This window comes from Mustela putorius, unplaced genomic scaffold (assembly GCF_011764305.1).
Source record: "Mustela putorius furo isolate JIRA1106 unplaced genomic scaffold, ASM1176430v1.1 tig00537338_pilon_pilon_pilon, whole genome shotgun sequence".
NCBI classification, from domain to species: domain Eukaryota; kingdom Metazoa; phylum Chordata; class Mammalia; order Carnivora; family Mustelidae; genus Mustela; species Mustela putorius.
Window position 1 is genome coordinate 1348984 of NW_025422460.1, and position 288358 is coordinate 1637341.

At 42.3% G+C, this 288358-nt stretch overlaps 1 long non-coding RNA gene and 1 other non-coding gene across 2 annotated transcripts; one reads left to right on the plus strand and one right to left on the minus strand.

The window, feature by feature from the left end:
* Positions 1 to 38492: 38492 nt before the first annotated feature.
* Positions 38493 to 195241, minus strand: LOC106004411. The gene is made up of 3 exons (XR_006604963.1): positions 190225 to 195241; positions 107997 to 108114; positions 38493 to 40220 (listed from the first exon to the last, which is right to left on the minus strand). It is a non-coding gene; the product is annotated as an uncharacterized LOC106004411 (long non-coding RNA).
* LOC123390377 lies at positions 88977 to 89083 on the plus strand. The gene has a single exon (XR_006604967.1). It is a non-coding gene; the product is annotated as a U6 spliceosomal RNA (small nuclear RNA).
* Positions 195242 to 288358: the final 93117 nt, after the last annotated feature.

Sequence of the window (288358 nt, forward strand, 5' to 3'; positions counted from 1 at the left end):
CTGAAGGCATCCCAATTCTGGACATCAAGCTGTAATTACAGTGCTGTAATCATCAATATATTATGGTACTGGCACAAAAACAGGCATACAGATCAACAGAATAGAGTAATAGGACTCTAAACTCTATGGTCCACTAATCTTTGACAAAGCATGAAATAATATCCAATGGGAAAAAGACAGCCTTTCAACAAATGCTGTTTGGAAAACTGGACAACAACATGCAGAAGTATGAAACTGGATCAACTTTCTTACACCATTCACAAAAACAAATTCAAAATGGTTGAAAGACCTTAATGTGAGAGGAATCCATCAAAATTCTGGAGGAGAACACAGGCAACAACTTCTTTGATCTTGGCTACAGAAACATCTAGACACATCTGCAGAGGCAAGGGGGAAAAAAGCAAAAATGAACTATTGGGACTTCATCAAGACAAAAACCTCTTATACAGCAAAGGAAACAATCAAGACTGAAGGCAAACTATGAAATAGGAGAAGATATTTGCAAATGACATATGAGAGAAAGGGTTAATATGCAAAACCTATGGTGAATTTATCAAACTCAACAACCAAAAAACAAAAAAATTCCAGTTAAGAAATGGGCAGAAGACAGGAACAGACAATTTTTCAAAGAAGACATACACATGGCCAACAGAAAAAAGTGCCCCATATCACTTGGCATCACAGAAATACAAATCAAAACTGCAATGAGATATCACCTCACACCAGTCAGAATGGCTAAAACTAACAACTCAGAAAACAACAGATGTTGGTGAGGATGCAGAGAAAGGGGAAATCTCTTATACTGTTGATGGGAATGCAAACTGGCACAGTGTGGAAAACTGTATGGAGATTCCTCAAAAGTTTAAAAATAGAACTACCCTACAACCCAGGAATTGCACTATGAGGTATTTATCCAAAGTATACAAACATAGTGATTCAAAGGGGTACAGGCACCCCAATGTTTATAGCAGCAATATACTCAATAGCCATGATATGGAAGGAGCCCAGATGTCCAACGATGGATGAATGGGTATGTTTACAATGGAATGTTAGCCATCAAAAAGAATGAAATTTTTCCATCTGCAACAGTGTGGATGGAACTAGAGGGCATCGTGCTAAGCAAAATAAGTCAGTTGGAGAAAGACAAATACCTTATTATTTCATTCATATGTATAATTTAAGAAATAAGACAGATGATCATGGAGGAAGGGAAGGAAAATAATAAAAAATAAGTAAATAATAAAATAAGATAAAAACAGAGACAGAGGTGAGCCATTAGAGACTCTTATCTATAAGGAACAAACTGAGGGTTGTTGGAGGGGAGGTGTGTGTGGGGGTGGTATCCAGGTGATGCACATTAAGGAGGGCATGTGATTTAATGAGCACTGGGTGTTATATACAACTGATGAATCACTAAATTCTACCCCTGAAATTAAAAATTCACTACATGTTAATTAACTTGAATGTAAATAAAATCTAAAAACAGTGCAGTAAAAAGAGGACTTAATGTACTTCTTCATTATTAAGATTTGTGTCTGTCTTCAGATATTGTCACTTCCTCATGCTGACTAATTATTGCTTCAAGAATTTTTACTAGATCTACTTGAGTTTCTCTTTCTATCTCTCATATTATCTATCTCACTTTCTTTCCATATGGAATTCTGATAAATTATATTAGCTCTTTCTTCCTATTTACTAGTTCTTCAGTTGCACTTATACTACTGTATTATTTATCTATTGATGGTATTGTTTTCTTTAATTTTAATAAACATATATTTAATTTTTAGAATTATTATGTGATTCTTTTCCTTAGTCTTTAGTCCTTTAGTCCTTAGATCTTTTGCCTGTTCATTTTCATAAGCAGTCTTCCCATGCTTAGAGTCTATCTCCTTCCCTCTGTCTCCTTTAATATTACAAACAGTTGCTCTATTGCTTCTAGTTCCTCAGGAGCAAAACTACCATTTCTTTCATAATACTGACTCTTTCATGGCACTAGGTTTTCTCATTTATTGAGTTTTTGTCTGTGAGCTCACATTCAACCAGAGTTATCTTTTCTAGGAATCCAGAATGTGCACTGAGATATAAAAATGTTCCAATGGTGGACAAAGAATTTGCCAGAGCCCTATCGTATCTTGAGACCAAATTCTATAATTCTTTCTTTTTTAGAACACCATAGCATAGACAGTGTGAATTGGAGCTCCAGACCTTTGTGTGACAGAGGCTTTGGTTTCATTTTCTCAAGGGTGACATTTTATACCAAAGCTTGTCATGGGTGGCTCTTTCCATATTATAACCCTAGATGAGACTATCCCTTTCCATGTACATTTTGCTTAGAACCCATTCCCAGCTTTCATGAGGCCTTGAGTCTTAATGTCCATCTTTACGTTAAAGCATCTACCCTGAGGTGTCAGCTCAGTCCATTAGGGTTCCTCAGCTTCAATACTAGGTCTCTTTTTTGGCTTTGAGTTCCCGCTTCATTTATTGCTCTTAGTAATTTCTCATTCTTGAACTGTAACTTGAGGGCTTCTGGGGGCAGATTTTGTGTTTTGGTTTTTCTCAAACTCTCCCCCAACTACAACCTGGTCTCCAATGATCTTCCCTATTTCAGCAACCAACGATCAGCCAGTTGCTTAGAGCAAGAGGAATGAAGAGTGCTCACTTTTGCATTGTTCAATGCCTTGACCAGAAATTTGAGTTTTAAAAAAAATGGCAGTTGCCATTGATTATGTTGATCAACTCACATCTCTCATTATCCTGAGTAATGCTATATGTTATCCTACGTTAGAGATGATAGGCCACGTTTGCAGTTTGCTTGAATCCCCTGGTTTGCCAGCCTAAGATCAACTTTCAGAAAATGAAACATTAATCAAGCATTCCTCAACCCCAAGAAAAGTCTGTTGGTTCCTAATAATCACCATTACATTTACTAGGTCATCATAGCCATTTATTTAATTTAACTAGAAATCATTGAACTCTCTGATCTGAAACTTCTAAATTGTTTTTACCCTCCCTTAAAAAATGGGTATAATAAAAATCTATTGATATCTTCTGGAAACTCTCCATTGCTCTAAGTTATATCACAAATTATTATGGTTCTATAAGAGTGGATTTATGATGCTATTAATGTTTGTATTCTGAGCTCTAATTTGTCTTATTCTGAGGCTGAGTCCCCTGCCTCTTTACCATGTCGCATTTATCGTTTCCATTATGTAGGTTCTGATTTTTTAAAAAATCATGGCAACAAACCAGGAATTGAGAAGTTGTGCTTTATCTCTGTCATCTTCTAACATTATTCCATATGTCATCAACAGTTGGACCCTGTCAACAAAGCTTCTAAAAATCCTTTTTAAAAGTACTCATAAAAAATACTCATAAAAACATATTTTTCATTTACAAAATCCCTCTGATCTTTCCCCTTCCTCAGATTTTTCCTCCAAATCATGCCATGTTTTGGTGTTTATAATACTAACTTCTTTTTAGCTTGGATGAATCAATCACAAAATGGAACCTTCCTATCCTGGTCCTTTTAAGTCTCCTTTCTAGGCTTCTCTCCTTTAGACCCCTGTGCTAAGAGTGCCCATGACTCAAACATTGGACCTCATTCCATCTCTGTCTACATTGTCTCCTGGGGTGTTTGCATCCAGTCTATGACTTTTATTATCAAGTATACTCTGATAACTACAAAATCTACCTATTGGTTCATATTCTCACTCTTTAAGATCAAATTCACTTACCAACTGCATACTTGACCTCTCTATTTTGACGTCTAGCAGATGTCTCAATACCCACTCCCAATAGCACCTGGCCTCTCGGTCTTCCCCCATTTTAGTAAATGATGTCAACATTCAAACTCAAGATAAAATCTTAGAGTCAATCTTGTGAACATTTTCCCTTACATTACATATACAATCCACCAGCTAATCCTGTCACTTCCACCTTCAAAGTACACTCTAAGTCCAATATTTTTTCTACCTTATCTCTTACCTTTACATCTTGGCTGGCCTGCCTCTTTCCACTTTTGCTATATAATTCATTCACAGGAGGACTCTTTTGCCACAATCTACCCCATGGTCTACGGGACCCCAGATGAGCATTCCCTGTCTACCTCCCTAAATCATCCCACAGTACTATTCCACTCATAGTGGCCTGCATTACCCTTTATCCTCTTTCCTATATAGAAAATCTTCCTCAGTTTATCCAAATCTCAGCTCAGAATCACCTCCTCAGACAGCTAAAATCAAAAGCCCTGACTTTCCCTTTATTTCTTCATACGTCCTATCACTATCTCATATATAATTATATTATATATCATTTGCATACTTGTTTTTGTCTGTCCCGTCATTAGAAAGTAAACTGCCTGAGGGTAGGGACCTTGCCATTTCTAGGTCTCCATTGTATTCCCAAAGTCCAGAGCAGTACCTATATGTTGTGGGCCTTCCTTTAACATTTGCTGCAGAGGGCTGCATATCCAAGTGGGAGGGAAGAAGGAACTCCAGGCAGGATAGTGGCTCACTTGCTGAGTGGATCTTGAGTGCCTTTGAAAGCTAAATGTACATGAACCTTGGAAGTGATAGGAAAAGAAAAATTAAAACACAACCTGAAAAACCAAACATTGTGGCATTTGGGGTACAAACATATCCTGCTGATTTCAACGGATACCCATGGCAATATGGCCTGATTTTAAAAAATCCTAGGGTGCCTGAGTGGCTCAGTGGGTTAAGCCTCTGCCTTCAACTCAGGTCATGATCCCAGGGTCCTGGGATCAAGGCCCGCATTGGGCTCTCTGTTCAGCAGGGAGCCTGCTTCCTCCTCTCTCTCTCTGCCTGCCTCTCTGCCTACTTGTGATCTCTCTCTATTTCTGTCAAATAAATTAATAAATAAAATCTTTTAAAAAAATCCTTCACCCACAAATAATTAGTACAGACCCTCTATAAGGATAATATGGCTCCCTGGTCAATGGTCTCCTCCTGAAGGAAGGTTTAGTTTGGTTTGACCCTTGAATAGTGCTTCTTATTGGAGTTGCATGAGAATCACTGTCTCATAAACTTCCTCAGAGGAACCTGAGTGGCAATTGTCCTCACAATACAAGCATATTCAATCTGAAAACTCATCAGCAACCCCACAACAACAAATCAATGTGTCATGCAGCTCCCAGAACTTAGGAAATGCCAGAAGCTCAGGCAGCCCATTTTCATTATGGGAATTACCTTTGACAAGTTTCAAAGCATAGTATGGTTTCTGTGACATGTACAGCCAGGCCCAGGAATAGAAACTCTGGTCTTGGAAAATCACTGTGTATAGTACTTAAGACTTAAGTCAAACACGTGGATGATGAATTGAAAGGAAAGCTGAAAATCAGTCTGCCATCTAGCTTTTCCAAATTATAGAAAAACACAAAGCCTTCAGTTGGTTGTAAATTTAGAAGCCAAAAGCAAGTATAGGAGACCCATCTGAAACAACTGTCTGGGACCCACCCAGCCTCAGCTTCAACATCCTTAGGGAAGGTGAATCAAGACCTCTTGGAATGACACCTTCAAGACTGACTTCCAATGAAAGAAAGTATCCAAGTGTTTCATAACTGTAATTATATATTGGTACCCACCACAAATTTTCAACATTGTTGAAGGGATAGGTCCAGGAGTTGGATATCCCAGGTGGGATGGCTGTCTACACTACACATTCTGGATGTCTGCCACAGCATAGAAATCCATGTCACTCTACCCCCACTTCTGAGCTGCCTACCTTGAACCTACATGCCCTCTCCCCCCATGATCACCATGGCTCCTACTGATCTCCCTGCCTCTATTCTGTCACTGCTAATGCATTGTTCAGCCTCCCAGTCTTTGCTTTTAGGTTTTTAAATTTATTATTTTTTTTAAAGATTTCATTTATTTATTTGAAAGACAGAGAGCACAAGTAGGCAGAGAGAGGAGGAAGCAGGCTCTCTGCTGAGCAGAGAGCCTGATGCGGGGCTCAATCCCAGGTCCCTGGAATCATGACCTGAGCTGAAAGCAGAGGCTTTAACCCACTGAGCCACTCAGGTGCCCCTAGGTTTTTAAATTTAAAAACACATTTAAAGGCTTTTATTTTTCTGTTGAATTTCGTATGTAAGATTTTTTTTTTATTTTAAATGTTATATGTAAGTTTTTTTTAATTTTTAAATTTTGTACTTATGGTTTAAGAGTACAACAGCCTTTTGTACCCCCCTATTTTCCTCCTTCAGTGGAAAACTAAAACAGAACACTGAGATGTAGGCTCTGAAGTGATATGAATTTGGCTGTAATACAATTGGTAATTGGTTTTCTAATTTCCAAATTACCAGCTAGGTGCATAGGATAGCACAGAATATTGCATTAACCTCTCAATATTGTGATCCAACCCACTTTATAGGACTCAGTATTTTTTAGAGAGAGCTTATTAATGCATTATCATTGGGTTCTATCTTACTTTATGATTTTTTTGGCACTTAGATTTAAATGACTATTTACCATGCTCACATTTCTATTTCTCAATTTTTCATTCTGGTCATCATCAGTTGACTGCTTACTATGGAAGATGATGTTCATTGCTGCTGATTCCTGCTCTATATGTGGATTCTTCCCATCCTTGATTTGGTTCAATTCGGTCCCCTTTTAATTTTGGTTATATTTGTATTTGGTCTTACTATTATTATGACTGGGTAAATGTTCTTCACAGATGAGCCATACAGTATACTATGATTACTTTTTATTTCCTGTACAAAACTTTGCACTCCTTGGAGTTAATAATTACTTTGTCATTATAGTCACTTAGTTTTCTTTGCACTCCTGCTCTGTTATAAATCTCCTCTGGATGTATCCAAGTATATCATCATAAAGAATGACTACTGGGGCTTTCTTTTCTGTCTGATAGCTCCTTTTTTTATTGTGTCTTAATTTTTTATCATAAAAATTTTCAAATGTGCATAAAAGTCGAGAGAATTATATAACAAATCCACATACATACAGTTCTGCAGGAATATTTTAGAGATTCCTAGACATTGTATCATTCCATCTATATATGTTTCAATATGTATCTCTAACTTATAAGTACTTTTAAAGCATATAACCACCATGCCTCTCCACACAATGGAATATTACTCAGCCATAAATAAGAATAAAATCTTACCATTTGCAACAACATGGATCCTTGTCATCATTCAGATCTCAGCTTAAATGTTACTTCATTCAAAGGAACTTCCTTGACCACACAATCAATTACTAGCTCCATCCTTCTTTCAATTTTCTACATCAAATTTACACGGTATCTTCATTGTTAATGTATTTGGATTTTTGTTTGCTTTCTGTTTACCCTAATTAAATTCTATGAGGGCAAAGTTTTTTTTTTCCTATTTTAACAGTTTGATTCTTTTTTTCCAGCTAGTAGTACCTGACAAATAGTGGGTGCTCAATATATTTCTTAAATGAATGAATAAATGAATGAATTGTAGAAAAATTAGAAAATTAGAAATTGAAAAATTTCAAGAAGGAAAATGTGACATTCATTTATGCAACCCAGCAATCACTTCTAGTGATTTACCCAAGGGAAATGAAAATATGTCCACTAAAATATTTCTTTGTGAGTGATCATAGCAAGTTTATTTATAAAAGCCAAAATTAGAAACAGTCTAAATAGCCATTAATAAGAAAATGATAAACAAGTGTGCTATATCTAAGCAATGGAATACTACATGGCAATTAAAAAAAAAAAGAAGAAGGAAGCTACAACAAAGCAAACAGATCACTGGTTTGATTGCCTAGGAAGGGGCACAATAGACTTTTGGAATGTTGGAAATGTTCTATATCTCAGTTGTATTTGAGGGCAGATTGTGTGTATATTTGTCAGTATTATTGAACGATACTCTTAAAATGGGTACATTTTAGTGATATAAAATATACCTCAAAAATTTAATTAAATATTATTTTGAAAGGAAAATTTAAAAAATTAGAGCACTTCTCCCCTCCATCTCACCCCAGCCTTCTCTAAAACTGTCCTTGCTCTGTTGTTGCCCTCCCCAAGAAGTCTCCACCAAGCATGCCTGTGCTGCTGTCTCCATCCACTGCATGCATCAGGAGTTACAGTTTTATTATTGGGCTAAAGGCAGTCTCTGGCTTCGTCAGTCTCCCAGGGCCCAACCTATCAACAGATTAAAGTCTACTATCTCAGCCAGGCACACCTGGACCCCCACAGATGACCCTGCCAGCCTTCCCAGTGCCAACAACTGCAGCCCTTTGTAACTCTACCTTGCAGACAGCTGTGTGTCCGAGGCAGATCATCCCCAGGACTCTGAGTGTGATCTCCAGACCATCAGCATCTGCACTGCTTGGACATTTGTCAGAGATGAGTTCAGCCCTGCTCTAGAACTACTCATTCAAAATATTCATTGGAATGTGATCTTCAGGCAACTTAGATGGATGCTAAAGTTTGAAAAACACTGAGCTAATCTTTCTGAGCTTCCAGTTTCTCCTTGCAAATGGTAATAATCATACCTGCCTTTTCAGTTTCTAGGAGGATTAAATGAGCTAATGCCACAAGGCAGCCAGCGCAAGTGTAGTCCCTTAGTAGGATTTAGTGAACAGCTCTCTCCTCCCTCCTGTCCCCATGACCAGTAATTCCTGGTTAGCCTCAGGCCCATTATTGTATCTGGCTATTAAAAATGTTTGGTGGCAAATCAGAATAGCCATTCTGGATGGCTGGGTAACAGACTTCACAGAGCAGAAAACATCACTGGAACCAGCAGAGCATGTGGCCCTTGGAAAGAGGGCTGCACTTGCCATTTGTCAATATCCCATTGCACATTCCTTGGCTCACTGTGTGCTAATAATAACAAATATATTTGCATATTAATAAAAACACAACATTTCCAATTGGGTCCTTGTCCCCAATGTGTCACTACTCTCTGAGGATGAAAATTAGATCTTTGTCCCTGAAACTTATCATTATTCATCTGTCTGCCAACACCAAGACAGACATACCTCAGATGGGATACAACAATATGTCAGATGAAGGAAAAGATTCACAGCTCCTCTTCTTCCTGTCTCCCCCAATTTCTCTTCCCCTTCTCCTCCCTCCCTTTTTATTCTTCTCCTTTTGTTCCATCTCCCTTCTCTCCCTGGGGAAATGGCTTCCGGTCTAGGCTGTTGTGATTAGCTCACAAGCAATGTAAGGATCAGACACTCAGCTGCTGGACATGGCCTCTGGGTACATTCATACTTGTGCCAGGGCCTCCTCTCTGGTCATCAGTGTCCCTGTAGTTCAGAAAGCCTCAAGTCCTAAGAGAGTCAACACTGCTGGCACCTATTCCTACCATGCCCAGAGCATTCCTGCACCACCTCCTTTGGGCAGGTTACTTCACTAGATAGTTTAGGCACAGTTTCTATATAACCCTTAAAACTAAGGCTTTGGGGAAACATAAAAAGATACCCCTGTACAGGGGATACCGCAGGGAGAAGAAACGTTAAGCAGTTGACCCAAATGTACAAAAGTAGTTGGCAAGAGGTGGTTTGGCACCTCATTCAGCTTTGCCCTACTGCACTAGAGCTCCAAGCTGAGAGCTGGGCTATACCAGGCTTAGCATGTTAGCCTCTCTCTTCTGTCTATACCACAAACCTGCCTTTAGGCAGCCTCCAACATAAATCTCCATGGAAATTGATGGTAGGTCTGGGTTGGGGAAGGGGGTGGGGTGGCTGTCCTTGTCCTGGAGATATGTCCCCTGCAGTAGAGGTATGCCCTGGGATGCTCATGGCTTCAGCATCTCCCTCCCTTTCTAAGTATCTCAGGGTTTGCCTGGGCTATCAAAGTGGCCCTGACTCTCTGGACCTCCAAGAGCCATCTCTTGCCCAAAGCACATTGACAGAGTTCTGTCCCCTTGTGTATGAGATACCTGGCAGCTCTCCCCAGAAAAATGGAGCTAGATGGAGCCCATAAGAGCAAGTTACTGCTTAGAAATCCAGCTTTGAATGAGTGTCGCCAGCACTCCGAGCAGTAATTGGCATTAAGAGAGGCTTGGAACTGCAAAGTAGTGATTTTCAATTGGTATAAAAAAAGTAATTGACATTAAGTGCTGTTTGGAGCCGCAAACTAGTGATTTGCAAATGACATTCAATAAGAAATCATTTATGTCTATTGACATTAAATAGGTGCCAGTACACAGAGAGCATAAGGGACAGGGGGCAGGAATGGGGAGGAGCTGGGAGTGCCATAGGATCACAGAGGCTTAAGAGAGAACAAACCTCACAGGCACTCCTTCTTTCCAGCCCTCAGACGTCCTGTAAGAGAAAGGATCTACCCAAGATCTGACCACATTCCCCATAGTACATTCCCCACAGCACAATACAACATAGTCTCTTCTAGCCCTCTTGTGCTTCTGCCAGCCTTCCAGCAGCGTCAGATGATGACTTCTTTAAAGGAGAAAAGCTCTCACTGCTTACTCCTGCCCACTCTGCTCCTCTATCACCACCACCCTTGCCTGGGGGCTCCCACACCACAGGTGGTATAACTAGACCTTGCTTATGCCCTCTGCCACTCATCACATCACCCCTGCTTGACTATCTGGCACCCCCTCCAGTCAGTGCCTGGAAGGCCACAGCACTGTGTGATGAGCCGGTGCACACCTTTTGGCCATTGTGGTTGAGAGTTCATGCAAGAAAGCAAGTGCTCTGCAAATGATCCAGAACAGAAGGACATGCTGGCAGTGGTTAAAGGAAACAGTCTGTCCCTACTCCTGAGTGGTGATGGGGCTGGTGCAGATGTCAGGGTCCCCAACCCTCTGCACGAGCAGAGAAGGAGGCACAAGAGCTGTCATCTCCCACCTACAGGGAGAAAGACTAATACCCCCAACACTGCAAAGCAGCCTACTACAGTCCTGGCAAGTCTATTTATTCCTCATGATGGACAAGAATGAGCCTTCTAATCCCCAGAGCTCTCCTCTCAGAACACCTGGGGTATACACACATTTTGTAATTACCAAATATACAGTTTGCATGTGTAATAGTCACAGCATAGATGGGGACTTACATGGCTTGCTCCAGTGCACATAAATTGAAAGAAGCACAACAGGATAAAGCCTGACTTTCTCTGACCCTGCAAAACTACTACAGCACAGCTCCTATTAAATTTGAGACCTGGTGAAGGGTCCTGTTGAAGTCTATTAACCCCTCCCTGGGGACTTGTGGGAGTGCTTCCCACCAGGCAATATCTGGAGCAGGTTTAGAAAGGAGTGAGCAGGTAGAGGACACATGTTGGGGCAGCACTGCTGAGGACAGTAAGTAAATAGCACAGTTGGATTCTGTCCCCAGAATCAGACAGGATGTCCAAATAAAGAGTGGTGTCTTTCCTAGGAAAAGAAAAGCATCACCAGAAAACTCCTTTTCTTCCTATGAACTTGATTTCCTCAAGTTTGGATCCATTAGAATTAGAGAAAAAAGAAAATCAAAATCCCCTTGGTCCAGGGAAAAAGTGGAAAGAAGCTCTAGGTGAAATAAATTAAAAGCTTCATCTCCCTTTTCTTTCTTGCTAAGGGCACACATCACGTGGGCCCAGGTCAATAGGTGGCCATCATTGGCTCAGGTCCTCCTTCCAGGCTAGAGACCTTGAAACCAGCAGGAGACTTCAGCAGGGACCAAAAAAGAGATGAAGTGCTTGAGCTGAGGTGAAAGCCCCAAAGGTACAGAGCATGAGATGCATGATGGAGGTCAGAGTAGGAAACAGAATATGGGAAAAAAGATAAAGAACTAAGAAAAAGGGAGGTAGGAGGTAAAGAAATAAAGGGAAAAGAAAAGAGCAATCTTCCTCTAAGAAAGTCTGGAACAACAGATAAAAAGTGTCCTCCATTGTTATTTAAACCTCTTCCAAAAGTACCAAGTAATGTAACTGGAATAATAGGGATATGTGTGTTGAAGTAAAAAAAAGCAAAATTATCACTGCTTGCAACTGACATGCTTTTATACTTGGGAAATCAAAGAGAATCTACAGAAAACCATACACAGCAAAAGACTTGACTTAAGATCACTGGTTAATAAAATAAATATACAAAATCTTTTGTAAAGGGGGCGCCTGGGTGGCTCAGTGGATTAAGCTGCTGCCTTCGGCTCAGGTCATGATCTCAGGGTCCTGGGATCAAGTCCCACATCGGGCTCTCTGCTCAGCAGGGAGCCTGCTTCCCTCTCTCTCTCTCTCTGCCTGCCTCTCCATCTACTTGTGATTTCTCTCTGTCAAATAAATAAATAAAAATATTTAAAAAAAAAATCTTTTGTAAAGCTCCTCTTTTTTATAAAACAACAGTAGAGTTAGCAAATATGACAAAGAGAAGCTATTCAAAACAGAAATCTAACCCATTCCATATCTAGAGATATATTAAAAGGACTTGAATACCTAAAACACACTGTGTTCTCCTGTAGGAAGAATATCATAATAATTTGGTAGGGAGTAAAAATCACTGGAATAGATGGAGAAATCCATCTTTTTCCAGGTCTGAAAAACTGAATATTATAAACATTAAGAAGTTTAATTTAAAATGAAAACTTCTATGTATAATTTTTATTTGATTGATTTTTATTTTGATCAAATAAAAATTTGATCAAATTTTTATTTGATTGATTTGATTGATTTATGCTTCTATGTATAATTTTTATTTGATTGATAATTTTTATTTGATTGATTTTATTTGATTGATTTGACTGATATAATTATTTTGATTGATTTATTTGATTGATTTTTATTTGATATAATTTTATTTGATTTCTTTTATTTATAATTTTGTTTGATTTTTATTTGATTGATTTTTATTTGATTGTCTGAAGCTAGACAAAGTGATTCTAAGTGTCATCTGGATAATCAACATTAAAGAAAATACTGAAGAAAAATTTGGTTGGGATAAAGATAGACTTGCCTAACCAGATATTAAAACATTTTATAAAATAATAATAATGATAATAATAATGCAATATGTTGTGGAGAAGCATTATATAAACAGGTCAATATAATAGAATAAAAGACAAAAAATATAGAGGAATTTATTTTATAACTGCATTAGTTCATATTAGGAACTAAAGATAGACCATTTAATACATGATGTTAGGAGTACTGAGTTATCATTTTTTTAAAATAATATGTACTAATTTATTTATAATTTGTATTTATACATATTTATTTATTTATTTATTTATTTTTAGATTAAATTTATTTATTTTCAGCATAACAGTATTCATTATTTTTTCACCACACCCAGTGCTCCATGCAATCCATGCCCTCTATAATACCCACCACCTGGTACCCCAACCTCCCACCCCCCTGCCACTTCAGACCCCTCAGATTGTTTTTCAGAGTCCATAGTTTCTCATGATTCACCTCCCCTTCCAATTTACCCCAACTCCCTTCTCCTCTCTAACTCCCCATGTCCTCCATGCTATTTGTTATGCTCCACAAATAAGTGAAACTTATTTCACTCAGCATAATCTCTTCCAGTCCTGTCCATGTTGCTACAAAAGTTGGGTATTCATCCTTTCTGATGGAGGCATAATACTCCATAGTGTATATGGACCACATCTTCCTTATGCATTCATCTGTTGAAGGGCATCTTGGTTCTTTCCATAGTTTGGCGACTGTGGCCATTGCTGCTATAAACATTGGGGTACAGATGGCCCTTCTTTTCACTACATCTGTATTTTGGGGGTAAATACCCAGTAGTGCAATTGCAGGGTCATAGGGAAGTTCTATTTTTAATTTCTTGAGGTATCATTTTTAAAATGTAAAGTTGGAGCCCTGCTTCAGTTACTTGTTTCACCAATATGAAACACAGATTTAAAATGAAAATGATAATGAAAGAAGGCATGAGAAGGTAAGAGAAAGGAAAAAATAAAAGACTAAAGAAATACTAAAACTATATATGTTTCTATTTTGAATGCTGAAGTTGGGAAGGTCTCCCTTGAAATGTCATCTAGGTATCACCTTGCACAGGCTCAAGCCCCCAGAAGATGTTTGACAGAGAGCAGACTTAGTTCCAGCCCAATTTCTCTTGCCACCCTTGGTGGGCCTCTCTAAGGCTGACTTAATAGGCTTGCCATTCTGGAGAGTCTAGCCATAAGCTTTGCATCCAAGGCCAGGCATTGGTGAGGTTTTACAAGGTAATGAGCCATCCAGATTCAGGTTACTCTGATGTCATGGGGTAGGAAGTAAACCTTTGTTAGGGCCCTGCCATAGATATCTCCAAGGACTATGTGTGTATGTTCAAGGATGAGTGGAAAGAGAAAGAGAGTAAAAGAGAGAGAGAGAATGAGACTGAGTTTCCCCCAGGTTAGAGCAGAGCAGAGCAGAAAATGATCCCGAAAATACTCAAACCTGTGAATGTGACAGGGCCTCTGAGGAAAGTATCATATGATGCCCTAAAGTGACTGAACCCTAAGTTCAGAATCCCCAGCTCTGAACAAAAATATTCTTGTTCTTTGCAAGATAGGAAAGCAGAGAACCACCACAATTCAAGGGGCTCCTCAAATGTGACCAAAGGATATATAGCAGATAACCACATGGCTGGAGGACTGGAAAGTAGTCCTGAGCACAGCAACATGGAGCCCCAGCAAAGACTGGGGTCTTTCTGGCAGGAAAATGGCTGAATGGATTTGGATTTGAGTTAAAGCAAATGAAGAATTATGGCATCAATTTCTGCATCCCAGAGATTGGAGAGCACAATTCTTAGCTGCTATAGTTGTATCATATTTTTAATGATTAAACTTATTTTAGAGAGGTGAAAAGAAAAAGAGGGAGAGGGAGAATCTCAATTAGACTCCACCCTGAGCATGGAGCCCAACACAGGGCTGGATCGCACAATGCTGAGATCATAACCAGAGCTGAAATCAAGAGTTTGACACTTAACCAGCTGGGCTACCAGTTACTCCAGTTGTATCATAATTTATTTGAACACTTTACTATTGATATCTCTAGGTTGTCTCCTTTTTCTCCATCAAAAATAATTATAACTTTATTCATAAACCTTTACTTTTCTGATTAATTCTTTAATCTAAGTTCCTGGAAATATATTGTTAGAACAAAGGCATGAACTTCATTAAGATCCCTGGCATATATTGTCAAGCTACATTCCTAAATCTTACTGGTAGGGTTAAAAATAACTGGCCTTAAGAGAATGCACTTCCTGAATTGAGGTGTAAGGAGCTCCATGAACCCACTTACCAGTAAAAAACCATCACTGGTTTAAAAAAAAATTAATGTTAAATCACTAGTAGGTGTTCCAAGGGCATACAGCAAATGAAGAAACATTTATGAATGAAAATCAATGAAATCTCTGTTAAAAAAGTGACAGTCTATGACTCATGAGCTACAAAGTGCTCTTTCCCTCTTTCCAAGCTCAGCCCAACAGAAGCTCTACTCTGAGTAGGTCTGTGGTCAAGGATATCGGGTTTCTTTTACCCCAGCTACTGGCCAGAAATGCATTATCTGTCTGTGTTGCAGAGCCTAAATTCAGGCAAGTACATCCAGGAGATCAGGGGGTTTTGCCCCAACCCAGCTTCTCTTGTAGGATAGAGGTTCTACCATAGGTGAATCAGGCCAAGTTGAACAGTTCCCAGTTGGCCTCATTCCAATTCACTTACAGGGAAAAGAGTCTATGCCTTACAGGAGATGAAAGCCAAGAAAATCAGAAGTCACAACCCCAGCACATGCATGCAAAACAGGGATGTCACTTTGAGAGAACTATTGTCCCATTCCCCAGCTTTACTGAGGGAAAGACGAGCCAAAAGAACAGAGAACTCTGAAGAGTCATCCAAAGGAAATTAGTTTATTTAAAGAGTGTGGGGAACATTCAAGCCTACAGGTACTCCAAAATAATGGAGATTTTAGTGATAAGCAAGTAAGAGGAGTTTGGTAGCTCCACAAAACAGCAAGATAAACTGTAGGCCAACTAGTTTACCAGAGAGAACCAGGAAAAGAGACAGCTATGTGGGGTCAAAACAAACCTTAGAGACTGGCTCAAAACTGTCCCAAAAAGCTAAGATGTCAGATTTAACAGACTTCAAAGTGGCTATTACAAATGTGTTCAAAGGACTAAAAAAAAATGATTAAAGAAGTCAAGGAAAGTATGATAGTACCCCATCAAATAGAAAATATCAATAAAATGATAGAAATTATTTTTAAAAGACCAAAAGGAAATTATGAATTTAAAAGTAGAATAATAAAAATGAAATACTTATTAGAGGTACTGTAAAGTATATTTAAACTGGCAAAAGAAAGAATCAGCAAAGAGCACCTGGGTGACTCAGTTAATCATCTGTCTTCTGCTCAGGTCATGTTCCTAGGGTCCAGGAATCAAGCCCTAGGTCTGGTTCCCTGCTCAGCAAAGAGCCTACTTCTCTCTCTCTCCCACCCCCTACTCATGCTCTCTCTTGCTATCTCTCTCTCAAATAGATAAATAAATTCTTTTAAAAAAATCAGCAAACTTGAAAATAGATCAATTATGATTATGAAATTCAAAGAACAAATGAAATAGAACAAATAAAAATAGAGAAAACTGCAGAGAAATGTAGGACAACATTAAGCACACCAACCTACATATTTTTTAATTGATTTATTTATTTTCAGCATAACAGTATTCATTATTTTTTCACCAAACCCAGTGCTCCATGCAATCCATGCCCACTATAATACCCACCACCTGGTACCCCAAACTCCCACCCCCCCACCACTTCAGACCCCCCAGATTGTTTTTCAGAGCCCATAGTTTCTCATGGTTCACCTCCCCTTCCAATTTACCCCAACTCCCTTCTCCTCTCTAACTCCCCATGTCCTCCATGCTATTTGTTATGCTCCACAAATAAGTGAAACTTATTTCACTCAGCATAATCTCTTCCAGTCCTGTCCATGTTGCTACAAAAGTTGGGTATTCATCCTTTCTGATGGAGGCATAATACTCCATAGTGTATACACCAACCTACATATAATGAGAATATCAAAGGTGAAAGAGAAAAGAAAACAACAAACATTTAAGGGTATAGTGGATGAAAACTTTCCAGATTTGAAGAAAACATCAGTCTACCCATCCAAAAAGTTTAGAAAATTCCAAGTAGGCTAAATTAAAAGAGATCCATTCCCAGACACATCATAGAAAAGTGTGGAAAGACAAATGGAAAATCTTGAAAAGGACAAGAAAAGCAGTCATCACTTAACATGGGAACAACAGTAAGATTAAAACCACATTAGAAACAGTTTTAAAATTAAAAACTGGTTTCTAATCAGAAATAATGGAAGCCAAAATGTAGTGGGATACCATATAAAATGTAATAGAAGAAAAAATAAAATTATCTAATATCATATCTGGCAAAACTATCCCTCAAAGATAAAGGTAAAACAAAGATGCTCCTAAATAAATAAAAACAGAGAATCTGTTGCTAACAAATGCATCTTACAAGAAATACTGAAGGAAGTTCTGCATCCTGAAAGCAAGTGGTGATTCATATGCACATAAAAAAACAAAGAGCAGGGGCACCTGTGTGCCATAGTCATTAACTTTCTGCCTTCAGCTCAGGTCATGATCCCAGGGTCTTAGGATAGAACCCCAATTGAGCGCCATATCCGGCTCCCTGTTTGGCAAGAAGCCTGCTTCTCCCTCTCCCACTCCACCTGCTTGTGTTCCTTCTCTCACTGTGTATCTCTCTGTAAAATAAATAAATAAAAATCTTTAAAGAAAAAAAAGAGCTCATCAAGATCAAAAGTTTTTGCACAGCAAAGGAAACAGTTAACAAAATCAAAAGACAACTGACAGAATGGGAGAAGATATTTGCAAACGACATATCAGATAAAGGACTAGTGTCCAGAATCTATAAAGAACTTAGCAAACTCAACACCCAAAGAACAAATAATCCAATCAAGAAATGGGCAGAGGACATGAACAGACATTTCTGCAAAGAAGACATCCAGATGGCGAACAGACACATGAAAAAGTGCTCCATATCACTTGGCATCAGGGAAATACAAATCAAAACCACAATGAGATATCACCTCACACCAGTCAGAATGGCTAAAATCAACAAGTCAGGAAATGACAGATGCTGGCGAGGATGCGGAGAAAGGGGAACCCTCCTCCACTGTTGGTGGGAATGCAAGCTGGTGCAGCCACTCTGGAAAACAGCATGGAGGTTCCTCAAAATGTTGAAAATAGAACTGCCCTATGACCCAGCAATTGCACTATTGGGTATTTACCCTAAAGATACAAATGTAGTGATCCAAAGGGGCACATGCACCCGAATGTTTATAGCAGCAATGTCCACAATAGCCAAACTATGGAAAGAACCTAGATGTCCATCAACAGATGAATGGATCAAGAAGATGTGGTATATATACACAATGGAATACTATGCAGCCATCAAAAGAAATGAAATCTTGCCATTTGCAACAACGTGGATGGAACTAGAGCGTATCATGCTTAGCGAAATAAGTCAAGCGGAGAAAGACAACTATCATATGATCTCCCTGATATGAGGAAGTGGTGATACAACATGGAGGCTTAAGTGGGTAGAAGAAGAATAAATGAAACAAGATGGGATTGGGAGGGAGACAAACCATAAGTGACTCTTAATCTCACAAAACAAACTGAGGGTTGCCGGGGGGAGGGGGTTTGGAAGAAGGGGGTGGAATTATGGACATTGGGGAGGGTATGTGATTTGGTGAGTGCTGTGAAGTGTGTAAACCTGGTGATTCACAGACCTGTACCCCTGGGGATAAAAATATATGTTTATCAAAAATAAAAAATTAAAAAAAAAAAATTTACTAAAAAAAAAAAAAAAGAAAGAAAAAAAGAGCTGTTAAATCATGTAATCATAAAAGACAGCATGAGTGTATGTTTCTTCTTTCTTCTCTTAAATGGTTTTAAAGGGGAAGAGGCTATGAGGATGTTTGAGCCTGGTGGTGGGTAATAAGGAGGGCCCATATTGTGTGGAGGACTAGATGTGGTGCATAAACAATGAATCTTGGAACACTGAAAAAGTAAAACAAAATTTTAAAAAAATAAATTGTACAAAAGGATATGTATATAATCAGATTGTTGAGTCTATAACATATATAAATGTAATTATGCTTGAAAATAGCAACACAGAGAAGGTGGGTAGGAGCAAGGTTGTACTAAAGTATGGAAAGCCCAATTCACAGAAATAAAGGAAGAAGACCAAAAATGGTAGATAAGAAAGTTAATATAACCAACTACAAAGGTATGTCTGCCCTTTTTATTTCTCTCAGCATATTTAAAAGACTTAGAATTACATAAAGTAATAAAAATGTATTTTTGACTTTATAAAATATATTAAGGTAATATATAACAATAGCAATAATAGCACAAAAGAGAGGAAGAGGGAATAGTGCAGTTTTAATGATATCAACCTATATGCATATGATAAAGTTTTAAACTGAAACCAAGACTTTCATAGTATGTTCATATCTTTGTAAAATTATTTATAAATTTTTGTCCACAAAAATCTGGAAAGATACATACTCAGTGGTAACTAGTTAAGTATGGAAGGTGGGACTAAGTGAAATAATTGTTTTACTTATGTGTTTGTTTCTTTCTACAATAAAAATGAGTAATGTCTAATTAAGACAAAAATAGATATATATTATGGATAAGACTTTTATATCACTGTTGAATAAGTTTTGATAAATCTGAAGTGATTTATACAAGATGTATATAATGGCCCTTAGAACAACCACATAGTAAAAAATAAATAAAGGAATTAGAATTTTACATTACAAAATATTCGCTTAATACCAAAGATAGCAGTAAAGGAGGAACAGATAAACCAGAATGATTTAAGAAAACAAAACCAAAAAGATTTAAATCCCACTATATCAATAATAATAATAAATAATAAAATATGCAATCAAATCACAGAGGTTTTGAAATTGGGCATTAGTCAAACTACAAAGTTTGAGGGAACATCCTGTACAAGACTGACCCCACCCTAACACCAAGTACAAATTTGGGAGGTTGTCAAAATCATTCTCAGTTTTGATAATTTACAAGAAGGACTCATAAAACTCAATGAAAGCTATTATGCTCCCAATTATGATTTATTGCAGAAAAAGGATACAGATTAAAACCAGCCAAGGAAGAGACATATAAGACAGAATCTGAAAGAATCCCAAATGCAAAGCTTCTTGTGCCCTTTCTCTGTAGAGTCACGACATGTTACTCTGCCAGCATCAATGTGTAACAATATTAACAACGATTGCACATCAGCAAAGCTCAGTTGATCTCAGTTTCCAGAGATTTTATTGGGAGGTCATTATGTAGGAATGATTGACTTATTGATTGCCCACATGACTTATCCTAGTGTCCAGAATGATGGGTAATGCAAATGACTCAACCTCCCACCTTGTATCACATGTTTGGTCTTTTTGGTATGGCTAACCTCTACCCTAAGATTGTCACTGTGGCCAACCCCATGCTAAGATATGGAGTGACCAACTCTCAACCTAAACAAAGACAATTCTATCAGACTTAATATAAATTACTTCCCAGAAACTTAAGGCAAAGGCCAGAGATCTCTTTGGGCAAAGCCAAATTCTTTACCATACAATATATGTATATGTAAGACATATAAATATATATATTTTATATATATATATATATATATACCTAACAACAAAGCCCTAAATACATGAAGCAAAAACTGATAGAATTACCAACTTAAAAAAAAATGAGAATTTAACAAAAATACTTAAAAACTCCAATACCAAACTTTCAATAATGTCAAGAACAATTAGACAATTAGACAGAATATTAACAAGGAATTAAAATAAATGAACAACACTGAAAACCAACTAACAGACATCCACATAATAAAATAAGAGACATTCTTCTCAAGGATCCATGCAACATTTCCAAAACAGATCATGTGCTAGGCTAGAAAACAAGCCTCAGCAAATTTTAAAGACCTTAAATTATATAAATTATGTTATCTCACCATAATGGATTAAAATTAGAAATCAGTAACATAAGGAAATTTGAAAAAGTCACAAACACATGGAAATTTAAGCAGTACATTCTTAAATAAACTATGTATCAAAGAAGAAATCACAAGAGAATTTATAAAATGTTTTGACATAAGTGAAATGAAAATATAATATTTTAAAGCTAATAGATGCAGTCAAAGTAGGCTCAGATGAGAAATTAGAGCTGTAAATGCACATTTTTAAATGCTTCAAATTAGTAACCTAACCTTATACCGTAAGACACTTGAAAAAGAGCATACTAAACTGAAAGCAAGCATAAGGAAGGCAACAATAAAGATCAGAGAAGTTAATGGAATAGAGAATAGGAAAATCAGCAAAGCCAAAAGTTGGATCCTTGAAAAATTAACAAAATTGATGAAAGTTTAGTTAGACTGACAAAGAAGGAAAAAGGAGGCTCAAGTTACAAAAATCAGGAATAAAAGTAGGACATTACTATCAACTTTACAGAAATAAAAAGGACTATAGGAGAATACTACAAACAGTATTATGCCAATAAAGTAGAATAATTAGATGAAATTACAAATTATTAGATACAAACTACTGAAACTAAAAAGAATAGAATCTCTAAATGGGCCTGTAACCAGTGATCGAATTAGTAATTTTTAAAAATCCCAAAAAGTTAAGCCCAGGTTACATGGTTTTACTGCTGAATTTTATCAAACATTTAAAGAAAAATTGATACCAGTTCTTCATAAAATCTTTCAAAAAATATGAAAGAACAGTATACTTATCAACTTATCTTATGAGACAATATTACATAGTACCCAAACTATAGAAAATTACCACAGTAAAAAGAAAAAGCAGGCCACTTTCTCACATGAATACAGACATAAAAATTCTCAACAAAAACTAGAAAACTGAACCCAACCACATTTTTAAAAGATTATACACCATGACTAAGTGGGATTTATTCTAGGAATGCAAAGTTGGTTTCATAAATAAAAATCAGTTAATATAGGGGCTCCTGGGTAACTCAATGGGTTAAAGCCTCTGCCTTGGGCTCAGGTCATGATCCCAGGCTCCTGGGATCAAGCTCTGCATTGGTCTCTCTGCTCAGCAGGGAGCCTGCTTCCTCCTCTCTCTCTGCCTACTTGTGATTTCTGTCTGGCAAATAAATAAATTTTAAATAATCATTTAAAAAATCAGTTAATGTAATACACCATATCAATAGAATAAAGGACAAAAGCCACATGATCGTATCAATACATAAAGAAAAAAGCATTTGGCAAAATTCTCACACATTTTTATGATAAAACCACTCACCACCTAGCAATAGAACTGCATATCCTTAACCTAATAATGAACATTAATTTTTTGAAAAAAAAAAAGCCATAGCTAACATATTTAATGATAAAAGACTAAATGTTTCCATCTAAGATCAGGAACAAACAAAGATCTGTGGTGGTGCCACGACTTCTATTCAACATTGTGTTGAAGGTCTAGCTAAGACAGTGAGAAAGGAAGGAAGGAAGGGAGGGAGGAAGGTGTAAAGAAATAAAAAGGATCCATATTAGAAAGGAAGAAATATAACTGCTTCTATTTTCAGGTGACATAATTTCATATACAGAAAATCCTAAGGAAACTCTCCCAACAAATCTATAGAACCATAAAATGGGTTTGACAAGGTTGCAAGATATAAGATCAGTATATAAAAATCAGTTGTTATTCTATACACTGGCAATGAAAAAAATCAAAAAATGAAATTAAAAAAACAATCTGATTTACAATGGCCTCAAAAAGAAAAAGTAGTTAGGAATAAATTCAACAAATAAATTTATTTGAAAATACAAAATGTTTACTCTGAAAATTAGAAGACACTGACATCTGAAAGAAGATCTAAATATTTAGAAAGATATACCATATTCATGGATCTGAAGATATAATATTGTTACAATAGCAATACTTCTCAAATTGATCTAAGATTAAATGCAATCCCTTTCAAAATTCCAGCTGATTTTTGGGGGTTTTGTTTGTTTGTTTGTTTGTTTGTTTGCATAAGTTGATAAGCTGATCCCAAAGTTGATATGGAAATTCAAGAGGCCAAGAAAAGCCAGAATATTCATGAAAAAAAAGATAGAAAGTGGTTGGACTCACTTTTGTATTAAGAAAAAAAAAAGTAAAATAAAGAAAAGTACTACATTTACAGTTAATTGATTTTTTACAATGACATCAAGACAATGCAATGGGGAAAGAACAATCTTTCAAACAATGATGGGTCAACTAGATATACACATGCAAAAGAAGGAAGTTAGGCTTTTTTTTCACAGTGTACATAAAATTAACTCAAATGGATTGTGGACTTACAGATAAGATCTAAAGCAATGAAAACCTGAGAAGAAAACATATAAGTAAAATTTCATAATCACAAGTCAGACAAAACTTTCTTAGACCTGATGCAAAAAAGCACAGGTTACAAAATAAAAAAGATAGATAAATTGGAATTTATCAAAATTTTTAAATATTGTGTTTCAAAGGACAATATCAAGAAAGTGGAAAAAAAAATCCACAGAACAGGAGAAAGATTTTGTGAATTATGTAACCAATGAGGATCTTGTATCTGGAATATATATAAAGAACTCTTATTCAATAATATGAGACAAATAACCCAATTAAAATGAGAAAAGTAACTATATTTTGTCTATTTATTTATTTAGAGTTCATGTGAATGAGAAGGGTTGGGGGAGATGGCAGAGGGAGAGAAAGAGAATCTTAAGCAGGCTCCATGCCCAGTGTAAAGTCCAATGTGGGGCTCAATCTCACAATCCTGAGATTATGACCTGAGAGAATATTAAGAGTTGAACACTAAAAGACTGAACTACCAAGATGTCCCATGAAAAAGGATTTAATTTTAACATAGAATACATAATATACATAAAAAAACACTTCTCCAAAGATATGTAAATGGACAATAAGTAAATAAAAGCACTAATAGATACATAAACTCTGTTAGGGAAATGTAAATCAAAACTACAGTGAGATACCACTTCACTCACACTATAATAGCTATAATTTTTTTTAAAGCAGAAACTCAAGTGATGATGAGGATATAGACAAATTGGAACTCTCATACATCACTGGTAAATATGTAAAGTGGTTCAAACATTTTGGAAAACAGCTGTACAGTTCCTAAAAATGTTGAACATAGAATAACCATATCACCCAGAAATTTCACTCCTAGGTATATACCAAAGGGAAATAAATGTATAGAGCCGCACAAAAAGTTCTATACCAACATTTAGAGCAGCATTACTCATAATCACCAAAAAGCAGAAACAACCCAAATGTCCATCTAATGGAATGATGAATGGATTAGTAAAATGTGTCATATTCACACAAAGATATGTATTTGGTACTTGAAAAAAAAGGAGGGAAACAATAACACACACAGCACAGATAAACCTCAAAGACATTACGCTAATAAAGTAACCAGCCACAAAGGATTACATATTATACAACTCCATTTATGTCAAATGCACACAGATATATCTGTAGAGATAGAAAGTATGTAACTGGTTACCTAAAGCTGGGGATGGCTGGAAGGAAGTAGGGAAAAATGGCTAGTAGGTATGGAATTTCTCTCCAAGAAGATAAAAATGCTCTAATATTCATTGTGTTTAAGATTACACAATTGTGTGAATATACTAAAAACTATTGAATAATATGCTTTGAGTGAACAAATTTTATGGTATGTGAATTATATATCTCAATATGGCTGCTATTTTTTTAATAAAATAGACATATAGAGGCCAATTATTCAATTCTTGGCCCATCCAAAAGTAGAATAATTTTTATTAATAGCTCTCCACTTACATTATGTCAATTAACTAATATTGATATGTTTGATATCATTATTTATTTTACATATTATTCAGATATGGTATGTATAAAAACAACAGTTAAGCTGTAAAAAGCAAGGATACTATGTTCTAGATAATCAAAGCAAAACAAATAACAATAAAGAGCACTAGCTTCATTGTATCTCCCTAACACAGAGGTTTTTTTTTAATTTTTTATTTTTTATTAAGATATAATGTATGATTAGCCCCAGGGATACAGGTCTGTGAATCACCAGGTTTACAAACTTCACAGTACTCACAATAGCACATACCTTTCCCAATGTCCACAACCCAACCAACCTCTGCCTACCCACACCCCTGCCAGCAACCCTCAGTTTGTTTTGTGAGATTAAAAGTTTCTTATGGTTTGTCTACCTCCTGATCCCATCTTGTTTCATTTTTTCCTTCCCTAAACCTTCGACTTTGCCTCCCAACTTCCTCATATCAGGGAGATCATATGATAATTGTCTTTCTCTGATTGACTTATTTCGCTCAGCATAATACCTTCTAGTTCCATCCACGTAATCACAAATGGCAAGATTTCATTCCCTTTGATGGCTGCGTGGTATTCCATTATATATATACACCATATCTTCTTTTTTTTTTAAGATGTTATTTATTTATGTAACAGAGAAACAGATCACAAGTAGGCAGAGAGGCAGGCAGAGAGAAAGAGGGAAGCAGGCTCCCTGCTGAGCAGAGAGCCCAATGCGGGACGTGATCCCAGGACCCTAGAACCACAACCTGAGCCAAACACAGAAGCTTTAACCCACTGAGCCACCCAAGAGCCCTACCACATCTTCTTTATACATTCATCAGTTGGTGGACATCTAGGTTCTTTCCATAGTTTGGTTATTGTGGACATTGCTGCCATAAACATTCAGGTGAACATGCCTCTTCGTATCACTACATTTGTATCTTTAGGATAAATACCCAGTAGTGCAATTGCCAGATCATAGGATAGCTCTATTTTCAACTTTTTGAGGAACTTCCATGCTGTTTTCCAGAGTGATGCACCAACTTCCCACCAACAGTGAAGGAGGATTCCCCTTTCTCTGCATCCTCACCAGCATCTGTCATTTCCTGACTTGCTTTTTTTTTGTTTTGTTTTGTTTTAATTTATTTTTTATTTTCAGCACAACAGTATTCATTATTTTTGCACCTCACCCAGTGCTCCATGCAATCCGTGCCCTCTATAATACCCACCACCTGGTACCCCGACCTCCGACCCCCCCACCCCTTCAAAACCCTCAGATTGTTTTTCAGAGTCCATAGGCTCTCATGGTTCACCTCCCCTTCCAATTTCCCCCAACTCCCTTCTTCTCTCTATCTCCCCATGTCCTCCATGCTATTTGTTATGCTCCACAAATAAGTGAAACCATATGATAATTGACTCTCTCTGGCTGACTTATTTCACTCAGCATAATCTCTTCCAGTCCCATCCATGTTGTTACAAAAGATGTGTATCTGTCCTTTCTGATGGAGGCATAATACTGCATAGTGTATATGGACCACATCTTCCTTATCCATTCGTCCATTGAAGGGCATCTTGGTTCTTTCTACAGTTTGGCAACCATGGCCATTGCTGCTATAAACATGGGGATACAGATGGCCCTTCTTTTCATGACATCTGTATCTTTGGGGTAAATACCCAGTAGTGCAATGGAAGGGTCAGAGAGAAGTTCTATTTTTAATTTCTTGAGGAATCTCCACACTGTTCTCCAAAGAGGCTGCACCAACATGCATTCCCACCAACAGTGGAAGAGGGTTCCCCTTTCTCCACATGCCCTCCAACACATGTTGTTTCCTGTCTTGTTAATTTTGGCCATTCTAACTGGTGTAAGGTGATATCTCAATGTGGTTTTAATTTGAATCTCCCTGATGGCTAGTGATAAGGAACATTTTTTCATGTGTCTGATAGCCATTTGTATGTCTTCATTGGAGAAGTATTTGTCCATATCTTCTGCCCATTTTTTGATAAGATTGTCTGTTTTGTGTGTGTTGAGTTTGAGGAGTTCATTATAGATCCTGGATATCAACCTTTTGTCTGTACTGTCATTTGAAAATATCTTCTCCCATTCCGTGGGTTGCCTCTTTGTTTTCTTGACTGTTTTTTTTTTTTTTTTTTTTTTTTTTTTTTTGCTGTGCAGAAGCTTTTGATTTTGATGAAGTCCCAAAAGTTCATCTTCGCTTTTGTTTCCTTTGCCTTTGGAGACATATCTTGAAAGAAGTTGCTGTGGCTGATACCGAATAGATTACTGCCTATGTTCTCCTCTAGGAGTCTGATGGATTCCTGTCTCACATTGAGGTCTTTTATCCATTTTGAGTTTATCTTTGTGTACGGTGAAAGAGAATGGTTGAGTTTCATTTTTCTACAAATAGCTGCCTAGTTTTCCCAGCACCATTTATTGAAGAGACTGTCTTTCTTCCACTGTATATTTTTTCCCATTTTGTCGAAGATTATTTGCCCAGAGAATTGAGGGTCCATATCTGGGGTCTCTACTCTGTTCCACTGGTCTATGTGTCTGTTAATTTAAGCCATTCTGATTGGTGTGAGGTGGTATCTCATTGTATTTTTGATTTATATTTCCCTGATGCCAAGTGATATGGAGCACTTTTTCATGTATCTGTTGGCCATCTGGATGTATTCTTTGCAGAAATCTCTGTTCAAGTCCTCTGCCCATTTCTTAACTGGATTATTTGGTCTTGGGTATTGAGTTTGATAAATTCTTTACAGATTTTGAACACTAACCCTTTATCTGATACGTTGTTGGCAAATATCTTCTCCCATTCTGTCAGTTGTCTTTTGGTTTTGTTAACTGTTTCCTTTGCTGTGCAAAAGCTTTTGATCTTGATGAAATCCCAATAGTTCATTTTTGCCCTTGCTTCCCTTGCCTTTGGCGATGTTCCTAGGAAGAAGTTGCTGTGGCTGAGGTCGAAGAGGTTGCTGCCTGTGTTCTCCTCAAGGATTTCGATAGATTCCTTCCTCACATTGAGGTCCTTCATCCATTTTGAGTCTGTTTTCATGTGTGGTGTAAGGAAATGGTACAATTTCATTATTCTGCATGTGGCCGTCCAATTTTCCCAACACCTTTTGTTGAAGAGCCTGTGGTTTTTTCCATTGGACATTCTTTCCTGCTTCGTCAAAGATTAGTTGACCATAGAGTTGAGGGCCTGTTTCTGGGCTCTCTATTCTCTTCCAATGATCTATGTGTCTGTTTTTGTGCCAGTACCATACTGTCTTGATGAAGAGAGCTTTGTAATAGAGCTTGAGGTCTGGAATTGTGATGCCACCAACTTTGGCTTTTTTTTCATCATTCCTCTGGCTATTCGAAGTCTTTACTGGTTCCATATAAATTTCAGGATTATTTGTTCCATTTCTTTGAAAAAAAAGTAGATAGTATTTTGATAGGGATTGTGTAAAATGTGTATATTGCTTTAGATAGCATAGACATTTTCACAAAATTTGTTCTTCTAATCCATGAGCATGGAACATTTTTCCATTTCTTTGTGTCTTCCTCAATTTCTTTCATGAGTACTTTATCATTTTCTGAGTACAGATTCTTTGCCTCTTTTTTTTTAATTTTTTATTTTTTATAAACATATATTTTTATCCCCAGGGGTACAGGTCTGTGAATCACCAGGTTTACACACTTCACAGCACTCACCAAAGCACATACCCTCCCCAATGTCCATAATCCCACCCCCTTCTTCCAAACCCCCTCTCCCCAGCAACCCTCAGTTTGTTTTGTGAGATTAAGAGTCACTTATGGTTTGTCTCCCTCCCAATCCCATCTTCTTTCATTTATTCTTCTCCTACCCACTTAAAACCCCATGTTGCAACACCACTTCCTCATATCAGGGAGATCATATGATAGTTGTCTTTCTCCGCTTGACTTATTTCGCTAAGCATGATACGCTCTAGTTCCATCCATGTTGCCGCAAATGGCAAGATTTCATTTCTTTTGATGGCTGCATAGTATACCACATCTTCTTAATCCATTCATCTGTTGATGGACATCTAAGTTCTTTCCATAGTTTGGCTATTGTGGACATTGCTGCTATAAACATTCGGGTGCACGTGCCCCTTTGGATCACTACGTTTGTATCTTTAGGGTAAATACCCAATAGTGCAATTGCTGGGTCATAGGGCAGTTCTATTTTCAACATTTTGAGGAACCTCTATGCTGTTTTCCAGAGTGGCTGCACCAGCTTGCATTCCCACCAACAGTGTAGGAGGGTTCCCCTTTCACCGCATCCTCGTCAGCATGTGTCATTTCCTGACTTGTTGATTTTAGCCATTCTGACTGGTATGAAGTGATATCTCATTGTGGTTTTGATTTGTATTTCCCTGATGCCGAGTGATATGGAGCACTTTTTCATGTGTCTGTTGGCCATCTTTGCAGAAATGTCTGTTCATGTCCTCTGCCCATTTCTTGATTGGATTATTTGTTCTTTGGGTGTTGAGTTTGCTAAGTTCTTTATAGATTCTGGACACTAGTCCTTTATCTGATATGTCATTTGCAAATATCTTCTCCCATTCTGTAAGTTGTCTTTTGATTTTGTTAACTGTTTCCTTTGCTGTGCAAAAGCTTTTGATCTTGATGAAATCCCAATAGTTCATTTTTGCCCTTGCTTCCCTTGCCTTTGGCGTTATTCCTAGGAAGAGGTTGCCGCGGCTGAGGTCGAAGAGGTTGCTGCCTGTGTTCTCCTCAAGGATTATGATGGATTCCTTTTGCACATTGAGGTCCTTCATCCATTTTGAGTCTATTCTCATGTGTGGTGTAAGGAAATGGTCCAATTTCATTTTTCTGCATGTGGCTGTCCAATTTTCCCAAAACCATTTATTGAAGAGGCTGTCTTTTTTCCATTGGACATTCTTTCCTGCTTTGTTGAAGATTAGTTGATTGTAGAGTTGAGGGTCTATTTCTGGGCTCTCTATTCTGTTCCATTGATCTATGGGTCTGTTTTTGTGCCAGTACCATGCTGTCTTGATGATGACAGCTTTGTAATAGAGCTTGAAATCCGGAATTGTGATGGCACCAACTTTGGCTTTCTTTTTCAATATCCCTTTGGCTATTCGAGGTCTTTTCTGGTTCCATATACATTTTAGAATTATTTGTTCCATTTCTTTGAAAAAGATGGATGGTACTTTGATAGGAATTGCATTAAATGTGTAGATTGCTTTAGGTAACATAGACATTTTCACAATATTTATTCTTCCAATCCAGGAGCATGGAACATTTTTTTCATTTCTCTGTGTCTTCCTCAATTTCTTTCATGAGTACTTTATAGTTTTCTGACTATAGATTCTGTGCCTCTTTGGTTAGGTTTATTCCTAGGTATCTTATGGTTTGGGGTGCAATTGTAAATGGGATTGACTCCTTAATTTCTCTTTCTTCTGTCTTGTTGTTGGTGTAGAGAAATGCAACTGATTTCTGTGCATTCATTTTATATCCTGACACTTTACTAAATTCCTGACAAGTTTTAGCAGTTTTGGAGTGGTCTTGGGTTTTCGACATATAGTATCATATCATCTGCGAAGAGTGATAATTTGACTTCTTCTTTGCCGATTTGGATGCCTTTAATTTCCTTTTGTTGTCTGATTGCTGAGGCTAGGACTCTAGTACTATGTTGAATAGCAGTGGTGATAATGGACATCCCTGCCGTGTTCCTGACCTTAGCAGAAAAGTTTTCAGTTTTTCTCCATTGACAATGATATTTGTGGTGGGTTTTTCATAGATGGCCCTGATGATATTGAGGTATGTGCCCTCTATCCCTACACTTTGAAGAGTTTTGATCAGGAAAGGATGCTGTAGTTTGTCAAATGCTTTTTCAGCATCTATTGAGAGTATCATATGGTTCTTGTTCTTTCTTTTATTGATATGTTGTATCACATTGACTGATTTGCAGATGTTGAACCAACCTTGCAGTCCTGGAATAAATCCCACTTGGTCGTGGTGAATAATCCTTTTAATGAACTGTTGAATCCTATTGGCTAGTATTTTGGTGAGAATTTTCGCATCTGTGTTCATCAAGGATATTGGTCTATAGCTCTCTTTTTTGATGGGATCCTTGTCTGGTTTTGGGATCAAGGTGATGCTGGCCTCATAAAATGAGTTTGGAAGTTTTCCTTCCATTTCTATTTTTTGGAACAGTTTCAGGAGAATAGGAATTAGTTCTTCTATAAATGTTTGGTAGAATTCCCCCGGGAAGCCGTCTGGCCCTGGGCTTTTGTTTGTTTGGAGATTTTTAATGACTGTTTCAATCTCCTTACTGGTTATGGGTCTGTTCAGGCTTTCTATTTCTTCCTGGTTCAGTTGTGGTAGTTTATATGTTTCTGGGAATGCATCCATTTCTTCCAGATTTTCAAATTTATTGCCATGGAGTTGCTCATAGTATCTTCTTATAATAGTTTGTATTTCTTTGGTGTTAGTTGTGATCTCTCCTCTTTCATTCATGATTTTATTTATTTGGGTCCTTTCTGTTTTCTTTTTGATAAGTCAGGCCAGGGGGTTATCAATTTTATTAATTCTTTCAAAGAACCAGCTCCTACTTTCGTTGATTTGTTCTATTGTTTTTTTGGTTTCTATTTCATTGATTTCTGCTCTGATCTTTATGATTTCTCTTCTCCTGCTGGGCTTAGGGTTTCTTTCTTCTTCTTTCTCCAGCTCCTTTAGGTGTAGGGTTAGGTTGTGTACTTGAGACCTTTCTTGTATCTTGAGAAAGGCTTGTACCGCTGTATATTTTCCTCTCAGGACTGCCTTTGTTGTGTCCCACAGATTTTGAACCGTTGTATTTTCATTATCATTTGTTTCCAAGATTTTTTTCAATTCTTCTTTAATTTCCCGGTTGATCCATTCATTCTTTAGAAGGATGCTGTTTAGTCTCTATGTATTTTTGTTCTTTTCAAACTTCCTTTTGTGGTTGAGTTCTAGCTTTAGAGCATTGTGGTCTGAAAATATGCAGGGAATGATCCCAATCTTTTGATACCGGTTGAGTCCTGATTTAGGACCAAGGATGTGATCCATTCTGGAGAATGTTCCATGTGCACTAGAGAAGAATGTGTATTCTGTTGCTGTGGGATGAAATATTCTGAATATATCTGTGATGTCCATCTGGTCCAGTGTGTCGTTTAAGGCCTTTATTTCCTTGCTGATCTTTTGCTTGGATGATCTGTCCATTTCAGTGAGGGGAATGTTAAAGTCCCATACTATTATTGTATTATTGTTGATGTGTTTCTTTGATTTGTTATTAATTGGTTTATATAGTTGGCTGCTCCCACGTTGGGGCATCGATATTTAAAATTGTTAGTTCTTCTTGTTGGACAGACCCTTTTCAGTATGATATAGTGTCCTTCCTCATCTCTTATTATAGTCTTTGGCTTAAAATCTAATTGATCTGATATAAGGATTGCCACTCCTGCTTTCTTCTGATGTCCATTAGCATGGTAAATTCTTTTCCACCCCCTCACTTTAAATCTGGAGGTGTCTTCGGGCTTAAAATGAGTTTCTTGGAGGCAACATAGAGATGGGTTTTGTTTTTTAATCCATTCTGATACCCTGTTTCTTTTGACAGGGGCATTTAGCCCATTAACATTCAGGGTAACTTTTGAGAGATATGAATTTAGTGTCATTGTATTGCCTGTAAGGTGACTGTTACTGTATATGGTCTCTGTTCCTTTCTGATCTACCACTTGTAGGCTCTCTCTTTGCTTAGAGGGCCCCTTTCAATATTTCCTGTTGATCTGGTTTGGTGTTTGCAAATTCTTTCAGTTTTTGTTTGTCCTGTAAGCTTTTAATCTCTCCTTCTATTTTCATTGATAGCCTAGCTGGATAGAGTATTCTTGGCTGCATGTTTTTCTCATTTAGTGCTCTGAAAATATCATGCCAGCTCTTTCTGGCCTGCCAGGTCTCTTTGGATAAGTCAGCTGCCAATCTAATATTTTTACCATTGTATGTTACAGACTTCTTTTCCCGAGCTGCTTTCAGGATTTTCTCTTTGTCACTGAGACTTGTGAATTTTACTATAAGGTTACGGGGTGTGGGCCTATTCTTATTGATTTTGAGGGGCATTCTCTGAACCTCCTTAATTTTGATGATCGTTCCCTTTGCCATATTGAGGAAATTCTCCCCAATAATTCTCTCCAGTATACCTTCTGCTCCCCTCTCTCTTTCTTCTTCTTCTGGAATCCCAATTATTCTAATGTTGTTTCGTCTTATGGTGTCACTTATCTCTCGAATTCTCTCCTCATGGTCCAGTAGCTGTTTGTCCCTCTTTTTGCTCAGCTTCTTTATTCTCTGTCATTTGGTCTTCTATATCACTAATTCTTTCTTCTGCCTCATTTATCCTAGCAGTGAGAGACTCCATTTTTTATTGCACCTCATTAATACCTTTTTTTATTTCAATTTGGTTAGATTTTAGTTCTTTTATTTCTCCAGAAGGGGCTTTTATATCTCTTGAGAGGGTTTCTCTAATATCTTCCATGCCTTTTTCGAACCCAGCTAGAACCTGGAGAATTGTCATTCTGAACTCTAGATCTGACATATTACCAATGTCTGTATTGATTAGGTCCCTGGCCTTCGGGGCTGCCTCTTGTTATTTTTTTTGGTATTGAATTTTTCCGTCTTGTCATTTTGTCCAGATAAGAGTATATGAAGGAGCAAGTAAAATACTAAAAGGGTGGCAACAACCCCAGGAAAATATGCTTGAACCAAATTAGAAGAGTTCCCAAATTGTGAGGGGGGGAGAAAGGGGATAAAAAGAGGTTCAAAAAGGAAGAAAGAAAAAAAAAGAAAAAAGAAAGTATGAAAAGAAAAGAATTTAAAAAAGAGAAAACAAATAAGAAAAATATAAAAAAGAAAATATATATATTAGATAAATTAGTTAAAAATCATTAAAAAAGAAATAGGTAAAAGTTAAAAAAAATTACCAGAAGGCGAGAAAAAAAACAAAAAAATGAAAAAGAAAAAAATTAAATTAACCGCAAGACTAAAAAAAATCACAGGGAAAAAGCCATGAGTTCCGTGCTTTGCTTTCTCCTCCTCTGGAATTCTGCTGCTCTCCTTGGTATTGAAACCGCACTCTTTGGTAGGTGAACTTGGTCTCGGCTGGATTTCTTGTAGATCTTCTGGGGGAGGGGCCTGGTGTAGTGATTCTCAAGTATCTTTGCCCCACCGGAATTGCACCGCCCTTAGCAGGGGCCTGGGTGAGTAATCCGCTCAGGTTTGCTTTCAGGAGCTTTTGTTCCCTGAGCGCTTTCCATAGAGTTCCGGAGGACGGGAATACAAATGGCAGCCTCCTGGTCTCCGGCCCGGAGGAGCCAAGGGCCCAGGGCCCCACTCCTCAGTGTGCCCTCAGAGAACAGCGCCCAGTAACTCCCGTCTGCCTGACCTCCGGCCGCGCTCCGAGCTCACCGAGCCTGCGACCGGTTCAAGGTAACACCTATCTGTGAGCTTACTGTCGGCTCTGTCTCTGTAGCCGGCTTTCCCGTTCCAATACCCACAAGCTCTGCGATACTCAGACACCCCCGATCCTTCTGGTACCCTGCGGGACCTGAGGCTACACTGACCCCGCGTGGGCTTCGCCCCAGTTTAGCCTCTGGAGCGATGTCCCTCAGCGGAACAGACTTTTAAAAGTCCTGATTTTGTGCACCATTGCTCCGCCGCTTGCCGGGAGCCGGCCCCTCCCTGCTGGGTCTATCTTCCCCGTCGCTTTGGATTCACTTCTCCGCTGATCCTATCTTTCAGAAAGTGGTTGTTTTTCTGTTTCCAGAATTGCTGTTCTTCTTCTCTTCAATCTGCTGATGGATTTTCAGGTGTTTGCAATCTTTAGATAAGCTATCTAGCTGATCTCCGGCTAGCTGATGTAGTCTCAGCCTGCTACTTCTCTGCCATCTTGACTCCTCCTCCTCCTTTGCCTCTTTGATTAGGTTTATTCCTAGGTATTATGGTTTTGGGAGCAATTGTAAATGGAATTGACTCCTCTTTCTTCTGTCTTGTTGGTGTAAAAAAAATGCAAATGATTTCTGTGCATTGAATTTATATCCTGAGAATTTGCTGAATTCCTGTATGAGTTCTAGCACATTTGGAGTGGATTCTTTTGGGTTTTCCACATAAAGTATCATATCATCTGCAAAGAGTGATAGTTTGACTTCTTCTTTGCTGATTTGGATTCTTTTAATTATTTTGTTGTTGTCTGATTGCAGAGGCTAGCACTTCTAGTACTATGCTGAATAGAAGTGGTGATAATGGACATCCCTGCCATGTTCCTGACCTTAATGTAAAAGCTCTCAGTTTTTCTCCATTGAGAATGTATTCCATGTGCACTAGAGAAGAATGTGTATTCTGTTGCTTTGGGATGAAATGTTCTGAATATATCTGTGATGTTCATCTGGTCCAGTGTGTCATTTAAGGTCTGTATTTCCTTGTTGATCTTTTGCTTGGATGATCTATTTCAGTGAGGGGAGTGTTAAAGTCCCCTACTATTATTGTATTATTGTTGATGTGTTTCTTTGATTTTGTTAATAATTGGTTTATGTAGTTGGCTGCTCCCATGTTAGGGGCATAGATATTTAAAATTGTTAGATCTTCTTGTTGGACCCACCCTTTGAGTATGATATAGTGTCCTTCCTCATCTCTTATTATAGTCTTTGGCTTAAAATCTAATTGATCTGATATAAGGTTTGCCACCCCTGCTTTCTTCTGATGTCCATTAACATGGTAAATTCTTTTCCACCCCCTCACTTTAAATCTGGAGGTGTCTTCGGGTCTAAAATGAGTTCCTTGTAGGCAACATATAGATGGGTTTTGTTTATTTATCCATTCTGATACCCTGTGTCTTTTGATTGTGGCATTTAGCCCATTGACATTCAGGGTAACTATTGAGAGATATGAATTTAGTGCCATTGTATTGACTGTAAGGTGACTGTTACTGTGTATTGTCTCTGTTCCTTTCTGATCTACTACTTTTAGGCTCTCTCTTTGCTTAGAGGACCCCTTTCAATATTTCCTGTAGAGATGATTTGGTGTTTGCAAATTCTTTCAGTTTTTGTTTGTCCTGGAAGTTTTTTTTATCTCTCCTTCTATTTTCAATAATATCCTAGCTGGATAGAGTATTCTTGGCTGCATGTTTTTCTCATTTACTGCTCTGAAAATATCATGCCAGCTCTTTCTGGCCTGCCATGTCTCTGTGGATAAGTCTGCTGCCAATCTAATATTTTTACCATTGTATGTTACAGACTTCTTTTCCTGGGCTGCTTTCAGGGTTTTCTCTTTGTCACTAAGACTTGTAAATTTTACTATTAGGTGACGGGGTGTGGACCTATTCTTATTGATTTTGAGGGGGGACGTCTACAGCCATACCACCCTGAACGTGCCCAATCTCATCTGATTTTGAGGGGGCTTTTCTGTGCCTCCTGGATTTTGTGGCTTGTTCCCTTTGTCATATTAGGGAAATTCTCTACAATAATTCACTCCAATATATCTTCTGCCCCACTCTCTCTTTCTTCTTCTGGAAGAAGAATGTTATTCTAACATTGCATTTTCTTATGGTATCACTTATCTCTCAAATTCTCCCCTTATGGTCCAGTAGTTGCTTGTCTCTCCTTTGCTCAGCTTCTTTATTCTCCATCATTTGGTCTTCTATATCACTAATTTTCTCTTCTGCCTCTTTTATCCTAGCAGTAAGAGCCTCCATTTTTTATTGAATATCATTAATATCTTTTTTTTTATTTCAGCTTGGTTAGATTCTAGGTTTTTTTTTATTTCTCCAGAAAGGGCTTTTATTTCTCTAATATCTTCGATGCCTTTTTTGAGCCCAGCTAGTACCTTGAGTATTGTCATTCTGAACTCTAGATCTGACATATTACCAATGTCCATATTGAATAGGTCCCTAGCCTTTGGTACTGCCTCTTTTTCTTTCTTTCTTTTTTGGTGGTGAGTTTTTCCACCTTGTCATTTTATCCAGATAAGAATATATGAGTGAGAGAATAAAATACAAAATGTGTGACAAAGACCCCAGAAAAATGTGCATTAAACAAATCAGAAGAGACCCCAAATCGTGGGGAAAAGAAAGGAGTAAAAACAAGTTCAAAAAAATTTTTTTAAAGAAAAAGAAAATATATATATTTGACTGGTGAATAGAACACAGCCATCCACTTAATTTGGGGAGTATTTTGGTCTCTTAGAAGAAACTACATCCCAAAATTTTAAAGAAAGAAAGGGAAAAAATATACACACACACACACACACACAAATGAGGGTAAACCCAGTGAAGGGATAGAACATAACTGCAAAGACAAATTTAAAAAAAAAAATTCTAAAAAAGGAGTTGATAAGATAAGTGGATTGGGAAAAAAAGAAAGGGAAAATGGAGAGAATTTGCTCAGGCTGGAGACTAGAACAAACCTTGTGCTAGATTTAAGGTATATTTTGATCTATTAGAAGAAGTTTTATCCCAAAATTTTTTAGAAGAAAAAACCCTATGTGTATACAAAAGATAAAGTTAGATACAATGAAGGATAAAATATGTCTATAATAATGAAGCTTCAAAAAAATTTTTTTTTCAAAAAAAAATTTTAAGGAAGTTATTGTTAAGATAAACTAGTTAAAAAACCTTAAAAGAGGAAAAAGTAATAGTTTAAAAATTAGAATAAGAAAGAAATAAAATTTTAAAATTTAATTAACTTTGCAAGACTAAAGAATCATGGAGAGAAAGCCATGAATTCCATGCCTCACTTTCCCCTCCTCTGGAATTCCACTATTCTCCTTGATCAGTGAATTTGGTCTTGGCTGGATTTCTTGCAGATCTTCTCGGGGAGGGGCCTATTGTAGTGATTCTCAAGTGTCTTTGCGCAAGGTGAAATTGCACTGCCCTTGCTGGGGCCTGGTCTAAGTAATCTGTTCTGGTTCACTCTCAGGAGCTTTTGTTCCCTGAACATTTAACATAGAGCTCTGGAAGACAGGAATGAAAATGGCGCCCTCCCAATCTCCGGCTCAGAGGAGCCAAGAGCTTGGGGCCCCACTCCTCAGTGCACCCTCAGAGAAAAGCACTCAATCACTCCCATATTCCTGGTCTCCAGCCATGCTCTGAGCTCACCCAGCCTGTGGCCAAGCATTTCTGTCTCCAGAACACAGCCCCATTTGAAGTCTCCAAACCCAGCAGATCCCTGCAGCTCTTCCGGGGGCGGGGGTCTCCCCAGATCTGCCACTTGTGGGTTTCCTGTTCAAAGAATAGTGGCCTAACTGTGCCACAGATCACAGTAACCCCGAGCTGAGAGCTCACTCCTCTGCTCCATCTCTGTAGCCAGCTTCCCCATTCTAATACCTGCAACCTCTGCTACACTCAGACACCCACAATCCTTCTGTGACCCTGCAAGACCTGAGACCACGCTGTTCCCACGAGGGCTCCACCCCTGCTTAGCCTCTGGAGTAATGTCCCTCAGTGGAGCAGACTTTTAAAAGTTCTGATTTTGTGCTCTGTTGCTCCGCTACTTGCCAGGAGCCAGCCCCTCCCCCTGTAATCTATCTTCCCGTCACTTCAGATTCACTTCTCCACAGGTCCTACCTCTCAGAAACTAGACAATTTTCTGTTTCTAGACTTGCTGCTCTTCTTCTCTTCAATCTCCTGTTGGATTTGTAGGTGTTCAGAATGGTTTGATAACTATCTAGCTGCGCTCCTGCTACCTGATGTCATCTTGGCCTGCTACTCCTCTTCCATCTTGACTCTCACTCAACACCAAGGTTTTTTTTAATTGTTGTTTTCTAAATTTTGTCAACTTAATAGCTGAAAAATAACTACTTGCTTTTTAAAATTTTTTTGCCATTCATTATTAGTGAGTGGAAATCTTTTCCCCAAGTGTCCACCAATAGGTCATTTGAATGCCTTTTCCCCAATTTGAAAGGCTATAGCCATAGATTTTTCAAGTTTCTTTGTAGCTGAACTTTTAAACATCTAATTTTGAATTTGCTTTCAAAAACTTAATAGTTTTCATAAATACCATTTTGTATGTAATTTCAGATAAGACTAATTTTAATAGCTCCATTAATAGTCTTTTAGTGGCTATGTCATAGTTTACTGAGTGATTTCCTTGATGCTGACTATTTTGATTATTTCTCTGTTGTCTTTTCATTCACACATACACAGCAGCAATGTTAATAACACCCTTGGCATGAAACTATGTCCATATGTAGGTTATTCAAGTGGGGAAATGAGCAGAAATGAAAACAATGATGCTAAAATGTGAGCCATCACTTAGTGCTTGGCACAATTTACTTTCCAAAAGGCTTATATTAATTTACACTCTTGAATTGCTTCAAAACCTTGAGTGTTTTCTGTACTATCCTCAAAAAAGGTAAATTGATGTCTGTTCTTAATGCCCAAGAGAATTAGATAGTCTAAGAAACCTTCTGTAATAGAGGCACTACTTTGCTCAGTGTGACTGCTGGATGGTTTGTGTTTTCACAGTCTTTCTGGGTGTGGAATCCACCCATGTGCTGCTCACACTGGAATGCCCTGACACTGCATTTAACTGCATGGTATCTGGAAACCACCAGTCTCAGAACAGGATGTGTCCTCAGTGAGGTGTTGATTCTGAACACCTGTTCCCATGAAAAGTATTCTAAACAAGGATCACATCTTTCCAGCAGCCATGGTGGCTTTATACAAGGACAAGAACATGCCCTAGTACATCCAGTTCACAGGGTTGCATGTACAGACTGAAGGTTAGAGACACAAGAGAGCTTCTTCCAGATTATTCTTAAATCTGTGCTTGTCATTTCTTGCTGCATCCCCCACAGTGATCTCCACATGTTAAGGAATAGGAAGAGAAGGAAAAATTCAACTACACATTTCACAACAGAGCACTCTTGCATGGACCATAGAGTCTGGGTCAGGGCAATGTCAGTCAAAGAGAAACAGCCTTTACCCAGAGACAGTGCTCTGGGAGAGAGTTGTCCACTGTCTTTTCTGCAAACTGAGTTGATGTTCCCTACATATATGCTAGAGAACATCTTTAGATTGAAAGAGCAGCATGCCTGAGTACTGTGCACAGCTTAATTGAAGGAATATTTCTGGAAGATTGCACCATATGCTTTACATTTGCATCCAGTCTATAAATATCCCAGTAACAACTTGGGTCCATGAATATTATATTCAGAATGCTTTGCTGGAAACATCTTTCACTACTCACAGTCATCTGTTTATCAGTGTGATTGCTCATTGCCTCCTGTTGTGCAGAATTATCTCTATGATGAGGGTCATGTCAGAAAGAAGTTGCCCTGAGATCCAGGAATGGTCAAGAAGCCCATCTTCCGTGCTGTGTGCTCTTCTTCCACTGGCTCTCAGGCCGCTTCAGAGCTGAAAATGACAGATGCCACTTCTTTACCAAAGGCCTGGGTAGAAAGACACAGAATCTTTAACAAACCCCAAAGAGTCTGCAAGAAAGTAAGAATTCTGTGCACTCGTGGAGCTAACCAAAGACGATAATGGGAGCTTTATATTTCTCAGCCTCACCACAAATCTATGCTGTTTGGATTATCTTTATTCCACCAATGGGAAACCCAAGGCTTATCAAGTTGGAGACACTTACCCTGGGACCAAGACAGGATTCTAACCTGGAGTTACTAACACCAAACCCCACTGTAACAAGCAGGACAAACAAACAAACAAACAAACCCACCAAAAGCATTCCATCTGCCCACTGAAAAATTAGAAATGCCTACTATTTGTTTTTTGAATGCTAAACACCCATCTTTACAAAATGATCTTGCATGCACACTGTTATTTTCTACTTAGCATTCTTCTGAAAGGTATTTAGGGAAGTTATTTGTGTCTTCATTTTCTAGACAAGGAAAGTGAGGCTCAGAGAGGATATATGACTTGATCAAAGTCACACAGCTAGTAGAGACCAGATTGAGGAGTAGAACTTCAACTGGCCAATTTCTATATTGGTGTCATTTCCACACACTTAGGGTATAAATGTTATTTAGGAAATGTCAAGAATCAAGCCATGATCCAGAAGCATCAGAATGTGCCCAGGAGTCAAATCATTTTTCAGGTCCCATGCTCTATAGGCAGAGTCCAGGTCAGAGCTGCTTCAGTGGTAGGCAGAAATTTGTGGCATTGAGTTACATCAGGAACAGGCAGGCCTGGGAGGAGCCCTGCAGAGGCAACCCATCAAAATCTCTCTGGATTCCAGAAGAGGGGTCCAAGTAGAAGAAAAAAAAAAGTGAGGCTCAAATAATCATTTATTTACCTAGCCCTGTAGTGTTTCCTTTTCTGCCCAAACTCCAAGCTTCGGGAGGCAGCACCCAGTGTGCTGCTTGCTACAGTCTTTGCTGAATGTGTGAATGAGGGAAGAGCTGTCAGACAGAAATGCCACCCTGACAGGCTACTGGGCACTGTGTCTCACAGGTCTGCAGTGTCAGGGCTAAGGCATTAGCCATGCATGCAGGGCAAGGAAAGGGTGAAATAGAAGGCAATGAGACAAAGCAATGTCAACCCTGGGGATGTTAAGGTCAGCACACACTGGGTCAGAAAGAGTCTCAGCTGCTTTTGCAAAAGTAAATATAGCCAACAGAACCTGCCCACACTACCATTCCACACGTGAAGATCAACTTTATTGAACAGTGACCAATGGGGACAGGTCTCTACTCACATGACCTGACCTTCTCAGGGGAAGTATTAATGAACAAGAAACTGGTAAATCTATTTCACATGGAATTAGTGCCATGAAGAAAATGGTGTTAGAAAAGGAGTGAGAAGTGCTCATGTTAGCTTTGTTGGAGGGGGCTTTTAAAGAAAGAGGATCCAAGAGCCAGCTTGCTCTGTTGAAAACATGAGGAGGTCCCACAAGACCAGAGCAGGGTGAATGAAGTGAGGAAATATGAGGTTGGGCTAGCCTCACAATAAGTACCAGCTATGTGGTAGATCTGAGGGTATATTCTGAAGGTGACAGGAAGCATAGGGGTGGGAATGGCATGACCTGAATTTTGCTTCCCTAAAATCATGCTGACCTCTCCTGAGACATAGGCCCAAGGAAGGCCCAATGGGTTCAAGCAGTGTACAACCCCCACCATCACTGAGCATCTTGGGACCTGGCTTACTGTCCTCCTAATCTCTTCCTGCCTTGTCTGACTGTTCTTAGCTAGGATCAGAGACCCCAACTCTTCTCATGCCCCAACCCAACCACCCCTCAGAGTCCAAAATGTCCCAGCTTAGCTAAAAAGGCAATACTGGGAAGCCAACTAGAAGCTAATTTACATCAGTAAAACTCAAGGAAAATGGATTGTCATGGATATAGGCAATGGATCAAAGAGAGAAAGTATAGTCCCAGATGTATGGAGTTTTTCCTATGCCCCCCTCCTCTGCTGCATTTTGGTTGCAGTGTGCTGGCCAGTGGCTGGGAGCAGCCTTACTGATTAGCTCAGATGGTCACTTGAACTTCAGGTCAAGGATAGCCCACGCAAAATAAGGCTGAGAAGTCATGAATGTCTTGGAGATTTTGGGAGACAAAAACTGGAAAGTCATGGCTTCTAACTCAAGTACCAGACCCAAGTCCACTGCTTGCCTCCCAGACCTCAGCCTGTTCACCCACACTCCAGACATCAGTTTGCTACCTACCCATACTCCAGAATTGAACCTCTTCTAAATGGACATTTAGAAAACAGTGTGGTAATAACCAAAAGCCAGAGGTGAGTATAAACTATATGCCAATCTCTTCTATTACCCATCTTCAGGGAGTTATCAAGCTGGGTAATGTGCATTCATTTGTTCTATCTTCTGTGTGCTATCACTGCTCTAGTTACTAAAAATATTGAAGAAAACAAGCCAATCCTCTGCCCTTACTGGATAAAATTCTAGTGGAAAACTGAAAATGTAGGATTATTTGCCATTGATCTTCTCCTGGTATTTCAGAATTTTGGCAAAAGCTTCAAGTGAAACCAGCAGATGATATTCCTATATTCCATAGCTAAGCATCAGATAGTGTTGGCCCTTATACTCTTGACCCACACCCACTTGTAATCGATGTGAGAGAATCTAGAGACACCATATGAGCAAAGGTTTCTTCAAAGATTATAGAAAAGGAGAATTTTGTGGCTTCCTTCCTTTCCCAAATAAGACACCCCACCCCCCTCTCCCCGCCCAACCAAAGAACTATTTAGAGTTTGGAACTGTCAGGTATGGTGACTCTGCATCCTAGCTGGATAGGAGCTGAGTTTCAAGTCTTCTGGGTCCCATGCTGTCTTAGATGTCCCAATAATCCTTGGGAGAATATGACGGCTGTCCCTGGATTGCAGGGAAAGGCATGACTAGAACCACCTAAAGGCAGAAGGAAGGGTTGGACACTTTTGATGAGATCAAGTGAGACAAGAATATAGAAGTTTTCCTGGCACAGAGGCCATTGGCAAAGTTTATGAATGGTCTGGACTCCAGTCTTATTCTTTATAACCCAAGAGAGCTGCATCCTAAGGAAAGAAGAGTCCTGGGGGAGCAGGTTTCTGATTTAGAGCATAGGAAGTACAGAGGACCCTGCCAGGAGTGTCCAAGGAACCCATTCTTAAGTTCCCCAAATGATGAAGGATGCTCTCCCTGTGACTGAGGGTTTCAACAAGTAACCACCCAAAGAGTCAGCCAAGTCAAAGAGTCTTTTGGGTCTTTTCTGTTCCCATCCCTAAAGGAACTAGAATGGAAAGGGAATAAGGAAGAGGTGGAACAAAATAATTAGACAAGTGGCCATACTCTCTGCACTGCTAAACTTCACCCTACAGGTCAGCCTGTGGGAATAGGAAGTGAAGCTTCAAGTTCACTGTGTGATCACAATGTCAACTAAACTAGCTAAATGTTTTCCCCCTTGAAAGTCCTAAAAACATTATAGAATGTGAGATGATAGTGAATGGTGAGGAGGAAAAAGGGATGTGTCTGGGGGCCAGGAGGAGAGAATGAAACCCTTCCCTAGTTTTAATCCAACAACTATACACAGTTGAATAAACCAGTGTTGCAGAAAAAAATAATGTGAGGGATATGAAGTAATTGAGATGACAGGATGTCAGGCAGTGCCTGACAATAGTGGCTAGGTGCCTAGGAGACAACATAAAGTAAGATAAGGAGAGTAGTGTCACCAAGAGAGGGGCCCTCTGCAGACCTAAATGAGGAATGCTCTATCAGGGGACGTAGGGAAGAGTTCCCTGTGATGAGCATCTCTTGAGTCCACACCCTCTCCATTCCTCCTGCACCACTCTTTATCACCAACCAGGACCTCCTAGTGGTCTTCCTGGTTCCCATCTTGCAATCTAGTCCCCATAATGATGTGATCCTTCAGAACCACAATCTGAGCAGGCCATCCCTCTACTTGAACTCTTCAGAAGTTTCTGTTCAATCTTAGACTAAAATCTCTAAATCACTAGGAAGATTTAAGTAGACCCTGAATTCTCTGGCCTTGGACTGATCTCTCTGACTTCCCTCTTACTTCTCTCTCAGTCATTCTGTGCCCCAATCTTCCTAAATGTCTTTCAGCTACTTGAAAGACCCAAGTAGTCTCTTACCTTCTGGCCTTTACACAACTTTACTCTATGCATAACATATTTTTTCCTTTTTTTTAAACCACCTTATTTTTTTGTTCCACTTTGTTTTCTTTTTATTATGTTAAATTTTATTTTTTATTTATTTTTTAAATTATTATTTTTATTATGCTATGTTAGTAACCATACAGTACATCATTAGTTTTTGATGTAGTGTTTCAAGATTCATTTTTTACATATAATACCCAGTGCTCCATGCAATACATGCCCTCCTTAATACCCATCACTGGGCCAAACCATCCTCCACCTCCTTCTCCTATAAAACCCTCAATTTATTTCTCAGAGTCACAGTCATAGTCTCTCATGGTTCATCTCCCCCTCCAATTCCCTCCCTTCATCTTTCCCTTCCTTCTCTTAATGTCCTCCATGCTACTCCTTATGTTTCACAAGTGAAACCATATGATAACTGACTTTCTCTGCTTGACTTATTTCACTCAGCACAATCTCCTCCAGTCCCATCCATGTTGATGCAAAATCTGGGCATTCATTCTTTCTGATGGCTGAGTAATATTCCATTATGTATATGGACCACATCTTCTTTATCCATTCATCTGTTGAAGGACACCTCAGTTCCTTCCACAGCTTGGCTATTGTGGACATTGCTGCTATGGACATTGGGGCATGTGGCCCTTCTTTTCACCACATCTGTATCTTTGGGGTAAATACAGAGTAGTGCAATTGCCAGGTCATAGGATAGCTCTATTTTTTAATTTTTTGAGAAACTTCCACACTGTTTTCCAAAGTGGCTGCACCAACTTGCATTCCCACTGACAGTGTAAGAGGTTTCCCTTTCTCCACATCCTCTCCAACATTTGCTGTTTCTTCCTTTTTCAATTTTTGCCATTCTAACTGGTGTAAGGCAGTATCTCAAGGTGGTTTTGATTTGAATTTCCCTGATGGCTCATGATGATGAACATTTTTTCATGTGCCTGTTATCCATTTGTATGTCTTCTCTGGAGAAGTGTCTGTTCATTTCTTCTGCCCATTTTTTGACTTGACTATTTGATTTTGGGGTGTTGAGTTTAACAAGTTCTTTCTAGGTCTTTGTCTGCAGTGGCATTTGCAAATATCTTTTCCCATTCCATGGGTTGCCTCTTTGGGTTTTTTTTGACTGTTTCCTTTGATGTGCAGAAGATTTTGATCTTGATAAAAACCCAAAAGTTCATTTTCACTTTTGTTTCCTATGCCTTTGGAGACATGTCTCGAAAGGAATTGCTGTGGCCAATGTTGAAGAGGTTACTGCCTATATTCTCCCCTAGGATTTTGATGGATTAATGTCTCACATTGAGGTCTTTCATCCATTTTGTTTATCTTTGTGTTTGGTGTAAGACAATGGTCAAGTTTCATTCTTCTATAAATAGATGTCCAATATTCCCAGCACAATTTATTGAAGCGACTTTTTTCCACTGGATATTTCGTCCTGCTTTGTCAATGATTATTTGACCATAGAGCTGCAGGTCCATATCTGGGCTCTCCAATCTGTTCCATTGGTCTATGTGTCTGTTTTTGTGCCAGTACCATGCTGTCTTGGTGATCGCAGGTATGTAATAAAGCTTGAAATCAGGCAACGTGATGCCCCCAGTTTTGTTTTTCTTTTTCAACATATCCTTGGCAATGCGGGGTCCTTTCTGGTTCCATACAAATATTAGAATTGTTTGTTCCTGCACTTTGAAAAATTTGTTCCTGCACTTTGATCAGGATGGCATTCAAAGTATAGATTGCTCTGAGCAACATATACATTTTAACAATGTTTATTGTTTTGATCCATGAGCATGGAATGTTAATCCATCTTTTTGTGTCTACTTCGATTTCTTTCATGAGTGTTCTGTAGTTACTAGGGTATATATCCTTTAGCTCTTTGGTTAGGTTTATGCCAAGGTACCTTATGGATTTTGGTGCTATTGTTAATGTAATTGATTCTTTGATATCTGTTTCTATAGTTTCATTGTTAGTATATAAGAAAGCAACTGATTTCTGCACATTGATTTTGTATCCTGCCACATTACTGGATTACTGTATGAGTTCTAGTAATTTAGGGATGGTGTCCTTTTGGTTTTCCACATAAACTGTCATGTCATCTGCAAAGAGAGAGTTCAGCTTCTTCTTTGCCAATCTGAATACCTTTTATTTCTTTTTGTTGTCTGACTGCTGTTGCTAGGAATTCTAGTGCTATGTTGAACAAGAGTGGCAAGAGGAGGCATCCTTGTCATGTTCCTGCTTTCAAAGGGAACTCTGCCCAAACAGGATTACTGGAGTAACAGTGCAACAGGTCCCTCCTCCAGAAGACAGGCTGAAAGAATAAGAGGTCGAAAACTCTAAGGTCCATATAGGGACCTATAGGATGTTTATAAAACAGGTGCATCTTGCTTGTTAGACATTCTAACATCTCAAGCTGATTTAATGGGTGTTCAGAATGGTCTGGTAGATATCCAGCTCAATTCAGGGGACCAGAAATAGGGTCCCCTATTCCTCCACCATCTTGGCTCCCACCTATAAGTAAAATTTTAAAAGAAATATTTTTCCACCCTCTTCACAAAGTCAGGCCTTTCTCATCCTTCAAAATATCAGTATATCAAAAACGTCTTCCTGGGTCTCTGGACAAAGTTTTTTGTTCCTATGCCAGCATGCAAACTGTTCTTACTCCTTACTGCAATTGTGAAAATGTCTAGTACTGAATACTAGAAGCAATGTCTATATGGTCACCAGTGAATCCTCTGGTGACCAATATATGGCAGATAATGAACATTTGACATACAAATAACTGAATGAATAAATGGGTGAAACTATTTCAGGAAGGAACTCACCCAGGTGAATGCACAGAAGAAAGACAGTCTTAACCTAGTCAGCAGAACAACCTCCCCTTTCATTTGGCTAACACAGTCAGTGATGACCAGGGCCTTCCTTGAGGTCTCTGAGCTCTGCCTCAGCATGCCATGGAAAGTGAATGTTATCCCACACTTCTCCTTATAAAGGCCTAAAGCAGAGTGTTAGTGGTAGAGGCATGCTTGTAGCTTTGCCCTGGACCACAATGATGAGTGGTGAGGTTGCTAAGCTACCTACACCTTAAGATGGAAGTGCGAAGACTGATGCTTTCACTGAAGTGGACTGCTTTTGCAACATTTATGCTTGTTTGAAGACTATTTTTGAGAGTGAGAGGGCGTAATTATCTTTAGTCATGTAATGAACCCATAAGAAATTAAGGGTATGCAAAGATACAAATGAATCTTAAATACATTTTACTAACTGAAAGAAGCTAATCTAAAAATGATACATTCTGTGTGGTTCTGTTTATATAACATTCTGGAAAAGATAAAACTAATAGACAGTAAACAGCTAAGTGTTTGCCAGGAGTTCATCAAGGTGGGGCAGTGGGTAAGTAGGCAAAGTGCAGAGGATTTTTCATGGCAATGAAACTATTCTGTATAATCTAATGGTAGATACATGACACTGTGCATTCATCCAAACCCAGAGAACTTTAAACATGGAGAGTAAACCATAATCACTGCAAATTTGTAAAAAAAAAAAAAAATCATTTAGGAGGTCAGGACACAGGATGGAATGCAGACCCTGACAAAAGAATCCAATTGTAATACAAATATACAAAACTACCTCATGAAAGTTGTTTCTCCTGCATGATGAGAAAGTGCTGCTCTAAGTTAACTATGGAAATGAGTGGAGTTTGTAAGATTAAGGGCAAGGAAATGTACATATAGACCATACTCTAACTAATGCAGTTGTTTTATTAAAATTAAGTAAAATGAAAAAAAAATTAAGTAAATGGATAGCAGATGGCTGGAGACAGGTTTCTCACTTTTAGAATGGGAGATTACTAAGAAGGAAGGGGAGACAGCTAGAATGATCTATATGATATCAATATGAACTCATGTTTAGCTTAGTATAGATACAGATAGATAACATATATAAAAATATAGACATATGTATATATACAGGAGTTAGGATACACATGTGTATTTCCTTGCACCGTCAGCTGAGAAAGCCTAGAAGCAATGATATCCCAGTAACAGTAGCACACATAGCACCTTGATCTTGGTTTCTAATATTTTCCTCCAATAAAAGGAACCAGGGATCCCTGAAGAAATGACGATTCTAGAACTAGGGCAGAAAACATACAAGATAAGCCTGGAGCCACCGTGCCTGGATGGCTCAGTCAGTTAAGCATATGCCTTCTGCTCAGCAAATAAGTAAATAAATATTGGATTATAACCCAAAATATAACATAAATATCCATGTCTATACTAATACAAGTCAATAAATAAATACACAAACATAAGAATTACAAATAATTTGTGTTATTACTCCACCCTTAAGGGTATGTAACATAATCTCCATTCCTTAAGTATGAGCTGTGCATAGAGACTTCTTTGCAAAAAGTAAAAAAGAAGGGAGGAAAAAACAAGAGTCATCTTACACAGAAGAAACCTTACAAACATGATCCCAGCCCAGTGATCGAGGTTAACCTTAACAGTGATATATTATGTTGACAGTATCTACTCTTGATGTGATGTGGTAAGACTGGCACTTTAGCTCTGTGGTCTTCCTCCTCAAAACCCACAACTCCAGTCTAATCATGATAAAAACATCAGACACATTCCAACTGAGGGATATTATATAAAATGTCTTGCCACTATGCCTCAACACTGTCAAGTTCATACAGAAAAAGTATGAGAAACTGTCACAGTGGACAGGAGCCTAAGGAAACTCAATGACTAAATGTAATGTGAGATCCTGGAAAAGAAAAGGGATGTTAAGGAAAAACCAAGAACTGAAGTGACACATGAACTTCAGTTAATATTAATGTAATGACAGTGGTTCATAAATTGTGACAAATGTACCATATTAAGTAAGTTCTTACTTAAAAACTGGGTGTGGTATATATGGTATATATGGTATCTCTACTATCTTTGTGACTTTTTCATAAATCTAAAACCATTGTAAGTATACATAATTCATTTCAAAAAAAAGAAGGACCAAGATCTCTACCTCTCCCCAAAAAAGCAAGCCCTTCACTTTTCCCTCAATTATTTTTCGGTATTAAGACAGCCAAAGGGCACCTGGGTGGCATAGTTAGTTGGGTGCCTGACTCTTGGTTTTAGCTCAGGGTTGTGAGATTGAGCCCTGTGTCAGGTTCAGTGTTGAGTCTGCTGAAGATTCTCTCTCCCTCTCCCTCTGCACCTCCCATTCATCCTCTCTCCTCTCTCTCTCTCTTTCAAATAAATAATCTTTGGAAAAATAAAAAATAATAAAAAAATAAAACAACCAAGACAAGATGAAGGACAGAACTGCTAAGGTGCTCATGGGTTCTTATCTGTGAAATGAGATTTCCTGGGGCCAAGAACCTATTGTCCAGACTCCTTCCACACCATCAGTGCTGCATCTGTCCACCATAAAAGACTTACTTTCCCTTTGGCTTAAAGTCAAGTCTGCAATTACAATGCTTCTAATACACAAGCCTCAAACAGCCAATGAAGATCATGGGAGACAGAATGAGGAAGGAAAGTTCTGACCTGAGTCTCCGGGATTCCATAGGATGGTGATACGATCTTTAAGGAGCCACCTAACTTCTTTGAGAGTATAAGAACTACATTGCTGTGTAGTTGTGACAATGAACTAAAAGAACAAGCATTAAAGTAGCCAGCACATCATAGATGCTGAACCCTGTCATTATCAGTAATGAACCCATAACTCAGGCTAAGTGGCCAGACCACACACCACTGGGGCCACACAGAGCAGTCATAAAATAGAGATTATCAGGCCAAACATGAATGGTCTTCATGCAGCATGGCCAATTTCATAATGAAGAGAAATTTTTACCCTGTATCGTTCTCTATATGCGGTCAGATGGGAAGGGATTAGCTTTGGGCGTCATGTAACAGTGGAGAAATGACCTTGTTAAATAGGAGTTTGGGGCTAGTATTAGTTTATTCTAGTTCCCACCTTGTAGTAGCCAGTGCTTTCAGTAGAAACAGAACTGATAGGAGACAGAAAGATAGACAAAAAGATTAAGATTTCAAGGAACTGGCTCACAGAATTGTAAATTGACAAGTTCAAAATCTGATAGGGTGGGAAAGGAGCCTGGATACCCAGTGAAGAGTTGGTGTTGAAGTTCAATTTCAAAGGCAATTTGCTGGAAGAATTCCTTTTCTCTTCTCAAAGATCAGTTTTGTTTTGTTTTGTTTTCTCTTAATGCCTTCAACTGATTGGTATGGCCCAACCACATTATGGACAGTAATCAGCTTCACTCAAAGTCTACTGATTTAAATGTTAACCTCATCAAAAAACACCCTTCCATATGGGTGAGTGCTGTGAAATGTGTAAGCCTGATGATTCACAGACCTGTACCCCCGGAGCAAATAATACATTATATGTTAATAAAAATAATTTTAAAAAAAAATACCTTTCCAGGGAACATCTAGACATAGTAGAGCAAATATCTGGCACTCCAGCCCAGCAAGGTTAACAAATAAAACAAATCTCCACACATTGGCTGAGCCAGCTCTTCTAAGCATCCAGAAGATGACCCACCTGGCCTCCAGATGTCTCTCTCCTCAGGGTAGCTTAGTTTATTTCCCAGGTATGCAACAATAATCATAATGATAATAATAACAATAAAGTTTAAAATAAAAGTTGTGAAATAAGAGTCTGAATTATTAGAGATATCACCACTGGGTTCCAAATAAAGTCACTTATAACTGAATGTAGAAGATCCCAGGTCCATGAGGATAGTGGCAGAGGCTGGGAAGAGTCTGGGTCTTTGCCTGCCAGCCCAGAGCAGATCAATGGCCTGCCTGCCCAAGATAAATCTGAGCAAGAAGTAAGCTTCCATTAGATTTCACCTCTCAGATTTCAAGTCGTATCTACTTTAATAATACAAAATATCTAGGTAGGCAGTAAGAAAGTGCCAGATGCACAGAAGGAGAACATTTGTAAAAAAGTTAAGAGAGGAGCCTTGAGATTTCCAGGGGGGAAAAAAAAAGTAAAGCTTAAATTCACTCTCCACTCCTCTCTACTCCTTTGCCCACAGGACTACAAGGTCACCTCTTAAGGAGCAGAGTTGCAACATCCTGTAGGCAAGGAGGTAGAACAATGCCTGGCATAGGACAGGGCTGAGTTCCTGGGCCACATTAGGCTTCAAGGAAAGAGCTGTCCTTCTCAAGAAAGGAGATCTGGAGGTCTCTCATGGATGGCTCTCCAACATCCCCAGAGGTAAACATCCACTCACCTCTGGCACCCTCTCTGGGCAGCATGGGTGGACAGATAATTCATTCGAAGTATCAGGAACCACCTTCTTGTAGCCATAATCCTACTAAAGCAGGTAAAAGATGTTCCAGAGAGAGACAAATGTAAAGGCCTGGAGGGAGCAGAGGGAATGGATATTCCAAGGTGGCAATAAGCAGGATGGGAAGACAGAGTCCACACCCTGAGGAGGCAACCTGGACAGGGCATGAACCCCAAGGTGTGCGATGAGTGTAATACAAACACTCTTTCCAGGGCCTCAATTACTTTTTCTGAAAAGAAAAAAAAATAGAGCTTTCTCATTAATATTAAGAGAATATTTTTTACTGTTATATCCCCAGAGCCTAGAACAGTACCCACCTAGAACATAATAGCTATTAAATATTGGTTAAATGAAAGGAAAAGGGAAGGAAGGTAGGAAGGAAAGTAGGTAGAAAGGAAGGAAGAAAGGAAAGAAGGAAGAGAGGGAGGGAGGGAGGGAAGGAAAGAAGGGCGGAGGGGGGGACAGAGGAATGGATTTGGAAGTCTCTCCCTGGAAACTTTTCCTGACCCCTTCAGCCTCTCCTACACCACTATACTGCCTAGAGTTTGGTATTGAACACCTGTCCGTTTGACTCTAAGAAAGCTATATGGGGCACCCGGGTGGCTCAGTTAGTTAAGTGTCTGACTCTTGATTTTCTTAGGTCTTGATCTTGGGGTCATAAGTTCAAGTCCCACACTGGGCTCCACACTGGGTGTGGAGCCTACTTAAAAAGAAAGAAGAAGGAGGAGGAGAAGGAGAAGAAGAGGAGGAGGAAGAAGAAGAAGGAAGGGAAAGAGGAGGGTGAGGGGGAGGAGAAAAAGGAGAAGGAAAAGGGAAAGAAAGAAAGCTATACACAGTGGTTACAGGCACCAGCTTCGGTGTGCTTGATCTGCCCCCACTAGTTGCATGGAGAAGTCCACTCAATCTCCCTGAGCCTCAGTTCCTTCCTCTGTAACATGAGAAGGTGACAGAGTTGTAGCAAAGTTAAATAGGATAATGTGTATAAGGCACTAGTACACAATACCTGACTTAGAAAAGTGCTCAAAAAGCTAATAACTATGACTGCCTCTCTGCTCTTCCCCCAGACACTGTGAGTACTTCATGACAAGTGCCCAAGTCCTACCCAGCTCTGAGCATCCAGACCTGGCCCAGAGTACATTGTACAAACATAGTGAATTTGCTGAATGAATGACTGAAGAATGCAGCTGGCACAAGGAGGAATTCTACACATGTGTGGAAACCCAGAGATCTTCCATCTCCCTTCCACCAGAGACTCGGTTTCTTTACTGTGTGTCACTGACCTGCAATCAGTCAGCTCAGGCCAATTATCAGACAACCACAGACACCAGGCCATTAGATGCATCCTCCTTCCTCCACAGGGAGGAGGCTGCTTGCCTGCATGCAGGGTAGCCTGCCTCTCCTGCTGAGATGGGGCATGGTGCCCCAGGGTGGGGGTGGGGAGCTCTGCATAGACCTCAGGGCTATGCCAGGTTTAGTCACATGATCTTTCAGAGGCTTTACTAGCCATGAATCATTAGGAATCTTCCCAGACTTGTGTGATCAGAAAACACTCTCTCCATCATTGTTAGCACCACTTACTAATCAGTATCCACAGGAACACAGGTTGGGAGGAAGCAACACCTGGAGGGTTTCTTTTGTTTATTTATTTTTTAGTTAACATACAGTGCAGTATTGGTTTCTGGAGTAGAATTCAGTGATTCATCACTTATATACATACAATACCCAGTGCTCATCACAGCAAATGCCCTCCTTAATACCCATCACCAATCTAGCTCATCCCCCATCCTGGAGGGTTTCTTTAATTTAATATTAAACATAAGACCTAAAACAATGGACAGATGGTTGATAGGGGTGACAGGCATGCTCTGGAACAAGTCCTGTATTGGATTTACATGCACTTCTTTCCCTCATTAAAGCACAGCAATAGCCCTTGGCCAGTGGGACCAAGGCGTCTGCCTCTGTCCTGTCAGTCAGGATTTGCCACTTGTATTGTCTGATTCTGGTGGGTCCCAGTGGTTCTTTCTCTGGCAGAGCTGGCTCTGGCTGACCCTGCCCTGGAGTCCCCTCCCAGAAACCCTCAGTCTCTGTTGATGCACTTGCTCAAAGTTCCCTCTTCACACAATTCTCTTGCTAATGGATCACAGCAGCCTCCTGCTGCACCCAGCAATGCAGCAGTCCAGGCAGGGTGACTAATCACTATTCTTCCTGCAAGGAAAAAACATAAAGAAACTTTCTGGACTGAGAACCATTCCCTGCAAAGGCTAAAAATGGAGATTCCTTGACATTTTGTGTACAATCACAAACATACCAGTAGTTCCCACTTATGAGTGCCTGTACAGTATGTGCTAACAGTGTTCACTATGCCTTGAGGCCTCCCAGCAACCTCAAGACTGGTATTCAAAGCTCCATTTTACAGATGAGCAGAGTGAGATTCAGAGAGGTTGACTTGTCCAAGGTCACCCAGCTAGAAAGTAGGGGAGATGAACTCTGAACTGAACTCTTGTCCTGCCCCATTTCACATGGCTCCATACCTCTTCTGGCATCCTTGCTAGTCACCCAATAGTGCCCTAAACACTACAGACACTAGGCACAGGTGAGTCAGGTTTAATTTGTCTGTGAAAGTGCCTAGCAGTAAAAACATTACTTTTTCACAACACACAGGCAAGCAGGACCCAGATGGGGTGATAGATTCTCTTGATACCTGAAGTCCCCAGGGAGCCTCTTCACACTCCCTTGCTGGGAATGGCCTCCCTGTCCTGTCAGGGCTCTAGCCCAGGGGCTGAGCACTAGCATCCCTCCAGCGGTGGCAGCAGCTCTATGACCAGAACTGTCTGGGTCACAAGGGTTCTGTTATGCCCGCTAGTCCCACCCCACTCGTCCCCAAGCAGCAGACTCTTGCCAACTACCCATACCTGAGCTGGGCCGGGGGCGGGGGGGGGTGCTATGAGAGTAGTGGTTGTGGACTAGCCAGGCTCTGGACAGGAGGCTTCCACTCATCTAGAACAGCATCACAGAGCTATATTTGGGGTCAAGGAGGCTGACTGCACATCTACAGGAGGTGGTTACAACATTCTACTTGCCATTTGATACACATTCCAACCACCTACTTCTCCTTTTCCTATTTCACATAGACATTTTCTCTTTATACAGTCACTAGACTTTTCTAATTATAGCAAAGGGGAAACAAACCACATCCCACAGCTGGAGACACATTTTGTTCATAATTAATTAGAACTAATTGATCAAATACCTTTCCTAATGTGCGGTTTTATGGTCAGATTGAAATATAACTCCAATCCACCCTAGCAGGACTTTCGGTCCAGAGGAGATATTGCTCATAGCAAAGGATCACAGAGGAAGTCGAACACTGCCTTGTTGGAGCAACCAGGCCTGCAGGGATAAACCTCTGCCTTACCTGACCACCCATCCCACCTGCCACATGTGGAGGAGAAGGAACATGGGCATGGAGTCTACATCACTTAGCTCTATGCCCTCATTCAGCAGATGTTTTCTGTCCCAGGTACTCTGTGAGACCAAGGGTTGCAGAAGACATCATAGCCCTCTGAAGGGTCTGATCAAGGAGGCAGCCAAGACAGTAAATAAATAAAAAGCATGCTATGGAGTTGAGTGCAGGTGGGAGACCCAGCCCAAGAATGAATCATCAGGGATTCCCACCTTCCCAGGACTGCCCAGATTTTAGAGTCACTCTTGTGGCTACTTCTGTGCAGCTCTCTCCTCTATAGCATTTTACTGGATAGTCCTTTAACCATTTTCCTTAACTTTATTTTGCAAGAGCAAAAACTACTGTTCATTCTGAGATTGGTTTGGCCTTTGGAGATGAAGCCAGAGGAGACCCACCTGAGCCTGTGGGCTGTACAGAAGAAGGTCCATACAGCTTTGGCTTTCAAACTCCTGCTAGGTTGATTTTGTTTGGTTCTTACCAAGTAAGACCATATTATCTTTCACATCATATTCGACTTTTTCTTTCTTTTTTTTTTTTTTTTCATCTTACAAATGAAAAATCTAAGATAAAGAAGAGGCTAATGTCCTTGCAGCAAGCCCAGAACTAGCTAGTGTCATGTCCTGGGTCCATGGTTGTCTGCCTCTGCTCCCTCTTGTCCCCAGTGAGGCTGCTTCTTCCTAAAAGGCTCCTTGCAGAGAGAGGGTGGGAAGGCTTTCTGGACAAGTCAGGCCTTCCCTGTTCTTCACATTCCCCTTAAAGTTAGGAGGCCAGCAGAAGATTCCCTTTTGTCTCTTTAAACGTCAGACCAATTTTGTACTCAAATAGGGTTATTATAGACTCAAAATAAATGAGTATTTATGCCAGTTTCACTTAATAGAAAATGCAGTTCGAACTGGCTGAAACAATAAAAGATGTACAGCCTCTTTCAATGGAAGAGCAACAGAGGTGGGTTTTTCATAACAGCTTTCTGCACAATTACAGCAGGGTCCTTCTGCCTCCATTTATTTCCCCACTTCTCAGTGTACAATGTGTCCTCGGAGCCACCAGCAGGCAAGGCCACAGAATAGTCCCTCCTTCTGCCACCAAACCCTGATCCTGACCCTGATTTTTCAGACCTACAGAGAGGGAGAACACTATATAAGGATGGGCTCAGGCATGGCAAGGAGGGCCAGAAGAGCTGTTCTACCCCCAGAGATGGACAGAGTTACAGGAAGACAACCACCATGTCCACCATGCCTTCTCTTCACTGATTTTCTATGATTTTAAAAAGATATATTTATTTTTCAGATTATACTGAAACTATAAAGCAAAAAATTAGAGTCAATCAACCTCATTTCAAGCTGTTACTGCCATAAATACTTAAATGTATTTTCTCCTTGTTTAAGGTTTCAATTTGATCCCCATAATTCTTGCTCCCTCTCTCTAACAGCAGTCCTAACTTTTATTAGGAGAGGTCCTCCCCAGCTAGGCCTGCTTGTGAGTGGGCGGGGCTCGCTCCACCAGGCTGGAAGAGCAGCTCAGCAGAGCCCAGCAGGTGGAGGACCGCCCCCTTCTGGCTCAGGATCCTCATGTGACCTCAGCCCATCCAATTAGAGCATTAGGCCTTGTTCTTAGAATGTGGGAAAGATGAGATTTTCCCTCTTTGCTGCTACACTTGAACCTTGGGAAGGCTCTCAACCGTAAGAAATGCTACCTTGGATCAGAATCAAAACACAAGAGGTGACACTGAGAGATAAAAACATAGAAGCGGATTCTGATAACTTCAGAGAAGCTGTGCATTAAGCCATTCCTGAGGCCCAACATACCCCTAGACATGAGGTTTTCTTGCCTATGCTAATAAGTGGCTTTGGTTTTCTGTCAAATATCTGAATTCTAGCTGATACAACCTTTTCAGTACGTGGATGTTTGACCCTGTGTTATCAGTATAGGTCTGTGTCCTCATCCTTAATTATTTCCTTAGGCTACGTCCACAGGCATGGAACTAAGTCAAGGGCTTTATTTGTAAGGTTTTCCATACATCTTGTCAAACTGCCCTCTAGAAATGTTGGATCAATTTATTCCCTACCATAGTGCAAGAGTGCTTTTCTCACCACATAATCAATAGATAACTAGGGAGTTTTGAAAGCTTTAATTTGATAAGCGAGCTAATTCTGCATTCAAATATATGCAATTTGTATACTTTACAATGCAAAATTAGACGTGTAGCCCTGCTGTGCACACCGCGGAACGCGCTCCCACCAAAAAGCTCTGTGGGGTACGAGAAAAATAAATGGGCCTACAGCCATGCACATGAGACTTCCGCCTCTGCCCGACATGGATTCACCCAGGGTGGAAAGGTGCCATTTAGGGATGAGTGCTGCCCAGCAGCAGATAAACCTGAGTCTTCAGACTGGGTGAGAAGCAGCATGCACCTGGGATGCAGAGTTAGAGATCCAGAGACTCGACTTGCTTTGGGAAAATGCAGCTGCCTCAGCTAATCAGAACCCCAAGCGTTTAGACTAGAGAGCCAGACCTCAGGTCATTCTCACGTGGGAAGACTGCAGGGTCAGCAGAGGCATTCAGCTTCCAGGAGGGAAAGATGGCAGGGTGATTCCTGGGTCCCAGTGTCAGTGTGGGGCACTCTGTTGTTTCCAGGTCTAGGGGCAGCAGCTGCACTGGAGGGTCCTCTCTGAGCCGCTCTGCAGTGTGTCCTGCTGCCGGCCTCCCTCATTCCAGCCCCATTTCTTTTCTTTTCTTTTCTTTTCTTTTTTTTTTTTTTTTAAGATTTTATTTATTTGACAGAGATCACAAGTAGGCAGATAGAGAGAGGAAGGGAAGCAGGCTCTCCACTGAGCAGAGAGCTCGAGGCGGGCCTCCATCCCAGGACCCTGAGATCATGACCTAAGCTGAAGGCAGAGGTTTAACCCACTGAACCACCCAGGCACCCCCCAGCCCATTTCTTAAATCTGGTTGTGGACTGTCCTGGTGATTTTGAGTCCCTTGGGTCTTTGAAATAAATCTCTTAACTTCCTGAAACAGCCATTCTGTTTCTTTTGCCAACAATCAAGATCCCTGGCTGATAAAGCTACAAAAATTTTCTGACAGTGTGTTTCTGCATCTTGAAGCTACAGGCTACATGCTGTCTGGAGGGCAAGCCAGAAGGAAGATCCTTATGTCCAAAGCCTTGGAAGGGAGGAAAGGCTGAAATGGTGGCGAGAGCCCCCTCCCTCCACCTTCTGCATCAGTGCCACTCCTACATGGAAGCCTTCCCAACCCCAACCAAATCCAAGCCCCAACTTTTTCCTTTGATAACAATTTTCAAAATTTGAATTTAACTATTTGCTGAAGTCTTTGTTCTGTGGCATGTTGGTAATGTTGGTAATGGCAGAAATCAGCTTGCCTCTGCTTACTCTTATATCCCAGTATCTGGAGTGGTGTTGGGCACATAGCAGCACTCAGTAACTGTGTGTGAATGAGTGAATGAATTAATTAATTAATGATAATATTGTGTTCCATATTTCTTTCCTTAAAAAAGCTTTCTGTCATGTATCAATCTGCATGCTGCTGTTGCCGTGACCACACATCTAGGGCTTTCCTCTGAACTTTGACTCCCCCATCCCACCTCCCTGTTTCCTGAAAGGTAGATTTTGTTGTTCCCCCTCAGATCCACTACCTTGAATTTCATTATCACCCTTCTCTGAGCAATCCCGTACTCTACCATCCCACTCCTTCCATTACCACTGTTAAGCCCAAGTCATGCCCTGACACTTGAGTGAAATAAGTATTATGTTCTCTCTGCTCAATGCTCACAGGTGACTCATCACCAGTGCATCCTGTTTGAAATATCCAGGAGTCCAGGGCACATTTACAGAATTTGGCAAGACTTTAACCAAGAGCCAGAAGAAAGAGCAGGTTGCCACAGATACAGGTGGATGAGGTACAGAAAAGTCCTCAGAGATGGAGACAAGGAAATCACATCTCCAGGACCTGTCTCAGGGGGAGACCCGTTAAAGTCAACAGAAAAAATATTCACTACAGGGTCACCACAGGCCTGTTTAACTGAGCAGGGTTTGCATCCAGGGGCCAGAGCAGACTAGGAAGCAGGGACAACCTCCAAGGAAGGGATCCAGGGTATTGACCCCCTTATGGCTTGTTCTTCCATGGATTCATTACATTTGCTGTCTGAGTCCTGGTCTTTCAGAATTTTCAGGCATCAGGTGGCCAGCCTTCCATGCAGACACACACACACACACACACACACACACACACACAGAGTTACGATTACCTGTTGCTGCATAACAAACCATTCCAAAACTTAGCAAATTAAAATAATAATGACATTTGTCCATAAGGACAGCTTATCTCTGCACCACCTAGTATCAGCCTGTGGCCTCAAAGTCTGGGCGGGAACCCCTGACGCCTTCCTGGATCACATATGTAGTGATGGCTGTTGACTGCCAACCAGGGACTGGGGCTGGAGCACTGAGTCTGGCATCCTGTGTGACTGCCTGTCTTCTTCACAGTGTGGTGGCTGGATCCCCAGTGAGCACCTCAGCAGAACAAGGCAAAGACTGTCCTGTATGCCTTGTATGACCAGCCAAGGAAATTAAATACCATCAGTTCCACCATGGCCACAAGTTCAGCAGATCCAAGGGGAAGAGTATCTGTGTCCCTGTAGAGAGCACATGTGAAGAGGAATACATATATAGATGATATGATACATAGTGCTCTTCCTAGCACTATGTCACCTAGGGTGACACCTTAAATGTGGGTGGTAAGTATATCATCTATGTACATATCACCTATGGTACACCTATGGTATCTGTGTACCATAGGTGATAAGGTACATAGATGGTTCATAGATGAAGGGTACATAGATGATATACTTACCACCCACATTTAAGGTGTCACCCTAGGACGGTAAGAGCATAAACAGGGCTGGGAGACAGCAGTGAGTATACACTGGTAGACGTGGTTTTTGTCATAGCTTTGCATTTGGTCACTTGACCATAGGTATAATTTCAGTTGTATTATATAAATGTCTTAATATCTGTATTAGTTTTCTATTGCCTCATAATGAGTTATAACCAAACAGTGAGTTAAGATGACACACATTTATTATCTTGTGGCTCCTGGGGGTCAGGAGTCAGAGCCCAGCTCAGCTGGGTACCTCAGGGTCACTCACAGTCTGCAGTCAAGGGCAGCAGTCTTCCCAAGGCTGGATGGGAAATACTGCCTCAAAGCTCACTCACAAGGCTTAGTCCTCACTGCCTATTGAACTACCTCAGTTTCCTGCTGGTTGCTGGATGTAGGTCACCTTCAGCTTCTTCCCATATGGGTCTTTCTGATGGGGAAGATTTCTTCACCCAAGTGTAAAGGCCTAGAAGGCTTTAGGGAAAGAACCCTAATGAGGTCATAGGCACAACATGTCATTTCTTTTATCCAAGGGGTCAGGATTGAGACAAAAAAGAAATTGTCATTTCTTTTATCCAAGGGGTCAGCCCACTTGCCAGCAGGAGGTAACTGCCAGGAGGAGGTGGAATGCTGGGGGCCTTGTCAGATACTGCCCATCACAGGGTCTAAGTCAGTTTTTCCCACTCCCAACCAGGGTTCCTCCTTACACCCTACTCTCCTGATGATGAAGTAGATGTAAATAAATGGTGGGAGCACCACAAATGCTGTTTGGGTTGAGTTAAGTTGGTGGCCAATATACAGGGTGAATGATATAGTATGAAATTTTACAAAATTTAGTTTGCAAAGCACCTTAAAAACCATATTCTCATTCAATTGTATTTCAAAACTAGTCTCTTTCTAGTCAATATTTTTATTTTACTGAACATATTAAAGGATCCATGGATAGAAATGGGACAGTCAACCTGTTCATGTCTGTTAAGTCTTTTCTTACAAATGTTAAAAACATATGTACATGATAGCATTAGATGTACTTCTTAGAAATTGTCACATCCTTTTATTAAATTAAGTCTACTCCTTACCCAGGCTTTGCTCTTCCCCATCTTTTTTTGTGACTCTGTAGGTCTCTTTAGATCATTTATGTAAGTTGTGTCCTCCCAAGGACAGAATGAAGCATTCTAAGTATAGCTTATTGTGCAGGCATTTCACCAGTTGGGTCTTTCCTGCCCCTTGTTTCCCTCTGATGGGAGAGGGTTCAGGAGGAGTGAGCAGGGGACTCTCCCTAGCACACAGCACAAGTCAGGTCCTGAGGAATAGGAGAAGACTATTCACAGGATGGACCTGCTCCCAGGAGGCTTCCACTGCTGAAGCATGACCTGCCTGTTGCCCCTGGAGTCCCCTGCATCTTCTATGGCCAGCCAGCACACTTTTACCTCCCAGGACAAGCTTAAGTTATAGGTATCTCTAAAGTGTCAGCCTTCTTTGGATTTTACCCTTCCCATCTGCTCCTTGGTTGTTTTCTTGGTTCATGTCAAACCTCCAGGACCTTTTCTCCTACCCTTGCTTGGACATCCTTATTACTATGTTTACATCATCCTTTTGTGATTTTCAAGACCCTTCCAATTAAAAGAAAACACCTGGTAATTGTGAGTTCCCACTTTGTATGGCTTTCTCCAGCCTCAATGAACATGATGTTGGAGGAGAAATCCTAGTTGGTTTACTCAGAGCCTTTGTTTTTGTGTGTTTGTTTTTCAACTTTTTATGTTTAAATTAATTACAGATTCACAGGAAGTTTCAAAAACAATACAGAGAAGTCTCCTGTACCCTTCCACTCAGTCTTCTATAAGTTACATTTTCCACACAAAGAGTACAATATCAAAACCAGAAAACTGACCCTGTCATAAAGTGTGAATATAGTTCCATGCCCTCTCATCTCCTGTGTAGATTCAGATTTCAACCACCGCAATTGAGATACAGAACTATTCCATAAAGATTTCTTTGGTGGTATAACCTTTATAGTTACACACACACACACACACACACACACACACACACACACTCCCAAATCCCTAACTGGCAATGAGGAATCTGATTTCAATCTCTATAATTTTGTCATTTTGAGAATGCTCTATAAATGGAGTTGCACAGTGTGCAACCTTTTAAGATTGGCTTGTGTCATTCAGTCAAATATCTTTAAAATCAGTCAAAGTTGTTGAATATATCAGTAATTTGTTGCTTAGCATGGCTGAGAGATACTTCCTAGGATGAATGTACCACATTTAACTCTTCACCTATGGAAGGACATTCAGGTTGTCCTCAGTTTTCATCTATCACATGTAAAGATGTTATGAACATTCTGTGCAGACTTCTGTGTGAATATGTTTCTTTATCTAACTAAATGTACAAAATGATTGCTGAATAAGTGCTCTGTAGTTTTTTAAGAAACTGACAAATTATTTTCCAGAGTGGCTAAGCCATTTCACATTCCACCAGCAATTATACAAGATCCAGTTTTTTCACATCCTCATCAGCATTTAGTATTGTCGTTACCTTTTTATTTTAGGTGTTCCAAAAATAGAACATAGATTAGAAATTAGATCTCATCATGGTGTGGTCTTAATTTGCATTTCCTACTGGCCGATGGTGCTAAACAGTGTTCCATATGTTTCTTTGCAATCTCTATATCCTCTTCAGTGAAATGTCTCTTCATGTACTTTCTCCATTTTCTGACTGGATTGTTTGTTTAATGTTGAGTTTTAAGAATCCTTTAAGTATCTAGACATGAGTCCTTTGTCAGATATGTGGTTTGCAATTTTTTTCTCAGTCTGCAGCTTTCCCTTTCATCTTCCTTAACATGATTTATCACAAAACAATTTAGCAATTTTTTTTTTATTTTGGTATGGTCCTATTATCATTTTTTTCTTTTATAAATTATGCTACTGGTGTCACATCTAAGAACTCCTCATCAAGGCAAAAGTCCCAAAGATTTTCTACAGTTATCTTCTTTGACAAGATTTATACTTCTATACTTTACATTTAATCCTATGATCCATTTAGAGCTAATTTTGGCATGAAAGGTTTTTTTTTTTTTCCTGTCTATAGCTATCCAATTTCTTCAGCAATATTTATTGAAAAGATTATTCTTGTTCTATTGAATACCTTAGGACCTTTGTCAAAAATCATTTTGCTATACTTGTGTAGAGCTATTTCTGGGTTGTCTATTTTGTTCTGTTGATCCATGTGTTTATCCTCCCACCAATAACACATTGCCTTGTTTACTGCAGCATAATAAATATTAAAATCAGGTAAACTAATTCCTCCTACTTTTTTCTTTTTTTAAAAAAATTACTTATTCTTGTTCCTTTCTCTTTCCATATAAATTTTAGAATAATCTCATCTATATTTATAAAAATATTTCTTTGGAATTTTGGTATGAACTGTGTTAAATCTTTATATGATTTTGGATGGAACTGGCATCTTAACAATGATGAACTTTCCAGTCTATGAAAATGGTATGTCTCCCTTTCATTTATATCTCCTTTGATTTCTTTCCTCAGCATTTTCACAGTTTTCACTACATAAGTTCTACACATATTTTGTTATACCTCAGTATTTCATTTTCTTAGGTAATTATAAATGGTGTTATATTTTTAATTTTAACTACCACTATATTGCTAGTTCATATAAATATATAGATTTTTGTATATTGACCTCATATCCTTCAAGCTTGCTGCACTCCCTTATTAGTTCTAAGACATTTTGGTAAATTCCTTGGGGATTTTTCTATGTAGACCATCATATCACCTGCATTTGGTAATAATTTTTTTCTTCCTTTCTGATTGATAACCTTTATCTCCTTTTCTTGCCATATTGCATTAGCAAAGATTTCCTACAATGATGAATAAGAGGAATGAGGGTGAATATCCATGCTTCGATCTAAGAAGAAAGTATTCAATTCTTCACTATTAGGAATGATATAAGCTATAGAATTTTTGTAGATGCTCTTTATCAAGTATAGGAAGCCCCACCCTATCACTGGTTTTCTGATAGTTCTTACCATTAATATGTGTCAGATGTCTTTTATGCAATAATTGATGTAATTTATGATTTTTCTTCTTTAGTCTGCTAATATAATGGATCTCATTTTCAAACATTGAACCAGTCTTGTATCTTCGAAATATGCCTTACTTGGTATGATATGGATATTTCTTTTTACAACATTGCTGAATTTTACTTGCTAATGTTTTGTTAAATTTTTTTGCATTTATAATCATGAGGGGTATTGAACTTTGGTTTTTTTCTTACTTTTTTTTTTTTTTTTTACTGTTTTTGTCTAGTTTGGGCATCAAAATAAATTAGCTTCATTCTGTAAATTGGGACCTGTTTCCCCTTCTATCTTCAGGAATAAATTGTGAAGAATTGATGTTAATTCTTTTTTAAATGTTTGATAGAATTCTCCAGTGAAATCATCTGGTTATGGAGACTTTCTGGGAACATATTTTTAATTAAAAGTTCAATTTTTTAATAATTATATAGTAAATCAAATTATTACTCTATATTGGATGAGTTATGGAAGTTTGTGCTTTGAGAAAGTGGTCCATATTATCTCAGTTGTCAAATTTATGTCTGCAGAGTTGTTTGCAGTATTCCCATAACATCTTGATATCTTGATGATCTGTAAAGATATACTCTGTGGCACCCATGGCACTGAAAACTTGTATCTCCTCTCTTTTTTTCCTTGTCAATATTGCTAGAGGTTTGTCTATTTTATTGAATTTTTCAAAGATCCAGCTTTTTATTCCTTTGATTTTCCTAGTTGTTTCGAATTGTGTAGATTCCTGCTCTACTCTTAATTGCTTACCTCTTTATGCTTACTTCCGGTATATTTTGCTCTAGTTTTCTCTAGTTTCTTAAGGTGAGAACTTAGAATATTAAGTTGAGATATTTCCTTTATTCTAGTGTAAATGTTTAGGCTATTTATATTTCTCTCAGCACTACTTAAGCTTTGCCCCATGAATTTTGAAATGCTGTATTTTTATTTCACTCAGTTTAATGGATTTTTATTTGCTTTAGATCCATGATTTATTTGTAAGTGGGTTTTTTAGTTTCTAAGATTTTAGATATTTTCCTCTTATATTTCTGTTAATCAATTCTAGTTTTATCCAATGTGATCAGATAACATACTCTGTATAATTTGTTTGAAATTTATTAAGGTTCCTTTATGGCTATCCCATAAATTTTCCATGAGTACATGAAGAAAATGTTTATTTTACTGTCATTAGTTAAAAATATTCCATAAATGCCCAACTTGATTTTCTTGGCTGATGGTGTTGCCAAAATATTTCAGATTGATTTTCTGTCTAAATAGTCTATTAATTGTTGAGAGAGAAGTGTTGAAGTCTCCAACCATAATTGAGGATTTTTCTTCTGAGTTCTATAAATTTTCTTCACATATATTTTACCTCTGTTTCTTAATGTATACACACAGTATTGCTATTTTTTTCTTGACAGAATGACCTTTTTATCATTATGTAATGTAATGTCTGATAATGTTCTTTGCTCCAAAGTTGACTTTATCTTATATTAATGTAGCCAATCATACTTTCTTTAGATTGATGTTTGCATTGTTTATATTTTTTTCCATTATTTTAGCTTCGACTCACATATATTATTATATTTGAAGTGACTTTCTTGTAGACTACATTATTTGGGTCATTTTTAAATTCACTCTGTCAATCTCTGTCTCTTAATTGGTGTATTTAGACCATTTACATTTAGTGTAGTTATTACTTAAATGTAGGACTTAAATCTAGCTTTTTAATTTTCGTTATCTGTTGTTTTCCCTTTTATTTCCTTTTCTATTTCCTTTATGCCTTCCTTGTAAGCTATTTATATCTTCTTTAGAATTCTATTTTGATATATCTGTGTAGTGTTTAGAGTGTGTGTATTTGGATAGATTTTAATGGTTCCCCTACGTATTAAATTTTACATACATAACTGATCAATCTACTGGTGAGTATTTTACCAAAACCAAATAAAATGTAGAAATTTTACCTCCATTTAAATCCTTTCACCTGGCAGGAGGAAACAAGATGGCGGACAAGTAGCAGGCTGAGACTACTTCAGCTAGCAGGAGATCAAGATAGCTTATCTAAAGATTGCAAACCCCTGCAAATCCATCGGCAGATTGAAGAGAAGAAGAACAGCAATTCGAGAAACAGAAAAACAACCACTTTCTGAAAGATAGGACTGGCGGAGAAGTGAATCCAAAGCGATGGGAAGATAGACCCCAGGGGGAGGGGCTGGCTCCCGGCAAGCAGCGGAGAAACGGAGCACAAAATCAGGATTTTAAAAGTCTGTTCCGCTGAGGGACATCGCTCCAGAGGCTAAACCGGGGCGAAGCCCACGCAGGGTCAGCATGGCCTCAGGTCCCGCAGGGTCACAGAAGGATCGGGGGTGTCTGAGTGTCACAGAGCTTGCGGATATTGGAATGGGAAAGCCGGCTACAGAGACAGAGCCGACAGTAAGCTCACAGCTCAGAGTTACCTTGAGCCGGTCGCAGGCTCGGTGAGCTTGGAGCACGGCCAGAGGTCAGGCAGATGGGAGTTACTGGGCACTGTTCTCTGAGGGTGCACTGAGGAGTGGGGCCCCGGGCAACAGAATTCCAGAGGAGGAGAAAGCAAAGCACAGAATTCATGGCTTTCTCCCTGTGATTTTTTAGTCTTGCAGTTAATTAAATTTTTTCTATTTTATTTTTTTTTCTCTTCTTCTGCTAAAATTTTTTTAACTAGTTTAATATATATTCTTTTTTATACTTTTCTTTATTCATTCCCTTTTTTTAATTATTTTATTTTATTTTTTTTTTCTTTCTTTCTTTTTGAACCTCTTTTTATCCCCTTCCCCACCCCACACCCACCATTCGGGATCTCTTCTGATTTGGTTAAAGCATATTTTCATGGGGTTGTTGCCACCCTTTTAGTATTTTACTTGCCCCTTCATATACTCTTATCTGGACAAAATGACAAGGCGGAAAAATTGACCACAAAAAAAATAGCAAGAGGCAGTACCGAATGCTAGGGACCTAATCAATACAGACATTGGTAATATGTCAGATCTAGAGTTCAGAATGACAATTCTCAAGGTTATAACTGGGCTCGAAAAAGGCATGGAAGATATTAGAGAAATCCTCTCAGGAGATATAAAAGCCCTTTCTGGAGAAATATAAGAACTAAAATCTAACCATGTTGAAATCAAAAAAGCTATTAATGAGGTGCAATCAAAAATGGCGGCTCTCACTGCTAGGATAAATGAGGCAGAAGAAAGAATTAGCGATATAGAAGACCAAATGACAGAGAATAAAGAAGCTGAGCAAAAGAGGGACAAACAGCTACTGGACCACGAGGGGAGAATTTGAGAGATAAGTGACACCATTAACATTCAGGGTAACTATTGAGAGATATGAATTTAGTGTCATTGTATTGCCTGTAAGGTGACTGTTACTGTATATGGTCTCTGTTCCTTTCTGATCTACCACTTGTAGGCTCTCTCTTTGCTTAGAGTACCCCTTTCAATATTTCCTGTAGAGCTGTTTTGGTGTTTGCAAATTCTTTCAGTTTTTGTTTGTCCTGGAAGCTTTTAATCTCTCCTTCTATTTTCAATGATAGCCTAGCTGGATAAAGTATTCTTGGCTTCATGTTTTTCTCGTTTAGTGCTCTGAAAATATCATGCCAGCTCTTCTGGCCTGCCAGGTCTCTGTGGATATGTCAGCTGCCAATCTAATATTTTTACCATTGTATGTTACAGACTTCTTTTCCCGGGCTGCTTTCAGGATTTTCTCTTTGTCACTAAGACTTGTAAATTTTACTATTAGGTGACGGGGTGTGGGCCTATTCTTTTGTATTTGAGGGGCGTTCTCTGAACCTCCTGTATTTTGACGCTCGTTCCCTTTGCCATATTGGGGAAATTATCCCCAATAATTCTCTCCAGTATACCTTCTGCTCCCCTCTCTCTTTCTTCTTCTTCTGGAATCCCAATTATTCTAATGTTTCGTCTTATGGTGTCACTTAGCTCCTCAGACTAGACAAACAATTCTTAATGCTGAACTTTGAGAAAATGTGGATAGATGGATAAATGATTAGATGGATGGGTGAATAGATGGAAGGATGGATGGGTGGATGGATGGATGGATGGATTTGTTTTGGATTAGTTAACCCACTGAAAGGTTGTTTCCAATAACATCCTTCAGGCTTCAAGGCAGGTACCTGGGAGCCTCACCTACTGTACTCACCACAAGCAATCACATCTACACTCCACTCCACGTCCTCACTCTTTTGGAGTCCTCAGATCTATCTGGTCCTCACACCCAGACTTCCATCAGCCTCTTTTGCTGCTTCATCTGGGCATCCCAGAGGCAACTCAAAGGCACGTGAGCCTTGATCAACAGACCTGATCAGAAACCTGGAGTCACTCCATCTCTTCTGTCTCCTAAACATAAATCTTCTAAATCAGCACCTCCCTGCTGCCTGCCAGCACCTCCATTAACTTCTCTGCCAAGATGGCTTTACCCAGTGCTGGAATCCATTCTCCACACCACAGCCAGGGTGATCCACAGAACTGAACACCTCCACTTGTCCGTCCCATGCTCAGAGCTGCTCCACAGGGACCTTAGAGAAAACCCAGCTTCTGGACACTGCAATGAGAACAGAAGTAGAAGAAATAGAAAGAGCAGGTGCTGCTGCCATGCCTGAACCTGCCTAGAACTATATACATGCTGTCCCTCTGACAGGAATGCTCTTCCCTAGAGCCATATGGAGCACCCCAATCCCGCAGTTCCCAGGCCTCTATCTACTTCTGACCACTCTTTCTTTCCCAGTTTGTCCAAAATAACACCAGCCTCATGAATGTCTTCCTTCCATGTTTTCTTTTCTTATGACAGCATCCATCCGCATCTGCTATATTTCACATTTATTCATTTATTTAGTCCTATCAACCTCACTGCACCAGAATACGTGCTCCATGGCATCAGCAGCTGTGCTGTTTAACACACAGCCCCACCCACAGGGTCTTAATCAGTGGTTGCCATGCAGGAAGTTCTTAATAACTGCTCTTAAGTGGATGGAATAAGATGGAGAAGAGGAGTTAGAGGGTGGAGGGAGAGGTGTTAACAGACAGTGGTGGAGGGAAACCCCCACATCACTGCCACCTGGTGGAGATGCTAGCCATCCAAACCAGACAGTTGTGGATGCAGGAAACTGCATGTGGATTAATGAAGAAACTGGCTGAGCACTGGAGCCTCCGCAAGGGCTTGGGAAAAAACACCAGTGTGAGGGCATCTACAACTCTGGGGTTCATTCATCTTGCCAAGCTCCTTAGGCAATTGACAGGTGCCGAGGATTCATAACCTGGACTGAGGAAGGGAAAGGACAGGCTGAGAGGGAAAGGATGGGACTAGGGAATCAAGGGAGGTGAAGGCCAGGGCTCCCACCCACAGCACTGCCCTAGGGAGCTGGGTGGTGTCTCCTGGTGTCCTCGCCCTTTAGGCACTTTCCCTCAGCCATAGGCTGGCAGCCTTGGCTGCTCAGCCACTTCTCCATCTAGGAGGGAAGTAACATGTCCAGGGACTAGTGAAATTGGGCCCACTTCCCCCAGTGTCAGAACCCCCAGGACCACCATCTTTCCTGGTCATGTGTCAGTGTAACAAAATTAAGGGACTCCCAGATGTTAAAACATTACTTCTGTGACAGGGTTTCCAGAAAAGATTAGCATTTGAATTGGTGGACAGAGCAGATGGCCTCCCCAGTGTGAGTGGACATCATCCACTCTGTTAGGGCCTGAAGGGACCAAAAGGTGAAGGGCAAACTTGTTTTCTCTCCACTTGAGATGAGACATCCATCTTCTCCAGCCCTCAGACATCTGTGCTCCTGGTTCTCTGGTACTTGAATGCAGACCAGGACTGAAACCATCAGTCCCCCAGTCCTCAGGCCTCCAGACTTGGACTGAATTATACCACTTGCTCCCCTCATTCTCCAACTTGCAGAGGGCAGATTGCAGGACTTCTCGGCGCCATAACCACGTGTCAATTCTTATAATTACTAAATAAACACACATATACATACACACATATATACACACATATCCTATTAGTTCTGTTTCTCTGGAGAGCCTGACTAGTACAATCTGCAAAGGCCCTGGAAGAAGGAGAAAGCAGTGGGCATTTATCCGAAGTACTTAGGCAAGGCAGGCTGATGTTAAGGTTGTAGGCATGTCCACCGGTGTTCAGAGCAGAAGCACTCCTCCCTCAGCCTGCTGGCACCATACCAGCTACTCCACCCCCAAGAAAAGGAAAAATGGGCTGGTTTCACTTGTTTTCATCAGTCTCATTAAAGTAAAGACATTCACCTCCAGGAATGAACCTGGTTTGGGCATAGACAGAGGCTGAGGTGATGGCTGGGGAAAAAGAGAACAGTTTGGACCCCTGCAGTCCAGGAGGGCCCCCCTTGAAAGGGGCATTCCAGCTAGGATACAAAGGGACAGAAAGGGTACTTCAGGGGTGACTCCTTGTCTTGTGTTCTTAAACTAAAACCAGGTTTGTGTCCTTAGGCAAGTTGTCCTTTCATTTTCTTCATGTGTGTGGATAAGAAAAGAGAAGGAGGACCCTCTTTCTGTGGGAGAGCATCCCATCCTTCCCACTGCCCAGCTCAGTGCACACCCCACTCTCTGAGGATGGGAGGGTGCTCCCCTCCCTATGGGGCCACTGTTCACAACAGCTCCAACCTTGGGCACTTTATCCAGTCCTGTCCTCTGAAAAGCAAGCAGGTTCTGCTGGCAGGAGGCTCATCCCCAGCCAGGCTCTCATCGTCAGAGATCAATGGCCCACCTGTCAATGGTCATGATCCACTTTTTGCCTGACATAATTTGGTCAGATTGGTTTAATGATTTCTAAAAAGAGTAATTATTTGGAAAGAGGGGTGGATGTGACATCTGGCCGGCTCAGTCAGAGGAGCATTTGATTACTGATCTCAGGATCAGGAGTTTGAGCCCCACATTGGGTGTAGAGATTACTCAAAAATAGATTAAAAAAAAAAAAAAACTTTAAAAAATAAAAAATAAATATTTTAAGCAAAAAGCTTTAATTTGAACCCTTCAGGTACATGATTGCCCCAAAATCCTTGTGCAGCAAAGAGAATAATGCTGAGCAGTCTCAGCATGGATATTCCTGTTCATTGAAATCCACGTGCCAGTGATGGGAGCTCTCTCTTTAAATGGGCTAGGACTGAAGACCCTAATTCCGATGGCAGGCTCTGACCCTAGCCTCAAAGACCACCTAGAACTTGGAGAGCCCCACATCTGTTCTCAGCTTACTTCCTCTAGGGAAGACAATTTCTTCTAAGACAAAAACATGTCTTTGTAGGTATTAATGTACCCAATTAGAAATAACATCACAGCCTAAGAAATGATGCTGCCTTGGTAGCCAGTGAGAAATAGACAAAAGTCCCAGGGGTAGGCAACCCTCCTCAATTAATCAACAGGCACAATCACAGTAAAACCTCCCTATGAAAAAGTCCTTTATCCCTTCTTCCCTCTTTCTTTCTGGAACTCAGAGGCAAAGCATGGAGGAGCAGCAGCCATTTTATGATCCTGAGGCAACCTGCATGAGGTCAGAGCCACACACAGAGGATAGCTAACAAAAGGAAGGGAGAGCATTCCTCCCTAGTAGATGGCAAGCCCTCATACAGCCACTCTCATTGCTCTCCTAAAACCCATGCCTGAACCAGGGATCACCAGCATGATTCTCTTGACTTCCTAAGATCCTTAGGGTTCCTTTCCACTGTGATGTTCTCTCCTTACAGCATCCCTCAGGCCCTCATCTCTCTGACTTGTACTTTAAATCAAAATTCTTCAAAATGTCATGTCCTTTCCTACTTTAGAACCTTTGGACGTGTTATTCCCTCTGCCTGGACATTTCTTCTCTCTTCTTTCCAGGTAGCTATGACTTATTCCCCAGATTATTTTAGAGAAACCATTAAGATGCCCCTCATTAGGCCAGCCCCCCACTGCATACTTCTGGGATGTGTGCATCTCTCCTCTGCAGGCCTCACTGCACTCCCAGATTTCTGCTTAATGTTGCTTCCCAAGGCACTGAAGTTTCCCTGACATGGGGCCTGGGCCTCTGTGTTCCCTGCCATACCCCAGCATCGTGCACAGTTCCTGGCACGTAGTAAGTGCTCAGAAACTTATTGTTGAATAAATGAACAACTGCACCATTACACACTGTAGAAACACTGTGAGCAAATCTCATCACACAAACAGACCCTCACCTGGTGAGTCTAAAAGGGCTCAAGCCTGACAAGGCAACAAGGTGGAGGCAAAGAAAGACTTTCAGGCCAAGAGAATGGAACAGTGCATCCAAAAGCCCTGCAGGGAGGGGAGTTTTTGTTGAAAATTAGCAGATGAATGGAGGATGGTGTGGATAGGTGGCAGGGCTATGGACCTGGCAACTGGCCATTCATTCTGAAAACAGTACAGAGAAGACAAGTATATTATGCTGGAGTGGTGACCTAAGGAGGTTTGAGTTTTGGAAGCCCAACCCTGCTCTCTGGATGAAACATGCGGAAGAAAGGGGGACGGATGTGTGCATGCCTGGATGCCCACTCAGTAGCTGGGAGGAGAATGCACAGATCCTCAGTGTGTCACCATGCATTCTCACCTCTGTGGTCTTCTTTGTTCCATGAGTTTCACATGTGTCAGGTCATTTAATCCCCAGTAAACCTGGGTTGAGGAAACTGAGGTGCAGACTATTTAGAACCTACCCAGTTCACGTGGCTGGTCAGTAGTGGGGCCTGGATGAAACCACATCTTGAGGTGGTTGTGCCACCATGCAGCCTCCACAGCCTGAGTGAAGGTAGAAGGATGAAGGAGAAGCACCAGACTCAAGAGCTTGCAGTGGGAAGCCAGTTAGATGGGACTGAGGGAGGGGAAGCAAGTTCTTAAAAGAAAGTCTGAAGCAGATAAGCAGCAATGTTAAGATTTACTAAAACTGGGGGCACCTGGATGGCTCAGTGAGTTAAGCTGTTGCCTTCAGCTCAGATCATGATCTCAGGGTCCTGGGATTGAGCCCCACATTGGGCTCTCTGCTCGGCGGGGAGCCTGCTTCCCCCTCTCTCTTTGTCTGCCTCTCTGTCTACTTGTGATCTCTCTGTCAAATAAATAAATAGAATTAAAAAAAAAAGATTTTAAAAAAAAGGTTTACTAAAACTGGATGATACATTCACTGATTTTCTATGCTTGAAAGTGTGTGTGTGTGTGTGTGTGTGTGTGTGTGTGTGAGTGTACACAATGTTTTGCTGCTCCCTGGTGGATTAAGAGACCTGGAGGTCATTGGGGGTCTAAGCAACAGCTGTTCCCATGTCTTGCGGGGGGCGAGACACCAGATGAGGGTAGATCAAGGAATGTGTGAGATTTGAGAACAAGGAGACAGAATGTCTAGACTACTCTTTGGAGAAATTCAGTTATAAAGGGGAAGAGAGAGAAAGGTCAGTAGCTAGTGATGTGTGGAGTGGAGACTTTCTTTTAATTTTAAGAAATTAGACAGTATAGACACGTTCAAAGTCTTCTGCGTACCTCTTCTCAATCTTCCACCTCTTCCTCCCTCCCCAAAGTCTATCAGGAACTTACTATTTGTTATTGCCATGCATGTTTTGAAGTTTTTACTACATATTTATTCATCCAGAAACATTTTAAATTATCATTTTGTTGGGTTTTCATCTGTATATAACTGGTATCACACTGCTAAATCTCTCCGGAAATGCTCCTTTTCTCCACAGGATGAATATAAGACTTGCTGAGGTGGGTAAGTGCACATCTATTTTAACTTCTCTGAAAGATCCTACTATATGCACTTGCCCCCATTTATCCATCTGTTTCAGGGCGCTGTAGTAATGCTGCATAGTACAGTCCTGTGCCACCTGGGGCCTTTACTGGTGCTTCTGCAGGACAGAGACCTATGGATGGGATACCAGGGCTGCAGGCATCTTTGCCCTTACAGGCTTTACCAGATAGTATGCAAATTTACACTCTACCAGCGGTCTGAAGCTCCTCTGCCCCTATCCCCTCCTACTCTTGTCAGTAGGGAGATGTGAGATTGCTGGATCACCAGCTAAATGGCTTCTGTTGAGAAATTAAATATGAAGAAACAGGAAGTATATGATGAGTGGGAGATGAGAAGACAGAATCCGGGGAAGGGACCTCAGAGGAGACATGTGTCCCTGAAGAATGGTCTATAGGTCAATGCGAGGATCCAGTTTCTCTTGCCACTTGGCATGATGATCTGATCTCAGGCTTGCTCACTGTGCATGGAAACCTCCCTGACCCATCCCAGCAGACCCTCTCCTGCTCCCACTACACTGTGCCCACACCCTTTACAACATCACACAATTGCTGGGTTGTATCTGCTCGTTCTTTGTCCCCATAGGACCCCAAAATTATTGAACAAGGGACTATGTTACTCATCTTCACAACCCACAGAACTTTATGAGGGGCTGGCACATAGTTGGTGTTCTATTAATAATTTTGAATAGCTTTAAAGTGTACTGTTATAGCTTCCACCTGCACATTTCTCCTAAATGAACTGAAAGAAGGGTGCTCTGGTTTCAGACACACTCACAATTTAAGAAGCCAAATGGAGCCAGGAATAAAGGAACCCAGGAGAGCACTGATTGTCAGAGAGAGAAGTTTCACATTGAGAATCTCCTATCCCTCCCCTGCCCTACTTTCTCCGACCCCCACCCCGAGCTACCTCAGGGATTCTCCTTCCCCCTTTCTCTTGCTTAGTTGTAAAATAAATTAAATATGATTTAGCCTTTTCATAATAAACTGATCTCAGTACTCTTCCCCTTGTTAGAAAATTCTTATACTAATTTACTACTTCCAATTTTGGTATATCTTGCTCAGATACAAGAAATTGTCCTGACACCCTCACGTGAGGCAGGTATGAAACAAGCTCAAAAGTCTAAACTCTAAGGGTAGGTACCGGGGAAGTAGTATTTTTCATAGCAACAAGTTCAGAAAAGCCAGAACTAAAGTCAGGTTGATGACATAAAATTGATAGATGAAATGAGAAAAACAAGCTTCCCCAGTTCCTATTATACTTCCTTCTTGTCATTCCAGGAAAATGATATCAGAATAAAGGGGTAGAAGGAAAGTCTACAATAAGTAAGGGGACCCAGGACAGTTATGACCTGCTCCAGTCACTTTTTTTTTTAATATAATTTTTTATTTTTTATAAACATATACTTTTATCCCCAGGGGTACAGGTCTGTGAATCACCAGGTTTACACACTTCACAGCACTCACCAAAGCACATACCCTCCCCAATGTCCATAATCCCACCCCCTTCTCCCAAACCCCCTCCCCCCCAGCTACCCTAAGTTAGTTTTATGAGATGAAGAGTCACTTATGGTTTGTCTACCTCCCAATCCCATCTTGTTTCATTTATTCTTCTCATACCCACTTAAGCCCCCATGTTGCAACACCACTTCCTCATATCAGGGAGATCATATGATAGTTGTATTTCTCCGCCTGACTTATTTCGCTAAGCATGATACGCTCTAGTTCCATCCATGTTGTCGCAAATGGCAAGATTTCATTTCTTTTGATGGCTGCATAGTATTCCATTGTGTATATGTACCACATCTTCTTGATCCATTCATCTGTTGATGGACATCTAGGTTCTTTCCATAGTTTGGCTATTGTGGACATTGCTGCTATAAACATTCGAGTACACGTGCCCCTTTGGATCACTACGTTTGTATCTTTAGGGTAAATACCCAATAGTGCAATTGCTGGGTCATAGGGCAGTTCTATTTTCAACATTTTGAGGAACCTCCATGCTGTTTTCCAGAGAGGTTGCACCAGCTTGCATTCCCACCAACAGTGGAGGAGGGTTCCCCTTTCTCCGCATCCTCGCCAGCATCTGTCATTTCCTGACTTGTTTATTTTAGCCATTCTGAATGGTGTGAGGTGATATCGCATTGTGGTTTTGATTTGTATTTCCCTGATGCCGAGTGATATGGAGCACTTTTTCATGTGTCTGTTGGCCATCTGGATGTCTTCTTTGCAGAAATGTCTGTTCATGTGCTCTGCCCATTTCTTGATTGGATTATATGTTCTTTGGGTGTTGAGTTTGCTAAGTTCTTTATAGATTCTGGACACTAGTCCTTTATCTGTTATGTCGTTTGCAAATATCTTCTCCCATTCTGTCAGTTGTCTTTTGATTTTGTTAACTGTTTCCTTTGCTGTGCAAAAGCTTTTGATCTTGATGAAATCCCAATAGTTCATTTTTGCCCTTGCTTCCCTTGCCTTTTGCGTTGTTCCTAGGAAGATGTTGCTGCGGCTGAGGTCGAAGAGGTTGCTGCCTGTGTTCTCCTCAAGGATTTTGATGGATTCCTTTCGCACATTGAGGTCCTTCATCCATTTTGAGTCTATTTTCGTGTGTAGTGAAAGGAAATGGTCCAATTTCATTTTTCTGCATGTGGCTGTCCAATTTTCCCAGCACCATTTACTGAAGAGGCTGTCTTTTTTCCATTGGACATTCTTTCCTGCTTTGTCGAAGATTAGTTGACCATAGAGTTGAGGGTCTATTTCTGGGCTCTCTATTCTGTTCCATTGATCTATGTGTCTGTTTTTGTGCCAGTACCATGCTGTCTTGATGATGACAGCTTTGTAATAGAGCTTGAAGTCCGGAATTGTGATGCCACCAACGTTGGCATTCTTTTTCAATATCCCTTTAGCTATTCGAGGTCTTTTCTAGTTCCATATAAATTTTAGAATTATTTGTTCCATTTCTTTGAAAAAGATGGATGGTACTTTGATAGGAATTGCATTAAATGTGTAGATTGCTTTAGGTAGCATAGACATTTTCACAATATTTATTCTTCCAATCCAGGAGCATGGAACATTTTTCCATTTCTTTGTGTCTTCCTCAATTTCTTTCATGAGTACTTTATAGTTTTCTGAGTATAGATTCTGTGTCTCTTTGGTTAGGTTTATTCCTAGGTATCTTATGGTTTTGGGTGCAATTGTAAATGGGATTGACTCCTTAATTTCCCTTTCTTCTGTCTTGCTGTTGGTGTAGAGAAATGCAACTGATTTCTGTGCATTGATTATATATCCTGACACTTTACTGAATTCCTGTATAAGTTCTAGCAGTTTTGGAGTGGAGTCTTTTGGGTTTGCCACATATAGTATCAAATCATCTGCGAAGAGTGATAATTTGACTTCTTCTTTGCCAATTTGGATGCCTTTAATTTCCTCTTGTTGTCTGATTGCTGAGGCTAGGACCTCTAGTACTATGTTGAATAGCAGTGGTGATAATGGACATCCCTGCCGTGTTCCTGACCTTAGCGGAAAAGCTTTCAGTTTTTCTCCATTGAGAATGATATTTGCAGTGGGTTTTTCATAGATGGCTTTGATGATATTGAGGTATGTGCCCACTATCCCTACACTTTGAAGAGTTTTGATCAGGAAGGGATGCTGTACTCTGTCAATTGCTTTTTCAGCATCTATTGAGAGTATCATATGGTTCTTGTTCTTACTTTTATTGATGTGTTGTATCACATTGATTTGCGGATGTTGAACCAACCTTGCAGCCCTGGAATAAATCCCACTTGGTCGTGGTGAATAATCTTTTTAATGTACTGTTGAATCCTATTGGCTAGTATTTTGTTGAGTATTTTCGCATCTGTGTTCAACAAGGATATTGGTCTATAGCTCTCTTTTTTGGTGGGATCCTTGTCTGGTTTTGGGATCAAGGTGATGCTGGCGTCATAAAATGAGTTTGGAAGTTTTCCTTCCATTTCTATTTTTTGGAACAGTTTTAGGAGAATAGGAATTAGTTCTTCTTTAAATGTTTGGTAGAATTCCCCCGGGAAGCCGTCTGGCCCTGGGCTTTTGTTTGTTTGGAGATTTTTAATGACTGCTTCAATCTCCTTACTGGTTATGGGTCTGTTCAGGCTTTCTATTTCTTCCTGGTTCAGTTGTGGTAGTTTATATGTTTCTAGGAATGCATCCATTTCTTCCAGATTGTCCAATTTATTGGCGTAGAGTTGCTCATAGTATGTTCTTATAATAGTTTGTATTTCTTTGGTGTTAGCTGTGATCTCTCCTCTTTCATTCATGATTTTATTTATTTGGGTCCTTTCTCTTTTCTTTTTGATAAGTCGGGCCAGGGGGTTATCAATTTTATTAATTCTTTCAAAGAACCAGCTCCTACTTTCGTTGATTTGTTCTATTGTTTTTTTGGTTTCTATTTCATTGATTTCTGCTCTGATCTTTATGATTTCTCTTCTCCTGCTGGGCTTAGGGTTTCTTTCTTGTTCTTTCTCCAGCTCCTTTAGGTGTAGGGTTAGGTTGTGTACCTGAGACCTTTCTTGTTTCTTGAGAAAGGCTTGTACCGCTATATATTTTCCTCTCAGGACTGCCTTTGTTGTGTCCCACAGATTTTGAAACTTTGTATTTTCATTATCATTTGTTTCCAAGATTTTTTCAATTCTTCTTTAATTTCCCGGTTGACCCATTCATTCTTTAGAAGGATGCTGTTTAGTCTCCATGTATTTTGGTTCTTTTCAAACTTCCTTTTGTGGTTGAGTTCTAGCTTTAGAGCATTGTGGTCTGAAAATATGCAGGGAATGATCCCAATCTTTTGATACCGGTTGAGTCCTGATTTAGGACCGAGGATGTGATCTATTCTGGAGAATGTTCCATGTGCACTAGAGAAGAATGTGTATTCTGTTGCTGTGGGATGAAATATTCTGAATATATCTGTGATGTCCATCTGGTCCAGTGTGTCGTTTAAGGCCTTTATTTCCTTGCTGATCTTTTGCTTGGATGATCTGTCCATTTCAGTGAGGGGAATGTTAAAGTCCCATACTATTATTGTATTATTGTTGATGTGTTTCTTTGATGTTGTTATTAATTGGTTTATATAGTTGGCTGCTCCCACGTTGGGGGCATAGATATTTAAAATTGTTAGAACTTCTTGTTGGACAGACCCTCTGAGTATGATATAGTGTCCTTCCTCATCTCTTATTATAGTCTTTGGCTTAAAATCTAATTGATCTGATATAAGGATTGCCACTCCTGCTTTCTTCTGATGTCCATTAGCATGGTAAATTCTTTTCCACCCCCTCACTTTAAATCTGGAGGTGTCTTCGGGCTTAAAATGAGTTTCTTGGAGGCAACATATAGATGGATTTTGTTTTTTTTATCCATTCTGATACCCTGTGTCTTTTGACAGGGGCATTTAGCCCATTAACATTCAGGGTAACTATTGAGAGATATGAATTTAGTGCCATTGTATGGCCTGTAAGGTGACTGTTACTGTATATGGTCTCTGTTCCTTTCTGATCTACCACTTGCACCCTCTCTCTTTGCTTAGAGGACCCCTTTCAAGATTTCATGTAGAGCTGGTTTGGTGTTTGCAAATTCTTTCAGTTGTTGTTTGTCTTGGAAGCTTTTAATCTCTCCTTCTATTTTCAATGATAGCCTAGCTGGATATAGTATTCTGGGCTGCATGTTTTTCTTGTTTAGTGCTCTGAAAATATGATGCCAGCTCTTTCTGGCTTGCCAGGTCTCTGTGGATAAGTCAGCTGCCAATCTAATATTTTTACCATTGTATGTTACAGACTTCTTTTCCCGGGCTGCTTTCAGGATTTTCTCTTTGTCACTGAGACTTGTAAATTTTACTATTAGGTGACAGGGTGTGGGCCTATTCTTATTGATTTTGAGGGGCATTCTCTGAACCTCCTGAATTTTGATGCTCGTTCCCTTTGCCATATTGAGGAAATTCTCCCCAATAATTCTCTCTAGTATACCTTCTGCTCCCCTCTCTCTTTCTTCTTCTGGAATCCCAATTATTCTAATGTTGTTTCGTCTTATGGTGTCACTTATCTCTCGAATTCTCCCCTCGTGGTCCAGTAGCTGTTTGTCCCTCTTTTGCTCAGCTTCTTTATTCTCTGTCATTTGGTCTTCTATATCACTAATTCTTTCTTCTGCCTCATTTATCCTAGCAGTGAGAGCCTCCATTTTTGATTGCACCTCATTAATAGCTTTTTTTATTTCAACTTGGTTAGATTTTAGTTCTTTTATTTCTCCAGAAAGGGCTTTTATATCTCTCGAGTGGGTTTCTCTAATATCTTCCATGCCTTTTTCGAGCCCGGCTAGAACCTTGAGAATTGTCATTCTGAACTCTAGATCTGACATATTACCAATGTCTGTATTGATTAGGTCCCTAGCCTTTGGTACTGCCTCTTGTTCTTTTTTTTGTGTTGAATTTTTCCGTCTTGTCATTTTGTCCTGAGAAGAGTATATGAAGGGGCAAGTAAAATACTAAAAGGGTGGCAACAACCCCAGGAAAATATGCTTTAACCAAATTAGAAGAGATCCCAAATCGTGAGGGGGGAGAAAGGGGATAAAAAGAGGTTCAAAAAGTAAGAAAGAAAAAAAAAGAAAAAAGAGAAAAAAAGAAAAGAATTTAAAAACAAAGAAAACACCTAAGAAAAATATATAAAGAAAAAATATATATATTAGATAAACTAGTAAAAAATCGTTAAAAAAGAAAAAGGTAACAGTTTAAAAAAAAAAGGATTTTACCCGAAGGCATAAAAAAAAAACAAAAAATGAAAAAGAAAAAAATTAAATTAACTGCAAGACTAAAAAAAACCACAGGGAAAAAGCCATGAGTTCCGTGCTTTGCTTTCTCCTCCTCTAGAATTCTGCTGCTCTCCTTGGTATTGAAACCGCACTCTTTGGTAGGTGAACTTGGTCTCGGCTGGACTTCTTGTTGATCTTCTGGGGGAGGAGCCTGTTGTAGTGATTCTCAAGTGTCTTTGCCCCAGGCAGAATTGCACCGCCCTTACCCGGGGCCGGGGTGAGTAATCCGCTTGGGTTTGCTTTCAGGAGCTTTTGTTCCCTGAGCGCTTTCCGTAGAGTTCCGGAGGACGGGAATACAAATGGCGGCCTCCTGGTCTCTGGCCAGGAGCAGCCGAGAGCCCAGGGCCGCACTCCTCAGTGTGCGCTCAGAGAACCGCGCCCAGTTACTCCCGTCTGCCTGACCTCTGGCTGCGCTCCGAGCTCACTGAGCCTGCAACCGGTTCAAGGTCACCCCGAGCTGCGAGCTTACTGTCGGCTCTGTCTCTGTAGCTGGCTTTCCCGTTCCAATACCCGGAAGCTCTGCGACACTCAGACACCCCCGATTCTTCTGTGACCCTGCGGGACTTGAGGCCACGCTGACCCCGTGTGGGCTTTGCCCCGGGTAGCCTCTGGAGCGATGTCCCTCAGCGGAACAGACTTTTAAAAGTCCTGATTTTGTGCACGGTTGCTCTGCCGCTTGCCGGGAGCCGGCCCCTCCCCCCAGGGTCTATCTTCCCGACGCTTTGGATTCACTTCTCCGCCGGTCCTACCTTTCAGAAAGTGGTTGTTTTTCTGTTTCCAGAATTGCTGTTCTTCTTCTCTTCGATCTCCGATGGATTTTCAGGTGTTTGCAATCTTTAGATAAGCTATCTAGCTGATCTCCGGCTAGCTGAAGTAGTCTCAGCCTGCTACTTCTCTGCCATCTTGACTCCTCCCCTCTCTCCAGTCACTTTTTATAATGGATAACCCATACAGACTGCCTGCGGGGGCTTCTGACAAATGAGTTCAGATCCCATTCTTCATCTTGTCCTTTTAGGCACTGAATCATCACTGGCTTGTATAAAGTTGTGTGAAAGCTGCTTTCAAGAAATATGTGAGGAATGAAGTGGGACATGAGTCAGCGCTGGAGTTAGGGTATGCAAGGACTGAGGGGGAAGGGTAGTAACCATACATTAAAAAGAGGAACTACTAGACTAGAACTTGGAACTCTGAAGGACAGTTGAACTCAAAGTCAGCTGCGCTGGTCCAGGGAGTCAAAAGACAACTCAGCAGCAGTCATAAGACAACTCAGCAGCAGTCGTAGTGGCAGGTCCCCTTTAATCAAGTCTCTCCACCACTTTGGGAGTGGATAACTGGAGGAGAACATCAAGAAAAGTTATGCTAGGAGTTGCTGGGGAAAAGCAAACAGAAAACCCAAGGAGCATTAACAAGGAGTACGAGGCAAGTAAATTGTCAGCAGCATGAACCTAAAGTGCTGATTATGTCCATGATCCTGGCAACGAACTTGAGCAGGGGGGAGGGCAGGCTTCCCTGAAACCTTGAAGTGGTCAGTACAGTGAGTGGTTAAAGAAACCCAAGCTGCCTGCCTGTCCTCTGGATCTGACCTATACTAGAGAATGAATGGTTCAGTTAATCTCATTAGGTCCACAGATATAAAGAAGCCATACAGAGGAAAGCATGTGATGAAAGACAGGATGGATACCCAAAATGACTGTGATATGCTGGAGAAATAGGCTAAATACAATGAGGATAGCAGTCAGCAAAGATAAATATGACTGTTCATGTCTTCTGCCCATTTCTTGATTGGATTATTTGTTCTTGGGTGCTGAGTTTGACAAGTTCTTGATAGATTTGGGGTATGAGCCCTTTATCTGATATGTCATTTGCAAATATCTTCTCCCATTCTGTCAGTTGTCTTTTGGTTTTGTTGACTGTTTGACTGCTTTTGATCTTGATGAAGTCCCAATAGTTCATTTTTGCCCTTAATTCTCTTACCTTTGGCAATGTTTCTAGGAAGAAATTGCTGTGGCTGAGGTCAAAGAGGTTGCTACCTGTGTTCTCCTCAAGAATTTTGATGGATCACTGTCTCACATTCAGGGTTTCATCCATTTTGAGTCTATTTTTGTGATGTAATGAAATAGTGCAGCTTCATTCTTCTGCATGTGGCTGTCCAATTTTTCCAATACCATTTGTTGGGGATATTGTGCTTTTCCCAATGGAAATTCTTTCCTGCTTTGTTGAAGATTAGCTAACCATAGAGTTGAGGGTCCTTTTCTGGGCTCTCTACTGTTCCATTGATCTATGTGCCCATTTTTTTGCTAGTATCATTCTGTCTTGACAATTACAGCTTTGTAACAGAACTTGAAGTCTGGAATCGTGATGCCACCAACTTTGGTTTTCTTTTTCAACATTCCTCTGGCTATTTGAGGTCTTTCTGGTTCCATACAAATTCTAGGATTATTTGTTCCATATCTGTGAAAAAGTTGATGGTATTTTGATAGGGATTGCATTAAATGTGTAGGTTGCTCAAGGTAGCATAGACATTTCAACAATATTTATTCTTCCAATCCATAAGCATGGAACATTTTCCCATTTCTTTGTGTGTTCTTCAATTTCTTTCATAAGTATTCTATAGTTTCTGGAGTACAAATTCTTTTCCTCTTTGGCTAGATTTATTCCTAAGTATCTTATGGTTTTGGGTGCAATTGTAAATGGGATTGACTCCTTAATTTCTCTTTCTTCTGTCTTGTTGTTGATGTACAGAAATGCAATTGATTTCTGTGCATTGATTTTATATCCTGATGCTTTGCTGAATTCATATATGAGTTCTAGCAGTTTTGGGGTGGAGTCTTTTGGGTTTTCTACATAAAGTATCATATCATCTACAAAGAGTGAGAGTTTGACTTCTTCATTGCCAATTTGGTTGGCTTTTATTTCTTTTGCTGTCTGATTGCTGAGGCTACAACTTCCAGTATTGTGTTGAATATCAGTGGTGATAGTGGATATCCCTGCCATGTTCCTGACCTTAGGGGAAAAACTCCCAGTTCCTTCCCATTGAGAATGATATTCACTGTGGGTTTTTCATAGATGGCTTTGATGATATTGAGGTATGTACCCTCTATCCCTACACTGCGAAGAGTTGAAAAAATACAAGAAAGGATGCTTTACTTTGTCAAACGCTTTTGCTGGATCTATTGAAAGTATCATATGGTTCTTGCCCTTTCTTTGATTATTGTAATATATGGCATTGATTGATTTGCAAATGTTGAACCAAACTTGCACCCCAGGAATACATCCCACTTGGTCATGGTGAATAATTCTCTTAATGGATTATTTATGGATTATTAATGAATCCTATTACTTAGTATTTTTATGAGAATTTTTGCATCCATGTTCATCAAGGATATTGGTCTATAATTCTCTTTTTTGATGGGGCCTTTGTCTGGTTTTGGGATTAAGGTAATGCTGGCCTCATAAAATGAGTTTGGAAGTTTTCCTTACATTTCTTTTTTTGGAACAGTTTCAGGAGAATAGGTATTAATTCTTCTTTAAATGTTTGTTTAAATTCCCCTGAGAAGTCATCTGGCCCTGAGCTCTTATTTGGGGGGAGATTTTTGGTTACTGCTTCAATTTCCTTGTGGGTTATGGATCTGTTCAGGTTTTCTATTTCTTCCTGGTTCAGTTTTGGTAGTTTATACATCTCTAGGAATGCATCCATTTCTTCCAGATTGTCAAATTTGTTGGCATATAGTTGCTCATAGTATGTTGTTATAATTGTTTGTACTTCTTTGGTGTTGGTTGTGATCTCTCCTCTTTCATTCATGATTTTATTAATTTGGGACCTTTCTCTTTTCTTTTTGATAAGTCTGGCTAGGGGTTTATCAATCTTATTAATTCTTTCAAAGAACCAGATCCTAGGTTCGTTGATCTGTTCTACTGTTCTTTTGGTTTCTATTTCACTGACTTCTGCTCTGATCTTTATTATTTCTCTTCTCTTGCTAGGTTTAGGCTTTATTTGCTGTTCTTTGTTCTTTCTCCAGCTCATTTAGGTGTAGGGTTAGTTTGTGTATTTGAGACCTTTCTTGTTTCTTGAGAAAAGCTTGTATTGTTATACTTTCTTTTTAGGACCAACTTTGCAGCATTCCAAAGATTTTGAAGAGTTGTGTTTTCATTTTCATTTGTTTCCATGAATTTTTAAAATACTTTGTTAATTTCCTGGTTGACCCATTCATTCTTTAGTGGGATGCTTTTTAGCCTCCATGTATTTGAGTTCTTTCCAACTTTTCTCTTGTGATTGAGTTCTAGTTTCAAAGCTTTGTGGTCTGAAAATATAACCTAATGGCCAATAGACACATGAAAAAAGTGCTCAACATCACTCAGCATCAGGGAAATACAAATCAAAACTACAACGATATACCACCTCACACCAGTCAGAATGGCTAAAATTAACAAGTCAGGAAATGACAGATGTTGACAAGGATGTGGAGAAAGGGGAACCCTCCTACACTGTTGGTTGGAATGCAAGCTGGTACAACCACCCTGGAAAACAGTATGGAGGTTCATCAAATGTTGAAAACAGAGGTACCCTATGACCCAGCAATTGAACTACTGGGTATTTACCTTAATGATACAAATGTAGTGATCTGAAGGGACATGTGCACTCCAGTGTTTATAGCAGCAATGTCCACAATAGCCAAACTATGGAAAGAGCATAGATGTCCATAGGCAAATGAATGGATAAGAAGAGGTGGTATATATATATATATATATATATATATATATATATATATCTACAATGGAATATTATATAGTCATCAAAAATGAAGCCTTGCCATTTGTAATGACATGGATAGAACTAGAGGGTATTATGCTAACAAAATAAGTTAGTCAGAGAAAGACAATTATCATATGATCTCACTGACATCTGGAATTTAAGGAACATGGGGAAGAGAGGGAAAAAAGTAAAACAAGATGAAACCAGAGAGATATACAAACTATAAGAAACTCTTAATCACAGGAAACAAACTAAGTGTTGCTAGAGTTGCGGGGGGGGGGGGGATGAGGTGATTGGGTGATGGACATTGGGGAGGGTATGTGCTATGCTGAGTGCTTCAAATTGTGTAAGACTGATGAACCACAGACCTGTACCCCCGAAACAAAAAATACACTATATGTTAACAAAAAAATAAATTAAAATGAATGAATAAATAAGTAAATAAATAAAATTGGAGGGGAAAAGATAAATATGAGATGTCCTTGGGGCTAAAAACCCAATTGCTTGAGTAAAACATGGGTAAGATATCGTATACAGAAGCATATTTGACACTTTGGGTCTTTACTCCAACAGTCAGCAGAAATATTGACTCTGCAAAGGTTAGCAGAAACTTTGGCTGCTCAATAGTTAGTGTCTGGAACAACAGAGGTATAATCTTGGTCAGCTTGGCTTGGATCAGCCCTCCCCTAGAGTATGAAACTCATTTCATAGAGTCCCACTTGTAGAGGGACTTGAGCAAAAGAAACTTGGTGGCATATGACTGCGAGTCAGGACATGCTACCATGTGAATAAAAACTAAAAACTGGGAGGTTTCTTCTGAAGGCAAAAAGACTTGGAGAGGCTGTAAGAGCCATTTTCACATAAATGAAGGATAAAATGGCAATAAGGATTTAGAACTAGCATCAGGACCAATAATGGAAGCCAGAGGAGACAGAACTTCAGCTCAAAGAAAAAAAATCCTAGGACCCCTCAGAGCCGCTTGAAAGAGAAGAGCTACCTCAGTAGACAATAGGTTCACCAGAGAAGACAATCTTTCAGGTGATGCTGTAGAGAGAATCAAAGGGGGATGGCTGGGAAAGCAACCAGTTACTTCCAACTCAAACCATAGATTTCAGTCTTCTAAAAAATTCTCTCCAAATTTGTAAGAATGATATTCATTCCTTGATTAAAACAGGCAAATGAGGCTCTGTTGTTTGTACTGTGGATTGATGCAAATGTCACTTAAAAGTATTTCTATTTATAAAACATCCTTAATCTATTTCATTAGGTGACAGAGAGCAGAGGATATTTAAAATGTACTGATCCATGACAGGTGCTGTGGCCATAAATATATTTTATCTTTAACGTAATTGTAAACAACAGCCTATTACTATTTGCCTTAAATAGATCAGAACAGTATGACCCCTAGAAGTTACATAACTTGAATGAGGCCATAAATGAGAAATCAAAGATTCAAAATGGCTTTTTGAGATTTTAAGCTTCTGATTAGTTTGTTAAAAAAAATGGAAAGGGTATTGCAATAAAGAATTCTGAATAATTTGTGAAATCATAATTTTACTTCAGTAAAAAAGATATCTGAGATTGCAGGACAAAACAACTAGCCCAAAACCTAAATTATAGCAGATACCTCTAAGGAGAGATAGGACACAAGCACCTGTTTATTTGCAACAGACTATGGACATTATTCAAAATTTTTAATGAATTACTAAATGTTGAGCATGTGACAACCTCATTCTAAAACCAAGATAACACTATCAGAATTTAAAGCCCTTACTGCCCTGAGAGTGACCATGGCAATAAGAAAACCCAAACACAACTCAGCTTAGATTGACTCAAATTCTCATTCTAACATCTCAGGGAAGAAAGGGGAAGGATATCCATTTCCAGGCATAATGCTAGTTACATTAGTTTCCACTGTCCTATAAAAGATATCACCTTAAAAATAAAAAGCATAACACATACATACAAGGAAAGGAGGTGGGAAGAAGAGAAGAAAAATATGACCAACTGAGAACAGATTTTAATATAACACAAATATTGAAACTATGAGACAAAAATTTAAAATAACTATAATTATGGGGCACCTGGGTGGCTCAGTGGGTTAAAGCCTCTGCCTTCGGCTTGGGTCTTGATCCCAGGGTCCTGGGATCCAGCCCCACATCGGAATCTGCTCAGCAGGGAGCCTGCTTCTCCCCTCTCTCTCTCTCTGCCTGCCTCTTTGCCTACTTATGATCTCTGTCTGTCAAATAAATAAAATCTTTAAACAACAAAAAAAACTATAATTAACATGTTTAAAACAGTGGAAAAAGTATTTAGCATGCATGTTCAGATGAGGAACTTCAACAGAGACATAAAAATTATGAGAAAGAAGCCAATGAAATGAAATGTGTGAAATAAAATAAAAATGAAGAGTATGATAAAAGAGTTGAAAATGCTTTAATGTGCATGCCTGGGTGGTTCAGTCAGTTAAGCATCTGTCTTCAGCTCAGGTGATTTCAGGGTTCTGGGATAGAGCCCAAAAAAGGGCTCCTTACTTGGCAGGGAGCCTGCTTCTCCCTCTCTCTGCCACTCCCTCTGCTTGTGCTCTCTCTCTCTGACAAATAAATAAAGAAAATCTTTAAAAATAATAATAATGATGATTTTTAAAAAAAAGAAGAGAAAGAAGAAACAAGCTGAGAGTTTTAGAGGGGAAGGGGTGGGGGAATGGGTGAACCTGGTGGTGGGTATTAAGGAGGGCACATATTGCATGGAGCACTGGGTGTGATACATAAATAATGAATCTTGGAACACTGAAAAAATAAAATAAAATTATTTTTTAAAAAGAGCACATAGGAGACAGATACAACCAAAAATGAAAGAAAGAAAGAGCTTTAATGGCCTCCAAAATAGAATCAATACAGCTGAGGAAATTATCACTAAGCTGAAAGATAGGTCATTATAAATTATGTAAACTAAAACATAAAAAGAAAAAAGTAGTGAAAAAAAAAAAAAACAGAGCACCCCAAAGCTGTTGGATAATATAAGACATTCTAAACATACATGCATGTGAAATCCCAGAAGGAAAGAAGAAGAACATGGCTGAAAAATATATTTGAACAGACAAGGGCCAAAAATTAATGACAGACATCAAATCACAGACCCAAATCCACAAAGAATACCAAACAGAATAAATATACTCACTCCTTCAAAAATATCTGAACACATTATACTTAAACTCTTGAAAACCAAAGATAAAGATAAAATCTTGAAGGCAGCTACAGGAATGGGAAAGACACTATATAGAAGGAAACAAATACAAGGATTATAGAAGACTTTCATCAGAAACTACACAAGCCTGAAGACAATACAGTGACATATTTAAAGGTCTGAAAGGAAAAAAAATCAAATACATATTCTGTAAAACACCTTTCCAAAATTAAGAAGAGTGCTTGCTTCAGCAGTATATACACTAAAACTGGAATGACACAGAGAAGATTAGCATGGCCTTTGCACAAGGATGGCAAGCAAATTTGTGAAGTGTTCCACATTTTTTAAAAAAGTAAATAAAATAAAGTTAAGGAGAAATAAAAATATTTTTATCAAACAAAATGAAAAGCTCCATTTTCAGTATACCTGCTCTAAATGTAGAAGGAAGTTCTTCAGATAGAATAAATATTATATAAAAGTCTGCATCTATATAAAGAAATGAAAGCACTGCCAATGACATAAGTGAAATGTCATAATACGAATTCTGCTCTGAAAGTTAATGAACTTTTCCAGTGAAGAATCCAATAGTAAATATTTGGGGCTCTGTGAACCACATATGGTCTCTGTCACATATTCTTTGTTTTTTCTGTGTTGTTTTTATCTGCTATATTTTGTTTTGAATTTCTGAGAACACTTCGAAATGTAAAAATCATCATTAGCTTGAAGATAATACCACACAGGCTTCAGGGGTTCCACTTCTGGGGTGATGAAATAAATAAGTGTTTCTCTATTCTTCAAATGTTTTTCTACTAAGTACAACTAAAGTCCATTGGGCATTATATGTAAAATAAATATCAGAAGACTGAACAGTGAGGAGGGAACACAAGATGAGCCACTGACTGAGGGACCCATGGGAAAACAGTGCTACATCTCTTGGGTTTTATTTTTGCTTCATATATCAGAGACTTGTAGTAGAAGGAGGTAACTACCAAAACCATAAACAAGCACAGGTTTTTCAAACTCTCAATAAACACCTACTTTTATTGGGAGTTCAAACTTAATTAAAGACCAGCAAAGGGACTGTCCAAAAAGACAGAGAACTTTTAGACAAAAAACACCAGCCAAACACCACAGAAAAACTGTGGTCCTTTTGCACTCACACTAGCAAGGGCCAGTGGAAAGCCCGACTTTAACCTAACTCCCATCAGAGAGCTATCAGAGAAGGATGTCTGACTTTCATTGCCCTGAGCAATAAGGTCTCTGCAGAAGAGACCATATGGGAGTCTGAACTTCCACTCTCCACTAACAGAAAAGAGGTGCCCTTGCTCCTCTCCATGGGTGGAATCAGATGCATCCTAGTGGATAGTCATGACTTTTACCACTGCCCAATGATAAGGAGACCAACACCCCTGGTTTCAGTGGAGGCTGTATGGGGAATAGTAATGAGTCATTCTTATCCTCCCAGCCATGGTAGTATTAACAAAGGTCTAGTGAAGGGTCAAAATACCAAACCAAAAATTTCCAGCTTTCAGTTGGAAATCACTTGTCATAACAGGAACCATAAAATGTCAACTTCAATGAAAAGAGACAACAACAGAAGCAAAACTGAGATGACACAGATGTTTGAATAACCTTACAAAGATTTTAAAGCAGTCATCATAATAATGCTTCAATAAATAATTATAAATATGTTTGAAACAAACAAAAAACAGGAAGTCTCAGCAGAGATATAAAAGAAACAAATAAGAACACAAAAGAAATTATAGAACTAAAAAATACAATATCCAGGTGTGCCTGGGTGGCTCAGTGGGTTGAGCTTCTGCCTTTGGCTCAGGTCATGATCTCAGGGTCCTGGGATCTAGCCCCACATCAGGCTCTCTGTTCAGCAGGGAGTCTTCTTCCCTCTATCTCTCTGCCTACTTGAGATCTCTGTCTGTCAAATAAATAAATAAAATCTTAAATATATATATATATATAATATCTCAAATAATAAAATCAATGGATGGGCTCACAGCAAAATGGAGAGAACAGAGAAAAGAATCAATAAACTTGAAGGTAAAACAATAGTAATTACCCAATTAGTATAGAGAAAAACATAGACTGAAAAAAAAAAAAAGGAACAGAGCTTCAGTAATATACAAGATTATAGCAAATGGTCAAATACTAATATCACTGGAGCCCAAAGGGGGAAAAAAAGAGAGAGAGAGAGAGAGAATGAGAAAAAGCATTTGAATAAATAATGACTGAAATTTTCCCAAATTTGGCAAAAAACAAGATTTAAAAAGCTTAGAGAATTCCAAACGGGAAAAACCTAAATAAATTTACTCCAAATGCATCATAATCAAATTTTTGGAAAGTAAAGACAAACAAAAAAATATTGAAAACAGTAAGGGAGCAATTATACCTTACCTGTAAGAGAAAACAATTCAAATGACAGCATTTTTGTCACTACAAACTAGGGAGGATGTAGCATAATAGTTTTCAAGTGCTGAAATAAAAAAACTCAAAACTATACATCCAGAGAAAATATCCTTCAGAATTAAGGGTAAATCAAGATCCTCAGACAAAGGAAAACCAAGAAAATTTATTACCAAAGCTTACCTGAAAGAAATGGCCAAAAGGAGTTTTCTGAACAGAATGAAAATGTTGAAAGAAGTGCCCTTACAACATTAGAGTGGGAAAAAAAGTAAAGAAAATAATCAAAGAAAAGAATAAAACACAAACACACACACAAAACTCCTTAGGGGCACCTGCATGGCTGAGTCAGTTAAGCGTCTGCCTTTGGCTCAGGTCATGATCTCAGAGTCCTGGGATAGAACCCCACATTGTGCTTACTGCTCAGTGGGAAGTCTGCTTCCCCCTCTCCCTCTGCCTCCCACTCCCCCGCCTGTGCACTCTCTCTCTCTCTCAAATAAATAAATAAAATCTTTTTTAAAAAAAAATCAAAACATGGATAAATATAATACATTCTCCTTCTTTTGAATGTTCTAAATTATGTTTGAAAATTGAGCCAAAATTATAACACTGTTGTATGTGGTCCTAAATGTGTATAGAGGAAATATGTAAAACAATTACAAAATAAATTTGGAAAGGTAAAAGAACTTAAAGGGAAAAGTTTTCTATACTTTACTTAATTAGGTAAAGTGTGGACAACTGTAAGTTTTGATTTGCATGCATATATATATATATATATATGCATGTATATTTATATATATATATAAATATACAGAAATACCACAAAAATATCTATCCAAAATATATACTATAAATGTGAAGAAAAGGGAATTCCCATGCACAGTTGGTGGGAATGCAAGTTCATTGCAGTCGCTATAGAAAACAGTATGAGGCTTCCTCAAAAAACTAGTAAAACAAGGAGGGGCAAGATAATGGAGAAGTAGGAGACCCTATTTCAACTGAACCCCTAAAGTGAGCTAAATATCTACCAGAACACTCTGAACACCCATGAAATCAGCCCGAGATGTAAGATTATACACTTCTGGATCTCTACAGGGGCAGAAGACATCAGTGGAGAGGGTGCACATTGCCTGGATCATGGTTGATATATTCAGCAATACATCCCCTCAACCACCTCTCCCCAAAATGAAGAAAAATTCAGAGACTATGCCATCTGCAACAGAACTGTTGGATATGGATATAAACAGTATGCCAGAAAGGAAATTCAGTGTAACAATTATCCAGGCAATGGCTAGGTTGGAGAAAATGGTTAGTGACAACATAGAATATCTAAGGGCAGGAGTGAGAGTCAATCTGGCAGAAGTTAAAAATGCTATCAGTGAGATCCAATCTAATCTAAATACTCTAACAGCTAGGGTAACTGAGGCAGAAAATAGAATTAGTGATCTAGAGGACAAGCTGTTAGAGAAAAAAGAGGAGGTCTGGAACAAACAGCTTAGAAGCCATGAAAACAGAATTAGGGAAATAAATGATACTATGAAATTTTCCAGCATCAGAATTATCGGGATCCGGGGTGGGGGGGTGGGAATAGAAAGAAGACTAGAAGATACAGTTGAACAAATTCTCCATGAAAATTTTCCCAATCTGGGGAATGGAACAAATGTTCATGTCCTAGAGGCAGAAAGGACACCCCCCAAGATCAATGAATCTAGAAAAACCTCCAGACACTTCATTGTCAAATTCACAAATCATAATTTTAGACAGAGGTCCTAAGGGCAGCTAGGTGGAAGAGATTCCTTACATACAGAAGAAGATTCATCAGAATAACATCAGATCTGTCCACAGAAACCTGGCAAGCCAGAAAGGGCTAGCAAGACATATTCAGGGCACTAAATGAGAAGAACATGCAGCCAAGAACACTTTATCCAGCAAGGGTGACATACAAAATGAATAGAGAGATAAAGAGCTTCCAAGACCAGCAAGGTTTAAGAGAGTATGTAAACACCAAGCTGGTACTACAAGAAATATTAAGGAGGGGTTCTATAAAAGAAGAACAAACCTAAGAGTGATATAGAACAGAAATATACAGAGACAATCTATAGAAACAAGTACCTCACAGGCATCATGATGTCAATAAAAACTTATCTTTCAATAATCACTCTCAACATGGACAGCCTAAATGCTCCCATAAAAATGGCACTGGCTTGCAGACTAGATAAAACAACAGGACCCATCCATATGCTGTCTACAAGAGACACATTTAGAAACTAAAGATACATCCAGACTGAAAGTGAAGGAATGGAGAAGCATCTTCCATGCCAATGGGCCTCAAAAGAAAGCTGGGGTAGCAATTCTCATATCTGATATTCTCAGATCTGATATTCTCATATCAGATAAATTATATTTTTAAGCTAAAGACTGCAGTCAGAGATACAGAAGGACACAACATCATTCTTAAAAGGTCTATCCACCAAGAAGATCTAACAATTGTAAATATTTATGTCTCTAATATGGGAGCAGCCAACTACATAAGCCAACTGTTAATCAAAATAAAGAGTCAAATTGATATGAATACATTAATTGTAGGGGATCTGAACACACCACTCTCAGTAATAGATCATCCAAGCAGAAAATCAATAGAAACATGAGCATTGAATGACACATTGAACCAGATAGAACTCACAGATATATACAGAACATTCTACCCTAAAACAACAAAATACTCATTCTTCTCAAGCAAACATGGAACTTTCTCCAGAATAGACCACATACTGGATTACAAATAAGGACTCAACCAATACCAAAAAATTGAGATTATTCCCTGCATATTCTTATACCACAATGTTTTTAAACTGGAACTCAACCACAAGAAAAAGTTTGGAAGGAATTCAAACACTTGGAAGCTAAAGACCATCTTGCTCAAGAATGTTTGGATCAACCAGGAAATCAAAGAACTTAAAAAATTCATGGAAACCAATGAGAATGAACATATCCATCCAAAACCTATGGGATACAGCAAAGGCAGTCCTATGATCCAGTACTTCTACTAGTTATTTACCTAAAGAAAACAAAAACATTTCTTCAAAAGATATATGTATATCTATGTGTACTGCAGCATAATTTACAATAGCCAGGATATGAAAGCAAATGAAGTGTCCATCAATAGTTACCTAAAAAAGAAGTGAGGCACACACACTCACAAAGGAATACTACTCAGCCATAGAAAAGAATGAGATCTTGCCATTTGTGACAATGTGAATGGATTTAAAGGGCATTATGCTAAGTGAAATAAGTCAGACAAAGATAAATACCATATGATTTCATTATAAGTGGAATCTGAAAAAAAAAAAAAGCAAATAAACAGAGTCAAATACTGAGAACAAACTTGGTGGTTGCCAAAGGAATGGTGGGGTGGGGGAGGATGGTTTAAATAAGTGAAGGAGAATAAGAGGTACAAACTTTTAGTTATAGAATAAATAAATCATGGAGATGAATGTATAGCACAGGGAATATAGTCAGTAATCCTGTAATAGTGTTGTATGGTGACAGATGGTGACTACACCCATTTTGGTGAGCATTGAGTAATGTATAGAATTACTGAATCATTAGTATAAAATTGCATATCAACAGTACTTCAATAATAAATAATAAAAACACTATAGATAAATTAAAATTATAAAAAAGAAATAATCCACCAGGAAAAAAATAAAAAGAAAACAGACATAAAAAACAGAACAGAAACAAAAATTAAAATACCAGACTTAAACCCTGAAAGTTCAATAATTATATTAAATGCGTATGTTCTAATTTCAGAGGGAATAAAAAGTTTATGCTGGAAACCAGTAATTTTCTTCAATTATAATGGTATAGAAAGGTTGATGTTAAAAGGACATAAAAAGATATACCACACAGCTATTAATCCAAAGAGAGCATGAGTGACTATATCAGCCACATAAAGTAAACTTCAGAACAAAGAAAATTAGCAGAGACAGAGAGTGGTGTAACATAATGATAAAAGGGTCACTCCAACAAGAAGACACAGGAATCCTAAATGCATCCTCATAAAACAATATAGCTACAAAATATATGAGGCAAAATTGATGAAATTTTAAAAATAAATAGTCAAATCCTTATTTTAGAAGTCGGGACTTCAGTATCCATCTCCCAACAATGGATAGAACAAAAGACAAAACCAGTAAGGAATAGAACATGACAAAACCATCAACTGAAAGTTCTAATCAAAACCTATGAAAGCTTCATCCAGCAAAAACAGAATACACATTCTTTTCAAGCACCATAGAACATACACCAAGCTAAACCATATCTCTTGAGTCATAAAACAAACCTTAAAGATTAAATTCCTATATTATGTATTCTCTGACTACAATAGTATCAAAAGAACAGAAATAAAAGAACATAATGATAACAGAAAAGTCCTCAAACACTTGGAAACTAAGAGACACCTAAATAAGCTATGGGTAAAACAGAATTCTCAATAGAACTTTTAAAAACACATAGAGCTGAAAGAAAATAAAAATACAGCATATCAAAATTTGTGGGAAAAAGCTAAAGAAGCATATATATAAGTCTGCTTGGGCTACCATAACAAAATACTGCAAAAACTTATGAAAAGTTCAATAAAATTGACAAACCTCTAGCAAGAAAAAAGAGAAAAAACACAAATTACCCATATAAGGAATGACAGATGTCACTAAAGACCTAGAAGACATCAAAAGATAATAAGAATATTACAAACAATTCTCTATACATAAATTTGACAATTTGATGAAATGGGTCAATTCTTCAAAAAGTATAAACTATCATAACTCATGCAATATGAAATAGTTAATTTGAAAGTTCTATGACTACTAAAGAAATTGAATTCATAGTTAAAGTCTGCCCCTAAAAAAATTCTAAGCCAATATAATTTCATTGGAGAGTTCTACCAAATATTAGAATACTAATAATAATCGAACACTAATTCTACACAATATTTTCTGAAAATAGAAGAGGAACAATTTCCAATTAATTTTATGAAGTTAATATTACCTTAATACTAAAAGTAATAATAAAAAACAGTACAATAAAGGAAAACTACAGACTGAATATGGACAAAAATCATTAACAAAATATTAGCAAATATAATTCAGCAATGTATTTGTATAGCCTATACAAATAGAATATATTCCAGGACTCAAGGGTAGTTCACATACTGAAAAGCAATCAACATCATCCATCATATTAACAGCATAAAGAAAAAAAAATCACATTAGTATTTTAATCAGTACAAAAAACTCATTCAAGAAAATTTAACCTCACCCTTGAAAGAGGCAGCCAGATATGATAAGCAGGCTGGGCCCTGTGTTGACAGAGGCACCCAAACCAAGAAATCTGGGAGAAGTGGGCAGACAAGGCATCGGACCCAGCACCCAGCACCCAGCAACCCCTGTGGGCTGCCGCCACCAGCAGCAGGCAGCGAGCAGACCGCCCCTCACATTCGAGATACCTCCCAAGCTCTGGAGATCACCCAGTATTTTTTTGAGGCCGTTTCTACCCAGATGGAAAAGTGGTATGAAAGGAAGATTGAGGAAGCACGAAGCCAAGCCAGTCAGAAGGCCCAGCAAGACAAGGCCACCCTGAAGGAACATATTAAAAGTTTAGAAGAAGAACTTGCTAAACTAAGGACGAAGGTGCAGAAGGAAAATTAGGACCTGGGGAGCAGCACAAGAAGGGATTCCTGGCTTTGCAGCTCTAGAAGAGCTACGGCCAACATATCCGTTATCGTGCACATGACGGACTTGCCTTTCAAAAAACAGTTGAATTTCTGAAATGTGCCAGACCCGTGCTTCCCGTGCTCTGAAGTTATGACGACTTCAGCAGTGAGACTGAAACCAGGGGACACTTGCTTAGTTGCAGGTTTCATTACAAATTCATAACCTCAGACCAGGGTCATCTGAGGTTTAAAAGCTCAGATTAGGTGAGCCACGCTAAGCAACTATATGGTGCGTCGAGCCTAAACCCTAAAATTCAGGATGTATGAAATAATATAAGTCAAAAGGAAGAAGAAAAGCAAATCCCTTGTGAACGCCAGTGGCCGTTCATGTGGTGCACACCGGCTGGGCCCAGAAAAGAGTATCTTTCTGTTTGAACTGTGGCTGAGATGCACACATCCCCTCTCAAATTCCTACTTCTCAAAATGCTGACCTTTTAACTAGATGAAAAGTTATCAAATAGATTTGAAAGAGAAAAATATTTTCATTATGTCACTTGATCCAGTATATCTTTAAAAATTTTGCAGAGTTGGTGTGTACTTAAAATAATGAGGAATTGGCTAATAGCACTGGGAACGTTTGTTAATAAACTCAAATGAGAAACATTCAAAAAAAAAAAAAAAGAAAATTTAACCTCAATTCATGATAGTAATTCTCAGATCTAGGAATAGAAGAAAACTTCCTCAATATGATAACGAGCACCTACCAAAAAAAAAAAAAAATCTACAACTACCACTGTACTTGATTGTCAAGGGCTGAGGCTTTCTCCCTAAGACTGGAAACAAAGGAAGTATAGCCCCTGTCACCATTCTTACTCAACACAGGGCTGAAAGTCCTGCCCATTGAAATATGGTAAGAAAGAAAAGGAACACAGAACAAAAAGGAAGCACTAAAACTGTCACTATATGCAGGTGACATTATAATCTTTGTAGAAATTCCTGAGGAATCTGCAAAAATAGAATCCTAGAACTAATAAATGAGCTTATTAGGCTTACAGAAATAAACATCAACAAACAAAAATCAGCTATATTTCTATAGTCTAACAATGAACATTTGAACAACAAAATTTTAAAATATAATATTATTATAAGTGACTCAAAAATGAAATGCTTAGGTGTAAATCTAACAAAATATATACAGATGTTGTATTCTAAAAAATAAAAAATACTGATGAAAGAAATCAAAGATCTAAATAAATGGAAAGATAAGCCATTTTCATGTATTAGAAATCTTAATATAAGTGAAGATGTCAATACTCCGTTACACATGTTTGATACAATTCCTATCAAAATCCCAGCATGGTTTTTTACTGATTTTTATGTATAAATTTATATGAAAATGAAAAGGAACAAGCGAGTTAAACACTTTTGAAAAAAAGAGAGAGAGAGAATAAAGTTGGGAGTTTTCAGTCTATCTGATTTCAAAACTTATATAACCCTAGTAATCGAGACTGCATGGCACTGGTGAGGAACAGACCCATAACAACAGAACAGAATAGAGAATCCAGAACAGACAGACATATATATGCCCAACTGAACTTTTTACAAATGTTCAAAATCAGTGTGATCAAGGAGGCCCTTCAGTAAATAATCAGACACACCTAAGACAAAACAAAACAAAAAAATTTGACCTAAGCCTCACACTTTGAGCAATAATTAACACAAACTAGAAAGGGGCTTTAGCATGTAAAACATAAGATTATAAAACACTCCCCCCCACCAAAAAAAAAAAAAAAAATCTTTAGGCTATAGGGCTAGCCAGAGTAGTTAGACTTAGTACCAAAAAGCATGATCCATAAAAGAAGAAAATTAAAATTAAAAGCCTTTGTTCTCCTGGATAGCCTGGGTGGTTCAGTCGTTAAGAGTCTGCCTTCTACTCAGGCCATGATCCCAGGGTGCTGGGATTGAGCCCTACATGGAGCTCCCTGCTCTGCAGGAAGCCTGCTTCTCCTTCTCCCATGCCCCCTGCTTGTGTTCCCTCTCTTCTGTGTCTCTCTCTGTCAAATAAATAAATAAATAAATTTTTTTTAAATTTTAAAAACTTTTGTTCTCCTGAGTGGTTCAGTGGGTTAAGTGTCTAACTCTTGATTTCACCTCAGGTCATGATCTCAGGGTCGTGACAATAAGCCCCACATCATGCTCCACACTGGGCATGATGTCTGCTTAAGATTCTTTCTCTCCCTCTCCCTCTGCTCTACTCCCAGCCCTGCTCACTCTCTCTCTCTCTCTAAACAACAAAAACAAGGGTGCCTGGGTGGCTAAATCGGTTGAGCATCTGCCTTCAGCTCAGCTCATGATCACAGGGTCCTGGAATCAGGTCCTGTGTTGGGCTCCCTGATCAGTGGGGAGTCTGCTTCTCCCTCTTCTTCTGTACCTCTCCCTCAGTTCATGCTCTCTCTCTCTCTCTCTCACTCTCTCTCTGTCTCAAATAAATAAAATCTTTAAAATTATATCTAACATCAACAACAACAAAACCCTTTTGTTCTGAGAAAGAATTTTTTGAGGGAATAAAAGGACAAGTTATGGAGTAGTGGAAAATATTTGCAACCAACATACTTGACTAGGACTATTATCTAGAATATATAAAGAAGTCTCTAAAACATGACAGAAAAATGAAACAATCCATTTAGAATATGGACAAGGGTCTGAGTGGACATTTTACTGAAAAGGATATAGAGATGACTAGGAAGCCCATGAGAAGATGTTCAGAGTCACCAACCATTGGAGAAATGCAAAACAAAACCACAATGAGCTATCACTATATGGCTATCAAAATGCCAAAATTTAAAAAGAGTAACAACACCAAAAGCTTATGAGAATACATGGAAACTTGATCAAAATATGTATTATGGTAGGAATATAAACGGCAATTCTGTTTGATAATTTATTTAAAAAAGAACATATGGAGAGGAGCCTACATGGGGTAAAGCAGAGGGACCAGTATGGCCCCAAGCTTGAGGTAGACACAGGTTTGTTTGCTTATAGGATGGCGCTGTCCAGGCAAATGGCCACTAGCCTATTGCATGACTGCATTTCTGTGAGATGTCCAGAAAAGGCAAATCTGAAGAGACAGAGTAGGTGGGTGGTTGAGATTGGCAGCAGAGGTCCCAACCATAAAGAAGCCAGGGATGACATAAAAATTAAGAGTGCCTCATGGCCATGTTTGCACAACTCTGTGGATTTCCTAAAAATCTGATTTTACATGTAGGACGAGTGAATTTGGGGGGGGGGGGTATGTCATGTAGACCTTGATACAGCCGTTTAAAGCAGAGAGGGATATCCTGATTGAAGAGAGACATACAAGTTAAACTAAGCATGATTTTTTTGACCTAATATCTTGGCCAAAAAAAAAAAATTGTTTTGAATATTAGTAAGTCACACTGTTGACATTGATGGAAGGAAACTCTAACCAACAGCAAGAGGATTTCCTTGAGTACCTCTCTCAGCCTTGGGATCTCACCCAGGAAATAATGGGGTTCTGGGTTCAATTCCTACCATGCAGCTCTTCATGCATCTGACAAGTTTTTAATCCATTTGCTCTTTGGCCTCCTGGTGTGTGAAGTGGGAAGGACAGGACTTACATAGGAAGCATATGCTGTGTTTAAGACACGAGACAACAGTGGTGCTCTGAGGCTCAGCCCTGTCCTGGCAGCTTGCCCACAGCACACTCTGTCCTTGGCCTCCCTCTCCCCGTTGCAAAAAATAAAAGTAGATGTCTCTTTGAGTCAAAGGTAAACCATGCTAAAGAAAACCAATCAAAAGAAAACACACCACATAAACCTGCGTTCTTAGCAACATTATTCACAATAGCTCAGAGCTGGAAACAGCCCAGAGGTTCCTCAGCAAGTGCAAGGTGGCCACAGAAGTAACTACTGCAAGTTTCAACACTTGGACGCTTCCCATGGAGGGATGCTTCATAGTATAAGATTCAGTAAAGTGTTGTCCCACTGAGTCCCACAGTTGAGGAAAGCCTGCCTGGTCATGTGTTTCCAGACACCAAGAATTCCAGGCTCATGGGCTTCGGAGGAAGACTCAGCCAAACCCTCCCTACCCTGCCCACCTTCTCCAGCCGGAGGAGACTCCCCATGCAAACATTCCCCAGCCTTTGGCTCTGAGCTGGGCAAGAACAGAGGTTTTCTTACAATTCCCTGGACTACACCCTGAGGTGCCCAGTGTACCATTGACCAAGAACAGTAGGAAGCCTCCATGCACCATGACCTTGAGCAAATGGCTTTACTTCTCTGGGATCTCAAATACATCATGCCCTCTTCATGGGTTGGTGGGGGAGAGACAAATACAGGAAAGACTATGCCTCGGGCACTGGGCATGCCAATTAGCAAACACACCCCATGCAGCAAATGAAGCCTTCATTTACTGAGCCACCTAGATCCTAGGTCCTTGTGGCTGGTGGCTTCTCCCTGGGTTCTGCTGTATTGAGGCTCCTTGACTCACTCGTCAGTCCGTTCGTCCATGTATCGATCCGTCTGTCTACTTTCAGTCAGCTTTCTGCCAGCCAGCACCAAAGCTAAATGACACCAGGGATCCGTCCGAGACCCTCCCCGGCTGAGGGGAAGACAGCTACAGCCAAGGGCAGCCCGAGCAGTGGAGTACTTGGCAAGTCACAAATGACACTTCTGAACGCAAGTCCTCACCCTGAGAGGAACGGTCTTGGCAGATATGCATCTTTCTGGGGACTTATGTCTCGTCTCCACCGGTCTCTGCCCCATGTGCCCCCAGATGTGTTCCCTGGTCCCTTAGTTGAGATGGCAGCTGGGACCTCACACCCTCCCTGCTGGGATCTCCATGCACCCATCTGCAAAATGGGGATGGTGACAGTCTAAACAACATCATTTGTTGAATTTGTCATTTGTTGAAACCCATGATTTAAAAAAATAAATAAAGAAAAGAAAATCTTAGGATAATATTCATAAATGACTCATCAGGTACTGATCACAGATGGAGCTCTGCTGGGAAGACACTGTTAATTCCTTCAGGGCTGACCTCTGCTCTCATGGGGCTTCTTGTTTCAGAGACCAGGTTCCTGTTTGTGAGGCTTCAGCCCTGCTCACAGGCCTCATGACTCATCCCCAGCCTCAGGAATCTCCCCTACAGAATTCACATTCATTGCTATCTACATTGTCATGTTGTTTTTCTTGTGATAAGGACCTTGAAATATACAGTTGAGTGTTAGTTACCGTAGTCCCGGTGCTGTACATGACATCCCCATGACTGACTTTGTAGCTGGGACTTTGTAGTTGTTAACCCCTTTGCCCATTCCCTACCACATAGCCTCAAATCTGTTCTCCATATTGATGAGTTTGCGTTATTCCTAATTTTAATTTTTCTTTTTTTTTAAGATTCCGCATGTAAGTGAGACCTTATAGTATCTGTCTTTCTATGCTATACTTATTTTACTTAGCACATTGCCCTGAGAAAACACACCGGTCTTTCTGAACCAGCTCCTTATCCCACTTGTGCAAATGTAGCAGGTCTGCAGATCTGCTATCCACCCACACAAACTTTGAGCCCGATTCTTCGTGTTCAGAAGCAGGGACCCACGTGGAGCCCAGGGCTGCCATCAAGATTACTGTATCTTTGCCCCAAAGTGAGAACATCAGAGCTAGAGAAGATGCAGAAAGAAATCTTAGATGAACTTCCCTGGGGTGGGGGGGAACAGGGGAGGCAGCTGCCCTCAGCCTCCCTCTGGGGGAGTTTCTGGGAAAATTGGCTGCCAGAATAGACTCCTCTCCCCATTTCTCTTAGCATCAAAAAGCCCCACAAAGAATCTTCCATCCTCTCCCACTGAAGCCCTAAGGATCTTCCTTTTGTTAAGTTGATATATATCAATGTATCTTCGGGCCCTTCCTCCAGTTTGCTGGGAGGTCCCTCATTCACCTGTAAATAAACCTTTCTCCTGTTTAAAAAAAAAAAAAAATGAACACATGGCTACCCAACCAACCAGCAACTACACATTTGGACATATATCCCAGAAAACTGAAAACTTAGGATCACATAAAAGCTGATACAAATGTTTTTATCAGCTGTATTCATAAGAGCTCAAAATGGGAAACAATCCAGATGTTTTTCAATGGATAACCAGTTAAGCAAACTGGTACAGTACGGCTATACCATAGGATACTACCAGGCAATAAAAAGGAAGAAATTTACTGATACATACAGTAGAGATTATGCTGAGTGAAAATACCCAACCCCAAAATATCACTCGCTGTTTGATTCCACTTGTTTAACATTCTTGAAATGACAAAATTACAGAAATGGAAAATAGGGGTTATAAGGGGTTAAGAATAGAGGTGGGGGTCCATAAGAGAAGAAGTTCTGCCCTGATCTGCACCTCCTTTCTCTGTACTGTTCCCTATGGTATCATGGTGGGTATAGGAGAGACAAGAGCTACTCTCAACAGAACCAGAACTTGTCTCTGGCCAAAGAAAATCTCCAAAGACATGCCTATAGATGCAGAATAGAGAGAAATTTGATTCAAGCTTATGAGCATTTCAATAAATTACTCTCAATGAAAGTGATAAAAGTTAGAATTTTTTCAAATCACCAAGTGTGTCCTGAAATGTAGATTGGTTTCAGTAGACCATGTCCACCAGGAAATTGCTAAAGTCAGATTCTTAAAAATGCATAGGTCCCTCCAAGGAACACTGAGGGAAGGGACTACAGGCCCAGATACTGAGACAGGTACCAATTCTTTTTTGACAGGAATAGCAGTGCCATTGTGCTAAATCTATTTATCAAAAACAATGTTTAAGTTTTCTGTAAAACATATTTCCTAACTTGTGTGTGGGTTTTAAATTGGAGGACTGCCTTTGCTCTTGGTTGAGCTGCTCCGGGAATCAGAAAAGCAAATTCTATACCCTGAAAGGGAATACTAGTCATGCCTGGAGGTAGGGTACAGGAACTTACCCCTGGATGGCTGTTCACATCATGGAGCCTTAGAAATACAGCTTAGGGCAGCTTTCAGGGTCTCAAGAGTCCATCTTGCCCACTCAGCTGACTGATGAAGGAATAGCTGTCCTTGTAAGGACCTATTTTACTGTCCCTGCTCCCCTCCCCCAGGGGACTTAAAAACAAGTCCCAGAAACCAGCTCCAGGTGTGGAGGCCAAGAAAAACAAGGCTGTACCCACCAGAAGTACAGCCATCTTGGCAAAGCAAAAGCCAGCACCTTGCACTGTAAGAGTGGGTTAGTATAAGAATAGCCATCCTGAAGGCCGGGAAGCCATTTTACTGAGCATCCCTAACCAGCCCACACAGAGTACTGGGCTGGAGATAAGAGAAAGTAGCTAAAACCTAGGAAACAACTTAGTCATATACCACCAGGGCCATTAGGCAATGACTCCACAGGGACCAGATGTTAAAGAAAAACAAATAGTTAACTTGCAGAGATCACAATCCTGCAAGTCAGGAATCTCCCTTGGTTTGCAAATGTCCTGGTGATTTAAAACAAAAAGGGCTATCTCTTCAATGGCCCAATTTCCAGAGACAGAGGGCTTAGTTCCTCAAGGCCTAAGGTCGCCCTCCCCACTATAAAACTGAGGGAGGCAGAGGCAGAAGGAAATGTAAATAAAGCTCAATTTCTTCTATACCTAAATCTCACTTAACCGCCAGGATGGCGCCAGGGTGATGCTAGGGTGGCAAAAGTTTAAACAAAGTTAAACTGTCAAAGTGGGCCACAAGATATGTATGTAGCTATGCAAAAGTACCGTGAAAAGGCTATATAAACCCTGGCTTTGAGTGCTTGGTGTCCTTGTTGAAACCCGCTGTGCAGGGCGGATACTTGGACCCCAGCTAGCTGGAAATAAACCTCGCTGTGTGACTTGCATTATCGAGAGTGTTGTCTGTTTAATTGAGGGGTCGTCGACTCCATACTCTAACAGTCCTCTGTTATGCTGGACATCTCCAGCCCCAAGGGACGCATAAAGTTAGGACCTGACCAAACTGTAGGAGACAAAGAGGAGGAAGCAAGCCTGAGCCTTGTGTTCACAGAGATGGCCTCTGAGAGGTAGAGAGGAGCTCTAAACACAACAGAGAAAAACCTATGAAGTTATCCACCTGCAATAGAACCAGGTGCTAGAGTTGACCTCCAACAGCAGGGGCTCTGAGTAAACAGTCCAGCGGAGCCCACAGTGATGGCTGCTCAGGTGTGGGCAGGGTCTGTACCAGCCATAAGCACAGGGAGGGTCGACTGATCCATTATGAGCTGCCTGAATCCCAGCACCATCATTTAATAGCTGGTGATGCTGGCTGTATATCACTTCTCTTTACCTCAGTTTCCTCATCTGTAAAATAGGGCTTCTTGTGGTAAGACTCAGGATAGTATTGCCCATATCAGCACCATATAATGAGCAGAAAAGCAGACAGAGACAGAAGAGCGACCTGCCCTGTGGTCCCACACCCAACCCAAGGTATGCAATTTTTTGTTAGCTTTATTCCTCAAGGTACTTCTGGAACCACAGGCATTTTAACCCTTGAGAAGAGAAGCAAATGTTCCCACAGCTTTTCCCACATTTGATGAAGCCCACAACTCCCAAAGATGCTGTTGAAATCAAAGGTCCCCAGGTAAGCCCAGCTCAGACACTAGGGCTAAGCAGCCAGGAGTCTGTGGGGTTCAGCAGGAGAGGAGGAGTTAATTTGCTTGTTCCAGCTCTCCAGCAAACACTTAACTGAGAATGGGAAGCAGTACCATGGAAAGTTCCAGTTTCCATGCAGCCCATGGGCTTTGAGGGAGTAAAGCTTACCTAGATTTTCATTGTTATTCTGCCATTCGTGAGTTTCTCAGTCTCTACAAGGCTCAGTTGAAAAGGTGAAAAACCTTCAAAATAAGGAGAGGCATCTTCACCGTCTCTCAGGTATTGAAAGGGTTAAAAGGTATACTTTTAGAGTGTGGGGTCCAGTGCGGACATCATACAGAACAGAAGCTTGTTGTTTCTTGGATATAGGAGCAGAGGGAGAAGGAGGAAACACTCCATCCATCCTGGTGCCCAGCCACCACTGTCCTCCTTGTCATGTCCTCCCTGGAGCTTTGGTCCACCCAGCTCACCCCTGGTTCCCAACTATGGGCTTTCTGGGTTTCCCTTCCACATGGTCACCATATCTAATCACAGCTCTCCTCTGCTCAAACTCCTTCAGTGGTTCCCAAGTATCAGGAGATAGCACCCCAGATGCCTCATGCTGAACTGTCAGGCCTCTGGCAGTCAGACCCTGCCAAACTACCCAGCCTTTCTCTATACCCTCCCAACCTACCTTCCTAAAGCCCCCACTTCCCTAATCTTGGGCACCCCCTGCTTCCCCAAACACTCCCGTTCAGACTCATCTCATAGCTCCTTGCAAGTGTGCCTCAGGTGTCCTTGATCCTTCTCACTTTGGGCTTCCACAGCAGCCAGGCAAATACCTGCCTCCCTCATAGCACTTAGAGGCTTCTTATCCTAAGTGCATCTTTTCATGTCTATGTCACATGCAGGTGGTGAACAGTTTCAGATTAAGTCTTAGGGTCTTATTTACCTTTCTAACCTCAGCCATAGTAGGGCTCGGCATGAAAGTGTTCAGTGGATGTTCTTAGAAGGAAGGAAGGGAGAGAGGGAGGGAGGGAAGGGGGTTGGAAGAAAAGTGGGGGAACAGAAAGGGTAGGGTGGGAGGGAAGGGACAAGGGGAGAGGGAAGGAGAAAGTTAGCCAATTAGTTAGTTAGTTTAGTTAGTTGCAAAAATGAGACCAAAGAGAGCCATTTGACCCACAGGAGCAGAATCAAACTTGACTTTCTGAGCCTACACTTGAGCAAATTAATCAGAGCCTGAGAAGCAAGTTCATGCTCAGGCCATGATGCCAAGAAATGAAATGGCTCCCATCCATCTTGTGCCTCTCTTTTGTTATCCAAATTATACCATGAAAGGCAGAAGCAGAATAATGAGGCCCTATGCATTCTTGGAGGGGGAGGGGAAGCAGGGAACAAAGGCCCCAACCCTTCAAGAAGGAGCCTTCCTTATTTTCTTGGGCAGCCCAAATTCCTTTGAAAGCAAGAAAGTAGCACAAATCTACTGTCATGGCAACCACTCCTAAGCCATCCTGGGAAGTGGCAACTTACTATAAGTGCTTCAGTGACCAGGTTTCCCCAATTTCCAGGCTGCCTGGGAATAGGAGCCCTTTGAAAGGAGTGATAGATCACATCTTTTAAGCCCCAGTTCATCCCCAGTGATGGATTGGGAACGCCCCCATCCTCACCCACCACTTGCTCCATCATAGGAAGTAATTTCCTTGTCCTGAACTCCAGTTTGAAAGCAGACTATAACTACAAGCCCGAAGAGTGGCTAAAAAAGGCTCATGCATAAACAGACAAAAGGAGACACCACCTCTTGGCTCACATTGAACACTGAACCTGTGACTATCTGTGACACCAGATGCAGGCACATCTCGGTCTTCCCCCCCTAGAGCTGACATTCATTAGATCCAATGGGCCCAGATCGAGTGTAGACATGAATCATATGACCTTGGTTGAAGGCTCCTAGGGACCAAGCACTGCAGTAAGAACCTTATGCATATTCTCACTTACTCATGGCCACAACCCTACAAAGAAAGAATTATAAATGAGTTGTGCACATCACAAAGCTTGTATGGAAGAAGTGGCTATGGGTCCACCAAAATTCATTCTCCCTTTCCTCTTCAATAACAGAACTGCACCTGCCACCTGGCTGCACAGTGACACTACACACCCCAGCCTCCCTTACACTCAGGCAGGGCCCAGTAGGAGAAAAGTAGGGTCACATATAGACTGAATACCTTATAACTGGATGCTTGCCTCCACAATCCCAACCCTCTTACTATTAACCTGATCCTGGAAGGATTTAACCCAGTCCTCATCATGTGAATGAGAACAATACCTAAGGAGGTGGAGAGAAACAAAAATGGAAGGAACCTGTGTCCCTGCATTAGCATACAGAGCAGAGCTGTCTGCAGTCCTGGAACTTGGGCAGTTATGGGAGACAAAAATGAGCTCTGTCTTATTTGAGCCTTTAGCTTCTAGGTGTTACAACCAGCAAGGAGCAGAGTCCAAACTTACCAGCAAATCTGCTTAACTTCTAAGCCTATGGTTTATACTGATTATATCACTCAGCATCCAGTCATATTCACAGAGCAGGAATGTAATATGGAACACCAGTCAGGAAAGTGTTGGATACCTGCAGAATTAAGAGGAGAAGGTAAGGTTACCCAGAGGCTAGTAACCTCAAGGAGTTGTTTATACTCCTAGAGCTGGAGAAGCAAAAGAAGAAACAGTGTAGCCAGAGTCCTAATGATTATTACCAAGCTTCCCAGGCTCAGCGCCCACACTACCCCTGCTGGTGTTACTGGAACCACTCTCCCCACCACTTAGCAGTGAGGCACTCTCACTCCTGTGGACAGTGTGTAAGCCAGAACCCATAAGTGAAGTGCAACCAAGGCTCACTGGACCCTCCTCCTACTGCTGCTGGTCAGTCAGCAGGTCAACCACGATGACAGGGGTAGACAAGGAACCTCTTATAGCTGCCAGAGGCCTCAGCAGATAAAGGGGGAAAAAAGATGGGTTCTCTCTTCCTCTGTCCTCCTGTCTCCTGCCAGGGCCTTCCATCAGTAGGACTGAACTGGAAGGCAGCCAAGAAGTCGTCTGGGAAATGTAGCTTGTAGGCTTCCAGTCCCAAACCCCATGGCATAGAGGAGAGCATAAAAGGATGGAGATAGGTCCAGGATCCAGAGACAAGTACCAAGTACACAGATCCACCAAAGGTCTGGTTCTGGGTTGGCAAATGTCCCAGGTTCCAGATCTCAGGTCTGATTGACTGGCCATGGTTTTCTAGGATGCTTCAGGATAAGATGTCTGTCTAGGCCTGGGCTCAGTAGGAAATAGGGCATTAGTTGGTTAACAATATCTGGGAGGTGAGAGGGAGAGTGGTAGTATATTCATCTTGTATTTATCATCTTCACTCCAGTGAGAAAAACTTCCAGTGCATGGACCATCACCTCCAAGATGAAATCTGATAAAGACCCATGTTGAATCAATGAACTAACACAAGCCTCCATCTGCTGAACAGCTCCTGAATGCCAGGCACCATGCTGCACCCTTTAAACACATTTTTCTCATTCAATCCTCACAAAGTCCCATCAAATAGACATTTGATCCCCATTTTATAATTGATGATACTGAGGTTTAGAAGGTAATGTAAATTAACTCATGAATGAAGAAATAACAGAGGTATATTAGGCTCCAGATCTGGGTCCATGCTTGTACATGTTTTCTGCAAACATCCTATCATCAATTCCTATGGCAGCATCCCCTGTTCTGCCCTTGTCTACACTCAGGAAGACTGCGTGGCTGGGCCCTGCTCTCTCTTCCTGTCTCTAACCACAGGAATCCCCAGGTTAGGCTCAACTTGTCGAGATGATCCCTCTGACCAATCTCCCCATGTCATGCCTCACTTAACACAGATATATCCACCACCACTCAAAGCCTTCCCAGGCACTTGATGGTTGCTCCATATATTCCCATTGAGCTGGTCTCAGAGGCAACATGTACATTTGTCATTTTGAAAGTTCCCAAGGGATTCTGATAGTCTTCCCACTCTAAAAAGCCTGGGCATCGAAGGTCCTCTAGTCCTGCTTCTACCTGTAGCCTCATGACTCAGCTTTCTAGCCTAGAATGTCAGACCCACATGATCCTTTCTTTTTTTTTTTTCCCCCAGTTTTCTTTTTTAATTTTTTAATTTTGTAAACATATAATATGTTTTTATCCCCAGGGGTACAGGTCTGTAAATCACCATGTTTACACACTTCACAGCACTCACCATAGCTAGCACATACTCTCCCCCCTCCCCCCAGCAATCCTCAGTTTGTTTTGTGAGATTAGGAGTCATTTATGGTTTGTCTCCCCCTCAATCCCATCTTGTTTCATTGATTCTTCTCCTACCCACTTAAGCCCCCATGTTGCATCACCACTTCCTCATATCAGGGAGATCATATGATAGTTGTCTTTCTCCGCTTGACTTATTTCCCTAAGCATAATACGCTATAGTTACATCCACGTTGTCGCAAATGGCAATATTTCATTTCTTTTGATGGCTGCATAGTATTCCACTGTGTATATATACCACATCTTCGTTATCCATTCATGTATTGATGGACATCTAGGTTCTTTCCATAGTTTGGCCATTGTGGACATTGCTGCTACAAACATTCGGGTGCACGTGCCCCTTCGGATCACTATGTTTGTATCTTTAGGGTAAATACCCAATAGTGCAATTGCTGGGTCATAGGGCAGTTCTATTTTCAACATTTTGAGGAACCTCCATGCTGTTTTCCAGAGTGGTTGCACCAGCTTGCATTCCCACCAACAGTGTAGAAGGGTTCCCCTTTCTGCACATCCTTGCCAGCATCTGTCATTTCTTGACTTGTTGATTTTAGCCATTCTGACTGGTGTGAGGTGATATCTCATTGTGGTTTTGATTTGTATTTCCCTGATGCCGAGTGATATGGAGCACTTTTTCATGTGTCTGTTGGCCATCTGGATGTCTTCTTTGCAGAAATGTCTGTTCATGTCCTCTGCCCATTTCTTGATTGGATTATATGTTCTTTGGGTGTTGAGTTTGCTAAGTTCCTTATAGAATTTGGACACTAGTCCTTTATCTGATATGGCATTTGCAAATATCTTCTCCCGTTCTGTCAGTTGTCTTTTGGTTTTGTTAACTGTTTCCTTTGCTGTGCAAAAGCTTTTGATCTTGATGAAATCCCAATAGTTCATTTTTGCCCTTGCTTCCATTGCCTTTGGTGATGTTCCTAGTGAGATGTTGCTGCAGCTGAGGTCGAAGAGGTTGCTGTCTGTTCTCCTCAAGGATTTTGATGGATTCCTTTCGCACATTGAGGTCCTTCATCCATTTTGCGTCTATTCTTGTGTGTGGTGTAAGGAAATGGTCCAATTTCATTTTTCTGCATGTGGCTGTCCAATTTTCCCAGCACCATTTATTGAAGAGGCTGTTTTTTTTTTTTCCATTGGACATTCTTTACTGCTTTGTCAAAGATTAGTTGACTGTAGAGTTGAGGGTCTATTTCTGGGCTCTCTATTCTGTTCTATTGATCTATGTGTCTGTTTTTGTGCCAGTACCATGCTGTCTTGATGATGACAGCTTTGTAATAGAGCTTGAAATCCGGAATTGTGATGCCACCTACTTTGGCTTTCTTTTTCAATATCCCTTTGGCTATTCGAGGTCTTTTCTGGTTCCATATAAATTTTAGCATTATTTGTTCCATTTCTTTGAAAAAGATGGATGGTGCTTTGATAGGAATTGCATTAAATGTGTAGATTGCTTTAGGTAGCATAGGTATTTTCACAATATTTATTCTTGCAATCCAGGAGCATGGAACATTTTTCCATTTCTTTGTGTCTTCCTCAATTTCTTTCATGAGTACTTTATAGTTTTCTGAGTATAGATGCTTAGCCTCTTTGGTTAGGTTTATTCCTAGGTATCTTATGGTTTGGGTTGCAATTGTAAATGGGTTGACTCCTTAATTTCTCTTTCTTCTGTTTTGTGTTGGTGTAGAGAAATGCAACTGATTTCTGTGCATTGATTTTATATCCTGACACTTTACTGAATTCCTGTATAAGTTCTAGCAGTTTTGGAGTGGAGTCTTTTGGGTTTTCCACATATAGTATCATATCATCTGCGAAGAGTGATAATTTGACTTCTTCTTTGCCGATTTGGATGCCTTTAATTTCCTTTTGTTGTCTGATTGCTGAGGCTAGGACATCTAGTACTATGTTGAATAGCAGTGGTGATAATGGACATCCCTGCCATGTTCCTGACCTTAGCAGAAAAGCTTTCAGTTTTTCCCCATTGAGAATGATATTTGCAGTGGGTTTTTCATAAATGGCTTTGATAATATTGAGGTATGTGCCCTCTATCCCTACACTTTGAAGAGTTTTGATCAGGAAGGGATGCTGTACTTTGTCAAATGCTTTTTCAGCATCTGTTGAGAGTATCATATGGTTCTTGTTCTTTCTTTTATTGATGTGTTGTATCACATTGACTGATTTGCGGATGTTGAACCAACCTTGCAGCCCTGGAATAAATCCCACTTGGTCGTGGTGAATAATCCTTTTAATGAACTGTTGAATCCTATTGGCTAGTATTTTGGAGAGAATTTTCGCATCTGTGTTCATCAAGGATATTGCTCTATAGCTCTCTTTTTTGATGGGATCCTTGTCTGGTCTAGGGATCAAGGTGATGCTGGCCTCATAAAATGAGTTTGGAAGTTTTCCTTCCATTTCTATTTTTTGGAACAGTTTCAGGAGAATAGAATTAGTTCTTCTTTAAATGTTTGGTAGAATTCCCCCGGGAAGCCGTCTGGCCCTGAGCATTTGTTTGCTTGGAGATTTTTAATGATTGTTTCAATCTCCTTACTGGTTATGGGTCTGTTCAGGCTTTCTATTTCTTCCTGGTTCAGTTGTGGTAGTTTATATGTTTCTAGGAATGCATCCATTTCTTCCAGATTGTCAAATTTGTTGGCGTAGAGTTGCTCATAGTATGTTCTTATTATAGTTTGTACTTCTTTGGTGTTCGTTGTGATCTCTCCTCTTTCATTCATGATTTTATTTATTTGGGTCCTTTCTGTTTTCTTTTTGATAAGTCTGGCCAGGGGTTTATCAATTTTATTAATTTTTTCAAAGAACCAGCTCCTAGTTTCGTTGATTTGTTCTATTTTCTTATGTTGTTGTTGTTTCTATTTCATTGATTTCTGCTCTGATCTTTATGATTTCTCTTCTCCTGCTGGGCTTAGGGTTTCTTTCTTGTTCTTTCTCCAGCTCCTTTAGGTGTAGGGTTAGGTTGTGTACCTGAGACCTTTCTTGTTTCTTGAGAAAGGCTTGTACCGCTATATATTTTCCTCTCAGGACTGCCTTTGTTGTGTCCCACAGATTTTGAACCATTGTATTTTCATTATCATTTGTTTCCATGATTTTTTTCAATTCTTCTTTAATTTCCCGGTTGACCCATTCATTCTTTAGAAGGATACTGTTTAGTCTCCATGTATTTGGGTTCTTTCCAAACTTCCTTTTGTGGTTGAGTTCTAGCTTTAGAGCATTGTGGTGTGAAAATATGCAGGGAATGATCCCAATCTTTTGATACCGGTTGAGTCCTGCTTTAGGACCGAGGATGTGATCTATTCTGGAGAATGTTCCATGTGCACTAGAGAAGAATGTGTATTCTGTTGCTTTGGGATGAAAAGGTCTGAATATAACTGTGATGTCCATCTGGTCCAGTTGTCGTTTAAGGCCTTTATTTCCTTGCTGATCTTTTGCTTGGATGATCTGTCCATTTCAGTGAGGGGAGTGTTAAAGTTCCCTACTATTATTGTATTGTTGTTGATGTGTTTCTTTGCTTTTGTTTTTAATTGGTTTATATAGTTGGCTGCTCCCACGTTGGGGGCATAGATATTTAAAATTGTTAGAACTTCTTGTTGGACAGACTCTTTGAGTATGAATTAGTGTCCTTCCTCATCTCTTATTATAGTCTTTGGCTTAAAATCTAATTGATCTGATATAAGGATTGCCACTCCTGCTTTCTTCTGATGTCCATTAGCATGTCAAATTCTTTTCCACCCTCTCACTTTAAATCTGGAGGTGGCTTCAGGCTTAAAATGAGTTTCCTGGAGGCAACATAGAGATGGGGTTTTTTTTTTATCCATTCTGATACCCTGTGTCTTTTGATTGTGGCATTTAGCCCATTAACATTCAGGGTAACTATTGAGAGATATGAATTTAGTGCCATTGTATTGCCTGTAAGGTGACTGTTACTGTATATTGTCTCTGTTCCTTTCTGATCTACCACTTGTAGGTTCTTTCTATGCCTAGACGACCCCTTTCAATATTTCCTGTAGAGCCGGTTTGGTGTTTACAAATTCTTTCATTTTTTGTTTGTCCTGGAAGCATTGTATCTCTCCTTCTATTTTCAATGATAGCCTAGCTGGATATAGTATTCTTGGCTGCATGTTTTTCTCGTTTAGTGCTCTGAATATATCTGAATATATCATGCCAGCTCTTTCTGGCCTGCCAGGTCTCTGTGGATAAGTCAGCTGCCAATCTAATATTTTTACCATTGTATGTTACAGACTTCTTTTCCTGGGCTGCTTTCAGGATTTTCTCTTTGTCACTAAGACTTGTATTTTACTATTAGGTGACGGGGTGTGGGCCGATTCTTATTGATTTTGAGGGGTGTTCTCTGAACCTCCTGAATTTTGACAATCGTTCCCTTTGCCATATTGGGGAAATTCTCCCCAATAATTCTCTCCAGTATACCTTCTGCTCCCCTCTCTCTTTATTCTTCTTCTGGAATCCCAATTGTTCTAATGTTGTTTCATCTTATGGTGTCACTTATCTCTCAAATTCTCCCCTCGTGGTCCAGTAGCTATTTGTCCCTCTTTTGCTCAGGTTCTTTATTCTCTGTCATTTGGTGTTCTATATTGCTAATTCTTTCTTCTGCCTCATTTATCCTAGCAGTGAGAGCCTCCATTTTTGATTGCACCTCATTAATAGCTTTTTTGATTTCAACTTGGTTAGATTTTAGTTCTTTTATTTCTCCAGAAAGGGCTTTTATATCTCTCAAGAGGGTTTCTCTAATATCTTCCATGCCTTTTTCAAGCCCGGCTAGAACCTTGAGAGTTGTCATTCTGAACTCTAGATTTGACATATTACCAATGTCTGTATTGATTAGGTCCCTAGCCTTCAGTACTGCCTCTTGTTCTTTTTTTGTGGTGAATTTTTCCACCTTGTCATTTTGTCCAGGTAAGAGTATATGAAGGAGCAAGTAAAATACTAAAAGGGTGGCAACAACCCCACGAAAATATGTTTTAACCAAATCAGAAGAGATCCCAAATCGTGAGGGGGGATAAAGGGGATAAGAAAGAGGTTCAGAAAGAAAGAAAGAAAAAAAAAGAAAAAGAAAAAAGAAAAGAAAAGAATTTAAAAAAGAAAACGAATAAAGAAAAATATAAAAAAGAAAAAATATATATATTAGATAAACTAGTTTAAAAACGTTTAAAAAAAGAAAAGGGTAAAAGTTAAAAAAAAATGTAGCAGAAGAAGAGAAAAGAAATGAAAAAGAAAAAGAAATTAAATTAACTGCAAGACTAAAAAATCACAGGGAGAAAGCCATAAGTTCCGTGCTTCCATGCTTTGCTTTCTCCTCCTCTGGAATTCTGCTGCTCTCCTTGGTATTGAAACTGCACTCCTTGGTAGGTGAACTAGGTCTTGGCTGGATTTCTTGTTGTACTTCTGGGGGATGGGCTTGGGTTAGTGATTCTCAAGTGTCTTTGCCTCAGGCGGAATGGCACCGCCCATACCAGGGGCCTGGTTGAGTAATCTGCTAGGGTTTGCTTTCAGGAGCTTTTGTTCCCTGAGCGCTTTCCATAGAATTATGGAGGACGGGAATACAAATGGTGGCCTCCTGGTCTGTCGCCCAGAGGAGCCAAGAGCCCAGGGCCCCACTCCTCAGTGTGCCCTCAGAGAACAGCGCCCAGTAGCTCTTGTCTGCCTGACCTCCGGCCCCGCTCCGAGCTCACCGCCGTGCTCTGAGCTCACCTAGCCTGCAACCGGTTCAAGGTAACCCCGAGCTGTGAGCTTACCATCGGCTCTGTCTCTGTAGCCAGCTTCCCCGTTCCAACACCCGCAAGCTCTGCGACACTCAGACACCCCGGATCCTTCTGTGACCCTGCGGGACTTGAGGCCATGCTGACCCCACATGGGCTTCGCCCCTGTTTAGCCTCTGGAAATGTCCCTCAGCGGAACAGACTTTTAAAAGTCCTGATTTTGTGCTCTGTTGCTCCGCTGCTTGCCAGGAGCCTGCCCCTCCCCCCAGGGTCTATCTTCCCGTCACTTTGGATTCACATCTCCGCCAGTCCTACCTTTCAGAAAGTGGTTGTTTTACTGTTTCTAGAATTGCTGTTTTTCTTCTCTTTGATTGGCCGATGGATTTGCAGGTGTTTGCAATCTTTAGATCAGCTATCTAGCTGATCTCCTGGTAGCTGAAGTAGTCTCAGCCTGCTACTTCTCCACCATCTTGACTCCTCTTTTTTTCCAGTTTTTTGACTTCTGTATTATATCTCTTTTTATTTAAGTTCCCTTCCAGTGTAACAGAATCCATTGTTTATGCACCACACCCAGTGCTCCATGCAATATGTGCCCTCCATAATACCCACAACCAGGCTCCCCCTACCTCCCACCCTCTGCCCCTTCAAAACCCTCAGATTATTTTTCAGAGATTATCCACCATGACCAGGTGAGATTCATCCCTGGGTTACAAGGATGGTTCAACATTTGCAAATCAATCAATGTGATAGAAAAAATCAATAAGAGAAGAGAGAAGAACCACATGGTCCTCTCAAGATGCAGAAAAAGCATTTGACAAAATCCAGCAACCGTACCTGATAAAAATGCTTCAAAGTATAGGGATAGAGGGAACATTCTTCAACTTCATTAAATCTATCTATGAAAGACCCACAGCAAATATCATCCTCAATGGGAAAAAGCTTGCAGCCTTCCCAGTGAGATCAGGAACACGACAAGGATGCCCACTCTCACCACTCTTGTTCAACATTGTATTAGAAGTCCTAGCAACAGCTAGACAACAAAGAGAAATAAAAGGTATCCAAATTGGTAATGAAGAAGTCAAACTATCTCTCTTTGCAGATGACATGATTCTTTATATGGAAAACCCAAAAGACTCTACCCCCAAACTACTAAAACTCATACAACAATTCAGTAATGTGGCAGGATACAAAGTCAATGTACAGAAACCAGTGGCTTTCTTCTATACTAACAATGAAAATACTGAAAGGGAAATTGGAGAATCGATTCCATTTACTAGAGCACCAAGAACCATAAGATACCTGGGAATAATCCTAACCTAAGAGGTAAAGGATCTGTACTCGAGGAACTACAGAACACTCATGAAAGAAATCAAAGAAGACACAAAAAGATGGAAGACTGTTCCATGCTCTTGGATTGGAAGAATAAACATTGTTAAAATGTCTATACTGCCTAGAGCAATCTATACTTTTAATGCCATTCTGATCAAAATTCCACCGGTATTTTTCAAAGAGCTAGAGCAAATAATCCTAAAATTTGTGTGGAATCAGAAGAGACCCCGAATTGTGAAGGAAATGTTGAAAAAGAAAAGCAAAACTGGAAGCATCACATTACCTGATTTCAAGCTCTACTACAAAGCTGTGATCACCAAGACAGCATGCTACTGGCATAAAAACAGATACATAGACCAGTGGAACAGAGTAGAGAGCCCAGATATGGACCTTCAACTCTATGGTCAAATAATCTTCGACCCACATGATCCTTGACAACCTATTTCTGCCTCCCAATGCACATTGCTTCTCTCTGGGTCCTTTACCCTCCTCACTCCTTTCCCTCCTCTGGCCCCTTCTTCCTCAAGTCTTGTCCTGCCAGCCCCTCTGTGGGACCAGCAGTCCTACTCAATACTCTCAAGGTCCACTGCCACTCCTTCCTGTAGCAATTTCCTGATTGTCTCCCTTCACCCCAGCATGCCATGAGCTCTTCAGACAGAGATCAGGGCTTGTAGGTCTGTGTTCTCAGGACCAAGTACAGCATCTGCCACCAAGATAAGCTTAAAAAATGTGGGAGGAGCTGACTCTCCTTCCAACTACCCAGATTCGGCTATTCCCACCTCAAAGTAGCACAGGTTTTTCAAAGCTGCCTGGGGAGGACTCTCACTTCAAGTAAAGTCCACCTAGATGGCATGAGACAGAGAAGTCATGAGCATCATTCTGAGACTGAAAGAAGCCTGGGCTTGAATTCCCAGCTTTGCCATTCATTTGCTGTGTGTCCCAGGGCAAACCTCTGCTATTCTCTGAGCCTTACCAAGGAATGGAGCACATTATGCTCAAGGGCACAGGAAAAGTAGTAAGAATTGAACATGGTAGCCAATATAAAGTACCAGGCACTCAGGGACCTTATGTAAATGGAAGACTTTTCACAAGCTGTGGCTCTGACCCTAAAGATCACCTGATTCCCTTCCTTGTTTCTCCTCCTTCCCCTTTCTGACTCCTTGGCATTTTCCCAAAGTGACACATGACTCATAGGGATTCTGTGCATGAGATGGAGCAGAACCTGTAGGCCCTGTGAGCAGATGAAAAGAACATGGAAGAGGAGGGCCCAGAGCTGCCTTCTGATGTGACAGCTCAAGCAGGAAGAGATCCCATTTCTCCTGAATCTTTGCCCCATGCCATTTACCAAGGACTTTTCAAGTCCAGGGGTGACTCGGTGCTAGCCTTTACAAACCTTAGTAAACCCCATAAAGCAGATACAGAGAAGAGAGGCTTTCTCTGTCCCCAGAATGTCTTGGGAAATTGTCACCACTTCACACAGGCACGAGTGCTTTCCACATAGCTGGACATATGGCAAGATGTAGACAAGCCTCAGGCTTCCTGTCACTGTTGGGCATTTAGATCCTGGGGAATAGTGGACTTTGTGTGATGACACAACTGCATTTACCCACCAGGACAGTGAAAGAGAACTCAATGGCACTAGATACAGCTGAGACATTCTGGCCAGACCATCCATTGTTCAGCGGGGAGAGCAGGTCTGGAGACCTCCTGGCTCTGACATGGTGCCGGGACCAGGAAAGCTCTTCTTCAGGCCTAGCCTTTTGTCCCAGTCCCAGGTATACCTGTCTACCCAGCTGGCATGGGGAACAGCTTTGCCTGTGGCATAGACTCTGTCCTTGGCCAAACTCTGCCCAGGCTCATCTGACCTTTTCAACGAGGCCTACTTCCGTGATCCTCTCTGCACTGTCCAGTTTTAGCAAGGATCCTGCTAGGTCAGCTTAAGCAGAATCCCCTCCCTTAGTACCTGACCACCCTCAATACCTAATCAGGTTTCTTATCCCCCACAGTCCCCTGGTGAGATCCAATAACCCTGGCCTGCTTTCAGCAAGAGTCCTCTTGGGTTGGTTTAGCCAGAACAATCCCAACCCCCACCTCAGTGCTACTTCTTAGTAATTTCCCAACCACTGCCTCCCACTCTGCTTCTTGGCTATACATTCCCACTTGCCCAGACTGTAGTCAGGGCTGAGTCCAATGTCTGTCTCCGATGCAACACTCCATGGTAGTGGTCCCTACACCCATCATCTAACCCCCACCCTCCCTTTAATGAAGTCTGCCATACTGTCCTCAGTAAGTGTAACAGATTTCCTTTTTCCTTTAACAGTTGCACAGGGCAGGAGAATAGGGCCATGGTTTAAGGCAATTACCACTCTTGCTGTATGACCCAGGCCCTGACAAAGCACTCTAGATGCAGTACACCATGTATATGTCTGCAGAGACCACAGGAGAGAGGGGCAATCATTACCAGGCCCTGAAATGTTTGTAACATGCCCAACGTGCCCCACAAGGACATGGCAGATCTGACATTCGAGCAGTTGTCTAAAATGATGCATTCCAGGGATCCTGTTATGAGCTGCCAGGCCTAGCTCATGAACTATCCATCATTCTATACACAAGATCCAATATTTTTGTTATTGTATTATTTGCTAAACCATTTCCAAAGCTTAGCAATAGAGCACTTTGAATTGCCTCAGACCTACCAATGATGGAGCTGCCTTTCTCAGACCTCTATGCTCGGGCCATGGCCCTTGTCTCCTGTCAAATTACGATTACTGGTTTTTACTTACCCAGCCATCTGGAAATGCCTATCACAGCTGTAGATTTTGAAGGAGTTGCTATTTTCCCATTATAACCAAAATTCTCACTAAACAGGAAATGAACTTGTTTTTGTCTCCTACTGCATCTGTAACAAAATACCATAAACTCGGTGGCTTCAAACAGCATGAGTTTATCATCTTATAGTTACAGAGACCAGAAACTTGAAATGAGTCCCACTGGGCTGAAGTCAAGGTGTTGCCAAGATTGTGTTCCTTTCTGGAAGCTGTAGGATAGGGTCTGTGTCCTTGCCCCTTCCACTTCTTGAGCCTGCCCACATTCACTGGTCCACAGTCCCCCTTCTATCTTCAAAGCCAACAGAGGTGGGTGAACTCTTCCTCACACTACATCTGTCTGACTCTTATTTTCTGTCTCCCTATCCCACTGTGAGTTGACTAAACCCAATAGTCCCTAAAAGCCTTCCCAGAACAAGCATTTTTTTAAAAAAGATTTTATTTATTTATTTGACAGAGAGAGACCACAAGTAGGCAGAGAGGCAGGCAGATAGAGAGGAAGGGAAGCAGTCTCCCCACTGAGCAGAGAGCTCAGAGAGCTCCCTCTCCAACTGTGAGAACCTGGTGAACCCTTGAGCCCACCTGGATAATCCAGGAATCTCCCTAATTTAAAGACAGCTGATTAGCAGACTTCCTTCCCCCTTGTCATTAACATGACCCATTCACAGCTCAGAAGATTAGGATGTGGCCATCTGTGGGTACCATTGTTCAGCTTACCACAGAAATGAATAAAAATGCTTGGTCTGGGGGCGCCTGGGTGGCTCAGTGAGTTAAGCCGCTGCCTTTGGCTTGGGTCATGATCTCAGGGTCCTGGGATTGAGTCCTGTGTTGGGCTCTCTGCTCAGCGGGGAGCCTGCTTCCCTTCCTCTCTCTCTGCCTGCCTCTCTGCCTACTTGTGATCTCTCTCTGTCAAATAAATAAATATAATCTTTTTTTAAAAATGCTTGGTCTGGGAAGGCTTTTAGGGACTATTGGGTTTAGTCAACTCACAAACCCCAAAACTCCCTCCCCAACATTCCCAGTGAGTGTTCATGAAACCTCTGCTTGAACACATCCATAGACAGCACACTCACTACCAAAAGCCAACTCTACAGCCCTCTGGGTGCTCCTGAACACAATCCAGACCCCTGAAACCAGATCCAAGCTCTGAACTTTGCAAGGATGCAGGTGCATGTGCATGTGTCACTCCTCATCTGCTCTCTGCAGGTACACACAGTAGAGTCCAGCCTTCCCACCTGCCACAATTCCCGGCATCCCTCTGGAGCACTGCACCCATAAGCAATGTCCCTTCTTAAACATGGCAGCCAGAGTAAACAAAAAAGTATAGATGTTATTGATCTCCAACTATGTCCTATGTGAAACCTCCAAGTGACACATATTTGAGTTTATTAGATGGACACCATTATACCTTTGATGCAGATGGAGAGACTGAGATGTAGAAAGGTGAAGTCACTCACCCACAGTCACTCAGCTAGGTGACTGAGCTGGGGATGCATCTAGATTTGCTGACCAAGGAAACTGTTCACTCTGCCACATTGCCCCTGCTTGCTGCTAGAAAGAGCACTGGAAAATGAGGCTGGAGACATGGGTTTCATTCCCAGTGATCAAATTTGTAGCCTCGTGATGTGAATTCCAATTTCTTTATTTTGAATGGGGCTGCCTATAATGTGCCAGGGCTGGTGGAAGATCAGATAGACCAGCAGTGAGAGAGCTTGGGGACATGTAAGCAGCCCCAGGAGGAAGACAGGCCCTCCTCACCATGCTTGTGCTGCATAGTAGGCTCCATTTACATGAGTTCTCTGCAACCCCATCCCTGATAATTCCAGAGCTGTCGAGCTAGTATTTGTCCATCCAGCACCTAGAAGGTCCAGAAGAATACTTGTCACAGGAAGGTGTTCAGAGTCTAGAAATCCAGTCCAACCAAGTCTCCAAAATGCTTGGCCTTCTAACGTCTTATTTCTATCTGTTGAACATGACTCATGCTCGTCACTGTGGAGGCATCAGAAACCCTGTGGTGATGGAGGCCAGTACTTCATCCAAGGAGAGAGACAGATGTGTGAGCCTCTTCCAACAGAGTACTGATCACCAGGAAATCCAGGAGCAGAAAGGAGACCACTTCATCCCCACTGGGCCCACCAGGATGCAGAGAAGAAATTTCTGAGTCAGCTGAGAAGGATCAGAAGGTGGTCTTTCATCTGGAAGAATGACAGCAGACATGTACTCCAAAGAGCAGAAACAGTCTGCTGATGAGCTCTGCCTGACTGAGGCCCAGGCAAAGGAGGAATACAGGCATGAGAAAGAGATTTTGCTTTTGATGAAGAAGATTTGCCATCAAAAAGCCTTCTTCTCAGGGCCACCATTTATGTAAGTGTTTTGGCTATTATTTATTCCTACAGATGTTGCATTTTATTGCAAATCTCAGAATACTTTTGTCTCCATAATAAACTTACCTAAAAAATATGTCTCAAAATAGAATTTCCTTTTGTCCCAAGCCAAGTAAAATAAATCATTTCATCAACAGCTCAATGTACCTCTTCTCCGCAGTGTCTTTAGAAAGCTCTCTGGGTTCAGGCTTGCGTTCTTGGTGAGCTGATGCTATCACTGCAGTCTTTTCTTCTGACACTCTGCATCAGTGGAACTAAGTCTGGGAGGTGACACTATAACCCTATGCAGGGTAGGGAAGAGCTGGACAAGGACAGGAAAGACACTGGTGTGGGGGGCTCTGCCTTTCCTTCACATCTAGCCACTGTGAGCAAGACCTCATCAAAGCCTTTAAAAGAGAATTTTGAAAGAAAAAAAAAAGATAACTAACACACACCAGTATCAGAAGGGTGTTCTAATCCCTGACCCCTCTCCCACAAGGAATAAAAACTAGGTGTCCTGTCCACCACTGCAAAGAGCCAGGGAGAGTCTACCTTGAGAGGGGAAAGCAATGGAAGTTTAGGGAAAATTCAACTACACTTCTACAAACCAGCAGAAAACTACTGGAAATTTATATGTGTGTGTGTGTGTGTGTGTGTGTGTGCGTGCGCGCATGTATACACACACACACACACACACACACACATATATATATACACTTTAAAGATTTTATTTATTTATTTGACAGAGAGAGAGGGAACACAAGCAGGGGGAGTGGGAAAGAAAGAAGCAGACTCCCTGCCAAGCAGGGAGCCCAATGCAGAGCTAGATCCCAGGACCCTGGGATCATGACCTCAGCCAAAGTCAGACACTTAAGGACTGAGCCATCCAGGTGCCCCTAAAAATATATTTTAAAAAATCATTTATTGCAGCATTAAAAACATCACATACTTAGGGATAAATCTAACAAAATATGTGAAAAATTGTATGCAAAAAAAAATTCCCAAATTGATAAAAGAAATTAAATAAGACCTAAAACTACAGAGAAATGTAACATGTGGACTGGAAGACTCAACATTGTTTAAGATGGCAGTTCTCCCCAGATTGATCCATATTCAAGACAAACTCATTAAGAACCTCTAAAATTAGCAAGCTCTTTCTAAAATTTTTATTTAAAAGCAAAAGATCTTAGAATAACCACAACAGTTTAAAAAAAGAGAGATAGAAAAAATTTGTAAGAATCTTACACCTGACCCAAATACTTACTATAAAGTTACACTAGTCAATGCCATGTGGTCTTGTCATAAGAATAGACAACAGAGACCACTACAATAGGACTGGGAGTTCAAAAATAGGTCTGCACATATATGATCTGCAACCAGCATGCAAGTAATTCAATAGGGAAAGGACAGTCTTTCCAACAAATGATACTGGAACAACTGGATATCCTCATTTTAAAAATGCATTATGACTCTTGTACCATATGCACACACAAAAACAATTTGAAATGAAGCATAAAACAAAATATAAAACCAAAAGCTAAAACTCATAAAGAGAAAACAGGAGAAATATATGTGGGTCCTTGGATTAGGTAAAAATTACTAAAATAAGACTTAAAAATTCTATCCCATAAATAAAAAAATTGATCAGTTAGACTTTCTCAAAATCAAAATCTGGTTTTGAAAGACACCACTTTAAAAAATGAAAAGTCAGGCCATAGACTTGGAGAAAACATTTTCAAAAGACATATCTGATAAAGAACCTTTTCAGAATGCATAAAGAATATTTACAACCCCATAATAAGACCAACAATACAATTTTTAAAGATGGGCAAAATATTTTAACAGGCACTTCACCAAAAAGAGATATATAAATGGCACACAACAACAAACAATAACATTATTCATTAGGGAAATGTATTGGTTTTCTCAGACTGCCATAACAAATAAACAGACCAGATGGCCTGAACAACAGCAGTTTACTTCTCACAGTTCTGGAGGCTCCAAGACCAGGATCAAGGTACCAGCAGGGTTAGTTTCTCCTAGGTTTCTCTGTCTGGCTTGCAGAAAGCCTCCTTGAATGTCCTCACTTGGCCTTTCCTCTATGTGTAGGCATCACTACTGTCTCTTGATATGTCCAAATTTCCCCCACTTATAAGGACACCAGTTAGATTGGATTAGGGCCACCCTAACAACCTCATATTAACTTAATCACCTCTTTTTTAGGTTCCGATCATCAAATGCAGTCACATTCTGGGATACTGGGGGTTAGTACTTCAATATATTAAGTTGGTGAGGAGACACAATTCATTCAATACAGGAAATGAATTTAAAACTACAATGAAATACCATTACACATGGACTAGAATGACTAAAATTACAAAGAATAATCATAACAAATACCAGCAAGAATGTCAGGCAACCAGTAATTCTTATAAACCAGGATGCCTGGATGCCTCAGTCAGTTAAGTGTCTGCCTTCAGCTCAGCCCAAGGTCCTGGAATCGAGTCCCACATCAGGCTCCTTGCTCAGCAGGGAGCCTGCTTCTCTCTCTGCCTGCTGCTCCCCCTGCTTGTATGCTCATGCTCTTTCTCTCTCTTTTGGACAAATAAATTTTAAAAAATCTTAAAAAAAAAAAAAAGAATTCTCATACATTGCTGGTAGGAATGCAAATGGTACAACCACTTTGGAAAACAGTTTGAAAGATACCTATAAATTTAAACATACACTTAACCATACAACCTAGCAGTTCTACTTCCGTGCATTTGCTCAGAAGAAAGAAAGCATTTGGTCCTCATGAAGAGCAACTTCAACTTAGAACAGTCAAAAATGAAAGCAATCCAAATGTCTATTAACTAATGAAACCATACATATATATGATATAGGCAAACATCAGGATATTATTCAGCAATTCAACAATACAAAGAAATGAACTATTGATACATGCAATGGTATGTATGAATCTCACAAATTACCAAGTGCATGAAAGGAATGAAACATAAAATGGTAATACTGTGAGTTTATATTTATCTGACATTCTGGAAAAGGCAGAATAAAGAGAAAGAAATCAGATCAGTGGTTGCCAAAGGCTAGGGTTGGGTGGAGGACAGTGATTACAAGGAGTCATAAGGAACTTTTGGGGGTGGTAGAAATGTCCTATATCTTTAATGTTATTGGTTACAAGAATATATATTGGTCAAAACTCAATTAAGTATAACTTTAAATGAAGAATGTTACTGCAGGGAAATTCTACATCAGTAACTCTTCTAAAAAATAAGCAAATTGGGCCACCTGGGTGGCTCAGTCATTAAGCATCTACCTTCAACTCAGGTCATGATCCCAGGGTCCTGGGATGGAGCCCTGAATGGAGCTCTCTGCTCAGCAGGAAGCCTGATTCTCCCTCTCTCACTCCCCCTACTTGTGTTTCCTCTCTCACTCTCTCTCTCTCTCTCTCTGTCAAATAAATAAATTAAATTTTTAAGAAAATAAAAATAAGCAAATTAAAGTAGGATTCAGCTGGTATGTTATTAATAATAATAATAATAATGATAAAAGCTAAAAATTTCATGAGTCAAATGTCCAACCAAAGAGGTTAGAAAAATAACAGCAAAACATACCCAAAAAGGAAGGAAATAAGTGCAATGACTAAAGAAATGGTACAATAGAAAATGAAGAGTGTTTTTTAAAAACCAAAAGTTGTTTCATTGAAAAAGCTAACATGATAGACAAATTTCTGACAAGCATAACCAAAAATTAATAAAAGGAGACATTAATGTCAGGATTGATCATGGGACAGAACTACAGATATAGCAAAAATGTAAAAATAGTAAATCAAATAAACAAATATACAATATACAAACTCCTAGTAAAATAAAATTTACCAAATAGACTCAAAAAGAATAAAAAGCTTAAAAAAATCCTATATCACTGAAAATATTAAAACATTAGACCCAGATGATCAGAAAGAGTCTCTAACACAAAACCCATGTGAAGCCTCTGCATGGAAAGGAAAGGACACACCAGGGGAGCCAGAGGTGGTGTGGGAGAGGCTGTGGCTGGGCAGGGCTGTGTCCTTCATGGCCCCACAGACCTCCAAGGATTCTGGTCATGTCTCTGGGAACAAGACAGTGGATGGTTTCAGCATGGGGATGAAATGCTCAGATTTGCACTTTCAAATGATGACTTCAAGTGACTTGTAGAGAATAGCTGAGTAGAGAATGGCTGTAGAGAATAGCTGAGCTAGACAAGAGTAAGGAGAAGGAAGAAGCCAAATAGAGAATTGCAGACTAGGCCAGAGAGGGCAGGGTTTGGAAAAGGTGAGTGGTCATGCAGTGGACAGAGGAGCCAATGTCCCGTCCCTTCCCTGAAGTGTCTTACCTGTAGTGACACCAATGGGTGCAGACTCATGCCACATGGCAGTCTCCAGGGCATCACTATTAGAAACAACATCTAGAAAGAGCAGGAATGGGGCTTTCCTTCTCCTCTCTCTGAGTATTAGGCCAATGAATTAGCTAGTCATTGTCCTGGAGAGTAGAAAACAGAGTTTAAAAGGGCTGGAACACAGTGTCTAAAAGCAGGTGAAATATGGGAAAGAGTGGACATGGCTGATGGAAAACAAGGCCACTGGATCACCCAGGAATGTCTCCCAGTAAAGGCATAATGTACCAGAGAGCTGTCACCTGCCCAGAGTGGGCCACAGTAAGTGTCTGCAGCTGCCACTGCCAGAGAAGGTATGGAAGGAGAGATCTGTGTCCTCCATAGCAGCAGATTTAGGTTTAATTAAACCTGATGCTTAACACAGGCTGGAAAAAGAAAAGGTGATCTACTTTCCTTTATGTCTTCTCTGTGTGATCATTAGGACATTACCACTTAATATTATCTGAGCACCCAATTCCTAAAATCTTACCCTGTAAGATAGAGTCCCCTATTTTCAGGTGAGAAAAATTCAAGCTCAGAGAGATTCAGTGACTTGCCCAAGGGTCTCAAATAGAGGAGCTATCCCAAGCTTTTTCCATATTATCACACAGTGTATCAGCCAGTTTTCTCCATAGAAACAGAACCAATAGGAAATAGAGGAAGAAAGAGAGAGAGAGAGAGAGATTTATTATAAGGAGCTGACTCATGTGATTTTGGAGGCTGTCAAGTCTAAAATCTGCAGAATAGAAAATGCTGTAGAACCAAAGGCTGGTGTCCCAGTTCCAGTTCCATGGCCATCTAATGTGAAGAATTCTCTCTTACTGAGGGAATGGGGGATCAGCCTTTTTGTCGGGGGCAGCTATGTACATAGCAGACAACATGGCGCTTGCGCCTGCGGCCAGACAGAGGACCTGCGCACCACCTGAAAGATGATTGGCTATGCCCAGAACAGGTAGCCCAGGACACTGCTGTGCTTTTTATCATGCTATCAGGCTTCCTTTCACATGTACAGTCTGCTGATGGGAGGAGAGGGGATATAAATAGGGGTAAAAATCCGGGTAAGGGGAGAACAATAAAGATTCCCAAGCTTGTCACTCCGTGTCTCCGGGTCGTTCTTGCTGGCGAGAGCGACACCTTTTGTCCTGTTCAAGCCTTCAACTGATTGCACAAGGCTCACTCACATTATAGAGGGCAATCTGCTTTCATCTCATCCAAAAATACCCTCACAGAAACACCCAGAATACCTTTTGACAAAATATTGGGATACTGTGTCCCAGCAAAGTTGACATCCACACATACCTTTCACAATCACATACAGCCTCTTCTAAATGAATATATGAAGATTTGCTTATTTGGAAAAAGCTCACACAAAAGCTCCATTATGGCTCAAATAATAGCCACATTTTTAAACGTCTTACACATATTTCCATTGAAATGTTACTATTCAGGTTACAAAAAATTCAGAAATCCAGTAGTAGTCCAGCAAAACCTAAATAGCAGCCTCCCATTGCTCAATCCATGAAGAGAGACTTCACTTAGGAGGGAAATAATAAGATAGTTTCCAAGCCCTTTGGCAGCAGCAACAAAGAACTTGCTAATTCCAAACTGTTCATGCAGTCTTCAAATGAAGGCAGTAGGACTATGGGTAATTGTTAGCTTTACCCACCCTGCCTGTGACACCCTGGGAGGATACAGGTCTCCATGGGCTGGTGCCTGCTTGGTGCTCTGAAGCTGGCACTTGTTGTGAACATCCCAGAAAAGATTCTCATTCAAGCTCCACACTAAGGGAGGCTGACTCTCCTTCTGGGTCTTCCTGTGAGCTGGGCAAGGGTCCCTGTGGTTGCTCACAAGTGCCGCAAAAGAAAGAGCATGAATCCTAGAAGAGAAGGGAACTGTGTCTGTCCATGACAGTTGTAAGAGCCCTCCAGGGAGGTATAGAGGAATGGGAAGGCTCAAATCGTGGTCAATGAGTTGTGAAGATGGCAAAGGGGAAGGAAGAAACCCTCAGAAAAGCTGGCAGTGCGTGGGAGGGAGGAAGGCAGAAACTGTCATCAAGCAGAAGAGCTATAATTAGGATAATTGTTATATTATTTAGGATAGGATAGGATTATTTAGGATATTATTTAGGATAATTGTGATATTATTTATTAAACATTTAGGAAGTGCCAACCATGTGCTAGCTATTGTCACAATCCAAATCATAGAATTAGACCCAATGCCTCTAGAAAAGTCTATCTAATTAGGCAGAATGAAAAAGACAAAGACCAAAGACATGTTTCAGGTGAGGAAAGTACAATCCATCCAGGCAGAGCCAGCCTCATACCCCCAGAGAGCTCCTCACTTCTTCCCAGGAGCTCAGAGACCGACATATGGAGGTTGGTCATGCGGCTGCTTACTTCTCAGCTTTAGCCAAGACACCACCCCCCACCACATGTTTGCCACATACACCAGAACCATTTTGTAATTCTTGTCTTGAGGCCACTCACACAGACTGAAGCTTCGACTCTGGAGCCAAGCAAGACCAAGCAAGCCACAAAGCTTCCCTCAAGATCCGGTGGTCAATAGGCCATTCTATTTGGCCAGACCCTTGCCAGGGGCCAGGGTTTGGGGAACGAAGATGAAAACAATCTCTGCCGACAAGGACCTCACTGCTTGTGGGGAATCTTCTAGTTTACCCCTAGGAAAGTCTATGTTTGGTATGTAGGCAAACTAATTCAAGTTTAAGACATGACAATCCTCCTTGACGGAAGATCTCCAGAGAGTGTGCCCAGACTGGCCTCCCTCATTTGACTGGCATTGCTCCTTTCCACATCTAAGAACCAGCAAACCCAATAAGCTCTAAAGGAAAGCTCAGGTCAATCCCCTTTCTCCCCCGCAAAGGGCAGACTGATTTCTAATAGCTTAACACAGATATTTGGAGATCTGTAGCTCTGAGGTGACATTAGTTCATTTCCAGAGTTTAGCTATAAAGTACAAACTGAGTTACGGTGTATTAGGTCTCAAGCAAATTCACACTGGCCTCTATTAATTGTATGAGGTTAAGAAACATTGGATTCTGGGGGCATATATTCTGCTAACAAAAATTACACACTAGCCATTTGTCATATCTATGTGGACGTTCTTAAATCAAGGCTCTAAACATGAATGCATTGGTATGAATTATATCATCCACGTCTCAGTCACAGCACAATTTATGAGGGACAGAAAGAGGGGGTCTTGATGAGAGTCCCTTCCCAATTGTCTCTGCAGGACAGCACAGACTCAGGGGTCTTTCATGGGGAAGCCAAGCACAAATAATCCCCATCACAGTAAATCATTTTGTTAAATGAACCAAGCAAATCCCCAGGAACACAATATTAAAGTTGCAAATGTATTCACTGGAAAAACAGGTGAGCAGGTTCCCACAGAAAAGGGAAACTGCCCAGATGCTACAGAGCAAAAGGGAGTACGCTTCTCTCAGACTTCCATCAATACTCAGAGCTACATGCTCGCTCTTGGTTTTAAAGCCTATTTTCCCCAACACACACAGATCTTCCAGCACCCACACAACAGCCACCACAGACCATATGCTCAGAATGTCAGAGCTGGGGGTGGGGATTAGAATCCAGCCCCCTGATTTTTCAGACTGATACACGGGGGGCATTGCCAATGGCAGCAGCTGATTGGGGGGGGAGGGTGTTCCTCAGGCTTCCTATCATGGAAAAAGTCACATCATGCATCCCCTCCCTGCATCCCTGTTTCTCCATGAAATCAGTTGGAATGGATGGCTAGGGCAGCTTTGGAAGAAAGAAAAGTGATCCTCAGGAAGACATTTTTTGCTACCCAGGAGTAACTGAAAAGCCACCCTCCTCCATCTTACTAGGAGCTCAGGAAAGTCATCAAGCCAGGCCTTTACATCAAACCTGTGAATCTGCTTACCAGGACAGCTCAGCCCCTGCTTCCAAGTAACCTGGCTTATTATGGGCACCAGCTATATGTACAGCAAATACAGAAACACACATGCCCACGTGTACACACACACATAAGCACTCTTCCAGTTGCACTTGTCATAACCTGAAGGTAAAACCAGAACCACCCATCTCCTCATGTCTTATATTGACTGTAACTTACTTTAAAACACTTGAGAAGAGATAGTACTATGCAACATGTGCCTGAAGTCAACTTCAGTCTATACCCTTGGGTGCTTAGGTGGCATTAAAGGGGATCTAACTGGGAACAGAAACCATTACAAAGACAATACTTAGTAGAAGCTATGTTAGAAGTAGATTTTTATTGGTGGGATAAGAGTTTAAGATATTGGATTGTCCACAAAAACAGGTCCCACCACTTTTGCACCTAACGGTATGAAAGGCTATACATTAAGGAAAAGATGCAGCGATGTCCCCCAATCAGAAGACAGCAACCAGGCAGCAGGAGGCCAGACTTTCTGGAACAGTGATGCAAGGAGGGGCACTCTAAAAGATCAAAGCAGCAACAGATGGCGGCTCACCTGTCCCCTCACAGTCTGGGAAAGTGCCCCACAGACAGCAAAGCTGAACCACACTCCTAGAGAGGACCCGTCCTTCAGGTTGCAGGATCTAAAGCTGTTTGATTAGAGAAATGCCAGTCCCTTCCTTTGCAAGATCAGGGGGCTGCCAACAGATTGACATGGTGGCCCCTTGACCTGCAGTGTGTTCTGCCACCACAGGGTTCATTTTTAAATGGTCCTCAGTCCCTTCCTGGCATGATGGCCTGGATGCCAAACCCAATGGAGACAACTTTATGAAGAGGAAGATGGTTCCTTGAGCCTATCTTCCCCTTCTGCCAGAAGGAGGTCTTAATGTGATCCTCATGGGCTTCTCACGAGGGCAGCCTGCAGAGAACTTGCTGGCAGAGGTTCTACTTACCTCTCCGGTTGGTGAAAAGAGCAGAGAATTCCTATAGGAAAAGACAGGGAGATATCCCTCATTGCCAGGCCACTTCCAGGATTTGCAAACAATGAAAGACTAGGGGACTCATGTGCATCCTCCAGTACTTTAGCTGTTCAGAAGGAGATACAAAGTGGGTGGAGAATAAGGTTTAATCACAGCTGTGGATTTTCTGAACAGTGGAAAGGAAAAGCTAACTCAAGTTGGGCCAGAAAGAAGGAGTTGGAGCAGTGAGCCCGGAGTTGGAGCAGTGCTCCGCACCAAATATATTTTCCAACTTGCTACCCACCCTCCCTGCCCTTCTACATGGCTACCTGGGTGCTCCTCCCATTTAGAGCCTTGAAATCTCTCGGGAGTGGAGCTGGGGCTCATCTGTAATAAATAAAATGCAGAGGGCATGACTTCCCAGGTTTGATCAAAAAAGAGATGGAGCCATGACTGTTGGGATGGACCGAGGCCATGAGAGTCCTTAATATAGCTACATGAAACACCTGCAGTCCTCTACAGCTCCCCCTGGAAGTCTCCAGACGATTCTAGCCTCAGCCTTTGAGTCACCCCTACCCCTTCCTGTAGCAGGGATGCAGGGCCAGATTGCCCATGAATCCAAGGAAGGTAAGCAATGCTGCTGGCCAGAGGGTTTCTCTGCCCCCATTCTGGACTTAGGAGCAGGGGCACAGCTGGTGCCCTCCTGCCATGAAGGCTGGGTCTCCCAATGGCACCTTCCCACTTGGACCCAGGCAAGAACTCAAGAGCTGGGGCAGGGGCCAGTAATTCAGACAGATCATGAAAAGTGCTTTGCTGTTATCCTGCATCTCTCCCTTTGAGGGTATCTACACGTTTGTCTGGAAGGTTAGGTCTCAAATGTCTAACTACCATGGGTGAGTGACATGTCTGGAGAGTGGCTTATGTCTAAGCTCCAGGTCCACACCAGATTTCAGAGACACACTCCTAAGTCAGAGAAGCATCTGCATCTGCTCACTCCTTCTCTTTTCCTTCTATTAAAAAAAAAAAAAAGGAGAAGAAGAAGAAGCAACAGCAGCAACAGGCCACAAATTGAGTCACTTGTGCTAAGCCCACGTCACCAAACCAAGACTTAATGTCTAACCTAATTGTGGTTTCAGCCTTTCCAAGAATGTAATCTTAAGCAGTCAGTCTGGAATTTCTTGGTCAGCACTAGTGAGGTAACCACCCATATAGAACCCTGCTGTCCCCCGAGGAAGGTGACCTTGCCTGAAAGAATTCACTCTTTTCTAGTAACTTCTTTGCCCCACTTCCTTCTGTTTGTAAAAGCCTTCCATTTTGTGCAGCATCTCTGGCCTCCTTCTGATGTGGGATAGTGGAGCACAATGGTCAAGAAAGAATTCTTAAAACATCTCATGGTGTAAAAAGGTGATTTTATTAAAGCACAGAGACAGGACCAAGGGGCAGAAAGAGCTTTATTATAAGTGTGAGGAGTGATCATTATATAGGGTTTTCAGTCCTGTGGAGGCAAAGGTGAGTATAGGGTTCCAGGAAATTGAATCCATAAGTTTCTGGAAGTCTATTCTCAAGATTGTGCTTTTCTTGCGAATCATTTAGGCAGTGGCAAACTGATAGAGTTTTGTGCCCTTGGTGACTGTGATCTTCATCAGTTGACCATTGGCTTTTTCCTTTCTTTGTTCTTGGGCAATCAGGAATGCCTGAGAAATGTCACATATACCCTACTCCTGATGAAGTCCCAGAACCTAAGTCAGGTTCGGTGGGGTGAGGAGGTTCGGAGCCAACGACTAAAGAAAGAATTCTTAAGATGTCGTTGGTGCAAAATGGTAGTTTATTAAAGCATGGGGACAGGACCCGTGGGCAGCAAGAGCTGCTGCCCCGGGTTGTGAGGGTGGGCATGTTATATACCCCACGGTTGGGGGGAGGTGGTGAAGGAATGGGAGGTTTCAACAGAGTTCTCACATGCTAGGGAGGGTCTACAAGGTGCCGGGGGCGGGGGGGAGTCTTTGCCCTTATGGCCTGATCAATGTCGTCTTTAGGTCAGGCATTAACATCAAGATAATTGGGAGATTCTTGGTGGGGCATTATGATCCGGCTATCATTTACATTCTCTTCTACCCCAGTCTCCTCCAGTTTATGGTGGGAGGGGGACATTAGGGCTTCAGGAACCAAGAGTTATTTGCCTCTGGAAATTTGTGCTATTGATAAGGTAACCTCCCTGTTTAGGTCTCTAGGACATCTTGTAGAGCAAGGGAGATTCCTGTTCTGCAGGATTGCGATCCCTGCAAGTTAACTATTTATCGTTTTATGACGATCAGGGGTGCCTGAGGAATGCTACACATATGGAGGGGAGCGGGTGAAGAGGGGGTGCAAGGTGCCAGCTTTTGCTTTGTCCTCAGCCAGCCTCCTGCTCCCTCATCACTCCCACCTGCGGTTGGCCGGGCAGTATGTGGAGTGTCAGCTTGCCTTTTGTGATCTCATCTCTTCCTTTCTGTTACATGGGATGCTGCTTGATTCATGAATCCTTGCAAAAAGTCAATAGGATCTTTAGATTTACTCAGTTGGATAGTGCTTCTTAACCCCTCCCTTCCATATAATTAAGGAAGACTCCTCTGTCACAGGTGCTCCACAGAGCAGCCTCAAACGCCGGGTGCCTAATGACCTGGCCATGTTCATTCTAGGCAGCAGAACATGGACTCAAATCGTCAGGCCCAAGTTAACAGTAAAATGCTGTTTTCCCAGGACAAAACCAAGCTCCCCTAATGAAAGGAGGCCCCTTTGCGATGCACTCCTTGTTTTCCTGTACAAAGAAACCAAGGGATGACCTCAGGGCCACTTGGGATTCCAGCTCTTTCTCCCCAAAGAGCATGGTGACAGAAGAGGAGATCCTGTCTGAAATGCATTGATCCATCCCTGCTTTTGTCCCAAGCAGTCCCTGTAGGGATGCTGCTTACTATGAACATTTGGATCTAAAAGCAAACTGCCATTTTAAAAGTTACCAGCACTTTCTACTTTTAAGAGGAGGCTGGAATTAACCTTGAGGTGCAACTGCCCCTTTGTTCCAGGAAAATCCTGGGTGGCTCTTTTAGTTATGCAAATATGAGGCTGAGGTAGTGAATGGCCACCCACTGCCCTGGGGGGAGGCTCAATACAAGGATTTATCCTGAATGCAAAATGTGAGCTGAGTAGCCTTGGGTTAGAGAATTGTGTGCACTGTAAGTCTGTGTGTGTCTGTGTCTGTGTCTGTGTCTATGTGTGTGTTTCCATAAGCCTGTCAGCATCCCACCCCTGTCAGGCTCAATGAAGCCCCACCATACATTCCTACTTATGATAGAATGAGACCCCAGACAAAGAGGCAGAAACTGCAACTATGTGACTGCTTTCTTGGGGCCCTGGACTTATTACTAACAAGAAGACAAGGCCCCTCCCCTGCCTCCTCATCAGTCTGGGAAGGAGCTGGGGCCAGGGATGAGCATTTAGAGAGGTGAGTCTGAGGGAAGAACTGCCCCTGTCTAGGAGAAGGATTGGTTTGCTCTGGACTGCAATGTACAAAGATCCCTAAGACAAGGTGAATGAGCATTACCTTGTAGGGGGGAGGTCAAGGCCTCAGCTACAGCACCCAGCAAGTGAGAGACTAGACTTAGTCAAGGGACTGGATTTCAGCCCCTGCTTGGCCAGCTCCTGCACAGTGAAAAACCTGCCCACCAGGACCAGACAGCCGTGACGATGAGGAGATGGGGACACGGAGTTAAGAAGCCCCTTTAGAGTCAAACCATAAGAGCTTTTGGTTCTTGCTTCACCTACCAAGCACATCAGTCTTATCTTCACTGAAATTTTTGGTGGAAAAGGAAAGAGAGAAAGTACACACAGAGCAATTCTAACATTCACCACCACAAAACCATTTATCTCCATTGTGTAATTTTCCCTGGCGATTGAATCTTGCCCCAACTAATTAGCACTTTTGCAGTAAGCCAACCAGTTCTTGGAAAAAACAAATACATTGTGTGTGTGTGTGTGTGTGTGTGTGTGTGTCCACAGCAGGACAGACAGGAATGGATGTGGAAGGGGGAAGGGAAGGGAGAGGAGGAGCCTGGTGGGGTGACCACAGGCACAGCACAGAGAAGCATGGAGCATGGAATTGTCCAACCTCATTCGGAGGCAGAGGGAAATTCCAAAGAACAAAAAGAAAAAAAAGAACAGATTTCCCACTTGGGCATGCAAGCACAGGAGTCCCACAATGATTAATGAGGCAATCAGACCACAGAGGCTTCTCGGATTTCTGTGTAAATGAAAAGAAAAATTTGAAAATGTGGCTGAAATCCAAGCCCCAGATGTCAGTGTAATCCGAGAAGCCTCTGCTCAGAGCAAGGAGAAAATCAGTCTCTGGGGGGCGTGATTATGCCATTCTGGGGGTTGCTGCCTGAGCTTAGACTGTATTGAGGAGTTTAGAGAAGAGGATTCCCCACCATGGATGGGACCCAGGGCCTCAGCCGAAGAGAAGGTTCTGGAAAATATACTGAGGACCATCAACACCAGGCAGGCCTTCCTGCCAAGGAGCATAGGTTAGGCTCTCAGGAGACCTTAACCTGGAGCATGTAAGGATAGAATTTCAGGGTAGCCCCAAATGTGGGAATGGAAACATTTTCTCTTTTTCCCACCAACCTGTAACTGAAATTAGAACTTCCTTCCCTGATGAATATGAGCAACAAACCACAGTAAGATTAGCAGTACTATGACTATCACCTGAAGAAATCACAGATATTTTCCTCTCACATAGCAGGTGCCACAGACATCTCAAAATATCCTTCAGCTGCCTACCTCATAATTATTTTGAAATTGTGGTAATCATTAGAAGTGTGCTAATTTTGCTAATAACAGGTTAATTGAAACATGCAGATGCTACTGAAACTCGACCTTGCCTTTTAAATGTTTCAGTAATTATATTTCAATATAATTGGCTTCCTTTATAACCCTGTGGATTTTATTTGATGCACTTAGAACCATTATTTTGAGAAGGAGACCATAGACTTCACCAAACTGCCAAAGGTAGTTACAAGTAGTGGCTAACTCCTGGGCATTGCTTTATTTAATCCTCATGATACATTTTAAACAAGACTTGAGCAAGCTGAGGCAGCCCCCCTGCTCTCTCCAATGCCCAGGCCAGTCCACCTGTACCCACGGCACCTTCCAGAATGCGCAACTGTACCTGCTGGCTCCCCCATGCCCCTTCTGGGATTACCCACCCTCCCGCTTGCCAGGGCCAGCTTTGCTCCCTCCCAGAACTCACAGGAACCAGATTCATCCCCAGAGCTGGGGAGTATTTAAGATGAGTCAGAGGCTTCAGTGGTCTGAGAATTGTGCTAGGGACTCAACCGTGAGTTAAAATCCTTTTGGAACTAGTAAATTTTTAACAATGTCCAATAAGGGGAAATGCTTCTCCACAGGTGCACTGAATTCTGTTCTGTTTTCTCTCGGCCATCCCCTACCCCCACTCCCCACCCCTTACCCTCCAGCAGGACTACATGCTCCAAGGTTACCAGGACTGTGTCTGTGGTGTTTGCTGTTGTTCTCCCAGTGGCTAGAAGGCATCTAGCACACAGGAGGAGCTGGGACATTGTGGTTGGATGAATAAATGAATGAATAAATGAACTCGTTTTATCCACAGCTAATGTGCGCATTTTCTTAAATGGAGCTAAAATCTCTTCCATCTCCCACCCTCTTCCACCAATGTGTTTTTGGTTCCCTGAGATTCAGAAAGCAGGGTCTGTGTTTCCATTGCTTTGAATCTGGAAAGGTCTGTGGCTTAGGGAAGTAACACAAGGTGACTTCCAAAGATAGGTCACAATGGGCAACACCTCTTCCATCTGGTTCCAGGTGGAAACCAAATGCCATGCTGTGAGGAAGCCCAGACAAGCCATATGAGAGGCTACATGCACATTACAACCCGCAGCCCTAGTGGAGGCCAGAGCTGACAGTCCATCACCTACCAAGCACATCAGCAACTGACCTTCAGTGACTTCAGCCCCTATCTTCAAGTCTCCTCAACCAGCCCCCAGACACCATGGAACAGAGACAGACCATCCCCATTGTGTGCTGCCTACAACACTGACCCCCAGAATCATGAGCATAACTAATGAGGGTCATATGCCACTAAGGCTGGGGAGCTAGGTATGCAGAAAGGGTAACTGAGCACAAGTTCAGAGGCGAGAGAGAGGCCACTCACACCAGGAGAGCCAGAGGCTAGGCCTGGAAGGACTACACCTGAAAAGGAATGTAGGAGGGCCAGAGGGGCCCACAGGAGGTGGTATGCAGCAGCTCCTGCCTAGAACCCACCTGGCTAGTTGTGTAGAGTTGGTGGCTGTGTGGAAGAGAGGGGAAGCACAGGGAGGGCAGCAGGGGCTGGACCCCCACTGGGCAGGGGCAGTGCCAGGGACCTGAGCCTGGTGAGTCTTGTGGCCACAAACCTACTGCTCCAGAGTAAGAAAGTTCAGCTCATGGCTTATGGCCCAGAAAGACACAACACTGCTGCACAGGGAGAGCTGCTCAAAACCCAAAGAAGCCATGAGAGACCATGGTAGAGGGAGGGCAGAGAGCTGTACAGCTTCCAGCTCTTTCCCTGCAGGGACACACATTCCTACAGCAGCCTGACTACCTCGGCTCCCAGGACCCAGAGGGGACTTCAGGGGTCTCTGAGGCACCAGGACATTCAGGAAGGCACTTTGGAGCAGACAAACCCAAGCCCATCCTGGCTGGGTTGCCCTGATGCTCTCTGAGCCTCAGCAGCTTATCAGTAAAGTGATCATGTCACCACCTTGCTGAGATCAGAAAGGACCCTTGTGCCAAGTCATCTTTGCAAGGCCTGACCAGCACTCAGCGCTTGCTTGTTTCTTTCTTTCTCTTCCTGAGGACCAAAGAAGTTGGGGAAGGTAGGAAAAAACAGCAGCCCAGGAGGTCCAAGGGCAGGAATCTGCTGGGACCTCACAGTCAGGGTAGCCTCCTGGGACAGGCCACCTGGCTGGAAGTTTATTCAGCAGAGCTGAGGGTCCTCTGAAGAGAGTACATGGCGCGGCACAGGCTATCTCTCTGTCTCCAAGAACAGCTGACTGTGTGGTCGGCCAGGCTGTGTGTTCCTAATGAGCAGCACATTTCCACATACTGGATCCTTGACCCTCCTGCCTGGGGAGGTGCTCCCACATTCCCTCCACTCCTTCCTCACACATTCCTGAGCCCTCAGCTCTACTTCTGGAAAGGGCTATGAAGGCAGCACTCCCTCTGTGAGTTGTCCCACACTGCTCCTTCCCGAGCTCTACTGTCCTTCCTAGTGTCCCTTTGCCCATGTACAGGTATCTACAAAGTGCAATCCCATTACTTCTTGTTGTTCCATCATCCCATGACTCCATGGCATGCTAACTTGACTTCATTCTTTTAACATCCAGGCTGCAAACCTGAGAATGTCTGCAGTAGGGAATGAGTCAGAGCTCTGGCTCCCAGGTACAGCAGAGCAAAGGGGCCTACAAAAGCCAACTAGTAGAAAGAAAGAAAAGGCATGGAGGCCCAAAGGGCTAGATGCTACAAAATGCAGGGCAGCTATGCTGTGAGGGCTTCCAGGGGGCATAGCATAGAAACATCTTGGTTCATGCACAGTTCACCCATCAGACCTGACAGAACCAGCAGGAGAGTGATGTTGCTCCTGCTTCCAGGACTGCTAAGAGTCAGCAGGCATTACTACTACAGACAGTGCTTCTCTTCCCAAGCATCCCTGATGCTGGCAGGACAGCCACGATCCTGGTGCCATTGGGCACTCTACTTCAAGGTTCCTCCAGAAGGAGGTTCCAGGCCCTTCTCAAGAATCAGGTTAAGATTCTTTTTAGAACATATTTCCTTACAAGAAAAACATGCAGCAGGAATCTAGCTGGTCCTAGGAAGTGTGAAAGTAGCTTCCACCAGGAAGGAGATCCCTACCAAATCCGCTAAGTGCCCAGAACCCCTTCACACCATCGTTCACTCCTGCCAGGGAAGGCCTAGACCCACACTGACATGCAGATGTCTCTGGGGAAGATGACGTTTAAATGGATTAAGCAGTGTTCCCACTGGAGCTTGATTCACTTCACAGCCTGGCTTTGTTTTCAATATGCATTAGTTTTCTTTCTTTTTTTCTTCTTAAATATTTTATTTGTTTGACATGAGAGAGAGGTCACAAGTAGGCAGAGAGGCAGGCAAAGAGAGAGGGGGAAGCAGGCTCCCTGCCAAGCAGAGAGCCCAATGCAGGGCCTGATCCCCGGACCCCAAGACCATGACCCGAGCCAAAGGCAGAGGCCCAACCCACTGAGCCACCCAGGTGCCCCTCAATATGCATTAGTCTTCTATTGCTACTACTATCAAGGGGTCCCCAGGACCTCTCTCAGTTGACAAGTCAATAAGACTCACAAAACTCAGAAAAGTTGTGGGTACGCACAGTTTCAGTGTGTTGCAGTCATAGAATACAAGCTGAAAGCAGAAATGAGAAATGGTGCTCAGGGTGGCTCCAGGAGATATTGGGCACAAACATTTAGTGTTCACCCCCAGTGGGGTCACATGGACGGTACTTAAGTCTCCCAGCAAGGATGTGTGACTACCTGTGTGCAGTGTGGCCATGCAGAATGTTTTTGGGGAGTAACTCACACAGGCATAGAGAGGCCATGTGAATGACCCTAGTGACTCAGTCTCCAGCCTTCCAGTAGCCAAAATATACACACTGTGGCTCAGGGCCTAGACAAAGAAAAACAAACAGTCATCACTGTTATGGGCTGAATTGCATCCCTGCCACACATTTTTATGCTGAAACCCTGACCGGCAGCAATTTGGAATGTGACTATATTTGGAGATGGGGACTTTAAAGATGTAATTAAGTTAAATGAGGCCATTAGGGTGGCCCTCATTCAATCTGACCAATGTCCTGATAAGAAGAGAAAATTGGAACACACAGAGACACCAGGGTAACTGTAAGTAAAAGGAAAGACTATGTGAGGACACAGCAAGAAGGTGCCAATCTGCTGGTCAAGGAAAGAGGCCTCAGGAGAAACCGGACCTGCAAACACCTTGATCTTGTACTTCCAACCTCCAGAATGTGAAATGATAACTTTCTGTTGTTAAGCTGCCCTGTCTGTGATTCTTTGCTATGGCAGCTGGAGCAGACTGAGGCAGTCTTAAATCACATTGTTTGCATAAACTATCTGCCGTGGCCCAAAGTCTCAGCTATATACAAAAGACATACAAAGACCCTCTTATCAGTCAGGATATTCTAAAGGCTCAGAATCTGTGCCCCAGGAGGTAGAAGGGCAGTCCTAAACAACTTGGCAAGTGCAGGGTTTGCACAACCCAGGTCTACAGAGCTAATCCTTTACTGCACACACCTGGAACAAATCACCAATGACTTCAGTGGCCTAAGGCAACAGAAACTCATTATTTTCTAGTTCTGAAAGTCAGAAGTCTACTACGCAGAAATCAAGGTGTTGGTTTCTTATTGGCAGTTCCAAAGGAGTATCAATTTCCTTGTAGTTGTGGGAAAGAGGTCCCCCTTTTCTTCCTGGTTGCAAACTTCTAGAGGCTGCCCACAGCCCTCGATCATGGCCCCCTTCTTGTATCTTTAAACCAACAAGGGCAAGCCCAGTCCTTGCATCTTTCTAACCTCCCTCTTCCTTCTTCTCCTACTTTTTAAAGGACTTGGTTTTGACCCAATCTGGATAATGTTGGGCTGGCAGGAAGGGCAACTAAAGTTGACGAAAGTTCCTGCCACAAGTGCTGAGCTCCTACAGGAGAACAAAGGCCCAAGCAGGAATCTGAGACCCCTGCCCCGGGCTCCTGTGGACCAATGGGAATCCGATGAGCAGCGGGATATCCAAATAAGGGAAACTTGCCAAATGACCCCGAGCTTTCCCCAAGACCCCTTAAAAGCCCCCTCCTCCCTGCCTTGGGTGCAACTTCCACCACTCTGCTTTCCAGAGTCGCAGAACCTCGCACCAGGGTGCCCACCTCCTCCCGGCGCAACTTTCCTGGCTCCCATTTTCCTGAGCCCTGAAACTTCGCCAGAGAGCGCCTTTTTTTTTTTTTTAATTATTTTTTTTTAATTTTTTATTTTTTATAAACATATATTTTTATCCCCAGGGTTACAGGTCTGTGAATCACCAGGTTTACACACTTCACAGCACTCACCAAAGCACATACCCTCCCCAAAGTCCATGACCCCACCCCCCCTTCTCCCAACCCCCCTCCCCCCAGCAACCCTCAGTTTGTTTTGTAAGATTAAGAGTCATTTATGGTTTGTCTGCCTCCCAATCCCATCTTGTTTTATTGATTCTTCTCCTACCCACTTAAGCCCCCATGTTGCGTCACCACTTCCTCATATCAGGGAGATCATATGATAGTTGTCTTTCTCTGCTTGACTTATTTCGCTAAGCATGATAAGCTCTAGTTCCATCCATGTTGTTGCAAATGGCAAGATTTCATTTCTTTTGATGGCTGCATAGTATTCCATTGTGTATATATGCCACATCTTCTTGATCCATTCATCCGTTGATGGACATCTAGGTTCTTTCCATAGTTTGGCTATTGTGGACATTGCTGCTATAAACATTCGGGTGCACGTGCCCCTTCAGATCACTACGTTTGTATCTTTAGGGTAAATACCCAGTAGTGCAATTGCTGGGTCATAAGGCAGTTCTATTTTCAACATTTTGAGGAACCTCCATGCTGTTATCCAGAGTGGCTGCACCAGCTTGCATTCCCACCAACAGTGTAGGAGGGATCCCCTTTCTTCGCATCCTCGCCAGCATCTGTCATTTCCTGACTTGTTGATTTTAGCCATTCTGACTGGTATGAGGTGATATCTCATTGTGGTTTTGATTTGTATTTCCCTGATGCCGAGTGATATGGAGCACTTTTTCATGTGTCTGTTGGCCATCTGGATGTCCTCTTTGCAGAAATGTCTGTTCATGTGCTCTGCCCATTTCTTGATTGGATTATATGTTCTTTGGGTGTTGAGTTTGCTAAGTTCCTTATAGATTTTGGACACTAGTCCGTTATCTGATATGTCATTTGCAAATACCTTCTCCCATTCTGTCAGTTGTCTTTTGGTTTTGTTAACTGTTTCCTTGGCTGTGCAAAAGCTTCTGATCTTGATGAAATCCCAATAGTTCATTTTTGCCCTTGCTTCCCTTGCCTTTGGTGTTATTCTTAGGAAGATGTTGCAGCGGCTGAGGTCGAAGAGGTTGCTGCCTGTGTTCTCCTCAAGGATTTTGATGGATTCCTTTCGCACATTGAGGTCCTTCATCCATTTTGAGTCTATTTTTGTGTGTGGTGTAAGGAAATGGTCCAATTTCATTTTTCTGCATGTGGCTGTCCAATTTTCCCAGCACCATTTATTGAAGAGGCTGTTTTTTTTTTTTTCCATTGGACATTCTTTACTGCTTTGTCAAAGATTAGTTGACTATAGAGTTGAGGGTCTATTTCTGGGCTCTCTATTCTGTTCCATTGATCTATGTGTCTGTTTTTGTGAAAGTACCATGCTGTCTTGATGATCACAGCTTTGTAATAGAGCTTGAAGTCTGGAATTGTGATGCCACCAATGTTGGCTTTCTTTGTCAATATGCCTTTGGCTATTCGAGGTGTTTTCTGGTTCCATATAAATTTTAGAATTATTTGTTCCATTTCTTTGAAAAAGATGGATGGTACTTTGATAGGAATTGCATTAAATGTGTAGATTGCTTTAGGTAGCATAGACATTTTCACAATATTTATTCTTCCAATCAAGGAGCATGGAACATTTTTTCATTTCTTTGTGTCTTCCTCAATTTCTTTCTTGAGTACTTTATAGTTTTCTGAGTATAGATTCTTAGCCTCTTTGTTAGATTTATTGCTAGGTAGCTTATGGTTTGGGGTGCAATTGTAAATGGGATGGACTCCTTAATTTCTCTTTCTTCTGCCTTGTTGTTGGTGTAGAGAAATGCAACTGATTTCTGTGCATTGATTTTATATCCTGACACTTTACTGAATTCCTGTATAAGTTCTAGCAGTTTTGGAGTGGAGTCTTTTGGGTTTGCCACATATAGTATCATACCATCTGCGAAGAGTGATAGTTTGATTTCTTCTTTGCCATTTTGGATGCCTTTAATTTCCTTTTGTTGTCTGATTGCTGAGGCTAGGACATCTAGTACTATGTTGAATAGCAGTGGTGATAATGGACATCCCTGCCGTGTTCCTGACCTTAGTGGAAAACTTTCAGTTTTTCTCCATTGAGAATGATATTTGCGGTGGGTTTTCATAGATGGCTTTGATGATATTAAGGTATGTGCCCCCTATCCCTACACTTTGAAGAGTTTTGATCAGGAAGGGATGCTGTACTTTGTCAAATGCTTTTCCAGCATCTATTGAGAGTATCATATGGTTCTTGTTCTTTCTTTTATTGATGTGTTGTATCACATTGACTGATTTGCGGATGATTTTTTTTAATTTTTTATTTTTTATAAACATATATTGTTATCCCCAGGGGTACAGGTCTGTGAATTACCAGGTTTACACACTTCACAGCACTCACCAAAGCACATACCCTCCCCAATGTCCATAATCCCACGCCGTTCTCCCAAACCGCCTCCCCCCAGCAACCCTCAGTTTGTTTTGTGAGATTAAGAGTCACTTATGGTTTGTCTCCCTCCCAATCCCATCTTGTTTTATTGATTCTTCTCCTACCCACTTAAGCCCCCATGTTGCATCACCACTTCCTCATATCAGGGAGATCATATGATAGTTGTCTTTCTCTGCTTGACTTATTTCGCTAAGCATGATACGCTCTAGTTCCATCCATGTTGTTGCAAATGGCAAGATTTCATTTCTTTTGATGGCTGCATAGTATTCCATTGTGTATATATACCACATCTTCTTGATCCATTCATCTGTTGATGGACATCTAGGTTCTTTCCATAGTTTGGCTATTGTGGACATTGCTGCTATAAACATTCGGGTGCATGTGTCCCTTTGGATCACTACATTTGTATCTTTAGGGTAAATACCCAATAGTGCAATTGCTGGGTCATAAGGCAGTTCTATTTTCAACATTTTGAGGAACCTCCATGCTGTTATCCAGAGTGGCTGCACCAGCTTGCATTCCCACCAACAGTGTAGGAGGGATCCCCTTTCTCCGCATCCTCGCCAGCATCTGTCATTTCCTGACTTGTTGATTTTAGCCATTCTGATTGGTGTGAGGTGATATCTCATTGTGGTTTTGATTTGTATTTCCCTGATGCCGAGTGATATGGAGCACTTTTTCATGTGTCTGTTGGCCATCTGGATGTCTTCCTTGCAGAAATGTCTGTTCATGTGCTCTGCCCATTTCTTGATTGGATTATTTGTTCTTTGGGTGTTGAGTTTGCTAATTTCTTTATAGATTCTGGACACTAGTCCTTTATCTGTTATGTCGTTTGCAAATATCTTCTCCCATTCTGTCAGTTGTCTTTTGATTTTGTTAACTGTTTCCTTTGCTGTGCAAAAGCTTTTGATCTTGATGAAATCCCAATAGTTCATTTTTGCCCTTGCTTTCCTTGCCTTTTGCGTTGTTCCTAGGAAGATGTTGCTGCGGCAGAGGTCGAAGAGGTTGCTGCCCGTGTTCTCCTCAAGGATTTTGATGGATTCCTTTCGCACATTGAGGTCCTTCATCCATTTTGAGTCTATTTTTGTGTGTGGTGTAAGGAAATGGTCCAATTTCATTTTTCTGCATGTGGCTGTCCAATTTTCCCAGCACCATTTATTGAAGAGGCTTTTTTTTTTCCATTGGACATTCTCTACTGCTTTGTCAAAGATTAGTTGACTGTAGAGTTGAGGGTCTATTTCTGGGCTCTCTATTCTGTTCCTTTGATCTATGTGTCTGTTTTTGTGCCAGTACCATGCTGTCTTGATGATGACAGCTTTGTAATAGAGCTTGAAGTCCGGAATTCTGATGCCACCAACGTTGGCTTTCTTTTTCAATATCCCTTTGGCTATTCGAGGTCTTTTCTGGTTCCATATAAATTTTAGCATTATTTTTTCCATTTCTTTGAAAAAGATGGATGGTACTTTGATAGGAATTGTATTAAATGTGTAGATTGCTTTAGGTAGCATAGACATTTTCACAATATTTATTCTTCGAAACCAGGAGCATGGAACATTTTTTCATTTCTTTGTGTCTTCCTCAATTTCTTTCATGAGTACTTTATAGTTTTCTGAGTATAGATTCTGTGTCTCTTTGGTTAGGTTTATTCCTAGGTATCTTATGGTTTTGGATGCAATTGTAAATGGGATTGGCTCCTTAATATCTCTTTCTTCTGTCTTGCTGTTGGTGTAGAGAAATGCAACTGATTTCTGTGCATTGATTTTATATCCTGACACTTTACTGAATTCCTGTATAAGTTCTAGCAGTTTTGGAGTGGAGTCTTTTGGGTTTGCCACATATAGTATCATATCATCTGCGAAGAGTGATAATTTGACTTCTTCTTTGCTGATTTGGATGCCTTTAATTTCCTTTTGTTGTCTGATTGCTGAGGCTAGGACCTCTAGTACTATGTTGAATAGCCGTGGTGATAATGGACATCCCTGCCGTGTTCCTGACCTTAGTGGAAAAGCTTTCAGTTTTTCTCCATTGAGAATGATATTTGCGGTGGGTTTTTCATAGATGGCTTTGATGATATTGAGGTATGTGCCCTCTATCCCTACACTTTGAAGAGTTTTGATCAGGAAGGGATGCTGTACTTTGTCAAATGCTTTTTCAGCATCTATTGAGAGTATCATATGGTTGTTGTTCTTTCTTTTATTGATGTGTTGTATCACATTGATTGATTTGCGGATGTTGAACCAACCTTGCAGCCCTGGAATAAATCCCACTTGGTCGTGGTGAATAATCCTTTTAATGTACTGTTGAATCCTATTGTCTAGTATTTTGTTGAGTATTTTCGCATCTGTGTTCATCAAGGATATTGGTCTATAGCTCTCTTTTTTGGTGGGATCCTTGTCTGGTTTTGGGATCAAGGTGATGCTGGCCTCATAAAATGAGTTTGGAAGTTTTCCTTCCATTTCTATTTTTTGCAACAGTTTCAGGAGAATAGGAATTAGTTCTTCTTTAAATGTTTGGTAGAATTCCCCCGGAAAGCCGTCTGGCCCTGGGCTTTTGTTTGTTTGGAGATTTTTAATGACTGTTTCAATCTCCTTACTGGTTATGGGTCTGTTCAGGCTTTCTATTTCTTCCTGGTTCAGTTGTGGTAGTTTATATGTTTCTAGGAATGCATCCATTTCTTCCAGATTGTCAAATTTATTGCCGTAGAGTTGCTCATAGTATGTTCTTATAATAGTTTGTATTTCTTTGGTGTTACTTGTGATCTCTCCTCTTTCATTCATGATTTTATTTATTTGGGTCCTTTCTTTTTTCTTTTTGATAAGTCAGGCCAGGGGGTTATCAATTTTATTAATTCTTTCAAAGAACCAGCTCCTAGTTTCGTTGATTTGTTCTATTGTTTTTTTGGCTTCTATTTCATTGATTTCTGCTCTGATCTTTATGATTTCTCTTCTCCTGCTAGGCTTAGGGTTTCGTTCTTGTTCTTTCTCCAGCTCCTTTAGGTCTAGGGTTAGGTTGTGTACCTGAGACCTTTCTTGTTTCTTGAGAAAGGCTTGTACCGCTATATATTTTCCTCTCAGGACTACCTTTGTTGTGTCCCACAGATTTTGAACCGTTGTATTTTCATTATCATTGTGTCAATGATTTTTTTCATTCTTCTTTAATTTCCCGGTTGACCCATTCATTTTTTAGAAGGATACTGTTTAGTCTCCATGTATTTGGGTTCTTTCCAAACTTCCTTTTGTGGTTGAGTTCTAACTTTAGAGCATTGTGGTCTGAAAATATGCAGGGAATGATCCCAATCTTTTGATACCGGTTGAGTCCTGATTTAGGACCGAGGATGTGATCTATTCTGGAGAATGTTCCATGTGCACTAGAGAAGAATGTGTATTCTGTTGCTTTGGGATGAAATATTCTGAATATATCTGTTATGTCCATCTGGTCCAGTGTGTCGTTTAAGGCCTTTATTTCCTTGCTGATCTTTTGCTTGGATGACCTGTCCATTTCACTGAGGGGAGTGTTAAAGTCCCCTACTATTATTGTATTATTGTTGATGTGTTTCTTTGATTTTGTTATTAATTGGTTTATATACTTGGCTGCTGCCACGTTGGGGGCATAGATATTTAAAATTGTTAGAACTTCTTGTTGGACAGACCCTTTGAGTATGATATAGTGTCCTTCCTCATCTCTTATTATAGTCTTTGGCTTAAAATCTAATTGATCTGATATAAGGATTGCCACTCCTGCTTTCTTCTGATGTCCATTAGCATGGTAAATTCTTTTCCACCCCCTCACTTTAAATCTGGAGGTGTCTTCGGGCTTAAAATGAGTTTCTTGGAGGCAACATATAGATGGGTTTTGTTTTTGTATCCATTCTGATACACTGTGTCATTTGACAGGGGCATTTAGCCCATTCACATTCAGGGTAACTATTGAGAGATATGAATTTAGTGCCATTGTATGGCCTGTAAGGTGACTGTTACTGTATATGGTCTCTGTTCCTTTCTGATCTACCACTTGCACCCTCTCTCTTTGCTTAGAGGACCCCTTTCAAGATTTCCTGTAGAGCTGGTTTGGTGTTTGCCAATTCTTTCAGTTTTTGTTTGTCCTGGAAGCTTTTAATCTCTCCTTCTATTTTCAATGATAGCCTAGCTGGATATAGTATTCTGGGCTGCATGTTTTTCTCGTTTAGTGCTCTGAAAATATGATGCCAGCTCTTTCTGGCCTGCCAGGTCTCTGTGGATAAGTCAGCTGCCAATCTAATATTTTTACCATTGTATGTTACAGACTTCTTTTCCCGAGCTGCTTTCAGGATTTTCTCTTTGTCACTGAGACTTGTAAATTTTACTATTAGGTGACGGGGTGTGGGCCTATTCTTATTGATTTTGAGGGGCGTTTTCTGAACCTCCTGAATTTTGATGCTCATTCCCTTTGCCATATTGGGGAAATTCTCCCCAATAATTCTCTCCAGTATACCTTCTGCTCCCCTCTCTCTTTCTTCTTCTTCTGGAATCCCAATTATTCTAATGTTGTTTCGTCTTATGGTGTCACTTATCTCTCGAATTCTCCCCTCGTGGTCCAGTAGCTGTTTGTCCCTCTTTTGCTCAGCTTCTTTATTCTCTGTCATTTGGTGTTCTATATCACTAATTCTTTCTTCTGCCTCATTTATCCTAGCAGTGAGAGCCTCCATTTTTGATTGCACCTCATTAATAGCTTTTTTGATTTCAACTTGGTTAGATTTTAGTTCTTTTATTTCTCCAGAAAGGGCTTTTATATCTCCCGAGAGGGTTTCTCTAACATCTTCCATGCCTTTTTCAAGCCCGGCTAGAACCTTGAAAATTGTCATTCTGAACTCTAGATCTGACATATTACCAATGTCTGTATTGATTAGGTCCCTAGCCTTCGGTACTGCCTCTTGTTCTTTTTTTTGTGTTGAATTTTTCCATCTTGTCATTTTGTCCAGATAAGAGTATATGAAGGAGCAAGGAAAATACTAAAAGGGTGGCAACAACCCCAGGAAAATATGCTTTCAGAAAGTGGTTGCTTTTCTGTTTCCAGAATTGCTGTTCTTCTTCTCTTCGATCTTCCGATGGATTTTCAGGTGTTTGCAATCTTTAGATAAGCTATCTAGCTGATCTCTGGCTGGCTGAAGTAGTCTCAGCCCCTACTTCTCCGCCATCTTGACTCCTGGAGAGCGTTTTTAATAAATCTTGCCTTGCACCCACTTTGCCTGGTGGTGTGTTTATCTCGCTGGAAAAAACTTAACAGATAATCTCCCCATCTCAAGATCCTCAACTGAATCACATCTGCACAGTCCCTTTGCCATGTGAAATAACATAGTCCCAAATCCTTGGAACTAGGTTTTGGACATTTGCTGGTGCTGGGCACTGTTGCCACGTCAGCTCAGGTGTTCCTGATGCTTCTGCTTATGGAAGACAGGCTTCACTGAAGCTCTAAAGACCTGCTCAATATTTCTGGGGCACTCGAAGAGGTTTTCAGATTCCTGGTCCCCAGTAGCTCTGGCTGCCTCATCCCACTGAAATCTTTTCATTTCAGAGTTATGTTGCTATTTGTAATCATCACCTGACAATGAGTGAATGACAGGGAACACAGAAAGATTCCGCATGACTATATGCAAACCTCTTGCCATAGCACAGCACACATTCCTAGACTGAAATGTCTTTGGTTGGGCCATTCCATGATGAGACTCTTCCCTCTTGTCTCTCCTCTGCTTCCTTCTCCTCAGGAGAAAACTAAAAATAATCCTTCCATTTGCTTATGCAAATCAACTCCACTCTGCCCATTTCCCACCTTCCCACCATAGGGCCTCCTTTGCCAGACAATGTAGCCCCCTTCTTCCTCCCATCTCTGCCTCTGGTGTGTGAGCAAGAGGAAGTACAGTCAGGGTCCCGGTTCCTGACACCCCCCATATTTTGCTATAGAAACAGATCCACTGATTTCAATTAACCTTAGGATCCTGTCTTACAAAGAATCACCAGGGTCAGTTGTAGCAGGTATTTCCTTCTGGATGGGTGATACATACCTCACTACTTCTGAAGGAGGTAGGGAATGAGCCCTGAGTGGCATATTTGGGTTGGGTGCTATTTAGGCCAAGAAGAGCAAATGCAAAGGCCCTGAGGGGACATGCTCCTGACTCATTTGAGGAGCAGCAAGGAATCCAGAGCAGAGCAAGGTTGGAGGAATAGAAGGGTAGGGTATATGCTCAGAGGTACTGAACAAGATGGGGCACATGAAGCTCTGGGGAGAATCGCAATGACATACTTCAGAGGTATTAGCATATACCTATTTCTCAAAACCATGAGCTCAAAGGAGACACTGGAGAGAATGACTAAAGATGGAGGAGAGAAGAGAATCAGAATGTAGGCCCTGGGGCCTCCAACACATGTGGGTCAGGAAGATGAAGAGAGGCCAGAAGGGCAGATAGCAGAGGGTGGCCATGGAGGTAGGCAAAGAGCCAAGAGGACAGTGACATGGGAGTGGCCAGCTGTCATGTGCTGTGAAGAACCAAGGGGACAGGTTGGCACCCCACAACAGCCCTCACATCTCAAATATATCCCAAAATTGTGGCCAATGTCATCTAAAGGTATTCCTGACCACAGGCTTGCCATTCCCAAAACTCTGAGCTTCCAGGCAGCCTGTGTATCTCCTTCTCAAACATGAGTGGTCTCAGGACCACAACTCATGAAGAAAGCCTGGAAAAGAAAGGCATAAAGAGGAGGGACAGTCTCAAACAAAACAGCTCCACAAATAACCTTAGGAAAAGACATCCAGTGAATGTTCTGGGAAAAATGGATATGATAAGGAAGGCATCCACAGAACAGGCTGTCATAAAGATAAAAAAAATCAGAGGCACCTGGATGACTCAGTCAGTTAAGCATCTGACTCTTGATTTCAGCTCAGGGTCCTGAGACAACCCTCACATCAACCTCTGTGCTCAGCAGTGAGCGTGCTTGAGATTCTCTCCCTCTCCCTCTATCTCTGCTAGAACCTGCCCTCTCTCTCTCCCTCTAACTAAAAATAAATAAATAAATATTTAAAAGAATAAACAAATAATCAGGGAACAAGAAAATTCTCATGAATACTATACACATTGCCAAAATGAACAATTTAATAAAAAGATAAAAACAAAAATATGCCCTAGAATATAGGAGGAAACACTAGCAATAATGATAAGCCATATAAGGAATCAATCTAGAATTTCCAACAACTGACTGGTAAAAGTTCTTAAAAGGCAGAACAAAATGAAGGGGGGAAATTATCTAAAAATTAAGAGGGAAATTTGCTGGAGTTAAAGGAGTAAAGTTAAAGGAAACTTGCTGAACTTAAAACAAGTCTTTTGGACAAAAGAACACATCACCCATGAACATTCAATTGTCCCAATAACATCAGACATCAGGATTTCCAGAAGGTGATGGATGGTTCCTGCAAGGTTCTAAGCAGAAATGCTTTATACGGCATACAATTGCTTACCTAGCCAAACTATCATAAAATGGGAAAGCAAAATAAATCTTTTTAGAAATACCGTGATTAAAAAATCTAACTGTATGTAAAACCCGTGTTTTTAGGAAGTTATTCCTAATAGAATCTAATGAAGTGAGTGTGAAAACCAGGGAATATGAAGACACAGGACCAGAAAACAGTGCATTCAGTGTAAGAGAAAGGTAGAACTGACCCAGGAGGGCCACTGAGCTGGAAGCCAAAACAGGCCCCCAGGACTGCAGGGGTGAGGGCAGAAGAGCCCCAGGGAGGAGACCTCAGAGCAAAATAGGGATTTTTACAGAAGTACTAAAAACCTATTCAAGTCTTGGGGTAAAAGAAAATACACAAAAACTAAAAAGTGATAGCAACAATAACAATGAAAAAACAACCTGAAGCTTTAAGGAAAAAAACCTTAAAAGAAAGGTGTGGTACAAATCTAAGACAAACTAAGGCCCAGATTGATCTGAGCAATCAGGGGTGAAGAGGGGTCTCCCCTGACCTCAATGCTGCAGAGGGTCAGACTGGCCACAGAGCAAGAGGATGCCCTACTACACAGCAGCAGAAGAGTCAAGGCGGGTATTGGTCCTCAGTGTAGAACTCACTTCCAGACCGAAACCACAGAGCTTCAGCCCTGCATCCAGGGCTGAACGTAACACACCACCGGGTCTTGATAATAAGAGTAAAGGTGGAGCTGACTGAGATGCTGGAGCAGTCCCAGGGAGGGAGGGAGACTGTGCCAGTTCCCTTGAGTCCAGCGTGGGGGCCCCGCTTATGAGCAGAGGTACCACAACCAAGGCTTGGGCTGCAAAGAGCCCTGACAGAGGAAGTGAGGATCATAATGGGACACTGGTGATTCCAAGTCTCAGAGCTGAGAACAACTGGACCCCTCAGCAAGTGAGACTCAGAGCTGCTCAGTCAAGCGGCCTTGGCTATCTGGGTCACCAAGAATGGGAACTAGAAACAGGTGGCTGTGCATGTTCCCCTAGGGTAAGCTCCTTCTTTCTCCCAGGCTCTGTCAACTTGGGCAGACATCACCTGCCATGGCAGCCTGCCTGAACAGCCCATGAATGCACACGCCCACCCCATCATCCAGCCCTGTCCTCTATACCCATTCCTCCTAGACCAGCCCCTCCCTCAACCGGCCTCTGATACCACCTCTATCAGCAGTGGCTTCCACTTTCCTCTCCCATTCCGCATCCCACAGCAACAAAGCCAAGGGCTCTGTCCTCCTATAAACCTGGATCCAGCCACTTCTCTGAGCATCCCACAGCAACAAAGCCAAGGGCTCTGTCCTCCATAAACCTGGATCCAGCCACTTCTCTGAGCCTGCCCTGCCTGCTGCCATCCTGGTTCAAGCTCGACCCCCATCTCCTGCTCTTAACACACAGCTATCCTTCCCCCAACCCCTGCCCCTGCCAGTCTCCTCATAGCACATCACCAGAGGGATCTTTTAACAGTGTAGGTCAGGCCAGCGTCCTCCTCGCTCCAGGCCCCAATGCCACTGTCTCACTCACAGCAATGGCAAAGTCCTCACAGTTGCCTGCAAGACCCCATCTGTCCCCATCCTTTCAGGACCTCTGAGCACAACCCATACTCTTCCATCCCAACCTCACTCCACTCTGGATTCCCTGCTGCTCCTCAAATAAGCCAGGAACATACCTCCTCAGGGCCTTTGCACTTACTCTTCTTGGCCCAGACAGCACTCAACCCAAATATACCAACTCAGGGCTCATTCCCTACCTCCTTGAGCACTGATGTACCACCCATCAGTAAGTAAGCACCTGCCAACACTCACCCTGGTGATTCTTTGTATAAGACAGGATCCTAAGGTTAAGTGAAATCAGTGGGTCAGCTTCCAGAGCAAAATATGGGAGCTCTCAGAAACTAGCAGCTGCTCACACCTGAGGGTAACCATATCCACCAGGAAAGCCCAATCCCTGATCATCTGAGGACACTGCCCTCCTTCTTTCAAAGAGCTGTGGGGTTTCTACTTTTGGAGGGTGCAGTCAGCCCTCCAAAAGCATTGCCACATCCCCAGATGGCAGCAGGACTGTAAGTATCTCCTCTCCTCTGTCAAACCTCCTGGCACAGCGCAGGTCAGGCTGGTCACTGTGCACAGCCAGTGCCAGTGGGAGCCTGGGACCCTGCACCTCAAGGAGACCTGCCCCGGAGGCTGCAGCAACCTCTGTGGCTTTACCATGGGCCTCCACAACAGCACTGGCGGCAAAGACATTCCCAGCTAGAAATACCCACCACGAGCGAGCGAGCGAGCGGGGACAAAAAGACCAAAGTGCAGGCTTCAGCGGTCTCTCACCCCACCCCCAATGTCCTCCACCCAGCTCCTCCCCACAGCTGCCTTCCCCGCCCCCCATCCTGTTTGCCTTTGGGGCTTCTGTCATTTCCTCCCAGCCCCTCCCTCCCTTTTGTTTCTCACCCAATTCTCCTCCTGCTTAATTTCTTAAAATAGAAGAATTCTGAGAAACAAATTACAGACTAATGGCAGTGTCAGTTCCCACGAGCTCAGGAAAATGTAGAATTTAATTTTAAGTCTGTGAGAGCATATTTACAGATCCTGTTTTTCCCTTCAGGTCCAATGTCATTAAGAAGCTTACAACACCGGAGGAGCCTCTTGGTGGAGGTGCTGATGCCACCCAGCTTTAAAAAGAACCATTTCTTCTTCCTGGATGGGCAGCTACGGCTGGTTCCTGGAGGGCACTAGGGTCAATTCCAGGAGGGGTCATGTGGCACCTTTCCCAGTCAGCTGAAGGCTCTGGGGAGCAGGGACTCAGCCAGATGATTCGAAGCAGGAATCCCAAGCCAGAATTTTCTTTCCCACCTTGCTGTTGTTGGATCTTATGTTTTGGGAGCTTTTCTCCAAGATATAAGACATTCATTCATTCATTCATTCATGCATTCACTCACTCACTCATTCACTCACTCACTCATTCACTCACTCACTCATTCACTCACTTATTAGATATTACCTAGACTTGCAGTGTTTTAGGCACTGGGTATACAAAGTCTCTGACCTCAGAAGTTTATATTCTAGGGTCACAGAAACAAAACAAATAACCAAATAAACCTATGATAGCTGCACCAAAGTGTCAAGAAGAAAAACAAAGAGGGATAAAAGTAGGGGTGGGGCCAGTTTGAAGAATTTAGTCAGGGAGGACAAGTCCATCAGGTAATCTTGAGCCAAGACTTGAAAGAAGTTCAGGAAGTCTGAGGATGGGTGTCTGGCAGAGCAAACACTGTGTGCCCAGACCTTGGGCAGGAGTGTGGTTGGAATGTTTAGGAAACTACAAGTGATCAGTGGGGAAAAACAGGCATGGACAAGGGCCTCGGGGGTTACAGGAGGGAAGAAAGCCACTGGAGGGCTGGAGCAGAGAGGAACCAGGTGCAATCTAATGTTTGGTGTGGAGGAGGAAGAGCATGGGGTACAGCCCAAAGCTTGCCCTGGACCCCTGTGTCAAGGCGTTGGCCTCTTGCCCTTCCCTGACTCCCACAGGGCCCCTGTCCACATAGCCAGGAAGGAGAATTTTGACAGTAACAACAGTTGTTGAAGGCTACTAAATAATGACCCTCAAAGATGTCCCTGTCTTTATCTCCAGAATCTGAGAATGTCACCTCCCATGGCAGAAGGGACTGTACAAGTGTGATAAAGTTAAGCATCTTGAAATGGGAAATTACTCAGTTTACAGACATAGTCTGATCTGACCACAGGAAAAATCAGAGAAGAGACAGTGACAGAAGCAGAGGTTGGAGGACAAGCAGTGAAGATGGAAGAAGGGCCGCAAGCTTAGGAGTGTGGTGGCCTCTGGACACTGGAGAATGCAAGTGAAGGGATTGTCTCCTGGAGGCTCCACGAGGAACCCAGGCGTAGTGATGCCTCAATACCTAGTGAAGCTGATTCAGGCATCTGGAGGAATGTAAACTACTAAGTCTTTGTTGTTTTCAGTTGTATGAGTTGTGTGGTAATTTGATACAGCAGACACAAGAAGCTAACACTGCTGCCTTGGATTGTGTTGCTGAGAAGAAGAGCCTGGGACTCACACGTGCGTGGATGTCAACATGTCTTAGGTGAGTTTCTGAGAAGCTCTTCAGGGCAGCGCAAGCAGCTTCCACCTGGAAAAAGCCACTTTGGTTGACCTCAGGTAAAGTCTCACCCTGATGGGGGGCCAGACCCCAAGCACAGACTGCTTGGAAGTGTGGGGCTCCCTTGGGGCATGCAGTCCTTGGCCACGTGCCTGTCCTGGGGAGAGGTGTGGCACTGCCAGTTCCAGAGAAGGGGCACTGTGCATGGACCCTGATGAGGGCCTGGAAGACACCAGCTGTCAGCACAGTCATATAAGAACCAGTGCTCACTTAGTGTCCCCTGTGACCCCAGCTCAAAATTAGCAGGACAGTAAATGCTCCAAAGACAGCCTCTGAATTAAGGATTCTTATTATCCCCATTTCAGAGAAAGGAACTGAGGCATGGAAGGGTAGGTAAGCTGCCTAAGCGCACTGCACAACCCAAAGGCCCCTGGGATTGGCACTTTTACCAAGGGCCTGAGAATTCCTGTTCTTTGATGTTAGGGAGCCTATAGTTTTTATCTCAAAAGAGTGATTCTTGAAAGAGTAAGAAGGAAATTATCAGACTATAATAGGAGTTACCTCTCAGTGGGAGAATTAGGGATGAATTCTACTTTTCCTTTATACATTTCCATATCTTCAAATTCCCAATCAGAAATTAGGAATGCAGACCAAAACAAGGCATATTTTTCAGGCCCCCATAATTGAGCAAGAGTGAGGAAGAGAGAGAGGGAGGACTCTCTTCAGAGAATCCATATGGCACCTGTCCTCTGGGACCCCAGCCCTCCACCTGGGCTGTAGGGGCAGCATACTCCAGTGGGACTCACCCCTGGCCTCTGGCAATGGGCCCCCCTCTCCCTGTCCAAGCCCCTTGTGAGCCCTTGCATTGTTGGGCCCTCTTGCCGTCCCTTCTCTGTTGGTCAAAGCAGCCCAGAGCCAGCCCTGATGCAAGGGGAGGGAACACAGGCCCCCTTCCAGGACACTGGGTGGCAGGGAGGTGCCAGCCATCTTTCAGCCTCCTCCGCACACACTTGCCCAGTGTCCCCCGGGAAGTGGACTTCAAACAATTTGGATGGAATGAATGAGCATGCCACAAATGCCTCAGTCATGTTGCAGACAGTGCTGGCCTTGCCTCCACTTTGGACAGAAAGGAACATGCCTGTGGCATGCTGGGCCTCACATCTTCACTTGGAATCTTGAAGGCCAATACCTGGCCTCTCAGATCCATGAAGACTGTGCCCAGAACACACTCTTTTGTCCACTGCACACACCATGTTCTCCTAAGTGTCTTTCCAGGCAAGGACACTCAGTTTATCCCACACACATGATCCCCATGTCTTATGAACCATCTCAGAGCCTCACAGGGCCTTATGACTGATGGTGCTTAACAAGGTTGACAATTGGAGAGCAGCTACCACATCCAGCACACCTGGTGACAGTAAGATGTCTCTTCCTTCATTTGTAGTAGAGCCTCTGCTTGGCCCAGGAGCCATGGGACAGTGCGGACCCTGTGTCTGTCAAAAGCTTCTGCAGGGATGTGCACTGGATGAAAGGGTCTGGCCATGGCAAACATAGCTGATGTGCACTGGATGGAAGGGTCTGGCCATGGCAAACAGAGCTCATGCAGACAGCAGAGGCCTGCACACCCTCTATTGGTTCTGAAATGCTCCTCACCTTTCAAATGTTTCCTGAATAGCTGGTGGGTCCTCTGGTTGTCCTTAGCTCTGTCCCCAGCTCCACTGTTTATCTCTGTGTTTGTGTGTGTGTGTATCCACGTAAACATGCAAGCACACATACCATACACCTGTCTAGGCTAGGGTAATGTCTTGATCCCAGGCAGCCCCATGGAGCATGGGGCATGTCTTTTGTGTGGTTCAGAGCACCGTGGTCTCAGGCAGTTGAAGGATGGCCACCTACTGAGCCACCTGCGAACTGCTTCCTACAGCTCACCTCACTTAACCTTGCAGATCCTGACAGGTAGGTACTCTGATCTCTACTTTGAAAACAAGGAGACTGAAGCACAGAGACTCAGTGGCTGTCAAAGTTATGAGCAGAGGGCAACTTTAACCTCCATTTATCCAATCACAAACCAACCCACTTTCTATGGCATCACATCACCCTCAGGATTCCCTGAGGGTTCCTCCTTCCCCAAATACTTCTTAACCCTCCATTGCTTCCTTTTGTTGTCCTTTTTTCTTAACAAAAATAACAAAAGAAAAAAAAGACTGAAAGGAAGAAGAAGACTGAGAATATTTTGTACATTTACAAAATATTAACAAAAGATTCATCTTTGGTTGGTAAAGCTCTGACTTAGATTTTGAAAATAAATTTAGACCCTTTAACAAGATGCATAAAACTAGACCAGTAAGAAAAAAGTCTCCCTTTTCTGCCTGTTTTCTCCTTTGCCAACAGCACAGTGGATAATTCCTATATATGTCTGAGGTGACTCTACAGTGCATGAAATAAATTATCCAGTGGGCTGGAATAATTGCAAGGCTCTTCCCTCCTTCTTTCTGCCATTAAAATGCATTCTATATGGTGTACTTTATTAAAGTAATTAAAATGTACTCAAATTCCTCAGCCATTTGCTCTCAAAATGTCAAAGACCAATTCTCTGATTCAAGCCATTTCTGCTAACCAACCCAGGACTTGGGTATGGCTGCCAAACACCCACCTGAGCACCTGAACAGGAGCCAGCAGGCCTTTGGCCTCTACTGGCACCACTGCCGTTGCTGACCAAGCTCTTCTTTCTTCACCTTTGTTTCTGGGAGTTGACACAGCAGCCACCAATCAGGGGCTCACTGGACAGCAGCAGAGGAAGTCTCCAGGCCCCCTCCAGCATGCACCACTCACGGAAGCTAACCACCTCCTTGTCCAGGGAACAGACATGGAGACATTGTTGTTGGCGCTTGTGTCAAAGGCTGCACAGCCAGTGCTTCCCAGCACATTGCCTAGCACACAGTAGGGTCCCCAAAATGACTTTGGACTTTGTTTCTGCTTAACAGGGCTCAACCTGATTCGTGCCAACCCTGGACAAGGCCATAGTATAGCTGTTCTTCACTAAGTAAGACACATGTAATAAGAAACCCCATGTAATAAGACCTACTTCACCTAGCAATGTGCAAATATCACTATATTTAATAGCAACACTCAGCCCAGGAGATGCTGGGTGCTATGCTCTCAGGTAGAACCATTCTGCCATTTATTGGCTCTGGTCAAATTTACCCCAACTTATCATGCCTCAATTTCTTCAACTGTGCAAGGGGATATATAGACAGTAGTCTACAATTATACCATTGTTTTGAAAATAGACCATACTATTTGTGGATCACACAGTAAGTGGTCAATATGATGAAAATGATAGTAACAATAATGCTGATAATGGTGAAAATCACAATGATGGTGGGGTGATGATAAGAATGGTGATAATGATGATGGTGATAATAGTGATTGTGATGGTGATGATAGTGATGATGGTGATAATAATTATGGTGATGGTGGTGATATGGTAATGATAGTCATGATGACGGTAATGGTGGTGGTGATGATAATGATGATGATGATGATAAAGGTGGTGCTAATAGTGGTGATGATGATGATGATGGTGATGATGATGGTGATGGTGATGATAGTGATGATGATGGTGGTGATGATAATGGTGATGATGGTGTTAAAGATAATGGTGATGGTGTTTATGATCATGGTAATATGATGGTGGTGATTATGGTGATGGTGGTAATAATAATGGTGATGGTGGTGATGATGGTGATGGTGATAATGATGATAATAATGGTTGTAGGTTATATTATTTCTACTTCACTGAATACAGAAACATTAAGACATTTTCTCAACTTCTTAGCTGGTAAAATGATGAAGATCTAGGTGATTTTCTAGTCAATGCTCTTTCCAAACATTGGAAATTGCCATTGCCTTTTTCCAATGTTCATTTCAATTCTCAACTCACTTCTCATATCTATTATTCCTTCAGCAGTTTGACACAAGTCCTCCCCCTGTCCATCATGATTTCATTCACTTTTCCTTTTTTCAAGCACCTCTGCATCTGACCTTCCTCACCACCCCTGAATAATGAGCTGCTGCCCGGCAGAGCAATGGAGTGTGAATGTCCTGAACATCTGGTCCCTCCACACTCAGAGGAGTTGATAAAATATGCAGAGGCTGCATACTACAAATTGGAATTCAGAGGCCCACCCTCCCTTTCCTTTCAATTTCCTTTTTGAGAATTTAGTTCTCCAACATCAATTTCTGTTTGCAATAAATATTTAAGCACTATGCCTGCTGGGTCTGCAGCAGGGGAATGTTTCAAGCTGGCAACCCTAGAGCCTCTGACTGCCCCCAGGTGGCCACCCTGGGCCCCAGGGAAGACTCCCTCAAGAGGTCTCAGCTGGAGAGTTTCTTGTGTCTTCTATTCCCATAGCTGTTGCAAAGGACTCTTCCTTTGGCTTGTTTTCCATGTCCAATCAAGAACCACATCCCATCTGACTGAGATTGCTGCTACAGACTCCTTCTTGGCTTCTGTGCCTCCAGCCGCCCCCACCCCCATCCACAATTCTCCACTGGGTCAAATCCAAATCCAATCTGTCACTCCCTGGCCTGAAACCGCACAGTGGCCCCCCTCTGTCTGCAATATAAAGTACAAACTCGTTAATATCCAGATCCATCCCCTGTGCGATATCTCCTATCTTCCTAGCTCCAACTCACACCCCCTCATTGTATAATATTGCTGACATGCACACAGTGATTGCACTTCCAGGCTTTTCTCCTGTCCTTCCTCTGTTTGGGCCCCTGCACCTCTTCTGCCTGCTACTTAAGGCTGGCTAGCTCATGCTCCTGTTCCTTCTCATCCTCAGGCGGCAACTCCTCAGGGAAGCCTTCCAGCTGGATCTCCTGGATCTCCTTGAGTTTGGGCTGAGTACCCTCCCTTGTCCTATACCCCTTGACTCTGGATCTTCTATCGCATTTCCATTACCTTACACAGCACAGCACCTGCCCATTTGTTTTCTGTCTCCCTCACTGACTAAGGACTCATCCAGAGCCCAGCAGGAGATGAAGGACTTGAGTGAATGGCTGCAGGTCTGTAAAAAGATTCTCTAGAAGTTCAATCTCAACAAAGCCTGGTCTGGAGCCCAGTTCCATATCCTCTGCACCTCCCTACTCCCTTTGGCTGCCAAGGCTCCCAAGCATGGACTTGCCACTTTTAGCACTTTTTTAGTCTCACTGAAACTTGTCTGTGATTTCCTGAATCTGTGAAAGATGCTCCTGGGTGTGATGAGGTTCTAAGGAGCAGAGTCTACTAGCCTGGGGGCCTGACAATGGGTGGATGTGTTTTGTTTTGTTTTTTGTTTTGTTTGGTTTTGTTTTGAGAGGCCCAGTGAGTGGATGTTTAATGGAGCGGCATGGAAAGTGTCTGCATCTATGTTCCATGGCATAGGTCTCCAGTCCTAGCTGCATTCCAGTCAAGAACCTCCTGTTTTGCACAAAGTTGCTGAAAGGCCCATCCTTATCAAGTAACATGACCACAGAACAACCCATAAAGTTCAGAGAACAGGATTGCACTTGTCCCACAGAAAGAATGGGTAGCTTTTTTTTTTAATTAATTTATTTATTTTTAATTTTTTATTTTTTATAAACATATATTTTTATCCCCAGGGGTACAGGTCTGTGAATCACCAGGTTTACACACTTCACAGCACTCACCAAAGCACATACCCTCCCCAATGTCCATAACCCACCCCCCTTCTCCCAACACCCCTACCCCCAGCAGCCCTCAGTTTGTTTTGTGAGATTAAGAGTCACTTACGGTTTGGCTCCCTCTCAATCCCATCTTCTTTCATTGATTCTTCTCCTACCCACTTAAGCACCCATGTTGCATCACCTCTTCCTCATATTAGGGAGATCATAGGATAGTTGTCTTTCTCCACTTGACTTATTTCGCTAAGCATGATACGCTCTAGTTCCATCCATGTTGTCGCAAATGGCAAGATTTCATTTCTTTTGATGGCTGCATAGTATTCCATTGTGTATATGTACCACATATTCTTGATCCATTCATCCGTTGATGGACATCTAGGTTCTTTCCATAGTTTGGCTATTGTGGACATTGCTGCTATAAACATTCGGGTGCATGTGCCCCTTCAGATCACTACGTTTGTATCTTTAGGGTAAATACCCAGTAGTGCAATTGCTGGGTCATAAGGCAGTTCTATTTTCAACATTTTGAGGAACCTCCATGCTGTTATCCAGAGTGGCTGCACCAGCTTGCATTCCCACCAACAGTGTAGGAGGGATCCCCTTTCTCCGCATCCTCGCCAGCATCTGTCATTTCCTGACTTGTTGATTTTAGCCATTCTGACTGGTGTGAGGTGATATCGCATTGTGATTTTGATTTGTATTTCCCTGATGCCGAGTGATATGGAGCACTTTTTCATGTGTCTGTTGGCCATCTGGATGTCTTCTTTGCAGAAATGTCTGTTCATGTGCTCTGCCCATTTCTTGATTGGATTATATGTTCTTTGGGTGTTGAGTTTGCTAAGTTCCTTATAGATTTTGGACACTAGTCCGTTATCTGATATGTCATTTGCAAATACCTTCTCCCATTCTGTCAGTTGTCTTTTGGTTTTGTTAACTGTTTCCTTTGCTGTGCAAAAGCTTTTGATCTTGATGAAATCCCAGTAGTTCATTTTTGCCCTTGCTTCCCTTGCCTTTGGCGATGTTCCTAGTGAGATGTTGCTGCGGCTGATGTTGAAGCGGTTGCTGCCTGTGTTCTCCTCAAGGATTTTGATGGATTCCTTTCGCACATTGAGGTCCTTCATCCATTTTGAGTCTATTTTTGTGTGTGGTGTAAGGAAATGGTCCAATTTCATTTTTCTGCAATTTCATTTTTCTCCATGGTCCAATTTTCCCAACACCATTTATTGAAGAGGCTGTCTTTTGTCCATTGTATATTCTTTCCTGCTTTGTCCAAGATTAGTTGACCATAGAGTTGAGGGTCTATTTCTGGGCTCTCTATTCTTTCTATTGATCTATGTGTCTGTTTTTGTGCCAGTACCATGCTGTCTTGATCATGACAGCTTTGTAATAGAGCTTGAAGTCCGGAATTGTGATGCCACCTACTTTGGCTTTCTTTTTCGATATCCCTTTGGCTATTCGAGGTCTTTTCTGGTTCCATATAAATTTTAGCATTATTTTTTCCATTTCTTTGAAAAAGATGGATGGTACATTGATAGGAATTGCATTAAATGTGTAGATTGCTTTAGGTAGCATAGACATTTTCACAATATTTATTCTTCCAATCAAGGAGCATGGGACATTTTTCCATTTATTTGTGTCTTCCTCAATTTCTTTCATGAGTACTTTATAGTTTTCTGAGTATAGATTCTTAGCCTCTTTGGTTAGGTTTATTCCTAGGTATCTTATAGTTTTGGGTGCAATTGTAAATGGGATGGACTCCTTAATTTCTCTTTCTTCTGCCTTGTTGTTGGTGTAGAGAAATGCAACTGATTTCTGTGCATTGATTTTATATCCTGACACTTTACTGAATTCCTGTACAAGTTCTAGCAGTTTTGGAGTGGAGTCTTTTGGGTTTGCCACATATAGTATCATACCATCTGCAAAGAGTGATAGTTTGACTTCTTCTTTGCCAATTTGGATGCCTTTAATTTCCTTTTGTTGTCTGATTGCTGAGGCTAGGACATCTAGTACTATGTTGAATAGCAGTGGTGATAATGGACATCCCTGCCGTGTTCCTGACCTTAGCAGAAAAGCTTTCAGTTTTTCTCCATTGAGAATGATATTTGCGGTGGGTTTTTCATAGATGGCTTTGATGATATTGAGGTATGTGCCCTCTATCCCTACACTTTGAAGAGTTTTGATCAGGAAGGGATGCTGTACTTTGTCAAATGCTTTTTCAGCATCTATTGAGAGTATCATATGGTTCTTGTTCTTTCTTTTATTGATGTGTTGTATCACATTGATTGATTTGCGGATGTTGAACCAACCTTGCAGCCCTGGAATAAATCCCACTTGGTTGTGGTGAATAATCCTTTTAATGTACTACTGAATCCTATTGACTAGTATTTTGGTGAGAATTTTCGCATCTGTGTTCATCAAGGATATTGCTCTATAGCAGTCTTTTTTGATGGGATCTTTGTCTGGTTTTGGGATCAAGGTGATGCTGGCCTCATTAAATGAGTTTGGAAGTTTGCCTTCCATTTCTATTTTTTGGAAGAGTTTCAGGAGAATAGGAATTAGTTCTTTAAATGTTTGGTAGAATTCCCCCGGGAAGCCTTCTGGCCCTGGGCTTTTGTTTGTTTGGAGATTTTTAATGACTGTTTCAATCTCCTTCCTGGTTATGGGTCTGTTCAGGCTTTCTATTTCTTCCTGGTTCAGTTGTGGTAGTTTATATGTTTCTGGGAATGAATCCATTTCTTCCCAATTGTCAAATTTGTTGGCATAGAGTTGCTCATAGTATGTTCTTATTATAGTTTGTACTTCTTTGGTCTTCGTTGTGATCTCTCCTCTTTCATTCATGATTTTATTTATTTGGGTCCTTTCTCTTTTCTTTTTGATAAGTCTGGCCAAGGGTTTATCAATTTTATTAATTCTTTCAAAGAACCAGCTCCTAGTTTCGTTGATTTGTTCTATTGTTTTTTTGGCTTCTATTTCATTGATTTCTGCTCTGATCTTTATGATTTCTCTTCTCCTGCTGGGCTTAGGGTTTCTTTCTTGTTCTTTCTCCAGCTCCTTTAGGTGTAGGGTTAGGTTGTGTACCTGAGACCTTTCTTGTTTCTTGAGAAAGGCTTGTACCGCTATATATTTTCCTCTCAGGACTGCCTTTGTTGTGTCCCCACAGATTTTGAACCGTTGTATTTTCATTATCATTTGTTTCCATGATTTTTTTCAATTCTTTAATTTGCTGGTTTGCCATTCATTCTTTATAAGGATGCTGTTTAGTCTCCATGTATTTGGTTTCTTTCCAAACTTCCTCTTGTGGTTGAGTTCTAGCTTCAGGGCATTGTGGTCTGTAAATATGCAGGGAATGATCCCAGTCTTTTGATACCAGTTGAGTCCTGGTTTAGGACCGAGGATGTGATCTATTCTGGAGAATGTTCCATGTGAACTAGAGAAGAATGTGTACTGCCTCTTGTTCTTTTTTTGTGGTGAATTTTTCCACCTTGTCATTTTGTCCAGATAAGAGTATATGAAGGAGCATGTAAAATACTAAAAGGGTGTCTACAACCCCATGAAAATATGCTTTAACCAAATCAGAAGAGATCCCAAATCGTGAGGGGGGAGAAAGGGGATTAAAAGATTTTCAAAAAGAAAGAAAGAAAGAAAAAAAAGAAAATAATTTTAAAAAAGAAAACGAATAAAGAAAAATACATATATTAGATAAACTAGTTAAAAAACGTTAAAAAAGAAAAGGGTAAAAGTTAAAAAAAATTTTAGCAGAAGTGAAAAAAAATGAAAAAGAAAAAAATTAAATTAATTGCAAGACTAAAAATATCACAGGGAGAAAGCCATGAATTCTGTGCTTTGCTTTCTCCTCCTCTGGAATTTTGCTGTTCTCCTTGGTATTGAAACCTCACTCCTTGGTAGGTGACCTTGGTCTTGGCTGGATTTCTTGTTGATCTTCTGGGGGAGGGGCCTGGCGTAGTGATTCTCAAGTGCCTTTGCCCCAGGCGGAATTGCACCGCCCTTACCAGGGGACGGGCTGAGTATCCGCTAGGGTTTGCTTTCAGGAGCTTTTGTTCCCTGAGCGCTTTCCGTAGATTTCCGGAGGACGGGAATACAAATGGTGGCCTCCTGGTCTCTGGCCCGGAGGAGCTGAGAGCCCGGGGCCCCACTTCTCAGTGTGCCCTCAGAGAACAGCGCCCAGTAACTCCCGTCTGCCTGACCTCCGGCGGTGCTCCAAGCTCACCGAGCCTGAGACCGGTTCAAGGTAACCCCGAGCTGTGAGCCTACTGTCAGCCCTGTGTCTGCAGCCGACTTTTCCGCTCCAAAACCCGCAAGCTCTGCGACACTCAGACACCCCTGATCCTTCTGTGACCCTGCAGGACCTGAGGCCACGCTGACCCCGCGTGGGCTTTGCCCCGGTTTAACCTCTGGAGCGATGACCCTCAGCGGAACAGACTTTTAAAAATCCTGATTTTGTGCTCCGTTGCTCTGTTGCTTGCGGGGAGTCGGCTCCTCCCCCCGGGGTCTATCTTCCCGTCGCTTTGGATTCACTTCTCCGCCAGTCCTACCTTCCAGAAAGTGGTTGTTTTTCTGTTTCCAGAATTGCTGTTCTTCTTCTCTTTGATCTACCAATGGATTTGCAGGTGTTTGCAATCTTTAGATCAGCTATCTAGCTGATCTCCTGGTAGCTGAAGTAGTCTCAGCCTGCTACTTCTCCGCCATCTTGACTCCTCCTACTGGGTGGCTTTTTTTTTTTTAATTGAAGTGTAGCTGGCATACAATATTATATTAGTTTTTGCTGTTCAACATAGTGATTCAACATTTGTATACATTACAAAGTATCACCAAGATAAACATCATTACCATCTGTTACCATACGAGGTTGTCATAATATTTTACTATATTCCCTAAGAACGGGGGTCATGAGCAAAGGAGGTATACAGCCCCTCTTAAAAAATGTCACCTGGCCACTTGCTTTTTCAGGGTGTGGAACATTCCACCACCTATGAAATGTAAAGGGTAGCATTTTCAAGAGCAGCAGTGGAAGGAACACCACTGATGTAAAGTCAGCTATGAACCTGAAGGAAATTGATATTGCACTTTATGCCCCACATCAGCTGAATTTATGAATGGGTATGTTCATATATTACAAAGCAGAGTGTTAAGCAATCCGGGGCCCATGGCTCAGGAAAATCTTCACCCAGAAATCATAGAGAAGTTCCACGGGGAAGTGGCATTTGGGGACAGAAGTAGGAATGTCAGGCCCACTGCTCTCTCCATTGTGAAGATCTGTCCATCAGCATTGCTATCAATGAGGAAGATAGGTTGTCATTCCCATTTTACAGATGAGAACACTGAGGCTAAGAAAGCTTAAGTAACTTGGCCAAGGAACCAGAGGTCAAGCTTGAATCAGGAACAGTAGCCTGGCAGTGGTGAGGAGGTAGGTCTATCTAATCCCCCTGTAGCCTAGACTATAAATGTCACAGACTATAGGGGACTTCTCAGGGCTCAATGAAGACTAGCCCAGGAAGCCTGTACACTTGACTGCAAGGAGCGTTTGCTGAACTAGCACTGTTGTGCTGACCCAGTACTCTGGGCCCAGTCAGTGCATGCTGGGACAGAAGCACTGAGGATACAGTAGCTGACCAAACAAATGAAATGCTTATCCACATGCTGTTCATATTCCAGTGGGAGGAGATTCAAAAATGCCAATAAACAAGTCAATATAAACTGGGTCAGCTAATAACAACTGCAGTGGACAAAACCAAATAGGGAAAGGCAACAGGGAGGGCAGGGTGGAGATGCGGGCCACTGCTGAGATCAGGAGGGCCTCTGAGACCTGAGGGGAATAGAAAGCAAGCATGTGGATGTTGCCTGCACAGGGGTACAGAGCAGAAGCCTTAGGGCAAGGTGAGTTGGGCACCCATAAGGAATAGATGAGTTTGACTGGGGAGGAGCAAGAAGGCTGCAGGGACAGTCCACAAAGCTGTTAACATGCATTTGAGGACTTTGGTTTTCACTCTGTAAGGGACGAGAGCCACTGAGGTTTTGGGCAGAAGACAGAGCCAATATGGTTCAGGTGTAACAGGGTCACTCCTGCTGCAGTGCCAGGTACAGACAGCAGGATAGAATGAAAGCAGCAAGGTGGCCGTGGTAGTCACCTAGGCCAGAGTGGCTGGATGCCTGGATCAGGGAAAATGTAAGAGGTGGGAGGAAAGGCCCAATTCTGGGCATATTTCTTGATGTGGGATTCCAGAGAAGAGGGAAGTCAGATGATTCCCAGACCTCCCACATGAGCAACCAAAAGGATGAAGATGGTATTCATAAGAAGATTCCTGTGATCCATTCTTTATACATAAAAGATCTTGTTTTCCCATCTCCAAAAAAACCATAGAGGGAATGATGTAGCATACAGGGAGAGCCAGTTCACCTGAGTCTTCCAAAGCAGTCTGGTGGCCAGGTGAGCTCTGAAGGAGCTGTCAGCTGTCCTTTCTTTCACCACCCCCACACTGTCTACCTTGCTGTCTTACATGAGATGATGCTTGGAGAGGGCGACTGTCACCCAAGGTGATGGGTGGACACACAGACGTAGGTTCTGGTCCCCACCAGGCACAGGGTCAGAGGACCACCACTGCTACAAAGCTGAGAGGATGCTAAATTCACACCACAGGCAATCTCAGCAATCAGCTTAGTGCTTTGCAGCCTGCCCAGGGGACCAATTGTGTTGCCTGAGGTGAAACATAAATGGTCCTGCCTGTGTTGGACATGTCTCAATAAACCCATCTGCAGCCCAGGAAAAATAAGAGCTTTGACCAGAAGCTGCTTTGGTGCCCAAGGAGCTCTCAGAGGCAGGGAGTTGCCTGCCACAGGGTGGCCCTAGGTTTCCCTCCAGGTCTCTGTAACTCCTGTGGATGCCAAGAGCCTGGATGCTGGGGGGCTCCCAAGGGGAAGACCATCACCATCACATCGAGATGGTGATGTCCCCAAGCCACATGGCTGACAGCAGCAGGAGGGGTGGGTGACCATGCCTGAAGACAGGGGTCCAGTTTTATGGCATGGATTTCATCAGGTGCTAGTGATTTCACCATAGTCTGCCTTATTTCCCAAAATCTCCATGGAGCGCAGAAACCACAGATTGGCCCACCCAGAACAGAAGGGGAGCAGGCACAGGCAACAGAGCCAGTTAAGGCGGGCTATTATCAGGCCCTGAATAAGGGGTAGCTTTCCTTGAAACTTTTATCCAGTTCTCCATTCCAATCCCACCCCAAAATCCTGCCTTTAATTCAAGAGTCTTCCTGGAGGTTTGTACCAATAATAGATGATTAGCTCTCAGCTTTCTCCAGTATCCAAAGTCGCTTACTATTTATCCCTCCACTTCCAGGCTTCCAAAATATTCTGAACACTTCTGATATGATACAGGTGTATCTCTCTCTCTCTCTCTCTATTTTTTTTTTTTTTTGCCCTTTACTTTATGCTCTTTGTAGATGTTGTATCTTTCACAAATTGAAGGTTTGCAGTCACCCTGCTTTGAGCATGCCTATCGATCCCATTTTTCCAACAGCATTTGCTCACTTCACATTTGTGTCACCTTTTGGGTTTTCTCGTGGAATTTCAAACCTTTTCTTTATTGCTATGTTTGTTGTGGTGATCTGTGATCAGTGATCTTTGATGTTATTATAATTATTTTGGGATACCACAAACCATGCCTATATAAGATGGTGAACTTAATTGATAAATGTTATGTGTGCTCTGACTGCTCCACCAACCACCTGTTGCCCTGTCTCTCTTCCTTTCAGGCCTTCCTCCACCCTTAGACACAACAATATTGAAATGAGGCCAATTAATAACACTACAGTGGTCTCTAAGTGTTCAAGTGAAAGAAAGTGTCAGTCACCTTTCTCTAAAAAGCTACAAATGACTAAGCATAGTGAGGAAGGCATTCAAAAGCTGAGATATGCTAAAAGCTACCCTTCTTGCACCACACAGTTAGCCACGTTGTGAGTGCAAAGGAAAAGTTGTTGAAGGGAGTTAAAAGTGCTACTCCAGTTAACAAACAAATGAGAAGAAAATGAAGCCGTCATATATCTGATACAGAGAAAGTTTGAGTGGTCTGGACAGAAGATCATACCAACCACAACATTCCCTAAGCCAAAGCCTTACCCAGTGCAAAGCCTTTACTTAACTCTCTTTAATTCTGTGAAGGTTGAGAGAGGTGCGGAAGCTGCAGAAGAAAAGGTTGAAGCTGGAAAAGATTGCTTCATGAGTTTCAAGGAAAGAAGTAATCTCCATAACATGAAAATGAAAGATGAAGCAGCAAGCGCTGATGTAGAACCTGCAGCAAGTTCTCCAGAAGATTCAGCTGGGGTCATTAAGGCAGGTCAATTAATATACCTAACAAGAGATTTTCAATGTAGATGAAACAGCTTTCTATTGGAAGAAGATGCTATCTAAAACTTTCACAACTAGAGAGGAGTCAATGCCTGACTTCAAAGGACAGGCTGACTCTCTTATGCCCTAATGTAGCTTATGACTTTAAGGTGAGGCCAATGCTCATTTGCCATTCCAAAAATCCTGGCATCCCTAAGAATTACAGTTAAATCTATTCTGCTTGGGCTCTACAAATGGAACAAAGCCAAGATCAAAGTACATCCATTTGTAACATGACTTACTGAAGATTTTGAAGCCACTCACTTACTGCAAAGAAAATAAGAGTCCTTTCAAAATATGACTGCTTATTAAAAATGCACTTCCTCACCCAAGACCTCTGATGGAGATGTACAAAATTAAAGTTGTTGGCATGCCTATTAACGCAATATCCATTCTACAGCCCATGATCAACAAGTAAATTTTGACTCTCTAGTCTTATTTCTTAAGAAATACATTTCATAAGGCTAAAGCTGCCATAGATAGCGATTCCTCTGATGGATCAGGAAAAGTTAATTGGAAATTTTCTGGAAAGAATTTACCATTCCAGATGATGCCATTAAGACCATTTTTAATTCATGGGAAGAGGTCAAAATAGTCACATTAACAGGAGTTTAAAAGAAATTAATTCCAGCCCTCATGGAAGCCTTGGAAGTGTTCAAGACTTCAGTGGAGAGAATAAGTGCAGCTGTGGTGGAAATAGCAAGAGAACTAGAATTAGAAGTGGAGCCTGAAGGTGGGACTGAATTGCTGCAATCTCATAATAAAAGTTAAACAGATGAGGGGTGGCTTCTTATGGATGAGCAAAGAGAGCAGTTTCTTTAGAAGGGATCTACTCTGGTGAAGTGGCTGTGAAGATTATTGAAATGACAACAAAGGATTTAGAATATTACATAAATTTAGCGATAAAGCAGTTGCAGGCTTTGAGAGGATTGACTCCAATTTTGAAAGATGTTCTCTTGTGGGTATAATGCTCTCAAAGAGCATCACGTGTCACCGAGAAATCGTTCATAGAAGGAAGACTAAATCAATGCCACAGACTTCATTGTTGTCCTATTTTAAGAAACTGCCACTGCCACTCCACCTTCAGCAACCACCACCCTGATCAGTTAGCAGTCATCAACATCCAGGCAAGACCCCCTGCCAAAAAGATTATAACCTGCTGAAAACTCAGAGAATGGTTAGCATTTCTAGTGATAAACTATTTTTTAATTTAGGTACGTACATTGTTTTCCAGACATAATGCTATTACACACTTAATAGACTATAACACAATGTAAAAATAACCTTACATACTCTGGGAGGTGGTCTGGAACCTGCACTGTCTCTGAGGTACACCATTTTATGTCCTCTCTGGTTCTCTTTTTGTTCTTGTTAAGTTTTTGCTCTTTTTACTTCTTTATTGTCATTTAAATGAAATTTTGATAGGAGGCATAACACTGCATATGTTTAATTTTCCTTGTTTTAAAAAAAAAAAAAAAAAGCCCCTTCTTGCCTTTTGGAAATTTTCCCCTGAGATTTTTAATTCTTTCACTGATCCATTCCACACATACACATCAAGTGTGCCACAGGCCCTGCACAGGTGCAAAAGGCATTCAGAGGCAGGGCAGACATGACTGAACTCAGAGCCCAGGGAAGAGCAGACTAATGGGGCCAAGTGGCTCAAGGCATAGCAGAGGGTGCCCATGGGGGCTGGGAAAGATAGCCATCACTCCTTTTGAGTCAGGGGTGGCTGGGGAAGCTGGGCCATGGAGGAACAGTATAGGAGCCTGCCATCTGGGCACACTCCTCTTTACCTGGCCCCATAGAGTAGGCAAAGTCAGACCCCTGGGCCTTCCCAACCTGCCTTAGAGATTCAAGCTCCACCTTCCCTTCCTCTTCACCTTCACCTACCTCTGCCTGGACCCTCCAACCATGTGCATTGGTGGGTCTGCACCTCCAAGCCTCTGCACCTGTCGTTTTTGCACCTGGAACACCTTCAAGTGCTCTCCCCTTGATACTCTCCTATTCATTTCATGTCAGCTAGGAGGATGCCAGAGTTCTGCCCTGAGGACCTACCCCCCTCCTTCTCTCTCCATAGGTCCCTGGACTGCATTCTGCCTAATGGCTAGCCAGCAGTACTATCATTGGCCGTTCAGGTCATCTTCACCAGCCTTGAGCGCAGGGTACAGACCAGCACTACATGGAGGTCAGTGACTGGCTGTGTGTCCAGAGGAGGGGCAAGGCTGGCTAGTGTAGAACACAGGTGGCCATTGAATAGTAAGAGACAGAAACCAAAGCTAGCCAGGCAGATGAGTGTCTGGAATAGTAAGAGACAGAAACCAAAGCTAGCCAGGCAGATGAGTGTCTGGAATAGTAAGAGACAGAAACCAAAGCTAGCCAGGCAGATGAGTGTCTGGACCACTACAGGCCATGAGGGGCTCCATCCCACCTACTCACCTGCTGAAGGCCTCAGTAACAAGAAGACTGGAAGGTCTGTGTGCATTGGAAGGTCTGTGAGCATTGGAAGGTCTGTGAGCACAGGGCACAGTGGCTCCCAGTCTCAGGGGTCACAGCTCTCCCCTCTGAAGGGACACATTTTACAAGGCACTGTCCTGAGCATTTAGTGAACTATTTTTGTTCATCTTCCAAATGTAGGATTTAGGCACTATTTTCCTCATTTTAGGTTCAAGACCCAGAAAGAAAGCACTTCTGTTCTTGTTGCAACAATAGGTTGCCTGCATCATGTTTCTTAGGTCCAAGCCCTGTTGGTGAGCAGTGGTGACAGGGGAAGGCTCAGGCTTCTAGGCACTTCCACTAAGGAGAAGCTCTAGCCCTGGGCTGCCCACCCCACCCCAGCAGAGAGAAAGCAACCCAGAGAGGAGCCCCACTTAGAATTGGTGTTCACCCAGAGCAGCCCCAGGGAGAATAGTGAGAACAGGTGTCATCCCAGATGGAGGGTCTGGAGCTACAGAGGGTGAGAGGGACAATGCAGAGCCTCACCCAGAGCTGCTGCCTGGACCACCCAAGCAAGGGCAAGAAAGGTCTATACCACCTCAATCTTTCAGACAGCAGTGACTGAACCAGACCTGAGTTCTTGCTTTCTGGTCTGGAGTCTCCCTGTTGCTATCTCTGACTACCCCTCCTTCATTCCCTGCCCCCTATCCCAAGTGCCTGACATGCTGTCCCTGCCTCTGTCTCTTCTTGCTTCCCTGGTTTTCCCACTGACCTTTCTTCTTGTCTTCACGTTGACATCTGAGCCAGGGGCCTATGCTGTGGGGCTGCATCCTTGAGCACCCGGGGTCCAAGACTCACTTTTCTAGGGGAGGAGACAGGGGGCAAAATTGTCAGTACAGGCCTTCTCAGCCTTTCTGACTACCAAACGGCTTTATCCTAGCTTCCCTTGCCCACCTTACCCGGCCTCACCCTTCTAAATTCATCCACTGCACATCTCCCTCTTCCCACTTTCTTTTAAACCAGCAGAATGTTACCTCCTCTTCCTTTGGAAGGAAAAAAAGTATCTGTAGGCGAAGAAGCCAGTTCCTCCAGACAGCCCAGGCAAAATGCCTAGGCTGCCTGTCAAATTTGATTTTGGAAGATATTTCTATTTTGAGCAAAAGAATAATGAAAAGACATCCCCAGCTGTCCTGGAAATATCTCGATTCTCTTCTCCCACCAACTCAGGTGCCCAGGCTGGTCTCTGTGTACCATCCCTTGCTGTGTCCATGCACTGCCCTGCCTACAATGGCTCTCTCCTCCTTCCCCACATCCTTCTTGGTACCCTCTCAGAGCCCTCACCCAATCCTCCCGCTTTGTAGGACTGATGAGGAATGATGACAGCCAGGTAGAACCCACAGGGCCTTCTCTGTGCCTGGTGGCGGCATGCAGCACAGGGTCACACCCACACAGAGCCTGAGCCTGGCACATCTAGTCAGTGCCTATTGAATGACTGAGTCAGCCTCATGCCAGGCCACAGCAACTGGGGAGGAAGACTCCCATCTCACCAAAGAGGCTTCGCAGGTTATTTGAGGACTGAAGCAATAAAGCTGGTGGCTAGGGAGCCTGGGACCATCTCTGCCTGTGCTGGCAACTTCCCCGGTAATGCTGAGAGCACTGTCTGCCAGCAGTCCCACAAGCACCCAGTCCCAGTTTGCCTTCTGGGGCTGCACCCACCAAGGAAGGAAGATGTACCCTCTTTTCCTCCTTGCAAAAGAAGCCCAGTCCAAGAGCCAACCTGGCAGCTGAGAGGTGTGCCTGGGACACCCTCCAGAAGGTCTCATGAGGGAACCCTGAGCTAACCCCCTCTCCTGCCCTTCCTTTCCAGCAGACTGGAGCTGGGGGACATACTTCCTCTCACAGCAACAGTCTCTCCATCACCCCCAAGGCTGCCAGGAAGCTCCCTGCACAGGGATTGGGAACATAGGGAAGAGTAGGGAAGGTACAATGCAGGAGAGGGGGACAGTGGGGAGGCGGAGGGAGAGCGGGATCCAGGTTATGCCCACCCAGGCCTCTCCCCTTCCCTGTGCTACACTATCCGTCACACCTACCAACTTCTGATGCCCCACACCATAAATGGCATTGATTTTGCTTGTTGTCTGCCTCTCCAAGACTTTCAAATCCTACAGGGATTCTCTTCCTTTTTGTTCTCGTCCCCAGGAACTAGAACAGTGACAGGCACAAGTGGAAACAAACTCTGGGTATGGACCTGTCAGGGAGAACATGGATACCACATGGCCTAGGATAAGCCAGGGTCCTGCTCAGCACAAGGACACTCAACTGTTTGCCAGGCTTTACCCCAATGCATTTCCCACCCATGCCCCTCATGTAGCCCTGAGAGGGATTATCCTACCAGTCTCCTGACCAGAACTTGAGATCCCAGTCACTGAGCCTCTTCCCCAGCCAGCAGTGGAAGAAGCAGTCGGAGCCGGCCTGTACCCAGGGATCATCAAGGGAATGGGCACCCACCACTAGCTGCTCCTGGGAGCCCCCACCTCAGCGGGACCCCCAATCCATCTACGCAGCTCCTAAGAAGGAGGAGCTTTCTGCACAGGCAGGGGGGGAAATGGGAGAAGGAAGCTGCTGCCAGTGTTTTCCTTACCCCAACTCAAGTGAGCACTTCTTCCATGAAAGCATGAGATTTCCAAAAGATGAGCAGCAGAAAGCATGGCCAGTGTCCCTCTAGTTGACCCACTGTGTTGGGTAAACAGATCTCATGGGATGCAGTCACTGAACAGGGACATTTATGCCGCCACCTTCTCCTGGAATGTATAGTATTGGCTGGTCCTTCTACCGCTGGATTTCCGATTTTAGTGCAAGTCTGGTCAATGCAGCTCCAAGATCAGTAACAACCTCACTGACAACTTATCAACCCTGTCATGTAAAGAGGTGATGCTTCAAGACATCGACAGTGGGAAGGAGGAAAGGAAGCTGGGAAGAAGCAGAGAAGTGCATGTTTTTCCTCTTGTGTGATGCAAGAGCCATAAGATGCCTCAGGAGTGGACAAGCCAAGAAATAGATGTGTAAGCACATAATTCAAATTCATCAAAATAACAAGCAATTGTAATAGCATAAATATTAAAATTGAGAGGAGGAAAAAGTGAAAAGTACTGGATACCTTAAGTAAGCTAAATTCTTCACTTTAATATGGAGGACTAAATACATGGGTCTTGGTTGAAAAATCAAGAATAGAGGCATGCTTGATTCCATGTTTATTACAAAGTCTTTATAAAATAATTTTAGTGGCTGCATGATACCTATCTGGGCAATTTATTAGGTATCTAGATAGTTGGATGTATATCTTTTACTGTTACTGAGTAAGAGGACTGAAATTACTAAATAGGAGTTTTGAATACTTTTCCTTATAGTTGGAGAAGCAATTTCCAGAAAAACAGAAGTTATAAATGGTTAACAGAGGATCATGGGTTAGAAGAGGTGCAGAACGTGGCTACATGTTTTTATTTTCTGTTCTTTTGGACATTTAATTATTTTCTTCATACATGTTTATATAATATTCATACGTTATTTTGTTATTTAAACAATATGTTATCAAACAGTCTAGACCTTTCTTTAGTAGTTTCAGTCCTAGAATTCAGTTATAGTAGAAGTTATAAGTCCAGTTGTTAATACTCTATAGCCACTAAAATTATTTTTACAAGGAATTTATAATAACCTTAGGGAAAACTTCTGTTGCAATGTAAGAAGAAAACTGCAAAACATGAAATTGTATATGGACTATGGTCACATAGTTAAACACACACACATACACATACACAAGGACCCCTGGGTGGCTTATTTGGTTAAGGTTATGATCTCAGGGTCCTGGGATTGAGCCCAGCCCCCACCATGTCAGGCTTTACACTTAGTGGGGAGTCTGCTGGAGTCTGCTTGAGACTCTCTCTGTCTCTCTCTGTCTCTCTCAAATAAATAAATATCTAAAAAAAACAAAAAACAAAACAAAACAAAAAAAAAACAGAGGGACACCTGGGTGACTCAGTTGGTTAAGCCACTGCCTTCGGTTCAGGTAATGATCCCAGGGTCCTGGGATCAAGTCCCACATCGGGCTCCTTGTCCAGCAGGGAGCCTGCTTCTCTCTCTGCCTCTGCCTGCCACTCTGCCTGCTTGTGCTCTCTCTATGATGAATAAATAAATAAATAAATAAAGCTTTTAAATAAACAAACAAATAATTAATTAAAAAAAAAAAGAAAGCAAAAAACCATCATATTTTTTTAATGGGAAATAGTATCCCAAATGTTAACAGTGATTATCTTTGGTAGGTGACACTATGGAAATTTAAAAATTCTTCTTTCTAACTCCGACTTTCACATTTTGGTTAATAGAGAAAAGTGTGTGATTTTTTTTTTTTTTTTTTTTTTGTGAAGAAGGAAGGAGATACTGAACTGTGAATCCATGGTAACAAGGACTAACTTGGCAGGCCTTATCTTACACATAAGAAGAGAATGGACACAATCAGGTGATTTCTGTTTGTCCTTTGCTGCCAACAGAACTGAGATGACACTGAAAGCATTTGAGTCCCTCACTAGTTGAGTCACAGTGCAGATGAACCCCAAATGACTCTAATTAACTGCTTCTAGTTGTGTGAAACACATTCTCTGAGGGGATAGAATTCTTCACAGCACAAGAGTAATCCCAGCAACAGGAAACAGGAGATTCTAAATCCAGACCTACTACTGCCTTCCACAGGCTCATTCTAATCACCTTTCCTCTGCAGGTAACCCCAGCCTCTAACAGGGAGCCAGAGTTGCACCATTCCTCTAATCCTTCAAGGTCTTGGCTCCTCTGAGAAGCTATGATTCCTTAAATGTGCTGATGACTCAGATCTACCACTAAGGGAAAGTGCATTCCCTGAAGAAAAACAACTCTATATGGCAAAATGCTGCTCCCAGAACTGACTACAAAACATTGTTAATCTACCCACCCAATACTCACCCTGAAAGGGATTTCAGTGTATTTCAGAAATAACCCTGATATCTTATTGTTCATGGTTTTTTCAGCCAGAAGAAATTACATAAAATGAGAAAGTAGAAGTGGGTTATAGTGAGTTTGGGGAGAGGAGAGATGTGTGGAAGCTATTAACACCTACTGAATGTTCTAGAACTTCACATACCTCATTTAATGCTTACAAAACAGGGATGGAGAGGGTAGGGGAGTTTGGTTGACTAGGTTCAAAAAGCCAAATCTATCCTGTTCAAAATCCAGTGCACTTTTCTCTCTCTCTCTATCAACATCCCTAAATATGTGATAGGTGTTTGTGTGTAATAGACGTGAACAGTTAAATAAATTTATAGTTTATAAATAAAACATTTATAAAGTGATTATTTTTATTCATATGTGATAAAACCACCAGTTGAAATTTATAATGACTCATTGACAAATTATGCTCTGACTTTCAAGTAACAAAATTAGAGTTTAAAGTTTTTTGATGATGAGAGCATATTTCTGATGGAACAAACTGAAGAGAATGTAAATTTCTGTTCCTCCAGGTAACTCCTACAAGTAGGTTTTAAGTAGAAGTGGTATGTATGCTTAAAACTGGGCTTTCGTATGGGTAAGATAGGGACTTCTGCTTACAGCCAAGAGGAAGTAACAAGGACTGGATTTATCCTCCCACCTGAAACATAACAGCAGAAGAAACTGATAAAATAAGTGAAACAAAGATCTGCAAGACACTGTACTCAAGGCAACAGAAGTTAATGATTCCTGAGAGATAGAGAAAAAAATTAAAGCAAGACCTAAAGTCGCCCCAGTTTATAATCCTGGACGTTCAAATTCCAAGGCAAAGCATAGGAGTTCAAATTAAGGAGGAGCCGGGGCCCCTGGGTGGCTCAGTTGTTAATAGCTGCCTTCAGCTTGGTTCATGATCCCAGGGTCCTGAGATGGAGCCCCACATCAGGCTCCCTTCTTGGCAGGAAGCCTGCTTCTCCTTCTCCCACTCCCCCTGCTTGTGTTCCCTCTCTTGCTGTGTCTCTGTCAAATAAATAAATAAATAAATAAATAAATATTAAGGAGGAGCCTTTCATACTCCATAAGTTGAAGAGATGGAATGGTGAACCCAGGAAGTCCACCAGAGTCTACAGAACAGTGCTGAGTACAAAAGAGCTTCTAAGAGAGAAAATTCTTAACAACATCAGAGGACCTGTCTCAACTCCTCAGCTGAGAACTGATCAGCATGTGCTTGTAAGCAAACTATTCAAGGCCACGAAAAGACAAACCCCAAGGATTGGAGGCAACGGTGCCTGGCATCAAAAGAAGACTGGGAATAGTGCCTGTTCTCAACAACCATACTAAAAACACTGAAATTCATGGGGCCTCAGTAATAGTGAATACTAGACCTAAGAAGTTAAGGATGCTTAAGATGCATGCTCCTAAAAGAATCTTCAAATCAAGACTCAAAATCATCAAACTGTTTCTAAATACTTAAATGTGTTCTGAGGAAAACTTAAGAATATTTAAGAGGATACAAAAATATCCACTACCCAACAAGGTAAAACTCTTAATGTCCAGAACTAATAAAAATTCACATGTATGCAAAAAAGCAAGAAAATAGAACTCCCAATGAAGAGAAAAATCAACCAAATCCAACCTACAACTTCATAGAGGTTTGAGTTAGCAAATAAAGACTTAAAAATCAGAGCTAGGATTAAGGTGAGACAGAAGAGGCATAAAATTTTGGAAGACACTGAAGCTCAAGCTTGTGCAAGTGCAGATGAGACCAAGAGAAGTTAGAGAAGTAAAATTATAAGCAACCACAACAATAATAAGATAAAGCCAACAAAGAAGATTGCATAAAGTCATTTTTAAGATATTTAATAAATCCCAAAGTAGACAGAGAAGGATGAAAAGGAGACCAGAGAACAGATAGGACAAACAGAAAACCAAAAGCAAGAAGTTGGATTTAAGGACTCTCCACACTGCACCAATTTACGTTCCCACCGACAGGGTAAGAGGGGTCCCCTTTCTCCACATCCTCTTGAACACATATTGTTTACAGTCTTGTTAATTTTAGCCACTCTAACTGGCGTAAGGTGGTATCTCAATGAGGTTTTGATTTGAATTTCCTGGATGGCCAATGAAGATGAACATTTTTTCATGTGTCTGCTAGCCATTTGTAGGTCTTTATTGGAAAATTGTCTGTTCATTTCCTCTGCCCATTTTTTGGCATGACTATCTGTTTTTTGGGTGTTGAGTTTGACAAGTTCTTTATAGATCTTGGATATCAGACCTTTGTCTGTAGTTTCATTTGTGAATATCTTCTCCCATTCCATGGGTTGTCTCTTTGTTTGGCTGACTGTTTCCTTTATTGTGCAGAAGCTTTTTATCTTGATGAAGTCCCAAAAGTTCATTTTCACTTTTGTTTCCTATGACTTTGGAAATGTGTCTTGAAAGAAGTTACTGTGGCCAATGCCTATGACCCTGCAATTGCACAAATACAGATGTAGTGAAAAGAAGGGCCATATGTACCCCCATGTTCACAGCAGCAATGTCCACAGTAGCCAAATTATGGAAAGAGCTGAGATGCCCTTCAGTAGGCGAATGCATAAAGAAGAAGTGGTCCATATATACAATGGAATATTACACAGCCATTAGAAAGGATGAATATCCAACTTTTGCATCAACATGGATGGGACTGGAGTATATTATGCTGAGTGAAATAACTCAAGCAGAGAAAGTCAATTATCATAACATTTCACTTATTTGTGGAACTTAAGGAATAACACAGAGGACATTAGGAGAAGGAAAGGAAAAGTGAGTTGGGGTAAATCAGAGGGGGGACCATTAAAGACTGTGTACTCTGAGAAACAAACTGAGGGTTTTAGAAGAGAATGAGGTGAGATGGTGGGTGACCCTCGTGGTGGGTATTAAGGATGGCACGTATTGCATGTAGCACTGGGTGTTGTACATAAACAATGAATCTTGGAACACTGCATCAAAAACTAATGATGTATTTTATGGTGACTAACATTACACAATAAAAAATATGATGGATTTAAATTTGATAATGCCAATAATCACATTAAATATAAATGGATAAACACTCCCTGTTCATTGTCTTTCTCTCTCTCCCTCCCTGAAATAAATAAATAAAATGTTTTTTAAAATTCCTAAGAGAAAGTATAGATAGTAAGCTCTTTAACATCAGTCTTAGTGATAATTTTTTGGATCAAACACCAAAAGCAAAAGCAACAAAAGCAAATATATACTAGTGGAACTATATTAAACTAAAAAGCTTTTCACAACAAAAGAATCAACAAAATGAAAATACAACCTTCCAAATGGGAGAAAATATTTGTAAACCATGTATCTGATAAGGGGTTAATCTCCAAAATACATAAAGAACTCAAATAAGTCAATGGCAAACAATCCGATTTAAAAATTGACAGAAGACCTGAATAAACATTTTTCCAAAGAAGACATACAACAGGTAATAAAAAGGTACTCAACATCACAAATTATCAGAGAAATTCAAATCAAAATCATAATGAGATATAACATCACACCTGTTAGAATGACTATTATCAAAAAGCCAAGAAATAAGTGTTGGTGAAAAAAGGAAATCCTTATGCACTGTTGACAGGAATGTAAATTAGTACAGCCACTATGGATAAGAGTATGGAGGTTCCTCAAAAAATTAAAAATAGAACTACCATATGACCTAGCAGTCCCACTTCTGGGTGTTTATCTGAAGAAAACTAAAACACTAACTAGAAAAGACATATGCACTCCCATGTCCTATGCAACATTATTTGCAGTGGCCAAGATAGGAAGCAATCTAAATGTCCATTAATGGATGAAAGGATAAAGAAAATAATGATAGATAAAAAAGATCTTGTCATTTGTGACAATAAAGATGCCTCTTGAGGGCATTATGCTAAGTAGAATGTGTCAGGCAGAGAGAAACAAACCCCCGACATCCTCACTTATATGTGAAATCTAAAAACAAACAAACAAACAAACACAAGCTCACAGATACAAAGAATAAATTGTGGTTATCAGAGGTGGGAGTTGGGGCTTTGAGTGAAGTGAGTGAAGCTGGGCAAAGGGTAGAAACTTCCAATTACAAAATAAATAATAATGAGGATATAATGTACAGCATGTTCACTATAATTAATAATACTGGGTATTCCATATACAGAAGTTGCTAACAGAGTAGATCTTAAAAGTTCTCATTACAAGGAAAAAAATTGTAACTATGTGATATGACAGATATTAACTATGCCTATTTTGGCAATCATTTCACAGTATATATAATTATCAAGTCATCATGTTGTACACCTGAAACTAATATAATGTTGATGTCAATATATTTAAATAAAAATAAATAAATAAACAAAACATAATTTAAAACCCTAAAAAAATATTATTTTTAGCTGAATAAAAATGAAAGCACAACACACTGAAATTTGCTAGATGCCACTAAGGAAGTACTTAAGAGTAAACAAAACCACTAAACACCTATATTTAAACAGAAGAAAGGTCTCAAATCAATTATCTCAGCTTCTACCTTCAGAAACTAGAAAATAAGAGAAAATTAAGCCCAAAGGGGGGCGCCTGGGTGGCTCAGTGGATTAAAGCCTCTGCCTTCAGCTCTGGTCATGATCCCAGGGTCCTGGGATCGAGCCCCACGTCAAGCTCTATGCTCTGCAGGGAGCCTGCTTCCTCTTCTCTCTCTCTCTGCCTGCCTTCCTGCCTACTTGTGATCTTTCTCTGTCAAATAAATAAAATCTTAAAAAAAAAATTAAGCCCAAAGGAAGTAGAATAAAGGAAATAATAGAAATAATAGAAATAGAAAAGCAGTAAAACAACAGAAATAAATCAGTGAGACCCAGTTCCTCAGAATGATTACTACTATTGTTAAATCTCTAACCAGACATCAGGAGAAAAGAGAGAAAAAGAGAAGTCACAAATTACCAAAATCATGAATGAGAGAAGTGATATTTCTACAGATTCTACAGATATTAAAAAGGTAATGAAGAAGAATTATTGTGCTGGTTGAATAGTGTTCCCAAAAATTTCATGTCTACCTGAAATCAGTCAATGTGATCTTTCCGGGAATAGTGTCTTTACATGTGATCAAGTTAAGGTAAGGTCATACTAAACTGGGTTGGGCCCTAAATCTAATAACTATTAACCTTACGGAAGAGGGAAATTTGGCACAGAGAAGCACACAAGGTGAACATCACGTGAAGACAGACACAAAGATTCTACTAAAGAATTTATAAGCCAAGGAATGTCACAAATTGCTAGCTATCACCAGAAGCTAGGAGAAAGGCAGAACAGATTTTCCTTAGAGCTTCTAGAAGAAACAACCTTCCCAAAAACATGACTTTGGACTTTTACCCTCCAGAACCATGAGACAATAAATTTCTGTTCTTTGAAGCCATGGTAATTTGTTACAGAAATCCTAGGAAACTAATATAATCATTAAAAATATTTATGCCAACAGATTTGAAAATTTAGGTGAAATGGACAATCTTCTTGACAGATGCAAACTACCAAAAACTCACACACAAAAAAAAGATAACTACTGTTTATCCTTCTATCTGTTAAGAAACATAATTATAGTCAAAATTTTTCCACACAGAAAACTCCAGACCCAGATGGATTCACTAATTAATTCTATCAAACATTTAAGGAAGAAATAATAGCAATTCTACACAAATTATTCCTGAAAACCGAAAAGGAGGGCATACTTCCCAACAGGTTGTGTAAAGCCAGAATTATTATAATACCAAAACCAGAAAAAGACATTTCAAGGAAATAAAACTGTAAATCAATATCCCATATAAATGCAGATGTAAGAATTCTTTGCAATTTTTCAGTAAATAAATCCAATAACGCATAAAAAAAGAATATACATTATGACCAGGTAGGGTATATCCTAAGGTTGCAAGATTGGTATGACTTTCAAAAACCAATCTACATAATCTCCATGTTAACAAATTAAAACAGAAAAACTGTATGTTCATCCCAATAGATGCAGAAAAATTCAACAACCATTCCCGATTTAAAAAAAAAAAAAAAATTCAGCAACATATGAACAGAAAGGGAGCTACTTCTACCCATTAAAGGGCACCCAAAAAAAACCTACGAGAAAATCATACTCATTGGTGAACAACTGAACACATTCCCACTGAATCAGGAACAAGATAAGAAAATCTAGTAACCATTTCAATCAGCATTGCATTGGAGGTTTGAGTCAGTGCAATAAGACAAGAGAAAGAAAGAATGCTTGGAAAGGAAGAAGTAAAATTATCTCTAGTCACATGATCAGCTATATAGAAATTCTGATAAAATTTTAATTCCTAATTTTAATTTAAATAAAATTAAAAGTAAGTTTAACAAGTTTACAGGTCACAAGAGTGACGTACAAAAAAACCCAATTGTATTTCTATATATTAGGAATAAAAAATCATAAATTGAATTTTTAAGAAATGCCACTTGCCACATCAGAAAATATGAAACATGGGGATGAATCTGACAAGATTTGGAAATCATGAAACACTGTCGAAAGAAATTAAAGGAGACATATATCATGTTCATGGATTAGAAGGCTCAATATTGTTAAGACATCAATTCTCTCCAAATTGATCTACAGATTTGACATTATCCCAATCAAAATCCCAACAGAATTTTTTTTTACATATGAACAAACTGATTATAAAATTCAGACATAAGTGCAGAGGACCTAGAATATCCACAACAATTTTGAAAATGTCAAAGCCAGAGGACCAACGCTCCCTGATTTCAAGACATTGTAAACTATGGTAATATTAAGATAATATGGTATTGTCATAAAGACAGGCAAGTAAATCAACAGAACAGAACCAAGGTAGAGCCCCATCTTGAGCAACCTTGAATAGTACTTTGATGGTGGGTCATCAGACAATGAGAAACACACTGTTCAGCCTGCTGCAGTCAGCCTGTGATCCAGGTGCAGCTCAAACATCTCAGCACTCTCTTCCACAAGGATGAGCCTCTTCAACCCAGGGCATCCCCAGAGGCCAAGGGCAATAGCTGAACTCCTCCTCCTTTCCATATTTAAGAGTCATACCACCCCCCCGCCCCAAGGTCCCTGGAACTTGACTTCCCAGTGCCATTAACCAGCTGTTAATCCTAAAGTCCTTTATGTGGCCAAGAGAGCAACCTGGGCCCATGTAGGCAGTGTAACTCCAAATAGCCTGGCCTGGTCTGAAGCACTGTGATCAAGGGCCCTGCCCATGGTTATGAGTCTAGAAGTGGGTCACTGACCCCACAGGGCCTGTGGTTTGGTAGGAGAGACAAAAGATTCAACAAGCAATTCCAAGGTTGATATACAAAACCTTATAGAAGCGTAGGTGTGTGATACTGACCCAGCCAGAGTGACTAACCTGGCCACGGCAGGCCATGAAGGTAGTGACATCAGATGGTGACATTCAACCAAGACCTGAAGGACAAGTCTGAGCTCAAACTGTAATTAAGTCCTTTAGACTGTGTTTCTTTATGGGGTTAATAATAAGGATAAAGCAGAAGCAGAAAGAGGGAGGAAGCAATAGAACAAAGTGGTCAAGTTCCAAAGTAAAAGGCATCTCCATTCCCTTGCCAAGGTAGATATGGTTGTAAAGGCAGAGAACTACCAGAAGAAAGAATCAGAGTGGCCTGCAGTACTGTTAAAAGCCTCTCACTGACCAGGCTTATATGACCCACATCCTGATTGCTTCCCTATCACCACTGGCAGCCACCTCCCCATTGCAGTCTTGTGCACCTATAATTGGAATTGGCACCAAGGTTAGAGTTGAAGCTTAAGTCAGGGGTACATGGCCTCGGGCAGTGCTCTCCTGGCCCTCCCAAATTAAAGGCACTTGCAGTAGACCAAGAAAACTTTGAAAGCTCCTATCCCCTTCATTTCCTGCTCAGACTTTGGGGAAGCCAAGCTGCAGAAAGGAGCACCATGCATTAGATTCTGGGTGCAGTGCAGTCCTTGGGGAACACAGAAACTATTCCCTGGGTGGAGCAGGATGCCTTGATTCACTGTCTTCTCAGCTCAGACACAAAAAAGGGCTCTGATGCAGAGCCTCAGATCAAGGAGCAGCAATGAGAGAATGCTTAAAAAATAAAAGCAGATAACTTCGCCTTGAGCTACTATCAACCTTGATCATTTATTTACAGTCCTTTCTCTTGGGGTCATGCATGAGTGCTCTGAAGCCAGAAAGTGCCAGTTCCCAAAACCCCCTCGATTTTCTGGGACTTGATTAATGGTGCTACTTGTGGCTTTATTTGATCTTCACTAAACTTCGGAGTTGAACTTGCCAATTTGATCAGAAATATATTATTTTTCATATTTCTGAGTTCCTTATGATAATGGTCCAGGATTAGGTCCTGGGATGTTCTCACCAACTACTCCTCATATTGGATTTAAGTTCAGGGAGAGCGAGTTTATTTGTTTGTCTGCCTTAGAGCATTGGACTATTAAGTAAAAGGGTCCTCAGCATATGATGGTTCAACTACAATTTTTTGACCTTAGGATGGTGTGAAAGCAATACAAATTCAGGAGAAACTATGCTTCAAATTTTGAATTTTGATCTTTTCTCAGGTTAGCATTATGCAGGACTATCCTTTGCTGATGTGGGCAGCAATGGTGAATTGCAGTTCCTAGTCAGCCACAGCATCACAAGGGAAAACAACCCACATAGTGACAACAATTCTACCCTTACGACCATTTGGTTTTTACTTTTAGTATAACATTCAACAAATTACAGGAGATAGTCAATCAATACTTAATGATAAAATGGAATTTGTATTAGTGATTCTACCCACCTATAGACTAATATAAGTGTTCTGAGCAAATTTAAGGTAGGTGAAGCTAAGCCATGACTTTTGGTATGTTAGGTGCATTAAATGCATTTTCAACTAAATGACATTTCAACTTACAGTCAGTTTATCAAGACATAACCCTATCAGTGCACCTGGATGGTGCAGTCAGTTAAGCATCCAAGTCTGTTTAAGCTCAGGTCATGATCGTATGGTCATGGGATAAAGCCCTGCATCAGGCTCCACACTTAGTTGGAAATCTCCTTAAAACTCTCCCTCTCCCTCTACCCCTCCCCCTATGTCCACTCTCTCACGCGCGCACACTCTCTCTTTCTCTCTCTCTCAAATAAATAAATAAATCTTTTAAAAAAGGCATAACTCTATCATAAGTCAAGAAAGATCTGGTATTATGAATGAGTGGGGAGCCTCCTTTGCCATAAAGTGCCATAAAGACTATATTATTTATGGCTTCCTCTCTTGATATATTATTTGAACATGCTAAGTCCTTTTGTAGCTGGCTTTTGTATAATATCTCGGTGATCATTATTTTCTGTTAAGTGGTGAAATTATTGTTTCTTACTTTGCAAAGTTTTATAGAATAGATTATGCTTGCATCATAAGTTATACAGCAAGCTTAGAATTTTTGCTTGCCAAATTATTGCTGGTACTGAGGAGATCTGGACACCATGATGGAGGTGGAATCCACCTATCTTTATCTATTTCTCAATACAAACTGAGATGTAAAGGTGGAGTAGCCACTTTACCCTAGCTTTTCCCAAGGCCCTGTGGCCTGAACAGAATCCCACTTGTGCCCTGTCTTGGCTCCACAAACCAGAGGTCTGAAATTGTCATCAGCCAGACTAGTACTGCCTAAACCCCATCATTGAGTCCTAGGAGAGGAAACAAGAGTGGACACTTGTGGGAAGTGAAATGGAATTGTATGGGAGAATGCTCATTCAGTCAAGAAAGAGTTGAGCATAACTCCCAATTTCTAGGCTAGGCAATGGGCAATGAGGGACACTGGACCTGTCCCAAGTTAAGAAAGAAGATGATGGCTTCAGTTTTGGATCAGTTTGGGTCTAGATTGCTTGTGGCACATCTCAGGGATGCCAACTAGTGTATGAGCCAGCAAGAAGAATGGAATGTAGATTTGAGAATCAATAGTACTCACTCACCAAACAAACATTTATTGAAGTCCACCTGAGCATAGGATAAGAATAAGAAATTCTTGAATAAGAATAAGCCTTGAATAAAAGATCAATGCCTGCTCTTCTGGAGCTCATAGTGAGGGTGGAGGTGGGAGTGTGGAATGGATAAATGTTAACTATATGCTCACAAACATCAGGGGGCTGGGACCAAAACACAAGAAAATGTGGCCTTTAGTGGAGATGGGAAGACTCATCCTCTCAGAAGGGTGCAGGAATGAGGCTGATCGTGAACTGGGTATTTACCCTAAAGATACAAATGTAGTTATCCGAAGAGGCATGTGCACCTGAATGTTCATAGCAGCAATGCCCACAATAACCTATGGAAAGAACCTAGATGTCCATCAACAGTTGAATGGATAAAGAAGATGTGATACACACACACACACACACACACACACACACACACACACACACAATGGAATACTATGCAGCCATCAAAAGAAATGAACTCTTGCCTTTTGCGACGACGTGGATGGAACTAGAGGGTATTATGCCTAGCGAAATAAGCCAATCAGAGAAAGACAATTATCATATGATCTCCCTGATATGAGGAAGTTGAGAGGCAACGTTGGGGGTTTGGGAGGTAGGAAAGGAATAAATGAAACAAGATGGGATTGAGAGGGAGAAAAACACAAGAGACTCTTAATCCCACAAAACAAACTAACGGTTGCTGGGGGGAGGGGAGGTAGGGAGAGGGTGGTTGGGTTATGGACATTGGGAAGGGTACGTATGGTGAGTGCTGTAAAATGTGTAAACCTGGCAATTGACAGACTGGTACCCCTGGGGCTAGTAATACATTATGTGTTAATTTAACATTTTTTTTTAAAAAGGTGAAGCAGTGTTGATCTAGAGACCGCATCAGGACAGAGACAAGCCCCATGCAGACCTGTCTTCTACCAGGGCTGTGCAGTGTATGAGACAACAGTGAGAAACAGCTCAGGAACAGAGTCTGGAAGGGATAGAGGATAGGTCAGAAGAAGGCACTGGAGGAAGGCCAGGGCACTGCCCAGGGTCTTCTGCCAACTAGATCTCCAGATGAGCAGGGACACAGGGGATGGCGTGGGAACAACAGGAATCTCCTTTCATTTCACTGCCTCTGCACAACTGGAAGAGCAATGTGGGAGGAGGGTTGCTTCGTTTTGCGGTGTCTCTGAGAGAAGAGGGAAAGTGGAGAGGAAGTAAGAAGTCTCCCTTTTCCCTTTCCCCTTCAGCATATGTAGAAGCAAGGATTTTGTTCTCTGGCTGACTGAATCTCTTGTTCTTATGTGAAGATCACAATATCCCATATTCAAGCCTTCAGCCTTTATTCAAGATCTAAAAGTAGATTTGTTCTTTATGTTTGATTAGTACTCAAAAAATCTTCAGGTTATTAAATAAGATCAAATTTTGATAGAGTAAATCCAGTTTAAGTAAAATTAACTATGAGTGACTCAGGACAGGATAACACACTTACTAGGCCAGGTTTCCCCCCCCCCCCCCATTTTGAATCCTTGATTGCAAAAACTTAAAAATTTAGGAGTATTACAGAGAAAAACAAAAGCCTTTTTTTGGGGAAGTCTTCCCTATCACCATGATAACAAGGAAGGCATCTGTAAAGTTAAGGCTCAGGAAGCTCCCAGGCCTCCCCCTGGGAGGGAGGAAAGCAGTTAGACAGATCTTCTTGTGGCCTCACTAACCACACCCCCTCTCATCTGCAGCCACCCAGAGATGTAGAAGAAGACCCCAGAGGAGAGTGAGCCAATGGGAAGAGGCCAAGGTGGTGCCAGCCCCATGGCTAACTAAACCAGCAGTGCTAACCTGACTGCAAAGCTGCTCATAAAAGCAAAAATACCTGTACTCATGATGAGCAATGTTGGCAGATGATATGCCTGGCACTGCACTGAGCACCTTCCATGCATTCAATATTCCCTGCACACCTAAAGCTGAGGATATTATTATGATCCCTTTGGTCCAGGTGGGGACTGGAGGCTCCCAGAAGTTAAAGAATTTGCTAAACTCACTCAGCTTGTAAAAGGCAATGCTGGAAATCTATCATGGTTCACCTGAATCCCATAGACGCCACACATTTCCTTAAACTCAAATTTATTCAGGTGGGTCCACAGTATTGGATGGCTCAGTGATTTTCCTGAACAATACTAGATCACACAATTAACAGTTAAATAAACTTTGCTTCATTCATGAAATAGAGTAATACTCAATATTCAAAAATGATATTTTTTCAGAATTGTCAATAATACAAGAGAATTTTCATGATGAAATATTTCATGAAAAAAGCATAATGTAAAAACCTATATAATAAACTGTATATCCATATGTACATATAAACTCAAACATTCACCATTCACAGAACAGTTAAACAAAAGTTAGAATATTCATTCAATAAAATGCTATACACACTTAAATATCAACATTGATATTTCTCAAAAATGCAAAATTTAGTCACAAAAAGTTGAAAAATAAAATTTTTAATATATCTTTTATACACATTTTAGAAGCACAGAAAACAATATTCTAAATTACTCATGGATACTAGTATGTAACATACAAGCCCCCAAAACACAGAGTGGAAATATACACATGGAATCACAATTATTGTTGGAACTGGCCCGGGGTAGGGGCTTACAGAGATTGCAACTGTATGCTATGTTGTAATTCTTTAGAAAGTAAAAAAGACATGATAAATGTGATCTATATTGACATCTGTTGATTCTAGATGGTGGAGATATATATATACATATATATATATATATATACATATATATACATATATATACGTATATATACATATATATACATATATATATACATATATATATATACACATATATATATATTCTATACAGTGCATGCTTGTTACATTTGTAGTTTTCTGTAATTTTAAGATTTCTATATTGGAATTTATATGCCAAGGAAAGTTTAAAAGGAAGTACGTAAAATATTAACAACTCTGTCCTCTGGGTGGTAATGTTATAGCCAATTTTCATTTTCTTCTTCAGCTTTCTCTGTACTTGTAAAATTTTCCCTATTAGAATATGTGACTTTTATAATCAATAGAAAAATAGACTTACCTCCCAATTTTCCAAGAGCTAATCCATTTCATGCCTCTGGGCTTTTGGCATAAAGCAGAACATATTATTGAAGTCAGGCATACTGGAAAATTAAGAAGTGAATAATGTTGGATTTGACAGTGAATTTCTTTCAGAAACAGAGATTTTCTACTCCTGTTGTTGTTTACGTTTGATCTTTATGTCAATTCTATGGCCACGCGCAGATACCATCCCACACACATGTGGGTGCTTGTGCACATGGCACACTGCATCTCTGAAGGTTAGAACCCGGCCACACATTAAGGACGATCTAGTGCAGCTTTCTTGTTTTACCAACAGAGAAACTGAGGCTGAGAAGGGTGAAGAGGCTTCCCTAAGATCAGGCAGCAGGGCCAGAAACTGAGTCTGAGTCCTAGCTGATGTTTTCATGGCTCCACCGGTGCTGCCCAAGTGTTTTGTGGACAGTGATGGTACCCAAATATGAGGAATAAGATGAAAATATCACCAAAACAACCAATTGGCATTATACATAAAAAAGTAAACATAATTTGTGTCATATATAAAAGCTAACATAACTATCTTCAGTAAGGCCCAGATTTGTATCTTTATCCTCAAAACCCAATTACCACTCTGAGTAAGAGTCCTTTCCTTTATTGAATACAGTCTGTCCTGGAGAATTGCGTTTGGATTTCCACAGGCATGTGGAGGCTTCTCAGCCCACCCTCTCTGTGGAGTGCTGATTCTTACTTACTATGCTGACCCTTTCTAGAGAGAAGGGCCCCACTAGGGCCAAAACCATGAGTATCCCTCGCTGCAGTTCTCTAATGAAAGACCTGGTTCATGGACTTGCTGATATTTTCCATGAAGGACATGGGATCTGAAGCAAGTAAATGAGGCCCAGTCAAGGAGTTGAGTCCTTGCTCACTCTGTCAGCCCCTTCTCTTCTCTTCTCTTTGTGCCTTGGCTCTGTCTTACTTCCAGAGTAAGGTGAAGAACCAGCTCCTTTGTCAACAGAAACTGGACAGCCTCTGCTGCCCAGGTCCAGGTGAGTCTGGCAGTGAGTCTCAACTGCACAGCCTAGGTGCAGCCTGCAACACTCCCACCTGAAGGACCAAAGCAGGGCCTGACTTGTTCAAGGTCCAGACCTTCCTCTGCCACTGCCATCCCCCGTCCCCATTGCTTGCCTGACCTGGCCCACCTGACCAACTTCTACGCTCACTGACTGCCTCCACCCCCACTCATGGAAGACAAGGCCAGTCTCCTTGCCTGAGACAAGTCTACTCCCTACTTCACTTCATCCTTATCTCCTGCTTGCATACCCCTCCTGAACACATGCACACTCATACATGCAAGCGTGGGCACACATGCTCATACACAGCATGTTCACACACATACACACACATGCATACCACATACATACATGTAGGCACACACCCTTAAAGCCTACTTTATCAGTTTATGATTACTTATGATACAGAGCCAAGAGAAGTGGGCTTTCCTGCTGGTCTTCCCAGCCACCCAGAGCTGGCCTGTCCAAATACTTGCCAACATCCCACCCCACAGGGTCTAGGGTGAGGGGCCAATATTTTTCCTTTACACTCCATGCAAAGGCATCCATTCTTTACCCATTAGCTAGATGACAAAATCAGCTACCTGGCAGAAGAGACATCCAAAATTCCAAGGTAGTGTCATGGTGGTGGTAGTGGCTGTTATTCCCGATGTTATCCTTCCTTCATTAATCTAAGCCCAGGGCAGGCATTTTGAGGCATGTTAAAGCAGTACTCCTGCAACCCTGAGGCAGGGTGAGTTGAGGAGGAATCACTGTCCTGGGACTGTTCCTCCCTTTCAAGGTGTGTCTCAGAGGCCTGTGTACAGAACAGAAGAAGACACACCTCCCTGGCCCCCACCTCTTGGATGGCACCCACCCCTTGCCTGGTCAAGCCCTCCCTGGCTGGGCTATGTGGGGTGAGGCTGGGGCCCAGAGAGTCACCCCTTTACAGAACCCTGCCCACGCTCCATGCCTCAGGGCCTGTCCATTCAACAGGCATGCAGAGATGGCATGGCCCCTTCAGCCACATCCCGAAATTGCACTGGCAGACAGTAAGGAGGAGGCCATGATCCCTGCCCTGGGAGACAGCCAGACAGAGAGGTCAATTTGCTGGTCTGCTCAACTCAAACAAGACAACCTGGATAGCTGTCCTTCCGAAGCCACTTAAAAACATAAAGTTGAATAGAACGCAAAACGATTGCACTGATGCTTCAGTGAAGTTGAAGTTTAAAGTAACCTTTCTCCTCTCTTCTGCAAACCTCCCATCCTCCTGCCTTAGAGTTTTGTTTGGGAACTGGCACCACCCTCAAGATAGGACAAGCAGCAAGTACTCAATTCCTGTTGAAACTGGCTGGATCCTTAGGGGTTCCCTAAAACCCCTCCAGTCCCTTCCTCACAGGCTGGGCTCATGGACTCACAATCCAGCAGGGACAATGTGGCCACCCAGCAACTCAGTGGCAACTCTGCGGTGCTGGCCTCTCCGCATTCCCACCTTCCCCTCTACCCCATGGGGGATTCCAGGGCCTTTTCATTGAAATGGGGAGGGGAAATTATAATTAAATACTTAAGAAAATAAAAAATACAAAGAGAACTATAACTGCCTATGTGCCCACTACCCAGAATTAACAGATGTTAGTATTTCCAAAAGCACCGAGAAGATTCTAAGGAAATAAACAGTACAGCTACTGTTAAGTCTTCTCTGCACTCCCTCCCCATCTCATTCCTCTTCCCTGGCCAGACAGACAAACCTTGGTATGTGTTCCTCCCATCCCAGGAGTCATATTTTACTCTATGCATCCAAAAAGACAATACAGCATGCTTTTTTTTAACTATTTACAAAAAGTATACTGAATTTATAATTCCAAAACATGCTCTCTTCACTCACCATATTCATATTCCAGCTTTAAGCTCTCTTGCCGTTGATTCATATAAATCTAGCTCATTTGTTGTAATTGCTGTTAGAATGCATGCATGTGAGTATAGCATGATTTATTTAGCCAATTCCTTCGTGGTGGGCATTGCAGTTCTTCAGTACTGTAAACAATGCTCCAGCTAACAGCCATATTCACACCTTCACACAGAGGAGTTTCCCTGGAGAGAATACCTTGCAGAATTTCTGCATTGTGGTTTTGTTCTTATTTGGTTTTATCAGGGCTCACCAATCCGGCCGCCAAAGGCACAGCCAAGGTTCAGTCCTGCCATCAGGGACACTATGTGTCACCTGCCTGCTCACACTCGTGGCCTTCTTAGCGGCATCTCATGGTCGGGCACCTCCCAGACCTGGCAGCTGATCCTATTAACTACTGGAGGGTTAATCTTCTGAGATATGCCAGGTCTTGTCCTGTGACCATTTTCTTCTAAGTTTGCTAGTCTTCTGTCTTACATGAGTGTCTCCCTGGGGGAGAGGCTCACATCTGAGATGAAGACAAACAGTGCTGTTTCTTGTCTCCTTTTCTCTCTCGGGCAAATCCCCTTGTCAATGTGACAACCCTGGTCACACTGAAGCAGCATCCTGAGTGGACCCAGAAAGTGCTGTCCCTCAGAATAGGGGTAGAGGGCAGGTTGCCAGGCACTTGTGATTTGAGGGGCTCAGAATCAGCTCCCTGTCCCCTGGCTCTTCAGCTGAAGTGGAAGGAGGACTCTCTGGCCCACACTGAGGGTCCTAAGGTCCTAGAACAGGAAGAGGGAGCCCCATAGCCCCATAGCCTCACTTACTGCACAATCATGAGTGGCTTGTGTCACATCTAATAGCTACTAAGTGACTAAGACCTGGTTTAATTCATTATGAGTGTGATATCTCAGCATCAACTTCAGAAAGTAATAGTGAGCAGGGAAAGAGGGGACATGAGCAGGAATAGTGACACAGCTCCCATGGTTCCTTTCCCATAAGAAGGCAAATGAACAATCACATCGTGGGGTGGGGGTGGGGGACAGGGACAGGTTAAGAAGAGAAGCAGGGGTGCTGAGTGCTATGGTGGGCACCCCTCCCTAGAGCCAGGACAAGACACTGGACTCAGGTCCGTTCAGCAATCTGAAAGGGAACAGCGAAAAGTCTGTTTTCTCCAAGAGCTGATCTTCTTCAACAAATATGGTGTTAGCATGCAGAGGACAAAAGAGAAGAGGAGGTCCTCAGAGGAGCTGGAGGAAGCTGGGAGGAGAGGCCCAGCCAGCACTGGACAGGTCCCATCCCAGAGCTTAGCCTGGAGCTCCGGGGAGAGGTAAATTACCAGAAAGGAGTTCTGCCCCTGAGCCTGGCAGGACTGCTTTGAGCTGAATGAAAGCCAGGGATCCTCCCTCAGGGTTAAAATCTGCATTAGCCCAGAGGAAGAGAGCCTGTAACAAAGTTTCTTTTATAACTGCAGGGCGGAGGCAAGCACAAGGACTCAATTAACCACAGCCCAGTTCCCCACCTTCAACACTATCCATCCGTAGATCCCCCACGGAAACTGGAGAACACAATACACCCAGCCCTCTAACAGAAGCTCTGAGGGGAACAAAAGGTCTCATATACAAGGAGGTCAAGGCAAGGAGAAATTTCCCACATTGTATTAACAAGAAGAGAAAGTCTTCATTGAGCCACATATATTCAAATGAAAAGAAAGGATATAGCATCTATGGAAAATATGAGAACAGAGAAATAAATAAATTAACAGAAAAAACATAAGGCAAAAAAGATAAATAATCCACTCTGGGTGGGGGTGGGGAGAGACAAGAAACAGTAGGAAATGCCCCCAAAATGTTGCATGCTAAAGCAAACCTGACACAGCCATTAAAGGTAGATGTCTCTGCTGAGGTATCTGGGGGAAGTGTGGTGAGGTCTGCAACTTGAAATGCATCAAGAAAGATGGATGGAGAGAAAGGAAGAGAGGGAAAGAGACCATGCTCAAAGCATGTATAAGAAGAGCTTGATGGGATTTGGGTGGTAGATGAGTGGATGGTTGCTGAAATTCCATTGTCTTTTCTGTATGTGAAAATACATGTAATAAAATGTGTGGTGAAAAAATAATGAATACTGTTATGCTGAAAATAAATAAATTTAATTTTAAAAAAATGTTGAGGAAGAAAGATACTCTTCAAAACCATCATAAAAATTACATGAGGAGCACCTGGGTGGCTCAGTTGGTGAAGCATATCTGCCTTCAGCTCAGATCATGATCCCAGGGTCCTGGGATCAAGTCCGTGTTGGGAGTCCCTGCTCAGCAGGGAGTCTGCTTCTCCTTCTCCCTCAGCTTTCCCCATTGCTCATGCCTTCTCTCTCTCTCTTACTCTCAAATCAGAAAAAAAAAATCTTAAAGAAAAAGAATTAAATAAGGCAATGATGTGGAAGGGCTTGTACACTGCTGAGGATTTACAGATTTTAAAATGTGATTAAAACAGTATAACAGCATAACAAGGAGAGATTAAAGAAGCAAGGAAACAAAGAGACTGCCTTTCAGAACTAATAAATAAATTAGAAATAGCAAAGGAAAGACAGGGTGGGTCATCGCATTCCCGGCAAAGAGGAAATACTGAATATAATCAAAATGAATGCAGAATGAAAAAGCAAATTGTTTAAAGTAATTTTAAAAAGTCAGTGGACACAAAGAGCAAACAAGTATCCAGCTAATGGATAGTTGGGAACCCTAAAATAGGGGATCTACCAAATGGAAATTAAAATATTTGAAGGTTAATAAGACGCACCTGAGTGGTTCAGTTGGTTAGGCATCCAACTCTTGATTCAGCTCAGGTCATGATCTCAGGGTTGTGAGCTGGAGCCCCATGTGGGGCTCGAAGCTCAGCAGGGAATCTGCTTGAGGTCTCTCTTTCTCCCTCTACCCCTCCTATCGGCTCTCTCACTCTCTCACTGTCTCTCCAAAATAAATAAGTAAATCTTTTTTAAAAATTATTTTAAGATAAGTGAGAAGGAAATATGGGTAGAGAGAGGGATACCTACAGAGTGAAAGGACACAGCACATTCCAGAAGAAAATGATATAGCAAATCAACACTAAAGGATATCTTAGCAAGCTTTCTCAAGGATAGAGAAGAAATTCTTTAGACATCCAGGCAAAAATAATAGTAATTATAATCCCTTACAAAGAAGGAAATAGGGCTGCCTCCAGATTTCTCCCATCCACACTACATTCCAGAAGACCGCAGGGGAAAATATTCAACATTTGTGGGAAATAAACTATGACCTAAAAAATTTATACTAAGCCAAGTTGAGCAATAGGCAATTTCAAATATGCAAGTACCCAAAATACTGCATCCATGAAATTCTCCTGAAAGTAGTGCTGACTAAAAACAGCCAGCCAGCCAAGGCATACATGGCAATGCCTGGAACAAGGACTGGAGATGGATCAGAAGGGGGTTACTTACAGAAATGTGGGCAAAGGTCCAAATTAGACTCTCCATGTCAATATGCTAACATCAGCCCCATGAGAATGGCATCAACTAAGCATACTTGGAGGTACAGGCAGGTGAGGGATTTGGAACAAAGTCTATCTAATATTTTCCTATTCTCATACTTCATAATGGGCTGTCAAGTACTGTCTAGGAAAATCAATCAATCAATAAAGAAATGGAGTTTTAAATCTATAAACATGAGAACTATCAAATAAGACAATCAACCTCCATATTGTGGAAGAAAATATACAAAGTAAAAACACAGAGAACATTAAAACTCAGTATTATAACAAAAAAAAAAAAAGATGATAGATCTAAGACCAATCATAACAGATATGTCAGTAAGTGGATAAACTCTATAAAAATCTATTTGCTGAAAAGAAAGAGACGCATCTACAACAAAGTCACTGAGAAGCCTCTGCAGACATCCCAGCTAATGCAGACAAAGCAAATCTCGGGTGTGACAGTAATACGAGTCAAGACAATTTGGGGAAAAGCATTATGGAGGGAGAGAAAGGCACTCTATAATGATAAAGAGTGTAATATACAATAAAGTTCTATCTGTCAAGAAAATTTATGTACCAAATAATGCTGCATCAAATTATAAAAAGAAAACCATAAATACAAAAAGAAATAGAAACGCAACAGGGGCAAACAGATTTAAGTCACCTCTCTGTCTGCCTACACCAATCAATCACATAAACACAATGACAAAAGATGGGGGGGGTACGTAACAAAATGAATCAAAATGTTTCAAATCATGCCCAGCAAACAGAACCTCCCTTTTCTAAGGCCCACTGGTCGTTTACACACAGCAGCGCCCCCTGGGTCCCCGGACCTCAATGGCCAACCTACTGACAGAGCTGTGGGTAAGGTGAGGGGGGCAAGGGAGGAAAGTGGGGCACCTGGAGCTTGTATCTAGTGAAGCACACCATCCCACCCCAGGACTGAAGAGGCAGGTGAGGGACTCTGTGGGGAGCCAGCTGGGTGAGGAGGCAATGCCTGCCCTGCCCTCTGACCCCTCATGGACACCAGCCAGCCCATGCAGGCAGGCTTGCTTAGGTGACAGCCACAGAGGTGCACCTTCTGGGACCCAGAAAGGGCAGGACAGGGTAGAAAATAGATTGGAGATGGGCAAAGGAAGAAATCGCAGCCCGGAAATCTAACCAAGAGGAAAACAAAAGGGAAATGCCCCAAGTTACAAGTGAGAATGAGAAATGACAGAAAATAAATTCATGAGACATAATAAAAGCATATTTTGTTCAAATCCATGCAAATACATATGAAACGTAGAAGAAATGGATGACTTTCCAGGAAAATGTGAATTACCAAATTTGAATATAGGGGAAAAACTCATAGAATACAGAAAAAAATTAGCAGATTAATTATTACAGGAAAATATTTTGTGCTTTCAATTCCATAATTAGACATTTTAGCAAATTCCCTTATTTTTCAAGAAGTTTTCTATTGATTCTCCTGCTGATTTCAGGTACACTATTTCAGTCACCTGAAAATAATGATATCTTTGCTCCCTTCTTCCCAATTTTTATACCTTATTCCTGTCTGTTTTCCAGCTCTAATAACGAGTCCTTTCAGGGAAGTGTCAGAAAACAGTGGGGAAGTGATCATCTTTTCCTCATATCTGCTTTAATGGGCATGCTGTCAGGGAGTCCCTGCTCCACGGCATGCTGGCTTCTTGTTTAAGTTTGTTTCTCTTGCTGAGTGGAGGAAGTCTTTCTATTCCTGCTTTAGATGTGACTGTATGCATCTATCAAACGCCACTTTGAATTTCGTGGAGATAATCACAGGTAGTGGTTTTTTTTTCCTTTCTTGTGACTTTTTAATACAGGAAATTGATTCCCAACTATGTTTTGTAACGTTAATTATTTTCTGACAGTAAAATATCTTCATTCTTTGAATGAACCTCCACTGGTTGTACTACATTATTTTTTTAATTTGTTTTTAGACTTGATTTGTTAGAACTGTATTTCAAGTTTGGGCATCAATCAATATGTACTTTTATTTTTGTGCTCTCTTTATCAGATTTTGGTGTGAATTTTATGCTAGTTCTGCAAAACAGTTTTGATATCTTTTTCTAACTTCTAGAACATTTTTTTGTTTACATTTTTACATGTTTACACACATTCAGATTCTGTACTTTGAAGACATAGAACTCAATCTGGACCTGGTAGTTTGATAATAAACATTAGGAAGAAGGAGGCAAAATTATTATCTATATATCTGGAAGAACTAGGAGAATCCACTGGAGAAAATCTATCTGAAATATAAGAGAATTCAGTTGTCCAGATATAGAATTGACATTCCAAAAGAATTAGCTTTTTTCCAGGTAGTAAGCTACTGGAAAATACAAAGGAAAGGAAAAGATGGCTTTTCCATCCAACTCCAGCCACCCTCATGTTACCCACTGCCCTGTACCACCCCGTGGGGCACAGGCACACACAGATGGGTATCTTCACCTAAATCCTTCTCTACCAATCCACTAAACCTGTAACATACACTAAGAACATGATTATTTTAAAGTTTATTTTATTTTTAAATCTATCTTTAAATTATATAATTTTAAAAAGAATTATTAATGATGCAAATATATAAAATCTCACCAACACAGCACTGTTTTAACAACTAATATGGAAGGAAGAAAAGTCCCCTCTAGGAATATACATGCCAGTCCTACTACTTCCTTCACTCCTGCTTTCATTATTAGTATGGTCATCAATCCACAGCTTATCAGCAGAAATGTTTTTAGACCACTTGTCAATTTTATGAGGTAAGTTTAGTGAAACATTGATAAAGTCATCTGTAGGCATAGAGACCCTGTCATGTTTCTGGAGAGACCAGAAAGCCTCACACTGCCTTGAAGACACATCCCCACAGAGGGAGGAGGGGAGAGTGCCTGTGTCCACTTACATAAAAGTTATCAGTAAGCAGGTCCCCAGCTCCCAGGCACACTTGGGGACATGGGACCCAGCATATGCAACAGCTGTCTATCAGACCACGTCAGGCAGGGTTTGGTGAAGACTCTAGAGACAGTCCTCTTAGTTGTGGAAATGGTTTTTATGACTCCTGGACCCATCAGGAGCAAGGACTCCCCCAGAAATTATCTTGGCAGCCTACAGCACCAAACAGCTGACCCTCATAAGCTGTCATCGCCCACCACCAAGGAGGAGCATGTTCCCTTTCTCCTACCAAATCTCACTGGGTGCCCCTCTCTGGCTGCTCCTACCCAGACCGAGAGGAAGGGCCCTCTAGGAGATGCAGCCCAAAGCACATTGCTGCACTGATGCAGAACAGAAGGTAGAGGGTGGCAGGGGGGACCACAGGAGACAACCAGGGGTCTCCAACAGCAAGGGCAGCAGTGACATAAATGTGTCTCCCCCAACGTGACAGTACCTCACAGAGCTAGAGACACACTCTGCAAAAAATGAAGGGACAAAGGCCTGTAAGGCACAAATCTGTCTCTGGAAAACGCTCATCACATTTCCAGCTCAGCCACCATACCCATTTGAGATCCTGTATCAGTGAGTCGTGGAGGAAGAGCCAGCAAAGAAATGGGTAAATACATACAAATGTATGCACAATAAGGCAGAGAACTCATATGCAGCTGTTACATCCCTAGTCTGCCTTCACGACTTCCTTTCCCCTCTACCCATGACTATTCCCCCTGCCATGGGCCAGCACCTCCGCTTATCAGGGTTCTTCACCTGGCCAAGTGACCCACACCTTCATTCTTAAAGGATCTGAACTATGAGTAGCACAGCCAATACTGGACTGCTGTAGCCCTCCCTTAATTTTTACCATGGCATGGAGCCATGCCATGGCATGTGAGCCTCCAAGGCTCCCCCATGTGTGCCCTCTTCCACAGAGTAAGGTGGCCACTCTCACCCGCCCACCTGTCCCCAGATGCTGCACTGCCTCTGCCGTCCTCACTCACTGCTAACAGCTGTCCTGCTGCACTAACAAGACAGAGGGCCTCTACAGACTGCCCTTTACCCATAATCCTGGGCCCACAGCCTGCCCTTCCACCTGCTGCCATCCAGCATGCAGGTCTCCTGGGGGTCTCTGGGCACCTCCAGCCCTGTGTGTTCCACCTCTTGCCCTGAACCCTGCCACCCACAGTCTTTGCCATGTCTGCTAACAGCAGCACATCCTTCTGACTGAGTGGGTCAAAACCCCGGCATTGTCTTTGATGCCACTTTCTCTGAGACTCTGTGTCCTGGGAATTCTGCCAGCTGTGCCTTTCAAATGCATCCAGCACTGGGTCACCCTTTGCTACCTTCCAGCTAACATGCTTGTCCCACCTGCCATCAGCCCCTTCCATATTATTGCATGTTCCTTCCAACCAACCTTCCCCAGTCTGTTTCCACCACCCCAGCAAGCCTGCTGTCTCACTCAGAGGGGAAGCCCCAGCCCCTGTAAAGTTTTGAGGGTCCCAGGGATTTGGCCCCAGCTCTGACACATGACCCTCCAGCTACTCTGCAAGCAACCTCAGTGAGACTAGGACCTTTGTACTTGCTATTCCCACTCCCAAGAACATTCTTCCCATAGATATCTGCATGGCCCACCTGTTTCAAGAATTTGCCCAAATGCCACATGCTCAAGGTTTTGCCTTTTTTCCCTGAGCAAAATTACGGTTGGTACTCCCAGGTCACTTACTCTATTCTACTTCATCTTTGTTACGGACATTAATCACCTCCACCACACTGTATGAAGCATGAAACAGTCTGCACTTATTGTTTAATTCCTTCCCACCAAGAACTCAGGTTCATGGGTCAGAGATGGCAAACTCTAGAAGAGTGCCTGCTCAGAGTAGGGGCTCGATAACTACTTGGTGAATGAGGATCATTGTCATGACCATGTATGCATTTAGAGAGAGTCAGCACCAAAGGAGAACAGGCATTGCCAGGTGTGGTCCCCGCTCTGGAGGAGCTCACAGTGCTAAAGGGAGAAGGCCTTGGTTATGAGGATGCTGTGAACCTTTGCACAGTGACTACACTGGGCCTCTAGAAGCCATGGGCCAGTGTTTGACAGCTGCTAAGGGCTCAGGCCCCCAACCAGGACAGAGCTCAGTGAAGGGCAGGCAGGAGCTGGGAGTAGATGTCGGTGTTCTAGCCCTGGAGGGCCACCTGCCTCTGCCTCTGCCTCCACATCCTCACAGCTTCCCTCTGCTCCCACCCACTTCCTAAATTCACCCCTGGAAAGCGACTCCTACCAGGAACCTGGGGTAAAATAAGCCCCACTACAGACAGGCAACAGCAGAGGACACAGGCAATGGAAGACACAGAACAGACAGAAAAGCATAAAAGTAGCACCCCCAGCTGAGGTCAGGAAGTCCGGTGGCGAGGAGGGCAGCCTCCAGCATGAGTCGAGGTGGTGAGATGGGAGGTGAAAAGTCCTGTGGAGATCACGGCTCCCAAACATCACCTGGGGTCACTCAAACTTGCCCGACAGCCATCCAGCCACACATGTCAACCAGCAGGGGAGAAACCACAGAGCTAACAACTACAGCACCCTGTGCTGGGTGCTGAAACTGGCAGGCATTAAATGGGGAGGGAAAACGAGTCTCAATTTTCCATGCAAAATAAACTGAAATTTATTTGTTGGGCAGTGACTCCCTGGGGCAGTGCTGAGAAGACATCCGAGGAGGGACCCAGGTCCAGTGGACCAACAGAGCTGGTAGGTTGTCTGTCCTGGGCATGGGCAGAGGGGCATGGCAGGCCCACGCTGCCAACTTACTCTTTCTCTCCTCACCCCCACTCCGCCTTGGGGAAACATTTGCGTCCCCTCCACCCGGGTGTGAGTGGGTGTGCCAAAATATCCTGGGGCCCACATGGGCACTAAGGTAACATCAAGACTGGGTTCTGTGGCTGGACCTTGAGTTGGGGAGGGGCATGGAAACATAATATTTAAAAAGAAAGATTAAAACCATAACTCCTCTAAGTGACTGAGCAGAAGCATATCAAAATCTAAAAACTATTCCTACATAAAATTTATGACATAAGGTTGTCAGTGGATCTTTTTAAATGAAATCTATTAAGAATAACAGGCTGAGCAGGCATATATGACCCACCTAATCTGCCTAAAGATGAGCTGTATTCCTCCTATTCCAAGAGACCATAGGGCCCTTAATAGAGGCTGGATGTCCCTAGAGGCTTCCGAAGCCTTTATGGAGAAATGGGCTACCATTGTTCTTTCTGCCCCAATTCAATCTGGAGAGTCATTTTATAATGGAGGGAGGACTCACACCATCTCTTTGAGGTCGATATTAACTCACAGGTCAGGAAAATGAATCAGCATAAGCTTCCAAGGAAGCAATTTGGTGATTTGTATCGGGAGCCTTTGTAATAACCCACAGATAGTGCTTTGACATCATCTACAAAATCAGAGAGTAGACAGACATTTATACGCAAAGGTGTCTGTCCAACATTCTCATCATAGGAAGATATTAAAGACAACCCAAACCTGGGAAGAGGTTTAGTAACAAACTGTCATATCGATGGGATATTAGGCATCTATGAAAAATGTTTCCAAAAAGCTGTTTTAATGATGTGAGAAAATGTCTCTGACTTTATATTGAACTAAAATCAGAATGCAAAATTTTATATATACTAGGAGCTCAGTTAAGAAAAGGAAATTTAAGGGGCGCCTGGGTGGCTCAGTGGGTTAAGCCGCTGCCTTCGGCTCAGGTCATGATCTCAGAGTCCTGGGATCGAGTCCCACATTGGGCTCTCTGCTCAGCAGGGTGCCTGCTTCCTCCTCTCTCTCTGCCTGCCTCTCTGCCTACTTATGATCTCTCTCTGTCAAATAAATAAATAAAATCTTTAAAAAAAAAAAAAGAAAAGGAAATTTAAGAAACACTGGAAAGACAAATGTGATAATGCTAACAGAAAATAGAATTAGGGTTGAATTTTCTGCATGTTACACTTTTGATTTTCCAAATGTACCACAGTATCAGATAAAATTTCATTTAAAACTTCTTTTAAAAAATTAAAAAACAAGGAAGGAAAAACTGAATGGTAAGTCATTTGAGAAGGAGAAATACCATGAGAGACTATTAACTATAGGAAACAAACTGGGAGTTGCTGAAGAGGAGGTGGGTGGGGGGACAGGGTAATCCAGTGATGGGCATTAATGAAGGCACATGATGGGAAGAGCACTGGGTGTTATAAGCAACTGATGAATTACTGAACACTACATTTGAAACCAATGATGTACAATGATATGTTGGCTAATAGAATTTAAATAATAATAATTTAAAAAAATTAAAAGGAGGACGAGTATTTCCCTTCAGAGATGAGATCCCAAATTAGAGATAGAAACCAAGGCAGCCCCAACTCCTTACTTAGATGACAACTCAGTTTCCGATAGGACCACACACAAAACCAGGTGTAAGGGAAAGGGGTTCAGGCCAGGGTAAGCAGTGATGGGAGTCAGACCCAGCTCTGTCCCAGCCATGCAGCCTGGAGTAACAGCCAGGGCTTGAGGAGGGAAGCTTCTACTCCAGCTCTTGCTGCCACCCCTCCCCGAGCTCCACAACACCTAGTTTGTAGAATGGGATCTAAAGTAGAGACAGTTGCTGGTGTGGAATCAGCAGGTCAGCACTGAACTCTGGGCTCCCCACCCTTCAGCCCTACCATCTTGAAGCAGTTAACTCAAGCCTCCCTGTTCTTCAACATAGTCATCTCTGAAATGGGGCAATGATAGTTCCTAACTCATGAAGCTGCAGAGATCATGGGCACACTTATGCTCAGTCGATAGCCGCTCTTCTTTCAGTCATCAAGGTCACAGTTGATGGAATGAGGGATCACTGTTGAACCTCATTGTTTCCAAGGCCAATCTGCTAGGGCATTCGCCAGTCCTGGCAGTAGATCCCCAATGTCATTCTGCAGGCCACGCTCAGCCAATGGCCTCAGAGATGCCTTGGAACCTTCTAAAAGCCATGCATGCCCCTCCCCTCACTCAGAGGCCCCACTTCAGTAGGTCTGGGCAGGGCCCAGGAATCTGCATGGTAACAACACTCCCAGGTGATTCTGCTTCACATCCTGCCTGAGGGCCCCTTGCTGTCAGGGTGTCTATTGTCCTTGGACCAGAAGCTCACGTTAGGACTAGCATTAAGAAGCATGTTCCAAGGACAAGTGGTCCTTTCTGTTGGAAGTGTTCCTCTCTCCTACTTCCAAGCAATTCCTGAGGTTGTGGACAGAGAAGCAATCCATCCACTATTGGCAGGTCCTAGAATTCATTGGGTTTCATCATTAAACACAAGGGAAAAACACCCATGACACTTAGCTCCATTAAGAAGAACCTAAGCTGGGCACCTGGGTGGCTTGGTGGGTTAAGCCTCTGCCTTCAGCTCAAGTCATGATCTCAGGGTCCTGGGATCAAGTCCAGCATTGGGCTCTCTACACAGTGAGGAGCCTGCTTCCCTCTCTCTCTCTGTCTGACTCTCTGCCTACTTGTGATCTCTGTATGTTGAATAAATAAAGAAAAAAATCTTAAAAAAAAAAAAGAAGAAGAAGAAGAACCTAAGCTTTCCTGTGTGTGCACTGTTTTGAGTGAGTCCTTCCAAACAATCACCATTAGATCTATAAATGGGATCTCCAGGCTGGGCATCATGCATGCCGGCCCCAGAAACCCCCACCCTCATTCTGTATTATCACCTCCCTATGGTAGTTCAAAACTGCTCACAGAGCAAGTTCTGGAACTTGGCATTTTATTAGGCTTCCTGCATTATCATCCCAACACAATACAATTATAAGCCTACATTTGCCACTCTGTCAAAAAGATTAGGTTAGTATTGCTGTCTGGAAGCTTGAAAAGCCATGTGCCCTAGGAGATTTCAAGTCATTTAAAACCTCTCTACTCAGATCATGCAACTTAAATGACTACACTCATTTAGGGCCTGACTCAAAGATGTATAGGATGCAGTAGTTGCCCTCCAGCAGCCAGGCTGGGGGGATATAGACTATCTTAGGGTGTTTGAGCTGCTAGAACAAAATGCCATAGACCAGTGGCTTTTAAAGAGCAGAAATCGCTCACAGATCTGGAGGCTGGAGGTCAGGGAGCCAGCATGGTCAGGTGAGGACTTCCTCCAGGCCACAGAGTACTAATATCCATCCTCACATAGTGAAAAGGAGTAAGGGAACTTTGTGGGGTCCTTTATAAGAGCACTACCCACTGTTGAGTGCCCCACCCTTATGACCTAAGTAAGCACTTCCCAGAGGCCCATCTACTACATACCATTACCTTCAGGGGTTCATATTTCAACATGAATTTGGGGGTAGGGGGACATAAACATCTGGACTGTAACCTAGACCCATAAGCATATACTCCTGCAATTTGACGAGAGCTTCAGAAGCAAGAACAGAAACAAGAGCAACAGGTTCAGGTATGTGGTGGTGTGAGGCCCATGGAGGTAGGCTCCCTGAGCTGAGCTGAGCATACCAGGTAGAAGTTATCTAGGGAACAAAAGGAACTGGACAGAAGGGAAATGGCGCCTACCTATACAAAGGTGTGGAGGCAAGAAGGAAAGAAAGAACAGGTGGTTTGAGAGGTCGTGATGTGCTCCTCAGCTCCTTCTTCAAAAATGAAGGCTTCACTCCCCACCAGCCACTGGGGACTGATTAGGGCCACACCCCTGCCCCAGATGGCCACATCAATGACTGTTGGACACACTGGCATACACACCTGCTCCTACCTCTTGTCCCAATTCCATTGCACTCTCAAGGCCACCCCAGCTCTCTGTGGGGCCAAATGAGTTAGTGTAGTTGGGTCCTCTGCCCTGGCCTGTGTCCTGACCCACTTTACTCAGCTGCTGACCCAGCTCCTCCTAAGCTAATCTGCACCTCAAGTTAGCCTGGAAGAAACTTCCTGCTTCCTGGAGCTCAAACTGCAGTACATCGCAAGTCATTGGCAGTGTTTAGCAAACATTTTTAAACAGTAGAGAACAAAATAGCTCAGTCTTCAGACTTCTGGATAGGACCAGGATAAATTAGCAGAAACTGATTGACCCTCAGCTGAGAAATAAAGGTTCAAACACCATTTGGTACCTCACTTTTCTTTTCTTCTTTTTTTGTTTTTGAAATTTTTTTTTTAATTTTTAAAATTTCACATTTTTATTTAAATTCCAGTTAGTTAATGTGCAGTGTAATATTCGTTTCAGGTGTAGAATTTAGTGATTCATTCCTTACATACACTATCCAGTGCTCATCACAAGTGCCCCCCCTTTTTTTTTTCCTTTTTTTTTTTAATTTTTTAAATTTATTTTCAGCGTAACAGTATTCACTGTTTTTGTACCACACCCAGTGCTCCATGCAATCCATGCCCTCTCCAATACCCACCATCTGGTTCCCCCAACTTCCCACCCCCAGCCCCTTCAAAACCCTCAGGTTGTTTTTCAGAGTCCATAGTCTCTCATGGTTCACCTCCCCTTCCAATTTCCCCCAACTCCCTTCTCCTCTCCATCTCCCCTTGTCCTCCATGCTATTTGTTATGCTCCACAAATAAGTGAACCTCATTTTTCTGATGCCTCAACCCAACCTTTATTTTTTTTTTCCATCCTATAATGCAGACACTCAGTTTTGGGAGTTCAAGTCACCAAGAATGTACAAAACCAGTGCCTGTGCCAAAGGAGGTTAGGAAGTCTGAGATCCAGGCCAGGGAGCTGAGGCCCAGAGAGGTGAGGTCTTGTCCCGGGCCACCCACATGGGAGAGCCACAACTATGGCTAGTCTGTCTGAATCCCAGAATTCTTTCTACTCCCCTGTCTCAATGCACAATGCATTTTTGAAAATTATAAAGTTGTTGTGGCAGACTGAATAATCTCCCCAGCAAAATGTCCGTGTCCTATCCCTGGAAACTGAATGTCACCTTTTTTTTTTTTTTTTTTTGACAAAAGAGACTATAGATGCGGTTAAATTAAGGCCCTATGGGAAGGAGGCAGGAGAGTCAAATGTAGCAGAGCCTCTGTGAAGTCGAAAACAGACACCGGAGTGATGTAAGCTGGAGCCAAGGAATACTGGCTGCTTCTAGAAAAAAGCTGGAAGGGGCAAGATTGGCCCCTCTTGTTACCAGGAATAAAAAGCTGTGTCTGTGGCCTGGGTCTGAACTCCCTACTGTCACTCTCTGGGCTCAAGTAAGCATCCATGGAAGGGGTTTCTAAGGGAAGTGGGGTTGTGTGTGCCTCAAACTCACAGCTTCCAGAAGACAAGGAGCCAGAATGGGGAACAGACATGGCTTAGGAGGTGTAGGGGAGTAGAGGGGCAGAGGACCAGAAGAGGACACTGACTAGACCAGGGACAGAAGGCAATGCAAAAGGGAATGTCAGAGGGAGGCCCACACGAGGCATTTGCTGGGCTTTCCCCATGGGCCCAGTTGCTGGTGCATAGTATCCTGCCCAGGCCCATGTCCTTCCTGCCCCCACCAAGGGGGCTCCTGAGATCAGGGAGCAAGTGGTACCAGACCCCATGGGAGAAGGAATGTGTTTAGGTCAGCTGCAGCAGGAGTGATTTTCAATCAATGAGGCGGAAAGAAGCCCCACACACTTACTGAGTGCCTGCCCCAGGAGGCATCTCTCTGCCTGGATTTAAGTCCCAAAAGTCAAAATGTCAATACACAAATACAGAGTGAAGCAGAGCTGGCTGGTTGGAAGCCTGGGGAATAGGCACTTGCAGGTTTTGAGTTATCTTGTTTTTTGTTTCTTACCAATATATGCTTTGGTACCAATATCCTAGGTATATCTGTTCATAGAAGGGGCAAGATTGGCCCCTCTTGTTACCAGGAATAAAAAACTGTGTCTTTTTATGTCTTTTTATGCCCACCACTGGTCTAGGAGTTGGGAGCACTCAAATGAGCAAAACATGCAAACCCCTTGCCCTGGGGAGTGACAGGTATGGGTTGGGGTCAAATCTGGGTCAGCTCTGTCCCAAGGGCTGTGCTCTTTCCACCTCCCTGCCCTGCCTCCCTCCAGGCTGGGCCAGAGAGGGTAGGACCCAAGAGGCAGATTTTGTAAGAAGATCGCAGCCCAAATACAAAAGTTTTTCTACCAAGAAGAGGGAGGGGAAGAGGAAGCCAGGCTCTGACCTAGATCCTGATATCTACGGTACAAACCACCCCCTTTCAAGGGAAATGCTTTGTCATCCCAAGTTCAGGCAGAGAAAGCAGAGGTGACCAATGACTGAGGTGGGTAGCCAGCAAGCCTCAGCCCCCACCCTGGTGGTCTGTCTTCCTTAGCCAGGTGTGTGAAAACATCTCACCTGGACAGTGAAGAAGCTTCTGCCAGCTCCAGGGCAGCGGCTGGCTGTGCCCCTCCCAGAGCATTTGGCCCCACCATGCTCCGTCCCACTTCCTGTCTGTGGCAGGGGAAAGTGAAGCCAGGTCTGCTGTGTAATCTGAAGACTGGCCACACCCTTCATCCTAAAGTCCCTTCTGGAAGGAAGCACAGGTCCTGGGACTTCAAGCCTCGGAGGCCAAAGGACAAGCTGAGCTCCCAAAGGGGACATGGGAGCCTCAGGGTGATCCCATTCCCCAACACAACAGCCAGCAGAGCCAGATTTGCATTCCACACTGGGAGAAACTGAGGCCCTAAGGAAAGGAAGTACAAGGTGAGCCAGCATGGAGCTGAGCCTAAAAGCTATGCCGTTGGCCCTGGAATGAGGAAAAGGAAATCAGGATGCTAGAAAACGATCTTCTCAGGTGGGCCCCGGGAAACTGTCTCCCTAGTCAGCCATGTGCAGACACTGGGCCCCCAGCCCAATCCAGTTATGGACTAATCGTCCCCAGGATACTGCAATTTAGGAAAGTAAGGAGGGGTTTCCCTCCTGAGTCCTAGGGAAAACACACATACACACACACACGCACACACGCACACACGCACACATGCAGGATGCACATAATAATAATGGCCCTGGCCCAGATGTTGAACGCAAAATAGCTTCCTCTTAAAACAAAAGATGTTTTTTTTTTTCTTAAAGATTTTATTTATTTATTTGACATACAGAAATCACAAGTAGGCAGAGAGGCAGGCAGAAAGAGAGGAAGGGAAGCAGGCTCCCCGCTGAGCAGAGAGCCCGATGCGGGGCTCGATCCCAGGACCCTGGGATCATGACCTGAGCCGAAGGCAGAGGCTTAACCCACTGAGCCACCCAGGCGCCCCAACAAAAGATGTTTTAAGAAACATAGAAAGAATCAAAGACAGACCAACTAATGCACATCTGACAGACCTAGGAGCAGCCAGAACCCACTGGAGAAACATTGCAGGAAAGATGTTGCTTCTGAGCACGCCCCCAGCATCCCAAAAAGGAGGTCTCTCTATGTGCTGGGCTAGGTTCAAGGTTGAACATTTTGAGGCCAGTGGCCACGCTGCCCAGTGGCCAATCCAGGCCAGCATAAGACTCTGGACCAAGAAGGAATTTGCCACCCACCTGCTAATCCCAGGCCCCAAGCCTGAAGGCCACTTGATTTCATGCAGGCTCTTGGGTATAAGGAGGTGCAGCAGGCCAGGGATGGGTCCCTGGGTCTGTTTTAAACAGTGCTGCAGGGGGTTCTGATGTAGACATCTGGAAATGAGTGACCTCCCACCAAAACCATCTGTGAGCTTAAGTAAATCCCTAGGCTACAGAGAGTTCCATCCTGATGTGAACATGTCCTGTGGACATCCCATTTGGCACAACTCCCTTCTTACACATGAGAAACTAGTCACTGTGGAGTTCATCCTGGGAGGCTAGGAGCCCATGCCTCAGAGGGGTCTTAAGGACAAGGGCCTGGGATACCTGGCCATGTCACATCCCAGCAGCTGGAAGAAAGAAAAAATAGCAAAAGCAGTTCTCCCTCCCCTTACCCTGGGAAGTCAACTCCTCAGGGACTAATGATCCAGAAGATGTAATAAGTGATAAAATCCCACTCAAGGTCCTAGGCACGAGTCTGATACCACCTTGTCCTCCTGGTCCATGGGCCCAAGCAGGACACTGGGTTCATTCATAAAGTCCCTGGAGTCCCAAGAGCATCCCATCAGTGGACCTAGAGCAGGGAAAGGCTCAGGCACCAGAGAGACTCCTCTAATAAGGGGACTATGAGACAGCTTCAGACAGTCGATTATCAGGAAATCCAATGTCCTAAACCACCCACTTCTTAATCCAGTTGGGCTTTTCTGTTAACTGAGATGCGATGTTCTTAATCTCCCTTCAGTTTGGCCAGCTTTTGAGAACCTGACCTAGGGCTGTGGCCTGGTGACAGCTCGAGGTCACCTTGGCCCAGCTCAGGGGTCCAGCCTGTGAGGTGCCCTCCCCCAGCACTGACTCTTCTGTCCTGGTCCCCCAGCCACTCTCTGCTCTGGGGCATCCACTTCATGTAAATGAGACCCCACTCTTTCCTGCTCAGTTGGCCCCTTCTGGGCACAGTCCCTGTATCAGCCAGCACCTCCGTGTGTCCACTGCCATCCCTTCAGCTCACTGTCCCAACCCCTCCCATCAGCCTCCCTCCAGGACACACGCTTGACCCCATGCTAGATGCCTCAGCTCTTTGGTGCTGTTGTAACAGGAGCAGAGCTGAGGAGAACAGCTTCTCAGATTGAGAATGGGCCATAGAGACTCAGACATACGGAGGACCCTGCATCCTTCACCATCACAGTTTCCTGAAGGATCATGCCTGACGCCCAGCCATAGCAGAACCCACCATATAGAGTTAACTGCCAAAGAGTTCAGGGAGACACCATCACCCACGCCTGCCACCAGCACACTGGTGCCAAGCACAGCCCACATTCCTCATCCAAAATGAGGTGCTTCAGGCCAGCTCCATGGTGATCAGCTCACTGGTGAAGTGGGGCAGCCCCGACCACACAGAGAGCACCATATCCCAGCCTTCGGGAGGCTGAGATGGACACAGGGAGAGTTCCAGCATGTGTCTCTGACCCAATCTGTGAGGGGACCACCCAGTGCAGGATGTGGGATGTCCCCTGCCCTGCCCCTCCCACACTCATCAGCACCCTAGGAGCTTCCCACACCAAAGCCTCTGCAGGAGGAGGCCTCTGTGAGAGCAGGGGTGTCCCTTCACTGCCTTCCAACCATTTTGAGGAAAACAAACCCACCCAGAGAAGAAACAAGAGAGCAAAGGGCCGATCTCAGCACTCTGAGGCTCAGGGCCTTGTTCTGAGCAGCTCTGGGACTCACCACACCCGTTTCCATCCAGGGGGGTAAACCTGGCACAGGCCGGCATGGGGACGATAACCTGGACCCTGCCTCGCTCACTGAGGCAGGTCTCCCTCACCCTCAGCCTGCTCCTCCATGAGACAGGAGGAGTAGCCACTCCTGGACTCCCTGATGGCCGTGACGCTCAGTCATGATCAAAACCTAGTCAAAACCCCCTCTGGGCCCCCTTCCATGAGGCCTCAACTTCAGCCTATAAAACCGCCGCTTTCAACACAAACAATTTCCTCCACCCACCCACACACTCACTAAGGGATATGAACTACTCTAATATGGCTTCTGGCAGCCTCATGCCACATCCCTGGGACACCCGGAGCCCCTTCAAGGGCCTGCCAAAGAAGGCTAAGGCTGCCCAAAGAATTTGTCGTTTGCTTCAGCCAACACCTGACTATAGACCCCTGAAGCCCAAATAAAACAGTTCCCCTAGAAAACATACAATTGTGAGTCCTTCCTCTGCCTGTCCTTCTGTTGAGATGTCTTTCCTTCCACTCCAGAGTATCTTTCTGAAGGACTCAGGGGCCAGTACTTTGAAATGTCAAGGACAGGACCCCTTGTCCTAGTCTCACTGGGAGGGTAGTAGCCCAGATAGGAGATGCCAGTCAGCAGGCACAGGATCAAAACTGACCAACCCTCTCACTGACTTTCTGGAATATTCCACTTGCCTGATTCTGCTCAAGCCCCCAGTCCCTCCTTCTCCCTCTGAAAGCCCACACACCTCTGCTTCCACCAGAAGGGAGCTCAGCTTTTCTCCTACAGCAGTAAGTACAGAATAACATCTGTTTTCGCCCAGTGTCCAGCCATGCCTCTGACACTGTCTCAGATGTGATAGACCATTCCATAGAAGCTGTGTGCTGATGCCCAGAAGGAATACATGCATGTACCCTAGAGAAACCTCAAAGATACATGCAGATCGGGGTGATAACGCATCTTTCCTGGGTGCCAGCTGTGTGCTGGGCACTTTTGTGTATGGAATATGAAAATCTCCATGTCCCTGGTCTACTAAGAGGATGATATGGAAACGTAATCCAAGTCCACATGACTCCAGAAACCCCGCTCCTCCAGAACCCAGTGCCAACATGTAAAGATGCCACCAGTGTCAGGTGTGCCATCTCAGGGACTGAAACATTTTGCACCAACAAAATCCCATGCTCTGCTCTGGTGGAAGAATGTAATGGTGGAATTTCAAGGTTTTTAAATATTAGCCCCAGGGCAACAGCAGAGCCTGTAGGTGGGAGTGAGAGGGAGGGCAGAGGAAAAAGGAAGGGAAGGCAGGGGAAGGGAAGGCAGAGGGTGGTGGGAGGAAGGGAAAGGTTGGGGGAGGCAAGGATGAAATGTTCAAGTGGTTTTGCTGCCCTCTTCCTTCCTCAGCCCCTCCACATCCTCTCCCAAAAGGAAACTGAAAGGGTCCATAGACAAAAGGACGAGACTGATGCAAAGCGAAGGTCAAGCAAAGCTTTATTTCGCATCAAGCATCGAGAATCAAACTGACGGGCCAGGGCCATCTCTTGCAAAGAGGCGACCTCTCCCAGTCTCACAGACTAGCTTTTATAGAGAAAAGGCCATGTGGTTGAGCCTGGCCACACACAGGTGGCCAATTGAATTACAGTTCACCCCATGATAGTCATTTAATTCAGCCTATGACCTTGGCTGGAATCGGCACCTTTGTCTGCCGCCTGATAGGCGGGGCTCATACTCCTTGGCGGGTAATATGTGCGCTTTCCCTTGATTGGACGTTTCCACCTGGCCTGGCTCATCCTTGGCAGGTAGGGAGGTAATACGTGCTCTTTTACTGATTGGACGTTTCCACCTGGCCGGACACATCCTTGTACGTGGGCTCCGTTATCAGGGGCTGGTCAGTCATATTTCACCAGTTCTGTTTCTAAGTGCCTTTTTCTTGGGGGGAAGGGGCAGGTTCAATCTACGTTTACTGCATAAACAACAAAATGGGTCGCTCTGGCTAAGTAGGCCCTTACAGAAACCATGGGGTGGGGACAGCCCTGGAAACTGGTTCCCACTCTAACTTCAAGAGGAAATGCCTTTCTGAGCAGAGAGCCTCTATACCAAGCTTTTGTATGCAGGGAGTTTTTCTGTGAATTTATGAGACGCTGAAGAAATGCTGACAGAGCAGTTTTGCCCACCCCAGCAGGCTGCCAAGCACACCTCATTAAGACCAGCCTCCTGCAGGCGACAGGGTAGAACAGGCAAGGGTGTCTGAGGGGGGTGACAAGGGACAGGCAGAGCATCTGAACACAGCTCTGGCTGTCATGGGGGGAGTACTCACGGAGCTCGACTCCCAGAAGGAGAACAAAGGATCACAAGGCTCAGCCCACTCAGGTCACACCAGACTCTCAGGACATGGGAAGCCAGAGGACAGACAGACAAAGGAGCATTGAGAAGAAGCCACAGGTCCACAGAGCACCAGGTTTCTGGCAGGTAGTTCTGAGACTCTCCCCTACCTCCCTCATGCTCCTTATTCACTTTACCCCAAAGCAAGATGAGAGATTCCACATGTAAGATAGGACGCATTTCACCTTGAGATCCCGCCTTCTTAAAATTCTTCCTGATTCACAAAGTAATCACATTTTCTCAATCACCCAACTTCCACATATTTTAGTGTTTTCTTAAAAATAAATAGTAATTTGGGAAACCCGGTTGGCTCAGTCAGTTAAGTATCTAACTCAGTTTCCACCTGGGTCATGATCTCAAGGTCCTTGGATCCAGCCCCACACCAGTTTCCATGCTCAGCGTGGAGTCTACTCAAGATTCTCTCTCTTGGGGCACCTGGGGTGGCTCAGTGGATTAAAGCTTCTGCCTTTGGCTCAGGTCATGATCCCAGGGTCCTGGGATCAAGGCCCGAATGGTGCTCTCTGCTCAGCGGGGAGCCTGCTTCCTCCTCTCTCTCTCTCTGCCTGCCTTTCTGCCTACTTGTGATTTCTATCTGTCAAATAAATAAATTAAATATTTTTAAAAAAAAAAGATTCTCTCTCTCCCTTTTTCCCTCCCCCCACTCTCTTGCTCTCTTCTTCTCTTTCTCTCTAAAGCACATAAATAAAATCTTAAAAAATAATAGAATAATAAGTGACTAGTAATCTGTGTAGTCATGAGTGCTCAGTAGGTAGCAGGCCTGAGCAAAGCACGTGGCTACCTGGCCACAGTCACCCATTCCTGCTATCCTCATCAAAACAACCTTCTGGAGTAAGTGTCACAGAGGAGGGATCCCAGGATGAGGGACATGAGCCACTTGTCAGAGTCACAGAGCAAATGGGGCAGAAGTTATGGACTCCTGGGGCCCATGTTCAACTGCTCTTATACAGCCAAGTTCCTAACTTAGAATATTTTTCACATTTGCTCTCTTGTGTGATTCTTAAAAAACCTGGTGAAGTAAGCAAACAAGAATTCCCCAATTTAACAGATAAGAAAAATTGAGACCCACAAAGGGCTTTGCAGGGAGCTGCAGAGCCAGGTAGAGGCAAAACAAGCTAGAGTATTCCATGACTTGACCTATATTCATTCAACCTCACCAGGTAAACTTCGCTATGGAAACAATTTCTTGGGAAAAAAAAAAAAGAGTGGTAATGTGGTAATGTGATGCTGTGACTGGATAGCCTGTGATAAGAGAAACATCATTTAGGTAGAGGGAGGGGTCAGGTGGCTGAGAGGCTGGACTTGGAGAAGGGCAGGATGCTGCCTGGAGGTGGTGGGAAGCCCCGCAGAGTGGAAGGAGAGACCAGGAGGCAGCCAGCAAAGTGGCCTGGATGGTGACCACATTCCCAGATACATCGTTGACCCAGAAGCCTTCCCATCCTGCCAGTAGGAAGAAGACGGGAGAGAGGAGAGCCTCAGTGCTAGACATGGCTGCATCTTCATGCACTAGCCCTAACTCACACACACACCAGAGGAGGTGTAGTCAACCCTGCATCTCTCCTAAGGACCTGGAGCCTAACTTATGATTTCCCCAATCCCAGGCAGCTTTATGACAAGCCTGATTTCCTCTAGCCATCAGTGACCCATTCTTTGAATACTTTGCCACAGTTCAGTGACTGGTTCATCCTGTCTGTGCATGTGTGCGTGCCTATGTGTGCGTGTGCCTGTGCTCCTGTACTGTGGCTATGGGTAAGGGATGGAGCCAGGAGAGCTGCTCAGCACAGCCACCCTGTTTGGCATCTCACTGCCTTCTGCTAGGAGAATGATCACCATGGCTGGATTTTGCCCACAGATTTGAATACCAATGAATATTTCCAGCAAAAGTCATGTAAATTGATTTGTAGAAAAGGCAGGAGATGAGAAAAATGGGAGGCAGTAGATTGAATTCAATACCAAATAATCTAATATGCCCAATTGCATTTTCTTTTCCTACCTTTGACATCTGCAAGCAAATCATTGGCACTTTAAGTTTGCACATATATCTCAATGCAAAATGGTCAAGCGGTAATAAATAAGTGCATTATCCAGATAAATGGCTGCAGGTCAGGGTGAAACTGTGAAGAATAGTCTGTGCTCCTGCAGTGATTTACAAGCAGGAAATTCACTTATTCTCCCCTGACCCTTTGGCTATTGTCAGCTCTCAAAATTCTAGAAATAGGAAGGGTGGGTCAGTGGAAGCAAGGATGATAGGAGGAGGAAGAACTGGAGGGCACCAGGCCTTTGGAATAAGAGAAGACCATTTACCAGGCAATAATAATGTCTTGGCCTCCAGAGCCCCTAAGCTGCCCAAAGCCCCAGCCTGATCTCTGCTTCTACACTTTAAAATATCCATTCAATCCAAACATCAAACATACTAGTCCCCAGCCTGAAATTGCACCAACAAAGCATCTCACCCCAGAGCCTTCCTTAATCTTTCTCCTTCTATTCTCTAGGGCCACATTATCCTTCATGGAGAGTGTTAGGACAACCTGCCAAATATTCACCCTTTCATCTCTCCCCTGTAATCCATCCTGCCCAGAACTGTCAAAGACATGATCCTAAAATGTAAATCTTGCCATGGCACTATATGCTTAGTTCCTCGGGGCTTTTCCTTTTCCACCTTTCACTTGATTCCAAAAACCTTAAATGTAAACATTCCTTTTTTCCTAAGGAATAAATCCCATTTATAACTGTACCAAAAAATGTAAGATACCTAGGAATAAACCTAACCAAAGAGGTAAAGGATCTGTATTCTGAAAACTAGAGAACACTTATGAAAGAAATTGGGGAAGACCCAAAGAAATGGAGAAACATTGCATGCTCATGGGTTGGAAGAACAAATATTGTTCAAATATCTATGCTGCCCAGAGCAATCTACACATTCAATACAATCCCTATCTAAATACCATCAACATTTTTCACAAAGCTAAAACAAATAATCCTGTTATTTGTATGGAACCAGAAAAGGCCCCGAATAGCCAAAGGATTGTTGAAAAAAGAAAACCAAAGGTGGTGGCATCACAATTCTGTACTTCAAGCTTTATTACAAAGCTGTGATAATCAAGACAGTATGGTACTGACATAAAAACAGACCCATAGATCAATGGAACACATTAAAGAACCCAGAAATACACACTCAACTACAGTCAACTAATCTTCAATAAGGCAGGAAAGGTTATCCGTTGGAAAAAAAGACAGTCTCTTTAGCAAATGGTGTTGGGAGAATTAAACAGCAACGTGTGGAAGAATGAAATTGGACCATTTCCTTACACCATACACAAAAATAAACTCAAAATGGATGTAAGACCTAAATGTGAGATAAGAATACCTCAAAATTCTAGAGGAGAACATGGGAAGCAACCTGTTCAAACTTGGCTGAAGCAACTTTTCCTAGACACATCACCAAAACCAAAGGAAACAAAAGCAAAAATGAACTACTGGGACTTCATCAATATAAAAAGATTGTTGCACAGCAAAGGAAACAGTCGCCATACCAAAAGATAATCTACAGAATGGGAGAAGATATTTGCAAATGTCTTATCAGATAAAGAGCTAGTATCCAATATCTGTAAAGAACTTACCAAACTCAAACCTCCCCACACACACACACACATAAATAATCCAGTCAAGAAATGGACAGAGGACATGAACAGACATTTCCCCAAATAAGACATCCAAATGGCCAACAGACACATGAAAAAATGCTCACATTTCTTGGCATCAAGGAAATACAAATCAAAACCACAATAAGATACCACCTCACACCAGTCAGAATGGTTAAAATTAACAACTCAGGAAAATATGTGGAGAGGATGTGGATAAAGGGGAACCCTCTTACACTGTTGGTGGGAAGGCAAGCTGGTATAGCCACTCTGGAAAACAGTATGGAGGTTCCTCAAAAAGTTGAAAATACAGCTACTCTATGACCCAGTAACAGTAAAACTAGGTATTTACCCCAGAGATATAAATGTAATCAGGTGAAGGGATGCCTGCTCTCCACTATTTATAGCAGCAGTGTCCACAATAGCCAAATTGTGGAAAGAGCCAAGATATCTCAATAGATGGATAGATAAAGAATATTGCACTACTAGGTTTTTACCCCAAAGATACAAATGTAGTGATCTGAAGGGACACCTGCACCCCCAATGTTTATAGTAGCAATGTCCACAATAACTAAACTATGGAAAGACCCCAAATGTTCATCAACAGAAGAATGGATAAAGAAGATATGGTGTATATATGGTATATATGTATACACACACACAGGAATATTATGCAGCCATCAAAAAATGAAATTCCATTTGCAACAACATGGATGGAACTAGAGGGTATTATGTCAAGCAAAATAAGTCAATCAGAGAAAGACAATTATCATATGATTTCACTCATAAGTGTAAATTAAGAAACAAAACAGAGGATCATAGGGGAAGGGAGGGAAAAATAAAATAAGATGAGATCACAGAGTGGGAATATGGACATTGGGGAGGGTATGTGCTTTGGTATGTGCTTTGGTGAGTGCTATGAAGTGTGTAAACCTGGTGATTCACAGACCTGTACCCCTGGGGATAAAACTATATGCTTATAAAAAATAAAAAATTTAAAAAAAAAGATGAGATCACAGAGGGAGACAAACCATAAGAGACTCTTAAGTATAGGAAACAAACTGAGGGTTACTGGAAAGAAAGGAGATGGAGGGAGGGGGTAACTGGGTGATGAGCATTGAGGTGGGTACATGATGTGATGAGCACTGGCTGTTATATGCAATGGATGAATCACAGAACTCCACCTCTGAAACTAATGATACACTATATGTTAATTAATAATACACTACATGTTAATTAATTGAATTCACTCACATGCCAACCTGTAAGAAGGTCATGAGTTCTTTAAAAATAAGAGCTGCACTGAATTCATCTGTTAGTTCTCCAGCACCTAGTACAGTGCCTGAACCAGGCATTTGGTGGATGCCATATCTGGAAGGATGGATGGATGGATGGATGGATGGATGGATGAATAATGGGTGGATAAATGGGTAGGTAAATGGGTGTATAAGTGAATGGATGGCTGGGTAGATAGATGGATGGATAATTAGACAGATAGGTGGTCGGTGGGTGGACCAGTTATGCCAGTTGATGGGTAGATGGCAATGGGGGCACATTTGAGTGGACTGGTGGGAAAGTGAGTAAGTGGTAAGTGTGAAAGAAGAAACATCCACTAGGGATTTGAGGACTAACTCCTCTGTGACCCTGAAGAGGCTGTCTGTAGTCTAAGTAGTAGAGCTGATTATAAAATACCATGAATCTTCTGGGAAAACAAATCCTCCTATGTCTAAGTACCATGACCAACCATGGCTTAGCCTCCATGGAGGTGCCACAGGCCTGTGATTGCACCTTTGAGCCCCACCTTCTGGGATACTCAACATTCCAACACTTTTTGGAACCTCTCATCCAATATAGCAGCTCTTTCCTCCAGCTTTTCTTCCATCTACGCATTATAAGTAAGCCCTCCATGATTTAGGTCATTGATTAAAATGAATTGTTATAACCACAAACAGAGCCTACAGCTGTGGTATAGAAAATGCATCTGAATGAAATGAAGCTCATCACTCCAGCTGAGGGCACAGAGCCCCACCGTCTGTGTGTCCTAATTGCAGTGACCCTCATTCAGGCCCTATTTTGTTCACAGTGACAGAATTAGAAATGTTGTCAAATATTTTACAGAACTCACAATGAGCTTTGTTTAAAAGCACCAAGTCTTACAGTTTAGTATATTTGTTCAATGAAACTAAATGCCATTAAGCCATGACTTGTTTTTAATGAACCCATGCTTGCTCCCAACAATGACTGTTTCTTTAAAAAAAAAAAAAAAAAATTTCCTCTCTGAGTCTTTCTTTTGCCAGGGAATAAATGTTGACCATTCACTGATGAACAGGGGGAGTTGGGGAAAGTGTTTAAAATCCTATGAATAATGGAACAATTTATTACAGTTCCAATCATGAGCACCTACACACAGTAGCTCTTGTGTGGCCTCTACCTCTAAGTTGTTCCCAAGATGCTTCAAAGATTCTGAATGTGGATTTAGGACTTGGCACTTCTCACCTCCTAGCTCTGTAATACACATTTGCCCACCCAGCTCAGTCTGAACTTCCTCACTGTAAAGGGGAGTTTGTAAGAAGGGAAGTAACAACCTCTAGAGGTTACTGTGAAAAATAAGTGAGAAACCAATGGGACCACAAGCATGACACCACTAATGAAAATGGGCAAGTGGTTTATAATGGCAGGGTGCTTGATCACTGATCTCCAACAGCACCTTCCAGGAGTCTCATGACTATTCATCCTTGGAGTGGCCTCTCACCCCAGCACTCCCCCTGGCCAGAAGGATGCCTCTATACAGGTCAACCACAGACACATTCAGAAAGCACCCACACAGCCATGAGCCATGTGCTCTTTTGTGTGTCCTATAGGCCCAGGCTGCAGCCAGAATTTGCTTGACTCACAGAGGAAGAAGAGTGTGTTAAAATTTACCACTCCAGAGACACACAACACATGCCCCACTTGCTCTCCCAGGGGCTAGATGGCCCATGGAGGATAAAGAGACAGAAAGGCTTCAAATTAAAAGCAAATAATTGAGCATGTGCACCTAATTTCACTTCCTCCCAAATTCACCCTCCATCTCTAAAAACAAAACAAAACACTGTGAAGAAATCTTTTAAAGAGTATAAATCCACAAGAACACTGAGAACAGGAAAAGATGTAATACCAACAAAAACTTAAAAGTATAAAGTAAATTGGAAAAAGGTAAATCACAAGCCATCAGCAAGGAAAGCAAAGAATCAACCCAATTCACACTGCAGAGTTCTCAAAATGCTCAAGAACTGGCAGCACCAGGAGCTCAGAATAATAAAGAACTACACTGGGGCTAAAATAAGGAGAACTAGTCTGAAGTCTGAGAAATAGAGCCCTAGAATCCCCTCTTCCATGCACACAGCTTTGCATGGAAAGGATTCCGTTCCCCAGCCAGCACTCCCTCTTTCCCAGAGGAAGACTGGAAGTTTACTCTCTGAAAAAGATAAAGCAGACTCTTGACCAGGGACTGCACAGTAGGGCTATGAGTGACATTCCAGACACCAAGCTGTTAACCAGTGGCATGTATTCTCCCCTCTTTGGCCCCCAGAACCCTGCCCTCAAATGTTTCATCCTCCAGGCAGGAGATGAAAAGGGTATTCAAGCTCTAGGTAGACCTACTAGCCCCGAGGAAGGACCTAAAGATAATGACAGGAGGCTCTCCCACAAAGTACCCCCCACCACCACTACAATGGCTCTACAAGAGCCACCTACCTACCTCTTCACGAATCCCAAACAGCAAATGAGCTCTGGCTCTTAGGTCAGGGTGTAGCAGACATCTGAGGAAAGCCTCCATCATGAGAGAGAGAGAGAGAGAATGAGCCACTCAGAGAAAACCGACACATAAAGAGAAAGTCCAATAAAACTATCATTAATAGCCTCTAAGAAATAAGAGAAAATAGTATATCTGTTAAATGTGAAAGGATACTCTACAAAAAGAATATTCAAATTATAGCAGCAATCTCCACAATAGTCAAACTATGGAATGAACCCAGATATCCATCAATAGATGGATGGATAAAGATGCGGTGTACACACACACACACACACACACACACACACACACAAATGGAATATTACTCAGCCGTCAAAAATGACGTCTTACTATTTGCAATGACGTGGATGGTACTAGAGGGTATTATGCTAAGCAAAATAAGTCAGAGGAAGATAATTATCATATGATTTCCCTCGTGTGCTAATTAAGAAACAAAACAGAAGATCATAGGTGAAGGGAGGGAAAAATAAAGCATGAAGCCTGAAATAAAGATGAAATCATAGAGGAAGTTAAACTATAAGAGACTCTTAACTATGGGAAACAAACTGAGGTTTGCTGGAGGGGAGGTGAGTCGGGGGATGGGGTAACTGGGTGATGGGCATTAAGGAAGGTACATGATGTAATGAGTGCTGACTACTGTATAAAATGGGTGAATCACTGAACTCCATCTCTGAAACTAATGACACACTATATGTTAATTAATTGAATTTAAATATAATAAAAAAATTTTTAATTAATTTATTTATTTTCAGAAAAACAGTATTCATTATTTTTTCACCACACCCAGTGCTCCAGGCAATCCGTGCCCTCTATAGTACCCACCACCTGGTACCCCAACCTCCCACCCCCCTGCCACTTCAAACCCCTCAGATTGTTTTTCAGAGTCCATAGTCTCTCATGATTCACCTCCCCTTCCAATTTACCCCAACTCCCTTCTTCTCTCTAAACCCCTTGTCCTCCATGATATTTGTTATGCTCCACAAATAAGTGAAACCATATGATAATTGGCTCTCTCTGCTTGACTTATTTCACTCAGCATAATCTCTTCCAGTCCCGTCCATGTTGCTACAAAAGTTGGGTATTTGTCCTTTCTGATGGAGGCATAATACTCCATAGTGTATATGGACCACATCTTCCTTATCCATTCGTCCATTGAAGGGCATCTTGGTTCTTTCCATAGTTTGGCTACCGTGGCCATTGCTGCTATAAACATTGGGGTACAGATGGCCCTTCTTTTCACTACATCTGTATATTTGGGGTAAATACCCAGAAGTGCAATGGCAGGGTCATAGGGAAGTTCTATTTTTAATTTCTCGAGGAATCGCCACACTGCTCTTCAAAGAGGCTGCACCAACTTGCATTCCCACCAACAGTGGAAGAGGGTTCCCCTTTCTCCACATCCCCTCTAACACATGTTGTTTCCTGTTCTGTTAATTTTGGCCATTCTAACTGGTGTAAGGTGATATCTCAATGCGGTTTTAATTTGAATCTCCCTGAGGGCTAGTGATGATGAACATTTTTTCATGCGTCTAATAGACATTTGTATGTCTTCATTGGAGAAGTGTCTGTTCATATCTTCTTCCCATTTTTTGATATGTTTGCCTGTTTCATGTGTGTTGAGTTTGAGGAGTTCATTATAGATCCTGGATATCAACCTTTTGTCTGTACTGTCATTTGCAAGTATCTTCTCCCATTCCGTGGGTTGCCTCTTTGTTTTTTTGACTGTTTCTTTTGCTGTGCAGAAGCTTTTGATTTTGATGAAGTCCAAAAGTTTATTTTCGCTTTTGTTTCCTTTGCCTTTGGAGACATATCTTGAGAGAAGTTGCTGAGGCTGATATCGAAGAGATTACTGCCTATGTTCTCCTCTAAGAGTCTGATGGATTCCTGTCTCATGTTGAGGTCTTTTATCTACTTTGAGTTGATCTTTGTGTATGATGTAAGAGAATGGTCGAGTTTCATTCTTCTACATATAGCTGTCCAGTTTTCCCAGCACCATTTATTGAAGAGACTGTCTTTTTTCCACTGTATATTTTTTCCTGTTTTGTCGAAGATTAATTGACCATAGAGTTGAGGGTCCATATCTGGGCTCTCTATTCTGTTCCACTGGTCTATGTGTCTGTTTTTATGCCAGTACCATGCTGTCTTGGTGATCACAGCTTTGTAATAAAGCTTGAAATCAGGTAACGTGATGCCCCCAGCTTTATTTTTGTCTTTCAACATTTCCTTAGCGATTTGGGGTCTTTTCTGATTCCATACAAATTTTAGGAATATTTGCTCCAACTCTTTGAAGAATACCGGTGGAATTTTGATCGGAATGGCATTAAAAGTATAGATTGCTTTAGGCAGTATAGACATTTTAACAATGTTTATTCTTCCGATCCAAGAGCATGGAACGGTCTTCCATCTTTTTGTGTCTTCTTCAATTTCTTTCATGAGTGTTCTGTAGTTCCTCGAGTACAGATCCTTTACCTCTTTGGTTAGGTTTATTCCCAGGTATCTTATGGTTCTTGGTGCTATAGTAAATGGAATCAATTCTCTAATTTCCCTTTCTGCATTTTCATTGTTAGTGTATAAGAAAGCCACTGATTTATGCACATTGACTTTGTATCCTGCCACGTTGCTGAATTGCTGTATGAGTTCTAGTAGTTTGGGGGTGGAGTCTTTTGGGTTTTCCATATAAAGAATCATGTCATCTGCAAAGAGAGAGAGTTTGACTTCTTCATTGCCAATTTGGATACCTTTTATTTCTCTTTGTTGTCTGATTGCTGTTGCTAGGACTTCTAATACTATGTTGAACAAGAGTGGTGAAAGTGGGCATCCTTGTCGTGTTCCTCATCTCAACGCAAAGGCTGCAAGCTTTTTCCCATTGAGGATGATATTTGCTGTGGGTCTTTCATAGATAGATTTGATGAGGTTCAGGAATGTTCCCTCTATCCCTATACTTTGAAGCGTTTTAATCAGGAACGGATGCTGGATTTTGTCAAATGCTTTTCCTGCACCAATTGAGAGGACCATGTGGTTCTTCTCTCTCTCATATTAATTTGTTCTATCACATTGATTGATTTGAGAATGTTGAACCATCCTTGTAACCCAGGGATGAATCCCACCTGGTCATGGTGAATAATCTTTTTAATGTGCTGTTGGATCCTGTTGGCTAGGATCTTGTTGAGAATCTTAGCATCCATATTCATCAGTGATATTAGTCTAAAATTCTCCTTTTTGGTAGGGTCTTTGCCTGGTTTGGGGATCAGGGTAATGCTAGCTTCATAGAAAGAGTCTGGAAGTTTTCTTTCTGCTTCAATTTTTTGAAACTGCTTCAGAAGACTAGGTGTTATTTCTTCTTTGAAAGTTTGGTAGAATTCCACAGGGAATCCTTCAGGTCCTGGGCTCTTGTTTTTTGGGAGGTTTTTGATCACTGCTTTAATCTCGTTATTAGATATCAGTCTGTTCAGGTTGCCGATTTCTTCCTGGTTCAATTTTGGTAGTTTATAGTTTTCCAGGAATTCATCCATTGCATCTAGGTTGCTAAGCTTTTTGGCATATAACTGTTGATAATAACTTCTGATGATTGTTTCTACTTCCTTGGTGTTAGTTGTGATCTCTCCCATTTCATTCATAATTTTATGAATTTGGGCTTTCTCTCTTTTCTTTTGGATTAGTGTGGCCAATGGTTTATCAATCTTATTGATTCTTTCAAAAAACCAGCTTCTAGTTTCATTGATACGTTCTACTGTATCTCTGGTTTCTACCTCATTGATCTCAGCTTTAATCTTGATTTCCCTTCTTATGTGTGGAGTTGGTTTGATTTGCTGCTGATTCTCCAGTTCTTTAAGGTGTAGAGACAGCTGGTGTATTCTGGATTTTTCAATTTTTTTGAGGGAGGCTTGGATGGCTATGTATTTCCCCCTTAGGACCGCCTTTGCTGTATCCCATAGGTTTTTGACAGAAGTGTCTTCATTCTCATTGGTTTCCATGAATTGTTTCAGTTCTTCTCTGATTTCCTGGTTGATCCAAGCATTCTTAAGCAAGGTGGCCTTTAGCTTCCAGGTGTTTGAGTTCCTTCTGAACTTTTCCTTGTGATTGAGCTCCAGTTTCAAAGCCTTGTGATCTGAGAATATGCAGGGAATAATCTCAGTCTTTTGGTATTGGTTGAGTCCTGATTTGTGACCCAGTATGTGGTCTCCTCTGGAGAAGGTTCCGTGTGCACTTGAGAAGAATGAGTATTCTGTTGTTTTAGGGTGAAATGTTCTATATATATATCTATGAGGTCCATCTGGTCCAATGTGTCATTCAATGCTCTTGTTTCTTTATTGATTTTCTGCTTCGATGATCTGTCTCTTTTTGAGAGAGGCGTGTTAAGATCTTCTACGATTAGTGTATTCATATCAATATGACTCTCTATCTTGATTAACAGTTTTCTTAAGTAATTGGCTGCTCCCATATTGGGAGCAGAGATATTTACAATTGTTAGATCATCTTGGTGGATAGTCCCTTTAAGGATTATGTAGTGTCCTTCTGTTTCTCTGACTACAGTTTTTAGTTTAAAATCTAATTTATCTGATATGAGAATCGCTACCCCAGCCTTCTTTTGAGACCCATTGGCGTGAAAGATGCTTCTCCATCCCTTCACTTTCAGTCTGGGTGTATCTTTAGGTTCAAAATGGGTCTCCTGTAGACAACATATGGATGGGTCCTGTCGTTTTATCCAATCTGCAACCCTGTGCCATTTTATGTGCACATTTAGGCCATTCACATTGATAGTGATTATTGATAGATACGTTTTATTGACATCGAGTTACCTTGAAGTCTTTCTTTCTGTAGACTGTCTCTATATTTCTGTTCAATGCTATTCTTGGGATTTTTCCTCTTTTATAGAACCCCCCTTAATATTTCCTGCAGTGTCAGCTTGGTGGTTGCATAGTCTTTTAAGCCTTGCCGGTCTTGGAAACTCTTTATCTCTCCATCCATTTTGAATGTCAGTCTTGCTGGATAAACTATTCTTGGCTGCATGTTCTTCTCATTTAGTGCCCTGAATATATCTTTCCAGCCTTTTCTGGCTTGCTAGGTCTCTGTGGACAGGTCTGATGTTATTCTGATGGGCTTCCCTCTGTAAGTAAGGAGTCTCTTTGCCCTGGCAGCTTTCAAGAGATTATACCTACAATTATAATTCCTCAATTTGACTATCAGGTGTCGTGATGTTTTTTTGGAATGTATAATCTTGGGTGGAGACCGTTCAGCCTCTAGTACATGAACGTCGGTTCCATTCACGAGATTGGGAAAATTTTCATGAAGGACTTGTTCCACTATATCTTCTAGACTTCTTTCTTTCTCCTCCCCTTCAGGGATTCCAATAATTCTGATGTTGGAACGCTTCGTGGCATCATTTATTTCCCTGATTCTGTTTTCGTGGCTTCTAAGCTGTTTGTTCCAGGCTTCCTCCTGATCCTTTCTCTCTATCTGTTTGTCTTCCAGATCACTAATTCTATCTTCTGTCTCAGTTACCGTAGCTTTGAGAGAGTTTAAATTAGATTGGAACTCATTGAGAGCATTGTGAACCTCCTCCCTGGCAGCTTTAAGCTCTGCCCTAACATTGTGAACATCATCTCTGGTCACTTTCAGTTCAGCCCTAATCAATTCTGTTTGGTCATCCATGGCTTTCTCCAACCTGGCTATTGCCTGGATAATTGTTAGCCTGAATTCTCTTTCCAACATATTGTCTATGTTGAGAGCCGTTAGCTCTGTTGCAGAAGGTCCATCCTCTGTATTTTTATTCTGTTGAGCATTCCTCCTCCTAGTCATTTTGGTGGGAGATGACTGAACAGATGTAGCTGGATGTATCAACTGTGGTGCAGTCAAGGTGCACCCTGGAACACTTTTGAGCAATTAGGATTCCCCACCCAAACGAGAGACAAAGGAAAAGAAAAAGAAAAGAGAGAGAGATACAGGAAAGAAAGGGAAGATGAAAGAGAAGGTTCAGCCCAAATGGGCCCCGAGGTAAGATTTATGAAGTAGACAAACAAAAACAGACAAACAAAAAGACTGATAAAAGTATATGACAAGAGAAAAAAATATATATTCAAATAAAGGAAGAACCTCATCAAAAAGAACCCCAAGTGTAAGATTTATATGCTATCAGAACAAACACAAAAACACAGGAACACTGGTAGAAGAAGAATATGGGAGAGTTCTTATAAATTCTCAGTGTGTGCGAGGAATGTTGTTTTGATTCTTCCTGGATGTATCTTGATATCTTTGTTAAAGGACTCAACATTCCTAAGATAAAGGGGATTAAAAATTGGTTTACCTATAGGGGTAGTATTGATTGGAGAAAGGGGATTACTTTGAAATTTAACTCTATATGAATATTAGAGGATAAAAATAAAAAGGAATAAACTAGACTAAACTAAACTAAAATTTTAAAAAAGGAATTCCAAAAATAAAAATGCAAAAGAAAAACATAGGAGTATGTATCAAAAAGTTCAGGTTAGAAGGGTATTATGGAATTTGATGTACTGTACAGCTCGCTGTGATGGTAAATAGGTTAAAAAAATTACCTATGTGTAAAAAAAAAAAAGAACTGGAATAGTGGGAACGAGTGAACAATACAAGTTTTCCTATGAAGTAGTGGTTGATCTCTTGTAGTCCTTTTTTTTTTTTTCTTTCTTGTTTGATTTCTGGGGGAGGGGCCTGCCACGTGGGTTGTCAGTCAATGATGTTTCCTGAGTTAAGTCCTCCCGCCCCCTTTGGGGATGGGCTCTGAGGAAACTGGTTTTTTTCAGGCTTTTGTTCTCTGGCGGTTTTTATGTTTGTTCACTTTTTTTTCTCTCACCTTGACCGCCTTTGATGGTTTTTGTAGTTTTAGAGGAAAACAAACTGCACCCTGATCTCCCTCTCAGAGAGAAGCCTCAGTCTGGGTGCAGAGCCTAAATAAGTTCCCCCTTGGCCGCTGGCAGAGCAGGTTCCAAGTTGCCGACCCTGGGGGGGCAGGATCTTTTGCTTATACCCAAAGCCAAGGCAGTGGCGGCTGTCTGCAAGCTCCCGACTGCCAGAGAGGTTCCAAGCAGCAATCGCACACTGAGATTTTGCCGCCTGCCTGGGCTGGGAGTGCCTGGTCTTGCTGGGTCTAAGAGTGCCCGGCTTGCGCGCACCTCTTTCAGGGGCGGCTATGGGTCGCACGTGTGTCTCAGGCACTGAGAACGGGGTGCAGGTCTGAGAGCACCAGGCTGGGCTTTTGCACACCTCTGTCAGGGGAGAGTTTGGGGCGTATGGCTTAGGCTTTGAAACAACGGCTCGGGTCAAAGAGCGCCAGCCAGGCCTTTGTAACTCTCTCAGGGGAGCATGAGGGACGTGCGTGCGAATCTCAGGCTTTGTAGTAGGTCTCCAGTGTTCTGCCGACCCGCGTGGCTCCCACCCCCTCACAGGAGCCAGAACCCACGCATTCTCAGGCGCGCTGGCAGCTTAGGGACCAAGACCTGGTTTCTCCACCGCACTCTCTCTGCCTTAGCGCAGGGGAGGCTGTCCTGGGACCAGGGACTTAAGCCCCTGTCCCTAGCCGCCCCGATTCCCACAGTTTCCCCCCGCCATCCTTTGCTCTTTTGGAGTGCTTTCAACCAGTCTCGAAGTTAATGCTGGTCCCCAGATGCAGGGCACTCTCACTGGTATTGGGGTATTACTTTCCAACCAGTGGCCTCTGGTGGCTCCCTCTCCCTTTTGTTTATCTTCTGACATCAGTCCGTCTTCCCACTCTGCTTTACCTTCCCACTGGCGTCTTCTGCCCCTGTAGAGATCCAGACGTGTGTAATTCTGATCTCAGGCTGATTTCATGGGTGAATGGAGTTCTTTGGTAGGTAATCAGCTCACTTTGGGGTACCAGCTGAAAAGGTGCCTCCTCCTACACCCCCGCCATCTTGTCCTCTCCTAAATATAATAAAAATTTTTAAGAAACAGGGTCTCCTGATTGGCTCAATTAGTTAAGTGTCCAACTCTTGATCTCAGCTGAGGTCTTGATCTCACAGTGGTTAAGTTCAAGCCTCATGTTGGGCTCCATGCTGGACATGGAGCTTATTAAAAAAAAAAAATAAGGAATATTCAAAAAACGAACACAGCCTCTTGAAAATTAAAAATATGATAGTAAATGTTTCAGAATGTATAGAAGTAATGGATTAAAAAGTTGGGGATGTCTATCAGGAAGAATATAAAAAGGTAAAGAAAGGCAGAAAAGAAAGAGAGAGAAAGAGGAAAGAAAGAAATGGAGGAAGGAAGGACGGAAGAGGAGGGAAGGGAGAGGAAGGAAAAAAGGAAAGAAGAAAGGAAGGAAGGAAGGAAGGAGAAAGAAAGAGAGAGAGAGGGAGGGAAGAAAGGAAGGGATGGAGGGAGTGAGGGAAGGAAGGAAGAAAGAAAGACAAAGGACCTGTCCAGGAGACCATGTAACAAGTCCTGTCAATGACCTGTGCTAACACCCCCACCCTCATTTGCTCCCTTCCCTCGGCATTGCAGGGCTTTTGCTCAACTGCAGAGACAATTTACTTGTATCCAAGGGCCCAGAGTCATAGAAGTCTAGACCCCTCAAAGGTCCTGGGTTAGTGGAGCACAGAAGAATGAAAGGCCAGCTCCCTCATCTTCAGGCAGGAGGTTCTGAAGGGTAAATTGTACCCCAGAGTCCCCTGCTGGACAGCCAAAGTGCCCCCCTGGGGACCTGGCCTGAAGGCACACCTGCTCCCTGCTGGGCTGCTTCCCCTTCCCTCTCCTGCTTCCCACTCCCTGGCCAATTTCCCTTGGAAGCATTTCTTTAATGAGCCACTTGCTTAGATACTCACATCTCAAGGTCTGCTTCTTGGGGACCTAGCTTAAGATAATGTGTATATCCAAATAATGAGAATTCCTCAAGAGGGACACCTAGGTGGCTCAGTTGGTTAAGCATCTGACTTGGCTCAGATCATGATCCCAGTGTACTGGGACTGAGTCCCATATTGGGCTCTGCTCAGTAGGAGCCTGCTTCTCCCTCTGCTAGCTGCTTATCCTCTGACAAATAAATAAATCTTAAAAAAAAAAAATTCCTGAATCAAAAAACATAGAAAACAGAATGGTGGAAATCAAACAAACAAGAAAACCCCTAAACTGAAAAACACAAATCTCCATCTTGAGAGGTATATGGAGGACCCAGGAAACCAACAAGGACAGAACCACCTCAAGTCATTTCACTGCAGAAGTTTAGAGAATAAGAAGAAACTCATCTTCTATGTGTTTCAGAAAGGAAAATCTAGACCACATACAATGGATTAAGACTTAGAATGCCTTGACCATCTCTGAAGCATACAGGACACTAGAAAACAATCATTTTTGACTATTTAGATCATTTACCTTTAATGTGATTACATACAGTCGGACTTCAATCTTCCATTTTGCTATTTGTTTTCCAATTGTACCATCTGTTCTTTTATTCCCCCCCCCTTTTTTTTTCTTTTTCTCTACCTTTTTTTTCCCTTTGGATTGAAAATTTTTAATGATTCCATGTTTACTTCCATTTTTGGTTTATTGTCCATAACTGTGTGTGTGTGTGTGTGGTTGTGTTAGAGTTTATACTACATTATCTACCTTCAAGTAATGTTATTGCATAACCCACATAGTGTAAAATTCTTACAACATGATATTTCTATTTGTCCCTTCTCCCAGGCTTTTTGTTATTTTTGTGATATATTTAATTTCTGAATAGTCAATTTTTCTTTTAAAAGATTTTTGAAATATTTTATATGTACCCACATCTTTATGATATCTGATGTTCTTCATCCCTTTGTATGGATCCACATTTCCATCAAGAATCATATTCTTCTGCCTAGAAGACTTCTTTTAGAGTACAGGTCTTTTGGTGATAAATTCTTCCTTCCTTTGACTGTCTAAGAAAAATACTTACTTTACCTAAATTTGGGGAGATATTTTTACCAAGCATAGAATTCTAGGTTGACAGGTTGTTTTTGTTTCAGTACTTCACAGGTATCACTCCATTGTCTTCTGACTTGCATGGTTTCTAATGAGAAGTTTGCTTCCATTCTCATATTTATTCCTTTGTATAGAAATGATTTTTTTGCTCCAGCTGCCTTGTGATTTTGTTTTTAATCACTAGTTTCAAGCAAATTGATTGTGATGCACCTTGATGTAGTTTTCTTCATGTTTCTTGTGTTTGAGATTCATAGGGCTTCTTGTGGGTTTATAGTTTTCAACTAGTTTGGAAATTTTTTTAGCTATTGTTCCTTGAAATATTTTTTCTGCTCTTTCCCCTTCTCCCTCTTTTGGGGACTTCAATCCTACATATTTTAGCACTTGAAGTTCATTGTTCATTTTGGATAGTTTTTATTGCTATTTCTTCAAGCTCATTAGTCTTTTCAGTGTTAAACTGTCATTAATCCCATTCAGCATATTGTTTTCATCTCAGATATTTTAATTTTTACCTATAGAATCTCATTTTTTAATGACCATTATTTTTTAGAGAAGTTTTTGGTTCACAGCCCCTACAAATTCATAACCTCCTCCATTATTGGCATCCCTCACCACAGGGTACATTTGCTACAATTGATAAACCTACACTGACACATCATAATCATCCAAATTCCAAATTTACTATGACATGTATAGTGTAGTTTCATACAGTGTAGCTACCTGTCTTTAAAAAAAAAAAAAAAAAACCTGTGTTCTACCTATCAACCCCTTTCTCCCTCCTCTCAACTCTTGAAAACCACTGACCTTTTTACTGTCTCCATAGTTCTCCTTCCCTAGAATGCCATAGAGTCAGAATCATATAGTTTGTAGCCTTTTCAGGTTTCAGCCTTTTCTTTCACTTAGTAATATGCACTTAAGTTTCCTCCATGTCTCCTCATGGCTTGAAGCTCATTTCTCTTTGTTGATGAATAATATCCCATTGTTTGATTACCATTATTTATTTATCCATTTACTTAGTGAAAAATATATTGGTTGCTTCCAAGTTTTAGCAACTAGAAATAAGTTGCAATAAAAATTCATGTGCAGGTTTTCAACCCCTTTGGGTAAATACCAAGGAGTGTGATTCCTGTATTGTATGATAAGATTATGCTTAGTTTTGTAAGAAGCCACCAAATTGTTTTTCCAAAGTGTCTGACCATTTTGCATTCCTCCTAGCAACAAATGAGAGTTCTTGTTCCACATCCTGCCCAGCATTACCTGTCATCAGTGTCCTGAATTTTGACTGTTCTGATAGTGTGTAGTACTTTCTCAGTGTTGTCTTAATTCGCATTTCCCTGATGACATATCATGTAAAGCATCTTTTCATGTGCCTATTTGCCATCTTGTATATTTCTTTGGTGAAGTCTCCCTTAAGGTATCTGGCCCATTTTTTAATCAGGTTGTTTGTTTTCTTTTTGCTGAGTTTTAAGAGTTCGTTATATATTTTAGAGAACAGTCCTTTATCATATATGTCTTTTGCAAATATTTTATATTTTTTTCCGTGACTTGTCTTATCTTTTTTTGACAGTGTCTTTTGCAGAGCAGAAATGTTTGAATTTAATGAAGTCCAAATTATCCATTTTTGCTTTCATGAATCATACTTTTGGTGTTGTATCTAAAAAGTTATAGCCAAACCCAAAGTCATCTAGCTTTTCCCCTATGTTATCTTCTAGGAGTTTTGTAGTTTTGTATTTCCCATTTAGATCTGTGATCCATTTTTAGTTCATTTTTGTGAAAGACATAATTCTGTGTCTAGATTCATTGTTTTTGCATGTGGATATTCAATTGTTTCAGCACCATTTTTTGAAAAGTCTATCTTTCCTCTATTGTATTATTTTTACTTTTTTGTCAAGTATCAGTTGACTGTGGGTTTATTTCTGGTCTATTTTGTTCTATTGATCTATTATCTATTCTTCCACCAATATTACACTGTCCTGATTACTGTGGATTTATAGTAAGTTTGAAAATGGAAAGTGTCAGTCTCTTAACTTAGCTCTTTTCCTTCAACAAAGTAGGGAGCTCCAACCTTTCCTTTACCCCACTCAGAGTAAAATCCTTATAGTCTGCACACATCTTAAGCTGTTCCTCATCTTTTGCCCTGACACTGCTCCATTCCCAAACCCTACATCAAATCTTCATTCCCCCATGTTATAGCTCCCAACACGTCATACTGTGCCCATCTGCTTAGGTCTGCGTCCTCCACAAAAGGAAGAGACTTCACTGGACTCCAATCCTGCCACCTCTGTATCAAAATGAGACTCAGGAATATACTGAGCCAATGAGTGATGCAGAGACTCTCACTGAATGCAGATGAAAGGTCATCTATGTTGAAGGAAGGCTTCCTACTGCAGAGGTATTTGGAAAGGCTGTGACTCTTCTCCACTCTCCCTCACCCTCCATCTAAAGCCTTTGCCATTTTATCCCCAGCTCAGCCCCCTTTGAAGTCACTTCCCACAGCCCATCTACCTACCCACCCACTCTCAGGATAGCTTTTCAGGTGACCTCAGACCCACACCATCCCTTCTCTGGCCATGAGCAGCATACACGTTTGAACCAGCTGCTTTGCTAACTAGAACCACAAAGAGATACTTAAGGGTATGGGTCCAGGGTTCAAATCCTGACTTTTCTATCCTGGCCTTGCTTCCTTGAATGAGTCACTTAATCTTCCTGTGCCCAATTTCCTCACCTATAAAATGAAAAAAAGTTTATTAGAAAGTTTAAAGGAAGCAATTCATGTAGAAACTTAAAACAGCACCTGGCAGGTAGGAATCACTCCTGCACATGGGTTATTGGCGGCATCGCCCTACCTTCCTTTTCATGCAGGGAGGAGAAACTCAAATCCTTGGAGAGCAGGGACCAGGCCTGTAAAAGTATGTGCTCGCAGTAGGTGCTCCATAGAAGCAATGTGTGATCTGATGAGAGGAGAAGGGAACTAATGAATAACACATATACACCCTGTGTCAGGCATTGAGCTTAGAGCTTTAACATGTGATTTCCCAAGTTCTTATGAGCACTAAGTGGATGATATAGCCTACCCATCAGACTAGGGGACAGGCTCAGGGAAGATGAATAGCCTCCAAGCTACACTGTCAGCAAAAAGCAGGGCAAAGTATAAGAACAAGGCTACCTACTTCCCACCCTGGGTTGCTTCCTCCCAATTCATGATAGCCTATAGAGTAGGCTGGGCATGCAGAGTCCTCAGAATTTGGGGACAGTCTCTGAGATGGGAAGCCCCGTGATAAGGGGAGTCTGAATCTTTCTCACCTCAGCACAGGGCTCTCAGGAGAGCTTTCCTCCCTACCCAGAATGGACTAATCTCAAAATGCTTTCATTCCATTTGATTTTTAAAAAATCCTTTTAATTCCAATGGCAAACATTTGATAATTATCCTTGATATAAGTTTAAAAGTTCAAGTAAATAAATAAAAATCTTAAAAAAAAAGAAAAAGAAAAAGATCTGTCATGCTTTAAAATGTCCTATTCATGCCACACTTATGAAAAATTTTCTCATGGTTGTATTCTACCTAAGTTAAAAAAAAAAAAAAAAAAAAAGATTGTCACTCTGGTGAAGACTCAGGCAGGGATCTGAATGAAGTAGAGAAGAAGAGTTGGAAGAACATCCAAGCAGGAAAAGCAGTGCAAAGGCCCTGAGGCCAGACAGGCAGTTTTAAGAATTATCCAAGCTCATGAATGGGAAGAATGGAACAAAGGAATGACTAGGAAAGGTGAGAGAAGCCAGTAGATTTTAGACGTTAGAGCAAAGACATCAGAAGACAGTGAGCAAGGGAGTGATGAACCAGAACTACAAATTAAAATTGTAAAAAGCCCCCGGGGTCTGGTCCAGAAGTTGAGGCAAAGAAACCATGTGGCAGCCTTCTCTATTACCACATATAGACATCTGAGCCCAGGACAGAGACAGCACTCCAGGAGAAACTGGGTCTGACTTAAAAGAGATGGGGTGCCTGCATGGGTAACAGGATGGAAAGGTACCACCTCACTAGCTATTTCCCCTACAGAGAGTGAATGGGGGCCTTTGGCCTGGGGGAGGAGAGGGTCAGGAAAGAAGCTGGGTGCTGCCAAACATCTCTTGCCACTCATCCCCCACCCTAGGTCAGCTCCAAAAGCAGGAATAATAGAACCCCCACCAAACTTAGAGTATCCGTAAAGCCGTGAGGACATGTGTCCCATTGACTATGGAAATCCCAGGAGGCAGCAGAGAGGCCTGTATCACCCCTCCCCACACACACAAGTGTCCTGTGTCTGTGACAGGAGCAACAGCATGGCTAACAGGGCCAGTGAGCCCCTGTGGCCTCAGAGTTCACATAAGGAGATGCAGAGTAAGTGTCAGGGGTCAGGTGACCACGGACCAAGGCAAGACCCAGATGTCCCATCAGTTGCCAGTGGAGTTAGGTGGTAATCACTAGGGCCCACCCTGACAGAGACAATGTTTTCCTGATGCATTGTTCCCTCCCTGCCAGCTCCAAACCTCCACCCAAGCACTTCAGAGTGTTGAGGGGGCAGGGAGAGAAATTGGTGAATGAGTTTAAACTTGCAATAGGACAATCTGAAGGAATTGAGGATATTTGTTGGGATAATGAGTTTGTAATCACCATGCTTCAGATTTTAGAATACTGGGGACAAACAGAATATCCTATAAGCTTTCAGAAAGGATATAAAAATAAGTGAACATGGGTTAAATAACAATGGTTCAAGGTTCAAAATGCTGGAAGACTCTTGTTAGTAACTCTGAAAACCAGAAATAAAAGGGCAATAACTTCAAAGTTCTAAAGGAAAATGATCTTGATCAGAGAATTGTATACTAGCCAAACTATCAGGAGTAAGAGTTTAAGACATTTTCAGACAGCCAATTTCTCATCCTCCCTTTAACTCCTCTTCAAGAAGCTCTAAAGGGCACCTGGGTGGCTCAGTGGGTTGAGCCTCTGTCTTCGGCTCAGGTCATGATCTGAGTCCCAAGATCGAGCCCTGCATCAGGCTCTCTGCTCAGTGGGGAACCTGCTTCCCCCTCTCTCTCTGCCTCCTTGTGATCTTTCTCTCTCTGTCAAATAAATAAATAAAATCTTAAAAAAAAAAAAAAAAAGAAGAAGAAGAAGAAGCTCTCAAGGGGTGGGCTTCTCCCAAATGAGAGCATTACCCTGCCAGGGCTGCATAAGACAGGAGTCCAACAAGACAGACAGTTGAAGGGGTCCCAGGCAAGCAATGAAGGGACACCGGGAGAAGGCTGAGCAACAGGGCCAGAATAGCCAGGGCAGCTGGGAAAATCAGGGCCTCAAAAGAAACACTTTTCAGAAAAATGAAATTGATTGCACAGTTAATATATTGGAACATTGTGAGAGGAAATTTATACCAACAGGGAATGGGCATGACAAAAGAAAGGAGTTTGGGGATATATTAGGGACAGATGCAGGGAAAAAATCAAACAAATGTCAAATGCAGAACGATTATTAACTCTAGGTAAAACTAAAAAGTTATGAAAGACAGGAAAATAAAATGAAGAAAATTTAAAATATAGAGCAATCATTAACTCCAGTTAAAACAAACAAACAAAAACTTTTCTGTGACAGGCCTAAATATAATCACATTGTAAACACAGAATGTTAATCTTATCAAAGGTAATGAGGCCCTAGTTCAACTCTAAAACAAAAACACAAAACTGAATATATTGCTCACTTGAACAACCCTAAGCTTTGCTGCTCAGGCAGTCTCCCTGAGCACGGAGCTGGGAGTGCAGGGATTGGCTAGCCATCTGGACAAGGGATGATGTCATCCATCATCCCTTGAAGGTGACTGGTGAAAGAGAATGGTTGCTTGGCTGGCACTCAGAGGCTGCTTATTCGGGTGCGTCTGTCTCTGATTGGCTGAGTTTCAGCTAGGGACCGACACTGACTGGTTGGCTGCAAAGCACGTTCATTGAAGTCAGCTGGTGTCTATCCATTGAAAAGGTTTAAAACTGGTTCTGCGGTTATTTGTTACCATGGCTACAGAACAATCGGTCTTTTCCTAGGAGTGTGGGAACTTTTGTATTCTCAGTCCTTCAGAATTAGGAGGTAACTATGTTGCTGATAGTGGGGGATGGGATATGTTCGAACATGTGTGTAGTGCTGCCCAGAATGAGGTGAACAAAAATAATTCCCCACCTTCTATAGTAAGATGTAAAAGAATAATATCCCAAACTGGAAAATCAAAAGTTAGCAATGTTAGCATTTTGTTTAGAGTTGTGAATATAGTATCAAAAGAACAGTTAAAAGTTGGTTTCCTCTGTGAAGCAGGAATTCATGGGGTAGGGCAAGGGAACTGCTGTTTTGCATAACAAAACTTGTGCTGTTAGACTCTTTGAACTCCATACATTCATAACTTTGATTAAAAATTTTTTTGTACTTGAACAATATTTTTTAGAATTGTTTCACCTAGAACTTCTCAAAATACATCCTGAAATGTTTTTGTGGGAAAAAATAAGAAAGAGTTCTGTTTCTAGGCCCTCCAAGCAGATAACAAGAATTTTGTAGCCTGTGTACAGTCTCTTCATTATTAATAAATGAAGAATGCACCCTCATTTCCCTCGCTGCAGAATTTCCCTATTTTTAATATCCTTCACCTCACTATGACATCTGAACATGAAAAAAATTTGGGGGTCCTGCCTCAAGACACTACCATGGTTAAGGGAGAGGGTGTTGAAGGAGGGAGAAAAAGAGAAAGAGGCATCTCTAGGTCTCATTCCACTGTGACTACAAGTTTCTTGGGTTTATGTGGCTTCTTGAGGACAGTCAGGGCCCTTCCAGTGCCACATTCAGTCAAGACCATTCCCGTAGCTCCCTGCTTCTGTGTCTCATCTTTCCCAGGAGCCTTCACCTGTCACTTCTCCAGCCCCCTGGACTGGGATGGATGAGTCACATAGGTGCACATGTGTCTGTGTACACACAAACACACACACACCTGGCATCTTCTTTCTTTCTTAGGAGCTTTAACCTCTCTTAGTGTCCTTGTTTAAGTGTGTGTCCCTCCCATTGACCTGACCTGCTGAGGACAAGACTAGTATTTTGTCTCAGTGTTTCCCAGCCTCCAGCATAGGCTCTGTCCCATAAAGGAAGAAGTGGACTAAAATAATTCCTTAGCCCAGGAGACAATTACATGATGGTTTTTCTCCCAAGAATCTGGACGAGTTTCCTGGGCCAAAAGCCCAGGAGGAGTGGCTAATCTCCCTGGAGGAAGTACCCATTGTCCTATGGTAGATGCAGAAGTCATTTAATCCTGGGGGGCCAGCTCCCCATCCCCAGGCAATACTCCAGGGTCAGGGGACACAATGGCCTCCCTACTGGCCTAAATGAGCCCAAGAGCCCTGGCCCCCCATCTCATTCACAGTAAGGAAGAGCAAAGGTACAGGAGGGACACAGGGCATGCTGTGTGGAAGCCTCAGTGTGGCAGCAGTGGGGATGGTGGATCCATGTGTAGGGGTGCAGGACCAGACTGGGTCAGACTGCCCAGAATTTCATGTTAAACATTGGACAGGCAAACTGAGATGATTGTCACCCTATGAATTCTGGCCCCAGAGGGCTGCACCCTATCACTGTGGCCTGGATCAGGCATCATCAGGGTTCCTCAGGCCTGGACAGGCCATTCTGATAGTCAGGTGCCAGCCAAAGGGACACAGACCCATTTGGGATCCTCTTTGAGACTCCCCGTCCTTCTGAGTACACCATAACAAGCAAAAGAGCATATCTCCATTTCTAATGGATTTTTCCCCAAGAAAAGGAATGTCTGCCCTTCTACCTTCACTCAGTAAATGGCTCTGTAATTAATACAAGGAGGCTCTGATAACATTTTAAAGAAGCCAGGTACTGGATAAATCACACATACTTGGAAGTCTGCATGAAATATGCTTTCATGATAGTCCCTTAGCATGAAAGCCTGCCTCAGGATAGCTGTTCTCAAAACCTCAGTGCAAGTCTAATGGCCCATGTGCTTAGAAGTCCCTTCACCAATGGGACCTTTGAACTACAGAGCTATCAGCAGCATAGTGGGCACAACAGCTGGGCAGGAAGGAGGAGGCAGCAAGGCTAGGCACCCAATGCCTCTTTCCCTTTGTTCAATGTCCTGCCTGAACTCCAGGATTGGAGACTCTTGGCTTGCATCCTCCTCATTGCTATAGTGGGTAGTTATTTCCCAGCATTAAAGTTCAAACCATAGGACAACTGCTTCCCTACACTGTCCTTGACCCTCACATGCACCTGCCAGGTGACTGTGGTCCCTCTTAGATTATAGTTGAGCAAACTCAGAGGCAGAAGGAAAGCACTTGCCTGTCCTCGTCCGCAGGAAGATCCAGTGCGTCCAGTTACTGAGCCCTTTCCAGGAGGCCTGAAATGACAACTTTGAAAGTACCTTTTCTCCAAGGAACATTTCAAAGTCACTGGCAACTTAGCCTGGCCTAGGCTTAAAGATCTTGGGCCCCTCCAATGAGGAGAGGGTCCCCATGAAGAGGACAACCTTCCTTGTGGCCATGGACTGGGAAAGAAGACGAGGATCTTGATATAATCCCATCCAGGTACCAGGGTGGGGGAAGGGGGTCGAAATTTAACTAGTGTATCAGTAAAGGGTGTACAGCTCTTCTCTGGGCTGTTTTCCCAGATGAAATGCACAGCGAAAGCCTGATTCCACCCCAAACCCTTCTAAGGTATAACTAGAGGCTTCATGGGTGAATTAACTTCCAAAGACTTTCTCTGCCCTCCATCCCTACTGAAGCACTTTGAGCCTCTTACATCCACCCACCCCATCTCTGAAATTCCATTTCACTTCCCAGTTGAAAGAGCCAGGTCTTGGGGAACAAATTTTGCATTCTTAGCTGTTATTTGTAAATCTGCTCAGAGAGTGTGGTGAAATCCAATGGAATTGTCACATTTGAGTTCAGAATTTCAATGTGCCAGATGTTAGCCCAGGCCCTGGGAATGGAGCTGCTAATAAGCCAGGCCTGCTTCCTGCCCTGGTAGACAGGGCTGCAGAGGGTCTGACAGTCATTCATACACTTATTCTTTCTTTGAATAGTTGGTCACCTACTCTGTGACAAGCACTGTCCCAGGAACTGAGATTCAGGGCATAGAGCCTTCCCTCTACCAAGAGAGGCAGCAGAGATAGATCTAGCACACTAGAATGTGGGGTTGTGCCCTAGGTAAGAAAGATAAAGCAGGCAGAGGAGATGGGGAGTGCTGAGGTGAGGTGAAGTTTTGCCAGGCTTCGCAGAACGGGAGGCTATTTATTTATTTATTAGAGGTGTTATTAGGGGGGGATAGAGGGAGAAAGAGAATCCGAAGCAGGTTCCACACCCAGCATGGAGCCCAATGTGGGACTAGATCTCACAGCCCTATGATCATAACCCCAGCAGAAATCAAGGGTCAGATGCTTAACCACTTAACTGAGCCACCGGGTGTGGGGCGGGGGAGGGTGCTAGGAGGTGGCTTTATAATAAGGAATTCCATGGTGGACCTGGCAGTTGTGAGCCCTGAGGCAGAAGCACTCCTGCAGAGTAACCACTAGAAAGACAAAGACCCCAAGGTCTGGGGTGTTTGAGGGGAAGCAGCAGGAGGCCTGGGTCCTGCAGAGGAGGGGAGGAGAGATGAGGTTGGAAATACTTCCAACATGCCTGGTGGCTCCTACTGTGAGAGTGATAGGGACCTTTGGAGGATGTCTGATGTGAAGAATCACTGGGCTACTATGATGAGGAAAGGCTAGAGTCAGGGCAAGGGCAAAAACATGTGAATCTTTTTGTTAGCAGTCAGCTTGGAGCACCATAACAAACAGCATAGCCAGCAGGTGATCCCCTGTCTCTTCCTGCAGCCTTTCCCTTTGCCTGTGTCTGTGTCCTAATCTCTTCTTATAAGGGCACCAGTCATATTAGATTAGTACCCACCACAATGACCTCATTTTACCTTAATTACCTCTCTACCAGTTCTGTCTTCAAACACAGTCACATCCTGAGGTACTGGGGGTCAGGGCTTCCGCATATGAATTTTGCAGGTGGAGTCTGATGGTGACACAATTTAGCCCGTAAACAGTGACAGTGACAGGAAACCAGGTGAGAGAGCATGGCTGGGACCACTGGGGTGGCAGGGAAGATGGTGAGAAGGGTCTGATCCTGCAGGTGGGTGCTAAGGTAGGGTGTGGAAGCAGTCTGCCCCAAATGAAGGTGGTAAGGGGTGCATTATCTAGAGAGAATGTAACCTCCACCAACAGCCAATGGTAAATAGAACCTTTGATAAAATACCGCCCCTCAAAAACAAAACAAAAAACACCTTGTTTACCTAATTGCTAAACAATTTCTGCAGTTACTATTGAGTTTTACTAATACATTTGTAAACTTCATTGTGTTCTACCTGGACATTAATCCAAACAACTCTCAGTTACACAGGTGACCCCCATCAGGCACCAGGTCCTACATCAGTTCACCAGGTTCCGTCTCTAGGCCCTGCACTCAAGCGGTAAATTTGAAATAAATAGTTTAGCACAACAATTATGGAGACAAGGAAGCAGAATGTGAGTTACTTCAACTCTGTCATTCTATGTGACCACTTGAGATGTTTGTTTAAAATTTGAAATGGTGAAACAGTACAAACTGGAAGGTGTAACACTGTTGTTTGAGGAGTACATATTTCAGCTCCTACATAAGCTGTACTGATTGTAACAAATACCCTTGAAATTTAGCCTTTTATAAGTGTTAAGTGATTGTTTTAAAACTAAAGAATTAATCAAGTAAGTAATATGACATATCAGTGATATCTTTTAGTGGCTGCCCCTTGTGCTCCACTTATAGTTCTTGTGGCCACTTCTGTTTTATTAAAATTCACTTATTTTTTATTGGCACAATTGTATACACAAAGCTCAATTTGAGAAAACGTGCTCTGCATATCTTTTCTGGATCCAATCCTTATTTAGTTACTACTGAAAATAATTTTGTCACATAGAAGAGGAGTATCAGGCTGCCATAATAAAATACTCCAAACTGGCAGCTTCAACGTTGAACGTTTATTTCTCATGATTCTGGAGGCTGAAAGTTCAAAATCAGTGTGCAGCGTGGTGGGGTTCTTGCTGAAACCTCTCTTCCGGTTATGTCATCACACGGCCTTTTTTAAAGAGAGATTTGTGTTCCTTCCTCTTTCAAAATGGTACTAATTCTATCATGGGGGGCTCCACCCTCATGATCCAATCACCTCTCAACAGCCCTATCCACAACTACCATCACACAGGGATTTGGAGGGGACACAAATATTCAGTCCATAGAGGGATGTTGAAAAAGATCATCCCTGGGTGTCAAATATGCTCAGGATGCCATGGGGATTTGGGAGGTATTTTCTGCTACAGCCACCAGGTGCAAGCAAGAGAGCTGTTAAGGGTGGACCTGCAACTTCGACCTCCCACTCTGGGAGCTCTGCTCCAGGCAGGGCTGCAGGAGGAGCGGATCTGTCCGTGGTAAGATCAGGAATTTGATTTTCAGGCACATTCCCTACTGAGGTGCCTGCTGAACATCCCATGCAGGTTTCAAGTGGGAGGTTGGGTATCCCGGGAGGGGGGAACTGGGAAGCACCAGTACTTCCAAGAAGCTTAAAATTGGGAGCCCAGATGGGTTCACTTCCGATGAATAACAAAATCACAGCTGCATACATGTGAACAGCTCTTTAAGGTGGTCACGGAACGTTGTTTCAGAGGGCTTCTCTGAGCCCCTACAGTGGCAAGTCCTGACCCAGTCTGAGGGCACAGCAAGGTGTCCTTGAGGAAGTGATAGGAAGGCAACACCAAGGTGAGCTAGCCAGACCAGGGCAGAGGATAGCTTGGGACTTCCAAGGAGCAGAAACAGCCCATGAGCTGACTGAGCTCAGGAAAGTGAAGGGTGCCAGGGACCTGGGATTTTTATCAGCAGAGGCCCAGGCAAAGATTGAAGAGTTTTTAATAGCAGTGTGATGTGATCCGATTTGAGTTTTTAAAGGATCACATAAGCTGCTTTACAGAGAATGGATTAGAGAGGCAAAGCAATCCATCCAGGTGAGAAATTACATGTTTGGACTATAGTGATACATGCAGAGATGAGAAAAGGAGATGGACCCAAGAAACATGACGCAAGTCATGGGAGGTGATGAAGAGTGGGAGAGGGAATAGGCTAAGCAGGATTCGCTGGGTTTGGGGTAGAGATCCTGCCCTGTGGGAAGACAAAGGTGAGTTGGATTCAGGGAAAAGCACAGCTCAGTTTAAACATATTCAGGGCCAGTGCCCTAGATATCCCATGTGTCAAACAGCTGTAGGTACTGAGAACTTAGGGCAGCAGGCTGGCCAGGAGTTAAAGGTTGACAGGAGAGGGGGCATCACTGGTGAGTGGCTGGCCTGGGAGGGTATGCAGGTGGGCAAGGTCTCATAGAAGAGGCAACCATAAGCAAAGAAGACTGAGCACCCTGGAGACAGGTGCCAAACCTTAGGGTCCAGTGGTGGAGGGAGAGCCAGAAAAAGAGCAAGAGAAAGAGAAATTTGAGAACTGGAGGAAAACTGGGAGTATCCCAGCTGCCAAGAGGAGGGACTGTCTCAGTAGGGAGGGAGCCAGATGCACTGTGAAATCCAATATGACACAAGGACACATGTGCAGGACATAGAGTTGTAGATGTTCCTGATGACCCTGTAGAGCAGCTCCTAGTACAGGGGTGGGAGGACCAGTGGGAGTGCACTGAAAAGGGCAAGGAAGTGAAGAAAGCCAGTGTGTGTAGACAGCTCTAATGAGAATTGGTACTGAATTTTTCAGTGATAACAGCATTGTTACATTCAGCCTACCCTGAGCACTACCTGTGCTGGCACAGTGCCGAGTGTACAGCATGGATCTGTTCTCCTAATCCTCACAACAGCTCTGCAGCAGAGTAGCATAATTCTTCTTGAAATATAGTAAGAGAAACTGAGGCACAAAGAGTTAAAGCCTCACAGGCCTTAAGAATGTGGGAGAAGGTGGGGGCTGAATGAACTCAAACTTGGATTAAACCTGTGTGCTATGCTCTCAATCCCCATGCTTAAGTCATGACTGGGAGGTGGGGGAGATGCACAGAAGGAACAGAAGGGATCTGGCCTGGGGCAGGTCTGGTCCCAGGTCCCTCTGCACTCCCATTTCCAAAATGAGGAAAATAACCCCTACTCTTCTTACTTCATGGAGTTCCTCAGTAAATGCAATGAGACTCAGTCATTTACTTGACAGATGGAGTTTACACCTCATGGAGAATGCAGATAGTAAGTGGGGAGGTGTGGGGTAGAGACAGTGGAACTTGTTCATGGGTCAGGTGTAGTGTGTGAGAGAGCGAGAATAATCAAGATGATTTCTCTTTCTTTCTTTCTTTCTTTCTTTTTTTGAGAGAGAGGGAGGGGGAGGAGCAGAGGGAGAGGGAAGGAGAGAATCTCAAGCAGACTCCATGCCCAGCACAGAGCCCAGTGAGGACTCAGTGTCACAACCCTAAGATCATGACCTGAGCCAAAATCAACAGTTAAATGCTTAACCAACTGAGCCATCCAGGTCCCAAGATCTAAGACTCAGGATTGATCTCCTGGGTTCACAGAAGTGCCAGCTACAGAACAAAGACCAAAAGAGAAGACTACAAGAGAAAAATTACTGGTTGAGTTTGGGGAAGGGAAGCAGGTCCAGTTTGAGTAGGGAAGGGATCAGGAGGAACCCTGAGCTGTGATCTATGGGAGACTTAGCCTACAAATACACATGTGTAGTGGTGCCCAAGCCATGGTGCTGGGCAAGCTCAGGGCAGAGCTCAGGAAAGTGAGTGCATCTGAGAAGGCAGAAAAGTAAAGGCAAGAAAAATGGGATTTCAAGAAGGGGAGGGCTTCCTGGAAGGCAAGCACTTGTGGTGATGTTACTCAGAGAATAGGCATCCTGGGTCTGACAACATGTGGCTCAAGACCAGGTCTGGTGGAAATGAGAGGGGAGAAAGACAAATGAGCTGGATGCAGAATGAATGGGTGGTGGGGAATTAGAGATGGTACCAGAAACAGCTCTGATAATGATATGGAGACCTTTTTATCTTCACCAGTCAACTTTCAGTCTATGTAAAAGGTTGCTACTTGCAAAGAGAGTACGAAGGACAGGTGAGAGCCATGAGAGGCCCATTGTAGGACAGAAACTTGAGTGTGAGCCCAGAAGCCCACCTGACACTTAAGGGCAGTTTTGGAGTTGCCATGGGCTAAACACCAGGCTGGCTGGAAACTTGGAATCACCAGGGCATCATCACACCCAGAGAGGGCCTACCAGCTGGAAGCCAGAACTTTTTCTTTCTTTCCTGAGCTGGCAATCACTAACTGCTCATCTGTTAGCTTGCTTACCCATTCAAACACCCACTTGCTTAAAAAGCCATCATGGGTCTCTTGTCAGACCTATGCTGTATCCAAGGACCTGGATCTGAATTAGACCCCTATCTTGCTCAGGAGGAGAGATCAGGAGGCAAAGCAGAGAGTGGTGAGCTCTGCAGTGGAGTTGGGAGGAGGTACCTAGTCTTACTGGGAGAGATGGGTCAAGGGTCCTCAAGGGTGGTGACGTATGTGGGGCTCTTAGCAGCCAAATGCAGCCTCAGAACACAGTAGACAAATCCCACTCAGCCTGGTGAGTGGGGGTCAAGCCAGGGATCAGACCTAGATTAAGCATTTTTCAGTTCCTTACCTTAACTTGCTTCCCTCAGTAGTCCTGGGAAGCTAGGATAATGGAGATTTTTTACTCTCTTTAGCATATGATTACATGGAGGCCTAGAAGCCCACCTCAGCTAGGATGACAAGCAAAGCTGGTGACAGGAGACAAAGATCCTTAGAAACTGTTTAGAGTATACTGGGCTCTGCACCATACATTTACCACACATGGCCTTATTTGTTCTCCTGATTTGGCTGAGGAAATGCCTCCTTGGGCATAGGGAGGAGATGGGATTCAGGTTGGCACTGCTCATGGGGCACACATGGTGAGGTCAGGGGCTAATTCAGTGGGCCCTAGAGTGGGGTTCAAGTGGGACCTGGGGAAGCTGTCCTACTGTGTGAAGCCCCCAATTGAGATGGGAAGGCCAGAGTTTCTTGAGTCTGATCACACCCAGAGAGGGCCTACCAGCTGGAAGCCAAGGTGACACCCTGGCACTCTGGAGATGCCTGGAGCCTTGGTGCCAACCTGACAGGCCTACCCTGAAGCACTGTTGACAATAGGACAACAACTGTCCATAGCCTGTTTGAAGGGTCTTTTATACCTGCCACTGGGGACTAACATCCCTCTCACTGAACCCATCCCACTCCTCCTACTACTCTGCCCATCTTAGATCACCTAGACTTTGATGTTTTTCAATGGCAGGGCTTCTCCCAGTCTAAGGAGCATCTCATAAAGTCTCTCTGGGTTACACTCCTTACTTTCCCCAAGGCCCAAAAAGTACTGCTGTGCCTGTGAGGTGAACCCATACTTCTATAAAACCCCAGAGGTCTGAAAATAGCAGGGAAAGTAGATCTTGTCTGGAGACCAGGTGAGGACATGCTCCAGGCTCCCCAAGGATGACCAATGGCCCAAGGAACCTGAGCCCTTCCCCAGCTATGATTCTTCCCACTTCTGCCTCCATTTCTGGGATGCAAACTTTATATGGGATGCCAGCAGACCTCTGCAAAGAGAGAAAACCAAACACACAGTGTCAGCCTCAACACCATTCTCTCTGATGCAGCCAATCTATCTGTAACCCTGCCAACTCCAGCTCAAAGCATGCACCATCTCTGGCAGTATCTGGAGGAGGAAGCAGTGTCAGAAAGGGTTGCTTCCCTGAAGGGAGAAATGACAGCACATTCGTATGTTCATGAGAATGATCCAATAGTGAGAAGGGAAATGATATGGGAAAGAGGGGGAGGACTGGAGAGCCCTGTCTTAAAATCCCTGGCACATATGTTAAAGATTCTTTATCTCTGGCAGACAGACAAACCAGGGGCAGCACACACTATCGCAAAGATTCCTTGCCTGTAGAATTCTTGAAGAGCCCTGAGCAGCAGGTGCTTTGTGAGGTGAAGAAACCACTACTGGAAGATGCAGTATCTTTGGAACCTAGCAACATGATTCATCAAGCATAAGGCATACCATAGTTTGGAAGGAAGTACATTTTTTTTCTCATTGAAATATGTCTTGCTTAATGAAGAGGAAATGTGGCAGCCACTCAATAAAGATATGAAACAATATTAGCAATGATGATTATGCAGGAAATATAGCCTAAATTCACTTAAAGTTTGGGTAACAACAAAGTCCAACTATTCAGCATCTATTGAGCTCCTACTGTGTGCCAGGAACTGCTCAGGGCACTGTGAATAGAGCAGAGAACCAGAGACAAAGGGTCTACTACCAGAAAACTTACAAGAATGAGAGTTAACAAGCAATAGGTAATAAGGTAAACTAATGGGGGATGACCAGAGATAAAGCACTTTTAGGGCCCTCAAGTATCTGGGGACAGGGTTCAAGGCTGATCACTTTTAGACTAGTTAAGTTGACATGTTAAAGTTTATGTGTTTAATCCAATTCAAGTTGATATTTGTACTATAAAAAAGGAGTCTAGTTTCATTCTTTTACATGTAAATATCCAGTTTTCCCAGCACCATTTACTGAAGAGACTGCCTTTCCCCCATTGAGTGTTCTTAAATGTAAGACCAGAAACCAAAAAAACTCCTAGTAGAAAACAGCAAAAAATTCCCTGATGTGAGTTTTGGCAATGATCTTTTGGACGTGTTATCATATCCAAATCATAAGTGGGACTATACAAAATTGAGAAGCTTCTACACAGCAAAAGAAACCACCAACAAAATGAAAAGACAGCCTAGAGAATGGGGAATATATTTGTAAACCATAGCTCTGATAAGGGATTAATATACATCTATAAAGAATTTATACATGGGGAGCCTGGGTGGCTCAGTGGGTTAAAGCCTTTGCCTCTAGCTCAGTTCATGATCCTGGGGTCCTGGGATCAAGCCCTGCATCAGGCTCTCTGCTCAACAGGGAGCCTGCTTCCCCCTCTCTCTCTCTGCCTGCCTCTCTGCCTACTTGTGATCTCTGTCTGTCAAATGAATAAATAAAATCTTTAAAAAGAAGAAGAAGAAGAAGAAGAAGAAGAAGAAGAAGAAGAAGAAGAACTCCTCATACAACTCAATAGCAAGAAAAAAAAATTATCCAATGTTTAAAATGGGCAAATGACCCAGATAGATATTTTTCCAAAGAAGTTATATAAATGGCCAACAGACACATGAAAAAATGCTCATCATCACTCATCATCAAGAAAATTCAAGTCATATCACTTCACACCTGTCTGAATTTCTATTATCAAAAAAAGCAAGAAGCAACAAGTGTTGGCAAGGACATGGAGAAAAGAGGACCCTGTGCACTACTGGTGGGAATGTAAACTAACTGGTGCAGCCATGTAGAAAACATTATGGAGGATCCTCAAAAAATTAAAAGTAGAACCACCATATAACCCACAATTTCACTTCTGGGAACATATCTGAAGGAAACAAAAACACTATGTCAGAGAGATATCAGCACCCCATGGTCATGGCAGCATTATTTACAATAACCAAGACATGGAAACAGCCTTAAGTGTCCACTGACAAGGGATAAAGAAGTTGTAGTGTAGTTAAATACAATGGAATATTATTTGGCCTCAAAAAGAAGGAAATCCTGTCATTTGCAATAGTATGGATAGACCTCAAGAGCATGCTAAGTGAAATAAGTCAGACAGCGAAAGACAAACACTGTATGATCTCACTTATACTGTGGAATCTAAAAACAACAAACAAACAAACAACTCATTAAAAAAAGAGAGATCAGACAGGGATGGTGGGAGTGAGAATTGGATTAAAGTGTTCAAAATGTACAAACTTCCAATTATAAGATGAGTAAGTATGAGGGATGAAACATACAATATGACAACTACAACCTATGTAGTTGTACATAGTTGTACAACCTACAGCCTATATCATATGGCTGTATGATATATTTGAAAGTTGTTTAAAGAGTAGATACTAGGAGTTGTCATCACAAGAAAAAAACTTTTTTTTTTTTTTGGTATCTATATGAGGTGATGGACAATAACTAAACAATGTGGTGATCATTTCACAATATATGTAAGTCAAATCATTATGTTGTATACCTTAAATATATATAGTGTTATGTATCATTTTATGTCAATAAAAATGGAAGAGGGCAGTTTATGTGTTAAAAAGGGTTTAAAAGTTTACATGATCACTTAACTTTCAAACAAACAGAGGATTAAAAAGAGGAATAAGAAAACTCAATCATGCCAATTAAAGAAAAGAAAGAAAATGGCTCAGTCAGTAAAGCATCTGCTTTCAGCTTAGGTCATGATGTCAGGGTCTGGGGATCGAGCCTGTGGTGGGCTCCTTGTTCAATACGGAGTCCTCTGCCCCTCTCCACTGCTTGGGCTCTCATGCTCATTCTCTCTCTCTCCCTCTTTCTCTCTCTCTCTTTCTCCTCTCTCTTGTGCTTTCTTGCTCTCTCTCTAATAAAAAATAAAATCTTTAAAAAAAAAAGGAGAAAGTGATAGAAAAAGCAAAACAAATAGAGGGCACAAAATAAGGTGCAGTAAAGTGCTAGAAAAAAATTGAAATATATCAGTAATCACACTAAATATGCATTGATTAATTTTCCTGGTTACAAATAAAAACATGGATTGTTGGGTTGGATTAAAAGAATAATCTAGAAATAGATTGTTTATAGGAGTCACACCTGCAACCCAAGGATACAGAAAATCTAAAAGTTAAGAATGTTAAAGAACATATACTGGGGAAATATTAACCAAAAGAATAACATTATTAAGAAAAATAGAGACTGCATTATATAATGGAAAAAAGAAACAATTCAGCCAAATGATGTAAACATTCTAGATTATATACCTAAAAACACAGCTTCATATTTATAAAGCAAAAACTGACCTAATTACAAGGAAAGGAATCTACAACTATCTTGAAAGGTTTTTAAGTCACCTCTCAGGAATTAGCAGATGAAGCATCTCAAAAAATTGTAAGGATATAGAAAATTCAAACAACACAATTAACAAGATTAACTGATTAGACAATGATAAGGTACAACAATCAAAGAATGTACATAATTCTCAACAACACAGGAATATTAACAAGAAATTGATCTTGTATTGGGCCTAATGCAAGTTCAACATATTTCAAAGATCCTGTATTATGTGATCAAGTTAGAAGTCAATAACAAACAAAACCACAACTTTGAAGGTGTAGAAATGTATCTATGAATAACTCACAAGCTAACAAAAGAAATCAAAATGTTAATTAGAAGATCCTGAAAAATAAACAATAATAAAAGTACTAGGTACCAAAACTCCTGGTGGTACACAAACAGAAACTAGAGTCTTTGGTGCTTATATCACATCAGAAGGAAGACCTGAATATTAAAAAACAAAGCATCAACTTGATAGTGAGAAAAACAAGTGTAACCCAAGGAAAGTAATGACAAAGAGCAGAAATTGGTGAAAAATGAGAATAAAAATTTTAAAAGACAGAGAATTATTTAAAATCTCATTAACAATAATTTAGACAAGTTCCTAACAAATACTTATTAAAAAACTGATTCAAGAAGAAATGGAGAGACTGAATAGACTCATCTCCATCAAAGTTGTCAGTGGTTTAAAATCTACAGAAAGAGAGAGAAATACAGAGACAGAGAGACATCAAGCCCAGGTGCCAGATGATTTTAGGATGAATTCTAAATAGCAGTCAGAGAACAGATAATCCCAATAATACACGAACTATTTAAATGGATGGGGAGAATGTTCTATAGCTCCTTTGATGACCATAGTGTAACTGTGATCTCAAAACCAGACAAGGATAACACGATAGGAAAAACTGTAGGTCAGTTATGCTCATGAACATAAATATTAATGTCATGAATAAATTAGTGAACCAAAGCCAGAAATGAATAAAAGCAACAATATAATCATGACCAAGATGCCACCAGAAAAGCAAGATTTAATACTAGAAAACATATCAGTGTAATTCACCACATTAAAAGATTGAAAAGAGGAATGATAATTTCACTACAAACTTTTTAAAAATCAGTTAAAAGTAAAGTAAAACTTTTTTGTAAGGCTTGTGTAAGGACTCCTAGTTATGAGATGGATAAGTTATGGGAATAAAAGGCATAGTGTAGGGAGTATAGTCAGTGGTATTATAATAGTGTTGTATGGTGACAGATAATATTTACTTGCACTGAGCACAGCACAACATATAGAAAAGTTGAATCACTATATTGTACACTTGAAACTAATGTAACATTGTGTGCCAACTATAGTTAAACAATGTAAAAAATTATTTTTAAGATTTTATTTATTTAAGCGAGAGAGAGAATATGAGTAGAGGTGGGGTGGGCAGAGGTGGGCAGACTCAGGGGTGGGCAGAGGTGGGCAGAGGGGATGGGTAGACTCCCTGAGGAGTGCAGAGCCCAATGTGGGGCTCAATTCCAGGACCCTGAGATCATGACCTGAGCCAAAGTCAGATGTTGAGCCATCCAGGTGCCCCCAAAAATATTTTAAAGAATAAAATCGTGTGTCTACATAACCACAATACATTTGCCATACCTTAAAACATTAACAATAATTCCATATTATCAAATAATATCTAGTTTATATTCATAGTTCCATAATGTCCCAACATACAGTTTTCTGAATTTTTAAATACAGTATTGAAGTTTATTTACTCATTACAGTTAAAAAAATTTAAGGATTAGAAAAGATGAAACAAATATTTCATTATCTGCAGATATTATGGTTGTCTACAAAGAAAAAATCTAAAGAAAACCTACTCTATTAGTTCCAAGAGAACTAATAGAGTTCAGCAAGTCCACTGAATACAAGATATGTGTGTCTGTACATGCACACACACACACACATCAGCAATGTTAAATTTAAGAAGGTAAATTTTTGAAAGATATACTTCCAGTAGCAACAAAAGCTATAAAATCCTTAGAAACAAGTCAAAAAAATAGTTATGCAATACCTATACACATCTTTGTCCTGAGTAGCAGGGAAGTTTAAACATTGCACAACTCCAGGGGCATCATTACATAGACTGAGATACATGATCTACACATTTGTAGCCCTATCTTTACAAAGAAAGTTCTAAGACACCACTGAAAAAATCGAAATAAATAAGTAAATGTAAAAAAGAGTCTTCCCATGTTCTCAGATTTAAAGATTCAATACAATAAAGATATAAATTCTCCCCAGATTATGCTAGGATTTCAACATAAGTCCAATTAAGATCCAACACGTATTTCATGGCATTTGACAAAGTGACTCCAAAATATATCTGGCCAAATATTTGTGCCAAAAAAAGACTCAAATTTTTAAAAAATATTTTCAGTGTTCCAAGATTGATTGTTTATGCACCACACCCAATGTTCCAGCAATACATGCCCTCCTTAATACCCACCACCAGGGATTTTTTAATAAAAAGACACAGATAGAAATGTTTGCTCTATCAAACATCAGGAGTTGTAATAAAACTAGGCATTCAAGCAGTATGGTATTAACCTTGGGACCATCAAATAGCAAAATGGAGCAAATTAAGAGAGCCCAGAAACAGATTCATGTCTACATAAGGCAATATATGAGACAGTTGGCATTAAAATAAGTGGGAATAGCCACTATTACCTTGATCCCAAAACCAGACAAAGATCGCATCAAAAAGGAGAATTACTGACCAATTTCCTTGATGAACATGGATGCAAAAGTTCTCACCAAAATACTAGCCAATAGGATCCAACAGTACATTTAAAGGATTATTTACCATGACCAAGTGGGTTTTATTCCTGGGCTACAAGGTTGGTTCAACATTCACAAATCAATCAGTGTGATACAATATATTAATAAAAGAAAGAACAAGAACCATATGATACTCTCAGTAGATGTAGAAAATGCATTTGACAAAGTAGAGCATCCTTTCTTGATTAAAACTCTTCACAACATAAGGACAGAGGCTACATACTTCAATATCAAAAACCCACAATGAATATCATTCTCAATGGGGAAAAACTGAGAGCTTTTCCCCTAAGGTCAGGAGCTTGGCAGGGATGTCCACTATCACCACCGTTATTCAACATTGTACTAGAAGTCCTAACCTCAACAATCAGAAAACAAAAAGAAATAAAAAGCATACAAATCAGCAAAGAAGTCAAACTCTCACTCTTTCCAGATGATATGATACTTTACGTGGAAAACCCAAAAGACTCTACCCCAAAACTTCTAAAACTCATACATGAATTTAATAAAGTGATGGAATATAAAATCAATGTACAGAAATCAGTTGCATTTCTGTACACCAATGACAAGACAGAAGAAAGAGAAATTAAGGAATTGATCCCATTTACAATTGCACCCAAAACCAGAAGATACCTAGCAATAAATCTAACCAAACAGGCAAAGAATCTGTACTCATAAAACTATAGAACACTTATGAAAGAAATTGAAGAAGACACAAAGAAATGGAAAAACCTTCAATGCTCATGGATTAGAAGAACAAATATTGTTAAAATGTCTATGTTACCCAGAGCAATCTACACATTCAATGCAGTCCCTATCAAAATACCAACTTTTTTCACAGCAATGGAACAAATAATCTTAAAATTTGTATGGAACCAGAAAAGACACCAAATAGCCAGAGGAATGTTGAAAAAGGAAAACAAAGCTGGTGGCATCACAATTCTACACTTTAAATTCTATTACAAAGCTATAATCACCAAAACAGTATGGTACTGTCACAAAAACAAACACATAGATCAATGGAACAGAATAGAGAGCCCAGAAATAGAACCTCAACTCTATGGTCAACTAATCCTCAACAAAGCAGGAAAAAATGTCCAATGGAAAAAAGACAACCTCTTCAACAAATGGTGTTGGGAAAATTGGACAGCCACGTGCAGAAGAATGAACCTGACCGTTTCCTTATACCACACTCAAAAATAGACTCAAAGTGGGTGAAAGACATCACTGTGAGATAGGAATCCATCAAAATCCTTGAGGAGAATACAGGTAGCAACCTCTTCAACCTCAGCTATGGCAACTTCTTCCTGGGAACATCGCCAAAGGCAAGGGAAGCAAGAACAAAAGGAACTATTGGGACTTCATCAAGATCAAAAGCTTTTGCACAGCAAAGGAAACAGTTAACAAAACCAAAAGACAACTGACAGAATGGGAGAAAATTGCAAAGGACATACAAGATAAAGGACTAGAATCCAAAATCTATAAAGAACTTATCAAACTCAATTCTCAATGAACAACTAATACAATCAAAAAATGAACAGAAGATATGAACAGACATATCTGCAAAGAAGACATCCAAATGGCCAACAGACACATGAAAATGTGCTCTACATCACTCGGCCTCAGGGAAATACATATCAAAACCACAAGAGATACCATCTCACACCAGTCAGAATGGCTAAAATTAACAAGTCAGGAAATGATGGAGGTTGGCAAGGATACGGAGAAAGGGGAACCCTCCTATATTGTTGGTGGGAATGCAAGCTGGTGTAGCCACTCTGGAAAACAGTATGGAGGTTCCTCAAAAAGTTCAAAATAGAGCAACTCTAAGACCCAGCAATTTCACTACTGGGCATTTACCCCAAACATACAAATGTAGTGATACAAAGGGCATGCGCACCCCAATGTTTATAGCGGCAATGCCCACAATAGCCAAACTATGGAAAGAGCCTAGATGTTCATCAGCAGATGATTGGATAAAGAAGGTGTGGTATATATGTACAATGGAATATTATGTAGCCATCAAAGATGAAATCTTGCCATTTGCAATGACATTGATGGAACTAGAGGGTATTATGCTAAGCGAAATAAGTCAATCAGAGAAAGACAATTATCATATGATCTCACTGATATGTGGTATTTGAGAAACAAGGCAGAGGATCATAGGGGAAGAGAGGGGAAAAAATGGAACAAGATGAAACTAGAGAGGGAGACAAACCATAAGAGACTCTTAATCTCAGGAAACAAACCGAGGGAGGCTGGAGTGAGGGTAGGGCAGTGGGAGGGATGGAGTGGCTGGGTAATGGACATTGGGGAGGGTATGTGCTATGGCGAACACTGTGAAATGTGTAAAACTGATGAATCACAGACCTGTAACCCTGAAATAAATAATACACTGTATGTTAATAACAAAAAATAAATGTGAATAGATTTTTTCACAAATGATGCAAAGAGAGGGTTATCCATATGAGAAAATATAAAAATGGAACTTCACTTTATAGGATATACCTGTTATTATACAAAAATCAAGTGAACTAAAAATGTAAACATGAAAAGTAGAACTTGTAAAGCTTTTAGAATATATTACGAAGTATCTTTTATTATGTCATTATAAAGAGATTTGTCAAAGGACATAAAAAGAACATACCATAAAGGAAAAGATCATAATAATTTTTTTTAATTCTATGAACAAAAGATATCAGAAACAAAATGAAAAGACAGCCACTACTGAAAACAGATATTTGCAACTTGACAAAAGATCAGTAGCCATTGTATACAAAGAATTCCTACAGATCAAAAGGCAAAAGGCAGACAACCCAAAAGAAAGGAAAAAATGGATAAAGTATATTATTTAGCAATTTGCAAAAAGAGAAAAACGAAAAGAATAACAAATGTGGAAGAGAGATTCAGGATTTCACCGGGGAAGGCTGGTGTCTCTGAGAGGCTGTCTGGCTCCAGAGCCCATACTAAATTCTACAGCTACAATCAGAAATACTATCCAAAGACTTTGCAAGTATTGATTCTCCTTTAAAGAGGGCCACTTCAAACCCTTGCTTCCTGTGCTGGAGGTCAGATGGTTGTGTTTCTCTAGGTGACATCAGTCATTCACTGAGTCATTTGCCATAGGGTCCCCTCAAGAGCTGGGCATGAGAAGCCAGAGATGAGCAATCAGTGCTATTTTCTGGAGCCTCACAGTCTAAAGGGAGAGAGGGTGGCATGAACAATTGCACCCACACAGAGCAGGCCAAGTGGATCTTTGCACACAGGGCTATACAGCACCATGGTGGGAGCTGTTGGCCCTACCCAGGACGTTCATGGAAAGAGCTTCTGGGATTGGGGAAACTCTGGCTTTCACATACAAAAGCAAATGTGACATGTGCTGTACCAGTCCCTTTCTATTGTCCAGTTCCCAAAACTAGTAGAAGAGAAAAAATCATCCTGAAATAGGAGACAGACCTAGAAAATCTAAATTTTGGTTATATTTCTACTTCTAGGATCTGGGGCCGCCATTTACATGACAGTCCCACTTGGATATCTCAAACTCAGCCAGCCAGAACTGAGCTCATGATTCTGTCCCCAGCTTGATGACCTGCACCTTCCTAACCCTCCTCCATCTTTCCAATCATTCCATAAAATACTTTAGGATCATTAGTGCCTCACCTGCTCCACCACAACCCACTACCAACTGATCTGGAAATCTTGGCAGCTCACTCGTCAAAATGCATTGAGAATCTGACCATTTCCCTCCACTACTATCGTCCTGGTGTTAGCCACCACTTCCCCATCACTGGGATTACTTAGTAGGGTCTGAAGAACTTGACCAGCCACCCTTGCCTCCAACCACAAAGCCATAATGACCTTCCTAAAATCAAGGTCTGCCCCATCCCTCCCATGGCTTTTGTTTCAGAGTAAAAACCCAAGTCTTCACAATGACCTATGATACTCTCCCTGATGTAACCCCTCTAACTTCAGCTCCTGTTTCCTCCAAGTTTGCTTTGCTCCATCCACACCAGCCACCCATTCCTCAAGCAATTCCCCAAGCACTCCAGCATGTCCTATCACAGGGCTCCAGCATGGTTGTTCCCTCTGTCTGGAACATACTTCACCCAGATACTTACATGGCTAACTCCCTCACCTCCTGCAAATCTTTGCTCAACACTGTCTTGTCATTGAGGCTTGCTCTGATCACTTTATATAAATTGCACCACACCTCCTGTCCTCACCCACTCCAGGCTTCCTAATTCCACTGACTTACATCTAATCTGTTCAAGCACTATCTCCTTCTAACGTACAATATTATGTCAATAGTTTATTGTGTGCCTCTGCCAGGATGCAGCTCTGCAATGGTGATGATTTTTGCTTATTTTTCCAACTACCTGGGACAGTAGCTGGCACATAGTAGGTGCACATAAGCTCCCCCTTCCCTTAAAGCATGAAATCTTAATCCTGCCTCAAGAGAGTTTATTGCTTCCAGGATCAAAGGAAAACACTTTAAAAATATCTAACACCACGCAAGAAACAGGTAGAAAGAATCCTAGTCCCTCATTTTTAACAGCTCTTTAATAAAAGGTAAAGAACCCTTAGTTGGTCTGCAGGGGCTGGTGGGGGAGGTATGTGGGACCTCAGGCAGCTATAGGACAACAAGTCTCTGGTCCCCATGGACAGTGTCTGTTTCACTTACAGACACCAACTGCATTTTGTTGAACTTTTACTTGTTCAGGCTGCTATAACAAAATACCACAGCCTGGGCAGCTTAAATATTTATTCCTCACCATTCTAGAGAGTGGGAAGTCCAAGATCAAGGTGCTGGCTGATTCAGTCTCTGGGAAGAGCCTTCTTCCTGGCTTACAGATGGCCGCCTTCTTGCTGTGTCCTCAAATGGTGGACAGAGAGCAAGCTCTGGTCTCTGTTTCTGTTCTTATAAGGATGTTACTCCATCAGGTCCCCACCTTCCTGACCTCATCTAAACATAATTACCTCCCAAAGGCTCCACCTCCACGTACCAGCGTACTGGAGTTTAGGGCTTTGACATTGAACTTCAGGGGACACACACATTCGGTTCCTCATGCTTGCTCCATGGATTTCTACTCAAAAGTAAGAAGTTCCCTTGCTGGACAAAAAAACCATGGAGCGATGTCTGGCTGTTGGTGTCTCCTCTGCTGAGCTCAGAGCGTAGTAATGCACCATCTTCTCTAATAGGAGAGTCCAGACAAGAAAGGGTGTGGGATGTTTATAGTTACTCTGCAGTGTAAATGAATCCCTGCTACAACTCTCTTGGCAATACAACGCAATTACACGTTGCACATACAGATTGCAGCAGGGCCGAGCACTGCACAGAATCGGGGTGTCATCTCTCCCACGTCAGTGGTGGTCGTCCCCACCAGGACGGTGGTCCCTCCCCATCAGGGAGCCACAGCTCCCTGTAACCTCCAACCCAATTCCCCCTCCTGTTTGTCATGACCAAGTTCAGGGTGGGCTGTGGTTTCCAGCTTGAATATCAGACCCTTGCATGGATGGGCTGAAATATAACCCAGTGCTGCCAAGAGCTCCCCAAGAGTGAATGAATTGTGCATTTTCTCAGAGAGGGATTTCCAAGAATAATAAAGTAGGATTGTGCAAGCCCTAGGGGAGGTGCTAATGAAGGCCCTGTCTAGGCTGGGACCTGAAGATTTCACCACTATTCCAAACTGAGCTGAGTCATCCAGAGACCATGGAGCAACAACCCCCATGCCCACCCCAGACAGAGAATGAAATTGCCACCTAGAGCCAAACATGGCCCATCTCCCCAGCACATCTGAGCCTGACAATGGCTTTGCAGTCTGCCTGAATGGAGGCACATTCTGTTCAGGGAACCCTGCATTGAACAAGAACTGTGCCCAGAGGATACTGTGAGGGAGGTACCTCTACAGATTCCACAATGACCCTGTCACCCATCTGTCACAAAGGATCATGGATGTACAGAGATCAGCTGGGTTCAGCCACCCAGCAGATCAGCATCTGAGCTGAGATGCAACCCCAGTTCCCTCTGACAGCACAGCCCACTGTCAGAGAGGGGCCACCACCCAAACTGCTGATGCCTCTTCCCTCCTGAGCCCTCTGGTCCTCAGGGTGACTGGGGAGGAAGATTTCAGGCTGGAAACACACAAATAAACAGCCTCCTGGGCAGCTGGTAGGGCCAGGCCTAGCCAGAATGCCAAAATATTGTCCAACACAGGAACAAAGAAGATTCTGGGTTTCCTGACCCTGGAAATGGAGGAAGGATACTTTGGGTGAGGGTATGAGACTCCCTCTAATTGAACAGGCCTGGAAGTGGAAGAGAGTGAGGAGTCTGCAAGAAAAGCCAGCAGCTAGAGAAACCTGAGCCCAGAGCTAGGGCCAGGCCCTCACAGCCCTTTTGAGCTACAAAACCCACAATGTCAGGGCTAGAAAAGGGAAGGCCACCGGGGGCTGCATTCTTCTCTGGGTCCAGGTGATGAGGCAACCTGTCATCATCAGCCCTCAGTGCTCCTGTCTGGAGCAGAGAGCAAGGTGTAACATGGCTAATGATTGCACCAAAGGAGGTGGGGACAAGTGTTGTCTGTCCAGGGCAGAGGGAGGGGCCACACCTGGGGGCACTTGCAGAGGAGACCAGACAAGGGGCTGGGTATAAGCTCCCCATCTGACCTTCCCTATTCAGCTGGGTAGCCCCTGGCGCACTTTTATTGGGAAGTTGGGGTCCCTCACTGGCCAAAAATGGGACGTTTCCACTAGCCCAACTTTGCTAGGGCATGCAGGCAGAGCTCAGAGGGCTCTACAGGAGAATACCAACGTAGACAACACGTGCAGATGCCGCCCGAGCATATGTCCCATCTCTGACCATTCAGGGGACAGCCCTCAGCTGGCAGCAGGACAGTACTCCAGGGCCCCCAGAACATCAAGCTCAGGTCACCCCTTCTTCCCACTGCATGAATGAATGGAGCTTCCTGAAGTCACAGGGCAGGCAAGAATTTACTGTCATGCTCAGCCCTCCAACCCCCCCAATCCCTTTCATGGCCAGGGGAGCCCAGGCCCATATGTCCTCTGCAGGGCTTTTCAATGGCTCCCATGGCACATGACACCAGACAAGCAGATAAGGGTGGGTCCCAGGGTCACACCCCCTGGCAGAGGACCCACGTTCATACTGTCTTTTTGGTCCAGAGTGGTGCTGACCTGGCTGGCATCACCCCAGCTGCTGATTAGGGCCATGGTGTAGCCAGCCCTAAGGCTAAAAATAAGCATAACCATTCTGGCACAAACTAGTTAAGAAATTGCTGCTGCATATGCTAGAATTACCTTATCTTTCCACAACAGACATTTTACAGGAAAACTTGAAATGTTTTTCGTCCATCAAAATGCCAGGGTGTTGCAGAGGGAGCTCCATTCTCACAAGCTTGCTACTGGTCCCCACTTTCTTGGGGTTTAGTCCTGAGCCTAATTTCCAGTGTGCCAGGAAAGGAGCATCTCTGCCCCATTCGTGGGCCAAGTCACTTCAGGTTACAGTGTTGAGAGCTGTGGGGGCCAATTGGGGTAAGACCCACGGAGCTTCATGTGGGGACCCCAAATGAAGTATGGTGTCAGGACCACAGGGTACAAGGTGACCCCCCACCTTTCCTTAACTTCTGGCTCTCCCAGCTGTGACCCCGAAGTCTCTCCACCTCACTGTACTTCAGGCACCTCACTTGTAAAACAAGAACAATCTAAGTGAAATAATCCATGTAAATCACGCAGAGATAAATAATGAGTGTGGGTGATATCTATAAAGCCCATGGCTGCTCAGTAAGAGAGTAACCTCTGGTGTCTTTGTCCACTTGGCTGCCTCAGCAAAGACCCCAGACTGGGCGGCTTTAACAGACTATTTCTTTACAGTTTGGGAGGCTTGGAATTTGGAGATCAAGGTGCCCTCAGGGTTGTTTTCTGGTAAGACCCTCTTCCTGGCTTGCAGATGGTTGCTTCTTGCCAGGTCCTCACATGGTCTATTCTCTGTGCACGCACGTGCATATGCACACATACAGAAAGAGAGAGAGGTTGGTGTCTCTTCCTCTCCTTACAAGGACACTAGTCCTATGGGATCAACGTCCCACCCTACCCTATCCCCAAATACAGTAACATTAGGTTTAGGACTTCCAAATATGCAGCGGGGGCTCCAATTCAGCCCACAACAACAGGAGTGCAAAGACAGTTACTCAGCAAAGTTGCCAGTGTGGGCTTCCCCACTGGGTATCCAGCACCAAGCCACTGTGAGGACTGTACAAGAGAGTGGTAGATTTGTGTTTAAGATCTGCTGAACCCGATCCCGAGCACAGTATCCATCTGCCATTTGCAACTGGGGCCAGAGTGCAACAAATTCATTGCATGGAATTCCATATCCATACACAACTAGAAGAGCCTTGCACACCCAGAGGCACACATGAGCAACACCTACACTGCCCCTACAATCCCCAGCCCACGCCCTTGCTCTTTAGGTGACACTGCTAGGACCCTGGAGAGCAAACCTTCCCCCCACCCCTGCACACCTCTAGGATGACACTGGAGGTGGTTCTTTCCAGCAGCAAGGGGGTCAGGCAGCAGATGCGCCCCTGTACTTCCCGTAGTTGTTTGCAGACCAGAGGCGTTGAACAGAGAAGGACTGGGAAACGTCTCAAAGTGGCTTATACAAGTCCCCAGTCACACCACATCTGCCCCACCACCCGAGTTTGTCACGGATGGCACAGCGTCGTGTTCCTCCCAGCAGTGGAAGTTCTGTCTAAGTGGCATTCACATAGTGTGATCTGGGAGGAACTGAGGCTCCAAAGGTTGTCACTTTTCCAGAGTGGCACCAGCACAGCCCGAGTAGACCCTGGTGTGTGAGAGGCAGGGACCCAGCTCCTTCTCCCAGGCAGCCCCCAACATGTGCTCAGAGCATGGCAGCATAGAAAGGCAGAGAGCAGCCCCGTGCAGCACTCATTGCAGCCAGACAGGCCTGGACCCCGTGGGGCAGCTGAGAGAGGGGGAGCAGACAGATGAACGCTAAGGCCTGAGCCCCAAGACACAGCTGGGCAAGTTCTACCAGGTTCACTGTGGGCACTCCATGGAACAATGCTGGTAAATGTCAACAACCAGCTCTCCAGAGTCAAAGAGAAAAGGCCCTGATGTGGAGCACCAACTGATTTCTGGGATGTAGCTATCTCCCCACAGTCCATTTTAAGCTCCCAACCATAGAATGCCCTCCTCACAAAACTAAAAATGTGCCGTGGACTCCTGCGAGCCTCTCTGAGCCAGCTCTGATGCAGCCTCAGATCCCCAGAACCCCGCCAGACACGCACACAGCCAGTGCCACAAAGGGAGCAGTGTTTGCACACACGGAACACCCAGGCCACTTGGCGGGATAAAAGAGCACCAGGAATCTCAAAGGGAAGGGGAACCCACAAAGGTTTTGCTGGATCGCTCTCTTGTGCTGAGAAGGGAAGGAAGGGCCTCTGTGGGGAGGGGACAGTGGCCCTATGGACAGAGTGGGCATGAAAAGTTTACAAGAGCTGACTGTTCCCCTGGTGAAAGGCTCAGCCCCTGATCCATGATAAGGGCAACTCTGAGGGGGCCCAACTCTCCCACCAACCCTCCCCAACACACAGCCAGGAAAGCCAGACACCCTTGGCTCCTTTTCCTCCTGAGGTCTTGGTCTCTGACCAGGCCGCTGAGAGTCATGGGAGAGCCCGCAGCCAGCCTCCCTTCACTTACTCAGCCCCAGTTCAGACATAGGAGAAGCACAAAAACTGGCTTGACAGTGCCCATCTGCACCACCCAGCTTGAAATACAAAAGGCCACAAGGTGAACTCGAGTGAACCCTTCTCTTCACCCACTCTCCTGCATTGGAGTTTATCATCACACTGCGGGTCTATGCAGTCATGTACTTAAGCAACATCAAGCGCTGCTTTGCATATTTTAAACCTTATCTAAATGGCCTCAGACCATAGACAACCTTCTGCAACTTGCTTTGCAGTTTGTTTTCATAAAGCTTTTCTAAGGAGACTGGTGGCCAGCAGTGAGAAGATCCCTGGCCTTGGAGCCCAAGCCTGCACTTGGCAGTGTGACCTACATCAAGTCACATAGCCTCCCAGACTCAGTTCTATCATCTGTAAAACAGAGATAGCAGTCCCTCCCTGATGGAGACGCAGTAAGCTATGTCTGGCCTAGAGGCAGTCCTTCACCCACTCTCCTCCCAGCACTGATTATAGCCCTCCAGCCCCTGGCATTCTTCACCCAGCTCAAAGGACAGCCCAATCTCTGTGGCCTGGCCACACAGCAGAACAAGCCAGGCCTACAGAGTCTCACTTACTCTGCCCCATCACTGCAGCTAAGGAAAAGTAAGCCTGGAGAGTCCTGCTCTACCTGAGGTCTCTGTCTTGCACTGACCAGGGGTTTTTCTAGCCCTTCAGAGCTGCAGGGGCTCAAATCTCCCTTCTGAGTAATGATGCTCCTTCTCCTGGACATGGATCAGCCCCAGTCCTGCCTGCCACCAGGCTCCAGGCAGCTTCTCAGGCTCCCTTGCTGCTTTCAGCTCTTCTCCCAGCCAGTCAGTGCAGATTCCCCGGAGCTCTGGGTCTGGAATGTGCCTCCTCCTGTCTGCACTCTCCCCTGTGGATTCTTCCCTCACTGAGGTTTTAAATAACAGTGATACAGTGAGAACTTGTAGCCTCAGATCATACTACAGACCTCTCCACTAAAAGCAAGGGCTCAGACACACAACCGCTTACTACAGACGGAGACTCCCAGGCCTAGTGTTCATCTCAAGCTTAATGCAGCCAGAACAATTTTCAACCACCTGTCCCCGAAACCTGTCCCATCCCAACCTTCCCATTCAATTAGAGGTGCTTCTATCCTTCCATCCACTAAGGCCACAAACTTTGGGTTTATTCTCATTCACTTCCTTTTTCTCAACCCCCTACAGCGCAAATCCTCTTGGCTCAACCCTCAAATTATATCCAGAATGTAACCATCTCTCACTATCCCTGCCACCCCACCCTGGTCCAAGCCACCATGACCTCTGCTGCCAGATTGCAGAGCTTCCCCCTTTTCCCTGCCTCACCCTGGCCCACTTCAGGGATATTCTTGACCCAAAATTGAATGAACCTGTTAAAATCTACATCAAGTCCTATCACCCTCTGCTCAAAATCTACTTCACACAGGGTGAGAGCCAATAAGGGAACCCCAGGATCCGATCCCACCTCCCCCACGCTGCAGCAGCTCCTAGAGTCCTCAGAACACCTGGGTTGTAGCCCTCACTTGACAGGCAGCCCCCTGCTCTCCCCTGCCACGCCCTCTCACCTGGGGGTCTTGGCTCAAATCCCACTTATCACTGAAGTCTTCTCCCATCTGCTATCTGCATGGTCCTCCCAGTCTTTCCCTGCTCCCCCATGCCCAAATCACCCTCTGGTATTTGTTTGCCATCTGTCCCTCTCACCCCTCAACTGGGACATTAGCCCCTGAGGGCAGGGATCTGTACGAGGAACAGGATCTGGCTCAGGAGAGGTGCTGCCTTCCACCAACAGTGAGGTGAAAGGTATGTATCCACCTCTCCCCTTCTCATTCCACCCTGCATGCCTTCTGATGGCTAAAGTTTAGGGCAGCTCCAGAATAATAGAGAGAGGCTTTAGGGAGCTGGGCTAGGGAATCACATGATAGGAAAAGTCGCTAAATGAGCCCAGGTGGGCAAGCTTACATACTCCCTTAGGAAGTCTGCAGGCTCCTTGGTGGTCTCTGCTTGGAATCCCTGACATGGGCAATGTCCTCCTAGGTTTGCTGCTCTCAATTCCTGCTCTCACCTCGGTTTTAGGGGCTCACCTGGGATCCCCCAGGATCTCTTTCAAGACAACCCTCACTGGTGTTGGATACATAACTTTCACTCCACTGTTGGTGGAAGGGAGCACATTTCCATCTGGCCCCACCTCCCCTGCTGGGCAGGGGCCCTCCCAACAGTGGTGGTCACTAGTGCTGGTCCCAGGATTTCTGGGTCCCTATCTTCCAGCACATGGTAAAATTCCATCTCTGTGCCTACTTCCTGCCCCTCTTCAAAGGTGTGGTCACACAATTTGCTTTGGACAATGATAAAGGAACAACCATGGACTGTGTCACTTTCAGGAGAAAACTTTCAGGGCCACAATTCTCCGAACCCTCCTCCCTCTGCTGAAACAATAGCAAAAGCATAGAGAAACTGATGGAGGGTCACTCAGTGACCATGCAAGCAGAAATCTCCACGAGCCCTAGTGGGCAACTAACATGGATGGAGAAGAAGCACCATGAGGTTAAGCCTATAAGCTTTGGGGTATTTGCTACTGCAGCATGACCTGGATGGTGCTGACTAATACACCAACCAAAGTTAGACTCCAATTTGTGTCCGCTAAAAGCCATCTCTCACTTGCTTGAGAAAGGGGGAGGCACCCTCCTCTGCTCCTCTTTGGCAGCAATGGGCTCAGTACACAATGAACCCCCAGCACTGAGATCTTCAACTTCCTACATACCCAGCCTTGCTGTCTCTTAGGGTGTCCTCAGTAGGTGTTCTAGCATCTCACTTGAGGGAGATGCAGAGAATTGGTCCCAGTTGCAAACAGACCAAGAAGATTGACTCCATGAGTCATAGAAGCAACCACTTTATTCTTTTCTCTCACTATATCTCTAAATCCAACCTCAGACCTGTTTCTTCTGCCCCAAACTCTGATCTCTGGGATGAAATCCTACCCAGGTCCTATGAGTCTCCTGCTCTTGCTCATAAAGTAAAATGTTTTTCTGTCTCTTTTAGTCCCATACAGCATTGCTTTCCACCATTAATGTGCCCCATCTTACATCATAGTTGGAGACACATGCTTGGATAAAAGGCACCTCTTCGCACTTTGGGAGCTCAGTGGGTAGGGACAGGATCCCCCACATGTCCTCTGTGCACAGGAACTGTGATTGTCAGGGTCCCACCTTGCTAGAATAATATTCCCATGGGAACCTCTGATGTCCTTGGAGACCTGCCTTCAGGCATAGCTGATTCCAGTTCCCTCATCAGAAAGATCCTGCTCTGACTGACAACCTAGCTCCCCTCCTGTACCCAGGCTTTTGTCCCACACTTGCTGGCCCACTATATCTTATACAGGCACCTCTATTCCTTAGGAAAACAGTGAGCAGTGTGGCCCTGCCTTCCATCTGCCCCAAGCTGGCCTCCTTCCCACTTGGTGTCAGTTTGGGCCCAACTCAGTCAAGAGCCACTGTACTCTCCCAGAGACATATATCAGCTGCTCAAAGGTCTTTCTAAAGTCCGTCTTGCTTGCTGAGGAGATGGGATGTACCCCTTCCCTCCAGCACTCTAGAAGATCTCCCCCAAAAATCCCCTCTCCTGGCACCTTCAAGCCCAATCCCTTAATAAAATCAAAGAAGTGCTCATTCCCTCACCAAATATTTATTGAGCATGTACTATGTGCCAGGCACTGTGCTGAGGTCAGAGGAAATAAAACAGAGAATAATATCCACCTTCCTGGGGCTGTCCTTCAATGGGAGGAGACAGAAAGAAACCCAACAGCAGCAGATGTTACAGTGTTAGAACACTCCTCGTGCCAGTGGAGGGACAACCAGAGCGCAGGGAAGGGAGTGATGTTGCAGTAGAAAGTGTGATGTAACTTTAAATGTAAGGCTGCAGGAGGGCCTCAAGCAGAAAGTGATGCTCAAGCAAGGACTTGGGAAAGGGGAGAGAGTGGATCATGGAGGGCAAGCCTTCTGGGCATGGGAATGGGGCAGTGCAAAAGCTCTGGCATATTTATATAAAGAACAACAAGAAAGCCAATGTAGACAGGGCAGGGGAAAGTGGTAGGTGATGAGGTTTACCAGGTAAGGGGTGGTCAGACCACATTGGGCCTCAGGGAGAGAGTGGAAAAGCCAGAGCAAAGGAGTGGCATCTGAAGACTTCCATTCTGGCTCGTGTTAAGAGCACACAGTCTGGGGGAGGGGTGAGGGTGTAGAGGGCAAGTGGAGGTGGGCACAATAATCCACGTGAACTTTGGGCCCCAGAAGAGGAAGTGAAAACAGTAAGAGGGGTCACTGTCAGGACATGTTCCAAGATCAAGCTAAATGGATTTTCTGATTTTCTTTCTTTCTTTTCTTATCTTTTTTTTCCTTTTTTTTTTTTTATTTTTTTTAGATTTTTTACTTCATTGAAAGTGATGTGAAAGAGAAAGGGGGGAGGCTAGAATAACTCCCAACTTTTGGCCTTAGCAGGCAGCAGGCAGAATGGAGCTATGGTCACCTGAGCCAGAGAAGATAGCGGCCTGTTGGTTAGGGTCAGAGGTTGGGAGTGCCATTTTAGCTAAGTTCAGGAGCAATTCACCTGCGGGGGGCCTAAGCTGAGCTGGGCCTCCAGCAGGGAGGCTGAGCAGGAGCACCAAGGTCCAGGAGGGGTTTGCCACTGACTACATGAACCCCCCTCTGCTGTGTAGGTAGCTTCCAGTTTCAAAGTGGATGAGACACTTACCATCTTCTTGTCCCCAGGATTTGGGGATCTGAACTAGAACTTCTGGAACAGTCCCATATTAATGTCTTGTTACAAGATCACTCCTTGCCTGTGGGAGCTCAGTCCAAAGCCCCTGAAGCTGCGCTTGCCATCCTGAGACAGGTAGGTGAGCAAATGAAGATGAGGTAAACTTAAACATCTTGGTCAAGACCACAGAGCAGAGCCAGAACTCCCCACCCCAACCCCAGATTCATCTTTGGGGGTGATGGGAGGCTAAGGTTGCCATGCCATGGTGTCCCTGAGCACCTAAGGGCCCTGTAGCTTTGAATGTGTGTTTGCACTGAGGGCTCCCCCAGAAGGTTACTGTAAGGCCAGCCTCGGACTGGGCACTATAGAGCTCCCCTCCTTCAGCAACCAGGATACCATCAGTATCAGGCCTCACAGCCACATCATGCCAAGAGTGACCACTTAGGAACATGGTCAGTTTCAATAACTCCTATTCAGTTGGATTTCACATCAGTTGAGTGATGAGTGAACAAGTTTTCCTCAAGAATAACAGAGATGGGTAGCAGATTACTCTGGGGCCCTCTCTCCTCATGGGACTCCTCTTCTCCACCTGAAGTTCACAGAGTCCTGGCTGATAACTTCACGCCACCTGTGCCTCCTCCTCCCTTTTACCCTTTGGATCTACCCTCTGTCTTATACCCAAGACCTCCATAGCACGTTGTAGGGAGCAGCCTCAGTGGGCATTTATATGAACTAATAGTGCATCCTAAGAGCCTGTCCATTCACCTACCTCCTCAGCATGAGGCAGGATACACACTGGGAGACACTCTGCTCTATCCTCACAAGGATCACAAAAAGCAAAGACCACCAATTCACTTCACAGGTGAGCAGAGCAAGGTCAGGGTGAGTGTGACCCGGGATGCAGGATTTGGTGCCTGCCCCTAACAAAGGTTAAGAGACAGACTTACCAATCCCTACTTGGCTGGTTAGAATTTAACAATCTCTGCTCAGATGAAAGATAGCTTACCAGCTAGCAGGAAAACTATGGGGAAATGGTAGCAAAGGTAAAATATAATAAAACACAAAAACGCATGATCCCCTTTATAAAGGATCTGTGTTGCTGTCTCCTCAGAATCTCTATCCCCTTGCCCTTTCCAACACCCTTGATCCAACCCCCCCACCCAGGGGTCTTATACTCTAAGCATAGAGCTAGAATCCTAGGCTGAGGCCATTCCTGCATCCAGTAACTGGGCTGGAGAAGAGCACTACCTCTGTTGGTCCTGGCAGTAACTATGATGGCTCTGACTACAAGACTCCTTCTGGCTGGATGGGAGAAAAGAATCAAGTTGCTCAAGAAGCTACAGCCTGCCATCTTGGGACCTGATATGAAACACTCAGTAGTTCATCTGACATTGTAGAAGGCCAGGTGTAGAGAAATAGGGCTTGTGACACTGCCAAGCCACTGGAACAAACCTCACCTGAAATTTGCCCCCATCTGGACTTTCCATTTGAGTTAGCTAAGGTCTCTCTATTGTTTCAACTGGTTTTAAACTGCTTTTCCTGTTGCTTGTGATAAAAGGCACCCTAACAAATATACTACTACACATTTTTAAAGGGTGGCAGACATGTGTGGTACTGTCCTACTGGTATAACTCAGGATGGAGGATAAAGGCATGGAGAGGAACTGAGAGGAATTTTATAAGTTAATTGATTTTTATATAAGAACTGAAAAAGTCAACATTTGCAGGCACAACTCTCTTGACCCCAGAAAAAAAAATTGTGGAGTATGCAAATTTGATTTGAACAATTGGATAAATATTCATTCAATTCAGGTTCCTGCCCTGATCTCCTCAGGAAGGGTCAAGCACATGTTCACTCAGACCTTGACCCCTACACTCAGCCAGTGCATTCTGTCAATATTCTCTTCTCAGCTCGGACATTGGAGGGAGCAGAGCACCAGCCCTTCTCAGGACCCCATCCTCTAGGTTCCATCCACAGGTCTCTGGTCATCTTCCTTCCACCAAAACACAACTCCTTAGGATGGGAAATCCGCTGTTACATCTCCATGCAAGCTTCCCAACCCTGTCTATATGCTACTAAACTGTATGTGCTGAGTCCTCCCCTTTCAAAAAGCCAGGCTTTTATCATTAAAAACCTAGGCTTCTTTTTTTTTTTTTTAAGATTTTATTTCTTTATTACACACACACACACACAGAACATAAGCAGTGGGAGCAGTAGAGGGAAAGGAAGAAGCAGACTTCCTGCTGAGCAGGGAGCCTGATGGGGGCTAGATCCTAGGATCCTGGGATCATGACGTGAGCTGAAGGCACCTACTTAACAACTGAACCACCCAGGTTCTCCAAACCTAGGCTTTCAAAACTATGTCTCCACTATGTGTTTTGGGGCACATTTTGAAAAAGTCAAATTTTGACACTTGGTTTATTAGTCAGTATTCTCCTGAAAAAGAGTCAGTAGAATGTTAGGGGAAGGGGCTGGGAGGTATAAAGAGATTTATTTAAGGAATTGGTCCATTGGTGATTATGGAGGCTGACAAGTCCCATGATCTATGGTCAGCAAGCTAGAGACGGAGAAGAGCTGGTGGTATAGCTCTGGTCCAAATGCCAACAGGCGCAAGACCTAGAAAGAGCCAATGTTTTTGTTGTTGTTGTTAATTATATTTATTAACATACAATGTAATGTATAATTTGCCCCAGGAGTACAGGTCTGTGAGTCATCAGGCTTACACACTTCACAGCACTCACCCATAGCACATACCCTCCCCAATGTCCATAACCCAGCTCTCCTCTCCCTGCCCCCCAACCCCAGCAACCCTGAGTTTGTTTCCTGAGATTAAGAGTCTCATGGTTTGTCTCCTTCCGATCCCATCTTGTTTCATTTTTTCCTTTCCTACTCCCCACTCTCCCCCACCCTGCCTCTCAAATTCCTCATATCAGAGAGATCATTTGATAATGGTAAAAGAGCCAATGTTAAAGTTTGAGTCCAAAGGCAGAAAAAATCCGATATCCCAGCTCAAACCAATCAGGCCCTTTTTTTTTTTTTTTTTTTTTTTTTTGGTATATTTTTTGTGTGTGTATTCAGGTCTTCAACTGATTGGATGAGGCCCACCTACACTGGGGAAAGCAATTTGCTTTAGACTACTGATTCAAATGATAGCGTCAACTCCCTCACAGACATACACAGAATGCTGGTGCCCAAATGTCTGAGCACACTGTGGCTGATACAAAATAAACCATCACACTTGGTTCCAGGCTGTATCTACCTCTGTGCACTGGAGGCAGAGTACAGGGAAAGCAGCCACTTCTGGGGGAGACACAAAGAGCTTATATAACATCTCTAACCTTATACTGCTGCACTGATTTCCTTCCACCTGTGGGCTTTTACTAGCAAGCTTACCCCAGCCATAAATCCCCACCTTCGTCCCTGTGGCTCCCTCTACTCCTAGTGACCCCTGAATGTGTGTCCCTTCTGCCTGAATCTGTCCTCCCCAGAAAAAGTGGCAAGCAGGGCTGATGCAGGGTCATTTCTGCCCAAAGCTGTGGGTGAACTGAAGCTCTTAAGCCAGTGTCCAGCCAGATCTTGATGGGAGAGGGGTGGCCCAACACAGAGATGAAAAGCTGGGATGGGAGGGCAGGAGGGAAGAGCCCACAGGGTAGGCATGGGCATCCACTCAGGCCCTCCTCACTCCACAGCACGAACCTCTGGGGACAAGATGCATTGAAGACAACTTTACCTCCTTCACCACCTGGTCAGTGCCAATCAGTTGAGGCATGGCGACACCGTTTCTCAGCTACCATCAACATGTGACCCAAGCCTGGCCCCACCGGCCCTGCCAGCGAAGACAAAAGGGACCCATTTGTAGGGCTGGGCCAGGGTAATGGTTATCTCTACTGCTGATAGCACCCTTCCCTGCAAAACACATAATACACCATAAGCACTGCTCAGAGGCAGATAAAAATAGTTTTGGATCAAAGAGGTAGTTTCCTTATTTTGTCTCCAGGGACAGATCAGAGGTTTGGACTGCATGTGGGCAAATCAGTTTTTGCTCTTGGCAGGAGTTCCAATGCTTTTCCTCCAAAAGCACAGAAAAGTCTGCCAATGTCGATATCTGAAGCTGAGATAATAGACTGGAGCTGTGTTTTATCTTTTGTTGACCGGCTCCCAGCCATCAAAGTCTCTGCTAGCATGTTGTAGAGAGACAGGCTAAGCCCAGACAGCAACAGCAATAGCAGAGAAGTCCGTCAGGCCAGTGGGTCTCAGGCAGCTGGGTAACAATGATGACATCCACTGCAACTCTGCAATCCCCATTTAGCAGATGAGGAAACTGAGGCTTCATGAGGCCCCATCATTTTGTCAAGGACCAGAGCTTGATGCAAAGTCCAACAACACCCAAAACCTGAGGCCTTTCAGGACTCTGCAGATGCTGAATCACAAAGGCTGGACTTGGGGCGCCTGGGTGGCTCAGTCGTTGGGCATCTGCCTTCAGCGCAGATCATGATCCCAGGGTCCTGGGGTCGAGCCCCACATAAGGCACCCGGTTCCACAAGAAGCCTGATTCTTCCTCTCTCACTACCCTTGCTTATGTTCCCTCTCTCTCACTGTCTCTGTCAAATAAATGAATAAGATCTTTAAAAAACAACAAAACAAAACACACAGGCTGGACTTAACTCCTGTGTAGAACCAGGCTTTTAATCTCTCTGAGCCTCAGTTCCTTCATCTGTAAAATGGGAGTCAAACTTGCCAGAGCTGCTGGTGACTCAAAGGAAATCATGCAAAATGGGTTTGTGATCTGCATAATCGATGTGTAGATACTGATTGTTTTGTTGCTATTATTGTAATTGAGCACTTAATGACTACAGGGGCCTGCTGCTCTCCAGGCTTCTTACAGCTGAGGAATTCAGGTGCAGAAAGGCCAAGGCCTTTTCCACATAGCCAGGAGGCAAAGCCATCAAGGGAACACCACAGCTGGCTCCAGAGTGGGCACAGTATAGCCTCAACATGGCAATGGTTATCTCAGATGACTGTCATGGGTGATGGTGCCTTTGTAAGAGATAGACCCCTCCCTTCAAATCCTCCCAAAGTTGTTCTCTCCAGTACAGTTCTCAGTCTAGGTTAAGGAAGATTTGATAAAGAAGTCACACCAACGTGCTGCTCCTGATAATGGCTCAGTGTGTAACCCCCACCAGGTGTTTGCAACCAAATCAAAGCCTGCAGGGACCATTTAATTCAAGAACTTAATCCAACAGGGCAGGCAGGCAGAGGGGTCAGTGTCCATCAGACCGCCTCCGGGGCACCGCCGGTTCACACAGGAGGGAAGGGCCTGGGAAGAAGGCAGGCCCCTGCCGCCCAGGCTGCCTGGTCCAGCGGTTTAGCAGGGTTACCTGGGCGCTCACCTGGGCTCACTCCAGAGCGAGTCCAGGCCTCTGACTCGCCTTCTGGGGCCTGAGCTGGCGGTCACGCCCAAGGGTGGAGCTCCCATGGAGCCACCTCCTAGCTCCGTCCCCGGCTCCTGCCCATCTCCTGGGAAAGATCCCTGAGCCCTAAGTGCCCCCATTCTTTCCTCTGTAAGTTGGCACAGCTGCCTACCTCCTGACTAAAGTGGGGGTTAGGCAAATGCATGCACAGGAATAATGAGTGCAGAACAATCACAGGTGTTCATTGCTCCCTTCACCCCGGTGCAAACTCCCTCCCCAGAAAACCCATCCAGCCTGCCTCCCACAGGCTTTCAGGCTCAGGCTCACTGCACTCTCACTGCCACGCTAAGTGAGTGCTAGACCTTAGGCCCAGGGGCTAAACCCACTCTCTCTTGCAGGGACCTGCTTGGACCGGAATGGGGTGGGCCACCCGGAGGTACAGACCCCCAACAGGCAGATCCACAGCCCAGGACCAGAGGAGCCAAACTGACAAGACTCCCCTTGCAGGATTTAATCCCGAGACACAGAAGAAAGTGCCTTTTGGCTGGGGCTGAGCTGAAGCACTGCTTAGCCATCCTGAGCCATCTTCTGGACAGTGCTGAGGGACAGCCATGAGTGAGGAGAGGAAAGGAGAGAAAGAAAGAGAAAGAAGGAGCAAGAAGAAGCAGAGACCTCTGACAGACATGCTGTCTTAGCTCCGGCGCCACAACAAAATACCACAGACTGGGCAGCTGAAACAGCAGGCATTGATTATACAATTCTGGAGGCGGGATGCCCAAGATGATGATGCCAGCCCGGATGACTTTCAGTGAGAGCTCTTTTCCTGATGTGCCAAATCTTTGTGATATGTTGTCCCCTTTTCACTCTGTCTTCACATTTTAAGAGGTTGAGGGGAGGGAGCAGGGAGAACGAAGGAGGCAGCTTTCTGGTGAGGAATGCTCAAAGCTGAGCTTGTCAGCTATGGACTTGATGTTTGGGTCCCCCCAAAAGTTATACGTTGAAACCCCGATGTGACTATTCTGAGAAAGGACCTTGACAGAAGTAATTAGGGTTAAAAGGAGTCATAGGGTGGGGCCCTTCTAATGGGATTAGTGCCCTGGTAAGAAGAGACACCAGAGGACTTGCACTCGTTTCTTCACCCTTCTCTCTCTCCCACCCACACCTGCTTCACCTTCCCTCTCTCCTTTCCCTGTGCCTAGTCTTAATCTGGTCAGAGGAAGAAGAAAATCTGGCCCTGTAAATTCACTTACCTTCGGAGAATCTTTTCTCTGAATCTTCACTTCTGCCTCTTTCTTCTCTTCCATATGAAACAAGGGAAGGAAAACAAACTTTAGGGTCCTTCCACGAGAGAGGACAGTAAGACCCAAATGAGATCCCCAAGGAAGAAAAAGAATAGTCCTGGTCAGAACCCAGCTCACTCAGAGCAGGAGAAGAGCTAAGAAGGGGCAACCAGAGAAAGGCAAGGAGAACCTGCAGGTGAGCTAGGGTGACCAGAAGCCAAGAGAAGAAAGCATTCCAACAGGGCAGGAAACAGACTACCAAACACTGTGAAGTAGAGAAGGGCACAGAGCAATCCACTGGGCAACTTGGAGGTCACCGGTGGTCATGACAGGTTTGGTTTAAAGAAGTGGTGAGAGAATGACAATTTCAGGGGGTTGATGTGTGATGGGGATGCATAGAAGAAGAGGCACTGGGAAAGTCATGGGAACTGAGGCTGCAGGGAGACTGGGTGGCCTCCCTGGGGCCACAGGTGCCATGTGGAAGAACACATAGCATTGTCTTGGAGGAGGCCATGGCAGAGGTGACCATTCCAAGCTGGCTGGGTCTACAGTAATAATCCTTTTTGTTTACACATCATCTCTCATCAAAGAATATTTGCAAATTACAAATGTTAATCAGGTCTGTCTTATTAATTTGCTCTTTTTGGAAATACCTTTATCAGGATTTTTTTAATTACAAAAGAAGATATATGCTTGCAAAAAAATCAACTAATATAGAAAAAGCATAAACTTTCTTCTCAATCCCTCCTTCTAAAATTAACTAATGCTTGGTGTAGATCCTTCTAGATGTTTCTTTTTTTCCTACATCTTTATTTTTTAAAACAAAAATGGAATATCTTATATACATTGTTCTGTACCCTGCTTTTATAATCTAACAATCAGGGACATCTTTCCATGTTAGGGCACGGTGTTCAATTTCATCATTTTAACCCAGTCAGAGGATTTCTCCTGGTCAGGAAGGTCACCCTGAACCCTGGAACAGACAACACCGGCTCATTTACGACCACCCCACACTCTTCCCATCCCTTCTGATCTGTCCCCCAACCCTTTCACAATCTTTGGGGCTGGTCTAATTCTTTTAGAAATTGATAACATTTCATTTCATGTCAGTCTGGATACTGTTGCACATGGCTTTCTCACAACTTCCTGTGCCTCTCCCCACCTAATTTATGGACATTGAATAACCACCTCTTTGTTCCCTTTCTCCTTGTTTCTCTCTCCAGTTCTCTTACTAACAATTGTTTTTAACAGCTTTATTGTGATATAATTCATATAACTTGCAGTTCATCCATATAAAGTGTTCAGTTCAGTGAACTTCAGCATGTTCACAGGTATGTACAACCATCTCACAGTCATCCTTTAGAAATGTCTAGACATCATCACCTGTAAAAGAAACTCTGCACTGCTTAGCTCTCACACCTGTATACTCCCCTCTCCTTTCAGACAGAAGTAATAACTAACCTATCGTAATCTCTATGGATTTCCCTATTCTGGACTTCTATATCATATGATATCATGTAATATATGGTCACTTGTGACTGACTTTTTCACTGGACATGTTTTCGAGGTTCACCTATGTACTTAATTCCTTATTATGACAGAATAATATTCCTTTCTATAAGAGGCTGCATTTTCTGTATTTATCAGTTGATAAACATATGGGTCGTTTCTACCTTTTGATATTATGAATAATGCAACTATAAACATTCATGTACACATTCTTGTGTGATAGCATGTTATCATTTCTCTTAGGTACAGACCTAGGAGTGGAATTGTTGGGTCATATGGCAACTATGTTTAATCATTTGAAGAACTGCCAGGCTTTTCCAAAGTGGCTACACTGTTTTATGCCATTAGAACATGCAGCTTCCTATTTCTCCATATCTGTCAATATTTATTATCTGACCTTTTATTCCAGCCATCTTTGTGCATGTGAAGTGGCATCTCATTGTGGCTTTGATTTGCATTTCCCTGAAGGCTAATGCTGTTAAGCATCCTTTCATTTGCTCATGGGTCATTTGTATATCTTCCTTGGAGAACTGTCTGTTCAGATCCCTTGCCCATTTTTTACTTAGATTATTTGTTATTATATTATTGAGTTGTAAGGGTTCTTTATATACTCTAGATACAAATCTCTTATCAGATGTATGACTTGCAAATATATTCTCCCATTCTGTAAGCTGTCTTTTCACTTTCTTGATGGTGCCTTTAAAGCACAAAAGTATTTAGTTTTTATGAAATCCAATTTATGTGTTTTTTTTCTTCTGTTGGTCATGCTTTCACTAGCATTGTGAGGAATCCTTTGTCAAGTCCTAAAGTGACAGAGTTATAAAGATTTATCTGTATATTTTATTCTAGTGGTTTTATGGTTTTAGCTCGCACATATAGATCTTTGATCCATTTTTGAGTTAAAAAAGTGGCTTTTTGAGTTTTTATATAAAGTCTGAGATAAGGGTCCAACTTCATTTTTCTGCATGTGCTGTCTAGTTGTCTTAGCACCATTTGTTGAAAAGACTAGTTTCCCCCACTGAATGGCTTTGGCATCCCTGTCAATAATTAGTCAACCATAGATGGATGGGTTTATTTCTGGACTCTCAATTTTATTTGATTGATCTATGTATCTATCCTTGTGCCAGCAACCACACTGTCTTCATTACCATTGCTTTGTAGTTAAGTTTTGAAGGTGGGAAGTATGAGTCCTTGTATTTTGTACTTTCTCAAAATTGTTTTAGCTATTTGGGACTCCTTGTAATTACATGTGAATTTTAGAATCTGCTTGTCAATTTCAACAAAGAAAACAGCCGGTATTCTGACAGGGATTTTGTTTAACAATTAGAGAAGTATTGGCATCTTAACAGTACCAAATCTTCTGATCCATAAACATGAGATGTTTTTCTGTTTATTTTTTTCTTTTTTAAAAAAGATTTTATTTATTCATTTACGACAGAGAGAGCATGCAAGCAGGAGAAGGAACAGGAGGAGAAGGACAAACAGACTCCGAGCTGAGCTGAGCACAGAGCCCAAAGTGGGGCTCAATCCCACAATACTGAGATCATGACCTGAGCTAAAATCAAGAGTTAGACATTCCACTGACTGAGCCACCCAGGACCCTATGAGGTTGTTTTTTCTTTTCTTTTTTTTTTTTTTTTAATGCAGAAATTTTTTTCATTTCTCTTGGGTATATACCTAGGAGTGAAATTGCAGGGTTGTATGTTAATTCTGTGTTTAATTGTTTGAGGAACTACCAGAGTGTTTTCCAAAGTATAGGCATCATTTTACATTCCCATCCATAATGTAATAGGGCTCCAATTTCTCCATATCCTTGTCAACACTTGTTATTGTCCAAACATTTAATCCTAGCTACCCTTGTAGCTGTGAGGTAGCATTTTATTGTGGCTTAGATTTGCATTTCCCTGAGGACTAATGATGTTGAGCATTTTTTCATGTGCTTATTGGCCTGTTTATTTAGATCTTCTTTAATTTCTTTCAATGTTTTAGTTTTACACTTATTTTATTAATTTATTATTTAATTCTAAGTATTTTATTCATTTTGATGTTATTATAAATGAAATTGATGTCTTAATTTCATTTTTGGTTTGTTCACTACTACCGTATAGAAAATACAATTGGCTTTTTACTTTGACCTTGTGTTCTAAAACCTTGTTAAACTCATTTATTAGTTCTTGTAGTTTTTAAGTTGGACATCCTAAATTTGTTAGTGTTCTATATACGAGGTCATGTTATCTCTGAATAGAAATGGTTTTACATTCTCTTTTCAAACCTGGATTTTTTTTTTTTTTACCTTGTCCATTTTCCCTGGATAGAACCTCCAATACAGCATTGAATAGAAGTGGCAAGAGCAGACTTCCTTATCTCGTCCCTGGTATTAGGGAAAAAGCATCCCGTCTTTAACCAATAAATATGATATTAGCTGTAGGGTTTTCATAAATACTTCATATCAGGTTGAGGAAGTTCCATTTAATTCCTAGTTTGTTGAGTTTTATTATAATTAAAGTGTTGGATTTTGTCAAATCCTTCTTCTATATCTATTGAAGTAATCATATGATTTTTATTTTTTATTCTAATGATATGACCTATTACAGCAATTGATTTTAACATGTTGAATCAACTTTTCCTTTCTAGGATAAATCCCACTTGACCAAGGCATATATTCTTTACATGCTGTTGGATTCAGTTTGCTAGCATTCTGTTGACGATATTGGCATCCACATTTATAAGAGATATTGATCTTAGTTTTCTTATGATGTCTCTGTCTGGTTGTGGAATCAGGGTAATAGTGGCCTTAAAATGAGTTCACAATTGCTTCTTTCTCTTTTATTTTCTGGAAATGTCTGTGAAGGATTGGGATTGATTTTTTTAGTTTTTGGTAGAATTCCCTAGTGAAATCACCTGAACCTTAGCTTTTCTCTGTCAGTAGTCTTATTAACATCCACTCTTTCATTTCTGATTCTAATAATTGTCTTCTCTCTTTTCTCCTTGGTTAGGCTACCTAAAGGATTGTCACTTTTGTTGATCTGTTCAAAGCACCAACTTTTGATTTCATTGAAATTCTCTGTTGTTTTTCTATTCTCTATTTCATTAATTTCTATTCTAATCCTTATTATTTATATCTTTCTCTTAACTTTGTGTTAGATTGCTCTTCTTTTTTCAGTGTCTTAATGTGGAAGATTAGGTTATTGTTTAAAGTCTTTCTTCTTTCTAATATGACATTTACAGCTATAAGTTTTCCTTTAAACACCACTTTTGCTGCATCTCATAAATTTTGATATGCTGTATCTTCATTTTTATCCAACTCAAAGTATTTTTTTAATTTCCCTCTTCATTGCTTCTTTGATCCATTGGCTCTTTAGGTCAATGTTGGCTTTTTCTCAATTTTTTTTTTCCTGACATTGATTTCTAATTTCATTCTATTATAATTGGAGAACACACTTTAAAGTTTTTCTAGCCTTTTAAATGTATTGGGGTTTGTTTATGACCTGTGGCCTATCTTACAGAATAAAGAAGTTTCATGTGTACTTGAGAAGAATATATAATCTACTGTTGCTGAGTGGGGTGTTCTATAGAGGTCTATTAGCTCTATTTGGTTTATAGTGTTATTCAAGTCTTCTATATCCTTGTTAATCTCATATCTAGTTCAACCCACAATTGAAATTGGATTATTGAGATGTCCAATAATTATTATTGAATTTCTTTCTTCATTTCTGTCACTTTTTGGCACCTATAATTTGTTCCCTTTTTTTAGCTGCATATGTGTTTATAATTTTATACTGTCTTAATGGATTGTCCCTTTTATCATCATAAAATGTCCCTTTCTGTCTCTAGCAAAGTTTTTTTTGTTGTAAAGTCTACTTATTCTGATATCAGTATAGCCATTCCAGTTTTCTTATGGTTGCTGTTTGCATAATATATCTCTTCCTACCCTTTTATTTTCAGACTAATTGTGTCCTTAAATCTAAAATGTGTCTCCTGTAGACAACATATGATTGATAATGTTTTTTATCCATCTTAAAACCTCTGAATTTTGATTGGGTTGCCTAATCCTCTCATATACATAGATAATGTTATATCGATATACATTATTGATATAATGTTATTATTGATATATTGATATATTATTGATATACTGATTGACATCTTCTATTTTACTTTTTGTTTTTTATATGTCTTATGTGTTTTTTTCCTCTGTTCTACTTTTACTGCTTTCTTATGTGCTGAAAAGCATTTTCTGATGTAACATTTAATTTCTTTGGTTTTTTTTTTACCTTTTCTTTTTTGTGTGTGGTTGCTCTAGAGTTTACTATGTGTATTTAAGTTACCAAAATAAGCTTTAGAGTCATATTAGTTTAATTCCAATGATAAATAGAAATGATACTCCTAAGGATCTCTGGTTTCCTTCCCTTTTTTCTGTGGCATAATATATATTGTCAAATATATTACATCTATTAATGTTATAGAACCAACAATCTGTTGTTATAATTATTACTTTACTATCTGTAGTTATTTCCTTAGTCCAGTGCAGCTTTCTTTCCACCCACTATATTTGTGCTGTTCTTGGCAATCTATATTTTTCTATATGTTACAGACTCTACAATACATTATAAACATATTATTTAATATAATTTCTTTTTAAATCAGTTAAGAAAGGAAAAGAGAAAAATATGCATTTATACTGACATTTATACTTACAATTGCCGTTTTTTTTCCTTTATCATGCCCATCTGTCTCTTATCTACCCTTCCTTTTCCCTTGTTCTGACTTCCCTCCTTTGGTCCCTTATCATGCATCTTCAGACCTTGTGACATTCAGGACTAGGGGTATCTGAGTGCTTCATTTACCAGCTGTGGAAATTGCCCTTTCAGGGAAGCCCAAAAAGAACGGGGGGGGGGGGGGGGACGACAGCAAAGACCCTGGTGAGCTCTGTGCCTTTGGCACCTCCCTGGAGGCAGTCACTGGAAAAGTGCATCATAGTTGAGCCCCTTCTGTGTGCCAGGATCATATGAAGCATGCCACACAAAGATGATTATAGTCAGGACAACCTGGCCAGAAAGATATCACGTTATTCGTATTTTGCAGATGAGAAGGGTAAAATGGCTTCCTAAAACCAACAGCTGATTACAGTGCCAGAGTCAGGTTCGGTTTTCAGGATGTGGGAGGGAGTCTATATTTTATCTTAATTCAGGTACATTCTTTGAATGAAGGCAAAGGTCATCTCCAGGAGGTACCCTGATAAATCAACCTGGCTTTACTTGTCTTTCTGATAGAATACAATGTTCAGGAGGGGAAATATATGTTATTGCTGTTGTTTTAAATTACAACTACATCCACCTTCCCATGAAATGATAAAACACTTGTCTAAAGGAGGAAAAATTCAATCACATCCATGTTCCATCAAGATGGACAGCATCACCTCAGAACACAAATGATTCTGTTACTTTTCAATAGTTTTTAAAGACTTTTGTTCTCATTATAAAAATGACACAAGCATTAAAATGGAAAAAATATATAATTCTCAGAGGAAATTTGAAAATGCAGAAAAGTATAAAGAAAATATAAATCACACAAAATTCTTCCATTCAAAAACAACCAGTATTATTTTGGTGCATTTGCTTATGGGTTTGTTTTTTTTTGTTTTTTTCAAGTATTCTCTGTATATTTTCTGTGTAAGGTCCTACTTTTTTCATGTAACATCCCATTACCTTTATCCATGTCATTAACATTTCTTCATACACATGAATGTAATAACTACCTGATTTTTCATCATGTGATGACATGACACCTCATGTTCTTGAGCTCCTCCACTGCAGCACCTTCATTGCACAGATGTATACTTTAACACAAATATGGGGACATCTTCCTGGCTCCAGTGGGGTGATAGGCCAGTGACAGGGAAGAGAAGAAGAGGCAGGGCTTAGGATAAGATGTGGTTCCTGCCCCCAGAAGATGGCCCCAAGGGAGTAGACTTGGCATTTTGGAAGAAATGGAGCAAGCAAGGTTTCAACTCAAAATCAAGAAGAAAAAGCAAACCCAAGAGAAAAAATAAAATGTCCCTGTCCACTGTCAATACCAGTGGGGGCACTCAGACATGGGGCTTAGATCTGGGCAGAGTAAAATCCCAGTATCCCAGAGTAAAATACCAGACACTCCCCCAAAGCCATTTGCTCTGATCTGGGCTTTGGTGGGGAGGGAGGGATAGGAAAGGCAAGGCAGTAGCCACCAGCTATGACAAGGGGACTCAGGGTAGAGACTAGCAAGGAGGGGCAGGAGAGGAATGGATGGGTGTGAGCAGCTCGGAGATTGTGAGTGGTGCTTGAGTCCTCCCCAAGGACATCCAACCCCTCCTCATCCTTTGAAAGGCATGTTTAAGGAGAATAACAAAAGGTAAGTGGCAATTAAGGAAGATTAATTAAGCAGCTATGTGCACAACTGACAGGAAGAGAATGCTGGGAGTGGAGACCACATAGGAGTGGACTGGTTTGGGCCTGCCCAACTCCACTCCTCTTCTCCAGGTGACAGGACCCCAGTGTTTCTTGGGAAACCCGTTCCTCCCTTTCATCCAGTCTTGGCGGAACAGCAACTATAGAACCCACCCTCCCCCAGATGAGAAAGGAGCTTCAAACATTGGCTCTGGGGCATGAATCGGTGCAGGTGCACAGAGCCCATCGTAGGCTGATGGTCACTCATCCTGACACTCATCCTGGGACTCCTGCTCCTGTCCTAGCTCAATTCAAATCATCCATCATCCTTGGTGGCTACTGCAAAATCTTCGAAAACTTTCCCTTCTCCTTGAGTTGGTCACACAGTTTCTGTTACTTTTCCCAGGGAATCCTTCCCTGGGCTCCAGACTCACAAAAGAAAAGTGCCACAGTGCTACGAGCACATCCACACTCCAGGCCCTGTGGATGCCCTGTCATCTTATCCTCCCACCTCCAGATGAGAACTCTGAGCTGCTGGGATTCACCAAGGTCATGAGCTGAACTGGCTGCTGCTCCAAGAACTCTGCTCTGTCTGCCCCAAAACTGGGTGATTTTCCTGACCCATGGCTTAGACCTTTTGTGTGCTTAACTGCCAACTGCCCAAAGCTCTAAAAACTCTGAAGCACTGAACCCACCACAGCCCACGCACAGGACCCAGACCTGGCCAGGGAGGGACAAAGCCCAATCCTCAGAGATGCCAGGATCCCAGCACCACCTCAAGGAACCCTCATTCAGACTCACACCAGGAATTCACTCCATAATGGCATGTGTGGACACAGCACACAGAATTGCAACTTGCTTTCTCTGCCTGAAAATGTCCCCCTTTCAAACAGTTATTAGAATAAACCAGAAGAGGTTTCAATTACAGGAGGGGCTTGAACATCAGGGCCACTGATGTGCATTCTCCTTGCTCTTAGTGACAGGATTCAGGATAATTGGGGCAGGTGGATAGGGGCATGTGGATAGCAGAGGCAGATGTGTTTGTATGTAAGTGTGTCTGAGCGTCCAAGGATGCTCTAAACCCACAGGTGTGGTTGAAGGACTCTAGGTAGAAGGCATTGTGTGGGGGGTGGCCACAAAGCTGAGTTCCACTCTTTGGCAGTGTTGCCACTTTCAAGAGACTCAGCCTCAGTTCCCTCATCTGCAGCCCCTGTGGGCTTTGATGAACACACAGTGTGAGTACTTACTGATTATTCTCCTTGGAGGTGGGGGCCATCTTTTCATGCCTCTTTACAGCCTCAGAATCTAAAATGCTTCCTGTTCTGTGGCAGCATTCTGTAGGGTTTTATTTTTTTTAATGGTGATTGTGATAATAATAACAATTGATGTCATTTAAATACAGTGGAGTCCAAACTTTTAAAAAATATTCATTATGGAAATGTAAATGTTCAAAGTTTCTTAACAGTGTGTCACATATTTTAATGAAATCTTATGTGGAACCCAGTGTTTAAAAATGTTTACAAAGCAAAGCAGCCCCTATTGGGGCTGGAACACAGTGCCCACCCTCTTGCCCCCAGGGCAGTGTCTGTGGCATCCTCATGGGCACAATTTGAAAAATAGTTTCAGTAACAATTTGCAAACCACCTTCTTAACCAGAGGACTCTATTTTATGGAAGAACTGGGGCTCTGGGCCACGGCACAGTGGATGTGCTTTCCACGTCTACTTGGATGCCATTCCAATGGCTGCTCAGTCCTTTCCTGAGGAAGAGGGGCTTCTGGCCTCCCCAGAAGAAGAGGGGCTTCTGGCAGGGAGCTTCGTGGTGACAGCCATTGATCAGTTTTCAGCCTACAATGAGTCCTAACCTCAATTAATACTCACAGCCGCCTAAAACCCAAATACCATTAGTACCCCCATTTTTCAGATTAAAATAAATACAAAAGGGAGGTTAAGAAACTTAGCTAAAATCAATAGCTACTAAGTGAAGGATTCAGTTGAACTCCAACCAAAGTCCACGCTCTTATGCACTCCATACAGGAACACAGTGGGGGCACGCAGAGCCGTAGCAGAGACACCATGGCACCCTGGCACAGACTCTGGTGGATGGAGGGAAGCAATAATATAACCCCTCACTTCCACCTGGTTGGAAACATGGGACATTGAGGTGGACCTGGCCACAGTAGGCTGAGAGGCAGGCAGATAGGGTGCAGGATGGAGTTGCCTAGGATTTAAGGGGGGAAAGTGGAAACACCCTGATGTCCATATCTGTGGTCTAGTCCAGCTCCCCAGGCCAGAGCACACAAAGGACCTTACCCCTGCATTTTTTTTTTTTAATTTAGGGACCCACCACACTTTGATAATGTACATCTGCTGCCCAACCTAAAACAGATTCCTATAAATGCTTGTGCCCTTCCCTCGTGTGACTGTTCCTTTCCTCCCTGGCAGAGGGGACATCTTAGAGGTAAGAATGTGCCATGAGAGCTCATTCAGAGCCCCTTTGAGGAGCCAGGACCCACTGCAGAGCAGGAAGGAGAAGGGGTGCTGGGCTAGGGAGAAAACAAGATTTATACTATGTATGTCACCCTTTCTGCTGGGCTCCTGCCCCTTCTTGGCATCCCCTCCAGGCGATGCGGCCTAGAGAGCTTTGTGAGATGGGGTGTGTCCTTCCCCCACTGGCATTCAGACAGCATGGGAATTAACAGGTCCAAAGGCCCACTGTCTACCCAAGTCAGCATCAGATACCACTAAAACCACTAAATGCAGAACCAGCCTCTGCACAGGACCAAACCAACTTTTCCTCAGGTTACTTTAGGGCCCTGCAGACACAAAGGCAAGACCACAGGCTGGACTCCCCAAGTCCCATCTACCCAAGTGCAGACATATGATGGTGAAGGGATGTTCCTTTCTCCCTGTGTTCATCTCTGCCATATAGCCTTTTGCCAAGACAATAACTGCAGGAAAAGAATAGCTCTGCCAGCAGCAATGAGGCCAAGCATTTCACATAGACAAATAGAAAAACCTGTAGTATCAGCCGAGGGTTCACTCTGATGTAAATGTCAATGGAGATCACCTACCCTGTTTTCAGGAAGCCCAACAATCTGTCATGTGCATGCATGATCAAGAGAGATATCTCTTTCCAACTTCTAGCACCACATTGTTAATCTCCCATAATGGCCTGGAGACTAGGGAGCGTGTCTGTGGGCAATGTGATCACCCAGCCACTGACTGGCCTTCTCAACCATATCCATCCCCAGATAGTCATCACACCCAGAACGAGGGACTGGAAGGTCCGGGGGTAGCCATGTGAGAAGGAAATGGGGTGTACAAATCAGGAAGCAATCTGACGTCAGTCAGCTCAACTGAAAACTTATCACGAGGGTGCAGAGGCTGACAATCTTCCCACAAAACCATGGGTGCTTTCCAGCTGAGGGGCCTCCTGTGAAGAGCCTGGTCCTGTAGGGACTGAAGGAGGAAAGCAGACATAATAGAAAGACAAAGGAAGAGGCAGCCCAGCCAAGACTGAGAAGGCTTTGTCTACTCTTACAAATAAAACTCTTCGTGTTGCACAGCAGTTCCGAGCTAGAAGGAAACCCTGAGACAGTTTGCTTCAATAATTTGTGGTTTTCTCAAAGAAAATTGAGACCAGGAGAATGACCTTACTGGTTCACCAAGTGACAACCCTGGGAGGGAATTTTAGATCCCTTGCCAACACCTTTATAGACAGATAGAACTCTGACTCTCCATCCAGGGGGATGTGCAATATTCAGTAAGCATTGTTTCATCATTTGTGGGCAAGACCCCATGCAAGGTACACTGACAGATCACAGAAGACAAACAAATATTCACACAAATCATCCTTTAATATGAATTGTGCTGACACTTATAATCAGAGATCTGACATGGTCTGGGACTGGGCACAGGGAGGAGAACTTGCCTAAGGAGGGGACATTTAGCTTGACAGTGGAAAGGCTAGCCTGACAAAAGGTGGACAGAGAGTTTCTAGGAAGAGGCTGTCTCCCTCCCTCTTATCTTCTCTCCCTCCTTCTCTAACCAAAAGGTCTGCTCCAAACTAGCTGAGCACATTTCTGACCTCCAGATGCATGCTACCAGTACATGCATCTCCAGGCCCAGTACAACCATTACAAGTGCCCTGTGTCCAAGCTTCACACAGTCAATCCCATTGCTCCTCTCACCCGGAATTTCAACCCTGCCCTACCCCTAGGATCCCAGCCACCTCCAAACCCATTGCTGTGTGAGCTGTAGAGCCTCAGACCCCACCCCCACCATACAAGTCACAGGGCTGGACCACCACAGACTTTCAGCAGTGCATGAATGAGTGAATGAACTGAACAATGCATCCATAAGGTGTGGCAAGATACAGCTTGATAGAAGGTCTGAGATTCCTACTTTCCACTCTCTACCTGGCCCAGTGGATGTGCTCCTGAGGACTGAACAGGCTCAGACCCTTCGTCACATGAGAAAGAGCCATTTTAGAGCCTGCTCCTTCGAGGTGCTTCTCCAGTCAGTGGTCCAAACATTTTCTCATTGAAACTCCCTCCTCCTGTTTGTTCAGCTCTTAAAGCTCTGTGCAGTTCTTTATTTCCATTCCTTCCTTTCATCACAGCTTCATGAGAAAGCAAATGACTTCAAGCCGTTGGGGCTCCCCCTGGGGTGGTGGCAGAGGGTGATAAGGGCAGGAAGAGCTTTGAGTGGAATGATCTTTGAGGGCCTTCCCCTCTAACATTTCAGCACTCCCAGACAATCAGTCTTTGGGGAAACATGCCCCTGAGCAGGGAGGATGACTTGCCCCAGACCCTCTGGCCCATCTGTGTTAGGACTAGGGTTCTGACTATGGCTTCAGCTCTAAGATCACCATCTCAACTTCCCAGCAACAGTTCAGGAACTATGTCAGGGATCTGCCTACATCACCTTCAGTCTCTCCATGCCAGGTCACAGGGAACCCTTTGTTCGGGAACTCAAAAAAACAAGTGCTCTGAGCACTGCCATCCAGCCAGCAGACCTGCATCCTGCATGCTCAGCTCCCAAGTCCTTTATATCTAGACCTTCTGGGCAGGCTCTGAGCACAGGGAAAATAGCCCTCTTGTCCAGATACGGTCTGCTCCATACATCATCCCCACAGTTTCCAGGAGTCAGGGCTGCAGAATAGTCAATAGATAAGTATCCCAGTTACTAAGACACCCTGCCAGGGCCTCTAATGCAGCCTATAACCTATATCCTGCTGGCTCGCCTGGGTGGAAAGAAAAGAGAGTCCACTTGTATCAGTTGATAGGTCAGTATGAACCAATCACATGAGCTTGGTGACCGACACATGGGAGGTGGTGCTAATGAACCAAAATTTAAAAGCCCAGACAGCGTCTTCTGTATCTAGTAGTAGGTACAAGTTACCTTGAAGTCCTCAAGGTGTTTCTGTGGAAATCACAAGAATGGTCTCACCAGTTATGACATCAATGAAGCACCTCCATCCCAGGAAAGGCTGTTAAGAGGACCTTTAGTTTTCTGTGTTGCACAATCTCTGGCAAAGTATCCCAGGGAACTTCTTAGAGGGAAAGGAAGAGCCTCGCAATGCTGCAGTCCCAGGGTGGGGCACAGTCCACCTTCTCAGGGACCTGGAACAAGGCTTCCATCAGTGGACCCTCATCCACCAGGCTGTGCAGAGCTGTGCAATAGTGGCACTATGTGGCAGCAACAGAAACAGTAGTGCCCTGGCTTGGATTCTCCAGCTAGTTCTCTTCTCTGGTGTCTGGAAGCAGGACCAGCTCCAGGTTCT